Here is a 241,924-nt window from a genome sequence, read left to right as displayed (position 1 = left end):
GAAGTCTTTTGGAACAGGTTAGACAGCCAAAACATACTAATCAACCTGGTATTACAGAGGATCCACTTCCATGGATCTGGACTAGATTTCATTGTAAGATCTTTGCAGGCCTGTTACTTGATTTTTTTTATGTGCAAGTTTCTTTAATGTCAGAGATGTGAGAGGGATGAAGCAAAAACAGGACGAAAGAGTCCAGTGGTTCTATAGATGCATGGGTGGCTCCAACAAAGATAAATTACTGCAGTCATATATAGCTGAAGTAGTAGTAAAGTTTACGGACTGGTTCAGAGTGATTTAGGTGATGGCTGGTAGAAGCATATTGGAGCAGTTTGGTGCAAGGGCAGTGCTATATCCTGGGTGCAACAACAGGCATTAATTGCCCTGACTATCCTGGAACTTCTGCTTGTGGCCAAGAGCCTGCCTTGGAATCAGGCAAGTCCCTGGTCTTTGCTGAAGCTGTGCCACAGGTACAGCCGAGTGTCCCCCCTGCTTATCCAGACTCACTCGACCTTGTCTCCGACAGGTTGCCTTGTGTGGCCTGGAGATGCCTGGGCTGTCAGTGGGACGTGTGACTGTCGCCGTCCTGCCTTGCTCAGGTGCTGTGGGACTGTGTCCTGCTGGTGCAGTCAGTTTCCAGCCTGTGCCGTGCGTACCCTCGGCTCCTGGCTTGTCCTCCCTCCTGGGGCATCTGTGCTCCTCCTTCCTGATAGATAACTAGGTGTGTAGGGAGGACCCTGAAGACAGGGCTGTGTATTTGCATTCTACAGGCAGTTCCTGCAACTCCTGACAGCGTGCAATCTACTCTGTAAATATTTAACTGTAGAAATTAAATTGGTGTGCTTCTGGGAGTGAGGTAGTTATGGCAACAGTGTTTGCTCTACCAGTGCTTTGGAGAGCTACTTTTTTCTACTAATGCTGGACCTAATTCAACTTCCATTAATGTCAATGTAAGAGCATAACTGAACTCCTCTCTTCTCTTTGGGTTGCTTTGACGCTGGGTTACCCCTGGAGGATAACTTTCTGCACATCCTGCTTCTCTATGAACTACTTTCCTTCCACTAGGAAAGAGAGGTGGGCTTTGGTTGGTTAGTTGGTTGGTTGGGTTTTTTGAGAACTGATTCACCAGCAGTAGGAAAAGGGGCTCTGTTCATTATGTACATGCCAGTCAGTTATCCTCCAAATGGAAGACCTGCTTCACTGTATCTGCTTAAGGTATGTCCTGGAAGGACATGATAGTTTTCAAGTACATTTTTCCTCAGAAGACCCCACGTTTTCTCTTGCAATATGTTTGGAGTATTGGATTGCACTTATATTTTAGGATGGTAGTCTGGTCTGAAATAAAAGCAGCAGGTTGAAGGACAGTGGTCCCAACTGGTCATTTATCATCTGTTTCCTTGTGCTTCGCCTGTGTGTTTGCTTGTTGTCTCTTGCTAACAGAGGTTGCAATGCATTGGTAGAAGGGCTGCCTCAGTTCACACAGCTCCTAACACATGGAGGGAAGCACCTGACTACTGGAGCTCCTAACCACTACTACAGTAGTGGAACAGAGATCTGGCTGGCAGAACCTGCCACTACCTCATTGAGAATAACTGAAATAAATGCAAAACAGGATTTCATTTGAGATTGCAGGTATTACCCTGCACAGAAGGAAATGTAACCCAGTGTTCAAAGTTCAATACGTACTTCCACTCATCTCGTGGAGATGTGGGTCTTTACTGCTTGTTTTCTTTATTCTTCTTGCTGTAGGAAGATGTCTCTTTTCACATAATAAACTCAGTCACTGCTGCTGAATGGTATTTTTCAAGGACTGATTTTTAATATATTTACTTTTTGGTTTTAAATGTTCTTTTAAGCAGACCCCTGATTTGCCAAGATGCTTTTGGACATGCATAACTTGTAAAGCAATTACATAGGCATGGGTGTAAAAATTGCTGAATTCAGAACTCATTCATGAGCTACATAAGTTTCCCTTCAATCACATTCCTACTGTACCTCATATATGCATGTAAATCTAGCTATAGATTCCAGCTTCAAAAAAACACAGACTGTAGTTCCACAGCATCAAGGTTGTAGTCCGTGCTTTCCTTTTGCCCCATTTTCCTTCAGCAGGGATTTGTATTTTCAGTCTAGCTATGCCAGAGGCACACACACACAAAACAGGGTCACTCTGACAAACTGGGGTACATGCCTCAGATGACACCTGAGAGCTGTTCCTGTGGCTCGTGGTTCCAGGGGCCAAGAAGAAGCAATCTCGTAGTGGCCATGAGGAGGCAAGGGCCTGTGGTTCTGTGCAGGAGCAAAGGAGCCTGGTGGGTTAGACTAGCCACAACGGCAGTGACTCTGGTGTTACTGATCCTGGCCTATATGAGAAGGTAACCAGGGTGAAAATGCTGCAGTTGGAACCATGTGGGGCTATGTGCTTGCTCTTTCCACCTTGCTCTGTAGAAGGTGTTGCTGGAACGCTGTGTGTGTTTCCGTCTGGGGCTGGGAAAGCTGCCTGAGTGCCAGCTGGAGGGGTGAGACTGGTCCCTTTTCTGAGCTCAGGTTTCTGGAGCAGGCCAGCTCTCTGGAGGTTAATGTAGGTAGACTTCCTATGGGGAATACATGGCACACCAGAGCGTTAGATTAGTGTGAGAACTCAGGGAGGAAGGGATGGGAATAAAGAGGGAATGAATTATCTCTGTGTAGTTCTCAGTCATGCACAATTGGCTGTTTAATATAGGGAGGAATGTTTCCTCAGGACTTAAATAATACAGATTTTTTTTTTTTTAATGGTACTTTGTATATACTGAGAATTGTAACCTTTCCTTATGCATTAAGGATTTGTCCTCCACCCTCTGTTTGGTACTCGAAAGCTCTGTGGAGCCAGAACCTGGCTCACTGTAGTGATTTTTGAAGATGCTTGCTAGTGCTTTGGACTCCCACTGAAATCAGTAGGGGCTGAATGTCACTGGTGTCTTGATCTAGTTCCCTTAAGGATCTGTTTCAATGTTGTTTCTTGTAACCCTGTTACATAAACCTGACCTTGAGCCAGCCTACACGGTTGGGAGTGGATGCAGCCCTCTTCTGAAAGGGCTGTATCAGTGTACAACAGCACCCTGTCATAGAGGAATAAACTTGCAGGACTGAAAGCTGAGGGATGCTAGAAGCCTGCCAAGCCCTTTGGTTTATCTCAGCCTGGTCATTGTGTAATGTGAATTGGGCTTATTACTTCTGGAAGATTTAGACGGGAGCTGGGAGAGGGAGGAAGGGTGGGTGTCCCAAAAATATTTTCTGCAGAAGAACTTATTCTGGTCTGTGTTAACTGATTAGAATGCCTTTGTTGTTGCCTCCTTTCAGAAGGGTTTTGGCTTCCTGTTGGTGCATGTGTCAGAGGTTAGGAAACAATAAGATTTAATAGGCCTGGAGGCAAGGAAATGTTCTAGCTTAGACCGTATTATGAGTGAAATGGCTGTCAATAGGTTCCCCATTCTACCAGTCAACAGTCCTTCATTATCCCCGTAGTTGTAACAGTCCTTCAGCAGGGGCCTGTGTGGGATTAATAACTGCACAGAGTCCCTCTACAGACCATGTTTGAACTGGAAATCAAATGACAACAATAGTGCATTGCTGGTTTGTGGCTGGTGTTTTAAGGTGCCGTGGCTGGGAAGAAAGATGTCTGCCCTGTCCCCTGCACTTTGTGCTGCAGTGGTGGCAGCTTTGGGCTTGGCAGGTCTGTGGGCTAACACAACAAAAGGCTGGTCTTCTGGCCCGGATGAAGGCTGCTGTGAGGCCATCAACAGCTTGGCACTGCCAATCTGGCACCAACTGCTCTTTGTACAGTAAACCCTGTGAGGGTACCTAGAATGGACTGGTGTCTTGTGTTCTGCTCACTTCACTCTCAGGGCACATGTTGTCTTGGCTGTTTATACCTGAGGTACCACCTAGTGTTTCTCTGTGTGGGCAGATTATTTTAATGAGACTAATGTCTCATTAGTCTGTCTTGCCTGCTGACAGCTGAAAGGAGAACTAGTTGTTTCTGGTAACATGTCCTAACTCTGTTAGGCTGATTTCTTTTTCATATTGTTGTTCATTAGATCTTGATCTATATTGATAGAAAAGATCTATCTCAAGCTATTCAAGATGCCTTTGAAGTTTACTCTCTCATTGAAATGAAAACAGTGCTAATCAGTTATTACTTAATTGCAACAGTCTAAATTCTTACTCTGTGATGCACTTGTCTCTGAGCAAGGGGTAGTCAGTGAAGTTATCTTGATCAAACCAAATGCAGAGCAAGAGAACAATCAGTGTTGGTGAAGTCATGGGCAGAAAATGCTGATTTTTTAAAAATTAAATTGCAATTCTTCTTCTGCGACTACCAGTTTTGTCTTCAGGGAAGTTTTGCTCCGCCTTCTAATGAGCAGAACAAAAGCTTGAGACATCTTACTTGCATCTGCCTGACAGAAATTAAGCAATCTCAAATTTCTGCAGGCTTTAACCTCTCTTGGGAACCTGAGTCCCATTTATGTATTGCACTGATTTAATTTTTTATGTTTGGTTATTCCTTTCCTTCCGTGAGTCGAACATGGGAATAGCAGTGTTATGAAGGTTCATGTCTGGGGAGTTGGTTTTCAGTTGTTTCAGTAAATTCTTGGTAGGGATAAGCTCCTGCAATTTCTGGGTTGGACGTTAGTGCTCTGCAATTGTCAGGATTTGGCCTTTAGTTTGGGGCAATCTGCAAAGAACCTGGTCTTCATAATGTAAATTCTGTGGGCTACATGACTGCAGGCAGCTGAATGAAAGTTAGTTCACTGTCAAGGTATTTTCACTGAAACTTTATTTGTCTCTGAGGTTTGTAAATGTGGCTGAAATTCAAATGAAAGGTTACGCTATCTATAATTGTCTGTTATCTTGCAATTGGGAAAAGAAGGTTGTTCTGAACATGAAACTAAGTAGCACCAATTGAACTAAAGGTAAGACGGCTGCTGCCGCCTCCTCACCCCCTGGTCCCCCATCCCTCTGGATTCCCTCTCCTGCTTCTGCAACCAGTCTGAGTATTTAGGCTGAGGGAAAACAGCCAAACAGAACTGGGTGAGCAGGAAGGAGACAGAGAACAAGTACACTTCTTTAACAGGGGAAGAAAGAAAAGAGTGGTTGCTTCTGTTGTCAAGACTTCCAGCGTGGATTTCTAACCACCTCAGGAGCACATGCTTAACAATGATTATATCAGCAGGAGGTGGTACCATCGGTGTCAGTTATTAATAAACCTCTTAAAATGCACATGCTGACTCCTTCTCTTTTTCTTTCTTCTTCCTCTTCATTTTTTTAACTTGCTACAGCAATTTCTGTTCCTTTTTGAGCTGGCACAGAACAAAAAGTCCACAGTATTAATGAAACGTAAATAGTGTTGTTCAAATGGACGCAAACTGAGATACTCAAGGGAGATCAAGTTGGGCTATTCCATATAGACAGCTCCTTAAGCTGGCTCTTGCAGTGTCCTGAAATCTGTCCAAAACAGAACCTACTGTATAAGATGAAGGCTGCCCAGGAATTAAAGTCCATCAAAGAAAAGTTAGCAACTAGCACGTTTGTTCCCTTTCTGAAACATCACCCTTTGCTTCTCCGACAGCCCTCATTAGCCTTGGGTTTTGGGATGGGAGTGTGCTGGCTCTAAAATATATGCTCTTGTGGTCCAGGGGCTTTGCTTTTCTGTTTTGTGACAAAGCTGTCGATGACACATTTTGTCTCTGAATCTAAGTCCCAATAAACTGTCTTCTAATACAGATTTCAATCCATTCCCAGAATCTGAAGAACAGCCTGGAAACATTTGCAGGCTTGGACTTAACCTGCAGGCACAGCCAGAACTCCCCAGGGCTGGGGTGAAAGTTGCATTAGCTATTCCTTTCCTTCCATGAGTCAAACATGAGAATAGCAATAGACCCACATGTTGCACTTTGTGGGTCTTCCTAAGAAGGAGTCCAGCAGACCAGCAGAAGTCTGCTGCTGAGTCCCAGACAGCAGGGCACTGGATCAGTGAGTGTCAATACTGTGGAAAAGATGCAATGGATTTATTTTGCTTTGTCTATGTTTAGTCCTGTGGGCAAGTGACACTGACCCTCTAGACAGTGAGTTATGCAGAAGCAGAATAAGTGGAAGAGGCAAATCTCTCTCCACTATAACCTTGCTGCCATGTTGAATCGTTCCCAAAACATCTGAAAACCATGAATGTCTATTTAATGCACCTCGCTTGTGCCAAAAGGTAGGATGAATTGAGTTGTTGCAAGGAAGCAGGGGGAAAAAATATCTGCAGTCTAGTAATGTTCTTTGAAAACTTACCAGGTACTGTGGCTCCAGGATGAAGATTCAGTATCAAAAATTTAGCAAAATCCCCTTTGTCAGAGAAAAGGAAAGGCTGACTGTAACCTGGAGTAGCTGAGCTTGAAGGGTCATGAAGGAGTTTGAAAATGTCAGCCTTGGAAGCATAGTTTCTGCATTCTTGACGTTATTGCTCCCTGTGCATGACACAGATGGTTCCATAGCCTTCTCTTATATGGTACTGATAAATAAGAGGGCCATGGGTGCCACTGAGAGAAAATGTTCTGTAAGTTATTAGTCTGAGCCAGGGGGTGTAAAATGACATTTAACATCAGCATGAAGAATTCCCTAACGAGAGGTTATTAATAGCAGTGGAAAGTGGGGGGGCATGCACGGAATTCACCCTCTTGAGTGCACTGGCCTCTTCAGAGTGTCTCCACTCGTGGATTACTAACTTGCTCTTCTGCATTACACTGATGGCATTGCCCTGGCTTATATGGAGGCCTGATTTTGGATCTGAGCAATCCAGCTGCATCAGCTTCATTTGTGGTTCTAGGCAGCATGTCTTAGCAATGCTGAGCCGGGGGAAGATTCCTCTGTTGAATAGAAATTGTGTGAGCTGAACAAAGCTCCACATACACGTGTGGGAGGCAAGCTAGCTGAAGTCTGCCAGATGCCCACAGAGCAATTTCAAGTCTCCAGAGCACCAAGTAGCGTTGTCTTTCCAATACACTGTGTCAGTGTTTTCTACTTTGGATAATGAATGTGTCTACTTTTCTATTTTGGCAGATGTTTAGGAAAGTGGATAGGTTGGTATGCCCAAGGTATGCTTCTTGCTTTATTTGGAAACACTCTAAATCTTTTTTAAGATTTAAAAATTTTTTAATCTTCTTAATAGCATTGTGGTGGCTTTAGCTGAGACAGTAACCTAACTGGATCTGATCCATCTTAGCCGGATTGAAGGGTACATATCACTTATTCAATCCACACCTTCTTACCACGTTGAAGAAGATAAATCATATCACTACTGGTACCTAGTAGAACTATTGCTAATAGTACCTCTGGAGGAGGTTGAGTCATAGTGCTTTCACTGATCTCAACTGCATTATTGCATTAATTTTTTAAATAGACACTTGAGACAATCTGCTTTACAAATTAGAGTACCCTTAGCCAGAGTTCTGCCACTAGAGTGTCCGCTTTGTCCAATTCCTCCCAGTCTGTGACTTCTAGGGAAGTTTCTAATTAATGTTGAGAATTTTCCCTTTCCTTTGCACAGCATTCTGTGACTTTGCCTACAGCTAGAGACTTTTTTTTTTTTACTTGCCTTACTAGAGATAAAGTGGGTACTGAAATAGCCAGTGCCTATTAGGAGGTCTCACACTGTATGTATCAGCAGGACAATGATAATTGTCTATTGGCAGGAAGCTGTGAATACCTTAGGAGGCTGTTTTCTCAAAATGTAAAGATCGGACACCTTCTAAACAAGGAAGAAGCTAGCAGTTTGGGAGTTACAGTAGGTGAGTCTTGCTTGCTTCAAGTGAAACCATTACTGGAAATATTAATAGCTCTAGTATTGTATTACAGGTGAGGAAGTGCATCACCTGCCTCTCTTTACAAGCAGGAGGAAATGCAGCTCAGGGAAATGAAGTGATGTGCATGGAGTCACTCAGCATATGCACATCAGACTGCTGAGTCAGTTTCTTGACTCAGTCTGGGCCCTTGTGGGGTGATGGATAGAAAAATACAGGTTGGGGGGCTTTCCCCCCACCTACCCTACATCTTTTTACCGACGAGCTGAATTTGAAGAAGGAACCAGCACTAAGTGAACTGAGAATATTTGTACCTTCTGAATATGCAGCAAATAAAAAATCTGCATTTCTTTACCTGTGAATGTTTTTGAGAGCTGGTTCTGAATAACCTGAGTACCAGCAGAAACCAAGGTGCAGGTCCTGGGGGAAAAATGTTTTTTTTTTAGAAGCATTGTGCATTTACAGTTCATCTATAATGGGATTTTCCAAACTGTTAACTCCCTAAACACGGTATCAAGAAATGTGTATGCTATTGTCAAGCTATAATGGCTGTTTATAGCTGACAGTTTTACTTGGTTATTGACTGCAATATACCTATAGTAGTGGAGAGCTCAGAGGGGCTAACTACACAGGTAACTCTGTTGCAGGGATGCAGATGTTCTGCAGCTTCAGGTAAGCTGTTTAATACCACAGCTGTATGGCTATTGCTATGTGACAGTGACAATTTAATGCCAGCCTAGCTGTGGCACTCTTTCTCAGCTGTGACTGAGAATCAGTCACATAATTATCAAGGGTAGGTCTAACGTCAGTGAAGGTGACATGGGTGGCATGGCAAGATGGTGTGAAAGTCTCCATCCTGCTGAATAGGGTAGCTACAACTTCAGCTGATTTTTCCCTGATTCCTCGGGCTCGTCTGCCTTACCTCACTCATAGTACGACTGCAGTGTGAGCATGGTTCATGCAGGTTTGTCTGTCCTGCAGCTAGCCATCCATAAGCTGGCTGGGTGCCACGAGCTGTGGACCTGTGGCAGAGTTCAGCCACTTTGCAGTGTTGCTTCTAGAAGCAGGATGAGTAGCTTGCCCTAGCTGAGATTGCTCTGTGCCTGAGAAGGCCAGTGGAAATTGAGGTTGGGTATGTCTGTGCAAACAGACGCTGCACTGCAGAGCAGGAATGCTCCATAGATGCTTCCAAAAACTACGGTCTTTCCCTCTCCTCTTGGCATTTCAGTTAGGAAACAGATGACTAAAAATAGCCTACTGTCTACAGCACCCAGAGCTGTGCTGTCTGATTACTCCTTTAATTTTTGTTCTCCTGAATGTATTCAGCTTTTTTTTCAAATACCCAGTCCTTCATTTAGGAAAAAAAGATGGATTTAGGATGAAGCTGATATTCATCAACAAATCTTCCTGCATTTATCATAGTCCTTCCTCCTGCTGATCTTTCCTAACATTCTGCTCTGCTATGGACTAGCAATCATGCTCTGGGAAGAGGGCTTCTTAGCAACACATTAAGCCCCTATAACAATGTTTTTTATAAAACAGGCTGCCTTTATGAAAAATAACATTGGGAAACTTTCCATTTTTCACATGGAAAGAATAGATACCCTGTGCTTCTCCACTGAAACTGAGAGACTCCGCAATTCTATCACTGTCTTCCTCTCTTTTTTTTTAATCGAAAAATCAGAAAGGGCTCAATAAAGCATAGGAAATATCAGTTAGATTGGAGAGTATGGGTTATTCTTCAACAGTGGGTTAGATTAAGGAGGCAAGAGAGAACAAAATCTGAGCTATTCCATATTGAAAGAATGAGATATCTAACCAGAAAGATTATAGTATGAGCAAACTAGTATGTAGGCATGGGAGGTTTTAGCTTTTGTGTTTAATCAGTACATGCTGATTAGCTTAGGTTTTTCCTGTGTGCCTGCAGCAATCTAGGTAAAAATTGTACCTTTAGGTTTGCTTGCTTCTTCCTCCTTTCCCTCTCAATGAGGTGTTTTGTCACTGTCCTGTCCTGATCTTTGAGAGTAGAAATGCAGTGTGTATTCTAACATTTTGAAAGTTAAGACATTTACTTCCTTTTCCAGCTTCCTCCCCCTGTCAAAACTTCACAAAAAAGCTCCCTAAATTGCCCTAACCTAACAGCAAAGAAATCTACAGCTGCTACAATTTCATACTATTCCTTTAAGTTTTGATTCATGGATTTCTGAACACTTGGGGGTTTTTTTAATCTGTGGAACTGGTCTTCTGAAAATTGTTAAGATCACTGTCCTTGATGTGTTGTTTAGAGTGGACAGGGAGGATTGCTTCTTCTAAGTAACTCTTTCTGCAGCACTACCAGGTGTGAAAAGTCATGACTATATGGGCATATTTGAATGTGAGAGCTTTCTTGTAGGGTCTGGAGCACATCTTCCATGTGCTCTTATTTGTACCAAGGAGTTTTTGTGAGCTGTATTTCTGTATCCCATCTGGAACTGGAAGCTGTTTGCCTTGTGCTCAGCAAACCTCTCCTTTTTATTAAAGAATTGTAAACAGTGCAGAGAAAACAGACAATCTTGATTAAAGTAGTGATTCTGCAGTGTAGTAATGAATACTAGATGTAAATTAATTACTTATGAAACCCTGCTTAAATCATGTGATTTTAAGTCTCATCAATGTTCTTTCCATCTATTTTTATACCTTGTGCCTTCCTCCTCATGTAGCTACCAACACTGGAGAGCACTGGAGTTAAAACAGCAAGTACCATTTTTCCTTGCCTACATTTAACAAGGCCTCAGCCCTGACGTTATTGATCGGTACAAGTCTGCTCCTGCAGGTCTGATAGACCTTTAATTGGATAGGCTCTGGCTATTAAGAAGACTTGAGGCAGGAGGAAAGAGCATCTTTCAGTTTAGAGCCAAAGAAGAAGTAACAGATGAGGGGGCTGACTGGTTCAGGACTGAGCCTCCCTCCACTCTTGCTTCTGCAGGCATTGACAGCTGTCTTGGCAATTAGTTAGACCCTGCGCCTCTGCAGAGCAAGACCTGTGATATTGTTAAGAAAGTTTTCATTGCCAGGCCCAGGCACTTGTCTGTCTGCCTTGTGTCTGTTGTGAACTTTTTACAGCCATGCATCCAGCTTCAGCCTGGTGTCAGTCAGTGCAACCTTAGTAATTAAGGGCTGTATGAGGCCTTTCTGGTATCTGGGATTAACTAAAGCTAGTGGCAGCCTAGCAACATCACAGCCTCCTCACCAAGCAAGTATCTTCCTGCTAGACAATTCCCTGTACCTGGGAGTACCATAAAGTCTTTGTTGGGACCAGTTGCCCATCCATTGCTGTCTTCTGTTATGTCTCTGTGGATTATGATTTTGTTCCCATTGTTTTTTGGCAGAATGCTGCTCTCCTCTGAAGTGGTGGGTTCTGACAAATCCTGTCTCTTCTTTATTTTGGCTGTGAGTGACATAAACAGTGTGGAGAGGCCTCTCAAACTATTTGAAGTTATGTTACGAAGAGTTGCCATCTCAAGGCTTGTTCTTGGATCCTGGACAGCTGCTTTGGCTATTTCACTGGCACAAGCAGCCACAGAGCAGGTATATCTGCTGCCAGAGAATTTCTCAGTTCTTCCAAGTAAAACAGTGTAGTGCAGCCCACTTCTAGTGGGTGGCTGATGTGCAACACTTGGCTGTGAGCTGCTCTACCACCTGCTGTTTTCTCTGACTCAATGTGGTGTCTGCTCCTTACGGCTGCCTCTCAAATTCTATGGTGACTTCAGGGACGATATAGGAACTGAGCATAAAGGGTTCTCCTGACCTTCATTGCACCCTCCTCATCAGCTGCTTTCCTTGAGTCCCACACTGCTGTATCACTGAAGTTCCACAACTGCTGATGGAACTGCACTCAGCATCACCCCTTCTTGAAATAGGCAGTTATCTTCTGACTTTGGACAAACAATGTTGGCTCTAGAGGACAGAGCTCCCTTTTCCCTTACTTTCTTGGCAGTCTCCTGTTTGGCTCCAGAGGCTACTTAATCCAGATTGAACCTAGTGTCAGCAGGTACAACTCTACAGAAGCCAGGCTTGAATTAATTCCTAGAGATGTTAACAAACCAACCTTCAGCTTTGCTGCCTGGGACCTTAAGTGTACAGCTGGAGCAGGTTTCCCTGCCCAGTTGAGCAGGTTTGGATCATTAGGTGGGCAGATGTTTTCAGGGGGGCACTAGTGTCAGTTGATAGCAATCTTCTCTGAGCTCCCATCCTCAGGTGGCTCTGTATTGCCTCTGACACATGGCACTGCCTGTTGTGTTGATCTTTTTCTGCATGAATTAGCATGCAATCATGTTTTGTGCAAGACTTGATTTCTATAATTACACACCTTGCAACACCAGAAAACCTAGTAATGATGGGGAGCATCGTTTGACTGAGGCTTTGTCTTGAAAGGAGTTTCTCTGCTCTATTTTAAGGAGAAGAACTTGGGTCACCAGTAAAACACAATGTGTTTGGAATTAAGAGTAAATGTGTTTGGAATGAGATTCTTTTCTCAACAGGTACTTGGATGTATAGATATCTTTAAAGGTATTCCAGCTCAGGCCATTGCTTGGCTTAGTATATTTTTCTTATGTTATTATTTGGCTATAAGTCTTGTGGAGGTTCTACATGTCCTCTGTAATGCATGAAAAAAACTGTTTGCCTTTATGTACCAAAAGGATTTAGTTGCAATCTGTGAACTTTTTGCAAGTCTTCAGGAGCAAGAAGAAATTTCAGGAGGTTTATGTTGTCAAGGGCCGGCAGTTGTCTGCTTTCAGTATTCAGGACAATGTAAATTAATCTTTTCCCCTCTATGGAGGCATTGTGGTTCTTACTGCCTTCAAATGCTGCAGTTAACTGCCTGCTCAGGCAGCCATGCCAATGGAAAGCCTGTTATTTTTCAGTCACTGTATCTAACCTGGTGCAAAAGAGCCGTTAAGGATGAATATGTGTTGGAACAATTGTGGTGGTGTGTGTGAACAACAACAAAGGTTACGCTTTCTTACATCCAGAGCTACTGTGCAAAGGTCTAATTTCTTTCTACTTCCTTGGGGGAGGATGGTGGGTGGGGACGCATCAGATCTGCAATGACTCCTAGATGGTGGGATCTGGGGCAGGGAAAATTAAAAAGCTGCTTTGTAAAGCATATTCTTCCAGTACATTTTGCTGGTATGATTTCCATAAAAAATTGTTGAACAACGGATGAGGTACCTGTTGACGGTGGTGTCAGTTTATGTTCAAATTACAAACCAATCCTATAAACTGGTATCAGATGCTAATCCAATCTTCTTTCAATGGCTGGGTCAGAATCTGATTTTAAAGTGTGTTTTCAAAGAGGCACTAATATAACTTTGATTAAAGGCAAAGATTGCTCTTACATGTTATTCAGGGTCGACTTTCTCTGAGCAAAGGAGTGCAGGGAAGAAACAGCTGAGCTGGCATGAAAAAGGAGTGTCTATCAAACTGATATGGTAGTAGTGTCTCCTGACCCAAGTTCCAGCCTTTGCCTACTACCATATTATGTAAATATAGTAGCTTGGGATATATCTTGTAGTGTGCTGTCACTGCAAGGTGTAAATTTGCTCATTGTGTTCTAAGTTGAAAGGAGTTGTTTAATGAAGAACTTCTGAGCATGGTGGGCAGAGCTCTGGGAATGTACACCTAGATTCCACTTCTGCCTCTGGTCTTCGTACTTTGCTTTCCCTGTCAGCAAAACGGGGTAGAGAACAGAGAAGGAGAGGGGAATTTAATGTTTATCGGATCCGAGTACAGTATTGTTCATGTTCTCCATACAGTTCAAATTCTCAAGGCATTTCAGAAGAAAAGTTCTTCTTCCAGTAAAATTAGCCAAATCTTTTTGGTGCATAGAATATGATGGTTTTGAAAACACCTTGCAGAGCTTGAATCTCATATAGATATTAATGCATAAATTGTTGCATCTTGTATTTTCTGCGTAAGGAAGAGACTGAATTGACATAGTTCAGTATTTGTGTTTCCCCATAATACAATATTATGCAGAAATCTTATTGATAACACAATTTTGGATACATTGTACAGACATTTTATGTAAATGGCTGCATTGCTTTGTGTCTGTGTGAACTGCTTCACACCTCTAAATAAAGAGCTATTCTAGGCAGGTTCTCTCTCCCAGTGAAGATTTGGGGAGCATGGAAAAGAAGTCACCTTCATTTTAATCTTGGTCTGGCTATTAAATTGAATGCAGTTAATGAAGGATAGAGATACTAAGACAAGTAAATGTCTCATGGGAGTCTCCCTGGTTGTTTCCTACCTGGAAACGAAGTTCTTCCAAGCCCTAGCAAAACTTCTCATTCAAAGTTCTGTTCAGATGGTTGTAAGAATCTGTTTTGGCATCTTCTATGGTAGCTGACATGGAGATTGTTAGCCTGACACTGCTCAAAAGTTACTGTGGTTCACTTCAGTTATGTTTACGAAACTGCTTAACAGCATTTAGGACTGAGTGAATTCAGCCTAGGAACAGTTTCTCATTGCTCATGCTTTTTTGTATGCCCAGACCGAATGCCAATACGGGAAGGATGAAGACTTTTCAAAAGGCTACAGTGCAAGTAGATCAGTGTCTGGTCTGTAATGATTATTTTCTTGGATGTGCATCACTGACAGACTCTTGCTAGCATGTGCCTTCAGTATACGTAGGTTTCTTGAAATAATGCTGATGAGAGGCATAAGTCTTGTGCTGGGCTTCTGCATAGGTGAGAACATCAGCTTTGGAAAGAAGGGATTAAATTATGCCTTTGTGTATGCCATCTTGGTAGATTTCAGAGATATTGCACTGGCATAAACAAAGCTTAATGCACATTTGCCCTTGGTGAACTGCAGGGAGAAGACAATTGCTGTTTGTCCATCACTTCCTTGCATGCTGTTTTTGTGATAGCCTTTATGATAAACTGCAAATGGGTTTGTCCTACATTTGATAGCTGTGGATAATAATGCATTTTCAACTACCTGTTAAAAGTATGTTTCAGTCCCATCATCTGTCTTTTGTTCTGTTTCCTACTCCAACTTGTACTGAGTTAACATCCAGCTAAAATAGGTGGTTTTATCCCATTGATTACTGTCCTGCTCCTTCCCAGAAGTTATGGTGGCAGGTAACATCTGTACAAGGCAGAAGCTGTTTGAAAAGTACTGCAGCTTTCACAGTAGGAAGCAGCAGAGTAGGGAACTCACTATTCTTGTCCAAACATACCTCTGCCTTTCAGCCATTTTCCCCTGAGCCAGTACTGCCACCAGACCCATGAATATATCCACAGCCTTTCTCTAGGATTGCTTTGTTTGGCAGCTTAGTGACACCGTAGAATCTTTGGGAAAGCAATCATGTGGTCAGATCTTTTAAATGGGACTTCAGGTGAAAAGAGGCAATGTGGCTCAAGGCCAAACTTTCCAGTATGTAGCACTGTCACCCATAGCTGGGGAAGGTGAACTGTAGTTAGTTTACTTGCAGCTGGCTCTGGGGGTGAGAACTGCTGGGAGTTGTGGCTATTCCACTTAAGCCTCAAACAAAACCACTTAACTCGCTCTGTTCTCAGGGTATTTGCTGTGGCTCCTTGAATGAACTGCTTTGCAACACTCAGAGCAAATCATGTGTTTACTTTTATATCTACCAAGTTGGTATTAGCACAGAGCCTGTAAGTTGCTTTAGGACTTCGTTGCATTGTGTTTGCTTGGCTTTTTAATTGTATGCTTCCTTGAGCAAAACTATTGTTTACTGTGCTTTACTTGGTGGTGTTCTGACATGCTATAAATAAAATATAAGCCCTCATAGGCTCTCTACCTCCTCTCATTGTTCCCACAAGATGGGCTGTCACTTAAGACATTTCTTACAGTGACTTTCTCCCAATTCTTGGGAGTTCTGGGGAAGCTGGCTTCTCTACTTTTTTCCTTGATGGTGTTAGAGAAATGCCACTAGTGTGGCTCTTGAAGACAGAGGAAGACTTAAAAGGCAGTGTGTTGCAGCAGTTCAGCCACTGCATTGACACAGGACTTGTCAACAGCCAAAGAATTTTTGCCGTTAAAATCCAGAGCAACCATTTGCAGGAGCGGTGTGCACGGGCAGTGCTGCAGCAGTGACTGAACCGTGTCCCCTTGGTGTGCCCTCCAGCACCCCGGGCCAGGGCAGCAGGCCAGCGGTAACTCGCTCCGGGATGCTGGGGACAGGAGGCGGGCACGGTGCGGGGCAGAAATGGGGCGGCAGGGCCCATCCTCCTTCCTCCTCTGACCACCCCACGCCCGCGGCTCCGAGGAGCACCTCGACAGCAAGGGAGCCCCGACCCCTCCCCGGTGGGCGCGCTGTGGGGACTACCGGGCAGGGCGAGGCGGCCACAGGCTCGGAGGGCCTCCGCTCAGGGGCAGGCGGTCTCAGCCTGCGCCTCGCACCGGCGCGGGTCCCTGCCGGTAGCGGCGAGGCCAAACGAGACGGGGCAAACCCTGCGGGCGGGCTCGGGGCGATCCGCTGCTGCGCTCCTCCCCGCACCGGAGGTCTGCTCAGATCTCGCCAACCACTCTCTCCAGGCCGTTTATGAGCAGCCACATCCCCGCACTGGCCTGGCCTGGCCGGGCCGGGCCGAGCCGAGCCTAGCCTGGCTTGGCCTGGTCCGGCCCGGCCCGGCCCTCGCTCTCCGCAGAGCCGCTCGCTGCGCATTTAACGACGGCGGCTGCGCCGCGGCGGGCGGGCTGCGCGGCGGGACTGAGCGGTGCGGCGGCGTCTCCCGGCCGCGTCTTTCAGCGCTGCAGGCGAGTGGGCGGTTCGGGGCCTCCGCCGGGAGCAGATGGGGTGGCAGAGCGCGGGGTGCCGGCGCGCCGGGAGGGCCCCGCGGGCGAGCACCTGATGCGGCCGGCGACGGCTTGGCTGCGAGCGGGCAGCCCTGAAATGGCGAAAGCTCCTCGCCCAGGTGAGTGCCGAGCCAGCCCTGCGGGGCGCGCGGGGCCCCGCGCGACGAGGGGTGAGGCTCCAGGTGGCTCCTGGCAGCCTCGCGGGCGGTCCCGGCGCCGTGCCCGCCGTTGCGAGGCGCACCCCGGCGCCTGCCCACCGGAACGGTGAATGCAAACTTCTGTGAACGGGACACAGGTGCGTTTGCCCTCCTCGTTTTTTTCCGAGCGGGGTCCGCTCTGCCGTTGGCGCCTGCGTCGGCCGGTGCCGGTGGCCGCGGGAGTGCCGTGCCCTGGCTGCAGGGCATCGCGGGTGTCCGCCCTGGTCGCCGCTGTCTGGCTTCCTCACGGCTGTCCTCCCCGGTGCTGGGCCGGGAAGGGTCTCTCCCAGCTCTGGAAGGGCTCTGTGGCTGCCGCTTTGGGGAGCCGATACTCGCTGCCGCCTGCTCGGGAGAAATAGACTGGGACGCAGCAGTCATGGGTTCCTCTGAAAATAATAAAGGCGTGCTTGTTGGGTGGGACTTGTTGAAAAGAAAAGGCAGGTGCAGTCTCTTCTGCGCCTTACTCATGCTTCCTCCAGAGTCTGGGCAATTTGGAGGTCGGTTGACTGTGGCTGGGGCCAGAGGGCTTGGGGATACTCAGCAGCAACGCCCTGATGCCCCGTGCCTGGTGGCAGTGCCAGCCCCGCAGCAGGCGGCATACACGCTGTGTGTATGAATGACCAGTGCCAGCTAGGAGAACAGATGAGGAACCTCCTGCTGCTGCAGAAGTGGTTTTCTTCTGGGTTGTGCTTTTCAAGAGCTCTTTGCTTTTGAGGGTGGAGGTCTAACTGTGCTACGAGTGAATGCCTGCTGGGCTGTATGTGAAACTTGCCTGGTGGTTGGTGCCAGTTCTTGGCACAGCTTTACAGCAGCGTGATAATATTAAAAATAAACCTGAAGTTTTTGCACAGCAGTGTTTATTTTTTTTATTATTCCCCCAAAATACGCATGGGTTGGTGGCAGCCCAGAGACATAGCACTCAGGAACAGGAGAGGCAGCAATAATTTCAGAAGATGCAAATGTAGTATTGAACTAAACGGTTGTTTTGCATATTTGGAAGATGAAGAAATAATCAAATGGGGAAAAAGTCTCGTCATTTTTCTTTGGCATTGGTTTGCAGTCCTTTTAACTTTGATAGGAAAATAAGGCAGCATTACTTTCACTTTCAGTGGTACTTGAGTAATGTAGCCTGCATACATAGCTTGCTTGTTCAAACCCAACTTTCCACAGGAATTTTAAGGTATGTTACTTCTCTTGGATGTGATTCCACTCACTTCAGTAGACAAATTATGACTTTTGATGCCAGCTTTATGATGTTACTACTACTTATTGTAAAGAAAAGCAAGTATTGACTACTCACAAAGGAGTTCTGACAGAACATATGTGGGTTAGGGGCAGGGGAAATGTGCTACTTTTATAAATCGAGCCTACTGAGTTTATCAATGTGAGCTGGAATATGCACAAATATAGAAATGTTGTGGCTGTTTTTCTTGTACGTGCCCTGGCTTGCAGCTCCTGCCAGTGCCATGGCCTTATCACAAATCGAAAGAATGACCATCATTCTAGCAGCCGTGAAATCTGCTACTTGATCACTGATGAATGACATGTGTGCTTATAAAAGACTTTTAGAGGTGGTTGACTTGACTCGTTTGAGTAGCAAGATTTTACCTAGTGGATTCCAGATCTTAAGTGCTTGGAATAATAGTCCCTGCGCAGAAATGCTTGGACGTGCAGAACCGATATTCGCTGCCGCCTGCTTGGGAGAAATAGACTGGGACACAGCAGCCATGGGCTCCTCTGAAAATAATAAAGTTGTGCTTGTTGGGTAGGACTTGTTGAAAGGAAAAGGCAGATGCAGTCTCTTCTGTGCCTTACTCATGCTTCCTCCAGAGTCTGAGCAATTTGGAGGTCGGTTGACTGTGGCTGGGATTGTAGGTTGGGGATTTGCAGGACTGTAGGTCGCAAAATGACATAGTGGCAACTGCAGATCGCTACCTGACATGTCCCTGTGAGGGCGGTGTGGCATCTGCTCTTCATCTCCTACTTTTTTTTTTTTAACAGGCAGCAGTGACTCAAAAATGCCAGAGCCTCCTCAGAAAGCCAAAATTTCTGCACTGTGAAAATACAGTCTTTCAGATGTGATGCAGGCAGTCCACCTACAGTCGTTGCAGGGAAAGGTTAGAGAATATTCATATCTTCTCTGGTTTTGGGGAGTGAGTTTGGAGGAGGTGATGATACTGCTGAGAGGCACGATGAAGTTAATTTCTGCTGTGGGGAAGCTGGCATCTGAAGCGTAAAGAAATGGCTCTAAGAGATGTACCACATTTACAGGGAAGTTTGATCTAGGATTTGGAGCCTAAACAGCCGTATTAAACCTCCGCTCTCTCTTTGTCCATCTCGCCAGTAATCCCATAAGGTACAAGACTGGAAATGTCACTGGTACCTTAAAATAGAGGCTTTGAAGGCCTGCATGGCTTAGTTTCTTGATTTGTTTCCTGTACTCAGTAAGCAAATACATGCTTCTCCTTACCATCTGCTGCAGAACTGCCAGTTAAAGGATGTACAGAGTAGGTAACCAGGGACTTGTCATTGCTGAATTGCTATGAGATGAAAGACACCAAGTGAGGAATAGGAAAGAGGAGTTGGTTATATTGGATACTTCGACCACAGCGCTGTCTGGACTGTTGCTTCAGTTAGATCTTTCACTTCACTTCTTGACAAGGGAGCCTGCATTTTGTGTGGACTTTCTTCTGCCTTTAACTGTGTCTTTGGCTTTATCAGCTGTGCTCTTTGCTCTCCTTTTGATTTTTATTTAGGAACTGATGCAGCCACAATGAGAATAAAGGGAGCTCCTGACCCTTTCCCCTTTCTAGCCTTTCCTGGTGTCTGCTCGATCTTGTTGACTATCTTCAAGCTGCTTCTCCTCTCCGCTTCCTGTCTCTAGCTGCTTTCTTTCCAAAACGGACCACTTTATTCTTCCCTTAATGCTTCCCTTCACCTTTCAGTTTTTCCTTTGTACCTGTCAACCTTTTTCCCATCTCTTAGACAATCCTCTCTCTGTACACTGCCTCTGTCAGCCCAGGAATGCTCTCAGAGGGAGTATTGTAACATCTCTTCTTCTGGGCTGCAGCTTCTCTGGTAAGCTTAGTGACTTTTTCCACTCTAAACCCCTGCTTGTTTTATTGCCATTTCAGGATTACCTTTCTTCTCCTTTTCTCCTACTTACATGCTCCTGACTTCATGCCTTTCATCTCGCTGCCTCTTAAACCAGGAACTTTCTCCGAGTACTTGTCCCTTTTAATTCTTCTTCTTCTATCCTCTTTCTGAATTGCCAGCAATGTTTCCAAGTCTGCAATTCGCAAGACTGTAAGTGTACACAAATTTCAGCAGGGCAGGACTCAGCTGGTACTTAAAGTACTGCAAGTTCATGAATGCAAGGTATGGTTTGATGATCTGGTGGCTTGCTGCCAAGCGTAAGAGGAATCTTTCCCATGCCAGCTCCCAAACTTCCCCAGCTCTTTTACAGTCTGGTTCTGGGAACCAAACAGGTGGAAAACTCTTTGTGATCTTAAGTATTTAGAAAGTTTGTTTTCTGCTGGTTTTATAGTCTTTACCGGCTCAACTTGAGAGTCAGGTGACTGCCCTCCCTAGTGGGAAGAAGGAAATGAGATCACATCCCTTATAAGCAGCTACCGGTTTGGCTGGTTGGATGCCCTTCCCCTGCTGCATTGGCCTCCCACTCCTTTATTTGCCTCCCCTCTCTGGCTCCCTATTTTCTTCCCCCTCAGGCTGCCACTCCTATTTGCCTCCCCCTCTCTCTTTTGGGGCTCCCCATCTTGCCCTGGCCTTGCGCACTCTCGCCCTTGGCCTCCCGTTCCCCTTCAGCCTCCCCTGCCGGCCAGCCTCCTGCTCCCACTCCAGCCACCCCCTGTCCTGTTGGCCTTGAGCAGCGCTCCCCCTCTTCGCCTTTGGCCTCCTGCTGTCTCCCCCTCAGCCCACCCCTCCCGCTTCCTCTCGCTTTCAACCTCCATCTCTCCCATCAAGCTTTCTTTTTTTGGTTTTGTTTTTCCTTCTCCACTTGTCTGGCCTCCCACTTTCCCCTCTGAGCATTCTTCTCCCTTGGCCTTCCACTTTTTTCTTCCCTATCGCCCTTGGCCTTGTGTGCTTTCTCTCTCTGACCTCCCTCTCACCTCCCGCTTTTATTTTTCTCCCTCTCCCCCTCTGGCCGCCTCCTCGCCCCCTTTGGCCTCACACTTCTATAGGCCTCCCACTCACCCCCCAGCCCCTTCCACTTGCAGTGGATTTCATTTAAATTTCAACTGATTTCATTTCCATTTTAGTCTCTACTACAGGTTCATTGAGTGACTTTGGATGAGTTCTGTGTGGCCCTGCGAACAGTAATGGCATACATGCTTCTCCTTTTCTGGTGGTCTGTGCAGAGGTGAGAGCATGCTCTGAGCATACTGCCATTTCCAATCTGGAATGATTGGAGGGAGGGTCAGCATCTCCCTCTGTCTTGCCTGAGCTCCTGATTCTGAGGAGTTCCAGCAGTTAAATTCATACCTTTTTAAAGGACATCTTCAGTTTTATGTTTGCCAAAGAAGAAATAAGACATAAGTAGAAAATAACAGTGGGTAATTTTGGCCTCCACTGAGTCTTAACTGTGTAGTCACTAGGTAACACTGTGGGTCGCTCAGTTAAATCATCTAACGGGTAGGCAGGAAGCATCTGAAACGAGCAGAACAAAAAGTAGTATTATTATGCAACAGCAAAGGTCATTCCTTCTACCTAGTATATCTTTCCAAATGTAAAAATGACTCGTGCTTTTTTAATTTCACTAGGAAAACCTTCCTTGAATTCAAAATGGTCACAGTTCTAAAACAAGTTTTGACAAGTGGAAATGTTTTAATTTGTGCAACAGATTCTATTTTTGGTTAATTTTTTATTCAGATTAATTCAGTCTTCAATATTTTGCGATGTAAAAGACTGAGTTTTTAGTAGCTATGAGAACATTGTGTGCTGTTTTGTCCCTCCTAACTAGGTTGGTGTGGCAGTAGTATTCAGGGGTGCTTTTTTTATGGTCGCCTGTCTGTGGCATGTGCTTATGTCTAGGCTTGATTGGCAAATGCTTATCGCCAAGCAAAAGACTTAGGGAACTGCTGAGCCTGCTGGAAATCTGTAATATCATGACAGTGATGTTAATCACATTGAATTAGTTTTACAGGAAGGCCCACTGCTGTAGTCACATCCAATGAAAACTCCAGTTCTTATCCCAGGCTGCTGGAATGCATCTTCCTGGAAGGTCACGCGCACCTGAGCCTTGATGGTCTATTGGACTAGCCTGGTACATTAGTGATACTGCCAGTGCACAGGAGGGACTGGTATGACTGGCATTCAGATCAGCCTGCTTTCTTTCCCTTTTGTCCTATCTGCCTGACAAGGTAGCCATTGATTCATGTGTTGTTAAGAAGAGGGCCTTTAGGAGATGCTGGAGTGATTCTTAAACTGATGCTTCTGGACTGTCCTACTGTTCTGCTACTCTGCTCTCTCACAAATACACTTCAGGTATAAAATCACTGCTGTTTCATTCCCAAAGTGTTCATCCTGAGTCTGCTAGTGAAGTTCTGCTGTAAACAGTGATGACTTGAGTCCTGGTTTTCTTTTTCAGCTGCAGTCAGTGTTTGTAAAAGCTAATTCAAGCTGAGGAGAAAGCAGAACCAGTGAAGAAAGGTAACACGGTTGTGGTTTCACTGCAGGTCTAGTCTACTTCCTGGTACGTTTGTAAAATGACTTTTCCACTCATTAGATCCAATGGCAGAGCCCTGTATCTTGGTGAAGTGTGCTGTCCACTAGAGGACATCATTTCTGCAAGCAAACATGCCTTTCATTTTATGGAAGGTATTAATGTGCTCTGCACATATTTCGTCTCCCCCTGTATTGCACCTAAAGAACTGGGGCGTACCACGTATTGGTTTATTCTAAGTCAGAGGTAATGCCAGTTACTGGAATGAAACAAGTAGATGTTCTTTCTTTCTGTTCTTTTTTTTCCTGACCTGATAGGCATTATAAATACAATCTGCATAATAACTAATATTGAAACAGCATTTTTGGTACTAGTAGCAGAGTGTGTGGAATTCTTGAGTGACAGTGATAAGCTGTTCTGTCTTAGGATGCTTGGGACTTCCAAGATTGAGTGGGTTTTGGACACCAGGCCTTTTAAAATTACATAGGAAAGTGCTTAAATTAAAGTCAGGAATCAGCAGCATTAGTATTCAGATTTCAGAGGAAGACCTTTGTTTCTTAAAATGATTTTCAGAGCCTCTTAGGCCTTACTTCACTTCTTGTGTGTTAGGCTACTTCCATTTCCTTAGTTCTGAGAATGTTGGTTACAGACCAGTGAGGTCACTTTAATTCCTCTTAAGTGGGTTTTTTTTTTTCTCTCTCTTTCAGAAACACCCTCAGATCACATGGAATGAAGTGCAATCATGCACTGCTTAATTGTCATATCACTGCCAGTTTGTCACATTTCTTTAAAAAAACAACAACAAAAAAAAAACACAAAAAAAAAGCTTTTGGAAAGAATCTGGGTTTATGCCTCCTGACCAGGACAAACTAGACCTGATTCCTCTTTAATATACTGTTTTCAACTACTGTTGATTTCAGCAGGATAATTTGCTCATGAAACTATGAGGAAAATGAGTTCTGCTCGTGTTTGTGGGTGAAAGTGGAATCGGCCTTTCCTGTGGCTGTTCTGCTCTTTAGGTCTATTTGTGCAATATATGAGAGATTTCATGATCATAGTGGGTTTTTTCTTCTTCTTCGGATGGATAGCATTAGAAGCTGCTGATACACGAGTGGGAACTATTTCTTCTGCAGTTTGCTGGAGCTATGTGCAGTAACTAAACACCAAGGATGAAATTTGCCTTGCATCTAAATTTGGATGATATCTATAGAGGTGCAGTCTTGCCCTCCAAAAGAAGTACGAGTTTCAAGTAATAGGACATGGAACTATTTCTGTAGCAATTCTTAGACAAATAAGCTCCTGGATGGTCCTGGGAAGAGGATTTGAAACTTCTTTGGTAAATGAGGGTCAGAGCAGCTGAGTGCTCTTCAGGGATGAGTGCTATTTTACTTCCCATCACAAGAGGATGCAACTGATTGTATCTGCTGCTCTCACCCTTATGGAAGCTACTGCTGTACAGGATATAGGTTTCAGTTGTGATACTTATTTGTACATCCTAGTGCTAAGGAAATCAATATCTAACATGGATAAATTGACTAATATTATAAATCTACAAATCTTACTTTAACTGATTCTTTTTCAACAACATTCAGAAGTGACTTTGCTTTTCATTAGCAATTTATATAATGAGTGCTACTGTGTGGTTTGGGTGTATGGTGAAGTATGGTGAGTCACAAACCCAGATCTAGTATATCCATGATGTGGAAACTGTTTTCTGTAGGTCCTGCAAGAGTTGTCTTCATGCAGATATGTGGTAGTGTCAGCCACAGAAAAATTAAAGTGTGAAATGATCTAGTGCAGCGAAAATCAGGAGAGTGCTTTTCAAAGTTTCATTTTACTCACGCATCGCATCAACTCATCTCACATCACCAGATCACAGATGGAGCAAAGTACCAATGGAATTCCAGTTGTTCTTTGTTGAAGAAAAAAAGCAATACTTTTTTACAGAAGAAAAAACTGATTGTAATCTTAATTATAATTAATATTAATTACAGTTAATTACAGTTAGTGCTAGCCTAACTAGAGAATTTGGCTTCTGTGCATGGTGCTGCAAGATGGCTCTGCTTTTGTCTTCTTCCCTGCTGTTACTGTGACTGTGTGCTCAGAGCAAGCCCCCAGTCCGCTCTCTCTGTAAGAAGTGAGTGTAGCAATCTACAGTACTATGGAAAAGGAAACAGTTTAGGTAGGAAACACTGCTTCTGCTTCTCCTAGAAGAAAAGCATCTGTGCATTTCTGTGAACTCTGCCACTTGGAAATGTTCCCCTTGTATCCTACTGTCAGTCTGCTGTGCTGCCTTAATAGCCTATGGGAGGTACTACCTGTGCTTCTAGTTCAACTACTGTGACTGGCAAGTTAGTGATGTAGCGGGTTTCTGTTAAAGGCAATGCATTTCTCCATGGTTTCCCTTTCTATCCTCAGAAATTGTGGTACTGAACAACTGAAATGAAATCTAACTTGCTACCCTGCTTGCAAAAAATTGTTGCAATCTGGCTGCTAAGAATCAGTCAACAAATCTGATAAAAAGAGAGTTCACTGACATAGAAGCATTAAGTGTCATTACCAAGGAGTTAGCTTGTATTTTGAAGTAGGGCTGGTCTTTTCAGTCTCTGAAACAAAATAATAAAAACATGCAGCAGTTGACACTGTAAATCAAATCAGTGAGTCCAGGCAATGCCAGTATCTAATGCAATCAAGAAATGTTAATAGAGTCCTATTAAGGTGGCAAATGCTCATCTGTTGGCACCGAAGGAAGCAGACTCAGTAAGACTAATGTATTTGGCTGATGCAATGCAGTCCAGCCAGCAAATAAATGTAAATGTGAAGAACTGCTACAGTGAGTTTACGCAGACCTGTACTGCTGACTGTGGCTATGTTTAAGCTCCTTCTAAATCTAGAAGCATTGCTAGTGCAGTATAATAAAACTGATGTTCCCAAGGGCTTTTCTCATAGCCAGAACTTATGCCTGGAGATCTGTGATACTTTTCCCTCCCCTCCCTTCACAGACTGCATCAAATTCCAAGGTCACTGGCAGCATAATCTTTCTTTGTGGGGCACTTTTACTGATTTCGAGCCAAGCTAGTGGCAGTTTTCCAGGGAGCTGCTGTTTCTTTTGGAGTATTTGTGAAGCTTTTAAAATTTTATATTTATATAGCCATCTCCCTTCCTTCCCAGCAAATTCTAGTGGCTGAAACAGAAGACTTTTTGTTCTGGCAGAAAAGCAACAATCCCTGCAAGGCCTGTTAGGCTTGTCTTCAGCCAGAAGTTTCTTCAACTTTGCATTATTCGTCAGGAGATACTTAATCCAGATAAGTAACACTAGAATGGTGTTGGTTAGGAAGGTGCTCGTAGTCTTTTGAATTTAACCTGAAAGTGTTAGTGCAACCACTCACATTTTTTTCCTTGGTGGGAGGTGCATTTGTATTTCCTTTTGTTTTTCCATGGGCAGCATACTGTGCTTGAGGTGAACACCTCAAAACTGTCGTGCCAGCATTGGCTCCATGGCTGAGGGACATGGCAGTTTACACTTTTGGACAGGGCTTCAGTTCCACGTATGAAACATTCCTGGAAGCCACTGCATCCAACACTAGGGAAGTACAAACCTGGGAAATGAACAGCATTCCATGTTCTACTACTGCTTGTAGGCATAAATTACTAGTGAAATTTAAAAGTGGATAGATTTGAAGAGAAGCTTTGGATATCTAAATGGCTCCGGAACGGAATGATTAGACAAAGCAAATGACCTGAAACACTTCAGAGCTGTTTTATGTGTGGGTCATCCAGCACTGCATTGCTGGCGTGGAAATTCAGTAGCTACATTTGTTTCTTCCCATGTTTTAGCGCTTTGACTTCTAAAACTTTTTTTTTTAAGTCGGTACTGTGTGCTTTCATGAAAGCTTCTCTAGACAGGTGTCAGGACTTCCATGCCTTTGTTGTGCAGATTGTACAGTTCCCTTAAGATTTGGGAGCTTGACAGGATGTAGACTAGCAGCATTGCATCTACTGCATCTTTAATAATACTCTGTGCAAAGTGTTGCTGTGCTCTTCCCATAGGAGCATTTTCTTCATTTTCCTAAAATGTCTCCAGTGTCTTTCCTTGAGTTGCAAATGCTGATTTTTTGCATATGGCTTGACAGGAGGTACAATCAGATACTCATCACAGTAGTTGCATTTGTCAAGCATTGTCTTCCAGCAATCCCTCAGATAAGTTCTTTTCTTCTTGTAACAATCTTGTTTCCAAAGCAGCAGCGGCTTCTCTTATTAGGGTTTCTACAGAGTTTCACAACAGCTTCTCCATTCATTTCCTAGCTTCTGCATTAGAGGTCAGGAGTTGTGACGACACCAGCATCTGGGTTTTTTGGCTCTGTATAATCCTTCTTTCTAGCCTGGTACTTGACCCTTCCCTGATAGTTGATGTTCTAAAAGAAAGCATGAAGGGGTGCAGGAAAAAATGGCTTGCTTTGTTTAGCTAAGGAAAAAGTTTCTGACTGGCAGAGTAACAGCATACGTGAGGCACTCCTGTCCATCATGTCTTTTTATAAGGGAGCTTGTGCAAGTTAAACAAATTTTCTATTATGGTACCATGTGAGCATGCTGGACAAAAGATACATTTCAGCCTTATGTTCGTATGACTGTTCTGGTGTAAGAGCTCATCTCCAGCTCAGTGAGCAGGGAAATGACTTCCCCCCCCCCCCATTTGTCAGTGGGCCCAAAGGTAGAAACTGTCCCAGCTGGTAGTTGAACAAAGTCTGCCTTTTTTTGGTGGTTGTTTCATGAAGGAATAAGAATGGGGAGTGCTGAAGAGAATACTCTGCCTAGCACAGAGCTAGGCTTGTACAGATTATGTGAAAATCTGCATGTGCTTCTTGCTGCATGGCATTGCTGTGCCTTGAGATTCACATTCTTCCTGGATGGCTGGGTTTGTTTTAAGGTTATTACTGAGAAACAGGACTGTTTTGTAGAAACATTTTAAAATTGCTGTTCTTGAAGTCAGTTGTTCTCTGTCTCTCCCTGCCTTGAAAAACCAAAACAACCTCTCTAAACCTAAAAATGAACACATCAGAAGATACTCTCCCCTACTGCCAAAGAGTAAAGAAAAGAAAAAACAAAAGAACTTGGGTGTCAGGAGAAAAGAGCGAAACACAAGCAAATTGGACAGCTTGTAGTAAGAAATGTACAGGAAAGAACAGTTACTAGTACGAGCAGATGCTGCACAGACATCCTGCATTGCTTATCATTTATAGGTATGGATCAATTTTTAGCCAAGACAGTGAATTTATGCAGTATCAGTGAGCTTTTCTGAGTGGCACTGTAGCTGATCAAGTGTGTATTGACTTAACAGAATCCACTTTGCTTGTAGCTTGAGTTCTCAGCTGACTTTGTTACTCAAAATTTTCCAATAATTTTGTGCAGAGAAGAAAGAAAACCATAAAAAACCTCACCTAATTCTTGTTTTCACTCCTTTTTGTTTTTATTATGTCTTGTGTGTTGGATGGCTGCCTCCAAAGTACGTAACAAAGGTGTTAGGCAAATAACTCTTACGGAACTGTCCCGCAGTGGGAATTTGTTTTCCTTCCCTTAAAGATGGGAATGTGGGCTCCCTTTTAAAGAATTGATAAGTTTTTAAGTTCATTTGCTCCTCTTCCATTCCCAGAGCCTGTTTGCTGAACAGTGCCAGTTGAATGAGTGGAGAAACAAGAGTTAAGTAGTTGCAGTAGTACAGTAGGCTCAGTGTGTGTTTTGAGTGTGCACAACTATGTCTAGAGGGCTGCTGGTTTTACCAGGGTCAGTTTTTGTCTTTCCAAGTTCCAGTCCTGCTTTTGATATCTGTGATGGTAACCTGAACTGAGGGAAGCTAAGGAGAACCTTCTAGCTCAAATTTTATGGTCTTGTCAAGATAACTTAGATCTAATTACAGAGACAGGTCAAGTGCTTAAGCTTTTCTAATTTGGATATGAAAGTGTGAGCTAAACCCAAACCCTGGCCCAAAAGCCCTGGTAACAGTCAGTACTAAGGAACTAGAGGGCATATACAGGTGGAAAGCATTGTCATACGTGAAGGGATATGTGCCTGTCTAGAGATACGGGAACGGATTTGTCACTTGAATTACTCTGCATAAGCACGGTTCTTACAGAGCAGAAGCTGGCAGGTTGCTTGTGTTACCAAAAATGACATCATTAAGCTGCTCACAGAAAACCCCTGCCAGGCTTTAAGATTGTTGCAGATACATCTTTATACTCATTTCATGACTGCTTGGTGCAATGATGCAGTCTCTTAGTGTGAGAACTAGGCCCTTGGTGTTACAGTAAAATTGGGGTTGCCCATACTTTGTGCTTTTCTGCATGTTTTAAAACATAAAAAACAGTTTTATGTTCTGGAGAATGGCCTGGCTTCAGCTGTTATTAGTGTTACAGGAAAAAATTATTCCCTGGAACATCTTCCCTTTCAGTTTCTTGATGCTCATACCTTTATTTTCTTGCTGTTTCAAGGTAATTCTTTTCCATTTTGTAGACACATCATTTTTGTAAACATTGTGTTAGAACTTGTACTGCCCAATGACTGTGAATGTGGTGAGGCTTTTTGTTTTGTTTTCTATTTTGTTTTTCTTTTAATTGCCACAAATGAGTAAGAAACAAGAGTTCAAAATATTTTATCTTCCTTTGGTGCTTTTTCCAAGCATATGGTGATGACTTTGGAAACTTCTCTCAGCATGACTCATTGAAAGGAAGGCATTTTGCCCCTTCTGGCACATGCATGATACTTTTCATCTCTTTACAGAAGAATTGAATGAGTTTTTGCTCTGAGATCAGAAAATGAGGATTAATAAGATCTTTTCCAAGAGCTGTCTAATGGGACCAGCTTGTACAGTTGGCTCTTCCCAGAAAGTTATGAGGATTTTGGCTTGCTTCTTGGCTTTCTTGAGCTGCACAATAGAGAATATCTCTTAGTGCGGTTTTGCTGTTTTCTACCTTGCATATCATTAAGGCAAAGGCCAGCTTGACCCAAATTAGTTTGTGGGATGGCGTATCAAAGGAGTTAACATTGCCCAAGCATGCTTATGTTATACTGTTCCACGCTTGCTGCTAGGGTACAGAAGGTTTCTCAGGCCAGCAGGCCAGCTCTAAGGATTGCAGGCTTGTTTTGTGACAGTGGGTGGCAAGCTTGCCCAACTGACATATAGTTAGCTTCTCTAGCTCTTCTGCATGTTGGCTCTTCTGCTTACAGTTGGTGAGCTTCCTCAGCTGGTTCCTTTCCTCTGCTGCTGACGTTGTGGCATCACAGCTACTGAGAGAGTGAATTCCATTATCATGAACAGCCTGCAAGTAACATATTGTCTTTGTGAACATGAAACAAGCAGCTTTGTTATCTCCAGCTCAAATGTATGACCTTGATGCCAGGTGGGGTCAGCAGGGCACGTATTTCTCTGCTCTCAGTGAGTTATCAGGACCTCCTTGTGGTGCACAGTCTCAACTCTTCCAAGCTGAACCAGGAATATGAATCTAGTAACGATGTGGCTGTGGGTAGCAGTTGTTCTGCACAAGACTAGGTAATTTTTAAAAAATATTTTTTTCCTCCAATGTTGACAGGATCCAGGCAACCCTTGGGGCTACTTAGCTCTGTAGGAAACCCTCAGTCAAAACTTAAAGTGAATGAGACAGGTAAAGGATAGGGGAAAGAGGAAAATATGCCCAATGTCATCCAACAAATCAGTGGCAACTGTGAGATGGGAGTGAAGTCCAATCCTGTAGCCAGGAAAAGATGTTCTTTAATGGACTGTTTGCTTCTCTAAGTGTCTTTGAGGTAGTCCTGATAGTCTTGGCACATTGTCCTTAAGAGGTGGCCTTATGAAGTATGAATTCCTTGCAGACTGATAACCCAGGTTTTTCAGGATGCAGCAGTGAACTTTGAACAGTTGGAGGGAGTAAACACCAGAAGCTGAGTCTTAACGTAAGTAGAGCTGAAAAAAAAAAAGGTGAGCATGTAACCTCCTCTCTAATAGAAATGCACTATTAGATTTCTATTTTAATTTAAAAATAACAATTTTACAGCAGCTAAATCTTTAAAAAAAAATTAACCAAGGGCTGTGTTAGTATATTACAGTACATTTTTTTCTTTATCATAAAGCTGATATTAGTGTATTCTGCAGAGGTTGCAAAGGAGGTTAGGATCCAGTTCTGGTAGATCCGGGCGGCCGTTAGACAGGGTTGGCTCTTCAGGGAAAGAGACCAGTAAAATGGAGTAGAGATGCGATCAAGTCATCTTCTCTCATTGCTGAGGACTGCAGAGAGAGATGACCAGTTTTTAGAAGTACTGTGCTTGCTGTCTGGTCATGGACATCATGGATTTGTGTGTTGTCACCCTGCAGTATGGAGTCTGTTCAGATCAGGTGGAGGGTGCACTGTCACGTTTCCATCGGACTAGCTGGAGCGCGTGACACGGTGCTTACGCTAGCTTTATGGTTCTGTTCTGACCGCAGGCCTGATTTGTCATGAAGCTGTCTGGTACCGGACTTAACCCTCCAGAGTGGTTTTGACAGGTGGGAACTTGTCTTGGGAGGTCACGCTGGACCAGAGTCCTGTGGCTATAGCATCTTTGTTTCGACTCGGGGAAACGCAGGCGACGGGCTCGAGCCGCAGTCTGACTCTGTGGTCAGCTGTGGGTCAGCACTGGTTACTGTTGAAGAAATCCTGCTGCAAGGGAATTGCCCTGCTGAGTTTATAAGAGGCCGTAACCAAACATGAGCTTTTCTCCCTCTGAAGGAGGGAATATTTGAACCACCTGTAGACTTGTCCTTTTTCTCTTGCATTTGTTCTTCAAGTTGGTGGTTCTGTGCCGAGTGCTGCAGCGATTTGTTGTGTAACAGTCACTGAAGTACGCTGTGCACCCATTCCTTCCTCCTTGTGCTTCATTTCCCTGTTTGCCAGAGATGCAGTGCGTTTGCACAAGGCTGTGGTCTGCCCGGGGGGTGGGGAGACATTTTGTTTCTAGGTTGGTCAGTCAGTAGAACATTAAAGTGTCTCCACAGAAGGACAGATGGGACTTTTTTTGTCTTGTACTTAGAGATACTGAGAACTACATCAGTGGCTCTCAGTGGGAACTGCGGGCTAAGTTTCCCATGCAGTGGACGGAATACGTGACTCCAGTTGTTCTCTGCTGTATTTAAGCATTTTCTATGGCATTTAGGAATGCAGTATTGATCGTAGTGCCTCTTTGTGCCTGTGACTTTCCAATGTACTAGCCGTGCAGTTAGCAGCCTGCATAGAGCTATCGGCATCCTCTTTGCTCTGCCTCCGTGTTCAACACACTGGGTTTGAAAGGATATCTGGGCAAATTCTGTGTCTTAACAGAGCTGTGTGTCACGTGCATGTCAGCCGTCTGAAACCCAGCAGATGCCACCAGGAAGCGGACAGGGTCCCAGTGTATTTTTTGGTAACATAGTCAAAGGAAAAATGGAAATAGATGCAATGAAACATTAATGCTTCAGTTAGCTTCAGATTTGAGCTGCCATCCTTTTTTCAGTTCTTTGTCATAGCATTGGTTTTGAAATGGATCTATGGATTCTTGCACAATCTTTTTTTATTCCTTTAACTCACTTCAGGAAGGGTGTCTGCTTTTCTTCCCTGCCCTCTGCCACCATCCCCAGCTACAGAGATCTTCTGGGGTCATACATGATACTTTTCTTTACATATGAATCAAGTTATTACTGTAAATTTTTACTCTTCCAACTATTCTTTTTGTTGTTGTTGTAGCTGGGTGACACACCCTTTTGGACAGGAGTCCAATGATGCCTTTGATGTACATGCTTCCTTAAATCTGTAACAGGGTTATGGATGTTTAATGCTTCTCCCCAGAAAAGTAAGTCATGCTTTTACCTTGCAGGTTTTTGCTCTGGTTGCTTTGTGCACAGTGGGCTTCAGCCTCTGGTGACATTGTCTAAAATGACTGAACCTATCCCTTTCTGCAGTGCAGCAGGGCGTTGCAGAACTGCCTGTAAATTGAGGTATTGACAATGTGCAGAAACTTGGTCTGCTCAGAAATGCAGCCTGTGCAGTCGCGGCAATAGGAGATTATTGGCGTTTTCTGCTGTGCATTCCCTCTGATCACAGTGCACTGTGTATCGTCACAGGGAGTATTTTTATCTTTCAAGTTGGAGTGTCTAAACCACAATTTCATTTACATGCATGCACGCTTGTGTGTGTGCATGTAGTGCACTTACATGTTCTCCCTCCCCACCTCCACCAATTTTCTCAGTACTGATCTGGTTTAAGATACCTCTGCTCTACAGAGAAAAGCAGAACAAAAAGCTGCTGCTAGGAAATAAAGGAGAGGGATTGATTATTTTAATTGCTTCCTGTATTGTGAGCTGAATGGTAAAATTTGGTTGTCAATACATAAATGAGAATAAAGGTTATGCAGAGAGGCTCTGCAGCTTTCGTGTTCTTCATCTCGATGGAAATAGTTAATGCATGCTTATCTAGTTTCCCCCCACCCTTGCTGAGATGTAATTATGATTTACTGTACTTTCTCTATTTCCATGGTATGTCTAGCCTTATGTAGTGAACATAAACCTGCCATGAATATATGGGGTATTTTAATTTTTTTGAGTGCTTCAGATAAGTGTTTAATATTGGTTAATATTGTTCCACATCAGTTTTTCCTCCGGCAAGTTTTAAGGAGGCTGGATTCTTGCTGGTCTGGGAGGTAAGCAGGAAATCAAACTTGTCCTCTTGCATGCTAAGACGATGAGTAACAGGACATGAATTAGAATTATATGGATTCACTGCATGTACTCTGAGGCTATCTACATATTTCTTTTAATCTGAGTTTGCCCCAGGGATTTTCCTGTGAAGTGATGCTGTAGCCAGATTTCTGAGTCATTGTTTAAACACCTGAATGAATGGTCATAGTTATTTACAGGAGGCTGATACAGGGCTGTGGCTTCATTACAGTTGCTGAGCTTGGAGGCAGACACTTTAACTCATTTGATATGCTGACTTCATCTGTACAGATGGAACCCTGCTGAGGTAAGTATTGACCCCAGTGAAGTTATGCCAGAAGACAGGTTTGGTGCTGTTAGCCTCATCTAATGCTGCAGGTATTTGCTTTAGTCTTATGTGGATGATAAATAAATGGGGAAAGGCAGAGCACTGGAATGGAGAGGAGTTGCAGTTGTTTCCCACTACATTTGCAAGGTGTAATTCTACACCTGTATTTAGTTTACTGTTTAAAGTTTAGACTTCTATCAGGATTTAGGTTGTGAAGACTAATCCTACCACTTTATTAGAACTGAAGCCTATGATGGTCTTTTCCCCTTCTTGGAAAGGCATAAGGTTGTGTTGGGCATAAGGTGTCTGTGACCTATATTGCGGTCTGTTAACAGCAGCAGTAGAGCTTTTGATTGAGTCTCTGTACAATCTTCAGAACAGTTCGATCCTGATTTAGTGTTTTCTATCTGTCTTTCATATAATATGGATGCATTTCAACTTTTAACTCCCATGCAAAGAGCATCCTTTCTCCTCAGGCATGTGTCTGAAGAGGTTGATTTGCAAGGCAGCAGCTATTAGCCCAATATTTAATTTCCATAGGTCAGAAGTAAAGGGAAAAGCCCAAACAGTAGAATCTATCTTTTTCAAACTGATGTTGCTTCTCTCTAAAATTTTAAGAGCTTTCAGATAATGTTCAGTGCTTATTATGCACTAACATTGTTAGCTAAAGCAGTAGCTTGTTTGGCTGGAGACTGAAGACTGTGTGTTTAATAGAATAACTCTTAGGCACTTTGTATGGAAAATGGACTTGAGGGGAAGGCTTTTGTCACTGAAAACCAAAACAAAGTGTTAGCTTTAAAATATTATCAGTAAGATTACCGAAGAAAATGCTGGTTCTCTCATAAGGACCCTTGGAGGGAAAGGACAGAAACTGCTTGCAGGTTTTTCCAACTTCAGTTTTCAAAGACTGTTTTAAAAGCTGGTGGTTTATATTCACCTTTATTATAAAAGGATGAAGACATCAACTGTGCAATCTAAAGATGGTTGTTCTGTTTGGGCATGCTGTCCCCTACATCCAATGTACAATGTGCCCCTGTTGTACCTTCCTCACTCTTGTGTTTTAACTCCTCCATCCAGGCTCATATGATACTCATTACTTGATTCATTAGGAGAGTAATCAGTAACAATACAGTTGAAAGCTTTTTCTGGATATGATGAGGCCTTATGTAGCCTAGGCAGCTTGAAACGGTGGAATTACTCTGGTAGAGCTAAACTAGGAATTCCTAGTTTAGGAACTTACTGGTTAAACATTTACTATTTATATATTTGCCTACAAGATAAGCCATAATAGTCTGTTGCCTCCCCATGTTGAGTGTTCACCTGAAACAGTGATTGTCACTTTTGGGTTTGTTTCCAAATTTTCTCTATTTCTGGTTTTGTCTCAGTGTCTTCTAAGGCAGTGTAGCCCTGTCTGAAAGTGCAAGTGGTTGTAGTATAGTACTCCTGATCCAGGTAGTTGTTATCTGTATTTCAGAGAAACCACTTTAAACCTGACTGGTAAAAACAAAACAAACCCCAAAATAATCAACAGAATGACCTGTCTCAAGATCTTTGCATGGCTCAGAAAATTGCTTTGTGTCCTAAGGGGCTCAGCACAGTGAAGATAAAGCGCTCCGGTGTGATTGAACACACAGCAGGTGAATCTATAATCTTCAGTGAAAATACAGGAATGAAAAACTGTCTGAGAATTTGATTGTAACATCCCTAATGCTTAGAAACCTTTTAATTTCCATTATCTTTAGAAAGGAGGGAAGAAAATGCTTTCACAGAATGTAATATTAGCTGACTTTTAAAATGGATTATGAAGTTAAAATGCAATACCAAGGTCTGACAATTGCACTTTTCCATTGTGCTTGTATGGTATAGGTACTATTGCTTCTGCTGGAAATATTAGCCTTCATTTTGCATGAGATGAAAAAGGAGTCTGGAGTGGAGTGAGAATGGAATCCAGCTCTTCTGTTTCCCAGAATCATGCCTGATCATTTTCAAAATGAATCATATATTTGGAATAGACAACTGTGTTTAAAAATACATAAATAAATACATTTGAAAGAATAGGCCTGAACCAAGCCATCAGACTTTCCTTATTCAATTCTGAATGCTGGAGAAACTTGCTTCTCTTCCCAACAAAGTGTTTAAATAGTGTGTTCTGCAGGGTAACAGGATTTCTGCTGTTCTGTGTTTTTGCAGTGGCTGGCACAGTCTTGGCTGGTTGCTATGAACTTACTGAAGTAATAGAGCCAGCCTGCTTCTAAGTACACTCCGTAGTCTTAAGATCTGTGTATCTCACCTTGGAGGTTGTTCTGTTGTACCAGTAGTTTAGCCAATGCCAATTTCTCATACTACCTCCTGTTTGCTCTTAGAGCAGAAACATCTCCTGCCAGTATTCTGTGAATGAACGTGGTCTTTGCCATACATTTTTCTTCAGTGCATCCACAGATGTTTCCATTACTTCCTGTTACCCCAGCAGATAAGATTTTTTTTTTCCCCCTTCTGATTTAGGATTATAGGACAATTCCAACTGGAAGGGAACTGGGGTTTCTAGTCCAATCTCCACCTCAAAGCAGGGTCAAGTATGGGAGCAGCTCAGATTGTTCAGGGGTCTGTCCAGCTGGGCTTTGAAATTTCAAAGGATGAAGATTGCACAACTCTGTGTTGCTGCTTCCAAAGAATGACTTTTCTTCTGGGGAAAATGTTTAAGGAAAAACTCAATATGAAACTCTTTTCTACTTACACCCAGTGTCTCCTGTTCTTCCATCCTGCACCACTGTGAAGAGCCTTGCTCTGCCTCCTTGACACTTCACAGGCACGGGCAGGCTGCTGTCTGCTCCCCCTGAAGCCTCCTCATTTCCACGTTGAACAAGCCCCGTTCCCTTAGCCTTTTATCATTAGGCAACTGTAGGAAGGAAGTTCAGTGATAAAAATGAGACTTGGATCCGTCTGCTTCATTTGTTTGTGCCTGGGAGTGCCTGTCCATAAAAGAGACCTGCTAATACTTCCTTTTTCTTGTAAGGGTGTGAAACTCCTACTAACTGGTGAGATTCAATTAGAATCTTAGATAGGAGTGTCTACTTTTCAGTATTTTCAAATCAAAGTCCTCTAAACTCCAAGCAGTTAATATGTATCCTATTTCAACATTTTGATTTAAAAAAGGTAAAACTTCTATAAAACTTGTTAGAGTTTTAGAATCATCTAATCTGTCTTAGAACTCTTAGAGTTTTCTTTGTTGATAGTAAACACTAAAAGCTAAAGTACAGTACAGTGTGAAAATCTGCATGGGCCAGAAACTGCAATAGGAGACTGTTTTTCATTATTGTGTTTAAAACTCTTTTTTTCGCATGCAAGTATGTGGTTTTCCTAGAATGAAGAAGGTTTTTAAACTTTGCAATAACTTTTCATTATTCACATGGACAAATTAAGGTAGAGAGTTGATTTCTTGGGGTTGCTAGCATATTGAGCTAAAGCTCTGACCCGCTGGATGCCAAGGTGATGAGGAAAGATTTAACTGGGAGATTCTTAAAAGAAGGGTGCTTGAGGAGCACTGTATGCTTGCTTGGGCAGAGTCCTGCATTGTGAATCTCAGATCTGCCCACCAAGTTGCTACTGGGCTACACCGTCAGACCTAGCCACAGCTTGCAGAGCTTTTCATACACAGGTCTGTAGGTCTGTACTTGTTCTCACTTTCCTTCATCTCCAATGCCTTATTCCCCCACCAGTGTATCTTCTCTTGCTTATGCTTCCTCTGCCACTATTGCCATTAGAGTCTGTAGATTGTTCCCTTTCCAATAAAGTTCCATGCCCTTTTGTGCTGTTTATGCTATTAAGCACTGTGACCTTGAGGCACACAGTTAAGAGCTGTCTCTGTAGGATACTTCTGCATGCTTACAAACACCTGTGTGCACACAATTGTCTACCCTGGCTTTATTGTTCCTTATTTTGGTCTGGAAACAGCTCAGGGTGAGAATCTTCTTTTTCTCTTTTTCTTAAAATGAGTGCAAATTTATCTATATTTTTAAGGGAACTGGGAGTTGAGGAAAAGTAGTGGCTGTTACAAAGTCTTTAAACATTTGCTTTACTGTATCAATGAATCATAGCAAATGAGTGATAATCATAATGAGGAATGAGTCGTCAATGAATCATACTTACTGTATCAGGTGAATGCATAATTGGAGAGTTTTTCAAGTGGATGCTTGACAGAAAAAAAAACTACAGTACCAAGCGTGATCCTAGTACCTGATGGTATATATTTTTTTAACAAACAACTTAAATATACACGTTACTGTGTTAAGTAAAGCTTGAAATAACTCTCCATATTGGTGTGATGGTTTAAAAAATTGCAGCCTTTAAAAACTTTGTATATTGTTACAGAGATTTTCTTAAACGGAAATAAAAACAGAGGTTAAAAAAAAGGTGAAAATGTGAAATGAGTGTATTAGTACTGCTGCTTCAGTTAGAAGGAACATACTTTTTAAGCTGTTGTTGAGCATTCTCTCTCTAATGAGACTGTGAAACATGGCTTCAGGAGCAAGCAGTTTTTTGTACCCTGTGGGGATTTAAATGCAATCAACTGTATTCTGTAATTACTGTTAGTGGGCTGGCCTTGGGAAGTTATGCATCATTAGGGAAGTGATTGTGCCCCTGTACTCGGCACTGGTGAGGCCGCACCTTGAATACTGTGTTCAGTTTTGGGCCCCTCACTACAAGAAGGATGTTGAGGTGCTGGAGCGTGTCCAGAGAAGGGCAACGAAGCTGGTGAGGGGTCTGGAGCACAAGTCTTATGAGGAGCGGCTGAGGGAACTGGGATTGTTTAGTCTGGAGAAGAGGAGGCTGAGGGGGGACCTTATCGCTCTCTACAACTACCTGAAAGGGGGTTGTGGCGACGAGGGTGTTGGTCTCTTCTCCCAAGTAACTAGTGATAGGACAAGAGGAAATGGCCTCAAGTTGCGCCAGGGGAGGTTTAGATTGGATATTAGGAAAAATTTCTTCACTGAGAGGGTGGTCAGGCATTGGAACAGGCTGCCCAGGGAGGTGGTGGAGTCGCCATGCCTGGAAGTGTTCAAAAAACGTGTGGATGTGGCGCTTCAGGACATGGTTTAGGGGACATGGTGGTTCTGGATTAATGGTTGGACTTGATGATCTTAAAGGTCCTTTCCAACCTAGTGATTCTGTGATTCTGTGATTGAAGACGAAGAATGTTCTCTGCTTTGCTGGGATGTAGAAATAGGTATCAGCCATAATACCTTTAATTAACGGTAGTCTGTAGAAGCTTGAAGTATATGGGCCTTGAGTGTAGTGAACTAGGAAGATAGTCTTGGAGAGGTGAGGTGACAGCAGTACTCATCGATGTTTTTTTCTAGTGTATTTGAGGTATTTGGTCAGCAGTCTTGTATTGCTCTCGCCAACTAAACAAATATCTGAAGGGAGGGTGTAAAGAAGATGGAGCCAACTTCTTTTTAGTGGTGCCCAGTGACAGGACAAGAAGCAATGAGCATGAACTGAAACACAGGAGGTTCCCTCTGAACATCAGGAAACACTTTTTTTTTTTTTTTTACTGTGAGGGTGAGCGAGCTCTGGTACAGATTTCCCAGAGAGTCTGTGGAATCTCCCTCCTTGGAGATATTCAGAAGCTGTCTGCACATAGTCCTGGGAAACCTGCTCTAGGTGACCTGCTTGAGCAGGGGAGTTGGACCAGATGAACTCCACGAGTCTCTTCCCGCCTCAACCGTTCTGTGATTCTGTAAACCTGCTTGTTTTGTTTTTACCTCCTTTTGCTGAAAAACACACAATTCAGATAGATAGTATCTCAAAGGCATTAAGACGTACTGATTACAATAGGTCCAGAAGCATCTGAGTGATTATTTTGTTTTTATTAAACCTATGCAGCTTTTGCATGCAGATGCCATCAACCCAAAAGAGCATTTGGACTTGAAGTTAAATGTGAGTTCAAGATTAGGTCCTTTCATGAAAGTTTACAGACTTAAAAATTGGGGCCTAAGTGAAATAAGGTGTCTGTGGGGATCCTGAGGCCTCGTCTATATGAGACACAACTAATTTTACTAGCATAAGTTTAGGAATGTATCTTTTTCCCAGCATCATGAATGGGAGAAAAAGTAGTTCCCTACTTGATAGAAGTGCTGTAAGGGGAAGTGCATGTGTTCTTATGAGATGTTTAGAAGCTATGCTGTTGGAGGTTGTACAAGTAATAAATGTGCTTTCTGGACTGACTTCTTGGATTTCATTTCCTTTAGTAGAAAAAAATGGACTAAGAAGCAAGAACTGGAATTGGATTTTTTTTTTTTTTTAAGAATGTGTGGAATTCAAGTACATCTACCAAAAATCTTGCCTTCTTCCATTACCCACAGTTGTCAGGATTGCTATTCTATATGATGTGGCTCGTTAATGAAAATGTCCAAAGTTTACTTTTATCTCAAGGATAAATAGGAACTTTGTCAATGTGAGCTGAAAGTAAAATTTGTTTATAGCATCTGTTATAAAACAATGTATCTAAAGAACTAGTGGTGTGTGTTTGTGGTTTTTTGTGGTTTTGTTTGTTTGGTTTTGTCCCCTAGGAAATTGCTACCTCAACATGCACATTAGACCTTGAAATTCCTTTGGGCCAGCAGGTCGAGGGAAGTGACTCTGCCCCTCTGCTCCACTCTGGCGAGACCCAACCTGGAGCGCTCTGGAGCCCTCCAGGCTCAGGAAAAATATGGACCTGTTGGAGCGGGCCCAGAGGAGGGCCACAAAAATGATCAGAGGAATGGAACACACCTGCTGTAAGGACAGGCTGAGAGAGTTGAGGTTGCCCAGCCTTGGAGAAGAGAAGGCTCTGGGGAGACCTTATTGCAGCCTGCCAGGACTTAAAGAGGGCTTCTGAGAAAGATGGGGACAGACTTTTCAGGAGGGCCTGTTGCAATAGGACAAGGGGTAATGGTTTTAAACTACAAGAGGGCAGATTTAGACTAGATAGAAGGAAGACATTTTTCACGTTGAGGGTGGTGAAACACTGGCCCAGGTTGCCCAGAGAGGTGGTAGATGCCCCATCACTGGAAACACTCCAGGTCAGGCTGGACAAGGGCTCTGAGCAACCTGGTCTAGTTGAAGATGTCCCTGCTCATGGCAGGGGGTTGGACTAGATGGCCTTTAAAGGTCCTTTCCAGACCAAAGATTCTATAATTCTAAGATTTCCTCCAGTCAAATGCAGGTCAGATTATTTTCACAGTCCAATTGAAAATTTCTGGAATGAAATATTAAAATTTTTTTTAATATTTTTTTTCTGTGTGCCAGGAGACTTCCTTGATAAATAGCCTGCATTCTGAATCCTTGTATTCTAAATTCTAGGTCAATTCTGGTATGCAGAAGTGGAACAGTCATATATGTCTTGATCTGAATGAATTTTTATTTGATTAAGAAAACCATGCTGAAAATGCCTTTGTTATTATCAGATGCAAATTAGTGAATCATCCAGATGCTTAAACTACCTCACTCTTCAGTGATTTTTGTAGTGTTTTTGATGTTGTTTACCATCTTTGTCATGGTGATGTCTCAAAATCTGTTACATAAAAAGAAACAGTAGCAGACAGTTTCTTCCCAGAAGAACTTCATGTCTTCAGCAGAGGAGCCAAATAAACAGAGGTGAGAAGGCATATACCATGAAATGGAAAGAACTGGCCCACATATTGCAGGTGTTGGATTAATCCTGTAACTTTTAGTATTTGTTCTTTGAAGGTGTATTTTGCAAGGGTACTAGATACCAGGAGCAGCAAAGAAGAAAGGAAAGAAGAGTGTGTGGGTCCTTCTGGTCTTAAATCTTAAGTGTTTGCTTGAGAATTATGGAAGTCCAAGACCACACTGAATGGGACTTCACCAATCCGTGGGAAATACAGTTGACTGACATAACAAAAATTCTAGAATCTTTAAAATCATGGTAAGACAAATCCTGAAAATAATTATCCAAAATGCCAAATACTTGTTTCTTCTGGTTTGTTTTGCTTGTGACTAGAGGCATACGGTTATATGGCTTTTAAAAGTGCAGAAAAACTAACTTCTAAAAGTCAGGGCCCTAAATGTCTCTTCAAAACAAATTATCTGCTGCCATAAGAGGGTATTTTTTGTTGTGGCATTTTTGTTTCTTTGTTTCTGCAGATGTAGCCCTCTGACTTCTTGTGGTGGATATGAAAAATCAGACTCCTCAGTTTTTAGTCTTGGAAGAACTGTCATCAGTACAGACATCTGGCCTGGAAAATCTGAGCAGAATTTTCTCAGTGTGTAATTTGTGTTCAGTATGTGAGTGTCTGCATCTACTGGACCCCAGAAGGCATTAACTGTGTGTTACCAATGAAATATATCTGACTTAGTTTGAGTATTCCTGTCTTTTAATAAACATCCATAGTACAGAACTTCAGCTTCAATAGTTACAGATACTTGACTGACCAGGGTAGCTGAGTGAGGAGCTGTTTCCTTGCAGAGGAAAAATCTGAACATTCTTGAGATGTTTGAGGCAGTGCTTTGCCTTCTCGTCATTCTCTCATTCTCACTCTTGTTCTCATATTCTGTGGACCAGCCTCTCATTTATAGATTCTTCATAAATTTCCTGGTTTACTGTGTTCCTTTTGTCTGGTCATAGATCTTAAGGTCTGTGATCAGGAAATCTAATATTCTACATAAGGCTGAAAAAAGAGTAGTTTGCTCAAGAATTTTTCTGCTAAGACTAGTAGTATTGTTGTCCCAAATATGGGTTCTTTCACCCAGTGTGCAGAGAGCTGAAAAACACAGAGAGTCAAGATACTTGCTTTTATTCCAAAGCTGTGCAGAGTTGGGTGCTAGGCCCACAAAGCTAGCACTCCTCTGTTAACACACGGAAAATATTTATACATTTTGAGCAACAGTTATCAGTATTTTTGCAAGTTGGCTCCGTCACCCTTGTTCCCATTGGTTCTCACAAGTCTCATCTCCACTTCAAGTCACAGCGTCCTTCTTTTTTACTGCGCATGCTCAGTGAGGAAGGGGCTTCTGTGAGTAGGTGGTTTCCCCACTCAAGGGTGGGTTTTTATTATGCCAATTATATGTTAATTATATTTTAGTTAGGATGGTTCAGTAGTTGCATTCCCTGTGTGATTGTGGTGTTCCTTCCTTTAGCGTTGCGCCTCCCTAACTACTCATAGAGACTAAACAATACCCTCAGCTTAATTTCTCACATACCTTCAACAGTGTTACATTTTGATTTTCAGAGCTAGCATCTTCAAAGGTGAGGCAGATTATTCCCTCCTTCTGCTCTTTTGTAGCATATGGGCTCTTATCCAAAGACTGAATTTTGCAAGCTCTCCTTTTCCCATCTGTCACTCTGGCTTTTTTGTGGTGCTTCCCATTCTTGTGCTTTTGAAATTTTGGAATTCTTGCTCTTCCAAGCATTGACCAAATGCAGACTTTTCTTTGTTAGAAATTCTGAATAGTGTTCTTTCTACCGCTATTTTGACGACTATAGTGATAAGTTATAGGATATATATATTTGAATGGAGGGACAGTAAGGTGTTGTTTGGTAAGGAATAATTCAGTTTACTGATTCCTATCACTAGCAAAAGGTTCCAGAAATCTGTAACAGTAAATGTAATGATCTGTATGAATTCTCTGGTAGCTGCCAAATACAACTGGACATATTCCCAATACATACTGTACTCTTGTGATGAACACTGACTCCTTAATAACCAATTAAAATAATTGTGTTTTTTGTTTTGTTTTGGGTTTTTAAAGCTATTAAAATGCTATTAACTGATTATTATTTTGTCTCTCTTCTTGGCCAGCTAAAATCTGCTTCTTCCTGCCACCTTTCATTTATATTTCTGATTACTTCAACTATAGATGGAGTAAAAGTAGAAGAAAAGGCTGTGACCTAGTGGCATGTTTCCCCCAGTATAATGTAGAAGGATGCCTCTCCTGCTTAAGCTGCTCTTTTACTACTGGGAGAAAGAGAATGCTTTTGCGGACAGGTCCTCAGGATGTTAGATTTCAGGTCTGATGTCATCATTTGGAGAAATTAATAAAACCAAGGACACTATTCTTGTTGGTTAATGAGGGTCCTTTCTACAATAGCTGTAGTGTTGGTATGGATAAGCTGGATTGGATCCCTGGTTCCCCACTGATTTGGGGGAGACTTTATTGTTAATGTAAGGCAATATATTTCACTGCTGCTTTCTAGTGTTGAGTTGCTGTAGATGTAAGGAGAACTGATATAGTTAGGCAGGTCTGGTTTACTAATTACAAGTTAGTTTGAGTATGATAATCTTTTGGGACCATCTAAGCTGTTGTTACTATATCTGTTACTGTACCTATTCTAATTCATTTTGCCTTCCTGTCTTCAAATGACAGGCTTCAAATGAAAGCCTCAGGCTTCAGCAAAACAAAGCTCAGTGAGCCAAATAGGATGGCACTTCTTTTAGAAGTGAAATTGAATTTAAATAGGAGCTACTGCCATGTTCTGGGGAAATGCTGCTTCATGTCTTAGAAGCAATGTACAGTTTGAATGTTGGAATAGAACAGCCTGATGAATTCAACAGGGAAAAACGTATCTTTTCAAGTCACTGCATTAGCTGGAAGTGATGCCGGCTTATCTTTAACAAGAGCTTGTTTTAATCACTTCTTTTAGGTGGAACCGACAGGTATAATTTTTGTGCCATCCTGAGAACCCTGGCTGACTGCTTGTTGAGATTAAAGTACGCACGCTGACCAAAATGATCCTCCTGAGCTATCTGCACAAACTGTTTATTAATTTTTTTTTTTTTTTCTTTAAGCCTGGAGTAGAGGTGAGCATTCCCTTCAGTTAATGTGAGTCTCTCTGTATTTCCAGCTGGCCCGTGCCGATTCAGTGGTGCTCAGTGGCACATGCAGAATGTCCTTAAAGACTCTGTGGAGAGCTCCGATGATGAATTCTTCGATGCACGAGGTCAGTACACGTTTTTGTCCTCCCCTCCCCGTTCTTTACCCAATTTTGCAGCAAGTAACTAAGCTCCTTTGGGGATGAACTGACAACACTGTCCTCATTAGACTGAGATCTGAAAACACCCCATCAGATCTCTCAAGGATTTCTGAACGGGCCTAAATTTACAGGAGATGGGTGAAGTGCTGGGGTGGATGAGCGAGCTGCCCCAAACTGCATCTGGCATCAGAAGCAGCATGACTACAACAGTACAGAGCTTCATGGGGACTCCTGGGCCCAGCTTGTTTACAGGTCAGGTAGTATATGATGTTATAGTTGGAGTGCTCTTGATTAGAGTTCCTGGTGAAGGCGATGAGTGTCTCTGTTACTGATGGCCAACTTTTAAAAGGAATGGCCTAGATTTTTTCCCTCTGGCAAAACCTTCACTGAAGTGACTGGGACCTTTGCTTGTTCAAGAAGCAGCAATATCTGAATGCTTGTGGATTTAATCAGCTGAATCCAAAATGCAATGCTCCCTACAACATCTGATGAGACCCTGAATCTTGGCATGCTCTTTATCATGCCAAGTTTTGCTCTGAAGAGGGAGTAAAGTTTGTAGGTTGTGTGCACACACAACTTCCCACCTACAGTAGGAGTTGAGGCCTCTGGTTTTGGTTTTGTTTGCAGGAGCGAAACCTAGTGCTTTTCTGATGTGTTTCATTTGCTTTTCTGAAGAGAATAACCAGCAAAGGAGCATTAATTCTGCTACTACCATGAAATCCTGTAGGATCTTTAATAGTGTAGGCTGTTGAGGTCAGACTGAGCTGTGTCCGTATGTCGTCATGTTACTTGGAAGTCAGGAGTGAAGGGTGATGGAATAAACTTGTTGAATGTCCTTTGGCTTTTGTAGCAAATTGGTTCATTAAGTACAGGGCAATCCCCATGGCTTTGAGCAACCTCATTTAGTGAAAGATGTCTGTGCCCATGGCAGGAGGGGTTGGTCTAGATGTTCTTTAAAGGTCTCTTAAAACCCAAACAATTCTATAATTATAGAATTGAAAAGGAGATGGATTCCCTTCCCCCCCAAATATTTGTTGAGACTTCTTTTCTAGTTTGAAGTAAACCTAAACCGAAGTGGAAAACTCAACAGTCCCATGGGAAACTCAGGTTGGGTTTGGATGTGCTTTTTATTTTTAGTTTGGTTGCTTCATTGACAGCACACTCAGCAGATGTTCTGCAGATATCTAAGGGTAAAAACATTTGCATGAGTGAGATTGTCACTCAGTTTCTCCCTCAGTTGATATTTATGGTACAGAGAGAAAATCCTCTCCCTTCTGAGCATTCTGTTCTTGAATGAGGCCTGTTCCTGAGCAAATTAATTTTCTTTTGTAGGACTGCATTGTCTTCAGTCTCATTGCTGTGTGCTGGTTTGATGTCTGGAGATGCATGGTGGTGTTGCAAATGACAGTTGGTGTTTTTAAGGCAGTATTTCACATTAAATGTCTGCTGTATTGCGGTGAACTTCATATTTCATCATGTTTTAATTTTCTTTTTGGGTGGAATTGTTGCAGGAATGGTTGGTGACTGACTCTTGTGTTTGCATGCTGGCATAAGCTTGAGTTGAAATTCAGCATGAAGGAGTTGTTATAGCAGGAGCTTTTTAGTTGCTTTAAAAATGCAGAGGATAGGAGGCAGGCAGTGAAACAGCTTTTATGGGGGAATCAGCTCTGTGCTCTGAAGCAACTTCACTGACAACTCACTGATTTATTTCTGTGAGGCTGAATTTGCAATATTATTTTCCTAAACAAGCTATTTTTGCAGAGGCATAATTAATATTAATCAGATTACTACTGCGTATTATTCAAAATACAAGTTTGTTTCCTTCCATCCAAGGATGCCTCGACTTCACTTTATCTTCTAGTTGCTCTGACGATGATGGTGACTTTTTCTGACGGTGGACCACTTGTTTTCCATTTTCCTTTCTGTAAATTGCGTACTGTAGCTATAAAATTTGACTTGAAAGACAAGCTGCTTACATGAGTTAGATTTTTTTTTTTAAATTTTTTTTTTGTCACACTTTGTATGCAACAGCCTCAATCAAACGGGAAGAAAAGTTTTCAAAATAAAATGGAGTTTGAAAACGTGGCACAAAATTCTGGCCTTGCCTGGAACACTACAACTGTCCATTGAAATCGGGCAGTTCCAAATGGAGATGGGTATTGGAATAGTGCCTTTATGAAAGTCAAATGATTTGTGTTTGGTTGGTCAGGTATAGCAAGAGGAAACTATCTGATGGGGTTTATTCAGGAAGTCTGGTGAAATGATTTAATGGATCCTTCTGTCTCTAGAATCTGTGAAATTGACTGTGGACTTCATGTTCTTTCAGAAAGATGCTTGCATCCTCTTGATTTACCACAGCTAGAAATTGTTGTCAGGATATGCAGGGATGCAAAAAGGAAGGCCAAGGCCCTGTTGGAACTAAATCTGGCGAAGGAAGTAAAAAAGAACAAGGGCTTCTTCAAGTATATCAGTGGTAAAAGGAAGACTAGGGAAAATGTGGGACCTTTGATGAATGAAGTGGGAGCCCTGGTGACAGAGGCGGCAGAGAAGGCAGAGTTACTGAATGCCTTTTTCACTTCAGTCTTTACTGCTAAGACTACTACTCAGGAATCCTAGACCCTGGAGATAAGCAAAAAAGCGTGGAGGGAGGAAGATTCCACTGTTTGATGAGGTTTGGGTTAGAGATCATTTGGCTGAACTGAACACTCAGAAATCCGTGGGCCCTGATGGGATGCACCTGCAAGTGCTGAGGGAGCTGGCTGATGTTGCAACACCTCTCTCCATCATTTTTGAAAAATCATGGAGAACAGGAGAGGTGCTGGAGGACTGGAGGAAGTGTCACCCCGGACTTCAAAAAGGGCAAGAAGGAAAACCCGGGAAATTATAGGCAGATCAGCCTCACCTCCATCCCTGTGAAGATGATGGGACAGCTCCTTCTGGAGGCCATCTCCAGGCACATGGATGAAAAGAAAGTTATCAGGAGTAGTCAGCATGGATTCACCAAGGGGAGATCATGCTTCACCAACCTGATAGCTTTCTATGATGGAGTGACTAGCTGGGTAGATGAACGGAGAGCGGTGCACGTGTTTTACCTTGACTTCGGTAAGGTTTTTGCCACTGTCTCCCATAACATCCTCATAGTGAAGCTCAGGAGATATGGATTGGATGAGTGGACTGTGAGATGGATCGAGAACTGGCTAAGCAAGAGAGCTCAGAGGGTTGTGGTCAGTGGCGCAGAGTCCAGTTGGAGGCCTGTATCTAGTGGTGTTCCCCAGGGATCAGTACTGGGTCCGGTTTTGTTCAGTATCTTCATCAATGACCTAGATGAAGGGTTGGAATGTACCCTTAGCAAGTTTGCTGATGTTACAAAACTGGGAGGAGTGGCTGGTACACCAGGAGGCTGTGTTGCCATTCAACGGGATCTGGACAGACTGGAGAGCTGGGCGGAGGGGAACCTCAAGAAATTTAACAAGGACAAGTGTAGAGTTCTGCACCTGGGGAGGAACAACCCCATGCACCAGTACAGGTTAGGGGTTGATCTGCTGGAAAGCAGCTCCATGGAGAAGGACCTTGGAGTCCTTCTAGACAGTAAGTTATCCATGGAACAGCAATGTGCCCTGGTGGCCAAGAGGGCCAATGGTATCCTGGGGTGCATTAAGAAGAGTGTGACCAGCAGGTCAAGAGAGGTTATCCTCCCCCTCTACTCTGTGCTGGTGAGGCCTCATCTGGAGTATTGTGTCCAGTTCTGGGCTCCCCAGTTCAGGAGAGACAGGGAACTTCTGGAGAGTCCAGTGGAGGGCTACGAGGATGATTAAGGGACTGGAACATCTCTCATATGAGGAAAGACTGAGAGACCTGGGGCTGTTTAGTCTGGAGAAGAGAAGGCTGAGAGGGGACCTTATCAATGTCTATAAATATCTGCAGGGTGGCTGTCAGGAGGATGGAGCCAGTCCCTTTTCAGTAGTGCCCAGTGACAGGACGAGGGGCAATGGGCACAAACTGCAGCACAGGAGGTTCCACCTCAACGTGAGGAAAAACGTCTTTACTGTGAGGGTGATGCAGCACTGGAACAGGCTGCCCAGAGAGGTTGTGGAGTCTCTTTCTCTGGAGACCTTCAAAACCCGACTGGACGTGTTCCTGTGCAACCTGCCCTGGGTGATCCTGCCTTGGCAGGGAGGTTGGACCAGATGATCTTCAGAGGTCCCTTCCAGCCTCTGCCGTTCTGTGATTCTGCATAGGGTGCTGCTCTGAATGGGGTCCATAATGTGAAATTGTTGCAATTTCATCATGTTTTTAGGACTATGACTTTTCTAGAAAATGAGGTTGAAGAGCAAAGCTGAGGGAGAGTCATGTGTATTCAAATATGTATCTTCCCATATGTGAATAAATAATAATAAAACCCTCTAACCTCCCTTTTAGATGATGCTCCCTGATAGCTGACACTTAAGAGCATGAAGCCAAAAGTTGATAATGAAAAGAGATCTCAGCAGCATGTACTGACATTGCAGTGAGACTGCCATTGCTAGTCAGGCCTCTAAAACATGCCATGTTTACCACTCCAGATCCCTGGTGTAAATAGTAGCCAAATGTAGTCATGAAAGAAGCATAATTTGGCTTTAGCAACAGGAGATCTAAGAACAAAATAAGCGCAGGAAACTGGCCAAAGGTAGGCTCAGTCTGGAGTTGTATCCAAAGCAGCTAATCATGGAAGTTGCTATTTTTTTGTTGAAGTCAGTGAATAAATGTAGAAGTGTGGAAGAAGGATGCATGTGCATTAAGAACAGAAACTGTTGTGTGGTTTGATGTATGTATGCGGGAGGGGGAGTTGCAGCATTGTTGGTAGGCATTTGTTAGTTTTGGTTTCATGTGATACAGAAGCAGGGAATACTGGTTTTGACAAACTGTATGCCTTTTCCCTCCCTTGGTCAGTGTACTGCTTCCTAAACAGGCTGTAAGCATTTATTTTAACAGTTGCTGTGTAACTCTTCTCATTGAGTCCATGTACTGCAAACTAGGTTGCATTCATGCTCCTAAATGAACAATTCCACTTCTTTTTTATAACTTAAGACTCCAATCACTAGTATGAAGACAAATATAATTTTTTTTCTTCTTGTTATGACTTTATTACCTTGATTAATTTTGTTCTTGGTATCTTGATTTTGTGCTAAAAAAATTGCTCCTCTTATTTCCCTGCCCTTTTTGGGGTGTTTATGCGCTGTTGACAAGTCTAGCAACTTGCAGCTCTAATTTCAGCACAGAGCCTACTGGCTGGAGCAGCTGGCAGAGGGAAGCACAAGGAGCAATGTGTGGAAGTTAAAACAAAACAAAGCCAGTGTATCTAAGCATCCACCTACCTACTTATCATGAGTCTTTTATCCATGCCCAGTGGTCTGACAGAAATGTTCCCTACAACATTTGAGTTCTGGTACAAGTTCTCATTCAGCAAATGCTTTCCTTCATACCACCTCACAAAGTTAGCAAGACGTCCTTTCCAGGAATGGAAAGACTTTAAAGATATGTCTTGGGAATAATGTGGAAAAGACATGGCAAAACTGATTAAGTTGGATCGCGCCATGTGACAGAAAGGTGTGATTGTCTGACTTAAAGACTGGTCCCATTTGGGCAGTGGACTCTTCATAGGAGGCAGTATGAGGAAGTGGTTAAACAATAGATGTACTGTGGGTACATACAGTCTATTTTAGGGCACTGATTTTCAGAGTGTCATAAAACTATTAACTTGATTTCTAGGTTTTCATTTTTCCAATTGTAACCTATGAGAAGTCTTTTCTGGCAGGTGACTAGAAGTTAGAGTGGTATTAAAGTACCTGGGAGGTGATTTCAGGCTTTTGTGGACTCCTTCAGAAGAAGCAGAGTTAACACTTGATATCAGGTTTGTAATAAGATGCGAATCGTAATATTGCTGTTTGCCTGTAGCCACTTTCTGACTGACTTTGAATTCAAATGACCTCTGACTTAAACAGTTATTCTGGATTTAAACTAGTCCAGCAGATGAGAGTCTGACCTATCAGAAACATACCTTCTTCGTAATTTCTTTATCTCTGCGTTAGGCTCCTGATTTAGAATGTGAGGACACTTCCTAAGTGTAGCAATGTTACAGTCAAAAGCATGCTGACAGCTTTGCTAAAGATTGAAGAGCTGGCATGGAATACAGCTGAGTTTATTTAATCTGCATAAAAACTTTTGTCATTGTTTTTGCCTTCTTAAAATGACCCTTACGGCACTGTCTTCTGTATTACTGTGTTTGTGTAAAGCTGGAGCCAATGGATATGTGCTATATATTTCAAGCCAAGCTCTGTGTGTGCTTTCTCAAAATTCTTATTCATGAAAGAGGCTATGGTAGCTCTCTGGTAATTAAGAGCTACTCTTAATTTGCTGCACCTTCCTCTCCTGAAAATATATCCACCAGTCTCATTTATTGTCTCATTTATTTAATTTTAAAATGCTCTGCTGAGCAACTTGAATATTGTTTGGAAATGCTGCCAATGAACTAAAGGGGAAGTTTGGGAGGCCTAAGCACTCCTCAGTGTGTTTGTGCTTTCAGGCAAAAGTGTCATGTAAAATTCTATTGTGCTTAGAAAAAAGCCTCCCAAGGTGTGAGGATGCTGACCCTCATTCACTGAATTACAAGAATTTTAAGAAAAGGCTGTGTTGGGAAGATGGCTTGTGAATGTTTTAATGTCAAGGTACCTATCTTTCTCTGCCTCAGTTTTTAGTGGGTGTCATTTCCCTCCACCACTGCTCCCCACCCCGAGTTTAAACATCTATGGAAGGCACTTCTGCAAGCGTGTTGTCTTCCATGCGATACATTCATTGCTGATGATATGTGGTTTACCATCTGTTTGGAAGAGACCCAAATGCTTGATGTTGCTACTGCTGCCCTGCATCTGTGGCATTAGAGTAGCTCTTTGTCTCTGGTGTTTGTAGTATATTATATCTGCGGACTGCACTCATAGTTCTCCATTGCCTTGTCTACCTACAGGACTGTTCAAGAGACAAATACAGGTATTAAGGTTTCCAGATATTTCTGTGCATACTGGAGGCAGCAGTCTTTTAAAACTCCCTTTTCATAAAGCTTTCATAAATCTTTTTTAGCTGTTGCCTAAAACAGATAGCTAGTCTCTATTCTTAGTTTCAGATACTTAGCTGTGTCATTTAAAGCCAGTGCAGTGTCTTTTGTCAGATGGCAGATTTGATGCTGAAATGGAGTTTTTCTATAGCAGACATTGTCATATCATGACATAGCAGTTTCAATATTTTGATGCTTTGAAAATGTATTTAAATTCTTTTATTGTTGATCAGTGCGAAGTGCTATGAGTTTATCCAGAGTGTCATCAATTCTCGTAATGTGTGGTATGTTTCCCATTTTGTTTAGCGTAGGTGATGATACTAATGTATAAGCAGTAATTTATTAATGCACTAGATTCACACAATGCTTCAGAAATGTGAGGAAAGATATCCTCTTCCTGGAGTTCATGCATGTTGGAGAAACCTTATAGTTCACTGAAGTTAATCCAGATTCTTTTTGGGTAAAAAAACCCCTATCAAACTGACTGCTTAAGTACTATAAACTTGAGGTGCCTGGTTTGAAGTTTGGTTTTTTGGGGTTTTTTAAGTCTATTTTTTCAGAGTACCCAGGCTCTGAAAATCAAAAATATGGTTGTTATATGAATTGAGAATGCTCAAATTGGAAAGATTTGGAAGAAGAAGGATGAAATCTTAATCTTCACTTTTGAAAAGCATCCTGTGCTCCCACCAAGCTCTTTTTCCTCTTCATGCTTGAGAATATTCTCTACATTTCTGTCAAACTGAAGTGATTCAAAGGCTTATGCAGCCTTCCCTCCCAAAACCTTGCTCACTCTGTACTTGCCTAGAATAGGGTGTAGCAGGACTTGGGCCTCATTTTTTGTCAGTAACAGTTCTGGACTCAGTATGCTATATTCCATGTGCTAGCCAACGCTGGGTAGGCTGTGAGTCTACTGCAGTGGCAAATTTTATCAAGAACGCTTTGTATATAATGCATTGGATTTTGGAATGGAGAAGACAATCCCAAATCTTTCTTGTCCCAGTCTACTGCCTCCATTATTTTAATTCCTCTTTTCTGAGACAAACTACTTCAAAATCAGAATGTCTGTGCAATGATTTTTCCATTTCTGATGCTGTCCACTGTCTCGGCTCTTCTATGGCAGGATGATTTCCAAAGCTTGGAAGGAAGATGGTAAGTGTGCATGTGTAATATTTTACATAGTATATTTTAAATATATTTGGGAGAAATGTCACGATACTCCTAGTTTTTGAGTACAGAATGCTGTATGTAAAGTATATTGATTTAGTATTAATACAGCTGTCATTAAATACTTCTTAATTTTTTTAATCTCAGGAGCAGTTTATGTAGTCTGAAACGCTTCTAATGACAGTGGCTATCCTTTTTCTAATTGTTACTTGAAATAAAAAGTGACTGCTATGTGTAGATAATGAACGACATCTGTTACTGACTTGTTAATCCTCTAATAACAGACTTTTAGTGAGAGATAATAATTTAATATGTGATAAACTGCTTATGTGCTTCAAAATTAAATGTGTATTGGAGACATCTAGGCATAAAGAGAATGAGAGATGGTGCTCTGTTCCCACTGGTTGTTCATAAATTTTTGGAAGAGTGGAGGGAAAAAGGTAATATTTTATGGGAAATTCCTATTTGAGATGGTTGAGACTTCAGTTTTTCTGTTCTTTATGCTGGGAGCCGGGCTTTCTCTTAAGTTTAAACATGTAAGGAAGGAAAAAAGAATCACACAGTCCCATGTTTTTATACTGATGTCCATCACTGGCCTCACTGAAGGAAAGTGGAGGCTTCCTCAGCGGTGTGCTAGTCCTGATTCCCTTGCAAGTGTTTTGGTAAAGACAGCGAAGCAGGAGGTCAGTTTTGATGTGCTTGTACAGCACCAAGGTGATGTTTTAGCCTAACTGGTCAATTATGTGTTTGTATCATCAGATCCCAGCTACTAGAACCTTGCATCTCTTCATGAGTCTTGAAGGAAAAGTAGAACCCAGTTTTGAAGAGGATGCAAGAAGGATGCCATTACTTTGTGCTTCCAAAAATTTTTTTAAAGAGAATTCTGACAGAAGCCTTTTGCTGTTTTTTCTGTTTCTGAAAAAAAGCTGAAATGGTGGATAGTTTTCAGTACCAGCTCTTAGAAAGATGATCTGGGAAGGGGGAGTGAGCTGTCCATTCTAAGAGAGAGTCCTTGTGAGGCGGAAGTGAAGATTACTAAATTGATATTATCAACCTGCCTTCCAGTCTGGCAGCAAGCTTCGAAAAATCCAAATTGTTTGAAGGAGAAGATGGTATTAGTGGATTACCTGAAGGATGACAGTACTGCATTTATATTCTGTAACGTACTAGTGGGAACACAAACTTTTATGTTTGCTGTCTTGTGTATTAATAATAGGGCATAGGTAGAAAACCTTCTCTGGTATAGATTATCTCATTTTTGGCTTTTTGCACTTACTTTCAGTTTCTTGTTTTCTGGTGCTGCTGCCTGTAAACCATGTAACAGTGACCAGGATGTTCTGTCAATCTGATTAGCATCAGCACTTAACAAAGAAAAAAAAAAAGTAAGAGTAGGACATCTATGAGAGGTAAAGAAAGGAAAGGAGGATTTGGTGTTCTGTTATTTTTGTGCATGTACTCTTTCATAGAATCATAGAATATCTGGAAGGGAGCCATAAGGATCATCAAGTCCAACTCCCTGTTCCTCACAGGACTACCTAAAACCAAATCCTATGACTAAGTGTTGTCCAGATGTTCCTTGAACTCTGACAGGCTTGGTGCCATGACCACTTCCCTGGGGAGGCTGTTCAGGTCACCAGCCACCCTCTCACTGACGAACCTTTTCTTTATGTCCAGTCTGAATTTCCCCTGATATAGCTTCATTCCATTTCTTTGTGTCCTGTCACTGGTCACCAGAGAGAGGAGAACTGCACCTCCTCCTCCGCTGTGCCCCAAACAGTCCTTCAGGAATAATGGAGTGTTTAAATGTCAGGCAAATAAATGTTCACAAAAGCATAGATGCTGGCAAGAGAGGCAGGAGTTCTTTGTGTGATGAGGGAGCTTGTATCTTTGGTAGAGGAAAGCATATGTGTGGGCTGAAGTAATTGGTGTTATCAGTGGATTAAACGTAGCACCAGAGAAACCGCAGGAGTTTGTGCTGGAGTGAGGAGAACCTGTCCAGGAGAGAGCTGTGGCTTTCACCTCCTAGAAATGAAGTAGCTTGATACCTTTATTCTGTCTCCAGCATCACATTTCCTGTAATGTTTCTTCCCTCTATTTCTCACCCATTCTCTGTTATTTATACAGAGAGCTTCATCAGTGCTTGATGTTCTTGCAGCTGAAAGGACTTTCTGCACAGTGCAGCTGGAGTACTGTGTTTCTTTATGGGAGAATTCGGAAGCTATCCCAGACTCTGTGTCTACCCATGTGTAATTTGCACTTTAGAGACAGCCTGAAGTAGGAGACAGAGGGCACAACAGTGGGCACAATTAAAATGTAACATTAGTGAGCTGCTTTTGCATTCTGGAAAACAGCTGGGGTCAAACCCCAGTTCCTCAAACAAAAGAAATTTCTGACAACCTTGTGAACAGAGAATCAAGCACCTGTGTTTGAGATGGAGCAGCTGTACATGTTTTGACTGTTAATTCATCTGCCTTGCCTAGCTACTTAATTTAGTGACATCCACAGGGAAAGGGAGAAGTACTGTTTTACTGTTTTCTTTTGCCCAACTTTCCTTTGTTTCTTGCTTTTCATGTGGCATGCTGTAAGCTAGGCAGAGAGTTCGTTCTCAGTTCGTAGCAGGACTGGGTTATGCTTCCATGTTGCAAACTTTAGGCTTATTAGATTTTTTTTTTTTTTTTTTTTTTGCTTCGGTGCTAGCAGATTTTCCTCAAGTAAATGATGATCACTAAAAATATTATCTCTGTGTATTACATGTCCTACCAACATGAACTTCCAGCTGTGTGTGAACAAGGTAAGAAGCTTTTCACAGTTTGACCAGATGAGGGATGGAAGGAAAGATTCGAAGTCATCCTGTGTTTGCTGGCAAGGCAAGGAAAAACTGAATGGCTTTCCCAGGGTCAGGCAGGACCCCAGGTGCCGTGATGGCCAGAGCAAGCGAGCCCAGGTCTTTTGAGTAAGTCAGCCGCCTTAGATGTGCGAGCACCCGCTGTGTCCTTTGGCCTTCGAGTGTATTGTGCTGCCATCACCTCAGCAGCGGAGGGGTGGGCATAAGTAAACACATGAGGAGAGGAGGAGGAATCTTTTGCTTAGGTGCATACTAATGGAAACACTGTGCTAAAGGTTTAAATGGGAACAAAAGCTCAAGCCCAGATTTGTGTACTTGGAAGCCCTTTGCCTGTTAGAGCTTTAGAGAGGAATGGCCCAGGGATAAGGGGCCAGCCCTTGCTAAATTAGAGGGCTATGCTGATTTCGGAGAACTGTGTGGCATGAAGACTACTTGAGGTAAATGTGAAGGCCTTTCAGCAGCACTTGTCTTTGTTCCTGCTGTTTGAAATATCCTTTACCCAAACCACCTATGCTGTATTGAGCTCTTCAGCACTGATCTTTGTTTACAGTAAGCAGAGAAAAAACTCCCCTCTGTAAACAGTTATTCATATTAACATTCATTCTATTTAACTTAAAAAATCAGTGGGTTTTTCCATAATCTCCTCAAAGCATTTAAATGGAAGACAAAAATCATTATCAATAATAACAAGAGGCAAAAGCTCATGACTCTTGCTGCAAAATGTTGGTGAGTTAGGCGTAGGGGCTACTATGTATTTATATCCTGAGTGTGAAAAACAATCTTGCTCTGCTTGAAGACAGATTATACTTGAAGAAAGAATTTCGGCTACATATTCTTTTCCAAGTATAGCAACCTGTTGGTAGTCGTGGATATACTCAAGATGTCCTACTGGTTTTCGTCTACAAAAATGTTCATTGCACTCAGAGCAGCAGTAGTGATCCCAGTTAGCCGGCTTTCTAGCCAAATGCGGTTCAAAATCCATCTCAGTTACAGTGCGTATAAATCACTGTGGTTTGTGTAAAATGCAAATTTTTAAGCTTGTTTTTTATTCTTAATGCAGAATTCCTTTCTTGCAGATGCATCTATCTCTGAGTGACTTTTAGCTCTATCTTGTCCCTAAACCTTCTCTGTAACCCTTCTAATAATTTGCTGTGACAACCTCTTACATAGTGTTGGTTTGACTGAAGATTGCCCAAGACTTGTTTCTTTAACCAAAGGTACCTTAATAGTTTATGCTACTAGTGAATGTGCTAGTTAGGAATATTTCTGCTTTGAAATTTTTCATGCCCATATGAAAACTGGTTTAAGAAAAAAAGCAAGAGGAGATGTACTGAGGTCTCCGCTTGCCCTTCTAGCCTTGCCCTTCTCATAATTACTGTGGAAGTTCGAAGTGGAGGCAGAAAACAGAGACCACTGAGGCTGTGCTCAAGTGTTATTCTTCCTGCATGTGCTGGCAAAGCATGCTGAATGTGTTATGTATCACAGGTTTTTTTCTGGTCTTTTCACGTTGATAGCTTTGTAGAGAATGTTAAGTCTTTTGGTTGTTGAAGTCTGATTTGACAGCCACTGAATTGACATACATTTCCTAGCAATCAGGAAAGACTTAGTACTGTAACACTCCTTCCTCAAGTTTCTCTGGGATGGGTGAGCAGTGTAGTCCCTGATAGTTCTTCATCCAAGTCTGTATCTGTTCCTTCTGAACGGGAAGAAACTAACTGTTTTGTTGCTCTCCTGGCAGTTTATCAATGACCTGGATGAGGGGATCAAGTGCTCCCTCAGTAAGTTTGCAGACAACACCAAGTTGGGCAGGGGTGTTGATCTGCTGGAGGGTAGGAGGGCTCTGCAGAGGGATCTGGACAGGCTGAATCGATGGGCCGAGTTCAGGTTTAATAAGGCCAAGTGCCGGGTCCTGCACTTGGGTCACAACAACCCCATGCAATGCTACAGGCTTGGGGAGGAGTGGCTGGAGAGCTGCCCGGCGGAAAGGGACCTGGGGGTGCTGGTTGACAGCCATCTGAATATGAGCCAGCAGTGTGCCCAGGTGGCCAAGAAGGCCCGTAGCATGCTGGCTTGTATCAGAAATAGCATGGCCAGCAGGAGCAGGGAAGCAAGTGTGCCCCTGTGCTTGGCACTGGTGAGGACGGCACCTTGAATACTGTGTTCAGTTTTGGGCCCCTCACTACAAGAAGGACGTTGAGGTGCTGGAGCGTGTCCAGAGAAGGGCAACAAAGCTGCTGAGGGGTCTGGAGCACAGGTCTTATGAGAAGCAGCTGAGGGAGCTGGGGGTGTTCAGTCTGAAGAAGAGGAGGCTGAGAGGAGACCTTATCACTCTCTACAACTACCTGAAAGGGGGTTGTGGCGATGAGGGTGTTGGTCTCTTCTCCCAAGTAACTAGTGATAGGACAAGAGGAAATGGCCTCAAGTTGCGCCAGGGGAGGTTTAGATTGGATATTAGGAAAAATTTCTTCACTGAGAGAGTGGTCAGGCATTGCAACAGGCTGCCCAGGGAGGGGGTGGAGTCGCCATCTCTGGAAGTGTTCAAAAAATGTGTGGATGTGGCACTTCAGGACATGGTTTAGGGGACATGGTGGTGTTGGGTTGATGGTTGGACTTGATGATCTTAAAGGTCTTTTCCAACCTTAATGATTCTGTGATTCCTGGGACTGAGACTAAACTGGGATTGATGAAAAAGTCGGAATTTTTAGGCTACACTGTTCCCTCCCAAATACATTCCTAAACTGTTCAAACCTGAACAGTTGTGTACGAGCAACACTGAAGACTAGAGCCTGCTTTAATTGCATTTTAGCCTACAGGAGAATTAGGTGTTTGTTTCTGAAAAGGTTACTCTTTGCTGAAAGAGAACAAGAGTTTCACACTTGCAAAGGTGACTGTTAAACTTGCTACCTACAAACAGATCTTCTACCAGATTACAAATCCAACCAAAATACCCTGGAAAGTTCAAATCTCTACTACTTAAGGACTGGTTGTGCCTGACTGCTGCATCTGTGAAATAGGAAAGAGAATGCTGGTTCTTCTACAGAGAACCCACCAAAACAGAGAGATCCCACATCCACAGAGATCCCACTAAAACCTGTAAGGCATTTGCCATGCGTTCATGTCACTGCAAAAACATGATCACTTGTAGATGAAACATCAGATTTCTTAAGTGAAGCTATATGCAAAACGTGAGAGTGTTTAGGCTTTCTACTTCAAGCTTCTCATTTCCAAACGGAATGCATTTCCAAATGGAATGCATTTCCAACCTCTTTGAAATCCATAGGTTCTACTATAATACAAACAGTAAGCAGTTTTAAAAGTACAGCTACATGTCAACATGTTGCTAACTAGTGATACTTGATGCACGAAAGTACCCTATCATTTAACTGCACCATGCCTCTGGTCACAGAAGGTGAAAGTTACAGCTGAATAGATCTTCACAAAAATGGTCAGGGTATGATATTCCACTGTTTAACTAGCATTTTTTCCTCAGATTTGAAAAGCTTTTCAAAGAAGCCTTCACATTCCCATTTGGCCATTTTATCAGACTTCCAAAACAGACAAGCAGCTCACCCCCCCACCCCAAAAACCTTTAAGCAGAAAAAAGTTCTTCCAAAACACAGCCCTAGAGGCATACCTATTTCAGTTGCTTTCAGTTCTTTTTTACTGGTATAAATGCATGTTGCACGCATCTACCGATGTTAAAAGCCATCTGCTATGCTGCTCATTTGTCTTGCAATGCCAACACTGAACTTTGTTCAAGAGGAATGAAGGAGGAAAAAAGAAAACCATTATCACCCTGTGTTGTCTGTGGATAACGTCTTACCTGTCAGCCAGACATTCGCCACTGCTAGGCCTTAAAGAGGTCTTGAGGGCTATGTTCCTTCTACATTTCTGCTAATTTGAACATTTTTCTGTTTGTGTTTGTGTGACCGTACTGAAGAGCCGGTATGAGGCTTAAATGGCCAAGACACTTCTTGTTACTTACTCCCAATTGGCAAATGGGAACAGCAAGAAGTAGTAAGCATAAATCATCACTGAAAATGCCCATCATTCTCAGACGGATTTTAAAACCACTTGATGCCTGGGGAGGGAAGAGGCAAAAAACACTTCAGATTTGGTAAATAAGCAGGAGGCGAGGGTTACAGCATCATCAATTAAAAAAGCTTTCAACTTTTCTGGTAAAATTATGTTCCCATCAGCTGAGTACTAGAACAACATGCATGAATCTGGGGCATCCCTTGCACCAAGAGTTTCTAGCACCGAGAAACTTTGGTGAATTGCAGATGGTATTTCAGGGAAAAAGATTAAGAAATTCAAAGACTAAATACATTAAATTTATGGTAGAACAAAGTCGTCATCATCAATATTTCAGCCTTTAAGGTACAAAACAGTCAAAATTCCTGAGATTGAAAGTGGATGCATTTTATTAGGCTTAACAGTTTTGGGCTTTTAGCTACACTAGATTGTTGTACTTTTTAAATACAACTCATTTTGTTAACAAAGAAGCTAGACGCTTCAATCTAAGACAATGACAAGAGTCCATGATTGCAATTTTAAAGAAAATAAGAAAAATATAAACTATCACAAAACTTTAAATTAAACCACTTGAAGCACTAACATCTTGTTAATTTGATTGTGACAGTGCCTATCAAACCTAATGAAGGTTAACAAAATTTTGTGAGTTAACTATTAGGAAAATTGGAGCAACTAGCCCAAAAAGTACTATACATAACTGACACAGATGTAATGTTTATAATTAATTGAATGGTGTTTTTTAAATACTAGTTCCATATGCACAGTGTTTGAGGAGCTTCTCTGTAATGCCAGCTGTTTGTTTGTTTTCACATTGCTGTTCTGTGAGCAAACATTATTTTAGCCAAGAAACAGAATTGTCCAATAGCTGAAAAATAGTGAAAGACTTAAGTGAATTTGTGGCTTTCTGGGCCACAAATTGGGAATTCTCAAGAATCCCAATACCAATTTTGCTACAGTTTGGGTGTGGAGGGCATAATCTCTGCATTCCTCAAGACTCTGTGACACATGGACGCTGTGGTGGGCTGATGTGAGTGGCAAAGACTGGGGTCCCAGGTGAAGCATGTGAGTGGTAGAATTTGGCTTGCAGTTAAGGGTTCTAGCAAAAAGACCTCGGCCTCGGGAGTGAGTTCTCACTTTACAAAGCCTCCCTGAAGTACAAGTGTTCTGGCTATAGGCATAAGATACATACACAATGTTCTGTAGTATTTTTGGTATTTGAGGTTGACATGGCTGTTTCTTTTAATGTATATCGTGACATTGCAGTTCACTGGAGTGGGTTAGAGTAAGGGCTACCTTTGAGTGTTATTTGTCCCTCTTTACAGCGACTTGCTCCTAAGTTCTTTAGTGTGTGCTTTGTTGTGCGTATTGAGGATCACTATCACTTCATGACATGCCCCCACACCACAGTTTCCTCCTGAAATTTCAGTGAGCTCCTCGTAGGCATAGGGGCGTGCTTGGCTGGATACAATCCTCATAGCTGTTCAGCTTCGTAGATGCAGATAACATGAATGCAGTGTCCAGCTCCGTGCTGCGTATACCTGCTGAAGCTTGTGAAGGTAAACCAGTTCCAACATAGATCAATGACAGCTAAAGGCATATGGGAAGTAAGGAGAGGAACAATAACAGAAGGAAGGATAACTTAAGCCCTTCTAAGGAAACAAGGAGTACTTTGTATCCCTTTGTCTTCTCATAAAGAAATTGTAGGATGAAGTAACTTTTTGTAAGGATAAACTGCATCTGGTGCTTTTACTTGCCAAAGGCAGTAAATAGCAAGAGAAGACTCCAGTGCTGTGGAGTGAAATTCCATTCGACAATGTAGATTGTTTATGGATGTCAGGACTGTCTGTGAAATCAGAACACCTTGGAGTCTGTCTTGGTTTGTGTTACGAAAAACAGTTTGACCTACATCTAGCACTGTAGACAGTGGCTTGCAGCGTTCAGTCCTTGTGCCTTCCCAGGGGTGCAGAAGCCAGCAACTTCTTTCTGCTCCTGACACTTTTCTGTGCCTCTTTAAGTAACGTAGGCTTGAGATGTGATAATATATTTTGTGCTAAAAAAAGTAAAGCAGAGACTTGACATTTTTGTATGCAGTCTGGTAAGGAGATAGAATACCTTTTATTTGTAAATATTTTTTTCCCTTTCATTGATGGTACTTGCATGAGGTTGAAAGTCATAACAAAATTCAGAGTGAATTGTTACCCCATTTTCCCTTGCTTATGTGTACATTTAAGTGAATTTGCTTTGAAACTTTACTTTGAAAGGCAGTGATGCATGTTTTTATCCTTTTATGTAGTGGTCTACAAGTCATAAAATTGCTCTGAAAACTCATGGGTCCAGATACCCAGTTAAAACTAACCACAAACCTTGTTTACTCAATTATCTGCATCAGTTTATTCTAGTTGTCTTCCTGACTTAGGTGTACTACCACATGCTTTTGGCTATATTGTCTGGCTGTTTTTTGGGTTGCCGAGAAACATTATATATGGGCAGTGGCCTACACATATCACAGAATCAATCACTAGGTTGGAAAGGACCTTCAAGATCATCAAGTCCAACCATTAATCCAGCGCCACCATGTGCCCTAAACCATGTCCTGAAGCGCCACATCCACACGTTTTTTGAACACTTCCAGAGATGGCGACTCCACCCCCTCCCTGGGCAGCCTGTTGCAATGCCTGACCACTCTCTCAGTGAAGAAATTTTTCCTAATATCCAATCTAAACCTCCCCTGGCGCAACTTGAGGCCATTTCCTCTTGTCCTATCACTAGTTACTTGGGAGAAGAGACCAACACCCTCATCGCCACAACCCCCTTTCAGGTAGTTGTAGAGAGTGATAAGGTCTCCTCTCAGCCTCCTCTTCTTCAGACTAAACAACCCCAGTTCCCTCAGCCACTCCTCATCAGACTTGTGCTCCAGACCCCTTGCCAGCTTTGTTGCCCTTCTCTGGACACGCTCCAGCACCTCAACATCCTTCTTGTAGTGAGGGGCCCAACACTGAACACAGGATTTGAGCTGCGGCCTCACCAGTGCCGAGTACAGGGGCACAATCATTTCCCTACTCCTGCTGGCCACACTATTCCTGATACAGACCAGGACACTGTTGGCCTTCTTGGCCACCTGAGCACACTGCCGGCTCATGCTCAGCCAGCTGTCAACCACCACACCCAGGTCCCTTTCTGCCGGGCTGCTCTCTAGCCACTCCTGCCCAAGCCTGTAGCGTTGCATGGGGTTGTTGTGGCCGAAGTGCAGGACCCGGCACTTGGCCTTATTAAACCTCATACAGTTGGCCTCTGCCCATCGATCCAGCCTGTCCAGATCCCTCTGCAGAGCCCTTCTACCCTCCAGCAGATCAACACTCCCGCCCAACTTGGTGCAGACTTACTGAGGGAGCACTCGATTCCCTCATCCAGATCATCAATAAAGATATTGAACAAGACCGGCCCCAGAACCGAGCCCTGGGGAACACCGCTTGTGACTGGCCGCCAGCCGGATTTAACGCCGTTCAGCACAACTCTCTGGGCTTGGCCATCCAGCCAGTTCCTCACCCAGTGAAGAGTAAACCTGTCTAAGCCACGAGCCGCCAGTTTCTCCAGGAGAATGCTGTGGGAGACGCTGTCAAAGGCTTTACTAAAGTCCAGGTAGACAACGTCCACAGTCTTTCCCTCATCCACTAGGCGGGTCACCTGGTCATAGAAGGAGATCAGGTTGGTCAAGCAGGACCTGCCTTTCATGAACCCATGCTGGCTGGGCCTGATCCCTTGGTTGTCCTGCAGATGCCCTGTGAGCACTCTCAAGACCAACCGCTCCATAATCTTCTCCGGTACAGAGGTCAGGCTGACAGGCCTGTAGTTCCCAGGATCCTCCTTCCGGCCTTTCTTGTAGACAGGTGTCACATTGGCAAGCCTCCAGTCTTCTGGGATCTCCCCTGTTAACCAGGACTGCTGATAAATGATGGAGAGTGGCTTGGCAAGCTCCTCCGCCAGCTCCCTCGGTACTCTTGGGTGGATCCCATCAGGCCCCATAGACTTGTTGGTGTCCAGGTGGTTTATCATGTCCTTGACTGCTTCCTCCTGGATTATGAGGAGTACATTGTGCTCTCCATCCCCGTCTTCCAGCTCAGGGGGCTGAATACCCTGTGGATACCTGGACTGGCTATTAAAGACTGAGGCAAAGAAGGCATTAAGTACCTCAGCCTTGTCCTTGTCCTTGGAGACAATGTTCTCCGCCATATCCAGTAGGGGATGGAGATTCTCCTTGCCTCTCTTTTTGTTGTTAATATATTTGTAAAAACATTTTTTGTTATCCTTTACGACTGTGGCCAGACTGAGCTCTAGCTGGGCTTTTGCCTTTTTAATTTTGTCCCTGCTTGACCTAACGAGATCCTTGTACTCTTCGTGAGTCCTTGTTAGTCTGCTTTGAAACAATTGGGAACAGTGCCACTTGAAGACGTCACCCAATTCAGAGTGCCAGCAGATGATGAGGTGAGACAGAGAATGTTCAGAGGTGGTTAATGCTTGTGGGAGCAGTTGATACTGATGAACATCATAGCTGTCCACCAGACCACAAGTGTTTGAATGTGGGTATTCTGTACCGTTGTGCAGTTGCACTAGGTTAGTTTCTCATGCTTGTCCTTAAGGGTTGTCTTTCCTTATTATTTAGTCTGGAGAAAGAGGTGTGGCAGAACTCCAGTTTGGAAAGCACACGTGTATTTATAAAGGAAGTTCATGCCTGGGTAGTTAGTAAGCTCGCTAAGTAGAGGGAGCAAAGTTGGTCAGGAACTTGACTGTTTTCTTTAGACTGTGAGGGGAAAGGGGGTCCTAAAACTGATAGGAAGGCTGGGAGTGATCCACATCCTCCCCTCTGAATGGGCATAGGGACAGGGTCTGGAGTGCACTAGGCACCGGTGCCTGGGACTAAATACTATTGTATTCCAGACCACATTTAATATTTTCTGTCCAACTCAGAAAGCCAATAGAAATGAGAAACAGAGTCTGACCTCTAATCTTATTTCATCTTTCTGCTAAACAGTAAGGCCATCTGGAATGCCTGGCTTGGTAAATGATGTAACAGCAAAAGCAAGAAGAAAATACTAGATCTAAATGCTCAAACAATTTTGGAGGCCTGTTTCTCTGCAAGAGACAGTTCTTCAGCATCCTTTTGATACAATGCCTAAGTGCTAAAGCCAGTACTGGAGCAGATCCTTACCTCAAAGCCGGCTGTCTAAAATACTGCTGAAAGGCTGTCCAGCCTCTTCCTGCTGGATGAAGCAGGTCTTTTAGGAGGCACACTGACGAAGAAGACTAAAAGAGCTGCCTCCTCTGCGTTGACACCAAGGACCTTAATTGCCTCGTCTTGCCTTCCCTCGTTTCACTTCATGGTAACAGTTAACGCAGAAGGAGCTGGTCCCACAGTGGGCCAGCTGCGCCTGAGCTTTAGGCGGGGGTTTCAGTTGCTGACTTGGTCACAGGAGGTGCAGAATGTCCTTGGGGTGGCTCAGTCCATCTGCAGTGGCTGTGGCAGGGTGCCACCAAGCTGCCTTCAGCCAGCGTGTCAGGGTGCTCCAGAGCCACCTCATGGATTGTTCACTCCCTCCATACAGAACTTCAAATAAATCAGCCTTTGTGAGAGAAAGTGGCAAAAACCTGAGCAAAATGGTATTCTAAGTGGTTGATTTTCTTTGCCTTGGGGAGCAGTGGAGATTGCATCAAGTTCAGTACGAGCTTTGCTGGATACAGCTTCTCTGGTAAATCTGACAACTGACCTTTATGAGTGTTTGTTTCTAAAAGTTAGGGCTTGCGGGGAGATAAGATATGGTGATGACTATGAAGCGATTTAAAAGCCTTTATACAGATCTGTTTTCCTCCTCCTCAGTACCAAGGCGTCTCTAAATGAGAGAGGTACATAGGAAAGAGCATGGAAGAACATAAATTTTAAAATCACTTAGAGGCCCACTGCAAGGCCTGGTTGCCAACAAACATTTCTTTTTGTTTGAAAATGTGGGTCATTTTAGCCAGAAATGTTCTGGCCAAGTTCTTCTGTGTTTATTCCCATAATAGAGCCCTTCTCTCTACAAAAGGCAGTAAGAGAGGGCAGAATTTGACCCATTCTCTGAATCTGCCTTAACAAGTAAAGGACTGTGATTTGTGTGTGTGTACTCACCCTAGGTACAAAGACCTTTCTGGGCTGTATACAGCCAGGCTGAAATGCTTTTAGTAAATGTATTCAGAAAGGATTAATGCACCCTTCTTGCCAAACAGCTATTAAATTGAAGGAAAATGTTTTCCTACAGCTTCTAGGCCTGTTTGGTTTTTGGGGTTTTTTTGGGTTTGTTTTTTTTTTTTTTTGAGAGAATATCTATGGTTGTGTTTTGTGCTTTCAGCTTTTCCCACGCCCCTCCCTGGATAGGATCCCAATAAGAGAGATGGATGGGCTTGGTGCCATTCCATTAAGTCTCTGTGTCCTTGAATTAAAATTTAAAGCTTTGTGTAGCACAGGTGGCTTTGATAAAAGGGGGAAAAACATGCTTTGAAAAGCCTTAAACTGGTCTGTGTGTCCATTCTTCCCTCTGCTCTGCCTTTTGAATGTTCTGAAGTAAAAGTAAAAAAAAAAAAAGTTTAAAAAAATTACAATTTTTTTCCAAGGGGGGGGGGCAACAATTCTGACTAATTCTGTTACTTGATATTAAAGACTCAAAGTGATTTATTATAAACTTTGTTTTTAAGTGACTGCTGAAGGTAAGAGCAAAGATTCAGGCAGTCCTTTCTTTTCCATGGTGTCCCTGCACACAATATAGGAAACATGTAGGTATGCTGGAGGGCATATCAGTAAGCAAGAAGCTTTCCTGGAGAGTCCTGCATGTGCTAATCTGTTATATATTCCCATTACGCACCATGATGAGTGTTTATTTCTCTCTCAATTACTAGTTCTCACCCTGTTTTTTTTTTTGTCTTGTTCATCACTGCAACTTACTCTGTTTTCCTTTTTCCTCCTACAGAAGATATGGTGGAAGGAAAAAGTGCCATTCTTATAGGCATGAGCCAGTGGAACTCAAACGACCTTGTTGAGCAGATAGAAACAATTGGGAAGCTGGAAGAAAATCAAGGTAATGTTTAGCTTGCCTTATATATTAATTTAAAGTTAACAAGAAAATCTGGCTACTGAAGCCATTAGTTGTCAGATATTATGTAAATACTCAACAGAAATATCATTTACAGCATCCCATAGTTAAAAGATTCACATAGACATGTAAGTAGAATTTTAGTGTGTGGAAATGAGTTTCAATGATCTCTTTCAGGAGGAAACTTCTTCTCTGGCAGGCCAGATAATACAAATGTATTGACTTCAGTGGGAAGTCAATGTTGGACTCAGCTCAATAGCTATGAAATAGATTATAAGACCACAACTTATGTTTTGCATGTTTCCTGTAATCAACATATATGAGACTTTTTGTTCATTATCACTGGGTTATTTTGCTCCTTAAAGTCAGCAAATTATCTGGAATTTTCAAGGGGACACATACTTTCAGGAGTATTTAGGGCCAGTTTTAGGGAAACATTTAGGTAACTATGTGCCGTTGAAATGAGTGGGAAATGGGCACTGATACACCAGTGAGAATCTGGGACCTAGGACAAAGGACTGAGCAGTCTTTCTTTAAATTGTTACTTTCGTTCCTAAAATGCCTAGTCATTTGAAAATTAAAATTACCTCATTGACTTTAGGGAGAAAGAAGGACCTAACTTCCTTATACATTGGTGGTATGGAGCTTATGTATAATGGTGTTATTTTTGTGTAATTGTTAGTTAGTCTAGCTTTTAAAAGAATTTTTAGGATTTGTCCATTTTAAGAGTCTATTCAGGAGGCTTTTCTTTATGGAGTTGCTACATGTAGTCTATCCTGAAGATAGCTATGGACAGTTCTATTTTAGGATACAGGTATATAAAAGTAATATTTATCAAGCTTCTTGATTACCTACTATGATTTATTTTGATAGTATTTAAGTGACAGGTAGACACAATACACACAGTGTATTTACAGTTGTTAAATAGGTGATTAAAGAAGAAAAAACTTCTCTGTTTTGCATTTGCTCTTAACAATGATATCAAGGCCTCATGTTGCTTGGTAACTTCATTTGGAGTCAGAGATTCAATGGCAATTTGTAAAAGATACTGTATGTGTTGTAAATATGCCATTTTCTCTGCTACAGAGTTGCAAGAAAAATTAATACAGTATTGCATCAAATATGAGTTAGTCATCTAAATGACTTGCCAAGAACCAGCCATCCTTGCATTCTTGCAGATATTTCTTTATTTCTTCCAGGTATGGCAAAGATTTAGAGTGCTTATTTTTATCTTAGCACCCATTATATGAGGGTGGTTTTGTTTGGTTTTTTTCATAGTGCCCTTTGTGTTGGGCACTAAGGAAGAGTTGCAAGAGACTGTTTTTAAGGGTTTCTGCTGTTAAGAAACGAGGCTGGTAAAAGGTTTATTGTTGCATTATGCAGTTGAATAGCTGCAGCAAAGGAAATGTGAGACGCAGGATTGCATGGAAGATCTGTGCAGAAACAAATGAAATAGTTCCCTGAGGTATGGTCCATCCATCTTCATACAAAGGGTTTCTATTTTCATTTAATCTAATTCTCTGTGATGTTTTGTAAAAGAAAGAATTCTTACCCATTCTCCTCTTTTACGTCATTTCTGTTCACACACAGCTGTTAGAAGAGGCTTTAGAGCCAGTGTACCTAACTCAAAGCATTTGATGAATTGACCTATGTGTAAGACGCATTTACATTCTGACACTTTTTCAGGTATGCTGCAAGTGTACTGTGGCTTTTAGGTCATGGTTCATTGTGCTGATTTTGACTGTTCTTGAATAGAGATGTCAAGCAAGGACTGAAGTCATTAGCGACTGGGCTCGCACAAGTCTGAGCCAGTATTGCTTGTACCATATCTCATTATGCCAGAATGTGATTTCACTGCTTCAGTAATGCAAAAGAAAGTAGAGTTCTAACTGCCAGTTAGAAATTTTCCCTGATGCACCCCTGCTAAATACATAAGATTTCTAAATAGGTGGGGCAATTATGTGCATTTCCTTCTTTCCTCTGCCAGCTTATACTCTCAGATTTAGTCCTATTGATTACTTGTTGCTTTTTAAAAAAAATTATTATTTCTTTCTTTTTTTCCTTACATGTGCTCATCTGTTATCTTCATGGAATTATCTGCCAAATGCCAATAGGTTGTATTGCACTGTTGTTAGTGCAGATAATTGTACAGTGCTTTTGTTATAGCTTAACAAGACTGAACAATGTTACTGATGCAGCAGTTTTAGAGAAGCCTGTGATTAGCAGCCATCAGCTACAAATGATAAAGGCAAAGAGGGAAGGAAGACTATGTTGTCTTCTGTGCCACAGTTGGAAGATGTTTCAGCCTTAGCCCAATTGTTTATAGTAAAAAAAAATAACAGTTCAGGTAATGCCGGATTCTCTCTTTAAAAACATGATGTAGAAGAGAGAAAGATGTCCTATATGGCTTCTTTCCCAGGGTACTTCACTCTTTCAAAGAAAGATGTGAGGAGTATGGTCTGCTGATTCAGGGAAACCTCTCCACAGCTGGGTTTACTTACGGCTCTCAGAGAATGATGAGTTCATTGGCATTGGTTGCAGAGAGCTTTGTGACAGCTCAGTCGGTCTCTAGGACCAGTGGTTCTGCTAGGTGCCTGTGCAAAGAGCAGAGCACTGGTTCTTTTTCATGGTTTAATAAATTGATTAATAAGGTACATAACTATGGGCTCTTTCAACAAATGAAGATGTATGAGAAGATGCAGTATGCTCTGGGCAGAGCTGAAGACCCACTGTACGCTACTTATTTAAGTAATGCTACAGTTCTAATGTGAGACAAGGTCCTCAGGAACTTCATAAATGGCAAGCATAGAGTTTAATTCAGTCATTGATTGTCAGTAAGTATGACTGAGAGCACTTGACCAGTACAATCTTTCTCATCAGAGGTAGAAATAAGTCTTTGGGGGAAAACTGGCAGCAGCATTTAAATTTGTTAAGTTTTCATTTCAGAAAATAACACAAACAGCAATCAAGCTGAATTAAAAACTTGTACAGCTCTATAAATTATGTTGATGCAGATGCCTTCCCTGTTGTGGAACAAAAGCATCTTCACACATCATAGTCATGCATTTAAATTGACTCCTGGTGCAAAGTATCTGTTTGTTACATTAAAGAAAATTGCATGTACTGAGCACTAGGAACAGATTCAACCTGTTGGATTTCAGTGCTTTGCATTTCCTCCAGCTATCTTGAGTTCATATCCTTATTTTAGGTATATATTGTTAATGTTTGTAGGGTTGAAGTTGTTGATTTGTTTTTGTACTCTTGACATAGCTCAGTGAAAGTGAGGTGTAGAAATCTTTGCAAATACTGAAAAGACTATTCGTATACTTTGAATTCAATATATGCTTTATATTTCATTACTTGAATTTATAGCAGGAAATTAGGTTACTGTACATTTTCACTGGCAAACCAGGGAAATACTTGTTACGCTAAAAATGTCATTCAATCCAAGCTAGTAACTTTATTCACCTCTGCCTTCCTAACTGGTGAGCAGAAGCAGCTGGCATTTTCTGGACCGTTGACACATACTGAGCTCCTGTGCATAAATTTGTGCAAGCTACATTGCAACTTCAGGCCTCTTTTTTTGGCATCAGATGTAATAAAACATGCAAACTTTATGGCTTTTCTTGTGTTGAGTTTCTGATTTTGTCTGTGGCTCTCTGGTTTTCTGCCTGTCCTCAGTGAGCCAACAACCATTGCTGGACAACTCTGATTCCTGGCCCTCTTACCAGAAATGCCAGGGAGGTTTCTTTTAGGCAAAGGCTGCTAGACTTTGCTTTTCTTGTACTGCCTTCTTTCACTGACAGACGATGTAGAAGGTGTCTGGAAAGGAGAAAGGTCTTCTATACACCAGCTATATATACCGCAAGTGTCGGCAGCAAGAAAAAGAACAGAATTCCACTTATAGTTGACCTTGGTACAATTGCGGAAGAATTTCACAATCGCTAAGGTGCTTGTGTAATGATCGCATAAGCAGTCAAGCTAATCAACAAAGTTATGCCTCCTTTTCATGACCACAGTAATGTTCCTTTGACAGCAGGCTGTACTCTTGCTGCTATTTCTTGGTATAGCAAAGTACTCCAACCATGTCAGGACTGACTGATCATGGCAGGGTGGTAAAGGTAGCAGTGTTGAAATGGAGTGGTCTTTTTAGCATTTCCTATTTGCTGTTTGTTTTCTCCAAATTTTGTTTGTGAAACAAAAGTGTTTAAGCCTCTGAATGGCTTTAATGTTGAGGGACTGCAGTCTCTCGGTTCAGTCATTATCACTACATATTGCAGTTAATTGGTAGGGATGTTTTACTTGCTGAGCTCTCTGCTACCTTCTAACTGCTGATTGTGTCTCTTCTGCAAGAGAGAGCAAGCAAGATGCAAGCACAAACAGCTTGAATGTATAAAATGAAGAAATTTCTTTGCAGAAAAAAAATTGTCTGAAAACTGTGCTGAAGGTATCCAAACTGTCAGTTCACTGAAGATGGTGTTGTCTTGTTACTTGTGCTGCTACTCTCCATTCCTTTCTATTATTTCTTCCATCTGTTTCTTCTGTGAGTAGCATTTTTTAGCACAACCAGTCTTTCCCAAGGAGACTGACTTGCCTTTTGAGGGACACTGGACTCTTCCTCTTGCCCAGAGGCTTAATTGTTCATTGCTGTTTAGCTCTGTGCTTTTTATAAAACAAAAACAACCTTGGAAACCTTGAGAGCAGTGGATTTCCAAGGTCATTTGTAGCTTTTATGATGCACGTGAGTTTTGGGACTGTGTTGTCCCTTGCGTACTGCACAGGAGTTTGGATCTGAAAACAGCGTATCTATTCAGTTGGCTGGCTGACATAGGAGATCTCACTTTCAGCCCTTCACTGAAGCACCAGGACCCCAACACACCAGAAGGTCAGGACAGGCTATACTTCATTACAGTTGCCGAATATCCCAGAACTAAGTTTGCAAAGCCAAGATTTCAGAATTTAGCAAATGCCAAGCGTGACATCTTAATGCAATCTTTATGGATCTCCTTTGTCTATTTGTCCTGTCATACTGTTTTTAATTACTTGGTGATGTGATAGGAATGCATTGTATGTGTAACAGGTTTGCTTACCGACCTTGACATGGGTAGAAAGAGAGCTCTTGTCTTTAACAATGGTGGGAGAGTCCCTGAAGGAAAGTTTGCCTGGCAGTGAATGGAAGGTGCTTCTGCATCTTTCTTGTCTGTGAATAGCTTTTTCCTACGAAAGCTTCCCTTAGAAATTGAGAGAGATGTGAAGATGATCTCCAGAAAGATAGATGGATGTGTGAGTAGAAAGGTTGAAATAGTCTATTTTAGATTATGTATTAAAATCACAATAGCAGCATATTTGCAGTAATGTGATTTTGTGGTGTAGTTGTGGGATAATAGGTAATTTGCATGTTCTTGTTTTGGTCATTATTTCTTCTAAGGAAAAGAAGATACATCTTTGTAAGATGTGATAGAATTAGCTAACATCTGAAAATCGCTGTGTGCAATTGCCGATTCTTTTGACTCTCTGTTCTTGCACCACGCGTGGTTCTCAGGAGCACACAGTTTCTGTCTTTCATCAGAAGATGTACTTAATATCTGAGGGCAAACACACTTGGGGATAAAGTGCCAATACATCACTTTTCTTGTTCTGAACCTTCTCAAAGTTATACTGCAATAGAGCTATGGAATTACCTAAGACTAATAAGGGAACCTTGACTTCAGTTCAAAAAGCAAAAATAAATCTGTCTGGCTTTATCCCTTCAAAAGACTATGTTGTATGGCGGGACCTATGTTGACCTCCAATGTTTTACGTAACGTATGATGATTAAGAGCTCATTTGGAAAGCAGTCAAGTTTTATTGCTCTTCTGGTTCATAAAGAATTTATTGGAGATGCATGGGAGTATCTACTTGCTTACGCATATTTGCTGCAGGCACTGATGAATATGATTTTAATGTGTTCTTGCGGCCTGGCCAAGTGATACAGAGACCTGAGCATCTGGAATACCAGTTAAAATTTTAGCTGCATGAATGCCAACAGTTATAACCACCTGAGGTCATTTTGTGACCTCTAAGAAACAAGCGGAGAAGCATTCAGCCCCCTGAGCTGGAAGGGATATTCAGCCTACTCAGGGTATTCAGCCCTCTGAGCTGAAAGACAGGGATGGAGAGCAGAATAAACTCCCCATAATCCAGGAGGAAGCAGTTAAGGACCTGCTATGCCACCTGGACACTCACAAGTCTATGAGGCCTGATGGGATCCACCCAAGAGTACCGAGGGAGCTGGTGGAGGAACTTGCCAAGCCACTCTCCATCATTTATCAGCGGTTCTGGTTAACAGGGGAGGTCCCAGGCGACTGGAGGCTTGCCAATGTGACGCCCGTCTACAAGAAAGGCTGGAAGGAGGATCCCGGGAACTACAGGCCTGTCAGCCTGACCTCCGTGCCAGGGAAGATCATGGAGCAGATCATCTTGAGAGTGCTCACGGGGCACGTGAAGGACAACCAAGGGATTAGGCCCAGCCAGCATGGGTTCATGAAAGGCAGGTCCTGCTTGACCAACCTGATCTCCTTCTATGACCAGGTGACCCGCCTAGTGGATGAGGGAAAGGCTGTGGATGTTGTCTACCTGGACTTTAGTAAAGCCTTTTGACAACGTCTCCCACAGCATTCTCCTGGAGAAACTGGCAGCTTGTGGCTTAGACAGGTGTACTCTTCGCTGGATAAAGAACTGGCTGGACGGCCGAGCCCGGAGAGTTGTGGTGAATGGAGTTAAATCTGGATGGCGGCTGGTCACAAGCGGTGTTCCCCAGGGCATGGTTCTGGGGTTGGTCTTGGTCAATATTGATGATCTGGGCGAGGGGATTGAGCGCTCCCTCAGTAAGTTTGCAGATGACACCAAGTTGTTGTGGGAGTGTTGATCTGCAAAAAAAACGAGGGCTCTGCAGAGGGATCTGGACAGGCTGAATCAATGGGCGGAGGTCAAGTGTATGAGGTTTAATAAGGCCAAGTGCTGGGTCCTGCCCTTCGGTCACAACAACCCCATGCAACGCTACAGGCTTGGGGAGGAGTGGCTGGAGAGCTGCCCGGCAGAAAAGGAGCTGGGGGTGCTGGTTGACAGCCGGCTGAACATTAGTCAGCAGTGTGCCCAGGTGGCCAAGAAGGCCAACAGCGTCCTGGCCTGTATCAGGAATAGTGTGGCCAGCAGGAGTAGGGAAGTGATTGTGCCCCTGTGCTTGGCACTGGTGAGGCCGCAGCTCAAATCCTGTGTTCAGTGTTGGGCCCCTCACTACAAGAAGGATGTTGAGGTGCTGGAGCGTGTCCAGAGAAGGGCAACGAAGCTGGTGAGGGTTCTGGAGCATGAGTCTTATGAGGAGTGGCTGAGGGAACTGGGGTTGTTCAGCCTGGAGAAGAGGAGGCTGAGGGGAGCCCTCATCGCTCTCTGCAGCTACCTGAAAGGGGGTTGTAGTGAGGTGAGTGTTGGTCTCTTCTCTCAAGTAACTAGTGATAGGACGAGAGGAAATGGCCTCAAGTTGCGCCAGGGGAGGTTTAGATTGGATATTAGGAAAAATTTCTTTACTGGGAGAGTGGTCAAGCATTGGAACAGGCTGCCCAGGGCGGTGTTGGAGTCGCCATCCCTGGAAGTGTTCAAAAAACGTGTGGATGTGGCGCTTCAGGACATGGTTTAGGGGGCATGGTGGTGTTGGGTTGCTGGCTGGACTTGATGATCTTGAAGGTCCTTTCCAACCTTAATTATTCTGTGATTCACATTGCCAACTCTTAGACTTCCTCCCTTTGACCTGTGGCCCCACACTCCCTGTCCAACTCCAAATAATTAATTCTTTTTGACACTGACTAGCTCTTAGCTGGATGTGCCAGCAAGGAGCTTATGGTGAGACCCCACCTGGAGCACTGTGTCCAGCTCTGGAGCCCTCAGCACAAGAAAGACAGGGACCTGTTGGAGCAGAGCCAGAGGAGGCCACAAAAATGATCAGAGGGGTGGAACACCTCTGCTGTGAGGACAGGCTGAGAGAGTTGGGGTTGCCCAGCCTGGAGAAGAGAAGACTCCGAGAAGACCTTATTGCAGCCTTCCAGTACTTAAAGGGGGCCTATAAGAAAGATGAGGACAGACTTTTTTTGCAGGGCCTGTTGTGATAGGACAAGGGTAGTGGTTTTAAACTACAAGAGGGTAGATTTAGACCAGGTAGAAGCAAGAAATTTTGCACAGGTTGGCCAGAGAGGTGGTAGATGCTCCATCCCTGGAAACATTCCAGGTCAGGATGGATGGGGCTCTGAGCACCCTGGTCTAGTTGAAGATGTCCCTGCTGATTGCAGGGCAGTTGGACTAGATGATCTTAAAAGGTCCCTTTCAACCCAGAGGTTCTATGATTCTTTGACTTCAGCATCTATGGAGTCTAAACTATCATCTTGTTTATGGAAGTAAATCTGCTTTGATAGGTGTGGCTGTTATTGAACCGGAGGAAAGATGCTTTTGTTCTGTTTGAGAACTGGTGTATTTATGGCCCTGGTTACAGCAGTATCATTCTGCAAATTTCTATTCCAGAGACAACCCCTAGCTACTCTGTTAAAGAGCCAGATTCTGTGCTTGGTTACTTCATGGAGTCCCAGTAAAGTAACTATGGTATATATTATTGCACATAAGACAAAACATAACATTTGGCTCCTTATTGATGAAACACTCGTGAACCTGACAGACATTATTTGTAATTAATGGCAGTAAAAGGAAAATGGATCACGACTGAATAGTGGCTACTCTATTAATAATCAGACCCTTGTTTTCTAACTGTACAGTCAATGCTTGGCATACCTCACAAAATACTACTTTTTAGGCTGGCAAGAATGTAGTGAGTGCTCTGTTGCCTTTTAATATGGTCTAACTGAAAAGCTGGTGAAAATCAGAATGACTAATACTTACCTCTTGTGACAACTGATTTTGCATGTGTGTGTTTTTAAGCAGTTCCTGCTTAAGTGCAGTGGTTTAATCACTGATTACCTTCTGTTTGATTTGTTTCATTCTTCTTCAGGTGCCTGAAGCTCCTCTGCTTTAAAGTTGGTCCAAGTTAAGTGAAATTAATGTGTCTACACTCGGTGCAGAGTAGTTTTGTGTCCTAGGCAGGAGTTTGGTAGTCAAGACTTCTTCCTTCTTTTCTTTCATCTCATCTGACACACTGTTGTCTTCCATGCAGCTCATACGCAAACATATTGAGACATATACTTTGAGTTACCTACTATACGTGTTTGAAAATGTGGGATTTTTTTTTTAACCTTTCTTCACCCCCAATTATGAGGATATGTTTTCTTCACCCCTGTCTATGAGGATATGTTTGTGGAAACTTACAACTTGCATTGATTCATTGGGATATGCAGTGCTATTTAAAATGAAGGTGTCCTGGTAGCACAGAGGAACAACTGGAGCTGGTCCCAGAGGCTGGAATTTGGGAACATGAATTCATTGTGAACTGTGCATCTCCTTATGATAAGATGGTCATCTCATTGATGATTCTAGTGCAAGGGTACACCTAAGAGGATAGCGATCTCCTTTCAGGTAGGTTGTGTCTTTTGAAACCTTTGGAGTACCTTTATCATCTCAATCGCCTTTTTTGCCTGTACAGAATTCAGAAGATCTTCATGTCTAAGATGACTAGATCATGAAAAGACTGTAGAGAATTAGAACATTGTAGTCACACAATGTTTTGTTGATGAGTGCGTGAAGTGGTTGTCTGGCCCACTGAAGAGAGAAATCAACCAGGCTATTATCCAGAATACTCAAATAAGAGTTTCCAAGACTGAAGTGGAGTAATATGCCATGTGAAAGGAAGGTCTACAGGGTTAGGTGGTCCATTGTGAGAGGCGAAACCTGTTCCAGAGGGATGGGTGATAATAGCCTCCATTGCCCTCAGCTGGATGAAGTGGATTTGGTTTCAGATCCTGGATTCTGAAATAACCATAAATAATAAATAAATTCATATGGGATATTTATAGACTTCATTGTTCTCTCTTGATTGATCATTCTATGCTTTGCTATGGGAAGTACATTTATATCTTAAAGACAATTTTTTTTTTTTTTGTTCTACTAGGCCACTCTCTCACTCCTCCTTGTCAGTGGAACGGGGAGAAAATACAATGAAGAGCTTGTGGGCTGAGATAAGGGCACGGAGGTTACCTACCAATTACCATCACAGGGAAAACTTTACTTCAGGAAATTAATTTAATTTATTGCCAATTAATTGTAACAGAGTAGACTAGTGAGAAATAAAACACCTTCCCCCCACTCTTCCCTTCTTCCCAGGTTCGACTTCATTCCCAACTCTACTACAGTTAGCAATGCAAGGGGATGGGGAGCGGGGGTTGTGGTCAGTTCATAACACTTTGTCTCTGCCACTCCTTCCTCCTCATCCTCTTCCCCTGCTCCAGATTGGGGTCCCTCCCATGGGATATAATCCTTCATGAACTATTCTAGTGTGGGTCCTTCCCACAGGCTGCAGTTCTTCAAGAACTGCTCCAGCATGGGTCCTTTCCACGGGGTGCAGTCATTCAGGAAAGGACTGCTCCAGCGTGGGTTCCCCTATGGGCCAGTGGTCCTGCCAGGAAACCTGCTCCAACATGGGATCCTCTCCATGGGCTGCAGTTCCTGCCAGGAGCCTGCTCCAGTGTGGGCTCTCCATGGGTTGCAGCTTCCTTCAAGGCACATACACCTGCTCTGGCATGGGGTCCTCCATGGGCTGCAGGGGGACAACCTGTGTCATCATGGTCCCCTCCACGAGCTGCATAGGAATCTCTGCTCTGGAGCATGGGGCGCCTCCTCCCCCTCCTTTTTCACTGACTTTGGTGTCTGCAGAGTTGCTTCTCTCCCATTTTCTCGCTTCTTTCTCTTATAGCTGTTGCACAGTGCTTTTTTCCCCTTAAATATGTTATCACAGAGGCACTACCAGCATCACTGATGGGCTCAGCTTTGGGCAGTGGTGGGTCCATCCTGGAGCCAACTGGAGCTGCCTCTGTTGGACATGGGGGCAGCTCCCTTTGTCTTCTCATGGAAGGCACCCCTGTAGCCCCCTGCTACCAAGAACTTGCTACGTAAACCCAGTACAATTACTTAACTTTTCTGTAAAATGGTTTAAATTCCAGTTATACCAGACTCGTAGTGGGGGCTTGAACTTGGCCTTCTTTTAGAAGGGTTCCATAAACACTTGTCTGGCTGTTTTGCAGTGGGTTTGTCTCTTTTGAAGTCTTCCTGGGGAAAAAAAAGTCACATTTCTGTGGATAGTTTTAGTTTTAATACCTTTGCATTTTCCAGAACTTAAACATTAAAAAACCCACAAATGCACACAAAAAAGTGAAACAGGCAAAACCCCAGTGAACCTTGACTTTCTTTGTTTTGAAACTTAACTTGTACAACAGGCTTAAGGCAGTCACCTTTAGTTCCCCAATCACAGCATACTTAAATTGGTAGGATTGGAATTGTCAATATGCTTCTCATGCCTGAAGCCAAGAAGACATTCTAAAATCTGATGCATACCCTGGGCTTGCAACCGTATCTCTGCAATACAAAGGCCTTTAAAAAGAAGGGGGTGCAGGGCTGGCATTAGTGGTATTTTTGTAGCATATAAAGTAAACATGCAAGCAAACAAATAACAATGTGATTTCTGCAATACAGCTTGCCGCAAAGGATGACTATTGATTTAATAGACCCTAATTAAATTTTAAGAGCTATTAGTCAATTTTGTCAGCAATATGCTACTATTTTACTCTGCAAGTCCACCTAATTGCATTAAAATGCTTCAAATGAGGATGAATTCTCAGGTAGGCAGTTGACGAAATGCAATTTAATTTTTAATTGTTTTAAACATAACTGACTGTAAAATGCCTGTGAAATTCACTTTTCCTGTGCTTCATATGCCACACATACAGACTGATGGATTGCTTTACTGATAATCGGCAAAATAGATGGACATGATCAGGTTTCACAACTGGAAATTTTCGTGTCAGGTGAGTGAAAGGCCTTTCTTGGTCCCATTGCACAAAACCAGGTTACTCACATCTTTTAATCTTTTAATGCATTGATTGTCTATCTGGAAAATAGTGCTGAACAGTAACATTACTTTCTTTCTGGGACTCATTTGAATTGTTGGTTTAGACTAAACTTTTATTCTTCACATCTAGCCCATTACAAGATAGTGGTTTGGAGCTGGGAGGTGCTATTGTTGGGCAAGTTGTATTAGGTCAGTGAATGGAAACCTGCAATTCCTGCCCTTTCTGCACAACCTAGGATTGAGCTGTACAATTCCTACTGATTTTTTTAAAATGACAAGCTCCATGCATCTTACCTTAAAACTTACAAAGAATTGTTCTCTGAAGACTGTGGCTTATAAATGGTAGACCATAATTCTGTTGCATTCACGGTGTGCACTATGACTCCCCACCATTCCAGCTAGTCTTTAACTCCCCTTTAAAAAAAAAACATTCTGAGATCTTAAGTACACTGAATACATCGCTGAGTGATAATTACTTTTTTTAACTTTCTGATATCATATCTTTTTGATCTCCTCTTTTTCTATCTAGCGTAAAGGGAAAAAAAGTCTGTTTTATATGTGAGGCAGCACATTTCTAAGAGGTGACAGTGGCAATTTCCTGCTATCCTCAACTGCTCTCTCTGTTCTGCTGTTATAATGTCCACATGGCACTGAACAGAACTGGAAGACTAGAATAATGTTTTTGGTTACTCTGTGGAGTAAGCTAATTCATAGAATCATGGAATATCTCAAGTTGGAAGGAACCCATAAGGATCATCAAGTCCAACTCCATGCTTCTTGCAGGACCACCTAAAATGAAACCATATGACTAAGAGTGTTGTCCAATTATACTGTTGTATTTCACACTAATTTGGAACAAGCATTATTAATGTATATTTATGCTTCTAGAAAATATGCAGTGACCATCTCTCAATTGCAGTGCCTTTTGATGCAAGTACCTTTTGATCCTTTGCAAAGACTACTGTAAAGAGTTACCCTGCTGTAGAAACTGGACTTAGAGCAGTAAAATAGAGAGCAGAATTTACCCTAGTAGCTTTTAGCAGACACTTACACATGGAAGGATGGTCAGTCACTGGCTACTTCCGTGGTAGTACGTTGGGTATCCTTGTGTTTGGTGCAATTCTGAAACCCTACGAGTCATGATAGCTTTTGTTGCACTACTTGGAATTCATCTTTTCTGTTGTCTTGTGTGCACAAGGCTGCTATAAAGACATAACTTGATGACAGTGATTCTTCTTCTGTTCTGAGAAAGTTTGGTTTGGTTTTGAGTGGACTGGCCACAAGGGCTAGCTTTTCAAAGTGCACTGAGCTCCCATAAATTGTATTCAGCATTCAGGAACATGAAGCACTTATGAAAATGCCTTTGTCCTTGTCCTAGACCTCTTGAATCTCTGATTAGACTAATGTGATGCAGCACAGGGTAAGACAACACCAGACAGAAGGGTAGAATTATGCTGACAGCTGTTCCAAAAATTTACTCTAATCTCACCCTGTGGTAGAAGGTAGAGAAGGGGAAGTGAATGACAAAGTAATTACTATTTTATTGTCTAATAGGGCATAAGCAGTTCTCTGTTTGGCTGTGGAGTAGTATTGCTTTATCTTTCCGTCCAATTAAGAGCCTAACCAGTCATGTATTATGGAGAAACATTAATATGAGTGAGAAGTAATTCATCAACTTCAGGAGATTTGTCTTAATCAAACTTTCAACTGAGTTGTTGCTAAGTAGGTACAAATCCTAAGTGTAAGAGGAGAGTTTAGCTACATCACTCTCCAGATAGATGTTTTTGCAAAAGGAGAAAGAGTTTGTAGTCTGGAAACCATCTATTGTTTCTTGTAAAATAACATTCATCTTGGCTCAAGTTAATAATAAAGCTCGTACACTGTTTAAATCTGTACATGTGGTGCTTGGTTAGGAGTAAAACAGAGCCTGCAGCTCCCTATGTGATGGTTAAATACACCTTTGGCAAGGAAAACCACCAAGGTGCTAGCAGTCAGCCCTGAGTTAACTGCAAAGTATGGCAGGAAGGCAGTTATTAATTTGATTTTTAAGGTCAGTTTTTTCAGGAAAGATTGGAGTGTATTATTTTTTTCTCCTTTGCTTTCTTTCCATGTATAATTTATATGTTTGTGTAATTTCCTTGTATAATAATGTGAAATACATATATTTCCTTCTGAGTTGATTCTTCCCTGTGTATAAAACCTGTAGAGATGGAATCAATTAATTTCTTTTCAGCCTAATTATATGTGGGTCTTAATTGTTTTGTTGAATTTTGCGTTTCTAATTTTTTTTAAAAAAAGTTAGCTCTGATTACAAGGTCAAGAGAATAAAGAGAAAATGTTGCAGATATGCCAACTTAGCTATGAATGAGCATTTTCCACTTAAATGGGAATGGTTAATTTTTTGCATTGAATGGTTTAGACTTTTTCTTAAGATACTTGTCAGTTGTGATGTGGATACTAACCCATAGTATCTGAAATTATGAGCTATGTTGAGTTGGATCCATTAAACTCCTACAGGAAACTAGTGTTTCTGTGCAAGACTGGGTGCACACGAAGATGTTTTTAGTGAGCTCTTCATCTGGTTTCATCTTTCATTGGCTCACTGATTCAGTCTCCTTTGCTGCATCAGGCATGCATCTCAAAAGGTTCTCCAACATTTATGCAATAGTCAAAACACTCAGTATAAAAAATCTCTATATCCTCACGACTCTGCTTTCAGTATAGTGATTTTTACCTTGTTGTAGTGTTTCTCTCTCTTCTGAAGGCTGCCTTTGCCTAATTTTGTCCATAGTGAATGTTCTGTATAAACAAACTTCTTTCTTCCTTCCCCCCAGTATCAGAGGGATCTCCCTCTCCTTGTCATGCCCTCCTAGAGTCATATAAATAACTAAAGGATGTTTGTACATAGCTGACTATAGTGTTTATGCTGCTATTAAATTTATTGCAATAGCATCTGCCACTGCCTAATAATGTGAAAAATGGTGGACAGAAAATTTTCCTTCATGGAGTGAACAGTGGAAGGGAAGGATGGAAACTAGAATAGTCAACAGCGTTCTAAAACACATCAGATGACTCTTATAAAGAACAGATTTACTTCTAGCAGCAGATTTTAGAGTGAAGCAGTGAAATGAATTTCTGCAAATCATCCATGGTAGCAATTTATACTAGGGCAGGTTACAAGCGTTCTGCAAGTGCTGTCATTTAATTCTGTGATGCTCTGTGTTCTAGAATACAGCTCAGCAAATGCATGCAAAATGAGGAAGCTTAAACCAGCCACTAAGGTATTTTTTTAGCTGAGAGCTGAGTCCTGCTGCAGGGAGTATTGATTTCCTTGCAATCCCTCCACAGATTCCCTTTTCCTTTTTCAGCCTGTATTAAGATCCGGTCCACATGCTGAAATCGGCATGTGTTCTTCATCAGTTTCATTGGGCCTAGAGTTTCCCTGGCTGCTATTCCTACCCAGTGAGTCATACCATCTGTAGGTATATTACCTTCTTTCCTCTTGTGCTCACACCAATGTTACATTTGCCATCGCATTAAAAAACCAAAACAAAACAGATTTTTCTATTCAGAAGTTAAATTTCACATTATTCTTGCTGGTGCAAAAACCATGTTCTAAAGTGGAACGTGAACATTGTTCCAGTAGTATGGCTATGTTTTTAAATGAGTTCTGATGATTAGAACAGAGAAAATCATGCATACCATAAAGCCTACTGGCACTCCAGTAGCTAAACTTCCCAAGGCTGGATGTGTGGGGAAGAAGACAAAGAAGGATCCCCCTAATACCTCACTGGTGCTGAGGCACACAACTCTGTGCTGCTGTGCTGTCCTCTGATGCTGATGCCATTAGCAATGTAATCCCAGGAGAGAGCAAAACAAAAGACGCGAGTTGTACAAAATGCCCTCTGACGTCTCAGGAGCACAGATCTGCGAAGATATATGTATGTGTAATGACTCTCTAGCAGAGCATGACACTAAAGGTAACTTTGTGAATCTTGTTTTTAGCTGCAGCTACTTTGTGTGGTGACCAGTCCTTTGTGGGGAAGTAAAAAGGGGATTCTATTCTAGTTTCAACACTGCCCAAAAACTGCTCATGGATTTTTTTTTTTATAGCATTGCAACAGCTGGTAGCATGCAACCAGAGTAATTGCAGATCTTCTTTTAATTCCAAGCCAGAGAAGTGGCATTTTTTTGCACATTCTGTGGAAATTACTGTGATAAAAATATCCGGACCCCTCTGACGAGTGTAGTTAACACTGCTTTAGAGAAGAGACTTCCTACTGCCTTAATTTCATTAGCATGATTTATTTTGATTGAGTTTTTTGAATTTGGCAAGACTCCTCATAAACTAAGCTGTCTTCATGAATTTGCCTCTAAATGTAGGACTGACATCTCAGCCCTTTAGTAGTTTAGGTTTCAAGGACCACAGTTACGCAGATGATGTAGAATGCCCTCAAGAGGTTAATCAGGCACGACATTTTCTCATCAAGTTTTTTTCCCCCCAGTTTTCCCCATCAGGTCTTCAGAAGGGTAATTTAAAACATGCCAGGTCTGCCTTTCAGTCTAGGTTCGTATTCCTTGAACCTCTTGAGGGATGACTATGTGAAGAGAAACATAATGTGACTTAGGGGCCTTTAGACTTGCATTGTGGTCTGTGCTGTGGTGAGTATCCTGAAGCTGGAGAACATTTCACTCAGGAGGAGGAGGAAATGAGAACAGAACCTAAGCCTAGGAACCTGTGGCTGAAAAACATTATCAATGCTGTTTTCGTCATAAATCCAAAACATAGCACCGTACAAGCTACTATGAAGTAATTTAACTCTATCCTAGCCAAAACTACTGCAATTAAAAAAAAACCCTCTATCACATTTGCTTGCTGCACTTGCTCTTCAACAGTATGTGCTGTGCCTGCAAAGTGGTTGTTATTCACCATATCCTGAACAAGGCGGTGGCATGAATGTCGTGGGAGTGTTTTACAGAAAAAGAACTAGAAAACATGCATGAAAACATGGGGCGGATCTAGAACTTACTGACTTGTATATACAGCTTAGTGTCTGAAAATAAATGTTTCCTTTTTGGTGTTTTTGTTTTGACTTCGTGTTTATGGTTTTTTGTTTCTTTTTTTCCCTGACCTCTTCTTATTCTTCTCTCTTAAGCAGTGAAAAATGTGGGACAGGCACAGTAATGCATATCAAAAGACTTAAATCTGGATGTTAAAAACTTAGTCAAAGTTGAAATTTATTAGTAAAGCTTTAAAAAAAGTAATTGTCTGTTTTTGACAGATACCAAATAAAAATGATTTTCAATTCTGTAGTGAAAGTGGCTTCACTTCCCATCAAGAGCTGTTCTTTTGAGATGGAGAATTTCTATCTGCACAGCCATTTAAAGCTGTCATGGAAGGAGTTTTCTTCATGAAACTCACTGTTTTTCAGTGATGTTGTAATTCATAGAATTGTGTATACAAGCGCATCAGAAGGCTGGTCTGTGCTCTTGACAGGGAGGCCTGGTTTTTGCTTTTAGCTTTCACATTCCTGAGAGCTTCATAGGGTCTTCCCAAGGTAATGACTGATAGCTGCTTCGCCTCAACAATTACTCTCCCTGCGAGCTACTGCAGATAATACTTCTTCCCTAATAAGCTGAAAGCAGGTAACAGTTGTGACCCAAATTCTTTGATGGAACAACAGTTTGTGAATTGCCCTGGTGAGGAGCTGAAAATGAAAGAGATTGTGAAGTTTGGAAAGTGGTTAAATGGAATTATTTTCATTCCTCAAAAGTCAGGTACTAAGGTGGTCTCTTTGCTGGCAGTTTTAGCACAAAGAATGGAGAAGAGTAGGTTTCTATGATGTATATTGAAGAGCCTGTCATTTTTTCTTTTCTTTTTACTCCCTTTAAAAGCCAAGTTGTCAATTGTGATAGCTGGGGCATCTGAAGAAAAAGACAATTGTGGCAGCACTCTTATTCTGTACTGATGCATCCATCAGAGGAGTTAAAAGTTGTTATTATTATTATTAACTATATATTAACCCTAGTGGTGTTTAGTGTAACAGTATTTTTAATTCATGAGATGAGGAGCAGTGCATACAAATTTTATAGTTGTCTTAAGGCACTGGGCAGAATCTTTCACTGAACACAAGAAAATTAGTGGGCAGGTGATTGCAATGTGTGCACTGTTTTATTCACTTACGGGGTTCCACCAGCTTCCCTGGTTCTTGTCATTTGATCAGTCTGGGTTTTGTTTCCAAATACATAGAACATAACATTGCCTCTGTTGTTTATTCAGACTGTGTCTCAACAGAAGAGTGCAGTCTTTTTTGTTTGTTTGAATATACCTAAATGGGAGGTAGGGTCCAGGAAAAAGAGTTAATTTTGCCTAGGCCTCTGAAGGATGGTAGCTGTGGGCTGGTACCATTGGCCTTTTGCTTCTGTAGGGATGGAAAGATGGCAAATGTCTTTACCCTCCATGGTAGAAACTGCTTGAGTGCTGTAGGAGGCCTGGATCTGTATGCATAAACTAAATGGAAGGCCCTTCTATTTCTGATTCCTTAGGTCTCTGGATTTTAGGGTTTTCTATTTGGATCTGAGAAAATCCCTTTGAACTTGCAGCTTTCCTTGGATAGGTGGACTGTGGGAGGGAATGGAAGGACAGAGACATTCTTAAAAACACTGCTAATTAAATATTTGAAATAAGGATCTATTTTGTGTTGCTGGATAAGTTATGCTAATTCTTAGTTATTTAGACATTCAGGCTAATGCTACTGGTAATCAAATAGATTCCTAGCTACAGTTTCATTGCTTATGATGCCTTTCTTGAAATGGAGAGTAAAATCTGGCTTCCGGAGTAACAGCTTCGATGAATAGATTAGAGCAGTTTTCAGGTGTGTCATATGCAGAGTTGTTCCCACGGAAGCCAATGGGAGTTTTAGAAATCAGCATAGTGGTCAATTGCAAAATGTTTACTGCAATACAGTAGAAAAAGTAAAGAGCTTGATGTTCATGTTAAGCAATCCTGTTTCACACTGTGTTTTTTAACTTTTGCAGGTGAAGAGTCTGCATTTTGCTCATCTGGCTTTCTACAGGATAAACAACGTGAGTTAAAGTTGGTCTCTTTTTTCATTGTACTGAGGCTGTTCAACAGCTAGAGATAATAATAGAATAGAAATGTTAACAAGCACAGGTGTGGTGTTATGTTTTGTTGAGAAGGGAGTTAGGTATGGAGGGACCAGGATTCTTTTGAGTTTTGTTTTAAATGTATTCATTTTTAATATGGATAATGAAAATGTACCAAGAAAATTTAATGCATTAGGTAGTGCCATATAGCATTGGCTAGAGTGGCAGAGGTGGCGCATTGGAGAGTGAGGCTGCTGGCATACATGATAGCCCATACAGGACAGTACAACGTGGCTTGATTTGGAGTGTAGAAGCGTTCAGTGCTTTGTGCTCTGAACTTCCTTCTCCCATCTCTGCTTAAAGAGATGTCGCTGTTAAAGTTTCTGAGTGCTGTAGGGATGAAAGGTAGTGCCATGCCTGGCATTGCGAAGGTTCCTTTGCTGCTGGTGCCCCACTTCAAGGTGTGTATTCACATGTCACTGTACTGTTGATCTTTCTGTGTTTTTGCATTGCTTGCTAAAGAGAGCAAATTGGCTTCTAGAAATGAGTGATGTTAATGAGGGTGTTTTCTTTCATCACAGTTCTCTCTGGGAACAATTGCTGGTTGCCCTCACTGAGTTCACAGTGAAATTATTTGCTATTCCTGCAACTATATTCATAAGCACATGCTGTCTGTGCCATCCCCTCCCCCTTTGGAAATCATGCTTTGCCCAGCTCATCTGACCTGGTCTCAGAACTGGAGCAGAGCGCTTGGAGTGTAGATCCTTGGCTAAACCCTGTGTGTTGCTTCTACTCCAGTGCTCCATAGTAGTCATGTACAAGATCTTGTTGTGTGTGTGTGTGTAAGACTCATTCAATGAAGAAAAGAGTGTGGAAGTTAATATTTCATATTTTGGCTTCCAGAAGAGGATTGGGCTTAGTGTGTCATTATTTTCCTGTAAACAGTGCAGTTTGTGAAACTGCATCTGCAGTGTATTACAATACTCTTTATCATTTGTTAATAGAAAACATATGTTACAGCCTTCATGTGAACATATTTCTCATGATGAATTTGTCATTATAAATGGCTAGTAATAGCACAGCAGATGGTAAAAAATGGCGTAATTTCTCATGGGAGTGCAGCGGTAGAAATAACAGTTTTCTTTGGGGATGACTACCAACAACTTATGCTTTGTACCTAAAGCAAGTTCTCTTATTTTCATTCTAAATGCCTCCCTAATTAACATGGCAAAATATTAAGGATATTTGAAATGGTCTGGGGGAAATAAAAAAAGGACCTGGCTTGATTCTTAGTACAGGTTTGAACTGTACCTCATATTCTCAGAAGTTTGGGAATGATCATGTGAATTCTTTTCTTCTAGATTCAGGGTACTTATTTACTTTTTTTTTTGTCACGGATTGAACTGATGCTTTTCATGGCTGATTTGGGGTGTTGAATCACTGTCTGAGCTTTTCCTTTCATCTGGCTCTCCTCTCATGCTGATGCCTGATCTTGAGATCTGATGTACTCCACGTGAAGAGGCTGGGCAATGAGTTATTTCAGGCAAGACACCCAACTTGCTTAACGTCTCTGTAAGTCACTCATGAACATGTGCAACACACACTGTATATACCAGTTCCAGTGGGAATTTGAGTCCAAAACAATCCCTGCTGGAGATTCTGGCTCATTGGTATCTGCGGTAGCAGTGTATGTTTCTGTCTCCAGAAATACTTGGTAAATCTCTTCCCTAGTCATTAAATCAGTTGGCTCAGATGGTAACAACTGTTCCTGGATATTGACTGCTAGACTGAAAAGCAGCATAATTTCAGTAATGTGGCTGCATTTAACTTAGGGCTGTAAGCTGTCTTATAGTTCAGCATCTGATCAGCAATAGGTAAGTATCAGTTTCTATTTTTATTCGCCTCCTTCATTTTAATTTGTTTTGATACCACATATTACTAAGAGCTATTTAACTAGTTTGGGTATTTATCAATGAGTTGATACGTGGTCCAGTGGCTGTCCTGACAAAAAATGCTTGATAGTTCCTGCTGCTTTTTATAATGCAGCCTTATGTTTGAAATGGTATCAATTGATGATCTCCCAAAAGATGGAACTTTTATGTTTCATACTGTTGACATAGTTGTTTAGTAATGAGGTCACCATTTCTACATGATAGTTGAGTACCTACTATGATCTCAGCCAAATCAAATTCACAGTACTTACATTTGGCCACCTGTTTTAATTAAGATTATCAGGTATTCCAGGTTGGCTGAGTTAGCCCCAGATTACAGGATGAGTTTCCAGGATGCTATTGTGTCTCAGATTTTCATCCAGGCATAGGATTTTCTGTTTTCAGTCTTCAGATTGGGTTGAGAGGGTTTACCCTTTCTCCAAGGCTTCAGCCTCTCTCTCTTGCTTTCTCTCCCCTCAAAGAGAATGGGAGACATGTATTCTTTTCATTTGACTTGTTGCAGTTGGGCTATAATACCATTAATTTTGTTCTTTCCATCCCTGATACTTCTGTTGCTGGTATCAGAATACAAACCTATAGAAAGTTATGAAAGGCATTTGTCAGAGCCTGGATTACAACTCCTGAGCAGAGTTTATATTAAAAAGTCAAGAAATTTCCCTGGAGATGAAATGATAAATTGAACATTTAAAAAATTATTGTTGCTATGTTAATGAAAGTACTCCTTCCTCTTTCCGTATTTCAGCTGTTGGTGTTCCAGAATGCTGAATTATCCTAGCCCTGCACTTACGCTACTCAGCTGAGCTGCTCAGAGCTATCTGGGAGGCTGTTGCTTAGAGCAGAATGCCAGTGTCGCTTCCCTGAAATCACTTCAATTAATGCGATTGCATGAATGTATAAGCCAAAGATTTGGGAGAAGCTGCACCTGAGAAAGGGGTAGAGGAATTATTCCTCCTTTTATTCAGTGTATGGTTTTGAAATGTTCTGCTATTGAAGAAGCAATAAAGATTTGAGAGCTAGTAAATATCTTCATATTTCTGAATAAAGAATAGGCAGGGTTGTGCTTCTAACAAGTAATTTTTGACCATATATTTGTTAATTAGTAGCCTAGGGAGGTTTTGAATAGCTAGATAGTAATTACGTTCTTAGCATTTGCCAGCAGTGTTCCTGTAGCATGGGAGTATTACTGGGTACTAACATTAGCTTCTGCAACGTGTAAAAGCATTCTGATGATATGCAAAACCTCTGTCGGTATTTCTGTTCCATTTGTATTCCTGCTTGCTGGTTTTGTGTATTGATTTTCTAAGTTTTAAGATTCCAGTGCATAATTTGGAAAAGGACAGCGCAGGCTTGGGGAAGGCGAGATCCGAGTAGCACCACCTCCACCCTACAAGAACCCTTATTCTAGCTGAGATAGATCTTCAAGTAGACAGAGGGTTCTGGGTGCATTTCCTGTTTTTCTTCTCTCTGGCAAATGAAATTGTAGAATACATGGCTCCACATAGACTGGCCAGATCTCATTTTTTGAGTACTGTACTTAGCAATATGGGACAATGAAAGGAGGAGACATAACAGTTGTAGTGAGGGCCAAAGATTCCTGCTGTGGGTCTTGATGAACGGAAACCAGACTGAAGATCTCTTTCATGTCATACGATTCACCCAGACTGCAAGTGAAGTGTGAGAGTACACTGGCATCCATGTAAGGTAGGAAGCCTATACAGGTCTCTTGTGACATGTATATTATATGTTGTGCTTTGACAATGTGCTGCAATGCACTGTTAGCCATAATCCAGGAATTTTGTGTGATTTCTACTATGTAGCTCATGAGAAGGACGCACATTGGAGAATTTTGTGGAGGACTGTCTCCCATGGGAGGGACCCCACGCTGGAGCAGGGGAAGAGTATGAGAGGTCCTCCTCCTGGAGGAAGAAGGAGCAGCAGAGACAACCACCATTCCCTGACCCTGCAGTGCTGGAGGGGGAGGAGGGAGAGAATTCATGAGTAAAGTTGAGCCTGGGAAGAAAGGAGGGCTGAGGGGAAGGTGTTTTAAGATTTGTTTTTATTTCTCATTACCAATCAAACCAGAGTAGGATAATAAATTAAATTAATTTCCCCAAGCCGAGTTTGTTTTGCCTTGTGACGGTAATTGCCGAGTGATCTCCCTGTCCTTATCTCGACCCATGAGCCTTTTGTTACATCTTCTCTCCCCTGTCCAGTTGAGGAGGGGGAGTGATAGAGCAGCTTGGTGGGCACCTGGCACCAGCCAGAGTCAATCCACCACACTTAGGTACCGTAGAGGAAGCATACACTGAAGCAAAAATTTGATCCAAACTTACATCCTAGCCACTACGTCATTCTTTGTCTGTTTCGCTCGTCTGTCCCAAAGTGGTTTTGGACCGTTTTCTTCCTTTGTATGTGACTGCCTTTATGAGTGTGGTATTGTAGCTTAAATCTATCATATGCCATGCATTTTTCTTTCTGTTCTGAGTGGGATTTCACTTCACTGAGTGCAAGATAGTTTTGTGATTTAGCACAATTTTGTTTCTTGTTCTTTTTGGTTTGTTTTTTTTTTTTACTTTTTTTTTTTTTTTTTGGCCATGCTGCTGCGCATTCAGCTCTGTTCTCTGACAGGCAGAGCATTTTGCAAGGGGGTGTGGGAGGTGTAAAGTTTTGTGATAGGTGAGTTAATTCCACAGTCGCAGACAAGCTCCAGAAAGATGCTCCCATCTGCAGAGGCAAGATTATTTATCCTTTTAGAGGGAGGTCATTGTACCTTAGAAGCAGGACAACTGATTGTGACTTTTATATCCTGCCATGCTGCCTGGGCCGAGGCTTTCATTCTGACTTGTAGCCTGCAGGAAACCAATGCAGTGATATTAGACCAGGTTCACTCAATAGCATGAAAAATTCACTCTGCTCAGTAATATGAGCCAAAGCTGCGTGGGGTGGCTTAGCAGCTGTGTCTAGATTGAGATTTTCGTGTTTTGCTCCCGGGAAGGCATTAAAACAAAGGCTGGGTTTTTGAAAGCCCTCGGTGTGTCTGAAGCCCTGGTTGCTTTTGTAAACTTGGACATTAGTACAGCAGTGGGAACTAGCCACTACTACCACCTACCCACTATTGAGCAGTTAGTTTGGGTGCCTGCAGAGGAGCTGACCTTGAGGAATGAGATCTCAGCATGTTCTCCTATTCCTATGTCTCCTCTCCTTGTGCCAGATTTGAGAAGTCTAGCAGACTCTGTAGCTGGTGCATTTGCAGGTTAATTAAAAAACAAGACAAAACAAATGAACAGAAAGTTTTTAATTTTATCCCACCCTGCCCTTTCCTGACTGCATCACTAGTTACAGTGTAAGCTGTTACAACCCACTGGTTTCTGACTCTGTATGGGATTTGAGTACCTTTGTTGTTACTTTAATTTACATAATGATACAATTAGCATAAATTGGTGTAATGATGGTATGAAACAAGAGAGCTGGAAAAATCTAAAATGTTGATAATGTCATCACAGAGGTTCAGTCCAGCAAAACTGTGTTATTATTTTACTTCATTAAAGCGCTTCCAGTAAATAGTAAAACATGTAATTTCTCTGTAATCGGTTTAATTTCAGTGCCTAATTAGATTTCTGTCATTTTCTCTAGTAGGTCATGCTGTCTTTTTCTGTCTCCTACAGAGCTTTAGCTGCTGAATAGTCTTACCCTTTATATTGTCATCATGACAGAGAAGGTTGCCCAGTTATTTGATTGTCGGATATTTAACTTAAACAATAAAGCTGAACCAATGTAGAGCCAAAATCTTTATCTTCCAAAGCGTATCATCAGCAAATCTCCTGAAATAAAGGCATGTGTTGATCCCCTTACACATGCCACACACACGCCACATAGTCTCTTGCCTCCCCCACCGTGGAACTGCTTTCAATTCAGGCAAGTTTGTTTCTTTGGGCAGCACAATGCTGAAGATTTATCCATTGAAATTCCTGACTTGTACTGCAAATCCACAAAAAAACACCTGGCTCCCCTTTGCCTTTTTTTTTTTTTTTTGAGCTCCTCATTCCTTTTGTTAAAACTGTACTTCTAGGTGCAGGTTTTCAAATCAAGGCAGTATATGTTCTAACATTACTGCAACCTGAACTTCTAGTAGTGTAGCAATGTTCTGAAGACAGTTGAACTGTGCACATTGTCTCACATTGGTATGTCTGAAAGAAAAGAATACCTTGTATGCTTCCATAGACTGATCTGTGCATCATCGTTTCTGTAATGTCTAATACTGCAAGTTGATATCATGCTTTTTTCTTTCTTTTCCGAGCCGATGCGAGGAAGCAGTTTTGAAAGAAGGCAAATTTTACAATAGAAGGCTACTTTAACACTAGAATAAAAATTGTGATTAAAACAATGCCTAGAATCCTAGTGTCCAGTTATCTATGACGTTTTTGTTCTGTGTGAAGCAAGGTACTATCCTGCAACCTGGCATTTGGTGCATTAGGGAAAAAGCAAACCACCCTCTCTGCTTTCTAAAAGCGTATTTTTAGAACAAGATTTTCAAAGGAACAGCACACAAGTAATCCAAGGAAGTATTTTGTCTAGTGCATTGCACTCCATAGGTAACAGAAGAGTTCTGTGAGCATGTAGAGGAGTCCTGAAATATTGTGGTTCACTATGAGGTGGTGCCTCATGGCCCTGAATAACCATTTTTCATGACACAACACTATTTCAGTGGTACTGGTTTTGTTGTGAGCTTAGGTATTAAAAAACTGACACTTTTCGTATGATGATCTTCAGAAAAAAGTGAGTCTTGTGGACAGGCTGTTGGAAAAAAGAAGCTGCTTTAAATTGCAGAGACTTCCAGAAAGCAATTGCATTTGGTGAAAGTTCAGGGTTTATGGGTGTGTGTTGTTGCTGTTGGGTTTGTTTTCTGGTGTTTTGGTTTTTGGTGTTGTATTGTTTTGTTTTATACAAGTGTTAAATGACTAATCCTTTAAATCCTTGCCTACCAGAAAAGCAAGAATAATTATCTTGCTTTTAAATATGGAGAAATGTAGCCACAGAGGTTAAATACTTTTCTAGTGGCTATAAGGAATTATAGTGGTGGAATCTGCTGTACAATTAGCTCTCAGTCCTAATGCAGAAGAGTAGAGAGTGTTCGAAATGTGTTTTGGACTAAATTCAGTGCTTTTAGCATAACCTGGCCAGACCTTGCTTAATCAGTGTTCTTGGTGAGGTGAAAATTACAGTCCACTCTCTCAGGGTCTGGCAGACTGCTGGTAAACACATGTCAAATGGAGTGGTGGAACCACAAACAGGGTGTGAACTCAGAATGCCAAAAAAACCCCCCAAGAAACCAGAGTCATCTGTAGCATTATGAGGTGCATTTCTTTTTTTCTGACATGCTGGAAGAAACAGGAAAATGTGTTCAAATCCAGAAAGCTGTCAGTGACCTACGTTGGTATTATTATTTAGTACAATCCTCTCTTATTAACTCCTAAAACTTGCATCTGTCATGGAGGGAGGAAGGCCTCCCAGTTTTTCTCAGAACAGCTAACCCGCGTGAGATGAGCAGAATTTTAAGGCTGCAACACTGCAGTCAGCTGAAGTTTTAAATTACAAATTTCTGGTGTTGACAGTTTGAAGGCTTTCAAAGTCTCCCATGAGAGGGAGGAGAAGGTGTTACATATAGGAGGATTCACATCTTGTCTGGAATTTCATCACTGTCTGTAGAAGGCAAAAGCACATTTGCCCTCCCCAAAGACCCCCATGACTTCAGGTGAAGTAATTCCCCTTCAGTGAGATGTTGCAATATTTAATTTCTCTATTTAAGTCCACTGAGGTATAGGACTAAAAAGACAGCCTGGCACTTTTAGTTCATAATTGTTTTGTTTTAAATGAAAGACTGGCATAGTTTGACCATGCCATAGTCCTCATAAAGAACTTTTGCTGGTCTCTATTTCTTCTCACTATGTGAGAGTCGTTATATTTAGGCAGAGGTTGAGATGCTGGACTTGGCAGTAAATCATGGCAATTTTGCCATTTTGGCACATTTGAATAAACGGTGAATAATTTGTAGCTTTTAATATTCTGTATAATAAAAAGAAATTAATATTCTGGAGAACAGTAGCATATAAGGTAAAGAAGCAAGCACTGTGAAATGAGTAGTAAAACTCATGAATAGGAGCACATTTAACAGAAGAAACAAGACTGCGTCTCTACTGGTTGAGGTATCACTAGAGTTTGTATTTCGAAAGAAACTGATTTGTTGTTCCTAAGTCAGTATTGGTTCATTCATAGATTTCTGTTAGACTAAACAAATAAACTGAACTTGACAATGTTTTAGGTGTTAAAGTCTTCCTCTCAGGTTTGCTTGTATACATTATCTATTTCCTGTCTTAAGTAAAAGTCACTGCTGAGAAACTGAGATGGTAGCAGAAGCAATCACATCATAGATGTTTTAAATTCTATATGGAGAACCATCAGGTTTCAGTTCTACTACTCTTGTTTTAGTGCCTTTTAAAAATAGCCAGCTGAGTGCTGTAAAACTGAAGTTTTCATAATACTGCTAGAAATTCAGAGAGAGCATTCTATGACATACTTGGTTTGTGGGTTATAGTGGCCATCAGGTACTAATTTTTAAAGAGCTGCTATGTTTTGAAGGCCATGAAAAACCAAATTACTGTGTTCCAATGTCTTCTGATTCAGAGAATGACTGAGGTTGGAAGGGACCTGTGGAGATTTTATAGCCCAACTGCTCTGCTCAAAGTAGAGTCATGTGGAGCACATTGCTTAGGGCTGCGTCCAGGCAGCTTTTGAATATCTCCAAGGGTGGAGACTCCATAACTCATCTGGGCAACCCATTCCAGTGTTTGACCTCCATCCCAGAAAAAAGTTTGTTCCTGTATTTAAATGGAATTTCCTGTATTTCACTTTATGCCCATTGCCTCTTGTCCTTTCACTGACTGTCATGAAGAGGACTCTGGCTCCATCATCTTTATTTCCTCATGTCAGGTATACACATTGATGATTTCCCCCACATATCCCAAGCCTTCTGTTCTCAAGGCCAAACAGCCCCGTCTCTCTTAGCCTCTTTTCATGTCAGGTGCTCCTGTCCCTTAATCTTCTTTGTGTCCCTTTGCTGGTCTTGCCCCAGTGAGTCCGTGTCTGTCTTATACCAAGGGGCCCAGAACTGGACACAGCAGTGCAGATGTCATCTCACCAGTGCTGAGTAGAAGGGAATGATCACCTCCCTTGACCTACAGACACTCTTACTGCTGCAGTCCAGGATGTGGTTGGCACTCTGCTGCAAGGGCATGTTGCTGGGTCCAGCTCAACTTGTTGTCCACCAGGATCCTCAGGTCTTTTTCTGTAAAGCTGCTTTCCAAATGGTTAGTCCCCAGCCTGTACTGTTAAGTGGGATTCTTCCTCCCCAGATGCAGGACTTTGCATTTTAGTTGGTTGAACTTCATGAGATTCCGTTTTACTCATTTCTCCACCCTGTTGAGATCCTTCTGAACGGCAGCACAACCATCTGGTGTTTCAGCGACTCCCCCCAGTTTTGTATTGTCTGCAAGCTTGCTGAGAGTACACTCTGTCCCATCATGACCCTAGGTCATTAATAAAGATACTAAACAGGACTGGACCCAGTAGTGACCCTTTGGGGTACACCACTAGTCACTGGCTTCCAGCCAGACCTTGTGCTGCTGATTGCAACTCTTTAAACCTGGCGGTTCAGCCAGTTTTCAGTCCATCTCACTGTCCACTTACATAGCCCGCACTTTCTCAGTTTCTTTATGAGGATGTTATGAGAGACAGTATTGAAAGCCCTACTGAAGTTGAGAGAAACAACATCCAATATTCTCCCTTCATGCACCAAGCCAATCATCTCCTCACAGAAGGCTATCAGGTTGACTAGGCATGTTCTTCCCTTTGTAATTCCATGCTGACTACCAGCAGCCACTTTCTTGTCCTTGTGTTTGGCAGCAAAGCACAATGGCCAGTAGGATACCTCTTAGAGACAGCATCAAATCAGAAGTTTGATGTTTTTCTTCTTGCCTCCTCTTTCTTTACCTGAGAAATCAGTGTTCCAGGATCTTCTTGCAGAACTCTCTAAGTGAAAGTGTGAGTAAATGGGCTTCAGTGTGTTTTTTGCAAAGCTTTGCTCACCTCCTCTGCTGTAGCTGTCTCCTAAGTGCTGTAAGAGACAGGAGTATGGAACATTCCTTAATTTTTGAGGAAGAGATTAGTACCATGTATAAATGTGACAATGAAACCGACAACAGTGCCAATCAAATTTCATCCTACAACTGTTTCCTAGGTAACTAACACATGCAGCTGTAGAAAAAAGACTGCATTGAGACCAGAAAGATCCTGTAGCAATTCTGTCCAATGACTGAAGAAATACAATTGAAAAAAAAAAAAAAAAAAGATAGTGCTTTATCATCTTCTTCTTTGTCCTCAAGGGCAGAGAAGATTTGTTCAGAGGGCAAGCCTTTTCAGAGCCAGCTGCATAAGTTTTACAGAATAGAACAGAATATTTTTGAGTTGAAAGTGACCTACAATGATCTTGTAGTCTAACTGCCTGACCCCTTCAGGGCTGACCAGAAGTTAAAGCATATTATTAAGGGCATTGTCCAAATGCCTCTTAAACACTGTTGGGCATGGGGCATTGACCACCTCTCTATGAAGCCTGTTCCAGCGTTTGACCACTCTCTCTGCAAAGAAATGTTTCCTAAGTTTTGCTTCCCAAGGCCAGACAGTGGACAGTCTCATGGTCTTAAAGCTGGTATCATGAATGTTCCACCACTTACAGCAGGTTGCTGTCCAGCCAGTCTGCTGAAGAAGTAGTCACAAGTTGGGTCTGTTTGGTCATGCTCCAAAGTCAATGCAGAGACCTTCATTGTTGTGTTTATAACAGAGGATGTTGCATGCATGATCCTGTTGTGAAAAGGTATTAGCAAAGCACTGTTTCTCTGTAACGTCACTTTGTATTTTTCATATTACAAGGTTTATTGAGGAGAAACTGTCTTTTACTCTATGGCCTGTTACTCCTATTTTGCACCCTGGTAATGGAGCACAGTTACTTCTCGGAGTTTCCCAGGTAGTTACAGAGGTTTATGGAAGAGTTGGATCCTGAAGGTCTTTGAAAAGGCTTAATTCACTTGCCTATATATAGCTGTTTAGTGCCGTTTAAGACATACCAGAATATCTAAGATATCTGTATGGGATGAACAGAGATGATGCAGAACCTGAGGTGACCTCTTCTGCTGCTGCTCCAGAAAGGCACAGATGACCAACAGCAGCTGTACCGGTACCACACACCTCTGCATAAGGACCTGAACCCTGTTCTAAATGTTGCTGTTAAGAATAGAAGAGCCTCTAATATGTAGGACTGCAAGAAACCTTGTCTGTTGTTCTGTTTGTCCACAGGATTTCCTGTGAACAGATCTTTCTGTCTTGAAACTAGAAATGTGCCTTACCTCCACAGATGTCTCTAAAAGATGAGGCGGCCAGATATTTACATGATCAATTATGTCTCTTTTCCTTTCAGGTGAATTATATGGAGTCTCTTTAAGAAAACAAAGGTTCCCTGCACAAGGCAGTATTGAAATACATGAGGACAATGAGGTGAGATTGTTTCCCAAAACAAGCTGTGCTGATTTACAAGGAGTAGACATGTGTAAATACTCTCGTATTATGGAATTATAAACCCATTTGGTGGCTTAGTGCGTCTTTCCCTTGTTCAGCAGGTGCACATGCAATCACTGAAAATAGTCACAAGCTTTTTGGACATTGCATAATTAACTTAGGGGGAAGTATGACCCAGTTCTCTGAAGAAAAATTGTTATGTCTACTTAGTACTTCAGTGGAAATGCAGGTTTTGTGAAGCAGATTCAGCAGCAGTCATGAAATTGATAGAATTGCTTTTGAAGCTGCTTAGAAGCAGCAAAGAATCTAAACAAGTTGTGTTCCTTCCCGTTAACTGATTAAGGTACTTTGTCCACATGTAGGACAGGCAACATCTTCCATTTTTGAAGGATTCCAACTCTATAGCCCTGAAAATGATGACAGTCTTTGATTGACTTCACATGTCCTTTGGATTAGCCCTTGAGCCCCTTGTCTCAGTCATGGCTGAACTACTGCTGAGAGGCAAATTAATCTCATTCCTTTTGAGTCCTCCTATGAAGGATACAAGTGAAATCCAGCTGAGAGACTTTTTGTGACAATGACTTTAGCAATTTTGACCTGCTTGAACTTTTCTCTCTGTTTTGAAGCTTTCAGTTCCACCAACCCATCAGCAGTGCCACTTATTTACTTATAAGCTGTCATTGACTGTGGAAGGAGCTACTCTTAGCTTTTAAAGGGAATTAAATTTCTCTTCTGAATAACTGGAATGGGACCATATGGAGAGGGAAACTGTAAATTAGAGCAAGGAAAAGTGGAACCTTAAAAATTCTCGTAAGATCCAGTACTTAAGCAGATACAAGGCAGGTCAGCAAAATGCCTTCACAATGAATACTACTCTGGATACTAAAAATCGTGGGCTGAACAGAGCTAATGGCTTTATGGAACAACTTAAAATTCTCTCATTTTCAACCATTTTTCAGTCACCATTATACACGTGCTGAAGTTACCAATTTCTTTGTCTTATCCATGTCAACAACATTTCCACCCTTACCCCTCACTAAACTACAGCCTGAAATGTGTGTTTGTTTACTTGTCAGCTTTTCTGATTAATGTTATTCTTGTTAAACTCAGAGCAATTCATTATATTTACTGTTGAAGACTGTGACTTTCATTCTGGAACTTAACAACAGTGTCCAGAACATTGCCTATATTCTCAGCAAATCACCCAAGCTAGCAATTTACAATCCTCAGACAAATACAAAACATGTTACTTGTTATTTTTATTGTGTGTTCATATTTGGTCAGGAAATAGAGGTCTCTAGGATTCATGTGATCCAAAGCACAGAAGAAAATGGCAGTCAAGATTTAAAACCAAAAAAATCTCCTAATCTTCCTCCCCTATCTTTCTCACACCTATTTCTGATAGAGATAACAACAATACTCAATACATTCAATCTACTACACACAGTAGTATAGTATACAGTGATAAAACAGAATTGACCTGCTCCTCTTTGGTCTTACCTAACCTAGCTGTGAGAAGTTGTGAACTGATGCAAGTGCATCTATTTATATCAAGTAAAGCAGGTGATGTAAGCAGCGAAGCAGTGGAGTTCCTCTTCCTCTGTAGAGACAACACCTTTACTTAAAAGACAAAGGCAAAACATTTTTACGGTGCCCCCCCCCTCCCCCCGCCATTCCTCCCCTCAGATTTTGAAAACTTTTTTATAAACCGTAACTTTGGTTTTGTTAGATTGTTAGACTCTTTCCAGATTTACTTCGGCTTCTGCAAACGAGAAGCCTAACTCTTCCATCTTCTCCTAATAAGCTTAAGAAAAGTTCTGCTTCAGACTGACTCCTCGCATGCTTTCCTTTATTATGTCCAGCAGCACAATACAGGGAATCCAAGCCTGCTCACTGACTTAAGTTTATTTCAGTCAAATGACTTCTCCCCCTGGTTACTGAGTTCTTCTTTGAGTGCACATAACTATCAAAGGGTAAAGAATAAAAAAAAGCTGAGTTGTGAGACACAAAAAATGTTTTTACAGTCCAAAGTAGATAACATTTTGTTTATTCTGCACTGATTATTGTCTGTGTATTGCACATATTCACAGAATCACTAGGTTGGAAAGGACCTTCATGATCATCAAGTCCAACCATTAATCCAGTGCCACCATGTGCCCTAAACCATGTCCTGAAGCGCCACATCCACACATTTTTTTGAACACTTCCAGAGATGGCGACTCCACCACCTCCCTGGGCAGCCTGTTCCAATACCTGACCACTCTCTCAGTGAAGAAATTTTTCCTAATATCCAATCTAAACCTCCCCTGGCGCAACTTGAGGCCATTTCCTCTTGTCCTATCGCTGGTTACTTGGGAGAAGAGGCCAACACCCTTGTTGCCACAACCCCCTTTCAGGCAGTTGTAGAGAGTGATAAGGTCTCCTCTCAGCCTCCTCCAGACTAAACAACCCCAGTTCCTTCAGCCGCTCCTCATCAGTCTTGTGCTCCAGACCCCTCACCAGCTTCGTTGCCCTTCTCTGGACACGCTCCAGCACCTCAACATCCTTCTTGTAGTGAGAGGCCCAACACTGAACACAGGATTTGAGCTGCGGCCTCACCAGTGCTGAGTACAGGGGCGTGATCACTTCCCTACTCCTGCTGGCCACACTATTCCTGATACAGGCCAGGATTCTGTTGGCCTTCTTGGCCACCTGAGCACACTGCCGGCTCATGTTCAGCCGACTGTCAACCAGCACCCCCAGGTCCCTTTCTGCCGGGCTGCTCTCCAGCCACTCCTGCCCAAGCCTGTAGCGTTGCATGGGGTTGTTGTGGCCGAAGTGCAGGACCCGGCACTTGGCCTTATTAAACCTCATACAGTTGACCCCTGCCCATCGATCCAGCCTGTCCAGATCCCTCTGCAGAGCCTTTCTGCCCTCCAGCAGATCAACACTCCCACCCAACTTGGTGTCATCTGCAAACTTACTGAGGGAGCACTCGATTCCCTCATCCAGATCATCTATAAAGATATTGAACAAATATTCATAAATGTATTTGTGAGGTTTATGAATATCAGCAACAATATATTTTTTTACTTTTTCAGTTAATGTCTGGGCAAGTTAGACCTGTTTTTCATTTTAATAAGTTGCCAATCTCAAAAGGCTGAGATAATTGTATCCTTTGCTTTTGCTGGATGTTTTCGTTGGCAGAGTTTTGTCTTTTTAGAACTTGTGATGATTTGAGTTAGAACCTTTCCAGTAAATGCAGCAGCCTCATTCATGATGCCTAGACAGATGTTTGCTTAGGCTGTCTGGATGTTGGAATTCTTCTCCAGTCTCAATATATTTAAAATAGCTTTTGATGTACACAAAGTACATGATCTTTCTTAATCTGAAACCTACATCTGTGCTGCAAGGGTTTTCTGGCAAAGCGTAGTGTGCTCTATGTGGTTCAGACATGCTGGAATTAAATGGAAGAGAGGGTGCGCGCACACGCTCAGCCCTGCCCAGTGAAGGCAAATATCACAAGAAGATCACAGTGGGAGTGGGAGAAAAAAATCACTGCCTGTGAACGTTCACACCGAGTGTAACAATACTGTCCTTGAAAATGCTTCCTCCCTTCTTATTCCCTGTTTTCCTCACAGGAAGGAGTTCAACACCAGAAGTGCAAAACTCATGTGCTAATTTTGATCCTGCATGGGGGGAACATCTTGGACACCGGAGGTGGGGACCACAGCAGCAAGCTGGCAGACATCAACACCTTCAGTTCTGTGTTTGAGAAAGTGACCCAAGCTCATTTCCCTGCTGCTTTGGGCCACATACTAATCAGGCTTGTTCCCTGCCCAGCAATCTGTTCAGCAGCTTTCTCTCTTGTTTCCAAGTAAGTTGATTTGCATTTTCTAAAGTTTGGCTTTGCAGTGTGATTTTTCAATGGCTTCTTGTGACCTGTCTTTTTCATAATGAAATGTTGTGAATCCTTCTTAATCTTTTCCTTACTGCAAGACTTGGAATGGTCTTTCATCCTTTTCTAAGTGGATTTATTTGTTCTAAAAACAAACAAACACCTCACAAAAAAACACCCAATCACAAAAAACCCCAGCCCCAACAAAAACACAAAACCCTGGTGGACTACAGCCTATTGTCCACATGTATCCAAAAGAAAGAAAAAATCCAGAAGAAATCTGGACAGAAGAATAAAACTGTGATAACTGTTAACTTCTCCTCCCTGCCACCAATTCTGGCCCCAAAAAGCAGTAGTTCGCTTTCATCTTATTTTAAAATTGAAACATAGCTAGATCTGTCTGCAGATATGCCAGCTGACATTTGTCTGTCTTATTTATCTGTTCATTATTTGGCTGTTGTAGGGACAGGATGTTATAGAAAACCCTCCTGATAGTTTTAATATTTCCTGTTTTAGAATCAAAAATGGCATATTGCTAACATTGCTTTAGGAATAAACTGGAGATTGTGAAGCATTGCTGAGAAACTTACACCAATTTAAGTAAATTCTGCTTTGCCCTGGGAATTGAGAACAGAAAGTAATATCTCAAACAAGAGTGATTTAACATGTTGTTTTGGTGAGAGAGAATTTACATGTAACATGGTTTTTACATTTTGAGATGATGAAACTTCAGTATCTGTTCATTCCCAATAGCAGCTACTGCACTTTGAGGTCCTGTAGTGTTTTGTGGTAGACCACTCATGGATTGTCATGAACCTATAGGAATGCCATATACAGAAGTGTCTTGAATGGGTGTCAAAGGATGCATCTCTAGGAAACAGTGCTATTGGCTAACGAAGGCTTCAGTTCACAGTACAGCTAGGGTTTGGTTGCATGCGTAGAGAGAGGTGTCCATTAGTTTTGATGGAATTTCTGGTCTGAGCAGATCCATTTGCTAACTGATGTAAGTGGAGATGGCACTCACGAGGTTACCCTTACTAACATGAGATATGAGTGGTTTGCTTTAAGCAATTTGGTAACTCACTTCCATAAAGGTAGATAGACCCCAGTTCACAGGGCTTCTAGAGAGCAACTGGAAGAGAATACTGTGCATTACTGTAGATACTGGATCAGCTCTTCATTAACGAAGAGCATGAGGTAAGAATGCCTCAGACATCTTGTCATTGATAAAATTAGTAAACTTCTCAACTAGCATAACCCTGCAAACCTAAACGACACTGAGCTATAGTATGGTTATGCTACCTGACAGTTACATTTACGTTTCTAGCTGTCAGGTCATGTCTGACACCAGGTTCTGCTAGGAAACACTAGTTGCTATATGAAGCAGAGATAATGATTTCATTTTAGGAAGTTGCTTATTAACTGTAAAAAAATAGTTTGGTGGGTATGGGATTTGGGGAGAGTTTTTGAGGCATTGGGATTTTTGGGGGGAGGTTGTTTTGGTGGGGATTAAGGTAATTCTTACAAAAATGTTTTAGTACATGTCTCTCAGTGTCTGGCTTAAAGACATAGTTCATCAGATCACATTGGCATTAAGTCTAGTAGCTTTCTGAGATTCCTGGTACTCACTTCTGCATTTGAAAATTATTGTTGTGTAAAAAGCTGTGATAATATTTTGATACAAAAACAAGTCACTATGAAATACTAAATGCAACTTTCAAAGAAAGAGTAGTTAGCAACTGCATCAGAGACCTGCTTAGTCTAGGATTTCATAGAATCCTAGAATCATTTAGGTTGGAAAAGACCTTTTAAGATCATCAAGTCCAACCGTAAATGTGACTCTGCCAAGTCCACCACTAAACCATGTCCCTAAGTGCGGGAGAAGGATGGACTTCACAACTCTATGAGAGTTATATTCCGAAGCCGTTTATTGTCTTGTCTGACTCCAATATATATCATAATTTTCGCTTAGTCACTGCGCACACACTCATGATTGGTTACAACTTGTTACACACACTATTGCAATTGGCTATATACAAAATATCACGCGCTGTCCACGCGCCCCTCACACAGTCAGGATTGTTGCTTGCAGGTGTTCCTGTTTTCCTCGCTGCTTCTTAGTTGTTTATCACAGCTCCTTCTCCTCAAGGCCGAGCCGTGCAGATATCCAGCTGTTTACCAGCTTCTCAGTGCCACAGCTCCTTCTCCTTAAGGTCGAGCCATGCAGATCAATGCCACAGCTCCTTCTCCTTAAGGTCGAGCCATGCAGGGTGATCCCAACATCTCCCCCTTTTTGTTTATCTAAAAACAAAACCTGACGGATCATTTGCAACCTAAGGACTGTGAGGAAGATGGACCATCTGTACATGCTTGTATTGTCCTGTGCCGTGAACTCAGCCCAGCAGTCGGTAGGTGCCAGCTTTACGTGGGCGTCCCCACGGAGGCAACGATGGCCTTGCCATACACCGATCCCCTTGCTCTTCGGGAAATCCCGGTATTTATACATTTGCCAAGGAACAAGTTTCGACACACGTGGCCAGCGAGTGTCGGAACACGCCTCGGTTGTCACCTTTCAACACAGGGAACCTATGGCGCATGTGCCCGCTGGCCAGACGTGCTGCACGCGCCACAGCCACCCCTTCTATTGGTTCGTAGGCTTTGTTCACACGGCATCTTACCATAATCCAGCAGTCACATATCAACTATGCTTAAATTAATAGCAGAATGTTACAAGGCAAACAATTCTAGCTGTACTACTCCTAGCGATAGAAGCTACTTCTGGTGATGGAAAAAGTGCTTGTATAAAGCTATGAAAACCAATATTATATCTTACCAAAGGATTTGTAGTTATAGAGCGGTTTGCCCTAAAAGCTTTCCATGTTCCTCTCACGATACTGCTAATTTCAGTGTGATTTACCCATACATTTTCTTTTGGCTGAGGTGGCATCCAGATTGCGATGACACCTGATAGTGTCAAGATGTGTCCGACGATGACGATGGTGACTGTTTCACCCATGGTTTTACCCATTTTGTGGGTACCCAACGAGTTCCAGAATCTGCAATGACACAAGCATAACCTCGTCCCCAGGTTAGCAGTTGAAAAGGTCCTTCCCACATATTCTTTTCCAAATTTTTAACTTTTACTTGCACATTTTGTGTTAACTCAAACAGACTTCCTGTCATTCCTTTTACATGTTTCTCCTTCTGCTAGACGGAAATAATTTAAGACATATAAGGCTTTATTCAAATGTTCTTGGGGTGGTATGGTAGCCTCTCCCCCTTTTTGTTTTTGCAATAAACACTTCAGGAAATGATTCATTCGTTCAACAATAGCTTGTCCAGTTGGGGAATGCGGTATTCCAGTAACGTGTCACTCCCCATTGAGCAAAAAAACTTTGGGTTGACTGGGCTACATAACAAGGACCATTATCGGTTTTAATTTGTAGGGGTATACCATGGGCTGCGAATGCAGCTCGCAAATGCTTTTGTACATATCTACTAGTTTCTCCTGTTTGTGCAGTGGCCCAAACTATTGCAGAATAGAAATCAATTGAAACATGAACATATTTAAATCTTCCAAAGTCAGCAACATGTGTCACATCCATCTGCCATAGGTTGTAGCGAATGCAATCGTCGGGGACTAACTGTAATTGCGATTCCTGGGCCTATTTGTTGACAATCAGCACAAGTCTGTATAATAGCTCTAGCGTCACCTGCACTTAGATTAAATTGTCTCGCTAAAACTTTGTGGCAGATTGATGGAAAAAGGCATGAGAGGCTTGTGCTTGACCTAAACGGTCCGGAGCAGGTTCAGCCCATACTGCGGCAGTCAGCCGATCAGCTCTTGCATTTCCTTCCACCAATTCCCCTGGAAGGTTGGTATGGCTGCGTATATGCATAACGTAATAAGGATGTCGTCTTTTCTGCAATAAAACCCAAAGCGTTCTAAATTGTTGATATAGCTGTTCCTGCTGTACCTGTCTGAGGATTGAACCTTCCAATCTTTGGAGTACTCCAACTACATATAAAGAATCAGTAATTATATTCACAGGTTCTTCAGACCATAATTTAAAGGCTTCAATTACTGCCTGTAGTTCTACCTTTTGAACTGATCCTGGCACGACAAGTACCCGTTCTTTCCATTCACCATGCTCTCGCCATACTATTGCTGCCTTGCGTGTTTTCCCACCACCATCCATAAATACTGTAGCACCTTGAACTGGATATTGACTACACTTTGATTTTTCTTCTACTTCATGTTTGGGTTGTTTTTTGGGGTTTTTTGGGGGAGTTTTTTTGTTTTTTTTAAAGGTAAACATTTTGTGTGATGGATAATGAATCTAAATGTCACCCTCAAATTCTGCTAATGCAGTTTGGAAGGGAACCGAGTGCTGCAAAGCCCAAGTCAAATATTCTTGTTGTAATGGTATTAAAATCGTTTTCAGGTCCTTTGCCGACATATCAATAATTCTGTTGCGCCCTTTCATAATCAAATTTGCAAAACACTCTACTTTCATGGTAATGGTTTTTCTGTGCTACTGAGGTAAAAAGACCCACTCTAAAATTCTCAGCTTTTGATTCCAGCTTTGTTATCTACCGTATTATAAGCGCATAGGGATGTCGCTCATGATTGACTACTGCCAAAGTGATCCCTATCGAGGGGTCTATCCTAGAACTAAATGCTTGAGTTACCTTTTCAGAAATGTTTGCTACTGCTTCCCAGGCTTCCTTGGTCAATTGCTGAGGAGAGTTTAACCTGCTATCCCCTCGCAAGAGCTGAACCAAGGGCTCCATATCTTGGTTTGTGATCCCACAAATAGGTCAAATCCAGTTAACATCTCCTACCAATTTTTGTACATCATTTAATGTTTTAATCTGAATTCTTAATTCAACCTTCTGGGGGGTTACCGACGTTTCAGTGATCATCCACCCCAAGTACCTCCAAGGCGCTTCAGCTTGTATCTTTTCTGGCGCCACTTGCAGCCCACTTTGTCTTAAAAGCTCAACGAGCTCCCTGATCATTTCTTCCGGATTTAATTGATCACCGGCCAACAATATGTCATCCATATAATGATAGATGAGATATTGGGGCCACCTTTTTCTGATTGGCTGTAAAGCCCAATTACATAAATTTGACACATCGTGGGTGAATTTTTCATGCCTTGTGGCAATACTGTCCAATGATATCTTTGCATGGGTTGCGCCTTGTTTGTACTTGGGACTGAGAATGCAAAATGTTTGGCATCATCTTCATGCAGAGGGATTGTAAAAAAGCAATCTTTGAGATCTATGATCAAAAGCTTCCAATACTTCAGTATCATACAGGGAGATGGTAGCCCTGGTTGCAAGGCTCCCATGTCCACTATACCTTATTGACTTCTCACAAGTCATGTAATAGTCTCGATTTTCCACTTTTCTTTGGAATCACAAAAACAGGTGTGTTCCAAGGACTAGTGGTTGGCACAATATGGCCTTTTTCGTCAATGACTCCAGGTAGAACAAAAAGTCCCTACTTTGTTGCTGAAGATCGTCCTAATAACAAAGCACTCAATCCATATCCTAATGGTCCATTTGCGTTAGTCAGGACATCATAAACCGACATGTCCCATAAGGTAACTTCTACTGTTGTTTCCACGTCCATTCCGGCGCTCCCTCTGGTTTGGGCGCTGAGGCTTGCCAAGCAGCCTGGTGGTACTTCCCCATTTGTGTCGTCGTGTGGGGTGCCTTCATGCTCGGTCGCCCGTTTCCCAATTTCATACCATCCCGATGATACTTTGAACAACATTCTGAGGCTTGATGACCAAATTTTTGACATCGACCACATGGTGCTCCTGCTGGGCCTATTCCTTGCTGAAAGGGTCCTTGTTGGAAGGATTTATGACCTGTCTCAATCTGCCTAGGTCCTTTCCTTATGGCCTTGCACTGAGCTCTAAAATGGCCTGTTTTTCCACAATTAAAACATTTTTTCTCCCCTTTTCCATTTATAAATGGCTTAATTGCTGCTGCAAAGGCACTTGCGAGTGTTTCTGCCTGATGTGTGGCAGAGCCTACTCTGTTGCAGGCTTCTACCATTTGTACTAACGTTGCTTCTTTTGGCAAAGTTAACAAAATTCTTTTACAATCTACATTGGCATTTTCTACTGCTAAATTCAACAACACTGCTAGTTTTGCCTCTTCATTGGTATACACTTTATTCAAAGTGTCTCTCAGACGATCAACAAAAGACATATATGGTTCATCTCTCCCTTGTCTAATTTGAGTATAAGATGGTTGCCTCTTTCCCTCCTCAGGGACTGTTCGCAACGCATTCAATGCTAGTCGCCCAACTAATTGCAAGGCTTCTAAGGGCAGCTGAGCTTGCAATCTAACATCCACAAACAGTCCCTGGCCTGTCATTTGTTCCATAGTAATGTTCTGGAGTGGATCGCCGTCTTGACGCTCCAGGTTTCTCAGGGCTTCTTGCATACAGAGTTTATACCATCTGTCTGCCCACAATAACCTTTGGGTTGGTGTCAACAACATATCTATCATCTGCCGACAATCCCATGGTGTAAGAATCATTCCCGTGAATATGTAATCTAATAGAGCTTGCGTGAAAGGTGATTGCAAGCCGTAATTTTGTACTGCCTTCCGCACTTTCTTAATCAAGTCCCAGTGAAATGGGTCCCAGCGATTGGGCCCGTGAGGCTGTACACTAACAGGAAATGCCATTGGTAACTCTGTTTCCTCATCTTTCATCGCTCCTAAAAAAACGTCTTTCCACCGCTCTCTAGGGTCGCCTTTCATTCTAGGCTCTTGCCTCCCTATAGTCTCTACAACAGGCTCTTCTCCTTCGTCACTGCTATCAGGCAACGGGGGCCGTAAAGGTGGCAGGGGCTCGACTGAGGGCTTCAAAACTACGGCTTTCGATCGGTTAAGTCTGGGTGGTTTCGGGGGTGGTGAAGCCCGCCCCATCAATCTTTCACACGAGCACACAGGGGAGCATTGAGTACGTTGTTCTGGGCAACTTTGTCCCGTCTTGCTCTCACATATATCATTGTAGACCTGTTTCTCTGACTTATCTGATGCAGCCAATTCACCCTCGGGAGGTGCAGTCGGAGTCGCTGAAGGTCCTGGACCCTCTGACTCGGTTAAGAAGGGATTGGTTGAAAGCAGTTTAACAGCCTCCTCCACATCAGCTGCAGCTTTTCTCTCTGCCTTTAAGGCTTTTAATGTGGTTAATATCAACTTCCACGCCGTCACTAACTCTGCAGCAGTTTTCTCAATATGCTCCCATAACATTTTTCCTATCTCCTCCCACGTCTCTGCCCTAAACGCCACAGACGGATCGGGGGCATACCCTTTCTTTCGGCTCCAAATTAGAAGCCTTCTAAGTGTATATTCATCATATTTCAGTCCTCTCTTAGAGAGCATATGCAGCAGGAGTCTGACTATCGCCCCTTCTTCACGCGATGTGTTCTGCCCCATGCCGCCCCGGTTGCTCACCTCACCTCGCTGGGTGCTTCTCCGTTGCAACGTATTCCTTTTTCTTTTTCCTTGCGTCAGTCCCCCTGACTGCAATTCTTCCAACCGGGCTTCTCCTGCGGCGTCCTCTGCGCTCGACCGGTGTTCAACGATGAGATCCCAGAGATCGTATCACGTCGGGGTCACCAGTTGCGGGAGAAGGATGGACTTCACAACTCTATGAGAGTTATATTCCGAAGCCGTTTATTGTCTTGTCTGACTCCAATATATATCATAATTTTCGCTTAGTCACTGCGCACACACTCATGATTGGTTACAACTTGTTACACACACTATTGCAATTGGCTATATACAAAATATCACGCGCTGTCCACGCGCCCCTCACACAGTCAGGATTGTTGCTTGCAGGTGTTCCTGTTTTCCTCGCTGCTTCTTAGTTGTTTATCACAGCTCCTTCTCCTCAAGGCCGAGCCGTGCAGATATCCAGCTGTTTACCAGCTTCTCAGTGCCACAGCTCCTTCTCCTTAAGGTCGAGCCATGCAGATCAACGCCACAGCTCCTTCTCCTTAAGGTCGAGCCATGCAGGGTGATCCCAACATCTAAGTGCCACATCTACACGTCTTTTAAATACCTCCAGGGATAGTGACTCAACCACTTCTGCACTCAAAGCAAGAACAGAGCTCTGAACTGTTAACTGTGCATCAACAGTGAAACGTTTTGAAGTTCTTGTGTGCATGCTCATATGAAAGGTATCATCACCTTGCAAAACTATTGCCACTATTACTTTTAACAATTGTTGTGTGTATGGCAGTAACAATTGCAGATATGCACTCTTTTTGCCAGTGCTGCGAGATGTGAAAAACAACATGTGGCAACTCCTTTGGGAGAGGAAATATGACTAGTTATATAGTGTCCACTTGGGGATCAGGAGATATGGATATTATTCCTGGGTCTGTAACAAATTTTGTGGTTGACCATAAATAAGAAAATCAGTCTGTTGGTGCCTCACTTACAGAAACAAGGACAAAATTATATAAGGAGGAATTTTTCTGTCATTAATCAAAGGCCTAACATAAAGCCTGAGAAAGAAACAGGAAGTTTTCTGCTGTCTGGATTGTGCCTGTAGCCTAGGATATATGAGAAAAGCTTAAGGGATGTAGGATGTAAGAGAGTATCATGGTTAAGGCATGTTCCCTGGAAGCTGGAAAGGAAACAGCTATGCTGAGATGTTATTCTGACAAGTGGTACCTTGTTAAGCATGAGAGGAGATGATATTTGAGGGAAGGAGAGTGATCTGGGTGTTTCTTTGTTGGATTATTAACACTAAGGAACAAAGGCTGATCTTAGCCTATATGATTGAGGAGATGTTACATGTCCATTCCAAGCCTGCTAAATGACTGGGTAGCCTCAAAAGGTTTGTGCAGAAACGAGGACCATAGGAGCAATAGTGTAACCATCTCAATTTTACTTCCCCCCCCCCACTGAAACAACTTTTCTGTGTGGCATTTACTTGCACACTAAATGAATGAAAGTTTTAGCAGGTGGTGAGCAAACTTTCCACTGAGTGCTATGTGATTGGCTTCCACACAGTCGTAATGATAATCGGTTATATTCTGTCAATGCTGGTGGTGTAGTTCTGATTGCGCTCTAGTTCTGGTAGTAGCCTAAGCAGTATTCTAGAGAATAGCTGAGCAGATATAGAATATTCAGTAGGGGAAGGGATTAAGTCTTTTTGTTGATGTTATTTGTCCTTGTGGCTCTAGTGAAATGAATTCAGAAATAACAAATGGAATCTTCCATTGGATGTATCAGCTTCAGTAGCTGCTCTTCCTCTCTCACTTTTTCAGCCTTGAAATTCAGACATTAAATGAGAGAACCTTTTCAGGTAACATTTCTTTCTTCAGTGATATTTTGCTTGACACAAATATTTTAAATGACATGATAGAGAAAGGAGAAAAAACCCCATGCTCTTGGGCCTTTTTCAACAGTTCTACAAGTATAAATCAGGAATAACTAGGGAGGTCTGTAGTGATGGGGAGGAGAGAATCAGATTTGCCTGATTTCTTCTTTTCTAAGCAAAGAGAAACTTCTCTTGGTTTCTTGGTCTTGTCTGGGGCTTCCCCTAACTGATGGTCGGTTGCTTTTATAGTCTCTTTGTTGCAGTATAGTGCCCAAGGTTACATTTGGACCTCATGTAGAGCAGAAAACCCTGCAGAAGAGTTGAGGAGCTCTACCACCACGTTTTGGACCATAAGATGTGAGAATGGTGATGCCTGCTGTCCACATGGCAGAGTTAGAGAGGAGAGATGGGGAATACATTAAAGTTCTGAAATATTAGCTGGACTTAAAGCTGTGACAGGCATCTAGGAAGAAGAGGTGGCAGGGTGCAGTTCAAACTGGTGGAAGATGTGCCTGACTATTTGCATCAAGGGGGAATACACTGAAACAACCCGGAAAGGAGAAGTCTGTGTATGTCCCAGTCGCTGCCCTGTAAAGCAAAAGGACTGATAGTAGAAGAGGAGGTGAAACATCAAAGAGTGTTTGGGAGATCATCCTTGCCCTTTTGGGCCATTGATTAACACAGGGGTCAGTCGTGTCTCTTAGATATCCCATAACGCAGTGTGTCCAGGTCTGGACTACATGGAAAGAGAGCTGGTAGAGTGGAAGCAGGAGTGTGTGCTGGCAGCCCGAATGAACACAGCTTCCACTTTCTTTCTCTGTTTTTTGATTCCCTCTTGTTGCAGCACATGGTGTTCAGCCACACTGAAAATAGCCAAGCTGGGTGTTTGAATGTCCTGTATCATTCCCAGCACAGACATAAGATTGGTATTGCCTTGGTATATTCTTGTGTGGAGCTGCTTGTGATGTACACATTTGGGGCTGATAAAAGGAGAGATCATTGCCTGCTCTCGCATTTCTGCAGCTTCATGCCAGCAGCTTTCACAGCCAGAACTCCAGGATGCAGTTGTGGAACACAGACTTGTGGTAAACATTCCATTGAGCAAACTGTGGGGGAGGAATTGTGCTTTTAATTACTGTAATATTTCATCGAGGGTGAGCCAGATGAGTGACTAATCAGCAGCACGGTATTTCTTGTTTGGTGAAGAGGAGGCTGAGGGGAGACCTTATCGCTCTCTACCCGAAAGGGGGTTGTGGCGACGAGGGTGTTGGTCTCTTCTCCCAAGTAACTAGTGATAGGACAAGAGGAAATGGCCTCAAGTTGCGCCAGGGGAGGTTTAGATTGGATATTAGGAAAAATTTCTTCACTGAGAGGGTGGTCAGGCATTGGAACAGGCTGCCCAGGGAGGTGGTGGAGTCGTCATCTCTGGAAGTGTTCAAAAAACGTGTGGATGTGGCGCTTCAGGACATGGTTTAGGGGACATGGTGGAGCTGGATTAATGGTTGGACTTGATGATCTTAAAGGTCTTTTCCAACCTAGTGATTCTGTGATTCTGTGATTCTGTGAATGTATTCGCCATTTTCTGAATGTGCAGGCATAGTGCATGCCAAGGCAGTACAGCCCTCTGTTTACCTTGGCATAGGTTTTGAATTATGCTGTGTCTGTGTGCTGAGTGCCTGGGTTCAGAGCGGTTCCACTGGGACTTACCATCTGAACGCACCTATGCAGTTCTCCCTGCCTTGCAAATAGTGGCTTAAAGGAAAGGGATCTTTCAGGGCAAAATCACTCCATCCAGTAAATGTTTCAGATTGTTTAATCTGGTCTGCTCCCATCTACTCCCATCACTTTCAGTTTCCTGTATCTCTCATATAAATCAGAACGACACTGTATATGCAACCTGTGTAAATTTATAATGACCTATCTCCTATGACACTTATCTCAGTCTTTGTTGCTAAGGTCAGATAAGGGTTGAAACTAAGGCACATTCTTGTTCCAGTTAGAGGACTTGAGAGCCATCTCTTCCCTTCTCAGGGAGAAAAATATGCCATAGTGGATCAACTGTTATGCTTTTTATAGCATATGATTTGATGAGCATACATTGATTGACACCTCAGACTAGAGCTCCTAAATTACAGTATTAGTGAAACTGGAGAATAGTAATTGGAAATTGGGGGGGTGGGGCTGGGGGAAAGGAGAGAGAAGGAAAAAAAGGCCAAAACAAAAGTTACATTTAGGAAGCAAACACTTAAGTAGTAAAGGTAAGCATATGAATAATCAAATGAGATTAAAGTGTTTTTGTGGATGAGTTTTGGAGTTTTCAGCCCCTTGCATGCTCCTTGGACAGTGGTGGGTCCTTCGATGCAAGAGCTTGGTGTTGCATTTTCCTAATCAATTTTTTAAAATACTGTTATAATTTAATTAGAAAGTGTATGGAGAAGTCCAGTCATTATGATCTGAGTATTTTCTATTCCTCGTTTTTGTTTTATTCTGAAAAAGGAGAAAGTAAATGCATATTCTGCAGAAACAGCAATAGGAAGTCCCTAGAACTGTCTGCATGGAGTGCAGATAGCCAAACCATAAATGTCAAAAAACTGCTGTGTGATGGTTATCCAAACAAGTGTAACCATATGGGTAATTTCCCCTTCTGCTTTTTCCTCTCACCTCTGCCATGGTCAGGGACTGTTGACCTGAGGAAGTTTTGAGGAGGGACGAGTGTTTTGTTTTCATTTGCACCTAGCCAGGTGCTTTCTGCATTCAAAATAAGCTTTTATTCCCTTGTTCCTCCTTTCCTCCTCCCTCAACTCCTCACCCCCCATCTCCATGGTGCAGTCTGGGTTATCCCTGCTGGCAGATGCCACTGTGCCATCAATCACTTCTCCCCTGGGAGCCAGGTCCACTCTTGCCCACCGTGGAATACAAGCTCTGTCCTGCAGCCTAGTCATTCGCTGCCTTTTATCAGGGAGGTGTTAGGTTCCTTCTGGTTTCCCTCTCCACCTCCAGCCCTTGTGACAGTGGGGTGTTTCCAGGCAGGTGCTTCGGAAGGACCTCCTGCAGTGTCCTGCCAATGCATCAGGATAACAAGACTTGTGCTCCTTTCAGCTCCAGTGCTGATATTTTACCTGTTTGTCTCAGCTTCAGCACTAATATTTAGTGCTATGATAAACAACTTCATCTCTCCCATAAGCTCTTTCAGTGGTCTGGATCTTTCTTCCCTTTGTGCTGTGTCTGTGATAACACTGGATGTGTCTGTGGCTGCAACCTTTACAATAAAATAAATTGGAATTAAAAACCCCCAAACCCTCATTTCTAAGCCAGTCAAGTGTGATTAATTGTCTAGACAATAATTGCTCAATTTCAGTTTGTTCTATATTCCTTTAGCCACAAAAAAAACCCAAAACAGCTATTTATTTTTTCCATTGACTCTGTTTTGTGTAGTTCTCTTGTTAATATTGTTTGCATTTTACTTTCATTATGAAAACATATGCAGGTATTTTTTTCCATTTCAAATACTCACTTCATAGTTTTTTGTCCTCCTGTGTTTCTCCCTTTCCCTTTCTAAGGTGTTACCTGCCAATTGTTATACTAAATAAGGCCTTTTTATGTAGGTTTTTAAGGTTCATTTTCCATTTTTGAGAGCTAGTATTCATAACTGTATATCTGCTGTGCATTTGGGTGATCTAATCAGCTGGTAAAATGAAGCTGTGTTAATTGGTAAGTTGACAGAGCTTGGCAGACCAGCTGAGCTCCAGGACATAGAAACTGTTATACTACTTTGGATGATAAATACCAAATCATTGGAGGCCTCAGCAAGAGGCAAGTGTGGAAATATCCAGTGAGGCTCAGGACGTGAACACAGATCAGGTTCCATGCTTATGCATTGCAAGTCTTCTGTTCTTCTTCCATTATCCTGGTAGTAGTCTCAAGGATGCAAGTTTTAGCAAAGACATAGACTAATTCCATTTCAGGCAGCTTGCTTTTTAATATTGTGATAGCCCACCAAGTTCCTGGGGGGGGGGGGGGGGAAGAAAAAAAAAAAGTGAATACAAAATAGTGTTGAAGTTGCCTGCCTGCATCTTTCAATGAACCTTGGATGAGCTGAATTATGCAAAATACTTCTGACTTTCCTTTAACCTCTAAAGGGCAGTCAACTTATGGTAAAAGAATCTGGCACACACTAATGTGCCTTGCATCTTTGACTCTCTGAATTGTTTTCCCCACTGATCAATAAAAATCAGTCAAGACATGACTGGCAGATTTACTGAGAAACTTGCAGGGTGCACAAGCAAGCTAAAATAAAGCTGACATCCTATCAAATTTAAGCTTGTGTTTTCAGTCGAGTCACCTCCTTTTTGTAAAATATTACTATGCAAACATTTACATATGATTTCATAATATGTGCAGCTTTGTTCCATCTTTTTGAAAGAATGGGATGCTGGGAAAAATGTTTTCATATGCTTTTGAACAAGACATCTGTCACACTTGTGTTCCAGGAAACAATATTCCATTGTGCTGATTGGATCCTGTTCTTTGATATAGTAAGTTGTTATATGGGGGGAGAAAAAAAGATGAAATGGAATAATCTCTTTGCTGTTCTGAATTATGTCTATTTGTATGTGGGAAAAATTGCATCGAGTATGTTTAACTACAGAAATGCCTTCTAGCATGATCTCATTCACATAAAGCAGTAACTCCTAGATTTTTTTAAGCAGTTGAATTCTGTAAGAAAATGATCCTTCCAGTATTCTCTCATTGTGAACTGCAATAGCCCAACCTGTTCCTGTTAGTAAGTAACTGTTCATCTCTAATGCTGTGTGCTGCGTCTTGCATTTTTCCTGATGATAGCGTGTCTTCTCTAGCCTAAATCCCTACAGCTATGATGAGAGCTGTCTCAGCAGCAGTGAAGACCACATCCCACTGGCTGCCTTGCCCTTGCTGGCTGTTTCATCCCCTCAGTACCAGGATGCAGTTGCCATGGTGATCAGTAGAGCCAATCAAGTTTACAATGAATTTCTCAAATCTACAGATGGGGCTGGTTTTAATGGACAGGTAGGACTATTTTCTCTTACATCAAAGTAAAATTCCTTCAGAGCAAGGCTGTTTCTTTTTAAGCCATTGTGTTGAAGGTTTTGAGTTATGAGTGTGGGACAATACTGCAAATATGATGAATGAATGTTAGCATGGGATTACCTATGCAAAATGCCTTCTCAGTGCCCAGCATAAGAAAGACACTTCTGGAATCCTGTGCAGTAACCTGGACTTACTCAATTGGTAGAAGATACTATACCTTCTCCCACAAGCATTTTGGCCCCTAAGCTCTTACTAAGTATTGCTGTAAACTCTAGTAACAAGTACCTTGTGCGGTAAATGGGTAATGCTAAGCAGTGAACAAGCATGCCAGCCCGAGACAAATGATAATCTATGTTACTGAGTTCCTCACACACCTGCTATAGGTGATAGAAAAGTTGAGACAACTCTGACTAAAAGCATAAGAAATCCAACATTTAACTATTGCAATTTCTTTTTTGCCTCCATCGCAGTAGTAACAAAACAAGTGACAGTAAAGAAACTTAGAGGACAAATACTCAGCTGCCATCAGGGTTGTAGATTTCCTGTGTAACTTCACCGAAGTCATGTAACTTTTCCGGTGTGACACTCCCTAGTGAAGTCACCTGCAGACTTCTTCAGCTGATGTGCTACAGTTAATTGTTCCTGCTTCTCCATCTTTAGACTACAAAAAACAGTACTTTCCTGCTTCACATAGAATAAATATGGTACTGCTACCCAGTGTGAGTTAGTGAAATTACTTTGCGATGGGGTCCTCCACATAGCCAGAAACATGCACTTCCTTAAAGTACAGTGACCTTCAGACTTCAGAAAAAGAAAAAAATAAGACATTTAATATGGAGTACAGTGTAACCTTTGAAGGAAAGCATGTTTCTTATTATACAAGCAGATTCTTTTCCATAGCAATAATAAGATTATGCTGTGGCATATCGGTGTTTTTAGACTAAAATTTCGTTTGAAGCCACTTTTAATATCCATAGTAAACTATTCTTGCTTGAAGCATAAAAAAGCCCAGCTGCAGTGACAGAACATAATGAAAGGTGAGATTATATAAAGAAGAATTATACCAGTTACAGAAATAATTGTGAAAACTATTCTCTCAATAGAAATTGAGTGTTGCAGATTTTTTTTCTTTAACAAAGCTACAAAGAAGCTGTCTTGGTGTGTTTTACAAACTACGTATATATGTGTGTGTGTATATATATATATATATATATATAAAAAAACATTTCAGGTGAAAAAGTCTGCATGACCTCCATGCAGTAAGTATGCTCCACAGAATTTTCACCATTGACGATTACCAGCATTGTTAGAATGGAAGTGACTTGTTTGTGCTGTCCACAGTGCTTTGCTTTGGTCCTTAGATAGAAATCTGAACTCTACCTCTGAATAAGTCCTGTATTTCTAAAATACCTGCCATATAACCTGACCCCACTCTGTGTGTATCTTTACTGTCATATTTTGGTCTCTTCTGTCCATTTATATTGCAAGTTCATTAGATCAGAGATGGCCTTTTTGGTTTTATACAGTATCTGAAACAAGTTAACTCAATTACCTTAATGCCAATAATAATGAGGATTAGAAATGGAACGGTAAATTGGAGAAGATACTATTAATCCCCCACAAAACGTCCTGTTAATTTTATTAAGGTTACCTGTATCATGTAATTTTCAGTTCTTTGTGGCCTTCATTGTGTGGTGTAGGAATTTGAAAATCAGAGAGTAAATCAGCCTGCTGTTCAATTGTATGCAACTTTGGAACCAGAATGTCTTAGGATAGATTTTACCTTAATGTATTTTGATATTTTATTTTATTTTTTAAAATGTTTTTATGCCAAGAAATGTACTCAATTAAGACAGTGTGGTATGTGGAGGTGCACTAAGAGAAGTTTGAGGGTTTTCCCTACCTGCATCTTAACCAAAATGCTTCACTTTGAAGAAATCATGCACAACATCCTGTTATCCAAAACTTGTAGTTTAGTGTTGTAGCCAAGCTGAATTAAGGCTAGAAGCAAGTTAAGGTTTGTAAGGAGAGGTAATGTCTTCTGTTAAACTAATTGGAGTTGAGAACAACAGAGTAGATGTTTTCGTGAGTTTGAGAATTGGAGAGAAAGGGTTGCTGGGACCTGTGGAACCGTGGGGTTGTTATCAAGGAGAAAGCTAATATAACTATTACTCATCCTCAGACACAGGCCAGGGGGGAACAGGGAGAAAGAATCATATCCTATGGGATGGGGAGATGTTCAGTGGAGTTGGCTTGTGAGGTAGATTCTAGTGTGCCATTAAATTACTCCAACTATTAAATCCCCAATTTTAGTACTCTATGTATTTTAATTCCCAGGTCCATACTTTGAAGGTAGCTTGTATGTTTATATTAAATGTGAAGCAAGAGTGAATCTCTCTGCTTAATATCTAATTTAAAAGTTCCATTCCCTCATCTTGACAGGAGAGTACCAATCTCTTTTTAATCTGTTGAGATCCTCTTCCCTGTATGACTGAAGGGTATGTTAAGTGACGTGAAATCTTTGTGAGATCGGTTGTTTGGCGATCTGGACTTTTAAAGCTGGAACCTGGCTGCAAGCAGCTGGAAGAATTCTAGCCCATTTGGCAGAACTCCCAGCTGGTCAAAATAATCCCTGGGACAGATATTCTTTGCATAGGGTGTATGTCTGGACATAAAAGGAAGGGGGGGAATGTGGCTACACATTTTCAGCTGCTGTAGGAACCAAGATGTAAAAAAAACAGAAACAAAGGTGTAAAGTAAGACAGCAACTCCCTAGCAGTGCTGTGATGCTTTTTGGTTTTTTTAGAACCCTTGCTATATCTCCCCCAAAAATCTTTTTCTTTCTTCAGGTGTGTCTCATTGGTGACTGCATTGGAGGAATTTTGGGCTTTGATGCCATCTGCTATAATTCCAATACAGCTGACGAGAGTCGGAACAGTAGCAGGAGAGGAAGCATCAGCAGGATCCAGGTGAAGAGGAAAAATCCACACAGCTGAAACCCTATAGATTCATTCCCTGGACAAAATCAGATCCATAAAAACCAGAGAAAGTTTAAGTATTTGGTAAATTGCCATGATAGCATGGGATTTTGCTCATACATCAAAAAATTGCTGTCTGAAAATTAAATCTGCAGCTCCAGTTTTGTGATATACAGAAATCACTAGTGAAGGCTTTGTCTGTAAATCTTTAAAGTAGGGTTACCAAGTGCCCTTTATTGTATCTCTAACTGTAGGTGCAAACATGTCCTCTCTCTGTAATCTCTGGTAGGCTTTTGTTGTTGCCAGAATCTTTCATCTTTCTTTTATAATTTTTTTATTTGTTCATATAGGGCCTGGAGTTCTTTATGCTACTGCCTGGGGATAGTCTAGCATTAAGATGTGTTCATGAATAAGTTTTAGTGACTGGTGAAAGAATGCCTTCTTCTTGATAAGGAATGCGAGTCACCTGAGGATCTGTGAATGCACCGCTGAGCATAACAGTGTCTATATGAGTGCTGCATTTGGAGGGAACGGAGGATTAATTCTAAGTGTGATCCAGGAGAGATTTTATGATAGTAAAAGCACAATTTTTTAAAGTAATGCTAGCATGTAAGCTTCATTATTATATTCAACAGTTACGAAAGAAAACTGAAGTTCAACTAATCTTATGTACTTCAGACTCCAGTGGATATGGAGAGGAGGGGGTGTTGTGTATTAGAGTTGACACTGAGTGAGATGCCCATTCCATTCTCTGTTCTTTGATGGTTTGTGACCCTGGCCAAATGGTTTCATCTCTTGACTCTTTACTTACCTCTCCCCTCAAAAATGGGCTAAGTGACACCAACCTGCTTGGTTCAGTTGAAAGCTCTGTGTGACGGGAATACTCTCAAGCAAAAAGACATCCTCGAAATGTTTCCAGGAAGGAGAATTACTCCCCATTAATAACATAGCTCTGGATTCTGGGCAGCCAGCCTTTGATAGTACTAGCACTGAGGACAGTGCAGTGCAAGCAAAGTAAATGGAGAAATGGTCCCCCTGGATTCCATTACTACAGTGGGGTTGATTGTGCAAAGGCTGCTGATGAATCTGGGAGTGGGGAACAGGTTTTAGGGAGTACAGGTTCTTGTGGCTTCCCTGCTCTTAGGGTTTCAGCTTTCCTGTATTCTTCTCTTTCCTGATACCACAGAGCTTTTCGCATTCGTCTCTCCATCTTTTCCCTTTTCGCTTCCCGTCTTCATCTCTGCGTGTTCAGAAGGACTAAGTATTCTACTCCTTCCTTATCTTGTCTTTCTGTCTGTTGTTTTCAGCTTGCTCCCATGAAACACATTCAGGAAGACTTTTTTTTTTTACTGGTTGTTTTTTTGGGTTTTTTCCTCCCTTCCTTGGTGTCTCCAGAGGAAATGGATCTCATTGGAAGAGTTTGAGATGGAGAACTATAAAGGAGTTTTTTCCTTTATCATTTCACAAGGGCATTTGTGAAATTAAACTAGTTGGAAATAAGGATGAGACTGAGGTACTCGTAACCATTGCATTTTATGTTCTGGTTATAAACCATGAAAACAGAGTAAAATAGGTTTATATAGTTTCCTTCTTACTCTGTTTATTTCAAAGTAGTCTATAATAATAAGCTAGATTGGTGATGCAGTGACCATTACATTCTCTGAATAATGCACAGTTTTAGGCACTAGAAACTTCCTTTTAGAGAGACGGGGCCTGTTAATTTAATGAGGTGATGTAAATAAGGAATTAGAATGGTTGGTTTGTGTGTTGTAGTCTGTTTTCTGTATTTTAGTTTCCAATATACACTAAATAATCAAGTCAGGATTATCCATAATAGTTAGTATAGAGAGAAATGTGAATGATTACTGAGATCATGATGATTGTTGCATGTACATGCTTGTACAGGGCGGTGTTTGAAAATTTACCTGCATGTTCAGTAAAAGAATCTGCAGTAGAGCAAATGTGACTCTGCTCAGACCAGACTAGTAACTCTCACTCTTTAAAAATCAGTAACATTTGTATATGTTAAAATACTTAACAAAGGAAGCCAGTGGTGTTGTCATCATTGTCATCATCTCACTCCTTGGGTTATTAAAGGAGAGAAGGATGAAGTGAACTTGGGTCCATCATCAGAAGCGGAAAACCGAAGTCTTACATTAGCAGTCAGTGTACTTGGTTGGCAACACTGTCCCAACTTAGAAGAGGAAGATGGTTCTTTTTTGTTGCAACAGCGAAAATACTTATAATTTAGAAGTAGATGAGTCTTCATTAGGATGAATGGAGAAAATTGATGATTTGCTTCACATGGATCAAGGATAAATGAAAGCCATTTGTGGGTAACTGATTCAAATCCCAGTATTTATACCATTTTACTGCAGATAAGATTTTAATTGTGGCATGTGGGGGGGTTGAGAGAGCTTTTAGCAATGGAGAACAGCTTTCTAACTGTTTAAAATGCAGTGAATAGTCTCTATACTGATCACCTCAACCTTCTTCTAATGTGTTGCCTAATGGCTTTTTAAGTGGTTTAGTATATTTTTAGGAACTATGTCTCACTCCTTGATCTGGCTATTGTAAGTGCTGAATTGGCTCTGTCTCTTTAGTATACAAGAAAGACTGTGTCATGAAGGTGAACCTAATGCTCAAACCAGTGAGATTAAAATCTAGCCAGGCTCTTTGAGTAGTTTTGAATACAGGATTTTTTAACAAGACATTTATTTATTTATTTATCAGACTACTATAGATTTGAACACTTTCTCTTCACCATGATGCCACAGTGTGCAGACATTTTGATGTACTCTTAGCATCTGATGTAATTTTCACCATTCAGATGCAGAGGAGGCCCAGATGGTTTAGAGTTAATTTCTTAGTGATAATTCTTCTCACCGAATAACCTTCTGTCTCTGTGAAATGATGTCAGGCTTTCCCTGTTGAATTGCTGTTCAGTAACATGTGTAAATGAATTTGGTCCCAGTTCAGTCCTCAGGGGACTATCACATGAACAGATTGTTCATGGGATAAAAGCCAGCTCCAGAACTGGCACTAAATATAGTTCCTGGGTTCCCTGTTCTCGGGAATAAGATCAATTATTCACTTGTCACAGAAGCCAGGAGGTTGTGTTGGCTGTTGAAGGCTACAGGTGGAACAGTGTGAGAGGGTTCATCTCATAGATCATATACTGCTTCTGGCTTGGTTTCATTTTCCTGCAACTCATCTGCATAATTCTGGAGAACAGATTAGGTTCTTCAACATCTCTTCTTGACATGAAATCTCACCCCATGTGCACAGGGCTGCTAATGTGCTCCACTGCTGAATGAGGTTGTGGGAAATACCTGTCCTACGAACTTAGTTCTTTCTCTAGCTTCAGAGAAGTAGATTCAATTAGCATGTTTTCCGTAGTCTTGTCTGCATGACTTTGGCCCGGTATCTTGACCTGTCATGCCTCAGTCCTCATCTGTAAGCCTTCCACTCTTTCTCACATCCTCTGTTTTGTCTAGTTGGATGTTACACTCTTTGCAAGTTGCTTAAAAGTACTGATCATGATAAAGACTATTTTCACTTGTGGTATTTGCTGTTATAAATTGTGAAGAGTGTCTCAATGAACGTCAGTGGTGTAATGCAGTGGCTTAATGCTATGTCCAAGAAGAGAGGTGCAGGGCGCAGTGCTGGAGAATTTGTAAATGAGTGTGGGGAGAGACTTGCATGCAACAAGGAAAAGAACACCTGCTTTCTTGTACAATGCCTAGCCAATTTCACAGAGACCTTCCCTAGGGTCGTCTCACAGAGATCTACTCCCTTGTCCTTCTAAAACTACTTTTTTTATCCCTCATTGGTGTGTAGCACTTTAGCACACGAAATGGTGGGGGCAGTCAGCTGCCAACACACAGCAGGAGCCCTCACCTCCCACCTGGCCCTGTGAACTAGTTATCTGCACTCATGAACAGTAACAACTACAAGAAATGAGGCTTAGTTTTAACATTATAGATACATTAGCATTATGTCAAGCAAGGTCCTAAATCTTACACAACCTTAATATGAAAATTGGTGTGATGTGAATTTTGCTACGTAACTATGAAACGCACAGAGACATTCCTACATGCATGTTAAGTTTTTTCATTGTACCATCACAGGAATAATTGTGAATATGCTGGTCCTAAACTAATCTTCTGCAAGTTATTAGGATACTAATGCTAGTTGTATCATATCGTCCCATGAATTCTAGTACTGCATTCTAAGAGTTAGTAGAATATGGATGGAAACTAATAATTACACAATTAGAAGAGGTTTAACTGTATCTGTTCTCCCAGTGTGCCTTGCTGATGTTTGAATCTTTGAAGTTTTGTAAAAACAGATGTCAAGCATTTTCACACTGTCTTATTTTGTTGGTCTGAATAGAAGGAGACTTACAGAATTGGATTACACAGTTGTTAGAAAGAACCAGATCTTGCATGCCTCATGTACCCAGACCTCACGCATGAGTGGGGGGGATTCAGTCCAATGGTGTTTGTTTTGAAAAGCAGCATTTGCATTGGCTGCTGAAGTGGACGCAGGAATAGAAGTCTGGGAGTAATAGCGATAGTCAGGGAGGGTGCTGGTGCAAGCTGCAGAAGTGCTGGAGGAAATGAACAATAAATCTATTTACTATTTTAAGGGGTACCTTAAAGATATGGTACCAGTCATCTCCTCTTGCATCCTGCAGAAGTTCGCATTCTTAAAAAATCAGGTCCTGCATCCATGGAACATGATGAGCAAGACCATTAATGTTGTAATGGGCATTTTGTGCACTCAGGTAAGACCCCTTCTGATTACCTTACAGTATTTATAGTTCTCTAAGAATGAAGTCATGAGGGATAAAGCTTTTGTGTTATTCTCCCCCTGACCCCACCCCCACCCCCCAATCCTGATTCTTTTTCCAGCTTTTAGGCTATACAGCTTACAGGGAAATTTAGTCTTCCTGTCTTCCCTTATCTTCTACTGCAGAGAGAAAGTCTAACCCCTTCCACCCTTTCTTGGATAAAGTGAGGTCAAATGTATAAATGCAGCCATTTGATATAAGCTCCGTATTTTGGTCACTGTCTAAATCTTCCTTTTGCTCTGTTCATTCTCTGAAGGATAATCCCCTCTTAGCAGATGACTCAAGTCTGGGTGGCAGCAAACGGCTGAGCAAAAGCAGTATTGACATCTCTGGAATCATGGAGGATGAGAAGCCAAGGCAGCCATTGCCTAGGAAACAAAGTGACTTACCCACCTATGACTGTGGTACTATAACCCAACATCATGCTTTCCTGTCTAGGTAACTAGTGTTTGACAACTGAGTAAAAGAAATATGCTTGCCATTGAATGGAGCCTGTCAGCACCAGAGCAACAAAATCATTTTTATTGTTTGTGGTGTGTTTCTGGAGGTTTGTTTAAAGTCCCTGTGTACCCCTCAGAGAAAACCATAGATATAGTGGGTCTAGTATGAATTTACTCACACATGGAGAGTTTTTTATTTAATCTTTATTCAGTTGTGAGTGTTTTGAATAATGAGGTTACAAAGATCTGAGGTTACAACACCTGAATAATGAATTTGCAAAGATTGCTCTTTCGCACAAGAGTGTCCTTGTCCTACACACTGTGGTTGTGTTTCAGTGTGTGCTTTTGTGCTATTTTTGTCCGAGTGCGTTTGGCATAGAGGGATAATGAATGCAAGTAGTTCCATTTCTTCAGTGCAGCCCACACAAATCAAGATGGATGAATGCTTTGTAATTCAAAATTTCTGTTACGTTTTTCTTTCTAAAGATCCCTCTGACTTCACTTACAGTTTTTCCATTATTCTGTAAAGAGTGAGATAACTGCTTTAGGTGGTCCCATTGGTCTATGAGCTCTTCAGGTCAGCTTTAAAACAAAAAAACCCCAAAACACCTTACACATAAACATTTGGCTTAAATGAGGAGGAGGTTGGGGGAGGAGAATTAGCTTAAGTAGCTTTCCTGGAATGTAATAAGCCTTTAAAACATGGATTTGATGGGAATATAAGCATTCCCTTCGTCTCATTGTTTCTGCCTGTTCTATGCTATTTGTTTTTTTACTTATCTGAATTCTCTGTGCTTTTTTAACTCCATCCACCATCTTATTTCCTTTATTTCATTGGGAGTGATGCAGAGGGAGAAGTCTTACTGTGTGTTGAAGTTTCAGTTCTGCTACAGTTGGGTATAGTGCAGACTTAATACTGTGCTTTACTTCAAGTCTGGCAGTTTTGTTAGTAGCAGTTTAAGGTAGTTTTATTTTCTTGCTTTAAGTGAATGTACTTTGCTTTGCTTTTGTTGACTATTCTGCTTTTATTTTTCAAACCATTGGGTTCTCTGGGTATCGATATGTTATGAAGTGTCTTCCCTCTGAGGCAGAATGGTTGTTTTTTGCTTGTCTACGACTGAAAACATAAAGATTTTTTTTGTCAGTCACTTTTAGGTTCTTGTATTGGAGTACTGTGTTATGTTTAAAGCACAGCGTTAGCTTGTATAAAGCACTTCAGACGTGGGGGATAATAGGATAATTAAAAGACAAAGAGAACAGTTTTCTTCTAAGCCTTTTTTCCATTTCCTGTGTATCTATGATTTTGAACTGAAAGCTCTACATGCAGCTGTACTTAAGCAAGCAGACAGAAGAGTGCTGTCTTTCATTCACTTTTTGGAATCCTTAAACTTTAGGCTGTTGCTGTGTTATTGAGGAGTAGTTGGACAAACACAGGCTAAAGACGGCAGAAAAAATTCCACGGTAAGGTAAATGGAGGCCGGGGGGAACATGTCATCTTCTGACCCACCCTGTACATAGAGAGATATTCCAAGCCTTTGGTTTCCTGTCTGTGAGACTTGCCGAAGATTGTTAAGACTTTTTTCCCCATGAGCTCATTTACTGCAATTTAGTGGTGTGTGTCAGTCTGAATAATGAGGTTATAAAGGTTGCTCTTTCACACAAGCGTGTCCTTGTCCTACACGCTGTGATTGTGTTTTAGTGTGTCAGCTTGTGCTTTATTGTCCAAGTGCTTTTGGCATAGAGAGATAACTTCTAACTGCTGTGCTGGTGATGGATTTTTTTCTTGGCTTTCTTAATTTCTACCTTAAAGTGGGCCGTAAGCTTGGTCCCCAGAGTTTCAGTTAATAACATCAGGTTATAAATTAAGAATGTCACTAGGTTCTCAGGTTGAAATAGAGGCCTGGTGTTATGGCCTGATTTGGGACCAGTCTTTGGGATATCTGGATTCTGATCTATCCTTGGCCACTAAAGCAGAGTGTAGTCTGCAGACAACTCATGAGGGCTTCAGTTAACAGCTCTCGTTGAAGTCAGCGTGGTCAGCATCTCTCAGTCAGGCTCTGCACACTCTGGAGGCGTGTTCTGCTCTGTCTCATGACTGGGCAGTGGATGTATATGCTACTTTTCTGCTTCTGAATGTAGTTATTTCATCTCCAGCAGAACTAAATGAGGAGCGAGTCTTTTCTCTGTTGGTGATCTGTATTTATGTCATGCATGTATGGCATACAAAGTAAATCACAAGTGTTTAAATAACTTAAAAGATTAAAAGCTGTCTATAAGCATTACTAATTTTAACCTGTAATAAATAGTTGAAAAGTAGTGAAATTCTAGTTCATAGCTTAGGGAACAGATTAGAACGATGCTTTTTGTGTACCCATGTAACGTACTTTATGACTGTAACCTTTTAATACTATTCTCCTTATACAACTTGAGCAGGTTTGAATTTGTAGCAGAAGTTTCAGAATAAACTTACATATATCTGTACTGCTAAAAGAGAAGGGAGGTAAACTTCAGCCTTCAGAGTCCTTGCATAACTTACCAATAAGTATTCTGTAAAATAACTGTAGAAAACTCTTGCATGTTGAAGGTAGTAAATTTACTGAATAGCTGCACTGGAAGTCATAGTAAGTGGCTGCTATACTGCAATATCTGTCTACAGTGTAAGGCATATTGCTTGGATCTAGATACAGATGCTAGAGCTTTCTAAGTAGCCTGTTTTGGGAATGGCTTTTTTTTTTTCTGGATGCCCTCTTCATTATTGTTGAATCAGTGCATTTTCTTTGCTCAGCATCCACTCAAGTGTGTTGAAAGATGGTGCAGACTTTCCTCCTGTGAATTCCAGTCTCTCAGAAGTAAACCTGGGCCGATTTGAATTTGAGGTGTCTGATTTCTTCCTCTTTGGATCGCCGCTTGGTTTGGTGCTGGCCATGAGGAGTACTGTTCTGCCTGGCCTGGACGGTAAGCTCTTTCTGGGATTAGAATACAGGCTGCTTAATGACCTTTGTAAACAAAGGGACTTGTAGAAAAGGAGGTAAATAAAGGAGCCTAGTTAAAGACTGGGGAGTGAGGTAGGTTTCTTCCTCTGAAAGATGGGAACGTTCGTGTAAGTAGGTACTGAGGTGTGAGGGTTGTTCTGGGGGTGTCACTGCTCACCCATTTACAGTAGTGTGTCTTTTGCTCTGCTGTTAATCATATATTCCATGTCACACAACATGAAGCTTACACCTCACCAAGGATAGGTCCTTGAAAAAGATACCAAAAATAACATCTGTGCTTGGTTCAGCATTGCATATTGTTCCCATCTGGCTTCATGGGTAAGTTTGGCCCCCCCATGTGTGTTGGTTGTGAGCCATTTAACAGAGCCTAGTGATCAAACACATACAGGATTTTTTTGTTTTATTTCTAAATACATCTGGATTTTTTTTCAGTTAAAGTAAGAGCTTACATTACTTTTAAAAACTCACTGTGTGTTTTGCCGCTTTGCATTGTATGAGATTTGGATAGCACAGTGTCTTCATAGGAAATGATACGCTCATTTATCAGGTGACGGAGAAAAATCAGTTGCAATAGTGAGAAGAGACAGCAATTCAGGACTCCCAATTATTTTCTTCTTAACTTAGAGACTTTTGAGCAATGTCATTTGACTGAGCTTTCAAAGTCACATTTGATTTCAGGAATAAAGTGGAATGTAATATAAACTGAAAATTATTTTACCTGCCATAATTTAAAAAAATGACCAAACCCATGTCTTTCAGAGCCTTTAGAAATCTTGTAAGGTTTTTTTAGCAAGTTCTGTAGACTTGCAAGAGAGCATAATTAAACTCCCATTTTGCATTTCATTCCTCATATTTACAGTGCTCAGTTTTGTTAAAAAGCAAAAACAAGGTTCAGCGAATGGGAATTCCTATATGTTCTTCCACAAACTAAGGCTTTTTGCTTCTGTGAAAGAGTTGTCAGGGAAATTAACAAAAATTACATAGGTGATGGCTAGCTTTGAAAACTGTGCTGGAATTTGGTTTTCTGTCTTAGGGATTTCTTTACAAGATTAGCAACACTTCCCTCTGAAGATGGTGGTAGTTTTGCTGGGGGGTTTGGGGCAGGGAACTGAGAGGGTTTTTTGTAGGACTTCATGTGGAAAAATCTATCAGTATTAATTTACACGCATGGATTCAAATTCGTTGAGCTAGAATTTGTATTTTTGCAAGATGTTGTGGTTCTGATTTAATAAATCAGAATTGACACATTTACTCTGGAATCGCATATGAACTGGAGCACACATCTGTTTCATTAGATTAGATTCTTTTTAGAGTCTTTGAGGACAAATGCTGTTTAGCAGATGCCTGTTACTGCACAGTAAGTAGAAAATACTGGCAGTGTTTGGTACGAGAGTACCGCAGTGGCAGACATTGACGTATCTTTTCATATAGCCAGTGGTGGCTGTCACAGTTGACTGTGTGCGGTAAGCCCTCCCCTCAGTTGGTCCTGATGAGCACAGATGAAATTCACATTTCACTTCAAGCAAATGACAGGTGTCCTGAAAATGTGTGAAAATTTTAATTTTATTGAATAATTGTGGCCTTTTGCAAGAGGGATTGCTCTAAAGTGATATAGTTTTTGTGTGTAATTCTCTGTGCAATCCAGAAGTCTTCCCTTGAATGCTGTGCTGCATATGAAAGCATTTCTGTGCTCAAAACTGTGACAATTGCATTTAAAAGTCATTGTTCACCATATAAACATGCCCTTTAGAAGTAATGTAGGATTCACGGAGGTGAGAGCTGCTTTCCTAGAACCATAGAATCTTTGTGTGCGAAGGGACCTTTAAAGGTCATCTAGTCCAATCCCCCTGCAATCAGCAGGGACATCTTCAACTAGACCAGGGTGCTCAGAGCTCCATCCAACCTGACCTGGAATGTTGCCAGGGATGGGATGTCTACCACCTCTCTGGGCAACCAGGGCCAGGGTTTCACCACTCTCAATGTGAAAAATTTCTTCCTTCTACCTAGCCTAAATCTACCCTCTTGTAGTTTAAAACCACTACCCCTTGTCCTATCGCATCAGGCCCTGCAAAAAAGTCCGTCCCCATCTTCGTTATGGGCCCTCTTTAAGCACTGGCAGGCTGCAATAAGGTCTCCCCAGAGCCTTCTCTTCTCCAGGCTGGGCAACCCCAACTCTCTCAGCCTTTCTTCACAGGAGAGGTGTTCCATCCCTCTGATCATTTTTGTGGCCCTCCTCTGGACCTGTTCCAACAGGTCCATGTCTTTCCTGTGCTGAGGACTCCAGAGCTGGACACAGTGCTCCAGGTGGGGTCTTGCCAGAGTGGAGCAGCGGGGTAGAATCCCCTCCCTCGTTGCCCTGCTGGCCAGGCCGCTTTGGATGCAGCCCAGGATACAGTTGGCCTTCTGGGCTACGAGCGCACATTGCTGGCTCCTGTCCAGCTTTTCATCCACCAGTACCAAGTCCTTCTCAGCAGGGCTGCTCTCGATCCCTTCATTCCCCAGCCTGGATTGATACCAGGAGTTGCCTCAACCCAGGGGGAGTTGCCTCAACCCAGGTGCAGGACCCTGCACTTGGCCTTGTTGAACCTCATGAGGTTCACACAGGTCCATTCTTTGAGCTTGTCCAGGTCCCTCTGGATCGTATCTCGTCCCTCAGGCGTGTCAACCACACCACTCAGCTTGGTGTCATCTGCAAACTGGCTGAGGGTGCGCTTGATTCCACTGTCTGTGTCATTGATGAAAATACTAAAGAGTACTGGTCCCAACACAGACCCTTGAGGGACACCACTTGTCACCAATCACCTTCTGGACATTGAGCTGTTGACCACTACCCTCTGGATATGACCATCCAACCCATTCCTCATCCACCAAACAGTCCACCCATCCAATCCATATTTCTCCAGTTTAGAGAGGGTTGTTGTGGGGAACTGTGTCAAAGGCCTTGCAGAAGTCCAGATAGATGACGTCGGTAGCTCTTCCCTTGTCCACCGATGTGGTCGCTCCATCCTAGAAGGCCACTAGGTTGGTCAGGCAGGACTTGCCCGTGGTGAAGCCGTGCTGGCTGTCTCAAATCACCTCCCTGCCCTCCAAGTGCCTTAGCACAGCTTCTAGGAGGATCTGTTCCATGATCTTCCCAGGCACAGAGGAGAGGCTGACAGGTTGGTAGTTCCCAGGGTCCTCCTTACTACCTTTTTTAAAAATGGGTGCAGTGTTACCTTTTTTCTGAAACCTTGTATTGTGAACTAGGATCATGGGGACAGAGGAAACTCTGCAAGCTGATCATAACCTTTCCCTGTCTGAAATCCAGGCAAAGCATGAATGAGGTGAAAATGAGGCTACTGGGATTTGTCTCAGGTGGTAATTTAAAAAACAAAGTGACTTACAGCATTTCGACTGTGTTTTGTATGAGGCCATAATGCTGTTTTGAACTTGAAACTCATCTGTGTTACTGGGGAAGGCTGCAAGGCAAGAGAAGAAACAAGAGACAGCTTTTGTCTGGTGGGTAAGAAGGAAATTTCTGAAAGTTACCATGATTGATTATTGTATGTGCTTGCCGTTCGTTGATGAGAATATATCAGTAAAGAGAAAACACAGTGTCTTTAGGATCTGATTGCTTCCTTTAGCAAGATGTCTGAGATGGCTTATGGACAGTGAAACTGATAAGATTGGGGCAAGATATAATGTATGTCTATTTTGAAGTTTTCTATTTGCTACAGGAATCTAAAGCAAGCTCCTCTGCACAGCAAGTGTTTCTGTTACCAGTTTGGAAGAAATTAATGTACCATACAATTACATTTTTACTTCTCAGTCCTTCTATAATATTTTGGTGGTAGCTCTGTGCACAGGTGTCCTGGTTTCAGCCAGGATAGAGCTGGTTTTCTTCACAGAAGCTAGTGTGAGACTGTGTTTTGGATTTGGGATGAGAAAATGTTGATAAGGTGCTGATGTTTTGAGTTGTTGCTGAGCAGTCAAGGACAGTCCAGCTTCTCATGCTGGCCTGCAGCGAGCAGGCTGGGGGTGCATGGGAAGCTGGGACGGGACACAGCTGGGACAGCTGACCCAGGCTGGCCAAAGAGATATTCCATACCATATAACATCATGCTCGGTATATAAAGCTGGAATAAAGAAGAAGGAGGGGGTGGAGGGACGTTCGGAGTTATGGCGTCTGTCTTCCCAAGAAACCATTACGCGTGACAGAGCCCTGCTTCCCTGGAGATGGCTGAACACCTGCCTGCCCATGGGGAGTGGTGAACAAATTCCTTGTTTTGCTTTGCTTGCGTGCACGGCTTTTGCTTTACTTATTAAACTGTCTTTATCTCAAACCATGAGTTTCCTCACTTGTACTCTTCCAATTCTCTCCCCTGTGCCACCGTTGGGGAGTGAGCGAGCGGCTGCGTGGTGCGTAGTTGCTGGCTGGGGCTAAACCACGACAACAGGTCAAAGTACCCTTCTCATATTTAAATTTCTAGAGGGTGAATGAGATAACTATAAAGAATTGGGTTTAGGTAGAGATGGATGGCAAATTTCAATGCTTAAATACTTCACAGGACTGCTGGTTCTGTACATTTCTAAACTCTCCCTAGCCAATAGTCCTTCTTTCCCCAGTCTCAGCTCTGGCACCTTCCAGACACTTTGACAGCAAAATTTCACATTAATTACTAGTATTTTAAACTATTTTCTTCAAATTACTTCTCACTTCCATCCTCCCTCTGGTATCCTGCATGGAGGATGCTGTGAGAGCAGCTCAACTGACTGGCATTTCACAAAATCATTAAGGTTAGAAAAGACCTTTAAGATCATCAAGTCCAACCATCAACCAAATACCACCATGCCCACTAAACCATGTCCTGAAGTGCCATGTCCACACGTTTTTTGAACACTTCCAGTGATGGTGACTCCACCCCCTCCCTGGGCAGCCTGTTCCGATGCTTGACCACTCTCTCAGTAAAGGATTTTTTCCTAATATCTAGTCTAAACCTCCCGCGGTGCAACTTGAGGCCATTTCCTCTCGTTCTGTTGCTAGTTACTTGGGAGAAGAGACCAACCCTCACCTCACCACAACCCCCTTTCAGGTGGCTGCAGAGAGTGATGAGGGCTCCCCTCAGCCTCCTCTTCTCCAGGCTGAACAACCCCAGTTCTCTCAGCTGCTCCTCATAAGACTTCTGCTCTAGCCCCCTCACCAGCTTCATTGCCCTTCTCTGGACACGCTCCAGCACCTCAACATCCTTCTTGTAGTGAGAGGCCCAACACTGAACACAGTATTTGAGCTGCGGCCTCACCAGTGCTGAGTACAGGGGCATGATCACTTCCCTACTCCTGCTGGCCACACTATTTCTGATACAGGCCAGGACGCTGGTAGCCTTCTTGGCCACCTGGGCACACTGCTGGCTCATATTCAGCCGGCTGTCGACCAGCACCCCCAGGTCCCTTTCTGCCGGGCAGCTCTCCAGCCACTCCTCCCCAAGCCTGTAGCGTTGCATGGGGTTGTTGTGACCCAAGTGCAGGACCCGGCACTTGGCCTTATTAAACCTCATACAGTTGACCTCTGCCCATCGATCCAGCCTGTCCAGATCCCTCTGCAGAGCCCTCCTACCCTCCAGCAGATCAACACTCCTACCCAACTTGGTGTCATCTGCAAACTTACTGAGGGAGCACTCGATCCCCTCATCCAGATTATCAGTAAAGATACTAAATAATTTCAAACACATTCCAAGGTGAGCAGAGTCTACTTGAATCGTCATTAGTCTTTAGAAGTACATATGATAAGAGAATCCCATTTTAAAGTGATAATGATGATGCAGTTGAGAGGAAAATAGACAAATTGAAATCTGTCATGCAGACAGTTGGAAGTTAGGTGAGAAGTCAGGTGTCCTTTTTACTGAAATGAAAGCTAGAAAGCTACCTGGAAATGTGAGAAATACAATTCAGGATGTTTTTATTTATTTGCTTTGTTAGAATCAGCTTTTAAAATAAAAGGGAAGAAATTTTATATCCTGAGGTTTACCTGTTCTGTCTGTAGAACAGATGCATTTTGTCATGTTTTACTTTCTGAATATTTATTTATCTTTACATTAATAAGAGTGTGGCTAAAACCAAATCTTCATTCCATTTTTTCATTTCCCTGCCAAATGCCTTTTAATTCTCTTCATTCTGTTGGTCCCTTAGTGCTTACTTGACAGTTCTTGTGGTTACCCTCTAGCACTCACTTCTGTGGTCCTTCCACTGGCTAGTCTGAGTTCTTATTTTCTAAAGTACTGATCATTTGTGTGTCTGCCAGATTCTTCCACTCTCTGTGTCCTGTTTATCCTTGGAAGAGGCTTGCTACCCTGTGAAAATACCAGTGTTTTTTAGAATTCTGAATATGTAATGAGTAGTTACCTCCACAAAGTGGCACTGTTCTACCTTAGGATGGTTGTAATGGTAGTGTGTATGGCACTTGCTCTTAATGATCAGGTTGGGAACTAATACTGCCACAGTAGCGGGAAGTAGTCTCCTTTAGAACATGATGTGCTATATTCCTTTGCCAAGTTGGAAGAGGTGTGTGAAAACAGCTGGTAACTCAGAGGACATGCTGTCTTGTTGCCACTAAATATCATAATTTGCCCTCAAGCTGACAACTTTCATAACCCTGCTCTTTGTGTTCCTGGCTTTCTTTATCTCTGCCTTCTGTGCATATACAGAAGGCAGATATATACAGGAAAAGTTCCTGTACAAGAATTATTTGCAGGTGCAATGAGGCAACTGATTTAATTACATTAAGCACTTTCTTTATGTTTGGCTCTGACAGTTAATATTAAGCATGACAAGAAAGAAAGAATCAATCAATCAATATACTACCCACTAGGGAAGGAAGCTCTAGTTTAGTAGGATAATACCCAGTTTACTGCTCTACTTTATAAGCACTAGATCCCTAAATACATACATCAAAGTTATAGACTTGCCAAAATATGCCTTTAATTATAATGCAGTGCAACACTTTGCCTCACAGAATGTATTTTACACTACTTGTGCTCTGCAAGAGAATTATACTTTCCTTGCAAAGAATTAATTTCTGCTGTGCTTAAATGCTCTCACACAGGTGAGGTGTTTCCATTTTTTCTGTCAAATACTAAGAACAAAATACAGCTTGAAGAAGGCCATCAAAAGTAGTCTTGGATCTTTTGTGATGCAAGTAACTGAAATACATGGGAGAATTTACTCAGTTTTCATAGCACAGTAAACTGATGGGCACATTTTGTACCTTACTTGGAGGATATGTTAAGAAAAAAGGGTACTTACTTGATAGTGGTTCCGGACGAACTGTGGAAAGGTACTTTACAGAAGAATCTGACAAGCCATAGTTTTTGCATACAGCTGGCTTAATGGTGGGAAGGGGACAAAGGTGACATGAAGCTGCTCTTTATTTAACAGTGGGAAAGGTAAAAGATTCTATAGTGTCCTCAAGACACTTGTTATCTCCCACTTTCTTTTCATTCTGATTGATGCACAGAGCCATCCTTTCTAGAAAAATCAACATACAACAGACATCAAAAGTAGGTTTTGGTTATGCTGCAGCTGGAAACCTGGTAATGGCCACTGATAACAATCTTAAAATGTTTTACAAAGAGAGCTGGAGGGGGGAAGATCAACCTACAAAGCTTCACTTAATGCTTCCAAAGACACCCACATTGTTTCGTCTGTGTGACAAAAATCCCGCACCATCCTCAGCGTGAATCAGTGAGTGCAAAATACAATGCATGCTGCATGTCCAAAGAAAAAAAAGTTGATGGTTTGGCAGAACTGGATGATATATAGGTATATTCTTATTGCAAGATTTGTTCCAGAGCATTTCTTGAGATGCTCGGAGTATTGACATCTTCATGACATGAAAATAAGTCTCCTAGACAGTTTAGCATGGAGCACATGCAATAAAGTGTTCCCCATTGAGTATGATGATGAATCACATCCAAGTATCTTGAGAAGGTTTTTACTATGATCAATAAAATGTTAATTGTCTTACTAGTTAGAGAAGAAACATTGTGTGCCTCTGCTGTAGTCTTTATAGAACAAACATTCATGTAGAACAGAACAAAACAAAGTATTGCTCTGATCTGCTTATGGCAATGCTCCTATTACAATTCAGTATCACTTTTAAGCTTAGAACTTGGTAACATCGACATAGTCTATATCAAGATTTGTCCCTATATACCACTAATGGCAGCAAGTGCCAGAACATGAATTTTTAGAGTCCTTCCAGCAACATGGAAAGCACTTGAGAAAACTGTAATAATGTAATGTTTTCTGATGTAGCTTTTAGTGGCTCTCTGTGACTGCAGCAGAGGAAGATGTACAGCATCAAGTTTGCCAACTGTAGTTTTGCTTATGTACAAATACCTTGACTGTTGGTCTTCCAACTGAGAAAGAACCTAAGTAGTGTGGTTTTGAATTTTTTTTTTTAAAAATGCCATGGTGGGTGCTCTGGTGAGAGATGTCACTTAAGATAAAATCCATTAGATCTAATATTCCGTGACACCTTATATTAAAACTCTAACATCTTTCTTAATGGTTTCCATTTGAGCCTGGCTTGTGCATGGGAACAATGCTGCACCAAGCATGTCTTCTAAGGAAAAACATCATACATGTTACCAGCTTTTTGGTTATCACCACACGGAAATAGTAGTTCTATTAAAAGAATATTTAGGGTTTACTGTATAGCACAGCAGGTTTGAAAACATGTATTGCTTGCATGGAGTTTGTGGGGAGCAGACATAATATTCCCAAACATATTTTATAAATACTTCAGTCATTCCTTTACTCTTGTAGTTAATAAACTGACTGTCGTAACTGGTCGTAACTACACAAACCGTACTAGGTTTAATCAGCCTATAATGAATTGATTTGCTCGCACTGGCAAGATTCAGTGTGATTGAAGTGTGGTGTGCTGAGAAGTGACTACACCAACCGTTTTACAGACCTTAGCAGTCTTGTGAGATCACCCATCTAAGTTATGCTTTGGTGCTGTGTGTTTAGTCAAAAGAATAACTTACTAGCTGAGTAAGTGATTTTCAGATGTTCATTTACAGTTGCAGCCCAAAAACTTCAGGAGCTGCACACCTTCAGCAAGAATCATAAACATTGCTTTGCTGTTATAGTACGACCAACTTCATTTCTATACATTAGCTTCCATAAGGTGATGTCAGAAACTGCAGCACTTTCTGTCACTTACCTGTTCCTGCTGTCACCTAGATTTAAGTCCTCTGGATGCAACAGGCCCATCAAACCATTTTGCTGGTAAATATTTGAAGCGCTGAGCATCATAGCTCTAATGCTCGTAATATATTTACAAGATTTTTAAACTTCTTTGTCCTTTCTTATTTCTGTCTGTTTCCCTGGCTGGTCTTCAGGTATGCTACAAACTTGCATCTCATATTGCGATGTCTCTGTAAACTCCGTTACAGTGAAGTGTTCTTTACATATGAAATAGCAAACAATTTTGTTGAATTTCTTGTGGCTAGATGTATGCTAGTCTGGAGTTTGCAGGAGGCCATATTAACCATGTTTCTGTATAGACTCCTTGAAAACTGTAAAGGGGCAATACTGAACTCTCTTTCTCTGTCTCATTCTCATCCAAGTATGCCAGGTCCGCCCAGCCTGCAGCCAAGTGTACAGTTTCTTTCACTCTGCTGACCCCTCTGCCTGCAGACTTGAACCATTGCTGGAGAAAAGATTCCATCTCCTGCCTCCATTCAGTGTCCCACGGTACCAGAGATACCCACTAGGGGATGGAAGATCTCACCAGTTAGGTACAGTGCCTATTTTCATAGCTTTCCTTACCTATTGTTCTCTTAAGCATTCTGTCCTTGCACAGCTCAAGAGGATTTGAAATACCAATGTGCTAACATGCTAAAAACGAGTCATCTGGGACAGAATGGCACACATATATTTAGCAAGTGTGGAACCAAAGAAGATTACCAAGAAAAAATGGTTCTTACATATGAGCTTTGTGATACTAGTTGTGTTAAAGAGGGGTTAGAAGGCGATACTGCTGCTTTAGTTGAAGTGTCACTTGCAAACTGTCATGTCTTTGACTATCATTTTAAACAATTTATTGTTACAATTAGTTGACCTTTGCCTAGATCTTCAGGTATTGTTTCTCTTGGTCACTTGTGGTTGGTTTATTGTAGATATCTACTAGGACAGATCAGTGCATTGGGCAAATTATCTTTTGATTGCTCTTTTCCTAGGTAGGAAAAAAAATAGTTATATTGGGTAATAAATATTTGAGTCCAGGGGGAAAAAAACCCAAAAAACAAACTAACAGAAATAAAGTGATTTGTGGGGAGGAAAGAGGAAGACATGGATGAGCATGGTGCTAGTGGAAGCAGTTCTGCTGTTTTGACTTTATTGAAAATTGGATGAAATCATATAGGTGTGAAGTATCTTGACTTGTCATATTATGCAAAAAAGGAACTGACCAGTGTGTATGTGTACATGCATGTAACATTAGATTTTTTGCTACAGATTCAGACATGAATTCAAGCTCGGCAGGATATTTCAAAAGGCTTTTCAGGATTCAGAGTTTATGGTTGGAGATGAATATAGTAAAATGGCAGTGTTTTCTATTTGTTGGAGCTAGGAGAATCATAGGATTGACAACCTGTTCTGTGCAGTAGGATACACACAACTCCTTTGTTTTATCTGCTCAAATATGGTGTACATTGGATGCAAACCAGTTTGAATCTGATTAAATGAATGTTTGAAAAGGAACAGTTGATCTTGAGTTGCACAAGGTTGCTTTATAGGTGTTGGCTTTAGAGAAATGTGAAGATCTGGTTGTTCCTCAGGGATTGACTTAGGGAATAGCTAAGGTGAGGGACAGTCCAAACTAGGGAATGTATGCTTTTTCTCCTCACCCCCATGCCTGAGTTTTATTTCAATGGAAATATACACCCTGCCTTGCATTCTGACTTGGAGTTACTATAAAGCCTGACTGTGCATTTGGCAATCCTGCTGGTTAGGCACAAGTTCTGTCACTGAGACATATCCAAAGCTGTCTTGAAAGGTTGAACCCTCCTTTAAGTAACTATCATAGGAAGAATAGTTCCCTTAGGCTGCTTTTCAAATTGAAAACCTTACATAGGTACATTTTGCCAGCTTTGTACATTTTGCCATATTTGTTGCTTGAAGTAAACCCTTCAGATGCAGTGATTCTTGAAGCAGAGGCTTTATAAGTGATTTGGGAACAACTCGTGGTCTTTTTCAGTTCATCTAAGGTGCTGGGTCGTAAGGTTCCCCTGCAGAACATGTAAATCTGGAAACCCTGTCTGTTGGATGTATTATAAAATAAAAATTCTTGAGTGCTGATGATCAGCAAATATTCCATGGTACAGTTTTGTATTTAAACCTCTGTGCAGAGTTGAATCATTGTGCTTTACACCTGAGCTGTGTTATACTTCAATGAATGTGAAATCCTCACATTTAAATGCAAGTGCTTTGAGATCCTTTTGGAATTTGAGGCTCTTCATTCACAAAGGATTGATTCTAGTGACTGTACAATTTTTTCTCCTTTCTCTTGATAGCTGGGTTTGTGAAAGTATTTCTTGAAATGAGAGCCTTCGTGGTGTCAGCTGGAATGGAATGGTAGTTTACTAGTCAATTATGATGAGACTTAGTTACACCAAACTCTAATTATTATGCACTGTCCAAAACAGCCTTTTCTGATAATCTTTCATGTCATTAAACAATCTCATTCCCTGTTGCTTTTCTCATAAGAACTGATGGTTGAAATAAGAATGATTCTGTTGGCTTCCTGACATTCCAGATAGGTGCCTCTGTGGAAAAAAAATTCTGATCTGGAAGCCACATGAAAAAATCTTACTATTAGAAGAGAATTTCACCATATGATTCATAGGAACAGTTCAGCAATAACACAGGCTGAAGAACAAGATGAGAACTTGACACAGAGGGTGTGGATTTCTATAGCTGTCTTTCAGTTCTTGCCACTCCAATGAAGCTCTTGGAGCCAGCTGCTCTGTGCATAGGGTTTATCTTGAAGCTTTTAGTTTATCAAATTTATTTTTTCCATTGAGTTTCAGGAAACATCTAAGACTTAAATGGCAGGACTTAAAAAGCAGGGCACACGTTTATCTAGACAATTGCCTTTTGCATCCAGTTTAGCGCTGCATCAATACTTAGCACTAAGTCTGCCCCCAGGGTCATTCAGTTTGTAGTAACGTGGTATTGTTTGTGTGAGGGATTGATCTGTTCAGAGCTTAATGATGATGAAAGCTGGCTCTCACCAGGCTTGACTTTGACAATCACAGAGACTTGACTAGCCCAGAGAATTATTCCTTTCTGTCAATTACTTGATCAGTTGCAACTGTGTCTTCTCTTGATACAATTCCTAATGTGGATGCGATGACATTATTAGGCTATTGATAAAATAAAACTTTTGGAGGCATGATTTAAATTCAGTTTTCTGAATGTATACGAGAGTCAACACCTTACATGCAAAGAGAAAGAAAAATTAGCAAATATTAAGTTTAATATCTGAGATATTTTCGACCTATGCACTGGATAAATAGAATGGAAATAATCACATAAGGCATCCCACTCTTTCAGAAGTCATCTCTTAAGGGGATATTTATCTTGTGTTGCTGTGATATACAGACCAGTGAAGGTAAAAGAAATGGCATTGAAAGCACTGCCAGCCATACAGAACAGGTGGAGAAAACATTTCATAACTCTTATCTATGGTGATTGCAGACAGAATACATAGCAGTAGATAATGGTTCAGACAAAAATGCCATTTATTAATTGGTGGGGTTTTTTTACTGTAAGGGCATGGTACAAAGATCTTTCATTAAACAGCAGCTTTTTCAGCTGCTGCCTAGTTGACATTTCATAATCAAAGTGCTTTTGTAGCTATTATAGTGAGCCTTAGCTTTGTGACATGCCTCAGATCTACCACCAGTCATGTCTTTTGACACTTACTAACATGTGGGATTTAATTCCTTTTTTTGCTTTGCTGCTTATGATATGATGCATTATTTCTATTTGGAGACTAAAAATATGGTTGTTATGTATTAATTCAAAACACCTGGTTTCACCCTAACCTCCTTTTTAGACATTTGACATAGCAGAATGTAGATAATCATAATCATGTTTACTGTTTGAGCTTCTACCTCACATTTTGCTTTGCAGCACAATTGATATAATTGCAAAATTTTTCTCATGCAAAGTTTTATTTATAAGGAATGTGCAGGAGTGCCAGTCCAGACTATGGCTGATCCAACTGGTCTGCTTCATTATGGATAGATAGAAATTAAGGTCTAAAAGCACAGTACTTCTCTAACTGTATATGCATAAAATCAAGTATTGTTAATTTTGTCTTGAGATAGTTATTGTGTGGCCTTGAGGAAATTGCTTTGCCTCTTTGTATTGGCTGTAGCTATCGTAATCATCCAAGATGAGACTCTGAAAAATGATCTGCCTTTATTTCTTATCAAGCATGATAGTAAATTTAGATTAATAGGATAAATGATAAGAACCCTTAGTAACCCTCAGAGCCATGAGAAAAGTTGTTTTGGGTGGGAAGTATCCGCTTCAGTTATTTAAATAGTTGAATTATGCAAATAGGCTGTCCTAGACAAAAGTTGAGCAAAGGACTTTTAGAAAAAAAATAGTATTACATGTATTTTATTAATCTCTGATGGGTACTCTCTGTCCTCCTTTACAATTCAGCAAAGACCTGACCTACAGAGATGGAGGCAGGCTGCCCTACCTGTTGAAAACAAAGATAATTCAGGGAACAGGAGAGAAAAAACTGCCAAAAATGCCTTCCAGTCTATTGATTTGCTCTCTTCATAGGGAGAGGGGTTACTGGTCTTAGAATGACAGTATTACAAAATAAACAATAGGTTTCAAGGCACCAGAACCCTTACCAAGCTGGTCTTAAGCTAGTCAACGATATGGAAAAGGCTAGCAGGTATGTTGACTGACAACATGTTTTCCACTCTGTGCAAAGCTACTATTTTTACTTCTTCCTTCATCTCCATCTTAGTGGGAATGAAAAAACAAAACTCTTGCAAAATTATAATGCGGGGCGGAGGATTAGATTAGGGTCAGTTTATGACTGTTTCAGCAGAGCAACAATTCAGAAGCAGAAAATTTGTTTTAAAAGCACAACCATTTTTGTTTTCCCCTTTTTGGAAGAGGAAGCAGAAAATATGCATCAGAACACTGCCAATCATGAGCACTTCACAGAATCATAGAATCTTTGGGTTGAAAGGGACCTTTAAAGGTCATCTAGTCCAATCCCCCTGCAATCAGCAGGGACATCTTCAACTAGACCAGGGTGCTCAGAGCTCCATCCAACCTGACCTGGAATGTTGCCAGGGATGGGACGTCTACCACCTCTCTGGGCAACCAGGGCCAGGGTTTCACCACTCTCAATGTGAAAAATTTCTTCCTTCTACCTAGCCTAAATCTACCCTCTTGTAGTTTAAAACCACTACCCCTTGTCCTATCGCATCAGGCCCTGCAAAAAAGTCCGTCCCCATCTTCGTTATGGGCCCTCTTTAAGCACTGGCAGGCTGCAATAAGGTCTCCCCAGAGCCTTCTCTTCTCCAGGCTGGGCAACCCCAACTCTCTCAGCCTTTCTTCACAGGAGAGGTGTTCCATCCCTCTGATCATTTTTGTGGCCCTCCTCTGGACCTGTTCCAACAGGTCCATGTCTTTCCTGTGCTGAGGACTCCAGAGCTGGACACAGTGCTCCAGGTGGGGTCTCCCCACAGCGGAGCAGAGGGGCAGAATCCCCTCCCTTGCCCTGCTCGCCAGGCCGCTTTGGATGCAACCCAGGATACAGTTGGCCTTCTGGGCTACGAGCGCACATTGCTGGCTCCTGTCCAGCTTTTCATCCACCAGTACCCCCAAGTCCTTCTCAGCAGGGCTGCTCTCGATCCCTTCATCCCCCAGCTTGGATTGATAATATAGCTCTCATTTATGGCATTCATTGCACCTTCTTCTCTGTAATTTGCTGTTGATTGATGTTTGGATCAGGGTTCTGGTTCAGGCCACACGATTTGGGGTTTGTTGTCAGAGGGACCAAGTGCCTTGCTGTTCAGTATTTAGTATGACATAGAATCAGACCTTTTACTTCTTTGTGCTGCTTCTTTCTCTACAAGGTGTGTATAGTACTTCCTTGTCTTGTGAGGAAAGTAATAAGAAGGCAGCATTACGTTTGCTTTTCAGTTGTCTGTGCTGGAGCCTATATAGTTTGCCTGAGACAGGGGAAGTAATAAAATTATCCTTCCATTCTTTTCACCTTCATCAATCCTTCCTGTAGCCACACATAGCTTTCCCTACTGCACAGCATCAACAAGAGTCCTCTGAAAGAACAATACTTTGCAGTTTCTTTAATGAAATCTCAAAGCATATGTTCTCATGGAAACTACAATTGCACATATTCTGTCCGAACTACATACTCATCACAAAGGGTTAGAATTTAATTGTTTCTCTGATTCAGATGCAGGGCAGCTCCTTGTGTTGTCTCACGCAGTTGAGATATTCTGGCTTCTGTCAAAACAAATCAGAATCTTTCTAGCCATGTCTGCTTTTTGAAAGGGAGGAAATTGTAGGGAGCTATGCTGCTATTCCTTTTCATTTAATGGTGACATGTTTTACCAGTTTTGATAATGTATAGACACTTATGCTTCCAGTGTATTTTTTTAAGGAATGGCACCCTTGAAAAGCAGCAACTTGTGTTCTCCTGTGTGCACCATTGAGGTATTCGTTACATTGAGAGTTGGTAAGACTTGAAAAGTTGAAGAGAAACTTATTCCAGGCCTCCACTAAATAAAGAATCATATGACATGGTCCCCAATCCAAGACCATATGAAAGATGAGCACAGCATGTTTACAGTTATTTGCCTGAATGGGACTGAAATACGCTCAGAAATAGAGCAATACATCATCAAGGGCCACCTGCTTTCGCTTGTGTTATGTGCATTGAATTGGGTCATCTTTTTCTTTTGTTCACTGTTTTAATCTCTCCAGGAGGTTTGTTCTCAAAAAACAACGCTGAGGAGTCAGCCGCTTTTGATATGCGCTTTGCTGTATATACTCTCTCTGTTGTGGTTCTGTCTTTCCTAGGTACAGGAGGGATATGCAGGCTGCTTCAAGCAAAATTACCAGTAATGCTTTTATTTAAATGTATGTCTGTTCTTACATGTTTCAGAACACCTCAGGAGGAAGGCTGTGGTTTTTTTTCGTTAAGTAGAGCTGTTAGCCATGGCCCATAGCTTTGTCAGAGTGGCATGAATAAATGAGAATTCTGTTCCGTTTGGGAACATGCAAACCAGTAGATAGCCTAGCTGAAGGTTCTCTTTCTAAAGTCATTTTGCTCATGTCAGGAAGAGGACAAGAGGTGTATCACAGATTCCCAGGGCTGTGTAGCTCTTCTCAGAGAATGACTTTAAAATGGATAGGGTTGAGTGTGAAGTAAAATAGTCTCCAGACATCATTACCCAGTTTGGAAGGTCTTGGCCAAAAGCACCCAGCTGCTATTGCGTTTTGATGGCAGCTTTCTCCACTTGGTCATGCTGTCCTCCTCACTCTGAAGGAGTTTCATCCATGGTCATTAAATCTGATATTATTCAGGCAAACGCTCATTAGCTCTGTATTAAAAAAAAAAAACAAAAAACACACATACTAGTTTCAAAGCCATGTTGTTCATCCAAATTTTTTTAATTATTACTTTCATTTCTGTAACCTGCAGGTGATGCTATCCACAACCACAGTGCACTGTTCCTTGAGAACAGCTCTTTGAACATACCTTTTTCTCAGGAGAGTCCCGGATCTCGAAATGGATCTGATCAACCACAAGGAAAAACAAGAAAGTTGAGCTTGGTCAGCACACACAGTGAAAACTCAGGGTCAACAGAAAGTTTGTCATCAGCATACCTCACCAACAGTGAGTGAAGCCTGGTGCCATATGCTGTCTGATATAGCAACAACCCTTCTCTCCACACCCTTTCTGTGTAAAAGTTTGTTATGCAAAGGAGAATTACCTGCTTGGAAATTTGGGGAGAATGAGAACAGCCTAAGCTGCTGCAATTTTAAGTAACACAATTTAGCTTCCTCTTCTGTTTGTAATTAAGTAGGTAAAATAATAGAAGTGAAGTCACAGTTTTATATTAAGGTGCCACTTACAAATAGCCATTAAGGGTTTCATACTAACACGTATTTAGAAGCATGTTCGAGGCATGAAGAAATATAGATAGGTAAGATTTGTTATATTGTTCTGTTATGGACTGTAGTCATGTATCAATATTCTATTCACTGCTTGGGAAGCATTTGCAATTCTTACTCTATAACATGATCATAAAAGTACTAGTCTTTCCCATACATTTTCTGTGGACCAGGAAGCAATGGGAATCATGCTGAGGTGATTTCCGCTTCCCAAAACTTGGATCCCATAGAACTGTTTAGATTGCAGACATTTAAGTGATGATGCAGTCAGTGAGAACAGTACTTTTAACTGACTTTAACAGACTCTAAATATCAAGATTAAAAAAGCAGGACTTCATTCAGTTATCTAGCTTAAATGTAAAGACAGCAAGAGATTTATTGAGAAGTTATCTTATAGAAATGTGATGCTATTTTCTTTGGGGTTTTTTTGCAGTTACTGCAAAGTGGTGGGGAACAAAACGAATAGATTATGCCTTGTATTGTCCAGATGTGCTGACAGCCTTTCCAACGGTGGCCCTGCCGCATCTCTTCCATGCCAGCTACTGGGAATCAACAGATGTTGTGGCCTTCATTTTAAGACAGGTCATTGATCTCTCTATTTTTTTCTCTCTGCAACGAATAACCTTGTGATTTTTAATTGTGTCTTCCAGGGGTGATCAGTCTTTTAATCTTTAGTTCAGTTAGATGTCTAACTGTAGTTGCATCACATACAACTGGATGTAGGCATGACAAATGTGGATTTATTGGAGAGCTGAAGGGGACAGTGAGCCGACCATTAGCACTGCTGGCTGATATTCTTACTGCTGACTGTGTGGCTGGGAACAATGCACTGTTGTGCATACCTTACTCACCCCTCCCTTGCCCCAGATCAGTATAACCTGTATTATGTATTCATTTTCCTTCTGGTTTTTGAAGGAATAGGCTATCTCCAGCCTTACTTAATTATGTATTTCCCTACTAAATATCAAATTATTAGCATACATTTGATAATAAACCAGCAGTTTGAAAGTACTGATGCCATAAGAAAATCAAGTCTCTCCTGTAACTATACTAGAATGTTTCGAGGCATTGTGTGCATTGTCTCCTCAGAGTTTATTTCTGAGTCATATGATGGGTCTCATGTTCCTTCTGTGTCAGTAATTAGACGGCAGCTCACGGTGACTTGGGGATAATGCAGTGCTCCGGCCTTTAGAGAAAGTAGTGAGGCTGAGAAATCTCACCTGGGGTTCTAAAAAAAAAAAAAAAAAAAAAAAAAAAATCAAGTGGTGTTCAAGTGAAACCTGCAGGATAAGTGTCCTTCCAAGAACCCGAAGTGACCCTCACCCAAAAGCAAGTCACAAGCAGTTTAATTTGGATTAACCCAAGAACCTGTGTGTTTTTGACATCCTGTGAGTGATGAAACAGCTGCTGCCAGGCAAACACAATAGAGAATAATGCAGAAAACTGCACAGTGACTTTTTTCATTAAATCAGTTTGGCAGACGTCAGTATGCCTGCCTGTCTCACAACTCCTTTTAGCTGGTCTCTGAGTGTTAACCACCTCCACCTCCTGCTCTCAGTGCTGGTGTCAATGATGTTAGGTCCCTGGAGGCTCACCTGGTAGCTCTGGGAATGGAAGCTCAGTGGCTGAGTTCCCTCCAGTCTGGAACTGCTGTGAGTCATACTGTGCAGTTGTACCGAACCCCCATCTTTATATGGCCATCTGTGAGTGGACTGTGCAGCAGATGATCTGGCTGGTAACCAGACCACTTGCAGAATTTGTGACTGCTCTTTTTAATTGATGAAATTCTAAGAGTCCTTCACCCTCTTGCTGTCCTTCCAGAGCATCCTTTAGTGTATCTGATTACAGTCAAAATGTATCATTCAGCAATGCAGAATTTTAAAAGCTAATTTATAAAACTTTGTTTATAACTAGCATCACTGTAATCAAGTCAAAGCAAAAGTTGCTGAAGAGTTTTTTCATGAATGAAAACAGTCTCCAGAATAGGAATCTTATTTGATGCTCATCCGAAAGTCGAGGAGAGGTTTCTACTGGAAGTGACAGGATGCAAATACCTGTTTTTTCTGTTCACGGGCCCTAGATAATTGTACATAGATGTTTCTCCTCTCCTTTGCAGCTCTCTTCTAGCTTTTGTTATCTCTTATTCTTTCTCAGGATGTTCATTGCCTTCAATCCATCAGAATATTCTCCCATCTTTCCTTTCAAATGCCTTGCTGAGCCCAGCTGTCTGTTAGCAATCATTCCTGCTTTATTCTACTTGTTACCTCTGTGCATTCATATCAGGTTGCATTGTTGTGTCTTACCTAGCCTTTATGTGCATTATAGCTTTTAGGATTTAGTAAGTCCTTTAAGCATTTGGAATGTGCCTGTAAAGCAATATGTGAGCTTACAGCTCTACATAAAGGACTGGTTAGTTCCAGCATAGTCTGGACATTCTGCCCTTGCTGTGCATTAAGGCTAATGGCTCCTGAATGCCTTGTGGGCACATACATTTCCTGCACCTGAGCTCCAGTGAATAGAATTTATGCCACTTTGTTAAAAAACACACTGACCTCTCAGCGTTACTATGATTTGTTGCAAGCCAACTGCTTTGCTAAGGCTGAATGCAGCAGGGTTTTAGTCAAGGGACTTCATATTTTAAAAGATGTCTTTTAAATGATTCTAGGCCACTCTTCCAGAGAGGGCACCCAGGGCGGAAAACTTCAGCACAGAAAACCAACTGTTCAGCTTGAGTAATTTTCTGCTAGCTTGTGAAAGAGACAGACTAAGCTATTTCTCATTCAAAATGAAGTAGCCTCATGCTATCCATGATCCCAGGGTGCAAACCACAGATTTCAGTAAGACAGGGCTTGTGGTTTCAGTTGAAACAGGGCATAACCCACAGATTTTGAAATCTGTGGGTTGTGTCCTGAAGTCTGAGTGGGACATGCAAGTTTCTTGGTAAGTGTGTGATATTTAGGTTGTAAGAATGTGTAGCCTGTATGACATACTAGGGTTCTGCATGTTCACAAGTTAAGGTCCCCTTATCTTCAGATATTACTAGCTACAAGCCAAATCCTGGGCCTGTCACTTACTGCAGTGGGGAGTAATATCCAAAAGGTGATTAAAAAACATTCTGCCTGGGTATATGTATAGAAAATCAATACAGATGGAGTCAGGAATCTGACCTCTGCCCCATAAAGGACATTAAAAAATACTTCTGTGGTCTTAAGCTGCTTTACTGACTATGCAGACCATGAGCAGACAATGTGACTGTCACTTGATAACATCCTAATGTCTTCACCATTTTCTCTGGAAGAATGTGCAAGCTCCGTTGTGAATGGAAAAGCTGTTCAGTAAGTACTTGAGATAAAGTGTTGACCAAGAGAGTGAAAGCAGTTTATTTGTCTACATGAGTGAGCGTCTGCATGGTGCTTAGTTGCTGGCTGGGGTTAAACCACGACAGATCAGTGTGACCATATGGTCACTGTACCTCTTGCTGCTTTCATTGTGCTTTTGGCTCCGCAGTGTCAATCAGCTGGGGCAGCAGTGTACTTTTCCTTTCTTTGGCAAGTACCAGGACTGGCCAGGCTGCATGCTGTTTATTAAAATATTAGCATAATTTCAGGTGATGAGATACGAAAATGTAAATTTCAAGGAAAATGACAACCTGGATCCAGCAACACTAAGTCCATCCAATCCACGAGAAAAATGGCTACGCAAAAGGACACATGTCAAACTGAGAGTAAGTGTAAATCTGAATATATATGGCAGCTATAGAACTTGTGTTTGGTAGTAATTTAAATGAAGTTTGATCTCCCAAAGCATGAGTTTATGTTGAATATTACTAAAGAGCTGAAAACTGCTAACGTAATCCAGAGGCAAACAAATTAACAGTTAGGGAATAGGAACAATTTATTCTTGGTTTATCATCACATGTTCGAGAAAGTGTATTTCTTTCTTTAAATAACAGAGGGCCCTTAGTTTTCAGTTAAGCAAAAAGGTTGTTCTTCTATTTTCTTATGTGCTAGATGAATCCATAACAGAAGAAAAAAAAAATTTCTTCATTCTTCAGACGCCGTTTCGATTAGAAGTGTCAGTTAAGATGCATGTGTCTTACACATAATCGTGTTAATCTATGGCACCACTTGAAGTGAAAGATAATTGGCATGGCCTTCAATTTGTCTCTTATTTGGTTATCTTGAGCACTCTCACTAGAAAGTCTGCTCAGGAGCCCACCATTACTTGAAACTTGGCTCCATCTGAAATAGGAACGCAGGTTTGCTAGGTGCTCTAAGGTGCACTGTGCCATACCTCGGACACATTGTCCAGGACTCTGTTTCTGTGTCGCTGTTCATAATAACATAATAGAGACATTAGCCTCATTACAAAAGCAAACAATACCCTTCCCACCTTCTGCTCTTATTTCAGAATGTGACTGCTAATCACCGAGCTAATGACGTCATTGCAGCAGAAGATGGTCCTCAGGTACTAGTTGGGCGCTTTATGTACGGACCTCTGGACATGGTAGCTTTAACAGGTGAAAAGGTAAAGTCTGAGTAATCAATTCCCTTATTTTTCTGAACCAGCTTTTACTAGAAACAGTTGTTGAATGTAGCAGACATATATAGTACCAGAGAAAGCCTTACAGTGAGGGGAAGTATGTCACTAGCCCCCACCACTTCAGCACAAATATGCTGTAAGTGGGCTTTCCTGATAGCTGACCTTTTTCCCAGTTCTCATCCTTCTTGCATGATGCTGGCCATCTCCTCTGGTTAATGATGAGTGTGCTGTGCAGTGATTTCTGAACCTGACATCCAATTGTACCACCTACTGGAGACAATTAACTTTTTGAGCAAGGTAGAAAAATAATTTTAGAGTGGTTGGCAAATCATTAAAACATATATAGATAGAATAGTTATTCTAGAGGCTAGGTTGCTGCTGTTTCTCTTACACATGGAAGACTAAAGACTAGTTTTAGAATTGAAATAGTAATGTGACACGATTGGAACTGTCACTCCTAAAGCTGCCTGCAGCAGCCAGGCTTACAGCTAACAAAGCCAAGCATTAAGTGAACACATTTGTTAATATTCATGAAGACTGTAAGAATTTTTGTGGAAATTAACAGAGCAATGCTGCTGAGCTGAGGGTAAAACTGAAGCGTGGAGGCTTCACTTGGCCTGTTTTGTGGTTGCCTATTCTGCTAAGGTGCAGCACTAACCTGATGCCTCTAGGGATGAGCCTGGTGACGGCATGCCTTCTTTGGAGTATATTTGCTAGTGCAAATGGCAGGGATGGATGTTTCTGGAACCATGTCTCTGATGACCATGCTTCTGTCACAGGTGGGCTTTGTTAACTCCACCAGACATAAGTGATGTGCAGCTTCGGAGATTTTGTTTGTAGAATTGGGCATACATGTGCTGAAACACACTGAACTGTCAATATAAGCTATGGTTATATTCTTAAGACCATCACTGCTTCAATCTTTTCGCATACGGTTTGTAAAAAAAAGCAGCTCCATTACTTGAGTTTACATGCAAGACAGGATCACAGATCTTGTCAGATTTTAATGACAGCTCTTTATTAGCTTTTATAAATTCCTTCAATCTGATCACATTTTATTCATTGATAAGGTTCTTCTGGCACAATTATGAACAGAGCACCAAAGGGGTTCATAGCAGTCCTATGAAGAACACTGAAATTGTATGGTTCCAAGATTTAATAAGGTCTAAGGTCTTCAATTATATCGACTGTCAGGAAGACTGCAGATCAAAGCTGTGTATGTAATGAATCTCCTGGCATACATTATTTGTGCCTATATCCTAGCAATGCCTCGGGCCAAAAGTTGGACATTCTTGTAACTGGTACAGTGCAGAAATGAGAAGAAATAGTTTTTACCACACAGCCATTGAACCAAAGGAAAGGCCATCCCTCTCCCACCTTCCCTAGCGGGAATTAGAGTGGGGGAAGGATTTATGTCAATTAACAGTGTGGCCTGCAGACTTGATCAGACTGAAATGTTAGTTTGCATGCATATAGCAGGTGAGCGTGCACATCATGGTGCTAGCCTCAGCAGGCAGGAAATTTTCCTTGAACCTCATTTGCTTTGGGTGGCTCCTGTTGAGGCACAACAGAGTAGTGATAATGGAGATGAGGACATCTGGTCAAGACAAGGAAACAGGAGCTTAAGCTTCTCTGAGAGTCTCTGGCAGCCATATCCTCTCATGCTCCCATGGGACTGAGCACCTAGGTAATCTCAGCCTCAGTCTGTTGACCTATTAGAAAATGTTAATTAATCTGAGGTGGGCTTGACATACCAGTTTTTACTGAGGCAAGGATCAGTCCTGGAGACTACTCTTGCTTTCCCAAGAATTCCTGAAATGTTGGAATTTGTTGTAATGTTGGAATCCAGTTGTAGACTGGATTCATCTTAGCCCTGGGTCTTTGAGATGAATTTGGGTTGTTAAAAAAGACAACATATTCAGCATTTTAGTGTGCAAATGCAAACTAGGTTAGAGGTACATTTCAGCATTTCAGTGCTTTTCCTGAGGCCAGAGGTGTATCTCTGGGATTTACTTAACCCATTATTTTCTGGGCATTACAGTCCTAAAGTTTTTCCTCCCTACATAGATTATTGTGTGCTGGCTGGTTGCCTTGAAGTCATATTTCCTTTTCAGAAGGATAGGGATGAACAATAAGCTGTGTTTCTGCAGTGGGAAAACAGATTCATATTATGTTTGGGTATTGAATAGAATCCTGTCATTAGAATATCTTGAAAGAAATTGCCAAGTAAAAATGTTAAGATTATCACTAATTATCGCACTGGGGAGAATTCCATATTCAGTGATCAGTTACTGATAGTTTTCATCCTAATTTTGAGGGGTTTCAAAACTAATAGAAATACTATCTGTATTTTTTTTTTTTTACACTTGTGTGTTGTCCCTCCAAGGATCTCAAGTAACTCTACACAAAAGACTATATTTAATAATCTCTTGATGTGGAGAGGGAAAACTGAGCCAGAACAGTTCAAAGACCACAGTCACCAGAGAGCCGTTCTAGTAACTTTCACACTGATGTTGAAAAAAGAAAATGCTATCTGGAAGGATTGTAGTTGTGCAGACTTTTCAGAATTCCCAGTGCAAACTTACAAACTATTTTTCTGAACAACACATGCACACGCACACCCCCTACCCCCATCTTTAATGGCTTAGGAAGGGAATAGAAGGTAAGAATGGAATGGCTGAATAAAAGAAAGTTAGAAGTATGATTCTCAAAAGAAAATATTTCTGTTCCTGGTTAGGTCTTGTATTCCTTTGCAGGTTGGAAGGTAGTTAGATTTATCCCTAGCACATCATAAAAATGTCTTCCTGTCCGCACTAACGGTGCGTTTGAAAGTTGGAAATTCAGAATCAGTTAGGGTACAAAGTGAAACTTTCTCCTGCTTGTATCATCCAAGACTTCAAAGAGGCAGTTGGTACACATTTGTATTCAAACTGTGAATTCACTTTGCAGTCAAAAAGCAGAAGAAAGGAGTAAACAAACCCATTGTTTGATCCTGATAACACTTCTGGTTCAGCAATACTTGTCACTTCTTCCCTTGCACCAAAGCTCATCCGTTAGAAAAATGGAGTTCTGAATTTCATCAGTTCAGAATGAATTTAGTGTTATTTATAGTTACATCCCAATGTCATGTAACATCATTATGTCCAGGAAGAACAGATCTGCAGAGTTATCAAGGATATTCACACAAACAGCATGATCCCATGAGCTGCTGGCAAATCTTGTAGAGCATCTGGCTGCATGTTGAGCACCGAAGAAGTCTACATAAACCTCATATGCCTAAGTTCTGTAAAAACTGAGTCTAGGAGGAAAGCTTGGCAGATACCTCCTTCAGATTTACTGATGTACTTACTGCTAAAAAGTGTCAGTTCAAGTCAGACAAAATATTTCATACACTTTATGTTAATTTTGATGAAATATTTCAGTTGAAGAAAACCATATTGATGAAACCTTTTGAAAAAAAAAATCTTGATAATTTGAAGAGTTTACGTTTTGCGTTTGTAGGCAAGGTTATGATTAGAGAAAGATTTCATTTCACTAATAACCAGATGAATTTTTCCATTTTGTAGGTTTAGTATGCAAGAATGTAATATACACACGTAAGCTGAAATGATCTTTTTTCTAGTTTAGGGTTCTTGCCAAATTTCTGAGCTCTATACCCTCGTCTGACACCTGCAGTGCTGAGTGCTTTAAATGATGAAGGCAATAAGCTCTGGTATTCTGTGTTAGGTAGTGTTTTCTAACTGAGAAGACCCTCTGTGAAGTTTTTACTGAGTTTTGAAGTTCCTTCAAAATTCCTTGGGAGCTTTTAGTACAAGCCATGGTTGAAGATATTAATGTGATCTAGTTTCCTTGTAAATAGGGAGTGTGTTAGTGTGATAGTAGTATCACACTAGATGACTGTTTTGTTCTTTTTGCAGGTTGATATCTTCATAATGACTGAGCCATCTTCGGGTAGGTGGGTGTACTTTGACACCGAGATATCCAACAGCAGTGGCCGGGTATCCTACAACATACCCAAACAGAAGAGACTGAGAGTTGGTGTGTATCCCATCAAAATGGTGGTCAGGTAATAGCTCCAAGCTGGAACTACAGCTGTGATAGGTTGTTGTGATCAGGAAGACACTGAGGTGTGCAAGACTGAAGGGGGTGTGGAGGGAGATTTTGGTCAGTTAGTTATCTTTTCTTGGTCTTGTCACTGTGTTGTCATCTTAGATTTGAAGCAGTGATCGTCTGTTTACTGGCCAGTTTGGAGGTGCCCAGGCCAATGGGTTTATCACTACTGCAACACAAATTCTCAGTGCAAATCAGTTCAGGAGCCCTTGGTCTTGCAAAATATGGGGACTGGATGACCGCAATCAATCAGTCTTCTTGGGGGAAGAATGTATGACTTGGGATATTTTGCAACCTGTTCATTGGGGAAAAGACTGTTGAAGGGTATAGCTTTGTGCTCTTCAGACTGAGAAGAAGCTTTTCTTATTGAAATTATCAGTAGAGGATGTACTGCCTTGCTCACACCCACCTGTTTACCTGTTAATGTCAGGCTGATCAAAAGAGTTACCTTAATTCTGTACTCAAGACCATGCTTATTCTAAATTGAGAAAAAGAAAAAAAAAAAACCTCAGCACCTGAAAATAACAGTTAATTGAAGTAAAATCAGTCAGCTCTCCTAGCTCTCCAGCATTTCTTAAAAATCTCTATGCAAAGTAAAGCATGAAGAATGAAGGTGTGTGAAATAAAATTTGCTGGCCTAGGTGCAGGACTGGGGTAACTGTGCTTTTAAAACAATGTTATGTTTAATAAGAGACCAGTTTGATTTAATACAGAGTTTTAGTTTAATATTGCACTTAGAATTAAATTGCCTAACCACTTAGGAAATAGCTTTTCAGCTTCCTTTGAATCCCTGCTTTGGGGGCTAAATCAGTGGGATGAATTTTGCTGAAACAGAATGTGTTGTTACCCACTAGTTAACAAAGTCCAAAGTCCATTTACAATCTTATGTAGTGCTGATTGAGGAGGAAGAAATGTTTTACCTCAGTGTAATAGAACAGACAATCAATTCAAGAAAAGAGAGTTACTTAAAAACGAATTAAGGTGTATTCAGAAGCTAAAGTCCCATGGGCTTTTAGACTGCAGGAGTAAATTTCAAAGGGGAATGAAAGAAGTTGTGCTGTCTTTGCTTGTTAAGCTGTGCATACCTATTGTAAAAATCTTCATCGACAGATATAAATGTCTCTATCATACAATAATCATATTTCTAAAGGAAAGAAGATGTGGTCTTCAGATTATGTTTTTTAGGGAACATGAGGTCGTGGGATGGTAAGAGCTTTGGATCGCTTTGTGCTTTATTAGTTTCTTAATGTCCAGACCTCTTGCAAAAAATACATTGTGAGAAGAAGATTGCATTTCACATGCTTTTTCATGAGAAAAGACATAGGTTTGTTTGGGATGGGCTTTTTTGTGGGTTTTTTTGTTTTGTTTTTTGGGTGTTTGGGGTTTTTTTTACTTTTCTGGATTGGCATTCCCATTGTAATTTGCAAGGATAGAGGGAAGGGCTAGTATTACCAACTGTTTATCTAATGGAGAAAAGCCGATTTGTGTAAGTACATGCCAATAGAAGGTGCATATCAATTCTTTCCTTGTAATTTCTAATAGTTTGCCAGTAACTGTAGACTGCCAGAAAAAAAATACAGCTAACTTCTGTGCTATGTGTGCATGTACGTGTGTGTGTGCATATATATAGTATTCATGTCTTATGTGTTTACATACAGATAGCACGTTTGAGTAGTAGTTTGAGTACTTCAGGCTGTTTTGGGTTTTTTTTCCTAATTCTTTTAGGTATTTATACACAAGTGATTTCTTATTAAAATCAGCTTCCAAATTGCCCTTTGAAAAGCTATATCCTAAAAGTGTAAGTTTTAATTACCCCACATAGAACTGAAATCAGAAGCCCTATTTGACAGTGATTTTTGAAGCTGTAGATCCAGACAGATCTAATTTCAGGTCTTAACTCAGAACGTGCAGAAAATATGTTCCGACATTTTACTTTTTAAATGTATTTATTGCCTTGACTCTCCAGAGGGGACCAGAGCAGTGCTGCAAGTTACCTGACTGTGCTTCCCCGAGGAATGGAATGTGTTGTGTTCAGCATTGATGGTTCATTTGCAGCAAGTGTTTCAATTATGGGAAGTGACCCCAAAGTCCGAGCTGGGGCTGTTGATGTTGTCAGGTAAGTGAGGTTTGCACACTTCACTTTTTAAATTTCTGCCTTTCTTGTTTGAACACAATAGGAAGGTAGAAGGCAGAACAGTTGGTTTGGTTTTTTTTTACTAGATAAACAATTCTTTAAAGTACAGTATTCTTTGCATATACATTTCTATACTTGCTTGGACGTCAGGTCTGCCTGATTTTCAGAGAAATCTTAGAATGCTGTGGTTTACTTTGAAATCTGTAGTTGCCTAAAGATTAAAAGTTGCTTCTTGGGAATATGGCCTTAAAGTGTGTGCAGTGAACTAAAGATGATTCCACGTGTGCTGTAATTAGCAAAGAGTGTATTTTGTGTTTCGCTAACTTCAAATAACGACATACTTCTACTTGGGAAATAACAAGTGCCATGAATGCAAGAGCATTTTTTGGAGGAAAAATTAAAAGGCCTTTTAATCCATTCTTGCAAGTCTGTTAATGTCACACTGGACGGGGAAATACAGCTCTCATTTTGGAACTTGCATGGGAATGGAGGGATGTCAGTTTTCAAGGGTTTCTACTCCTTACAGCTGAAACAGCAGGAAATCTCATTAAAGGTTTCAAATGTAGCAGGGCTTGATGTGTAGCAAGGTCTATTCTAAATAGGTATTTATATAGCTCTCACATTTTATATAACATATTGTATAAGAATCTCTCTTGCTTCCCTCTGTCTCCCTCAAGGTATAGACATTGTTACTTAATTCCTCGATAGGAGCAGAGAGTTAGGCATGCTGCTTTCCACTGGTTGAAGGACAACATCCAGCTTCTAGCTGGGTCTGTGCTGAGCAAAGAAATGCTGACCTGAGCTGTGGGTATTGTTTCTCTCTCTGCACCTACGTAATTTACCTGCTTTTTCTGACAGACATTGGCAGGACCTGGGATATCTGATTATCTATATTACTGGCCGTCCAGATATGCAAAAACAGCGTGTGGTTTCATGGTTGTCTCAACACAACTTCCCACAAGGGATGATCTTCTTCTCAGATGGACTTGTTCATGACCCACTGCGACAAAAGACCATTTTTCTCCGGAATCTTATGCAAGAGGTAGTAGAAACCTGTTTATAGCCTTAAAACCTTTTTCCAGAGAATGTAATTCAGTGAAGTTAGAGATCGCCCTTCCTTTTGAACAGTAAATTTCACTGGCTGTCACAAAGTCTTTTTGCCATTCCTCTTTCTTTTCTCACTTTTTAAAGAGCAAGGAAGGCTGATAAAATGTCCAGGGAGGCCTCCCAGCATGACAAATAAATGCATGAACTGATAGTTCTTTCCTGTGTGCATATCTGTAGTTCTTGCTGGCATGCAGGCAAACAGATTTAGCTTTCTGTGGTTTACAGAATGAGGTTGTTAACAATGAACTCATCTGCTGCTTCATTGCAAAACAAGTGCCATCCTTGTAGTGCATGGTGTTCAATAGAGTGTTCACTTTGGAAGTAATATTTGTTTCAGTGCCACATCAGAATCTGTGCCGCATATGGTTCCATGAAGGATATTTCTGTGTACAATGTCTTGGCTCTGTCGCCATCCCAGATCTACATAGTTGGACGATCAACAAAGAAATACCAGGCACAGTGTCAAGTAAGTAACTCTGGCTACTCAATTGGGAAGTCCTAGGGTGAACAAGGAAATGCATGCATATGAATGCATGTGCAAACACACACTTAAAGAAGTTAAAGAGCAGAGACAATGTTTCATATAAAGAAGGGCAGTCTTGGTTTCAGATGAGGTATTTTGTGGCGGGGTGAATAGTAAAGACAATCGAGTGGTCATAGATTGTATCTGCAAGTGTGTGCATTGCATATTGCTGAATGACAAAATGGAACAGGTCGCTGAAAAAAAAACAGTGAGGGGAGAGGATTATTAGTACTCTGGAGGTATCTGACTGGGATGCCAAAGATAGGAACTTAATTCCTCACAGAGCTCATAGGTTGAAGCAGCAGTAACTTCTCACTCCCTTTCTTTCCTTCCTATTTCAGTTCCTCAGTGAAGGTTATGCAGCCCACTTGGCCTCGCTGGAGTTCAGTCTCCAATCACGACCCAAAAAGAACAACTCTCGGATGATCTTGAGAAAAGGCAGCTTTGGCCTCCACTCCCAGCCTGAGTTTTTGCGCAAGAGAAACCATCTTCGCAGGACTATGTCTGTCCAGCAACCTGACCCACCTTCTTTGAACCCCAAGCCAGAGCGTGCCCAGAGCCAGCCCGAATCGGACAAAGATCATGACAGGCATTTGCCCTCCATTGCTTGGGTTCAAGGTGGAGGTCACAAATTTGAATCTGTCCCCTAGGAAGCTTGAGAATACAGATCTTGGGTGCACCCCATTGAACTTGTAGGCACGCCTCAAAGATAATATATAGGCAGCTTCAAACCAAGAGATGCAGAGGGGAATGGGTGAGATATTTGGGTTCAAGGTGGAGGTCACAAATTTGAATCTGTCCCCTAGGAAGCTTGAGAGTATAGATCTTCGGTGCACCCCATGGAACTTGTAGGCACGCCTCAAAGATGATACACAGACAGCTTCAGACTAAGAGATGCAGATGGGAACCTGTACCTCGGAGTCTTCCCTGCTCTGGAATCTGCCTTCTTACACCAACTGGGGAACTTTCAGTCTGTTCCTCTTGACATATTTATTGGAAAATTTAAAAACAATCTAAAATCATTGCAAGTGCTTATAACATCAGAGCAACAGGAAATATCTTTGGTTATTTTTTACAATAGATATAATAAAATGCGCAATAAGAGAAAAAGCTGTAACAGGCTGATTTTACTCAGAAGGAGGATTGTGGTATCAGCTAACTAGCTGCACCCAAAACAGTATAAACAGTAGGCTCCATAGGTTACAGAGAAGGTTTACACTTTAAACATTAAACAGTCGTACCTGTTTCCACTTCACTTCCCATAAAGTGATACACTTGCAAGGGAAGCAGAGGTGGGAACTACAGTAATGAGTGGTCAGGATTTGTACAGCGAGATGCTTTTTGGGTGCCTTAAGCCCAAGATTTCCTTTCAGCTTCCGGTGTTGGTCAACAGACCCCAACATGGGCACTCGTGTTTGTGTGAGGTGCTGGACATCAAGTAAAGGGGAGAACTCCACTTATGAACCAAATCATAAAAACTTAGTGTTAGAAATAAGTGTGTCTGCCACAGTTTGACACAGTTGGTGTTGCTGTATACAAAGTAATGTGCAAGCGTACACAGATCACATCGTTTTGTGGAACTTGGTGACTGTGCAAAATGTGTGAACTACTCAGAGTAAGGAGATGGCTCTGACCGTCTCAGTCCAAGGGACAGATCCTAAGATGGTAAGCTAAAGGGGACCCTTTTACTAAGGGATCTGCAAACTTCAGAGCAATCACTTTTTTCATTATTCTAACTAGAATCTTTACACTGGAGGGGGAAAAAAATGTAATGGAATTCCTGTGGGTAAATTGTTTACCTTTTCATGCTTTATAGCAGCTGCTGTGTTAAGACAATCTGTAACATTCTGAATTACAGCATTTGAGCTTCAAAGAATGGACATGCCAAATTACAGGTGTCAAATAGATGTTTTCCTACTGATTTAAATTTCTCTCAGATCTCTCAATGAACTTACTAGAAGTAAAGTGCGTGAAATTTTCCCTAAGTGGTAATATTTCTAAAGTGTTGTAGTTAGTTTAACATAGTAGCAGTTTGCAGATTGTTCATGCAGATACTTCCACTGCACTAAATTCACCGAGAACTTTCGACTGAGCTGAAGCATGTTTTATGAGTCTGCAATGAAGTTACCAGTGCACATAAACCCCCTGTTCTTTAAAAGTTAAAATCGGACTATTGACACCGCGAAACCTTGAAGTCAATAGATTTCTTTTTCAGGTTGGTTGGTTGTTTTTAATTTCAGGGAGTTGGCCTGGAGAGGGTGTGGTGCCTCTTCCACCCCTCTTACTTTCAGGTTTTCCTAGGCTGTAGCTAGACCAGAAACAGTCTCAACAAGTCTGTTGGTTGATGGTTTTGAAAGTTGACATGTAAAGCAAACAAGACATGCGATGGAAAACTACTGTGACAGTGCAGAAGTAAACCTAAGTCTATGCTCCCTATTCACCCAAAAGTTTCCATGTGCTTTTTGAAGGGCATGGTTAACGTGGCTTTTGCCTTAAAAGGCAGCAAAGTAGCTTATAAATTGAGATCTTTGATTTTTTTTTTTTCTTTTTTAGACATTACTTGGCAAGACTGTCAGTTATCTATTTCAAACTTCCTGAAAGAACTCTGGCACATCAGTAATTTGTATTTTATAATGCTTCCTTTAAGGGGAGGGGTAATCTTTGCTGAAGATTTAGGAAAAGTATTAAAAGTTTGGTAGCTCGCACTAACTGGGAGCAGGTAACTACATCACTGAGGGCTGGGATTTATGCTCTGTTGCCAAGTCAGCCAGCTATATTGGATCAGTCTTCAGGTTTACAAACACTTTCCCAGTAGTATCACACCTAGTTCTTTAATCCACAAATTTGGAGGAATAATTCTGTGTTCTGTCTTAGCCCACTGTGTGAATTAATTCTCATCACATAGTCCATTTCTTCTGTCCTCTGCAGCTAGGACAAGATTGCACAGGTACACCAGACTCCATCTCCCCCTAGTCAGTTCACAGTGTGCTCCTGCTTGCTAGTTTTAAATAGGCGTGGGAATCCAAGGCTTTTGAGGGAGGAACTCACTAGGCAAATTTTAGATTTGCTGAGGGAACCTAAAAGCAGCATTGATTGATTGCAAAGTCCTTTTTAAGCACGGGGTGTTGGTGTAGCATGTCTCCTGACAGAAATCACTGTTCCTGCTGCAAAGTTCAAAGCTAGTGTTGCTTTAGCCATCTACCTGTACCATCCAAGAGACTCCAAAATCTAATTTTCATTTCATAAGTTGCTGTAGTAGAAAGGCCTACTTCCTTTCAAAAGAAGGATCTGTGTGTAATTCTGTGACTGTATTAAAGGAGTTGGCATCTGAGCACAAGGTTAGAGAAACCTCCGACGTTGTTAAGGTCTGTCTCATACTCTTGCAGACACAATGCCATTTTGCAGGGTACCGTGTCATGAAAACCCTAATTTTGTGTATTTCTATTAATAACTAGGTCACCTTTACAGTAGTCACTGTGTTGGCTTCTCTTAAGAATATTGTGAGCTAATAGTAGTAGAACAAATGTGCGTGTGTGTGTGTGCGCGCGTGCATGATTTAGAGTGGTAACAATTTCAAAGTTTCTACACATGGTATTGAAATCAAGCTGAAAATATTTTCCCTAACTTCATTTCTTACAATATATGAGAGCTCATGTAGCCTTTGCATAATTCCAACACTACTTACTGCTCAGGGATAGAAACGGTTATCTCCTGATCACATGCCTCCAGCTTGAGCACTTTGGCAGTGATACAGGCATTAGCTCGGAGCTTAAGGCTTCATGTGAATTAGAAGCTGATCTTCTGAAACATCAGATGCCAGATGCATTTGTTTTGAAAGCACTAGCCAGTTGCCACTAAAATGTTAAATTAACTTCTGTTGGAGCTGAAAGTATGAACAAGGTGAGTGTGATTTTAGACATCTCACAACTAAGCTGGCAGTTCAGCAAATATTCTGTTACAGTGGCTGGGCATCTCATGCGTGTGGAACTGGCTTTTTTTTCCTGTCCCGCCTGCCACTGTGCTTGGGGTGATCCAGAGGTTTGCCTGATGAATCACTAGTATCACTAGTTTTATAGCATAATATTTCAATGACATTTTCTCTTAAAACATTTCAGTTACACGCTTTGTTCACATGAAACTGGACGCAGTGGTTCACAGGCATTCAGTTTGCAACTGGATTTCAGTTTTGCTTGTGCTTTCGCAGAAAGATTATCAGTCTGCCTAAGCAGGCCGTTTGCTGAGGATAAGCTTGAGCCTACAGTCATCTTATTCTCTGATTGCAGTTTCTCATTGCTGCAGTCTCTGTGTAGTCAGCACTTAAACTTCATAGGCTATGGAAGTGTTAAAGCATACACATAAGGGAAAGGGACAGAGAAGTCAGGCATGAATGGTGGGTGCCCAAGGAACACAAACTTATCAGTAGTTTCTGCACCTTTATTGCCTCCAGTCTGTTACAGAAAAGCACATTCTTTTAACCTGCTGAATGGAGGAAGCATAAGTGAAACTGCAAAACACAGAACTGTTCTTCCAATGGATGCGAAGGCAGCAGTACAAGTCAGTGCAACGTAGGCCACAGTTAGAAGCATTTTCTTCTTTGCCCTGCTAGTATAGATCCAGTTTTAAATTACTGTTAAAAAATGGTGGTGATTAATAGCAGTGGTAGACTTAATCTGAGATGAGATACTGTGAAAACACACCTTTACAACTGCAGTGTTTTGTTTTTGTATGTATATGCGTGTGTAACTGTTCGAAGACACCTGAAGTGAAGTTTTAGTTCTGCTTTCAAGCAATTTTGTAACCAATATACTAAAAAAAAAAAACCAAAACACAAACACAGCAATGGCTGTTTATTCAATTTTGTTGTCTAGTTAGGTAAGTTTGAAAAAAAGATACTGTATACAGAGTGCAGAGTATTCCACAGACCTGAATAGTGATGTTGATCCAAATCTGCTTAGTTTGAGTAACTTTTTTGTTAAGTGTTTGCATACACTAGTGCTCTTGGAACAGATTCTTGCTTGACCAAAGTACTCTTGTTTAGTTTTGTGGCATGGTTTGTATCTAGTCAGCATAAAATTTTGTTAGGTGTAAAAATGACATGGCATTGATAATTCTTCTTGTTTATTGGGGTTCATGAGAGCTGCCATTTTGATTTGTTTACATGAAAATAGTCTTAATTCTTAAAGATTACTTTACCTGTTCCTCTAGTACCTAGGGAAGTCACTTCATAACGAGTGAAAGTTTTAACTTTATTTAGTAGAAATGGAGCTATTGGTAAACTAGAGAAAAAAAGACCCACCTTAATCTAATATTAAAATAAGCAGAAAATGACAGTTCATCTGGAAGCTCCACCATTCTGCAAAATAACCTTTGTTTGCCATCATTAGTGAAAAAGTTGTCTCATTTGTACATTGCAGTCTTTAGGCCAGGGCACTACCAACGTTTGTATTTAAGCAAATCCCCAATACTTAGTTCTATAGTATCATCATGTACTTCACAGAATAAATTTAGAAAGGAAAAAAAAAATTTGTCCTTCTTTCTATACTGTTTCCTGTCTTAAATTTGATAAATGTTTTTATTAATACCTGAAACCACTAGGTAGTTTCAGGTTTTAAAAATTTAAGTGCAACAATTGTTACTGAACAGATAGAATTTTTCCCTGTGTGTCCCCCCCACCCCCCTCTTGGATCTAAGCCACAGGAAGGTAAGTACACCATAAAAATACTAGGTGACTGGAGAATGAACACCTTTTTAATAAGCTCACTGGCTTAATAACAGAGAGAAGAGATTGTACACTGCAATTTCATAATTAATTTTTCTGATTAAAGCTTGAGATATGGTATCTGAACTCAAGATTTCTGCATTGAATCGTTCATTTCAGGCATGCAGGGGAGAAAGTGGCACTTTACATTCTCATCTGGAGCTGGTACAGGAACAGAATTCCCCAAACCACAAAACTTGCCAACTTACCTCCTCAGCTTCTCTAAGAGCAGTGATTCTTCATGGCCCATGTTCATAGCTTCAGCATAAATTGTGGGTTTAACAAGGTAATTTGACTTCTATGATGTTTAATCACTCAAGTATAAATATAGGTTCCTACAGATGATCCTGAAGTCAGTCTCCCATAAAAAAATGGAGGTAATAACACATTTTTTTGGATGAAAAGAGCTCTTTTTTTCAGAGATGAGAAAGGGCCCAGAGCAGCTAGAATCCTGTGCCATGGACTCTGGAATTGAAGTCAGGTGTTGATATTTCCTCTTGTCTTCATTTTAGTTCAAGCCCAAGGTAAGGGGATTACAGTTTACCCTCTATTTGTATTTATCTCAATAAGGTACCTTTGAAACTGGATATAATTGTGGGGGATAGGGGAACATGGAACAAATTTGATAGTTCATTTCTCATTTGTAAGGATGTACAGAACTTCTTAGGGGGAAGACAGAGGCAGGTTTACTGTGACACACTGGTAGATGGTATACCAGAGATTACAACACTGAAGCATAATTTGAAGATTGCAAGCTTTAAAGATAAGGTTATTCTAGGAGGACTGGTGTAAGGGCCCAGAATGGCAGTTCTCTCACAGAACCCCTAAGCCTTCTGCATAACTTATTTTTTGTATTTGTGGGGAAGGGAAGGGGAGAGTCCCCTTAAAACTGAATTCATACAAGGAAACTTGAAATTGTACATGTTCTTTCAGTCTATAGTTTTATTAAGTACATACTTTTAAATATTGTCTGTCAGTGAGAAGGTTCTATCTGGTGACAAATGTTTATACTTCTAATGGCTGCCTTGTAAAGATTTAAAAATGTACAGTAATTTCTTAATATGAAATAAGCAGTAAGATTTCTACAACTGGTATAGATTTTGATGTGAGGTGGTTTTTAAAATCTTATAACAGATCAGTCACTTAAATAAAACCTTCCTTGCCTTTAAGCAAAAAGTGTCACTGATTTTTCTTACCTGTGATGTGGGTAGTATTAGATCATCATTGTACCTGTCCTAGTAGCCAGTGGAAACAGTATAAATAGAGGCTGGTTTAATACATCTGAAATAATACTTAGATCAGAGGTTGACTCTTCACAAAACTCCAAGCATCCTTCCTTTTGAAAAGTCATATATGAAAATATTTCAGTAATGAGACACCATCTTTGTGAAAGCTTTATAGAAGTATTTTCAGTAGATGCAAAGAATAACTTCAAGCTACTGTTCCATATAGAAAGGTGGTTAAAAAACCCAACAAAACCCACAACACAAACACACACAAAAACTACATCAAGAAATAACAGAAGCTAAAGCCCTCAGTCATCTGAAAGCATGGAAGTCAGGGTTGTTTTCATGTTTCCAGGCCTCATTAATAGTTTCAGTATTTTAAAACAACCTGGTTTGACAAGAAAAAAGAAAAATTGGAAGCAAGTTTAAACTCAGTGCTTACAGATAAATCAGAATTGAACAGGACTGCTTCCCCTATTTATACTCAGTACCATTAAAATTTTAGTAGTTCCAGTTTTACTAAATTACATGTGCATCTTAAAAATTATCAAGTAGAGAAGTTTCCCAAATCAGTCTTTTGTTTGAAGGTTCATCTGAGAGCGTATGTAACCTGAAAAGCCTGCACAAAGCTGCTACCATGGAAAACAGCCCTGGTGTTGCATTCTAAAAGCTTGAGAAATCTTTGCTTTAGTTTGAAAACCTAAACTTTGTTAAACTGAATCTCACCTACCAAAAAAGGCTTGTCAAATGAACACTACCTGTATTTTACTTCTAATTACTTTTTTTAAAAAAGTATCAAATGCTTAGTATACTTCATCAAATAAAATACCTGCACTGTGATATTAGCTAGTAACAGTAATTGTAAGAGACTACATTAATTGTAGTAACCAATTTCTGTGTATAATTAAAAGACATGTTCTAGTACAAAAGCAATGTAACTCAACTTTCAAGATGGTAATTAAAGCAGCAGCAAGAAATTACAATGTTGCTCTGATTTGTCTAGAGCCCAACTACTTAAGATAGAATTAGTTAGGCTAATCTAACAGCAATCCTTAAGGCTGTGAGTTAGAGTCCTAATGTGGCTCCTCTCTTGTGGTGTGACTCCACAGAAACATGTTGCCTTGGAATGGCAGTTGTGGTCAGAACTCAAACAAGCCACTACTGTTTCATTAACTTCCAGTTAAACATGATGCTTAATTTTTGCGTTGTTTGTATATAGAAAAAAATTGTTAGGCTTTCAAAATAATGGACCAGTACTTTTAGTATGCAAAGTACTTGTACTAAAACTCCTGGCAGTTGGATACCGGTCTAAATACTACTGTTACCTGTGATCACCCTTCGTAAGTCTGTGACCCTTGCTCTGGCCGTTCCTAATGGTCAGTTCAACATAACTTTCAAAGTACTTACTATCTTATGACAATCACTTTTAAGATGGTCCCTCATCTCAGCAGGAGATAATACACCATGGTACAATTTTGATTGGCCTGTTCACTTGAAAAGAGAAAGCAATGGAAGGGAAGGGAAGTCCTGAGCTGCTTTGTCAAGAAAGATTATAATATGTAATAGCTTGCTCAATATATAGAGTGCACCCTTTCAAGTGCTACATAGAGCTCTCCTTTATATATATGCTCATAAACAATAGTTGCAGCCATCTCTGTTTAGGTACCAAGTGCTCGATGGAGTTTCTTTGCTCGCCTTCTGATACCTTGAGAAATTTTCCGAGATCGGCACGCAGACTGTAAGCTTTGTGTCATTAGATAGTAGTAGTTTGATATTGCATGTTGCCTGCAGAAGAATAAGACAACTGCTGTTAGCAGCATGAAGTCAGTAAGGTTAATTAACTGGTTGTCACACAAATTGCTAGACGGGAACAAAGAAGAGGTCTGGGACCTGTACACTTTCACTGTGTAACAGTTCTAAACACTAGCAAGAAAGTATTTGTTACCTTCAGTGACCATAAATGGCAGTACACAAATTGGCTACTGCAATAATTTAACTAGCAACAGGAGCATTTCTTGTGATACCATCTAATTCATTAAAATGAAAAATACTAGACTAATACATGGAGCTGGCAACTATAAGCAGTTCGAGATCAAGGTTTGTTTCATCATGGAAAATATGAAAAGGGAGCTGTAACAATAAAACTCATGGCCATTGGATACCAGAAAAGAAAGTCATAGGCAAAACTGTAAGGGCACTTCCAAAAAAGTTTTTCACAATTACTCCAGTAGGCAACCTACAAACCAGGCCGTGACAGAGCACGTTGTATGCATCTACACATGCAGGAGAACTGGACCAAATTGCTTAGTGGAAGCAGTACACATCACTATTTAAAGCTTCAGATAAGCATTTGAAACTGCTGTCATTTTTCCTGAAATGTTACAGCAATGAACTTCTTACACCTATCTTTGTTGCAAAAATAGAACACAGTATTCAAAATGTAGCTTTCCCTACAACAAAAGGAACAGTTCCAACATAATGGGTAAAGGTATTAATGTCACAGTACAGATCTCGGTGAAGGTAATAGAGGAATTTACCTGGTAATGACTCAATGAATTGACACTAGAAGTGATGTTTAGAAACTTACAGCAAATAATTCCTGTTCCCATTCACTTAGGTACAATTGCTGTGTTTAAAAATGCCAGCAATACAGGTATCGACTGCTGTTATTGTGATAGCATGGTATTAACTGCTAAGACAATGCTAGGGATGGAAAAGAAAGGCTGTAAAATTAGACAGCTCAGGGTAATAGTCTGTTCTGTCATGCTTTGTGATCTTCATTAGTAATCAGTGAGAACTGAGGTCAAGTGACAAAGACATTAGTACCAGTAGTTTTCCGGTCTGGGATGAGAAAAGCTGCTGTTTGCATAGAAGCCTGACTTACCAGTTCATTGTGAACCCACAAGGTTTCACTAATCCACAATGTAGAGGTGAAGTTTTACAACTGCACAATGATCTGTTGTAGCAGAGACAGCCTCAGTGACTACAAGGGAAGAACCCTGTGGTTCCACGTAATAATACTTTAAAGAAGCATGAGTTAATAAGCCTTTCTCTCTCCAAACAGCAGGTTTTCTCCCCATAAATGCATGCAACTATACATAAGGTAAGTGAACGACTACTTTACCTGGTTGATACTATCTTCAGTTACGAATGAGAGAAACTGTCATATCACTAGCAGATGGGAGAATATTAGGAGTGAGATTTAGTGAACTTTCAATGGATATGATCATTAACTTAATACAAGATTTAACCTATGTAGTTATCTAGAAATGGTTCAACTCATAAAAATGCGATTTTTTGAATGAAGTAGGATTTTTAAGCCCTTACCTCTTTGTAGATAAAAGTACTTAATGCTAATCTGTCTCTAGAGGATTTTAGGTGCTTGACACTGAGTGTTCTAAGAGAGGAAGAGGCTTAGGGAATTGCCCTGTGATGAGACTTCTGACCTTTAGTTTTTGCTGTCTTAATATGTCTAATTCAGAATGACATAACCTTTACAAACACAGCAGCCTACTACCTCATGGATTAACCAAGGTGTTGTATAAGAGGCTTCTGCGTCCTCTAAATTTGAGTTATGGGTACTATGGGCTATTTGTTAACATAATGCTACCTAATAAAAGGATTGTCTTATAAATGTGCAGGCACCAATGACTGTGTCAGCGCAATGGGATTCTCTCCCCACTCCTGGATTGGCACCTCCTTTAGACAGAGGCAGGGAGGTGCTGTTCTCACAGAAGCTCTTGCTGGGAAAAATCTGACTTCCATATCAAGAAACCTGAAGACAAGAAGAGCATTTGACAGGTTTTAGAAGCTGCAAGTCCAACTGCAGATTTAATCTGCACAGGTATCTTGAAGAAAGGAAGGCGCTGCTACATTACAGCTGAGAAAGTTCTGAAACTATTCCTCATCCTGAATTACAGGGATCACCTAGCCTGCAGTTGGCAACATTTGAGTGGGAGGTAACCTGTTGCTAAAAGTTGAGGGACAGTTAGTGGTATTTACCTCTCCTCTTGCATCCTCTTTGCATCATCAAACGCCTGGGAGATATGCTTCAATTGGCAAATCCCTGAGGAGACCAGCTCCAATTCGCAGTCAAACTCTCTGCAAACAGAATGGTCATTACTAAAGATCAAACAGGACAGACTGACTAGGTGATACTGCCCAAGCCTCTGTCTCTGCAGTAACAACTCTAGTTACCTCCAGACTTTACCCAGAGAAATTTAGGGCTGTAGCAGTCATGCTCTTAATTCCACTGAGCAGCTGCTTCACACCTCCGTTCATCCCTGACAGCTATCTTCCAGTTCAAACACTGAGTTCAGATTCATGAGGCTTGGATTCAGCTTCTAGTTTTGACATTTCTCATATGACTTTGCCCAAAACAAAAACCTATGTGTGCATTATGAAGTATTTCCCTAGTTCACAACTTGTTATCTAATTTGTGTTAAATCTTTGGGGCAAGAATCTCTCTACTCTCTATTAAGACCTCAGCATAAGCGGAGCTATTCCAGGTATCTTTGCAATACAAATGGCAACTTTGGAAAAGTTAGCTCTAAGTAGGAGTGAAATGCATTGAGAGCAATTTTCTTTACCAGAACGGCATCAGCAAAGAACTCAGGTGTGTCTGAGGGGACTGGTGCTGAGAAACATAAACTCACCCAGTGGAAGAGTGATTTTAAAAAAAGTTCTTGTCACAGCACAAAATTAAGTTTCATGTTTCAGCTTTATGTAGTGCTCAGTCCCTGTCTATACAGGAACCTGTAACCACTCAACTATTTGAACAGCACACCCTTTCAGGGGAATAGGATAGCAAGCTTCATATCTTGCCTTTCACCTTGCCAGCTGCTGTAATCACAGTAATAAACGTTTACAAAAGAATGTGGCTTACATCTTTCTGCTGGCAGGAGTAGGGGATGAATAAGGGCTCTTCAGTGCTGCTGCTCTTCTTGATCTCCGGAGAGAGACAGTATCTTTACCAAGCCAGGATGAGAAACCCCTCCATTTTCTATGTTCTGACACCCTTGTTGGCCCAATCAAGGCTCTTTTGCTGGATCTTGGGGTGCCTTTGGAACTGGCTGCTGGAGTAACACTCTTCTTATGGCAAGGGGTTTGAGGTGTAGTACTTTTTTTGTTGGTAGAACTTGTTGCAGAGTTTCTGCTGATGGATTCAGCTGGAAAGGTCACCATGGAGTGTACTGGGCTTTGGCAAGACTTCTGTATTTTCTGAAATAAGCATTAGGCAGACGTTATGCTAAATTAACTCAATCAGCTTAGAGTTTGAAACCTGAAAGACAAGGAATATTTGAGCTGAATCCCTAACTTTCATTCTCATATCAGGTTTAGTCTGGCATGAATACTTCTCAACCCTCTGTACCCATTTGCGTTGGAGGAATCATTTGCTCCCCCAATCCTTGGAACTTGTTAAGGACTTCAGCAGACACTGGAACAGCTCCTGCTGCTTTTATGCAGGAAAGAGCCAGTCTCCCTAACATATAACTGATACGGTTAAAATCACAGGTCTCCACCAAATGGAAGTGCAAGCTTGAGTTTACTACCCTGCTACCATCTAGTGGTTTTTGACAGTCCAAATTTAGATTGACTATAATGAAGAACATGCTATACCATGTATGGGTGCAGGAAAAGGAGTAAAAAACTAAATAAATCAAAAGCAGTACATATTTCTCAAACAATTCTTTGCAAGCAATGGCAGTCTCTACCCACTCGCCTCCTTGCTAGTCTGCCATGATGAAATACATGTATGAAATAGATGATGAAATACAGTAGGGGAAAAGCATTTATTTAGTAATAAAATAAAAGTTTTGATGAATCTATGTCTCATATTTCTTTCCACCTTCTTCCTTGTTCTACCAGATACATGATTTGCCTGTCTATACTTCAACAAGGATATTAAAGATTTTACTAATTAGTAGCTATGAGACAACCATTACAGTGTGCAAGTGCATGGTATAGACTCTCTGTAATACAGCATTTTCTACAGAGTCCAGAAATCTTAGTACTGAAGTTGAAACAAAAACTAAACTCTATCCACACTCCACTGCAAAGGCAAAGTACCTGGGACACTGTTCCAAAAGCATTTTTTGCTGTTCTTTTAATACTCTGAAGAGTTTGGCACTTCTGTCTTGCTTCCAGACTTTCCCAGGTTACAGTCTTATGAAAATTCAACTCTACTTGCTTTAAAGGTGCTCGCTTCCTTAGAGACGTGCGGATGGTATTGAGAGAACTCAAAGCCGCCCTTCTTTTGAATTTGTCAGGTACAGGGCTCTCATTCTCATCGAAGTCAGCTAGGAGGTGGTGTTTCCGCCAGGCCATTGTTGCCTTCACATTTTGGAGCACAGATGCCATCTTTTCACAGTTCTTGGTCAAGCTTATTTCTAAAACAATCAGAATGAGAGCAAGAATTATACAGAGCAAGGTACAAGCAGTGTGAAAAAGGAGAAATGGAAATTGTTATACAATATATTCAGTTACATTTGCCTGAAACAACAAAATCAGAGCTGAGCAGACTTCTACTTAGAGGCTCGAAAGAGAACAGCGTTGATTTCTACAGATGTTTTAGGTCTGTGTATGTCCACAAAGAAGTCTTCTACTGCATTTGCAGCACTAGACATCAGACCTGGTAAACTGCAAGACTCAAGCTTGTGAGGCAGAATGCTCTGTAACTGCAAGTTTCCTATTCATGTCTCAGACTAAGGTCTCACATCCCAAATTTTTGCCTTCATTAGTCAAAACAGCCTTCCACTGTCAGACAAGTTTACACAGCTGCTATTGTCTTCTGCCTCAGTTGCTAGCTGAAGGCTCGCACTTAAGTTATGACTTTGTATACAAAAGTCCTGAAATGGACAGGATTGTTACTGGCAGAAGATGTTGGTGGGAAGGGCTAAAAAGCCTATTATCTATATGATACATGACAATTTAAACATATATAGTTTAAATTCTTCATTTTCACTAGCTATCAAGCTAGGATACTGCTAGCAAATTACTTCTAAAAAGCCATTGAAATGCAAATGTATTTTATCAATCTGAATTGAGAGTGAATTAATTTTACCAATACTTCATTGCAGATGACCATTAATAAAAAAACCTAGGAGGTCTCTACCATCATTACACCACATATTAGGAAAGCCTATTCATACTCCTTACTATCTCTGATCTCCCAAATTGTCACCATCTCTCACAACTGTCCTTATTTGTGTCAGAAAGCAATAATCCTGAAGGTGTTTGGGATAATAACACCTTTAATGCATTCCTGCATGTGGCAGCAAGGAAAGTATAGTAATTGGGCAAAGAGTTCTCTTACTAGCTCACAGTTTATCCAGCTTCCTTTTGATAAACTGCTAACTACTGTTGATTAATTTATGCTAGAAAATATCACTCGGGTGAAGCGTCCAAAAGGGAGTAGCTGCCGTCCCAGGGTTACGTTTATTTGTTACCATACTGTCATTACACAATGCAGCATGGTGCTCCACGACTACAGGCAGCTTCTACGCCGGGCATCTTAGATATGCCTGTCGCGGTAACGCGAGTGTGCCCTCGGAGCTCATCCAAGCAGTTTACGCTGCTCCGGCAAGACTCCGCCCTCGTTGGCTACCATTCCCTGTGCTCGCTACTCACTGACCGTCGCGGCCAGCACCGCCCGCACAACTGCGGCCTGGCTCACGGGCCCAGTTCTGCCTGACGCGGCGGCACAGGGCGAGCCCAGCCGACGCCATTATTCCACCCGCCAAGGACGGTTGAAGCAACAAGTGCGAAAGGCGACGCCAAGTCCGGATGAGACCGGCTCAGGCCTCTCGCACGGCCAGAAAACGCAGGCCACGACCGGGCCGCTCCGGCAGCTACTCGGGGTGTACTCACAGCGACGGAGGGGACCGCGGCCGACCTGCCGCCACCCAACAGGAGCCTCCTTGTACCTCCGCCGCCGCGTTTGAACAGCGCACCGCCCACTCCGGCTCCCCGGATTGGCGCCGCTGCCGCGGCCCGCCCCCATTGGCTGCGCCCCTCGCACGCGCGGCAGCCGTTACACAGCTCGGCGTCTGCGCATCAGCTGCGGCAGCTCCGCTGGGGGAGCAGGGATTGGGGTACTCCGGGGCCGTCCCCGGCCTCCCTGTGCCGGCGGGCGCGGTGGCGGGGAGAGGGAGTAAAGGGAGGACGAGGCGGCGGCGTGTCCCGACAAGTCACAGGTGCCCCTCCGCAGCACAGTTAGGGCTGCTGACGGCGACTGTGCCCGAGCACGGCAGCACCACTGCCCCCCCACCCTCCCCGGGTTTAGTGTCTTTGCGGACCTGTAGCCTAGAGGTACAAATCGGCAGGCGTAGCAAAGGGATTCAGAGGCTGCGTTGCCCACTTGGGTATCCCTTTCTGGTAATTAATTATGAGCTAGCGTCTTAGGTTTTTGTTTGTTTGCTTTTTCTCTTCACCGGCTTCTGCAGCTCTTGCTGGAGGAGACAGCTGGTGTTAACTGCACAGCGTTGTAGTGGAAACCATCTGGGATGTCCTCTAGCAAATTGGGTAGCAAAGAAAGGCCAAGTGTAGAGAATGTGGTTTGGTTTGGGGTTGGCTTGGTTTGTTTGTTTTATTTTGGTTTTTTTTAATTTTATTTTTTTTTCTCCTACCCTGGAGGAAAACGCAAAGCATTTATCTTTGCAGCACTTCTACCTGAAAAATTGCTCTGGAAAGAGTTGTAGCAGCTTCTGTTTTTTTCCAAACATTTGATTTGGTTTCCCCCCACCAAGTTAAACTCGGAGCTGACAGCTAGAGACACCTCCATAACTAAGACTTGGCTTAGAGCCATGGGGAAACCAACCCACCATGGGCTTATAAACGTACTTTGTATAAGTTCCTAAGAGCTATAGTTTAAAAACTGTTCCATGTGATGGTGTTTGTGCCCCTTTGTAGTCACACACTATAATATGGGCGAGTATAGCTCAATTAATATGCCTTATTAATAGACGTTTTCTATGTATTACAGCCCTATATGCTGTTCTGCTTTCCTCTGCCCACTGGCTTTATGACTTCCAGTCGCAGATGTGTTATGCCTCCTTCTCTGCCCCCCTGCGTCCCTTCCCCATCTCCATAGGGAAAGTTTCAGGCCTTTCTCACTTAGCAAACTGTAGCTTCAGCCACCATATTTTAAGACTTGGCTTGAATCTTTGGACAGGCAAAATGGGGTCATTCATCTAAAGACCATCTGAATGACTGACAGTTCTGTAAAACAAAGACCTCCTGCAGAGGAGATGGGTGTACTAAATACAAGAAGTGGAGTCAGGTGGCAATCAGTCAGATCTGCATGCTCAGTTTCTAAGGGTTATCTTGAGAGCTGGGGTTTGGATTGGCATTTTGGATGGGGAAGAGGGGGAGGGGCAATCCCCAAGAATAGACATGGTGCTAATTAATTGAACAGTTTATACAGGCAGAAAGAAAAAGTGTGGCAGAAGAACTGTAGGCCAAAAGGGAAGCAGCAGGCTGAAGCCGAACTGGTCAGTCAGCCTGTCCTTTCATGCCTGTTTATAAAATTAAAATGGAAAGATCTGAGCCTTTGTAGTTGTAAACAGACTCTTTGGGATCTGCATGTTTTCTTCACCTTCTTATGGTGCCTCTTGTTTCCATCTGTTTTAACTTTGCTTCCCAACAGAAGAGCACATGCAAAGGAGGAAAGGAAGATTGATTGGAGATTGGTATCACATACTTTTGAGTTGCATCTTCTTGTAGCCCTGTGAGCCAATAAGCCTTGATTTTGGGGTAGACTGTAAGAAAATATCACTAGATGTTTTTCCAGTTTCATCCTCAAGAGCTAAGGAGTGATTTACCAAGTGGACATGACAAGACATGTGCATCATAGAGGTGGGAAGTAAATACATTCTGAATTTTTGCCTCTCTGCAAAGGTACTAACAAACAGAACACTAGCTTTGCATGCTCTTCGGCTGTTTGCAGAGCTAACACACACCCTGATCTGTGAAAGGCCTCACAAAATTAAGCACCTAACAGGCTAGTGGGATGTAGTTTGAAATTCATAGCTGAAAAGACAGAGGATACATCACTTCCCTGCTTGGCTGTTTATTGCTTAGCTGCTTGATCCATGTATCTGGTTGGTGAAAAGCAACAAGACATACAGCCTGCAGCTGGCTTGTAGATCGTGTCCTGTATTTCTCACTTCCTAAGGACTACCAAACAAGTCTGCTTTTCCTTTTCACCATCTTCACCTTAGCCCAAATGCCTTGGCTCAAGTTGGCTCTGTTCACTGTTTGCCCTTGCATAAATTTGGTTGTCATGACATCACAATCATTACCTCTTTGCTCCATGGCAATGGCTGAACTTCGTGGATGGAGTGGTCGGAGGTAGAAAAAACACATCTTGAACTCTGGAGGGAAACTGGGGGAGCTGGGAGAGTGTTCAGGGAGCTGATTATTTACGCAGTCCAGCCTTGAGAGTGGAACTGGTAACTTCTTGCACTGTGGTGGTTTACTTACATGTTTTACCACTACCCAGTTGGTCTTCTGACTTGCCAGCCTTCTCCCTGTCCATTGGAGCACAATGACTGAACATCCTGCTTGAACCAAATGATGGAACGGCTTATATTGGTTATTGCTCTGCACAGGGATTGTACCTTAATCTATGGCAGGGTACTACCTCAGATGATTGTCATGGAACAAGTACCCCAGAAGGATAAGAAAAGTAATTTGTACTAGTTTTGCGCTGGCAGTACTGTTCAGATGTGTACAGCCCAAAACACTGGATACTTTTAAACACTAGGCATCAGGCCACAAACCATTACCAATTTAGCTGATGCTAAACAAGTTTCTAGAGGCTGTGTCTGCTCTATCAGCAGTTGATACCATTTCACTGTTTAGCTAGACTGAAGGCCAGAAAGTTAAAAGATGTGTCCTGTGCTTGTACTGTGATTGTTCCTCACTCTTTTTTTTTTTTTTTTCCCTTTTGCTTTAGATTAGACTGTAGTTTAGACCCGAGAGTTTGTTTGACCCTGACAGCTTGAGGACACAAGCAAAGAAAGGATTGTTGTTTTTGAATGTGAAGAAGCAAACTTTCACCCATTTGCTTGGAAGCCTATTCTGTTGGGAATGGCAAGAAATCTACGCACAGCTTTCGTCATCTATGTTTGGCTCAACAACAAGAAAAGAAGTAAAAAACTGTCTTCTCAATGGAAAACAACAGTGAAGCTGAGCAGAGCCCATGGGCTCATTTACCTGATGTCTGTCTGAGGCATGTCTTCCATTGGTTAGACAACAGGGACAGATGTCAGGCCGCCTTGGTCTGTAAAAAGTGGACTTGGGCCATGCACTCAGGATCTCTCTGGAGAAGCAGAACCATCACATTCTATGGCTGATCATCAAGGACATAGACATTGGAGTTTCAAAGTGCACTGTGGTATGTCAAGAAGTTCGGCAAGTATTTAGAACACCTTGAGATCAAGTTACCAAATCTTACAATACTGCCTTTACCCAAAAATTTCAAGTGACTATGAGAGGTCTTCTTTTACATCTGCGTAGGTGTAACAAGTTGCCTAGTACCCCTGAGCATTGGGTACCTGGAATTAGACTGCTTGATCTGGAAAAATTTGGTCAGGGCTTGGTTTATCAAGAACTTAGCTACCTTCCTAGAAAGAATGAGCAAACAGCTTGATTTTCTAAACTTGAGTAAGAGCAACCTTGGAAGAAGGCAGTGAACTTCTGAATTCTCTGAGCTGCTTGACAAATAAAAGCTTTATATCTGAAGTCAATATTGAGGATTTCTTCAGTCTCCACCTTCCTGTCTACAGCAGCACCTTGTTCTGCCAGACTGTGTCCAAGTTCCACAGCCCGGTCACCCTGACTTTCAATTATAACTGCATCTCTGATAAACTGCTGGACATCCTGCAGGAGCACAGTGGTCATTCCCTGTGCAGCTTGAATATCAAATGTCATATCCGTGACCCTCATGAGTGAGTGGTCTGGGGAATGTCATGGACAAACTTGGTCAAGAGAGACCCAAAACTGAACGTGAACTTCTTCGAAAGAGTGATGAAGCATGATCACCTAGCCAGGATCCTGCTAGTGGAGATCCCAATCAGGAGCATCATTCTATGGAACTGCTATTATTTCAGTGACCCAGACTGGATAATGAGACTTACCCTCACCAAACTCCTCCCAGCATACTGGCATGTTCTGCAGGTAAGGGAAACAATAATGACATCTTATTGCAGTATCACAAAGCTAAGCAATGTAATCATATAGGCCTTCTGCATAACAGCAGTCATCAATAGGAATTCATGACTGCCAGACCACAGAGGATAATTTTCAGAAGTGAGCCATTCCGGTGTTCCAGCTATAGTCTAGTTCAGGTAATTATCCTTATCCAGTTACAGTCCCCATTATGCTAGTCTTTGCTGTCAGGCTGATGTCAGGTTGCCCTCAGAAAAAGCCAAAACACCTGAAATACTGGTGGTTGTAATGTCAGCTGTGAGCAAAAGGAACCTTTCAGGTGGGAAAACATCATTTTTGTAAGAAAGCTTTAGGCTTATTCTAGTTAGACACTTTCATGTTTAGTAACTGATAACTTCCTTATCCTTTCAGATTTTTCTGAACCCCACCCTTTTGCAGGGAAATCTGCATATGAGGAAAATAGTCTGTACACCTTGCTTGCTGTCCTGGTTTCAGCCAGGATAGAGTTAATTTTCTTCATAGAAGCTAGTGTGAGGCTATGTTTTGGATTTGGGATGAGAAAATGTTGATAACGTGCTGATGTTTTGAGTTGTTGCTGGGTAGTCAAGGACAGTCCAGCTTCTCGTGCTGGCCTGCTAGCAAGAAGGCTGGGGGTGCATGGCAAGCTGGGAGGGACACAGCCAGGACAATTGACCCAGAGATATTCCATACCATATGACGTCATGCTCAGTATATAAAGCTGAGATGAAGAAGAAGGAAGGTGTGGAGGGATGTTTGGAGTTATGGCATCTGTCTTCCCAAGAAACCGTTATGTGTGATACAGCTCTGCTTCCCTGGAGGTGGCTGAACACCTGCCTGCCCATGGGGAGTAGTGAATGAATTCCTTGTTTTGCATTACTTATTAAACTGTCTTTATCTCAAACCATGACTTTCCTCACTTTTCCGATTCTCTCCCCCGTCCCACCATGGGGGAGTGAGTGAGCAGTTGCGTTGTGCTTAGTTGCTGGCTGGGGCTAAACCACGACACTTTCCTACAGAGCTGTAGCCTGCATCAACCTACACTGATGGTTTTGCTCCATTTTGGCAATGCACAGATGTCTTACAGCACATGTAAATTAACTGGTGCCCATGTCAAAGCACTTCAGTGTCACCAAAGGTGTGCAAAAACTGACCCATGTAAATGAGCATCAGGTCTTTGCATGCCTGAGAGAATCACACAGCCTTATACCTGACAGTTGCTGACAGCTTAATCTTTACATTCTGTTGCATTGCAGAGTTTCCAGTAAACACGAGAGATCTGTAAAGCTTTCTAGAAATCGTCTTCGGATCTACTCTCATATCTGGGATAATATCCAATATGTCAAATAAGATCATGGCATGAGCTGTGGGTGTAGCATCTTCTAATGGTAATGGAAGTTGTCTATCTCTTAGGATGGTATATAATGCACAAGGGATCCCCTCTATCTGAATAGGAAAGTAGAGATTACTGTAGTATATACTGTTGTCATAATACAAAACTGATTCTCTGCTAATGTCAAGGTACAAAATTGATCTGCTGACAGTCACTTCTGTTGGTAAAATTGGGACACTTTTGTTTATTGAATTCTAGTTACTGCACTCACAGGCTCTGTTCAGTAGTACTAACAGTGCTCATTCTTTTTCAAGGAATTAACACCTGAATTAAACAATGATCATGAGCTGCTGGATGATGAGCTGCTACAGCTCATCTTGTCAAGCAAGAGGTGGTTATTTCTGAGCATCTGGGCATTTCCAAGTGTCACCTTTATGGAGAGGCTGCTACAAAACCGTGCAGAAAGGAAATGCATTTTGACTATCATAAAGGTAAGACTTTGTGCTTCAAAACTCCCATTCCCTTCCTCTCTCCAATACCCATGTCCATAGAAAGGTCACTTACGGAAATCTTAGCATTATAATGAGCCTGAGAACCACGCACAGAAAGGGGGCTTTCGAACATACTTAGCCATGTACAGAATACTATAGAAGTTTAATAACAAGCCCCAACAATTCCACAAGTCCTTCCTAGACTGGGGTTCCCTCTGTCACCTCTAGTTCAAGCTAGGGATCGTCAGTCACCTTCCAGGCCCAGTGCTTATGTCTATGCTTAAATTGAGGCATGTGGGTTGAATCCCACTAAATTGCAAAAAGATATAAACACATCTCACTTTAGGGATGCTGTGTTGAACTGGGACCGGACCACAACTGTAGCTGATGTAAACCATGCTGTCATGCTACTTTGCATACTAGATTCTGAATTCAGCAGATCCTCCCAGATCTGTGCAGGTCCCAGCGATACATCAGTTCTGGGGGCAAAAGGAACCTTGCTTTTCCCAAAAATTCTTTGGCAGGAGATAATGTTTTCAGTCATTTTTGAGTGAAAACAGAGTAAAACTTCAAGATTTTACTCAAAACCAAGGAATCTGGCTTCTCTATATTCCTTATTAGTCACAGAGGCTTCCTGTTGTTGCAAGATTCAGTGGGCTGAGCCTGCTCCATGTATCTGAGACACGATTGTCATGCATACAGGTCAGGATTTACAGAGCCCAACAAGAGGCCAGTGAGGAGGATCGGCTGTTGTGCGATATTTACAGGAAGTTTAAATACCTGATTGACTCAGAGCTTAATTATTTTGTCATCACCTACCCAATCCACAGGGAGAGAGAAGAACATCCAGTGACCATCCAGATACCATTACAGCAAGAGAGAGGCAAGGGACAATTTCACACCGCATGCATTAAAATGTTGGACTTGGGAACCAGCCTCCTGTGTCTCCAGCAACATTTATTCTTGCCCTTGCTTTGTTTTTCCTTACCAGAACCAAAGGAAGCAGTGAGCCCTTTTCCATCCTTACAGGCACCTCTAGTAAAAATAAGGCCTTCCTCTTTTTTCCAGCACTTCTCATTATAGAACTTCAAACACATTACCAATGAAGCCCATCTCATTGTTTCCATTTTACACATGGGGAAACTGAGACATGGGGTAAGGAAGTGATTAGCCCAAAGTCAGCCTTGGCTTGATCTTGACTCAGATGCAGTCAGATGCACTATCCAGTGTATCACCAGTCCCTACCTCCTGTTAAATTTGATATACACCCTGTGCCTAGTTCTTAACAGCAGATGTTAAGAACAAAACATACCATGGCTAGTCCTGGGAGTCACCCCTCCCTGTTGCCCAGCTTTCCAACAAGTGACTTATGATGAGACTCCTGATCTAGTTTCCACAGCTTCTAGACCTTTCAATGGCAAAAGATATCATTGGTTGCACATGAGATAAATAACATGTAAGAAGGGGCATTCTTCTTATTCTGGAATTTTATTGACAAGTGGGAGATTTCATCAGGCGTTCTAGATCACAGATAACTGTGAAACAGATAGCTGTAAGTAGATCTGTTTTAATGACCTTGCACAAGTAGAACCAGGACAGCATTGAGCCAAACCCATAAATCTGGAGGTTTATCAATAAAATTTCAGCAGGAGTGGGCTATTTGGAGCACACACAATCTCCCAGTATGATAGCTTCAGAAGCTGTTAATGTAAACAGACTCTCTCATTTGCATGCAGAGCACTTCATCAATGTACAATGTATTCTCCTTGACCTGGATCTCCTCCTCCAAGGAAAGCTGTCGGCGGCTCAGACCTTTCAGATCTGTCTCAGCCTGTGCCAGTGTGTCCTTCAATCTAACAGGGGAAATACACAAACATTAATTGAAAACACATGGATAGGGTTTTTTTCATATGGGATAAGAATTCTGAGGAAAAAAAAAAGATGGAAGGGGATTCACAGAGAGACAATATTCATGCAGGTTCCCTTAAAGTGTCCTGCCCTTTAGGGAAAAGCAATTCCCAACCTTTCATGGAGAATAACTGGCATCTAATGTTACTTTAACTCATTAAATTAACCCAGTAATCTATACCACAGATTTTCCCCTCTTTCATCATTTATACTTGCCTTTGAATATTTTTTGTAATCTCTTGAACTTCACTAATCAGCCTGTATTGCACTGTGTCATAACAGAATTCCACATTGGGGCGATGGCTTCTTGCTTCCAAGCGGGTTTGAGCTACTTTAACAGGTCCTTCTTTATCAGCAATTGCTTTCTTTAAGGCTGCAATGTTCTTCTCCTGTGAGGCAGTCTCATCCATTACCTTAACAAATCCAACAGAAGGAAGTGCTGCACACTGTCTCTTACAATGGGTGAAATCATCAACATCATCTTTAATAGTTATAGTAGTAACAATCACAGTAACACTCAGTGTGTTAGGATGTTGTTTCATCTAAGAATGTTTTACAAAGGTCAGCCAGGGTTGTGATTCCTTCATTGGAAAGTAGGCAACACTGTTCTGAGTGAAACTGGAGATTTATGCTCAGCAATTAATTTTTAACATTAACACTCAGTTTTCATGTATCAGATTTTGAGCACATGGACCCTGATTTTACAAGTTATCAGGCTCTTATATCACAATCGTGAAAAGTCTATAGGAGCCCCATGTAACTAAAAATCACAAGGGAAATCCTGACTTTACTGATATCTACAGCAACAGTTACATTGAGTGATTTCAGAAATTCACCTCCATGGTTGTACGCACAGAGCTGAGAGAATACAACGTAAGATGACTTTTGGCGGTGGGTTGCCAAAATTCTTAAAGCAAAGTAGCTCAAGCCACTGGATTGAGAAAAACGGTACATAACCGAAGTCCATTGTTTCCACCTTTTTTTTGACTGTCCCCCTACCACTTACCATTGCAAGGAGAGTCTCTAGCTTGTGCTTGGCATCCTTGACTTCCTTCACCCTATTTCTAAATGCGGCATTCACCATCTCACATTGCTTGCGCATGTCATTTGCTGTCTGTGAGAGGATGCCATCAATCATCACTCTCAGTGCCAAAGAATTGTTTCTCTGCTTGTCAGCCTTTTCAACATTTATGTTTGAGAAATCTATCCAGTTTTCAGGGCTAACAAAACTGAAAGAGATTCAAAATAAAAGATCATCAACTGGCAGCATCAGGCCCTCTGTGACTTCATAAATCCATAATTACTCCACAAAACCAAGAACAAAGCAGTACTATTAACTGCATGTCCCAGTGAGTGACAGTTGTGCTGGGAATTCTACAGATACAAAATAAAGACCTTCTCTGTTGCAAACATTTCAGAGCGAAGTAGACAAGGGTAGGATGGAAACGAATTTGCTAAAGTCACAGAACAACTTTGTTATAACTTTCCCTGATAAAGGATTAAGTTGTTGTGAGGGAAACAATAACCAATATTTCTTAGAAGACCTTTCATTAATTAAGCTGTTGTTACTCATATAATTCAGCTGTTACCATTAATTGCAGGTAACTATTCACACAAAACATTCACTTATTCTCTCACACAGTTCACCACCTATAAGGCAGTCACTTAGAGGACCTGGTTGGAGCAATAGTTGGGAAGCCAACCCCCAGCTGTATCCCCAGCAGTAGAGGGTTATACTTGTGCACCAGTAGCTTGCAGGTAGGTGCTTGGGAGGTTCCTCAGAGGGTTCCTTGTTTCATTAGGTGGATACATAAAGCTGTAGTTGTCATTTGCATATAGCAGCCAACACCATTCCTGGTCTGACCACCAACTGGTCTGAGTTGTACAACCTGGTGTTGATGCATGCCAATGTGCTACCAGCAAGAGCTGTCAGCTCTTGGTGTACCAGGTTTGTCAGTTCTTGCAGAGCCAATAGTGTCCTTGGGAGACTGTCTCACACACACTGCTTTCTCAGTATGTTTCTTCTTTTCAGCCCATTTTCCTGTGGTAGCTATTTCTCCATCTAAACCATTCATGCTAACTAACCCACACAGAAGGGGTGCATTTGACGGACTAATGACCGAGTCAGAAACTGACTCCACACCTCATGTGTCCCAGTCCAGTATTCTTGCCACTAGGACACCCTGGGAGACGAGAGGAAGTTAGATTAGTAAATCTGTTCTGGGTTTAAGCTGTGTGTGAAATTTTTCCTTAGCTAACTGTGAGCCTTAAAAACTTTTAGTAAACTGCAGTTCACTGTGAACATGATTATTGTGGCTTATTTCATAGACATGTTACACAGATACTAAAGTGATGGGCAGAAGTATCAAAAACAATCTACAACAGGCAGATGATGGACAGATACAGTCTGTTTTACCAAAATTACTTTCATCTTGCTATTACTGGAACAGCTCATACTAGCTGTATAATTATCATACGTTCATTGAACTAAATAAGCACTTACTTTCCTTCTATTTTCACTGCATTATTAGTGTATCTGATATCAGGAGTGTTGTTTGTCAAGCTAGCACAGTAATCATCAATCATCAAAGCTGTGAACTTGTCCTTCAGATCCATTTCCAGGTTGTATTTTGCTGAACGGTTTAGTCTAGGAGGAGAAACAACCAAACTCTAAGCCAAAGTGTAGGCACTCACAGGTGTCCCTGCATGCATGCATGCATGCATGCATTAGGTAATACAAATGCTGTTATGGAATTTTTCATGTATAAACTGTTAATTGCAAAGTCCCAAAATCTAGAGCATGGAGCCGCCTCCATATAAATTGATGGTACAATTCCCGTTGGAATTAAAGGCAAAGGACTGTATCATGAGAAGACCAGGGATCATGTGCAAGTACTTTGAGTTCTAACAAACAGAACTTCTCACCATTACTGATTGAATGGTATGAATTAGGACTAACCTCCTGTAACTGTTTAGCACTGAAGGTAACTTTTGACCTGTACTCAGCCTGACCCTACAACTTCTCAGGATTATGACTGTCCTACTTTTCAGCTAATCAATGTTCAGTTACACTCTTTGCCTCTGCACCTGATTTGCTCATTGATTTGTTCCAATGTACGTCCAAGCAAACCAGTAACCCCCTGGAGTACTTCAGCTTCCTTCACCAGTTCCTGTTCCACTTCATCATGCACCAAGTCAATCCCAGCTCGCCTCTGCCTAAACAAAAAGAGGAAAAGCCATCAGCCACATTGTTCAAATGCCTGCAGCTAACAGAAGATGATGAAGCACAGCTTTCTAAATTGAAGGCTTTTCTTTGCCACACAGAAAGTTTTTCCTTTACAGTCTTGGTTCCCCAGTATTATAATACCTAAATCAGACTGTGACTCTATTGCGAAGAGAGGCAGGCCCTTAGTTTGCAGCCTTTTTTATTACTTGTTAAAGGTTCATTACCTATTTTTTTTTTCTCTTCCTGAATGCTTTTCTTCTTAGTCACCTCACCTGTTCAGGAGACACTTCTGGGCAATGATGAGTGGCTCTTTGCAGCTCTCCAAAGATTTCTCCAGCCTAGTCTTCAAAGTCAACAGTACCTCTGTCTCATGAACAATTCTTCAAGTTTGTTACCTAATTCTTGCTTCCAGAATTTTATTTCTTCCCGTCTCTGTTCTGCAGAATGAAAATTGCAAACAGGTATTAATATGAGCCCATGTTATATGCCAGAGCACTGTGGCTCAGGTCTTAGATATGGCTAAAACCAAACTTATTCCATAGTGGAGTGCATGTAGTGCTGCAGGCTGATGTGTGGAGACAGTTTTGCAATCCTGTGTCAGGAGGTTTGATTGGAATAGCTTTCTGTGTGTTTTGGAGCAGTAATTTATTTGTTATAAAGAATCTGCCTCAAAATAGTTTTTACAATATTTTGAATTTTTCTATAAGATCAAAAAGTATATCATTGACATATATTCCTATTCACGATCAACTAATTTTCTAAGTCCATCTTAATCATATAGCTCAAATAACATATCCTGACACTTGCAGAACACATGGGATTACCTATTTTCTTGTTGACATCACTTTGGGTTTTCTGAGTTGTCTTTTCTATTTCATCCAGCAGCCTCTGACTCTCAGCTATCATGCGCTCTGACCTGGATTTCTGGGACTCTGTACTGGCACCCTGCATCTTGTTTGCAATGTCCCATTCTGAGGGATGAAACTTGGTTGGAACTTGCAATAGTCTGGCCATTGTTTTTTGCAAAGTTTCTGGATATACTGCAGGTTAGTTCTTGGAATGTGGAACCTGAAAACAGGAATAGCATTATATTTGGCTGCAGAAGAAAGAAGGGAGAAGACAGGTCCATGAGGGTGAGAAAAATTCTTGCCCCTTTTACCTGCAAGATGACACAGGTATGAAAAGAAAAGACTTCTTGCTCAAGGGTCCCCAAGGTTTTGCTAAGGTGTGGGGGAGAGAGTTTGAAGTGGGAGAATGAAGAAACAGAAGAATTTGAGAATGGAAAATAGGAGGAGAGAAAGAGTCTTGAAAGTGGAATGGAAAGGAAAAGATGGACTGTCTGTGACAGGAGGGAGAAGAGAAGGGAAAGAAAAGGAGACCTGTGAGGAAGGATGGAATTCCTAAATGGACAATCACAGAAAACTGAGAAAAAGTGAACAAATAAATAGTCTCCCAGAGGTTGGAGAAGTAAACACCTTTTAAGAATATGGCTGCAGTGGTGGATGAACTCTAGGTTGTAAAAAAGAAATGTAATGGTCATTAGGAAAAAAAAAAAAGAGAAAACAGGACCTGAAAAGCTGAAGGAGGAAATAGAGCGGGTAAATGGGGAATGGAAAAGTCTAGGAAGGGCTAAAGCAAACCAAAGAACAAAGCTTACTAGGAACACTGCTTTAATATAAGGTGAAACCAATGCCCCAAATATATGCAAAGTCACAGCAGTTTGATTATCAATTTTCCTGTTCTTGCACTATGCTTATCCAGTGTTCCGGAGCCAACTCCTCACGCCGAATGCATACAGCTGCTTCTCAGCAACACACAGCTTTGCCCACACTCCAGCACAGGTACCCTTAAAACAATCCCCTTTATCCCTCACACACCTCTTGACTGATACTGCTCCTAGTTTGGACTGCTCCCAAGGTCAAAACCTGGCCAAAAGTGCCACGTCCTCTGTTCCCCTTCACTGGGTGGGGGTTTGCTCCCAGCTGTCTTCCAGACTCAATCTCCACAGCAGCAGCACGTAGTTTCTTTTTAAACATGCGATGAAACATTCCCGGAGGTGGCTCAGAACAGCATAGAAGGTAAACAAGTCGGTTGCTATGGGAACAGCAACACCACCTCTTAGCAGCCTTCTGCTCTTGCACCAGTTGCAAGAAGCACAGCACACACAAGCCAGTGGTGCTTCCTTTTACCCATTCCCAATTAAGATGTCTGGAAATAAAAATGTATTCTTTGTACATTAGTTGAGATAGATAGTTTCCACAGCTTCAGACAGTAATTTTTGATGAATTTATTACAGAAACACATAAGGATTGTGAAAGCAAATGAAAGGCATGTTAAGTACCTAGATATCTAAATCCTCAGTCATAAAATATCCTTAGCAGTATGCTCCATCTTTGTGGCAACTATAATCTTTCCTGGGACAAAAGAGATTGGGAGACAGAAGAAATGAAGGAGACAAAAGAGCATAACATCAGATGGTACAGTTATGCCCCCTCCACGTAGCCCTGATGTAGTTTAGAACAGAGCAGGGTTTCTCAGAGTTCCAGCCAAGGTTCAAAGAGATTGCAAAGTGATAAAGAAGCAAATAGCATTAATCAAAAGAAGTTGTTGAGCTGGTCCAAGACAGAAAAGTGAGAAGCAAATGCAACTGCTGGCTGCAAATACAGTGCAGTGGCAGCTAGAAAGCTGCTAATCTTTAATTTCAAACCGTAGCTAAATTCTCTCAGTGATCATTAAAACTGGTAACTACAGTGCCTCTCATGCCAGCTGCTGTGTAAACCAAAATCTGCATCTACTCCAGAGGAGCAAAAAAGGGGTTTCAGCTGAACAAACATTGTCTTATAGAAAAAAGCAGGTATTTCAGAGTTAGCCAAAGAAAAATACAGGCTTCAGAATATGTGGTTGACATTAAAACAAAGCCATTAGCTTGAAAGAAGGACCTAGAGATTCAAGAAGCAGCAGAGAATGGGGTGCAAGGCAAGCAAGGAAAATGAATGATTTTCCTGCTAACTTATGCAGGAGGATGGAAAGCTGTGGTCATAAGCACTCAGAAAGTTCCTGATTCACAAGGCAAAGCAAAATTATGACTGATCAGAATCAGTTACATAGACCACTACTTAGGCAGACCTGTAAATTAATTTATATGGTACTGCACACATGAAGTCTGCAACTATTTGTACAAGAGACCAATGCTTCTATGGGCTGTCCTTTGATTTGTACATTCTGGCCCACCTTGGTCTAGATATATATTTTTTTCCCCCGATTAATTTTTTTTAACAGATTCTTAATGTAATGTTAAACAACTAACTCATAAAGTAAGTTAGTTGAAAGCAGTAATTTTTGTCACATGAACAGCTGGAGCAGGAACTGGAGCCATTTCCATAATACCTGAAAGATTTCCAATGACTTAAGTAGCTCTGAACTCACAAGCTAGTTTGAACAGGGGTTTGCTTTGGCCAGTGCGAGTCACAGAGTATGTATCAGGCTGCATATTAGTTGTCTTCCACAAAATTCTATTATCTGTACTCTCAGTAACATTCCAAGGCTTCTATAAATATGAGCAAATTAAAGAGGGATGACAGCATGGTTCATAATAAACTGAAATGCTGAGATATCTCAATCGTGGTTGAGAACAATGAATGTCTTTTATGTTTCTGAAAAGGTGCTCAGTCACTTTGAAAGCTGAGGAACCCCAGGCGAGGGCCCTCCAAGGCATTATTGTGATAGCCGTGAGACTTCATGCAGTTTTGTTCTGAAAACCCAGTATCTGATGATGTCCTGACCCAACCTGTGAGCAGCACCATCATAAAGTAATTTGTAGTTACCAACTCAAAATCTGTTCTTCATTGTTAGCTTACGATAAAAGATTATTTCCTTTTAAGCTGTCAATATGAAATTTACAACTGATGCTTCGATACGAATCATATGATGTAAGAAAGTGATATTTTTACCTCAGATGGTTTTTAGGTGTTAAATCATTGTAGACTTCCTGAGGCGGACAACAGTGTGCTGTTCGTCAAATAACAGAGGTAAAATCAACTCAGCAATTAGGACAATGTAGAAAGGAATGTAACTGAAAAGGCTGGTTAGTTCCTGAAAACCTCTAGCAATTTACAAGGGGAGAAAATGACCCCGAGGCAGAGGGGACTCCACCGCTGCGCGGAACTGCTGCGCCGGACCCAGCGGCGGGCCGGGCCGGGCCGCTCCTCCCGCGAGCAGCACAACGGCTGCAACGTCCCACCCCCATCTACCCCCGCAGCCAATCGGCTATCTCCTCAGCCCATCCCGCGCGCGTCTCACTAACGGTCTTAGGCCCGCGCACGTGGCGGCGGCGGTAGAGCCGCCCTCATCGGCGAGTGAAAGCTTGCATAACGCTTTCTGCTGTGTTCTGTGCAGGTGGCACTGCTGGGCGCATTGAAGTCTGCATCGCCTTTCCCACGCAAGATGTGAAAGCACAGTTACAGTTGAATGAAAAAGGAAATCCTCCTCCGTATAGAAGTATTGGTAAGCTAACACAAACTTGTGTGCTGCTGAAATGCTGTTCATATCCCATACTAATGCCTTTATATAAAGGATTTTAAAAAGGAGCAGTGCCTCACCTTGGTGAATTGTGTCTGGATGTAGAAACTGGGTTCGTGATTTATGAAGAAGTGGCCAAAGTCCTCAGAGTCTGGAAAAATACGTTTTCTGTGGAGGATTCTAAATAGCCAGCATTAGTGAGACTAGATCTAAATTAAATGTGTTGCCATGTTCCTTATTAAATGTATTAAAAATACCATAGATAGATAGTCTTATTCTTCAGAGGATTAAACTGTCATCCAAACTGCTGTGACAGTGTGTTGAAGTGGGAGAATTCTCTAGATTGAGCTGATACTGCTGTATGATTAACTGCTTGCTTTCAATGTTGCTGAAATTGCAAAGCAGAGTAGAGCAACAGGTCTGAATTCTGGTGTTCCACTAGCGTCTGAAATAATTTCCTATGAAGAAAGGCTGAGAGAGAAGAAAAGGCTCTGGGGAGACCTTATTGCAGCCTTTCAGAACTGAAAGAGGGCTTATAAGAAAGATGACAGCCTTTTTAGCAGGGCCTTTTGCGATAGGATAAGGGGTAACAGCTTTAAACTACAAGAGAGTAGATTTAGACCAGATAGAAGGAAGAAATTTTTCACAATCAGAGTGGTGAAACCCTGGCACAGGTTGCCCAGAGAGGTGGTAGATGCCCCATCCCTGGAAACACTCCAGGTCAGGCTGGACGGGGCTCTGAGCAACCTGCTCTGGTTGAAGATGTCCCTGTTCATTACAGGGGAGTTGGACTAGATGACCTTTAAAGGTCTCTTCCAACCCAAACTATTCCGTGATTCTATGATTGTAGCAGCTCTGTAAAGAGAAAGGTGGGTGGGACAGTGAGAAGGAGCTACTTATACTAGCTTCACTGCCTGAGCGAACCTGCCTGTGTATTTCACCCTGTGGTCAGAAAGAGACAAGTGATTTGCCCAGCATGGCTGAGCTAGCCTTTGTCAAAGTTAAGTTAGCACTTGGCCATAGCTGGCTTCTGGCATGCAGGCAAAATGCCAGTATCCTGGCTCAGTTTGTATGTATTTGCAAAGTATAACCCGGAATATCCCCTTCTCTGCTTGTGCATCCAAAGCAAGGGTGTGAGAATATGACAAGCAACCGAGAGCACTTTGCAGATTTATGGTCTTAAGGGAGTTTGACTCATGTTATTGGGGGTTTCAGAGAGCTGTTTTGAGAGATTCAGAAGAAGTTATGAAGTCACAATGGCTGCATGTGTTTGAAGCCAGAGTCACCCAGTGTTGTCTTAGCTGCGTTCCTCAGCTTCTTTCTTCGGCTTGTATTTTCTCTGGAGGTGTGTAAAGTGATTGAGTTGTAAAACAAAACACTTGGGGAGGATATTTTTCTTTTAAAACCAAATAACTCCCTGGATATGCTCTAGCTGGCAGCCCACACAGCTGCTGTGGCTATGGTAACCTTTGCTCTGAGGGGACAGAAGTGAGCAGAAGGAGGTGGTGCTGGTGTGGAAGTGGCCTTAGGAGACTGAAGGAAGTACTGCTCATTCAGATCCTTGCAGCCTGACACATGCTGCTTGACTTCACTCTGTGCTGTGTTTTGACTGAGGACAGAGTCTATGGAATCTTAAGTTCAGTATTATTTATCTTGTGCTGTCTCTTGGACACTGGAAGTGTTTTGCAGACTCTTGCTTGCTACCTGTTTAGCTGTCACTGGCCTTTCTCGGTAAGGGACAGCCACGATGGGGCTGTCAAACCCAGTTTCTCCAAGAGCTATTTCACTGTAGCTTCCTCTGTCTTGACTGCCCGATTCACACAAGAGACATGCTTGCTCTACTTTGTTGCATGGGCAAGGGAACTTTCCCACAGAGGCTCTTCTGCATTGCACATTTACTTAGCCAGTCTCCTCTCTGGAGAGAAGGCAGGGCTTCTTGACGGTTGATAACCTTCATTTGGAGCCAATTGTTGCCTTTCTTAGGAAAATTGTGACATGGTCGAAGGCTGAGCCTACCCTTAGAAAAACAGCATGACTGACAAGGTGATCTGTGGAGCATGTGCCATCTCCAGAGAGTATTCAGTGACAGTTACTTGGGTTGTAGGGTGACAGCTGGCGAGTTTATCCTTTTATCATCGTGTCTGTCAATGCTGCTGTTCTTCCCTTAGTTCCATTTCCATGCATGTCAGTGCTGCAGCTGTGCTGATTAACTGCAGAGGATGAATTCACTTGCTTGTTATTTCAGCCTTTTGTAGATCCAGATTCCGTTAATAGGTCTACCTGGTAGAGACAAGAGGAGCATTTGTTTGGAGGTTTTTTTGGTTTTTTTTTTTTCTCCTCACCCTTTTGTAATTTGATTGATACGAGGTAATTCTACAACTCAGTTTTCACTCCTGCTGAAGCTATAGTGTCACGCTTAGCAGGGAAAGCTGCAAGTGAATGAATGCACATTGCATGCAACTCTCAGGATTAGTTTCCCATCTGTCCATCTGCATCGTGGCACAAAATTAGAAAGCAGTCCTTCCAGCCTGTAACTCTGCCCTGCATTTCCCCTGACTGAGTTATTAAATCCCCAAATTGTTAATTTTGTCATCTTCTCCCCAACCAACGGAATACTGTGAAAACGAACTGCCTGTAGGCTGCAAAAGTTTAACCGCAAGTACTGAATGAAAGTTGAGCTGAGCTTCCCTGATCTTTTCACAGCTTTCTTGCCAAACTCTTTGGCCTCACTGGCTTTTGGTTCTTTATGGGAGAAGGAGCCTGTAAAAGCCACACGGAAACATTAGCTGGCAAGGGCAGAGTAGCCTTCCCTGCCCTCAGCTGCAGGTTTTGTTACCCCCTCTTTGGCATTCACAGTGGTGTACTGAGCTGAGTCAGGGCTGAGAACGGTGGGAGAGAAGTTAAGTCTAAGGACTGGAGTCACAGGTAGCAACAGCAGCCTTTGTACTCTGGGCCTTTTTTGTTGTCTCTTTTTTTTGAGGCCTTGAGTAAGCGAAGCCCCTCATGCTTTCAGGGGAGTAAAACTCCTCTTCCTTCCAGCCTTTACCTGCCTTTGTGGCATACTCAGGAGACAGGCTGTTGCTGTATAGGGGCATGTGACCCAGCAGGGACCCTGTTTTGATCGAGTCGTGACTGCCACAAATGGAAGACTGCACTTGTAAAGTTACCCCAAACACTAAAGTGGAGGAAAGTGCCACCTTCTCCCTGAGGACTGTTGAGTAGGTGTAGTAGGCAAGGCTCCTTCCCGAGCAAGTTGCTAATGTGGTTTGCAGAGTTTTGGTAATGACATGGGGAAGAGGACCAGATGGAGCACTGCATTTGTTTTTCCTGCAGTCATATGTTCTGGTCCTTTGCAGCCTGAAATAATATGTATCCGGGTCAGTCCTTGTATTAAGCGCTGTAGCATGGCCTGTGATTTTCACAGGCCTCTGCTGATAAAGTGTTATTTGCATTAACCCATGTATCTCAGCCGCTTCTTACAGTTGTTCTGATGAAGCACAGACCTTGTAGAAGTCAGCTCACCTGTGGCTTTCTCATCACCCTGCCAACACTGACTCTGGTATCATCTTTTATTTCCGGTTTGCAGAGCCTGAAATGTGAAACCCTCTTGCCATCTTATTCCCTGCCCGCTATACTTGCCACCTGTCATGTCTCACACAATCAGAATGCTCCTCAGGACTGGGACAGACTTGTCTCTCTCTGTACTGCCTCAAGTATGATGGAGTCCTGATTCTTTATTGAACTTTTTTACTGACTGGATAGTTCCATAGCTTGTGTTATGTAGGAGGTCAGCCCGGAACAGGCATTCCCAGATGTTTTGGGTCACGAGTGAATGTACTTTCTTGCAAACCACTATTCCCTTTAAGTCTGGAATGGGAACAGTATACGATGATACTCTTTCATGGGCCTGCTGTGAATCACTTACCTGCACCCTTCTGACTGCCGGTGGGCTGCAGAGCACAGCTGGGAATACCAATGAGATGATCTAATTGTCCCATCTGGTTTTAAAATCTAGTGAGTGAGACCAATAGGCATTACTTTAACTTTCATAGTCATGCCTGATACATTAAGCAGCACAGAGGCTACTTCTAAGAGCCTTCAGAATGTCTTTTTTGTAGTAATAAATTAGTAAGAATGCAGTAAATAATGTGGAAGGGAAGTATTTACAGAGTATATATATTTCCCCCAAAGCTCTGAAAGGCTCGATAAGGGAGGAATATCCCCGCTGCTCACTGAGGTACAGCTCCCTGAGACAGAATGCAGCAGATGTTTAACAAGCTTTAACAGCCCCCAGACAATAATTCAGGACCAGGTCTGAGGGGTACTGTGTACAATGGAAGGCAATACTGGGAATTTTAGAACGTCAGAAGAGAGTCATTCCCAAATGGTAGGTGGGCCAAAATAGAAGTAGTGACAGTATCGAAGAAGTGCCAGTGCAAACTCTTTGCATCTGTGTTTTGTCAAAATGATGGTGCCTCTGTTGACACAAACCTCTCAAATTCCCTGCGGGGGAGCTGTTGCCAGAGAGGAGCATGATACCAGGTTAATTGCTGCTTGATCCAGAGTTTGGCTTGCATTTTTCATGTTGGCTCAGCTTGGTTTGGCTTGCATTTTCATCGTTACTCTAATTACGTTCCCAGTTGGGTCAGTAAGTATCATTGGAAAGGAATAACTTGCATTCTTCACCATGGTGTAATTTACAGATTCCTCACTCTTAGGTTGTAGTCTTCTGTGTGAGTTAAGGAGTAGAGGAGGAGGACATGGAAGATCACTTCATTTGGACTTTAATTCTCACCTTCCCAAGATGCAGGCTTTTTTTCTAACAGTTTGTTGGTTGCTGTAGAGCTGCTTGAGGGAGGTGACCAGAAGTCTGCGTTGTGCATCTACTGTCTGGAATACAGGATGGTACCCAGTGTCCTGATGAAAATCTCTACAAACTTATTTTTTTTCTGAATTTTATTTGCGTCACGAGACTTCCCTTGTTTCTCCCTTTCAGTGATATGCAGCACTGAGGCAAAGCCTTAGTAGACCAGGAGCAATCCTGCAGCCATGACACCTAAAAGGGATGTGCCACTGTAGTCCATGGGATGCTGCTTCTGTTACAAACTCCTTAAAGAAACCTAAGTGGTGAGTTTTCTTAAGGGGAATATTTTCCATAACTGAATATCACAGCCTGACTGTCTGTACTCTGTCTGATGTTTTAAATAGCTAGTTCCTAGAGTTCATCTTCCTTCTCATTCAGCTATTCACTGTGTGAGAGATGCCCCCTACTCCTGTTAGACAGTGCTATAAAGAGCCTGATATCCTGGAGTTAAAATCTCACTCACCAAAGGCTGAAAAACAAACTATTAATTGGAGTTGCTGTCCTGAGAAATGGCTTCTCTCTCTCCCCGCTTCTGCCTCTCCTCTTTTTCTCTCTTTTTTTAAACTAGGCAGTGTGGTTGCAATTCTTGCATTTAGCTGGTTGATTGTAGCTCAAATTGTGGATTTTACTTCTCTCTGCTTTACTCTATCACTTTGTCATCTCAAGATGCTAGAGTGTCTTACTCTCAAATGCTACACTCTTGGGCATTTGCATTCCATTCTGCCCTCCAGAGGTGCTTATGCTGTACACCTCATCATATTGGGTGCCTTCCAGTGGTGCACCAAGTGAGGTGGCTAGCATCTGTCACTCTTTCTTTTTGAACTCCTCACCTTCCCTGGGGGAGAAGAGTGTGCCATGGAAGTTCTGCTTTGGTAGAATGTTTTGTCTCTGGCTGTTTTCTTGGGAAGATTTGGGATTATTTATTTTGGTGTGAATTCTGCTTTCGCTACAGCTCTAGGTTAGGGGAGAGGCATTCAAAAGAATGCAACTTGTTCTTGGAAGGGCAGGAGAAGAGATGAGTGGTGATTGTAGTTTCTGGAGTGTGATCGAGACCATTGGGAAGGCTAGTTTCATAGATTTGAACATTACGTACTGATTACTTTCAGCGGACACGGAGGGAGCAAATCTGGAATTCTGGGAGAATGTTTCAGAGTTGATTTGGTTTTGGTAGGATTCTATTGAAAGTGCTAAAGATGACCTAAACTGCTATGGATGGACCATAGGTACAGATTTGAAGGGACAGTAACCTCTAGCAGGGAAAAGAGGAAGCAGTGGATGAGCGGGAACAAAATGTTCAATAGGATTTTGAATGATTTGACCCACGTCACACACCAAACCCACAGCAGAATCGGAACAAGAATCAAAGTTACCAATTTCTTCTGCAACGTCTTCATCTTGGGACCTTCAGCCATTCATTTCAACACTCCATTGAGGTGCTATGCAGCTCAGAAGTGGTGATTAAGAGACAGGGTTAATTACTTGTTTACCAGAACCTCTTTGCTTAGGTGCATCCATTCAAAGTGAACCCTTCTAATCACTGGCTTTCTGATCTCAGTGTTTCTCACTGATAGTTGTCAAATGCATGCATAGCAATACTGTGGTTCTAAGTTGCAGTGGGCATCTTGTTATAAAGCTCGCTGCTTTGTAAAGATGTGGAATCATCGTGCCAGTAATAGCATTGTCCGTCCATTTTCTGCCCCACTCCCCACCCCCTTCTTGGCTGTCTGTTTGTATGTTTCTATTTGGTGAAAATAATATCCCTTTGCCATAAAGAGCACAATGTGCAAGCTGCGACTCGCATTACTGCATTTTATTTGCTCCTGCTGTCACACAGCCCATATAGGTCATAAATCACCGTGGGTGTCATCACAGAACAACCTTGCTGGCCCCGTTATTGTTATTGGGTCCAGAACGATGAGTGGCTGACCTTTCCCAAGTGCTATTTCTGTTGACTGCTAAAAACCTTCAGAGCGAAGTTGACTGTTTTAGTGGTGTCAGAGTCTTTGTCTGCCTGTGAGCTTTCTGAATCTTAGCACAGCTGTGAAGATAGCTCCAGGTATTTCAAAGGAGAGCCGAGTTTACTCTGCATATACTCTGAGGAAGGGTAAGATTCAGGCCCTGACTACAGGTACTAAGTACTACTGGTCAGTCACATTCATGTAGCTTCTGGTTTGCTTGTAACAGAAGAGTGAGCTTACCTCTGCTTGCAAGCTCCGGTGTAGTGGGCATACTGCTGACCACCACATGGACTGCCCACTGTTGGTGTAGGCAGCCCAGTGCTGGTCTGTGCTCTAAGGAGCTCATTAGGAAGGCAGTAGCAGGGCTGGAAGAAAGGCATTGTATATTCCACTGGTTTCAGGATAACAGTTGTTAAATGCCCGCTATTCTGCTCTGCATCTCAACTCTTTCAGGTATTACTTGCAATGCTAATTTGGAGCAAAGCTCCTAAACTGTACCAAGCTATGCAGGGTACAGGTAAAGGAACTGCCAGTTCCACAATCCTGCAGATTATGGAAGAACACCCCACCTTTCTGAATACATCATGGGGGATGAGGGCATTTCCGGAAAGATTTTACGTTAATGTTCATAGGAAAGTTTAAAACCAGAAGCATATGAAAAGTCCCCATATGTTCTCTGATTTTAGGGTGAAGGATGAGGAAGTCATATTAGTTTTAAGTTTGTCAGGGAAGTCTTAAATATTTCTTTGCTGAGGGACATATCTTAGAGCAGCGAGAAGGAGATAGATGGATAGGTGCACTCCCTCGGCTTCCTCCTTTCACAGCTATCAGGGCACACACTGAAGCAGTATGGAGGTAAAGCTCAGACCTGATGCTAGAGGACTAAATGGGAACTGTACAAAGCTGAGTTCTTGTCCAGCAGCTTAACCACTGGCACTGTAGGCAGATTGCTTCAGAAAATGCCTCTGTTTCTGTCCTGTCTGTAAAATGAGGATAAAAAAATCTTGGATTTCTTAAAGAGCTTAGTGATCTACTCACAGAAAGAGGTATATGTATGTAAGGAATCAGGGTTTAGTTTGGCTGTATGTAAAATGAGTTGAAGCAAGGTCATTGGCGACCACATTACTGCTCTCCGCATCTCGGTGTTCTTTGCTCACCAGGGTCATGAGAAGAGGATGCTTTTCTCTGCCTCTTTTTGTGAATGTTCTTGTAAGCCTAGATAACGAACACCTTCCTTTGTTACTCATTTATTGGCCTGTACGAGAGGATAACAATCCTCTTGTAGAAACAGAATTGAATGGGTTTGTTTTTTTCACTCCGGTGCAAGGCTTGTGACAATGCTGAAGGTCACGAGTTTAAACCACCTTAATAATCTATGGGGGGAACCATTATGCTAAGGCAAAACGTTATGCTAAGGCATACAGTTAACCTCTGCCCATCGATCCAGCCTGTCCTGATCCCTCTGCAGAGCCCTCCTACCCTCCAGCAGATCAACACTCCCACCCAGCTTGGTGTCATCTGCAAACTTACTGAGGGAGCACTTGATCCCCTCATCCAGATCATCAGTAAAGATATTGAATAAGACTGGTCCCAGAACCGAGCCCTGGGGAACACTGCTTGTGACCGGCCACCAGCTGGATTTAATGCCATTCACCACAACTCTTCTTTACCCAGCGAAGAGTACACTTGTCTAAGCCATGAGCCACCAGTTTCTCCAGGAGAATGCTGTGGGACACGCTGTCAAAGGCTTTACTAAAGTTCAGGTAGACAACATCCACAGTCTTTCCCTCATCCACTAGGCGAGTCACCTGGTCATAGAAGGAAATCAGGTTGGTCAAGCAGGACCTGCCTTTCATGAACCCATGCTGGCTGGGCCTGATCCCTTGGTTGTCCTGCAGGTGCCCTGTGAGCACTCTCAAGACAAACCGCTCCATGATCTTCCCTGGCACGGAGGTCAGGCTGACAGGCCTGTAGTTCCCGGGATCCTCCTTCCGGCCTTTCTCGTAGACGGGCGTCACATTGGCAAGCCTCCAGTCGCCTGGGACCTCCCCTGTTAACCAGGACTGCTGATAAATGATGGAGACTGGCTTGGCAAGCTCCTCCACCAGCTCCCTCGGTACTCTTGGGTGGATCCCATCAGACCCCATAGACTTGTGGGTGTCCAGGTGGCTTAACAGGTCCTTAACTGCTTCCTCCTGGATTATGGGAGGGTTATTGTGCTCTCCATCCCCATCTTCCAGCTCAGGGGGCTGAATACCCTGCGGATACCTGGACTGGCTATTAAAGACTGAGGCAAAGAAGGCATTAAGTACCTCAACCTTGTCCTCGTCCTTGGAGACAATGTTCCCTGCCATATCCAGTAAGGGGTGGAGATTCTCCTTGCCTCTCTTTTTGTTGTTAATATATTTGTAGAAGCATTTTTTATTATCCTTTACAACTGTGGCCAGACTGAGCTCTAGCTGGGCTTTTGCCTTTCTAATTTTGTCCCTGCTTGACCTAACGAGATCCTTGTACTCTTCGTGAGTTGTCTGCCCCTTCTTCCAGAGGTGATAAACTCTCCTCTTTTCCCTGAGTCCCAGCAAAATCTCCCTGTTCAGCCAGGCTGGTTGCCTTTCCCGCCAGCTCTTCGTACGGCAGTGTGCCCAGGTGGCCAAGGCGGCCAACAGCATCCTTGCCTGTATCAGAAATAGTGTGGCCAGCAGGAGTAGGGAAGTGATTGTGCCCCTGTACTCGGCACTGGTGAGGCCGCACCTTGAATACTGTGTTCAGTTTGGGCCCCTCACTACAAGAAGGATGCTGTGGTGCTGGAGCGTGTCCAGAGAAGGGCAACGAAGCTGGTGAGGGGTCTGGAGCACAAGTCTTATGAGGAGTGGCTGAGGGAACTGGGGTTGTTTAGTCTGGAGAAGAGGAGGCTGAGGGGGGACCTTATCGCTCTCTGCAACTACCTGAAAGGGGGTTGTGGCGACAAGGGCGCTGGTCTCTTCTCCCAAGTAATCAGTGATAAGACGAGAGGAAATGGCCTCAAGTTGCACCAGAGGAGGCTTAGATTGGATATTAGGAAAAATTTCTTCACTGAGAGAGTGGTCAGGCATTGGAACAGGCTGCCCAGGGAGGTGGTGGAGTCGCCATCTCTGGAAGTGTTTAAAAAACGTGTGGATGTGGCGCTTCAGGACATGGTTTAGCGAACATGGTGGCGCTGGATTGATGGTTGGACTTGATGATCTTGAAGCTTCTTTCCAACCTTAGTGATTCTGTGATTCTATGGGGACCGCCTGCTCCTGCGCCTTTAAGGTTTCCTTCTTGAAGACTGTCCAGCCTTCCTGGACCCCTTTGTCCTTCAGGACTGTCTCCCAAGGGACTCTCTCAACCAGTGACCTGAACAGGCCAAAGTCTGCCCTCCGGAAGTCCATGGTAGCAGTTTTGCTGACCCCTCTCCTTACTTCACTCACAACTGAGAATTCTATCACGTTATGGTCGCTAAGCCCAAGACGGCCTCCAACCACCACATCTCTCACCAGTCCTTCTCTGTTTGTAAACAGCACATCAAGCAAGGCACCTCCCCTGGTGGGCTTACTCACCAGCTGTGTCAGGAAGTTATCCTCCACACGCTCCAGGAACCTCCTAGATTGTTTCCTCTCTGCTGTGTTATACTTCCAGCAGATGTCCGGTAGATTGAAGTCCCCTACAAGAACAAGGGCTAGCGAATGTGAGACTTCTGCCAGTCGCTTATAGAATCTCTCATCTGTCTCTTCATCCTGGCTGGGTGGTCTGTAACAGACTCCCAGCAAGATATCTGCCTCATTGGCCTTCCCCCTCATCCTTACCCATAAGCACTCTACTTGGTCTTCACAATCGTTGATTTATATGCAATTAAAACACTCCCTAACATACAGAGCCACCCCACCACCTCTCCTTCCTTGCCTATTCCTTCGGAAGAGCTTATAGCCATCCATTGCAGCACTCCAGTCATGAGAAGCATCCCACCATGTTTCTGTGATGGCAACTACATCATAGCTGTCCCGCTGCACAATGGCTTCCAGTTCCTCCTGTTTGGTGCTCATGCTGCGTGCATTGGTGTAGATGCACTTGAGCTGGGCTATCGATTTCAACTCTGGCACGCCACCCCAAGGCTCATCTCTAGTGAGCCTGGTTTTATCCCCTTCCCCCTTCAAATCTAGTTTAAAGCCCTCTCAATGAGGCCTGCCAGCTTGTAAGCAAGAATCCTTTTGCCCCTTGGAGACAGTTGCACTCCAACTGCTGCGAGGAGGCCCGGTGCCATGTAAACTGCCCCGTGGTCAAAAACCCCAAAATTCTGACGACGGCACCAGCCCCTGAGCCATGTGTTCATCAGATGTGCTTTCCTATTCCTTTCAGCGTTCTTCCCTGTCACTGAAGGGATTGATGAAAACACTACCTGTGCTCCCGCTCCATCGACCAGTCGCCCCAGTGCTCTCAAGTCCTTTTTGACTGCCTTTGGGCTTCTTAGTGCAACCTCATCATTGCCAATAACTTCCTGCTTAGTTTGGTCTGTCAGGTAACCAGCCCACATTCCCAGTAGCTGGATAAAGGCCATCTGGACACCGATTACCTCTCTATGTTCCAGATCATAATCTGTGAAGTGTCCAGTATTTATGGTACTGTGATCAAAGCACTGATGTGGAAGCTCTCTGAGTTACCCGTGTCCTTAGATCATCAGCGTGCTATATCCTGTTGTACTGCAGATGCCTGGGGGAGTGACTCTGCACTGCATGTAAATATTTTTAGTTTTAGTAACTTCAGACAGTCTAGGACTGCCAGTTGGTTCTGGCTAGAGATTAACTCCCACTTCTTTATGTATGCTTGACCTACACTAAAGTCAAGGTCTTGCAATTCATCCAAATACCATTGTCAGCAGTGGGAGTCAGTCTTTTTTTTTTGTCTGTATTTAAACAATGCAGTTAAGCGGATCAGTGGCGTTCAGTGTTGGAGAAGAGAACTTTGTGAAGGGTCTGGACATAATTGTTGCACTTGAGAGGTGAAACAAGGAACGCTTGTGTGATATCTGCATTTGTACTGCTTTAAGTAACAGGAAACTCCGGCTTGTTCTTGTAGTGGGTTTGCATTAAATAGATAGGTGTATCATCAGAAGTCTTTAGCATTGTTTTACTTCACTGGTAATACAGCCTAAGCATATAAGAGAAGGAAATCACCTTGAGATTGTATCTCACCACTGCACCCCTCTTTTATTGTTTGAACTGCTGGTTTCTGGGAATATACTGAAGTGGCCTTTAATATCTGCCGTAAGGTTTTACATGTTTTCAGTGCCAAAGTTTATATATCCAAATGATGCTCTGCTGTCCTTGTTATTACAGTGGCTTGCTATAGCTGAAATGTAGCCTCCCTGCATGGTCATCACTAGTTTCGTGACTTCAAATTTATAAGCAGCTGAGATAGATAGCTTCCTTTTTAGCCCAGAAGTCCCTGAACAGCAATAAAGGGAGAACAGAGCTAGTGAATTAGAGTATGTTTAGCTATTTATGAAGGATCACATATGAAGCCAGAGTTGGAGGCAATGGCTTGGTGGAAACAAAATGTCACTCCATTGAGGTCAAAGCAGTTAGTTACATCAGGATTCATCTGTAGCCCCCATTTATTTTTAGTTTTCCTGTTAACATTCCTTCTTAGGTACTTATAGCATGTCTATCCCAATATTCTTCTCACCCACTCAGTTTCCCTGTTCCTTCTTATGACAGAGTGTTGGGGCTGTGGTTTAACTTACTGTTGGATATTTAAAAAAATAATAAACAAACAAAAAACCCAACCGAACCAAAAGATGCCTAACTACCACTGCTTTCGGCAGAAGTTGCCTGGGAAAATGTCCTAATAAATCCAGTACTTGGTATGTGCAATCTTCAAAATCAAGACCAAGACCTGCATGCTGATTTTAGAGACACAACTCTAAATCTCAAGTAACTCTGCAGGAATTGATAGAATAACTCCACATTTACCCTAGTATTATAGCTGAGACTGGAATTTGCCCTGTTATCTTTTAAATTACCAGCATAGTATATGCATATTTACCTTGATTAGGAGTTTCAGATCATTCCTTCCATTATGTTTCATGCAAATATGCAAGGTCTGGGATCTGTCTTCAGTAGAAGTATTTCCCAACCTTTCAGAAATTGTATTGCAAACATTACATGGCTGCCCTTGGTAAATGTCTGACTCTATTGCCAGTTGCTGGTACAGTCAGTGATTTAATGAACGTTAACTGTGTCACCTATGTCACACAGGCTGAAATGCCACAGCAGCCAAGGGCTAAAATTCTCCTGTAGAAGGAAGAGAGCTGATTGCTTTCTCTTTGGGACTGTATCAAATCTGTACAGGTTTGCCATAGTCTGTTAGCATGTTTTAACATTTGTGATCTCCCTGCAAAATGAGACATAATGAAATCAGTTCACTGTAGAACAAGAAAGAGAGGGACAGATTGTAGCAAGCTGGGAAGGATAACAAGCCAGAAAAGCAGAGCATTCGGTGAAAAAGGGAACCCCAGTCAGGAAAAGAGACAAGCCAACATACTGGTCAGGCCATTATCGAAACAGTGGGAATTTTATGTGGTACACAGGAGTGCGCTGGAGGCTTTGTGGAGGATGCTTGAGGAGCTCATCAACCAGCATTATCAGACAGGAAAGCCAGTATCAAACCCGCACCTGATAAATGGTCAAAGAGCCCTGAAGAATTCCTTAATGGAAGCTGGAGTAGTTTGTGAAGTGTTTGGGGAATGCAGAGTGAGATAGTGGGGTGCCTAGCAGTAGATTACACCGAGGCATGAGCAAGAACAGCATGCTACTGGTCTCTTGACATTCCTGAAACTCTCCAGATGCTTGGCAAAAGTATTTCTTAGAATGAAGACAAAAGCAGACTGCAATTAGCTGATTTGGGAACAAAGCACTGGCCATTTTAGCTGGAGTTTTGCATGTCTTCTAGCAACTCCACAGAGGGAGCTCCCCAGCCATGGAAGCATGCAGCGGTATCCCAGCCTGACAGGATGTTGGGGTGCTAACCATGGAGCTGGCACCTTCCCATAGTGTTGGATGACCCTGCTCCTTTCAAATGCAAAATCCAAAGGTCAATTACTACAGTAGCAAGTTTTTATCCTCCCTCCCAGGGATTTTCTTGTGAGACCCTCTGTCTGGGTCACTCTCACAGCACACCAGAGCCCTGTAAGACTCATGGTTACTTTGCCCTTTTGCCCACCTTGGTCCTGCTCTCAGGATTTCCAGTGGTGTCACCTCTGGCCCCCAGACTGGGTAAGCTGAGTGCTATGGAAAATAATGGCTAATAATAAGCCACATTGTAAGATAAAGCAGGTGCTAAGGAGGAGATGTGATTAAGGAACTGGTTTTGGTGAAGTGACTGTAGATTTTTTCCACTACTTCTGTAACAGAGCGCTTTGAGACAGGTGCTGACAAAAAATGTCCCATCGCTGAGGCCTTCCCCTCAGCTGGCAGTCCTGTGTAAGCTGGAGCTAGGCCAGAGTATCAGGTTGCCTTCTGCCATGAAAAGCTAGAACTCTGATCTGGAAAGAATTGTAACTGCCCATGGAATGCTGTCAGACACACGATCGGATAGCAATTTGCTGAGAAGAGGATGACCGGTCCTCCATGTTATCTGAGATCAGTATTGAGAAAACAAAGTTTGCAGCCATGGCAGCGACTGCTGCCTCTTAAATGTTACCCTTTATAGGGCTTGGCACCCTGAACTGTAACAGAGACCATTAGTTCTTCTTGTGGTGAGTAAATGGGGCTGAAGAAGCTGAAAGAACTTGCACAAATTGGGGAATGGCTGCTCCTTTTGCTGCCTGTGGATATATGTGATTGCACATATATTTGCAGGCATATGCCTTGTGCATGTGCTCTGTTACTTTCTACCATTGTCATTTCAGTGTTGTGGTAATTCCCAGTGCCAAGCAAGGATGACACAGAAAAGTTGCCTGTCGGTTATGTTAAATGATTGAGGAATGTTGGCTATTAGCCCACACAAAGTGATTGTTGACTTCAGCTGTTTTCAATTAAGCTCAGCAGATTAGAACTAATGACCAAGACAAGTCACTAAGAACATAACTGATTTTTAATATTTAGAATGTTTATGCTCCTTTAGTTGCTAAAATCTTGTAATTTCACGTGCCATCAGGCTGTGAAACCTCATCTGAACAGTGATTGTTCATGTACACTCAACTCGTCCCATTTTAGAATCATCTTCTGTTATTTCAACTATCTAAAGTCTTTCTACATGTAAGGCACCTCTTTAAATCCTTGTTGCATGAATTCCGGTGGATTACTTTGCTTTTAGATTAGTCCATTTAGTAGGTGGTGTTTTCTCAAGGTCTGAATTGAGTATGACAAGATGAGACTAGAAAGAACTTATTTTCAGGTGAGGATTCCCCAGCTCATGCTTCAGCTCACAAAAGTATATGGGCAGACCTGCGCTTGTTGTATGGGCAAATGGTACTGGTCACACACAGACACGTACACACTCCTGTCAGAGTCTGTAAGATGTAGTGAATGCTGACCAAATTTGCTATATTGTTCTGTTTATTCCTTCTCACTGCCCCAGATCCTCTGCCTGGGAATGTGATGTTAAAACACTACTGGAAGAAGTTGCATGAAAGGCAGTCCTCCTGTTGTTCCGAATGACAAGACTAGTGGGAAAAGCAATGACTAGTGAGGCAAGTTCCAAATGACAAGACTGTAGTGGGAAAAGCAATGACTAGTGAGGCAAGAGGCGATTACCTTTTATAAGGTAATAGAGAAAAAGACATGGAGAGGATTGAGAAAAGCTATGGGTGAAAGAAGGGGAGAGAAAAGCCAAGCTATTGAAACAAGCAAAGAAAATGGTATTTCATTTTCTCTCTCAGTATCTCTTGGTGGGAGGAAGGATGGTGACATTTAACAAAGAATGGAAAGGTCAGCTGAAATTTACCAAGCTGCCAGATCATTGTGAGAAGAAAGGGAGCCTATCCCCATCCTCAACTGTGCAGAACAACTCCATGATCAGTGGACTGTGCTCCCCTACTCTTCTTACACCGGTTTCATCCACGTACAGCCCCACCAGCTTTGGAGGGATGCCTCCTCTGGCTGATGGCAGTAAACAAGCATCTATTTTCGGATGCTGGCCAGTGGTAGATGATAGGCATGATCCTAGGCTTCCCTGCAGAGGAATAACTTCCAAAGGATGGAATGTGGAAAGTTCTCTGATATATCAGCTTGTTTGCTGCAATGTTTAATTGTCGTTCCAAATGTAAAAGTCCTCAACCATGCTGTCCAGGAAGATCAGTTCACAGAACCCAATAACATGTCTAAGCTACTGTAGAATAGGAACCTACTTCTTTCTTTATGTGATCCCAGCTTTTTAAAGAAGCCTTACAGCAAATTGAAGTCACATCCACTTCCTGTCACCCCAGTTTGGCAGAAGAGCGTCAAAAATACTCTGAGGAGTTTCCTTACCAGAGGGAGGCAACACCAACTGGCCTGTTAGTCTGTGCAGAGAAACTAAAGACAGCTTTACCATCAGCTTTTAGTTAGAGATAGTGCTTCCTTACCAAGCGGAGAAGGCACAATATGAGAAGTGGTTAAGCATCTGTGGGCAACACTAAAATTTATTCTCACAGCCCAATTTAAGAGTAAGTGGAATGTAGATGGGATAGACCCATGTGTACTGAAACTCCAGGTGCTTATACAAAACCACACATCACGCACACCCATTCCTCATCCTACAGCCTGCCCTTCAGTGCTTCATTTTAGCTTCCACTCTCACTTCTTTACTCCTTTGTTGCTTTCAGTACTGAGAACCTGAGGATCCTGCTTTATTCTAACTGCTCTTTTGGGACTTACTTTACAGAATTTAAGGTATGGTTTTCAAGCTGTTGAAGAGAGAAGGGGGAAGGGAGAGGCAGACTCACCCAGGGAAGCAACGTGCCACAGGAGATAAGTGGCTCCTGCTCCAGCCAGATACAGGGTGCAAGTAACTATGTGATAACAAAAGATAGAAAGAGATGTGGAAAACATGAGCGTGGCCGGTACTGGTGACAGCATTGTTCTTGGACACCTTGCTGAAAGCAGCATTCCCACAGAGAAGACATTTTGCATCCCAGTAGGTAGCTGTCAGAGAATACAGCAGTTGCATCCCACTGCCTTTCTGGAAGGAAAGCATCTCATCTTTGATTATTTTTTTTCAATGCAGGGATAGCTTCCCTGCTGGCATCAATCCCTGCTGCCCTGTTGAAGCTTTGCCAGCATGGTGAGAGCTGTGTTTGCTGTTGGAAGTTACTGGGCTATGAGGTATGATACAAATTTGCTATGCGCTAATTAATCAGCATGCTTTGTGCAGCGTGAGACTGAGCAACTGACTCCATTCAAGAGTAGTGTTAACTGCATGCTAAGAACCAGACTAGCTGCTCACTGCTGCCCAGTGGAAGTGGTTGTCTTCCTTTCCCGATTGCTGCTCTGAGTGCTCTCCAGTCCTTTCCTTCACCTTCCATTGTCTCCTGGGCTCTTCAGACTCTATTCTGGCCTGACTCAGCTTACTAGCCCAGAAGAGAACAAATCCATCTGTTTTTTATTTGGACTGGTTTTCTGCTGGATTGAATGATTTAATGGGCTCACGAAGTGTTCTGATGAACCCAGAGCTGGTTAGGAGTGGGAGTTAGGATGGTAACAGGGACTTGGCTCTCCATCTCAGCCACCATGTACCATTAGATCGGATCAACTCTATCATCTCTCTGTCCCCATGAGTGTCTGTTTGAGGAATAGATGTAGAATATGCTGTACGCGGCACATTTGTGACCTCCCGCACTCTGAATAACTTCCTTTTAGATGGGAGTTTCTCCCTTTGAGAAGGGTGTGCTTTTCTGGTCAAATTGCAGAGGAAGATCGTTTCTTGATTACTCCTAGGTGCGTTCATGTCAAATTTCTCTCTTTTTCATTGTCTCCTCTATGTTGTCATGTACTTCAAAGGGGATGGAGGAGAAAGGCTGCTGTATTATGTCTGTTCTGCAGAGGAATAAGATCCATCTATCCTTTTCTCACCTGTGTTAGCAGCCACCCAGAGTCTTAGTCTCTCAAAAACACGGGGAAAGTGTATATGAGTTTTATGCTGGTCCCTAAAGGCCAAGGGAACGTGTCCTTTAGAATACTGCCCTTAACAAACCTGTAAGCAGAGGAGTTTGAATTCATGGTCAGTAATAGGGTCACCAGTGGAGATAAAGCACTATCAATAAATGGTACGATAATCTAGGAGAACTTTCCAGTTGCTCCAGAGTTTGTCAAAGCCTCTAACCTTAACATGCACTTTGCCAGTTCGAGGCCTGAAAGTGAAGGAAAAAAAACTGGCCAGTTTTACACTGGAACTGGAGAAATGAGTGGAACTATGTTGCCTTATGTGTGATGGAAGTAACCAATGAGGAAATTATCAGTATGTAATGCATCTTTTTTGCCAAGGAAAGAGGTTTTGCACTCTTACAGTATGGCTTTCCAAGTGTCCCTGTCTTGCAGACCCACCTTTCCATTTCACATACCTCACATGGTCTCTTTCCTCATGCCTGAGAGCATTGCTTTAAGCTCCCCTTTATTTCAAAGGCATTTTGATGACCAAAAAGGACATGGAAGATGCATATGGGCCAGGAGCACTTGGAATCTTTGAATCAATATATTGTGTCTCATTGTTTTCATTACTGTCTCAATTTTGCTTTTGCAATTGGGAAGGAAGCCAAAATGGAAAGGTAAAAATAGAATGTGTTGGGAAAGGGAAATGTTGATCCCATGGGTTACTTACAGTGCACAGCTTTGCCCTATCCCTGCTTGTTATCTAGGCTGCAGGCCAAATGTTTGGCTTGATAAATCCAGTCATATTTTCAGAGAAGCTACTCTAGCTCCAGCCATTATGTTTATGAACAACAGCCACACAGTTTTTCATGTTTGGCTTTCCTTCTTGAGCCTGTCTCCTATTTGTGTGAAATGGCATCATACCCAGGAAGGTTTGGATGGATACCAAAAAATAACCCCAATATTGGGGTAGTAATTCCCATTTAGTATCCTCTGGCAAATAAGGAGGGAAAATGAATGGTTCCACTGTTGTTTTCAGTACTCATACATTTTTTTGCAAGGTTTTACCCAATTGCCTAGTCACCTTGCTCTTAAAGAACTTAAAATATAACATAAAACCCTGCCCTGCAAAGATCAATCCAGCTGCTTAAGCTTATGCACTTCCAGTGTTCATCAGTTTTGGTGAGTTTACTCATTACCTGTTGAGCATATACCTTTTTCATAGCAACCAAGGCACTCGGGTATGGAGGTGGTAACAATAGGGGCTATCAGGACAGTGTTGAATTTGAAAATGAAGAAGTCCCTCCTTCCTTCCCTGTGGCTAGCCGAGGAGGAGTAGACACAGTGTCAGGAGAGGTCACCCCTACCAGCAGCGCTTTCCATTGTTGCGGATTCATTGCATTCTTATCTCAGTGCTTCTTTCCTGGGACTGATGAATTCTGATGGGTTCACCTCTGGCATAACAAAGACCTGGTTTCGTCCTTAGAGGCTGTGGAGTGATCCCAGGCTTTTTATTCTACTGCTGGTTTGCTTGCCTCAGGTCATTCTTTATTCATGGAACGAATTTTCTTGTTAGCCCTGAATATGGCCCTGCACCATCCACAGTCCCAGCAACTCTGGAAACAAACCTGCCCAATAGAAGATGGGATGAGCAGCAGCATTCTTGTATCCGTAAGGCTTGATCCTCCCCCTCTCTGCTCTGGTTGAAGTGAGGAGATTCTGTATTGTGGGAGAACCAGGCTCTTTCTTTCTGACTTGAACAGCAGGCTTGACTCTGCTTGCTTACATGCTACAGTGGAGTAAATTAGGAACAGTTCTGTTTGTTAGCAATGAGAAGGAGAGAAGGCAGACAAGATTAGGAATTTTTTGTTTCGTAGGGGGAGTTCGTAGGGACAAGGACTCTGATCTTCCTCCATTAAGATCGTCATTCATGAAAGACACTGGAGAAAAAGCTGTTGATGAATTACGTGTGCACTGGTATGTGGGGACTTGTGTTATCACAGAAATGAGCAGAGTTGGCACAGGAGCAGAGGGACTCGTGGTGTCAATACATAGCTTGTCCCAGCAAAGAAGAGTATTTTGGGACAGCCAGCTTCTGCTGTTAAGGTACCTCAGCCTCACAGTTTCTAGGGACGGTATCGGTTGTCTGTATCCTTTTGCTAATGCTGCATGGTGATGTGGCATGTTTCTCCTAATGCTATTTTTACTTTGGCTTACCCATCCATCTGTAGCAAATGTGTGGATGAAAGCAAGCTTCAGTCACCAAAGCAGTGGTAGCCACCCACCTGTCTAGCACATGGTGTGCAGCATGTTGATGTCAGGCAGAGTCATGGCTTGTAAGTGAGGAGTGAATAAATGATGCTGTTATTTCCTGGGGAATGACAATACTCCAGTGATGTGACGTATTACTGCCAACAAAATTGGCAGTCTGGCTTCTGCCTCTCCTGGAACTTTACTGTCCTTAAGGTGCTGATGCATGTAATGATGAGTAGGACAGTTCTGCCTGGGATTCCACTGACTTACTCTAGGTTTGCAAGGTTTTTGAGTCTGACAAAGCTGGGGACCTCACTGTTTTCATAATTATTCTCTCATATATTGTAAAATATGTTGTAAAATGCAAAGCGACACAGTACTGTAAGTACTTAGTTGGCATTGTCTTGTCTGCAGTGATTTGACCCTTACCAAAAAAGTGATGAAGGGCTCACTAGAAAACCCTCGAAGCCTGAATATCTGACTGTAATTGTGTATGCCTTGATAAATGCGTAGCAGTTGCTTGCTGTAGTAATACCTGACTGAAGCCAATTCTTTCTGAGGCTACTTGGGGAGGGAAATTGAAGTTTAGAAATAGTTTTTCTTTGGACCCAGTAGTCAGTTGCAAGTCCAGATCTGCACATGGGTTATTTCAATGCTTAATGAAGGTCTGATGTGGGGATTGGTTTAAGCTCCTCTCAGGTTCTCTACCTTGATGAGATTGTGTCAGGTGATATGCTCAATGGTGTAAAGACTCTTCTGACCATGTTGTAAGTAGGTCAAAGATGGTAGAAACTAAGATTAGCCTTGCCTCACCAGGGTTTTTTTTAAAGGTTTGTTGTCAATTTGAGGCTGGGGAAAGCTGTCTAGTTACCAGCTTCAGGCATGTGGGTCTTCTATCCACATACCAGCTACAGGGTTGCATCACAGAATAGTTTGGGTTGGAAGGGACCTTTAAAGGTCATCTAGTCCAACCCCCCTGCAATGAGCAGAGACATCTTCAATTAGATCAGGATGTTCAGAGCCTTGTCTAACCTGACCTGGAATGTTGCCCAAGGATGGGACGTCTACCACCTCTCTGGGCAACTGGGGCCAGGGTTTCACCACCCTTGTTGTGAAAAAAGTCTTCCTTCTATCTAGTCTAAATCTGCCCTCTTGTAGTTTAAAACCATTACCCCTTGTCCTATCGCAACAGGCCCTGCTAAAAAGTCTATCCCCATCTTTCTTATAAGCCCCCTTTCAGTTCTGAAGGGCTGCACGAAGGTCTCCCCAGAGCCGTTTCTTCTCCAGGTTGAACAACCCGAACTCTCTCAGCCTTTCTTCATAGGAGGGGTGTTCCATCCCTCTGGTCACTTTTGTGGCCCTCCTCTGGACCTGTTCCAACAGGCCCATGTCTTTCCTGTGCTGAGGGCTCCAGAGCTGGATGCAGCACTCCAGGTGGGGTCTCAGCAGAGTGGAAGAAAGGGGCAGAATCACCCTGCTGGCCACACCACTTTGGATGCAGCCCAGGATACAGTTGACCTTCTGGGCTGCGAGCACACATTGCTGGCTCACGTACAACGTGAACAGGGTAGCCCCAAAGCAGGCAGGCTGTGGCTTTCCTACCTTAAAAAGTTACACCATTTTATGTGTAGTTGCAGATGGCACTATCTGGGGGTGCTATCTGAACTCAAAAAGAGCAACAGAAACATACAACATTGTTACACTTCACTCCCAAGCATAAAGCAGTTCTGAGAGAAGGAACATATTGCAGGAGTAAAAAATCTAAAGACAAAAAAGCCGGTGAGGGTGTTCTTCCATTTCAGACTTTCTCTGATAAAGAAGCATGCAAGATGTCACATTTCTGTTCACTGAATAAGCAAGGAATAAATTCTTTCCTGCGAGTACCAGACTGGCTGGTTATCTCTTAAGTTCAGAGCATTGCTTTTGAAAAATAAAGATCTAATACGGAAAAGCAGCAGCATGTGCTTTTGCCCTTTTGGGTCTCACTACAGGGTCCAGTTGACACAGACTGGTACAGTGACTTACTCTGGGGACTGTTCTTTCGAAGCTATCTTTGGGACCTTGTGTGCCAGTGGCATTTGTGAAACAGGCTATGCCATTTGCAAACTAGACACTTTTCAGAAATTCAGAAGGTAATATGCAAGCATATATTTATCTGCTCAGTGTGCAGGAATGCAGAATTTTCCATCATCTGGTCAAGGAGGAAGTAGCCTCTTCAGTACTGGAAATAACTGAAAGTTCTGAGCGTAAGGATACTGTGTGTCGTTTGTAGGATGCTACGTCCCATGAACTGAGCTGGCCTGGAAAGAATGTTAAATGTGCTTGACGAGAAGCTCTGCTTGGTTATCCTGAACTTCAGGGGTGAGACGAGCCTCCTAGCAACTGCTACTGTCATTTATTAGTGGGCCCTACCAAAGCCAATGGAAAACAATGATGTTTTGCCAAGTTGGTCGAAGTGAAAGGCAGAGAAGCATCTTAGCTGCAGTGGTGGTGCCTGGAGTAGAATTTGCATGGTCTTGCATATCTGTGATAGCTTTTACTGGCTCTATGCAGACCACACTTAGCATCTGGGTGGATGACTGCTCTTCACACTGTCTGTGATAGCACTTTTGAGACAAAATTGGCAGTGTTGAGGTCACAGACCAATGCTATTTGTCTGCATTGCCATTTGTCTGTTGTCATATACTTATATCGTACAGGGAATAGCCTGTTGTTTGCCGTTTGTTTCGCACTAACACAAAGGGAGTTCTGGCCTGTAACTGAGTTTTCCTTGCGCTATCATCATACAAATAAGTAAATAGTAATATTAAAAAGAGGGGGAACGAATGTGTTGTCTTGAGTAGAGCAGTTTGGATATTCTAGCATGTTTCAGGCCATGCTCAGAACCTTGCAGGATTTGGCCTTTGGGAGGGGAGATAAGAAGCTTTCACTGCTGGGCTGAAGCATCTAAGTCATGTATTTATACATTCTATAGGACTAGAGATTTCAGGAGGCTGCCAAGGATTTTCGGATTAAGGGAAGTACAGTAGGGATTTCTGTAAAAATTCCATTAAGAGTTTGCTGTAGAGACATTGTAGAATTCTGCCTGGGGGACAGACTAACTTCAAACTTTCTATGTATGTGGCAACCTGCTGTAATTAAGGTATCAAGTGTTCATGGTAACCATGTCAGCAGAGGTAAACCCAGGCATGGCTTCTGTTGTTGGAGTTGTGAGAGTAGTTGCATTGACTGTCTTGGGTTTTAGTGCAAAATGGAAGCACCTCTAAATGGTGCTTCTGTCATAGGAGTTGAATCCTATTTGGTAAAAGGAATAAGCTCTGATCTTATGAGTAACATGAGTGGTGATATAACAACATTGTGCTAGCTGTTGTGTAAATATTTCAGTTTAGGAAAATGATACTCCTAACTTACATTATGTAATGTCATTACCAAAATCCAGGATTTTCTAACAACTGAAAGATGGAATCCAGGTCACTCTCTTTAGGTGTCTTTCTGCTCTTACACTTGCAATGCATTTAATCTCTCAAGCCTTACAGGCCTTCAGATGCAGCTGTCCAGGTGAAAAACAACCACAGTGACACGCAGATTTTATAAAAACGAGGAAAGTAGAGGCTCTTAGTATGACAGCCCTCCACTTCTTTCCTTCCCCTCAAAATATTTCAGAAAGGCAGAAAACTATATTCGGCTTGAATTTTACTGAGTAGCTGCCTTGTGTTACAGTTTTATCACATCAGGATTTTTGTATGACACTGACCACTATCAGAAGTGTCTCTGCGTAAACCAACTGCAGAATAAGCCATTATTTTTACTGTGCTACAGAATTAAATTAAAGAGCCTATGTCAAAGAGAATTAAACATCCACAGAGTGTAATATATCCTCACTCTGATATCATTCACAGCAAAATGCACAAAAAAAAAAAAGTAACTCTGTATATGCTGATGGTTGTTATGCTGGTCTAAATAGGTATTTCCTGAAAGGAGGTTGTAGCGAAGTGGGTGTTGGTCTCTTCTCCCAAGCAGCAAGTGACAGGACAAGAGGAGATGGCCTCAAGCTGCTCCAGGGGGGTGTTGGATTGGATATTAGGAAAAATTTGTTCACTGAAAGGGTTGTCAAGCATTGGAACAGGCTGCCCAGGGAAGTGGTGGAGTCACCTCCCTGGAGGTATTTAAAAGACATGTAGATGTGGTTCTTAGGGACATGGTTTAGTGGTGGACTTGGCAGTGTTAGGTTAATAGTTGGACTCTATGATCTTAAAGGTCCTTTCCAACCTAAATGATTCTATGATTCCTCATTTGCTCCATTAGTTAAGGAACACTTGCAAGTATTGCTAAATGCCAAAATGGTATCAATAATCTAAATTAGCAGAAGGGAAAATGAAGCATGAGATAAAATTATTTCCTCAAAAGCCATACAAAGAAAATGTGCTAGAGAGGACTAGTTCTGCCTCCAAGTCCTATTTTCAAGCCATGAACAGACCTCCTTTCTTCACATAGGGTTGAAGTAGAGTATCTCTTCCAGGTAGTGCAGACTTCTTTTCCATGCTCGTGTTTGCCAGATTGTTGCAAGTGAACAATGAAAAGCTGGAGGTGATATCCCCTACCACTGAAATAGCAAAATCCTGAAGGGGACATCTGTCTACCACCTTCGATACTTACATGCTGATTCTCTTCTCATTGAGCTTTATACAGCCTTAATTCTGCTGAGCACAAGAATTAGTTTAGATTTACACCAGAGGTGAACAGAACCTGGGTCAGACCTTTGGAACTAGACTTATAACAGGCATAAGAACCATTACTTTAAATTATCCATGTTACTGTGCTAAATCTGATTACCCTCTAGTTCAGTAGTCCCAGTGGACACAGTTATAATTTATATCCTTAAAGATGACGTCAGAGGAGGAGGCAACAAGAGCCACGCTTCATCTCAGGGCCAGCTTGCAGTAACCTGAGTAAACGGGAGTCATTGGAGTTACTCCATTGGTAATCACAGTGGTGCACCTACACAGACAACGTGACCCATGCTGGAAGGAACGAACTAGCTTTGCACAAATCCTTCTGCAACTAGAGGGGAGAACCAAGAGAAAATCACAGGCAATTGTGTGCAGTGCTGCCACAGACTTCTCTAGGGGGAACTCCATGGAGGTTTGCTAGGATCTGTGTGCATAGAGCCCGTTGGAGAAAAGGCAGATAGCTCAAGCATTTCTGGGTCCTATCCTATGAGATGCCACGCATCAGATTGTGTAACAGGGCCACGTGTGTGTATGCCAATGTCTTGCAGCAGGGAACAGGCAATGGCTGCATCCAGAGACAGGGCGCCTTTCAGTTGGGCTCCTTCAAATCAAAGACCTGCTTAAAAGGCTCACTCTCTCTGGCTACTGCTCAGCACAGATGCAGTTATGCCTTTGTGCCTTCAACTATGCTGGCCTTGGGGCAACAATGCTGAGCATGTAATTCACTGCAGGCCACCGCTCTTCTCCCCTCAGTTGCCCTGGGCTTTAACTGTAGAATGTCATGTAGAAGGAGTCATCTCAGAAGGTCTCATAAGGTAGACATTTTCTTCAAGGTGGCAGTTCAAGACTATAGCTTACACTGGTAACTGGTGAGGGTGCCACAGAACAGAACTGGAAAGGACTGCAGCAAATGCTGATTCTGGAGATTCAAAAGGAGGAGTGGAGGAAGGCTCTGTGTGGAACTGCAGCCTGTTCCAAAGGGAGGTAAGTAATACGCTGTCAGTGTTCACACCGATGTAAGTCTTGTGAGAGAAAGCGGACCCGTGGCCTGAGAAGATCTGTCACAGGAACTGAAAGCCTCATTTTGAACTCTTCATCATTCTGCTTTGCTCACAATGAAAACAAAGACAGCAGTTGCTGAGTCTGAGCTTTTATTCTGTTCCCAGCCCTGTGCCTCGCAGTGGAGAACTGAAAGGAAATTCCATCCCATCCCACTGAGCTTCTCAGCTCCTGAAAATAGTAATAGAGATGGGTAGGAGGTAGAGGCTAACAAGACAGCAAGGATGCCATATTTTAAAAGCCTTAAAACGTTCAAAAACTTTGAAAGAGATAGCTGCATACTCTTCTCACACCAACATAAACCAGAAGTATCTTCCAGATGTTTACACCAAATTCCCTCAGTGATTTATAGAGATGTAGTGAGACCCTCATCCAACATAGCTCATCCTCCTTCCACTGAATTCAATGGAGCTTTACCACATCATGCATATTTAAGAAATGACCCATTAAATCTCCAAAGAAAGCACTCCCAATGTGCGTGGCCATTATATTCTTGTTGCCATTTGCCATTGCAATACCTATTTCAGCATACTCCTTAAATGCATTCTGGCAAAATGATACTACAGTTATGCATGTACTTGTAACACCACAGTGCTATTAAAATACCATGAAAAGCAGTTTACTATGCAGTGGAAGTAAGCTGTGAACACCCAAGACTAAAAGAAAACAACTTTTTCTGTCACAAAGCTGAAGGTCAAATGTACACGTTAAAGGGAACCTCTGGATCACGCAGAACTTGACAATCAATATTGACTTATATTTATTTTAGGTCCATTTTATGCCAGTGATTGAGTAATCATCGCTTTTATCGTGTTCTATATATGCTAGCAGATAATACAAGAGAACGCAAATCCCAATCACAAAATCATAGAATAATTTGGGTTGGATGTTTGGATATAAATTTGCTTGCTGTGTTTACAGGAGTGGGTTCAATTGTTTGGATGAAGTTTAATTTGGATGATCTTGTGGCCTGTTTCATGTGCCAAATTTTCACTCTCAAACCACAGGGAAAACAATTCAGAGCTTAGCACTGCAAATTAAACAATCTTAATCTAGTATCATCGTACTAGAGCACTGTGGTGATGTCAGAGATTTGAGCCACTGGGGGATAGAAGATGATGGCAATGAATCAGTGCAGATCTGCCAGGACAGCTACACAGTATTTTACAAACACACACACACATACACATATAAAACCATTGGCATTGAACTTTAACGTGAAATTAAGGTTGGAACATTTAATAGATTAATGATTGTTAATTATTTGATTAATTAATCAAATGAGACAGACTCTTTTCTTTCTCCCCTCTCCCCTTTCCCATCTTTGCAGGAATCTTAATAGACTTGTGGAAGTGTTTCTGTTCGCTGCTTAGAAATGCAAATATGATTAACTTCCCTGGGCAGCGCTTGGAAAATGATTGTGCAACTGTTGCATACCCTAGCTGTTCTACTGGGCACAGATCAGTTTTCAAAAGGATTATTCATACTTGCATGAGGATCATAGAATCATAGAATCTTTGTGTTGAAAGGGACATTTTAAGGTCATCTAGTCCAAGCCCACTGCAATGACCAGGGACATCTTCAATTAGATCAGGGTGCTCAGAGCCCTGTCCAACCTGATCTGAAATGTTTCCAGGGATGGGGTGTCTACTACCTCTCTGGGCAACTTGTCCCAGTGTTTCACCAACCCTCACTGTGAAGGATTTATTCCTTACATGTTGTCTAAAATAGATAAAATAGGATCAATGACTCGTATCTAGTCCGTAGTTCCTGACCAGGACCACTGAAGGCAGTGGATTTACACGAAAGACAAAATGGGCATCTTGTAGCCTCTTGTACATTATCACTCCTGGTGGGGCACCAGATGGAAAGAACTCAAACTTGTTTATCAAAGCCCATGGTGAGCATGTTGGGCTGATGTTTATTTGAAGACAAACTCAAAACTCCTCTATACGTAAATTGAGCATATTTTGTTCTGGACTGAAACATTTTTGATTTTTCCTTAGTTTTGTGCCCGGCTGTACCATTTTTCAGTGACAGTTTTCCAAGCAGAACCTTGCCTTAAGACAGCTAAACTGGCTATTTGAGATGGGCTGTGGAATGTAGTATGTTCCATGGATGTTGGTTTGCTTGCAAAGTGGATTAGATACCCTAGAAATGCCATAAGGCCTTTAGAAAAAATGTGTGCTATTGCTACAGAAATTGTTCAAACTATTGTATTACTGTAGGCCGTAGTATTTGCACCATTGCTAACAGAATATTATCTTAAGTGAGGTTTTCCTGGGTGTTGCCTCTTCTCCTGCTGGGAGGTTTTGCCAAATGAGATTTTGAGGGTTTTATAGTCCTTGTCTAGGTTTCGTACATGCCAAATATTTTCAGTCAGGCTATCCTCCTTCTAGAAATGCGGCATGTAATCATAGCACATTTTTAATATTATTTGTTCATCCTCCCCATGATGTCTAGCCAAGCTGTGTTACCAGCTAATTTAGCTGGACCTCCATGTTCTTCAAGGTTCTAAGTCGCATCTGAAGATCTGATAACTGGGACCTCTTGCTGGCAGAGGAGAGTTTATTTCATCATAGCAGACAAATGTCAAGAAGCCTCATTTGGCAAAATGGAGGAAAGCAAACAGTTTAATGAAATGGCATGTTGCTGCCATAGGACAGTTTTTCTTTCTTTCTAGTGCTCCAGATTGATTCTAAAAAGTGGTAAACACAGGCACCTAGGGAACTACTGAGACCCCATGAACATAAAAACACCCATGGATCTTGGTCTTCGGGCTGTGGCTTGGACCTAAAAACAGGTCCTTAATTGTAGTACTTCAAAAGAAATCTTATTTTGTCATAGGATTTTATTGAAGAAAAAGAGCATCATATACTGAGAGGGAAGGAGAGCTGAACATCAAATTCCTAGTGTGACTGGGCATCAAAATCTCTTAGGTAAATTTAACCTCTGAGAATCTTGAGGGTCCTTTTTCCATCTTTGAATTGTATCATTTGGTTTGGGCTTCACTTCTGGTGTTTACTTACAATACTGTCTGTTTTGAGAGGCTTTTGGAGACTAATATATTCCCATGCTGTGTGAAGCTGCAAGAGCTCAAAAGGAGGAGATTTCAAACAGGAACAGAAAGGTGGGCATGGTTTTAGACTACTGATGTATGAAGTCAATTCCTCATTTGTTGCAGGGCAGAGGCGCAGAGTGGAAGTTATACTTAAATTTGCTGTGAGATTAGGAAGTATCTGAATTGTTGGTATCCTCACCTGTACTGTAAATTGTTCTAATTGCATGAACAAGAGGCAGTTTTAAAAATACTAGGCTTTATGATTACTCTATGGTTGCCGAGTCTAGAAACGTCAAAAGAATTTTATTTTCTTGGATCTGCTAGACCCTGCTGAGAGTGGGTTTAAAACTTTCTTTCAAAACACCTTTTGCCAGAAAACTGACCTTTCAACTAAGATTAATATTCTGTGAAAAAGTAAAAGCTTTCCTTGGTAATTAAAAAATACTGTAAAAATTGAAATCTTTACCATGGAGGGAGGAATATTTTCCAAAGAATTACTTTATTAGTAATAAAGTAAGAGACGGATGAGACATTCTATAAGCGACTGGCGGAGGTCTCGCAATCGCTGGCCCTTGTTCTTGTGGGGGACTTCAACCTACCGGACATCTGCTGGAAGTATAACACGGCAGAGAGGAAACAGTCTAGGAGGTTCCTGGAGTGTGTGGAGGATAACTTCCTGATGCAGCTGGTGAGTGAGCCCACCAGGGGAGGTGCCTTGCTGGACCTGCTGTTTACAAACAGAGAAGGACTGGTGAGAGATGTGGTGGTTGGAGGCCGTCTTGGGCTTAGCGACCACGACATGATAGAATTCTCAGTTGTGAGTGAAGTAAGGAGAGGGGTCAGCAAAACTGCTACCATGGACTTCCGGAGGGCAGACTTTGGCCTGTTCAGGTCACTGGTTGAGAGAGTCCCTTGGGAAACAGTCCTGAAGGACAAAGGGGTCCAGGAAGGCTGGACAGTCTTCAAGAAGGAAATCTTAAAGGCGCAGGAGCAGGCGGTCGCCATGTGCCGTAAGAAGAGCTGGCGGGGAAGGCGACCGGCCTGGCTGAACAGGGAGATTTTGCTGGGACTCAGGGAAAAGAGGAGAGTTTATCATCTCTGGAAGAAGGGGCAGGCAACTCACGAAAAGTACAAGGATCTCGTTAGGTCAAGCAGGGACAAAATTAGAAAGGCAAAAGCCCAGCTAGAGCTCAGTCTGGCCACAGTCGTAAAGGATAATAAAAAATGTTTTTACAAATATATTAACAACAAAAAGAGAGGCAAGGAGAATCTCCATCCCCTACTGGATATGGCGGGGAACATTGTCTCCAAGGACGAGGACAAGGCTGAGGTACTTAATGCCTTCTTCGCCTCAGTCTTTAATAGCCACTCCAGGTATCCACAGGATATTCAGCCCCCTGAGCTGGAAGACGGGGATGGAGAGCACAATGTACTCCTCATAATCCAGGAGGAAGCAGTCAAGGACATGCTAAGCCACCTGGACACCCACAAGTCTATGGGGCCTGATGGGATCCACCCGAGAGTACTGAGAGAGCTGGCGGAGGAGCTTGCCAAGCCACTCTCCATCGTTTATCAGCAGTCCTGGTTAACAGGGGAGGTCCCAGAAGACTGGAGGCTTGCCAATGTGACGCCCGTCTACAAGAAAGGCCGGAAGGAGGATCCTGGGAACTACAGGCCTGTCAGCCTGACCTCTGTTCCAGGGAAGATTATGGAGCGGTTGGTTTTGAGAGTGCTCACAGGGCATCTGCAGAACAGCCAAAGGATCAGGCCCAGCCAGCATGGGTTCATGAAAGGCAGGTCCTGCTTGACCAACCTGATCTCCTTCTATGACCAGGTGACCCGCCTAGTGGATGAGGGAAAGGCAGTGGACGTTGTCTACCTGGACTTTAGTAAAGCCTTTGACAGCGTGTCCCACAGCATTCTCCTGGAGAAACTGGCGGCTCGTGGCTTAGACGGGTTTACTCTTCGCTGGGTGAGGAACTGGCTGGATGGCCGAGCCCAGAGAGTTGTGGTGAATGGCGTTAAATCCGGCTGGCGGCCGGTCACGAGTGGTGTTCCCCAGGGCTCGGTTCTGGGACCAGTCTTGTTCAATATCTTTATAGATGATCTGGATGAGGGAATTGAGTGCTCCCTAAGTAAGTTTGCAGATGACACCAAGCTGAGTGGGAGTGTTGATCTGCTGGAGGGTAGGAGGGCTCTGCAGAGGGATCTGGACAGGCTGGATCGATGGGCAGAGGCCAACTGTATGAGGTTTAATAAGGCCAAGTGCAGGGTCCTGCACTTTGGCCACAACAACCCCATGCAATGCTACAGGCTTGGGGAGGAGTGGCTGGAGAGCAGTCAGGAGGAAAGGGACCTGGGGGTGCTGGTTGACAGCCGGCTGAATATGAGCCGGCAGTGTGCCCAGGTGGCCAAGAAGGCCAAGAGCGTCCTGCCCTGTATCAGGAATAGTGTGGCCAGCAGGAGTAGGGAAGTGATTGTGCCCCTGTACTCGGCACTGGTGAGGCCGCACCTTGAATACTGTGTTCAGTTTTGGGCCCCTCACTACAAGAAGGATGTTGAGGTGCTGGAGCGTGCCCAGAGAAGGGCAACGAAGCTGGTGAGGGGTCTGGAGCACAAGTCTTATGAGGAGCGGCTGAGGGAACTGGGGTTGTTTAGTCTGGAGAAGAGGAGGCTGAGGGGAGACCTTATCGCTCTCTACAACTACCTGAAAGGGGGTTGTGGCGACGAGGGTGTTGGTCTCTTCTCCCAAGTAACTAGTGATAGGACAAGAGGAAATGGCCTCAAGTTGCGCCAGGGGAGGTTTAGATTGGATATTAGGAAAAATTTCTTCACTGAGAGGGTGGTCAGGCATTGGAACAGGCTGCCCAGGGAGGTGGTGGAGTCGCCATCCCTGGAAGTGTTCAAAAAACGTGTGGATGTGGCGCTTCAGGACATGGTTTAGGGGACATGGTGGTTCTGGATTAATGGTTGGACTTGATGATCTTAAAGGTCCTTTCCAACCTAGTGATTCTGTGATTCTGTGATTCTGTGATATTAGTACCATTAGCTAATAGCTGATAACTGTGAGCTATCAACTTTAATATTCACACGCATACATATATATTACTGTTAGATAAGGTTGTTTATATTAAGAAATTACCTATGAACAAGTGGTAATTGACTTCTGTTGTTATTGCTCTAGGGTTTTACACATACTGACTTAAATCCTTTGCAACCTGGAGGTGGGGTTAAAAGTCAAGACAGCATTTCTCCAACTTTCTCTGCTCATTCTAGATTTTCACGCTCAGCTATTGCAGCTTCGTGTTAAGAGAACAACTGTCGACAACTGTTAAATGATGACTCTTTTCTGTAAAAAAGCAGTCATTATCTTGAAAGACGTTGACATTTTTCTACAGCACTGTTTTAATACTGTAAAATAGGTCCCACAAAAGAGCTTGGGGTAAGAGAAGGGGAGGGCAAGGAAAAGGAATGCAAACAGTGGTACTGGAAAAAAGGAAGAGATAAGCTGGTATTCAAAGTTATCAGTAGCTTAAATAAATGGGTAAATATTACATGCATATATATGCACATATACATGTCTACAGAGGAGCCTAAGTTTGTACATATAAAATTATCAAGTGCAAAAACCTTTAAATTACAATGTGCATCTTTGTCTTGCTCCATGCTTGGAGGGTTCTGATGCAGACCTGCAGGGGTTATCTCTGTAGTGTTCTGCAAACATCTGGGAGTCTAGGCATGCTCGTAAATGTGTATGTAAGTGAATTAGTTTTGCATATGAATGCAGTGTTCCTGAGAGAAAGCAGCAATGGTGAATTTTGTAGGGTACCAAAAGAGTTGTAGCTACCTGACTTAAGGTGATGAACACATATAGGCTAGCTCTGATGGTGTAAATTTGCTTGAAATATCTTCCAGATTTCCTTTTCCTGTGAGGCTTTATGCATGAGGCATTGTCTTGTGCTGCAGTAGACAATGAAGAATAAACCTGAAAGCATTTCCCATTGTGGCTCTGGCTAGTTTGACAGAAATGTCTGTCTTATCCCACAGGCATACACATTGGCTCTGCTGGATGATTTGGCAGTTTAGTATTAATGCTCATCAAATCGCAGCCCACAGTGGGAAAGTCTTGAGTATACGAGCGAGTAGGATAGGTGCGTGTACAAATTTGTGTTCATGAAAGGACATGTGAGACTTCAGCATGTGTGTCTAAAGGCGCATTTCTGTCACTGTTCTCTCCCTTTGCCTCAGTGCTCCCCTCAGAAGAGATAAGCTGTGCTTACTTTGGCATCATCATCATCCAAGCAACCCTGGAAAGACTAGATGCTTACCCCTCCTCTCCTCACTCTGCCTCTCTCCTATTCCTCCCCGGCCCTCATCTCCCACTCCATCCCCTCCCTTCCCCGCCGCGGCCCGCTTCGGGCCGTCTCGCTCCCGCGGCCCCTCCCGCTGCCCACCACGCTCGGCCCTCTCAGGCGTTCGCATCCCTGGGCAGCTGAGAACAAGCGAGTGCTCCCGCCCCTTCTCCCTCCCTCTTCCACCGTTGCCGCGTGAAATTACATCTCCCCCTTTGAAGGAACATACGCTGAGCCGGGCAGGCGCCCCGCTTCCGCGCGCGTTCCTTCCGTGCTCCGTTGCTGCGCGGCGCTTGCCGAGGTGCCCCCCAGGCGCTCCCCGCCGGGCGCGGCGCGGGTTTTGCGGAGCTTTTTCCTCGCACCATGAGAGCGGGCCGCGGCCCGGCGGCAACGGGGGTCGGCCAGCGCGGGCGCCGGGTTTAGGGCCGTCGGGAGGCAGAGGGCGCCCTTCGAGGAGAGGAAAGGCGGCGGCGGGAGCGGGGACGGCCAGGCGTCTGCCGCTAGCGGCTCCCGAGCTCCTCGCATCTCTGTCCGCGCCGCGCAGGCTGCGGTCCGCGAACACCATGGCCAGCGAGATCGAGGAGCTGAACAGCCGGGAGGCGCAGACCGTCTGCGAGGCCCTGGGGCGCTACGAGGACACGCTGCGGGGCGCCGTCCGCGAGATCCACGTGGACATCCAGGTCTTCAAGCAAGGGGTAGGCCGGCAAGTGGAGGAGGTGCTGCGCCTCGCCAGCCCCCTGGCACACACCGTCTCCGAGCTGCAGCAGGAGAACCGGCGCCTGCGGGCGCAGCTGGAGCGCCTGTCTCGGCAGGTGGAGGCCCTAGGCCGGTCGGCAGGGCTGCCGCAGGAGTGGGCGGACAAGGCGGCGGGGAGCCCCTCGGCCGCAGAGCCTGGCTCTCCGGGGCAGTGTTCGGCTGGCGGCAGGTTCTCTAGCCATGCCAAGCTAGCGGTCACTGGACGGAGCCAAGTAAGTGCTAGCCGTGGCCAGGGAGGCAGTGGGAGGAAGGGCCAAGAAGGGTGCATGAGTGGATGCTTTACAGGTGTTGCCAGGCTCTGTGCTGGCATGGGGGAGTGTTTAGGGACGCGGGGCTCTTCTTTTGTAGTGCAGAGTCTATGCGCTTTTGGGAGGTGCTCTGAGAAATGGTCGTGGCCTTGATACCATCTGGAGATGTTCCTGATTATGGCACTGCTTGGTCAAACTGGGATCTTGGTTAGAGCGGTAGCAAGCTCTCAGTTCAGTGTGGTTAGAAATAAAAAGAGAAATAGAGGCAGTCTCAGCTATCAATGTACATATGTATTGTGAATGTGTATCCTTTCTGGACTCGATTCGGGGTTGTGCTAGCAATGCCAGTTGGCAAGCTTACAAAGAGAACAGCTCAGCATATAGCAGGCAGTCAATTTTTTTTTTTAAGACAGTGACTTAGCATCCTGCAGTGGGACGATTTTGTTACACAACCACTGTCCCCCACTGCTGCAGCTCATCCCTGAGAGGTGGGCCTCACACAAGCTGTCATGGTCTCCATGACCTAAACTAGCACAAACACACACATTCCTCCCAGTGATAAAACTCTTTCTGCAGCGTAGCGGAGCCTTGTAACTCGGCGCACAGAAACCCCAGTTGTGTAAAGCTCATCTGGCACTGGGACGTTTTGTGTAATACTTTTTCTATGTGTCTGGCTCTGTGGAAAGAGTTGAGAGCTCTTGTACAGCTCTTGACACCAGAGGGTGACAGCCAGCGAGAGAGCACACCGTCATTTAGTCATGTAAAACTCTGATACTAGAGACTTGGCTTTCACAGATGACAGCCTATTTTGTGTAATCTTGATTAAGCCATGTCTTAAGGGGTCTTTAAGGGTGTTGGAGCATGAAAAGCTGGTCTGTGGTCTATCCAAGCTTTGGGAGTGGAAAATAAAAGCTTGGAAATGAAATTCACTCAAAGATAAATTGGTGGGAATGAGCTGAGAGTCTGTATTGCATTCCAGCCCTTTTCATTCTACTGACTCAAGAATGGGGGCGTAGGGCTTCCCACAGCTGGGCAAGTGAAAGGTTAAAGCTGCTGCTTGATGCATTGTTCCAATGTAGTTGTGGCAACTGCTGCCTTTTCCCGCATGTGACAAAGGTAAGCAGCATACACACAGTTTCCAGATCCGTTCTTTTTTGTTCCATGGAGCCATCCATGCTTGTTTGTATTGCAAGGAATAGAAGTGAGCTGAGCGACATGGAAGGGACCAGGTGTGGTACCTCACACCATCCATCACCACTGCCTACACTGTAGTGTGTACTTCACACTCTGTGAAAAGTCTTGCATTGAGGTTATGGTAATATCCAGCTTTAGGTATTGGTCTGCATTGTTTGGATTGTAACCTTCCCGCTTTGCTTTGAGGATTCAGGGAAGATCACTTAAGTACTGATAGTTCTTCAGTGCCCTCCCAACAATTTTCCCCGGAGGTTGGACAACCCTCCCGAGTTAGCATAGTTGACCGAGAAGGAATTTCAGTACTGAGAACCACGAGAGATGCAGCTAGAGCTACACACACCAAATGCATGCAGTGAAAACATGATTTTGTGGGTAAGGCTCTGATGTGGCTCTGCTCAAATGGATGAAGAGCAAGCCTTGGTCACTGTGCTGGTCACCCAGATTCTTAGTAAAGAAGAAAGTGTTCCTTCATTTGCTTGCAATTTCTGGTTATATGACCAAAGTGCTTGAAACAGAGTACCATAAATTACACTGTGTATGTTTTCAGATAAATGAGTACCTGTGATAAAATTTGTGACACTTCTAGCCTTAGTAAATACTTCTGTAAATGTGACATACGAGGAGCAAATAATACTGACCTGGAAATAGTAGCAAATCAAGATGTGCTTATTTGGTCATGAAAAGATTTATCGTTTGAGATCCTGTTTACTGTGTGGTCAATGCAGCATTTATGTCAGCAAAAGGCTGGGTTCTGTTGCCTTCAACATTTCTATCAAAATACTTGGGATAAGAGTTAAGGCTATCTTTTGCAGATTAGATAGGGGAGTTTCTGAGCATCTTCAGTGTCTGAATCATTATTTTCTAATATTGCTAGAGTATTTTTCAATGTAATTTGATTGAAAAAAGTGAAGTCGGCGTTTCAAGCATAGTTCAGAAATAAGTGCATGAATCTCCTTTTAATTCTAATCTTCAGGCAATCTCTGCCATGCTCTCCTTGAAATCTGGTATATAACAGTCTAAGTGCTGATTTAGATGGAATTTTAAACAGCCATTAGCCACTGTGATTTGGAGGTGAATCTTTCTGGTATTTTGATGCCAAACTTTAATTTGGCGCTCTAATCAGGCCAGAATCTGACAGCTGCTTTCACAAAGGTGAAAAATAGGGTATGTTTGAAGAATTAATTTTAAAGCAGGATCCTGGAGCCATAGCTCCACTACTGAGGATTTATCCGTCACTGAGCAGTTTGTTGCTGTTTGTCATCCTTTGCAGTCACTGAGGTCTCTCTCCTCCCTGCCTGTGATTATTAGAAAGGAAGCATTTTGGCTTTTTTTTGTTGTTGATCAGATCTTACATTTTGGCAGGAGCTTTATCACAATCTTTCCATAGTGTGTGTGGTTGAACATGATGCCTTTGTGAACAGAGAGGACTAAAAATACTGTAAGGATGTTCTGTTTTTATACTGTCAGAAGAGTTTCAGTACAATGTGGACAGACTGCTGGACGGACTGCTGCAGGGAACCTGCCTGCAGTGGTCAAAGCAGCAGAGAGATGAATAGCTGGCTATGACCACCTGGGAAGATCTAAATAAATATTCCCATTGGTATCTTGCTGTGGTGGCCTGATGGCACCCAACAGTTAATCAGCCTGGGAGTAACTGCATGAGACATAATGACCTGGGGTATACAGGCAGGGTGATTAAGAGATACAGCAGACACCTGGCATTACATACTATGATTCTAAACCATCTCAAGTCCTATATTTGATAAAGGAAGTCTGGTAGTTCCATTTCCTTCTTATTATTCTCTTACACTTCCTGCACGTGTTCTTTTGGAACCGTGGCATTCCAAGGTTACCTTGATCCTTATCTATATTACTTTTGTGGTTGTTGTTTCATTTGTTTTGTTTTAATTCACAGTGACATAGCTGTGGGCACCTGCTGAAGCTGCCAAGGTAGAATTGTTCCCTGCTGTCCATTTTTATCCAGCCTTGCTTCAAAAAAGTATCTATGGAAAGTACTTCTACTGTTTTTCTTCAGGGATTACTCCACATGCAGCTTTCCTAATATGCTTATGGCGTTCAAGGCTTTTTCTTCAAGCTGCAGGGTCAGTTACAGACAGAGAATACTTGTGTTATCTGACAGACAGTGGCTTTCTAGTAGAAGAATTAAGGGGTAAATGTGGTGGAGTTCTTGCTGGTGCCTAGCAGCCTTGTTTGCATTTCCTCGCACATTTCATCATCACCTGTTTCTGATGTCTTTATATGCAAGGAACAGGGCATCAAATCTTGCCTTGCGGAAGTCAGTGGTGGTTTTGCTGTTCACCAAAGTGAAGCATCAGTTTCACCTGGCATGTGTAATGAGAGGGAGGTATCTCTCACAGATAACCAGCATTTCTAGATCCAATGATCAAGAAATGACCCTTTTGGTAATTGGTGCTTTTATGAAAGACTGGATGGCTGAGATGTCTCATTTCTCATCCCAAGTAACTAGCGATAGAATGAGAGGAAATGGGCCTCAAGTTGTGCCAGGGGAGGTTTAGAGTAGATATTAGATATTCTAGATATTCTTTACTGAGAGAGTAGTCAAACATTGGAACAGGCTGCCCAGGGAAGTGTGGAGTCACCATCACTGGAAGTATTCAAAAAACGTGTAGACGTGGCGCTTCAGGACATGTTTTAGTGGGCATGGTGGTGTTGGGTTGATGGTTAGGCTTGATGATCTTAAAGGTCTTTTCCAACCTTAACGAATCTGTGATTCTGTGATTTGAGAGAGAGGAATCTCCTTTGTCTGTCATTCTACAGTTTGACCTTGCTGCTGGCAAGAACTTGAAGCCATAACAGATGTGCATCTTAGAGGCTCAGAGAGGAAAGAAAAATTGTGTTTCTTTTCAGTTATTTCTCATGATCTGGTGCTTACTTTTTCTGAATGTGTGGGATTCTCACTGTTGGATTATGATATTTGGCTGTTTTATGGCAGCTTCCAGTTATGGATCTCCAAGGTCTGACTTCTTTGCAGTGAAGGAAGGATTCCAGCAGACCTACAACTATGGAAAGTGTTATCACCCTACGTTACATGGAGACTTCTGAGCTACAGAGAGATTAGTTCTAAGAGCAAGCCTGAGTAAGACATTGAAAACATTAGCGTTAACTTTCTTTTCTCCAACATCAGTTCCTCATCATGTTGTTGTTACGTGAGTTGTACAAATGAGTCCTCCTCATTATTAAGCACAGATAGAGGTACCTGTCCCTCTGCTATTTACAATCTATATAGCCAACATTGACAGAGGAAGTATTGTTACAAACATGGATCTACCAGAAGCTTGGCATCTCCAAACAAAGTGAATTTTAAACTACTTTAGCCTGGCACTACTAAATGCACAGTAGAATCTGATCTCAGATCCTCACAGTGTTTTATCAGCCCATTGGCCTTCCCCGTCCTCCAGCCTGGTATCAGTTTCTTCCCCAGCACTGTTAGCCCAAATGCAGTGATCAGGTTTGCATAAAAGAAATTAATGCAGCACCTGTCACTGCATTAGGAAGCCAGTTCAGTGCGTAGGATGCTACATGATCTTTGCAATGACCACCTCATTTGACTCCCACCACCTCCAGCTTATAGGTTCATATTTACAGCCTACAGAGACATTTGACACATTCAGATCATAATGGTTCGCAGGAATGGCTAAACAGTTCTAACTGTATGCCATGGGTACATTCTAGGGAGCTGCATTAGCTGTGCTTTACATTTCAGTTCTGGATATGGCCAACAATTGTTGACTAGGATCTCAATTACACTAAATACAGCAATAAAAGTTCTGAACCCCTGATTCTGCATGGTTTGTGTAATTAATATTTGGTGTACTTTTCTCAAATTAATCCTGGCAGCTAGTGATACTTAAATTTACTCATGCAGCGTACCACCTTCTTGACTAATGTGAAAGTTTCAAAATAATTTTATTTTCACAAATTAAAAGATCTGGATACAATGACACAGATCTAGTTTAGCAGCAGTAAGTCAGACTGTGTGTGTGTATGGAAGCATTCCGTGTGGGGATAGCAGATGGTATAAAAATGAAAAATATTTTTGATTATCAGGAGAGACAAATGTTTTTTAAAGAAGTTCTTCTGGTGATGTGTTGTAAAAAAGTTTGCAGACTAGCTTTGCAAAAGACCTATCTAAAGATAGTTAAAAAATCTATCTAAAGAGTGCAGCTTTGTTGGATGTGAACTCTTTTGAAAGCCTGTCTGTAATGAAGCCTCTAAATGGGTGAGATCGCAGAAAAAGCAGTGGAGCCTAGATAACCGAATTGTAGTGCTTTTGCTTGTAAGAACGTTTTAGATGCTGGGAGAGTGAGAAGTTCTGAACGTTCCAAATTCCCCAATCTAGTTTATTTTCCTCTCTTTTTTAACAAGAAAGAGGGAAATTAAAATGAGCAAAAGTTCTCCTTGTTTGGATTTATATACTGAACTGCATTACGGATTTGATTTGTAGAACTTGCAATGTGTCTTAAGGCAGGCTAACCTAGTTGTGGAATAGACATTCTAACTCACAGCTATCTTAGGTGTGCCTGAAGCCTTCACTGGGGCATCGGCGTAAATCTGTCAGTCTTGTTAATGGGGCTATAAGTAACATTGTGCTAAAACATGGTGTTTTGCGTGGTGGTTGTTGGTGTGTTGCTTTTTTTTTTAAAAAACAAACACACACAACCAACCTCACGTATTTTATTGGTAAACAGACTAAGGAATATCTTGGTTCATCATGTGTAACCTCTGCGCTCTTCTCTAGTGGAGCATGTAAATGCATATATAACCCCAGGAAGATCATTGACTTAGAAACTAGGCAAGAGAATTAAATGAAAGCTCCTGGCTGAGAAACCTTTAAAAGTTGTCTTTTTTGAGAGTACATCTTCCACATTTTCAGGAAGTCTCCAGGCCTCTTCTAAACTTTGTATTGTTTTGTTTGCAAATCATATCCAGGTGATCCTATCTCTTTTCCTCGCCTAGCATAGAAAAAAATAGACATGAGAATCTGACCCCAGGTTAAAAAATAGTATACAACCCAATATAGTAAAATACACCATCCAAGCTGAGCCTTAAAGACAGTTCCCAGTATCTCAGTGTCTTGCTGCCATTCCTTTCTGTGTTTTATTTAATATATCATTGTAAGACACTTGCTTACAAGGCAGTAGATCCTCATCTTGAGGACCCCAGGTTAATGGGGTTTTCCACACTTTAATGGTTTCTCCAAATTATGCTGTAGTTTTGAAAAGCCTGGATACTGATTGTGATCTGAGAATGTTGGGCCCAAACTTAAAGTCAAGAGAACGATTTTCCTTGACTTTAGTAGTGTAGGTGTGTAGCTTAAATTCTGCAACGTACACCTGTGTTCCATTGCAATCAGTTGGAGGTTGACACTTAAATATCTAGGAGGATTAGAATCTAAGCCCACAACTGTATACTCTAAGACAAAATTGTGTGTAGGCTGCCTTACTGTAATGTAGCACTAGTTAAGAAATTCTTAGCAAGATCTCAGACCATAGTTACCAGGAATTGACTGTGATTTGTACTTGAGGTAATGAAAGTTCTAGTATCTCAAGTAATGGATATTAAAACAGTCTGTGCACTCTGCGGCATCTAACAAGATTAAATGCTTTTAAAAAAATGTCCAAGGTGTGTTAACGTTGTTGTCTGCTGTTCTTAATTAAGTTTGGATGAGTGTAAACAGATGCATGGTGAACAGCAGACAAGTTCCAAGAAACTGTTGATTTATCTTGAATTGATCATATGGTTTCTGTATTTTAGATGAGATTTATAAGGTGGGAAAATACATAAATTTTTCTAATAATTTGTGATGAAACTATGAAATAAACAAGTAAAATCAAACCACCAGTTTGCTCCATATTCCCTGTGTATGAAAAGCAGAGACAAGTTAAGTTATTGCATGTATACACCCTGCCACTTTCCTTTTCTATTATATTATGTTGCTTTTATACTTGCCTGCAGTATAAAATCTTCTTCAGTATCTATCGTCAGTCTTTCTGTCTGTCTTAAAAAAAAAAAAAAAAACAAAACTTGTTTGGATTGAGTTTATAAGAATTTTTGATGATAAGGGCACATTACAGATTTTTTTCTTTATTCATAAAATTAAAAGTTTTTCATTAACTTTGTATTGGGGATCTTCACTCTACTGCTTGTATATGCTGCTTCTTAGAAGCTAAAATTTTTAATTTAAGTAATCATGTGTCTGTAAAGCAGTTTCTTCTTTTCTTCTTTCTTTAGTTCCTGCAGCCAGAAATCACATAGTTGCTCGTGATGTTTTGCACATAGACACACACCCCCCCAACAAAAAAAAAAAACAAACCCAAAGCTGCCCCCCAACCCCGGCCCTGGAATTATTGGCTGAGTTTTCTGGAATTATATTGGCAACCATTATGGGAAAAATAGATGCTCTTCTTAGAAAAAAACATCCTTACAGAAGTTGCAGATTATGATGCAGCTGTAAAGTTCTAGGAACATACTTAATGTAATGCTTTTACAATACATTTGAAATTTTGCTGTCATGTCTGTTGTCTCTTCTGACAGAGTGTAGACCTGGATGACCACCACAAACCTGAGTTTAGAAGAGTTTTTAGTTCTTCCATCATTGAAAATGGGCATCAGTCTTCATCAGGTAGGAACGGGGCATGAAATGGAGTAGCACTGCTTGTAAAATGCTTGATCCTGGCAGTCGTAGAGCAGCTCTCGTGTTCAAAGCATTAGAATCTGCTATGGTTTCAGCATGGATATTGTACTGTCGCACTGATATCATTTAACTTTATTTCCTAATTAGGAGCTTAACCTTTAAACTTTATTGTTAAGCATGCACTATGGTGTTTCATAAATGAGACACTATTACTGCCACGTTATCTTGGGGCACGAGTGATAAGGCCTGCTATTCTGAGTGTCACTGTAGCCTTGCATCCCAAAACATTTTCCAAATTACCTGTCCACTTCCATCATCCTTCAGTGGAGGAAGGACTTAACTATCTCCATTTTAGAGAAAATTGAGGCACACAGCATTTCATAAAACCATGAAAAGAACAAGAATGCTGACTCCTAACCCACAGCAGGAGATTGGGGGCGGGAGCTGCACAGAGGAAGAGCTTACCAAATGTAGATGCTAGTGGATTAATGATCTGAAGAAGTTGTTCTTGCTGAGATTCATGTAGGATGGGTATGATTGCTGCAAGGATCACTTACACTGGGGTTGTTTCTGCAGTGTGGGTATAATGCCCCACAGGGAGAACTAGGTGGAATAATTCCAATAACTTGTAAAATAAAGTTGTTGCGTGGAAATTGGTTTGTAACTTTGTTACAAATTTGCAAATAATTTTACTTCCTCTCTCCTTTTCTTTTTATTCACTAGGTCAGGCAAAAGTCTCCCATGAATTGACCTCTTCTCATGTATCAGAGTCTTCCCTTGAAGCCCATGCCCCTGCAGTCACTTTACAGATGCCCCACCTTCCTGTTACTGCAGTAACCAGGATGTCGGAGAAGTTTTCAGGAGAGACCATCTGTTCAACAGGAACAACTAATGTGTCTGCTGGCCTGCTAGGACAGAGCAAGAGCAAAAATGTGATGGCAGTGAAAACTTCCAACCAGTCAGGTAAGAAAGACAAAAATAATTTGTTTGCTGAAGCTGTGTCCCATTTCTTTACTTCCAGAAACTGGTGCTATGGGGATTGTCCTGTGACCCATTCGTACTTATGAAACCTTGCTTCTATGGCTACATATCCTACGGTTGGACACTCTTATTTAGAATATTGTGGGTCCTAAGTGGAACTTTAGGCTATAATTGTCACAAATACAGGCTGGGTGGAGAATTAATTGAGAGCAGCCCTGAGGAGTAGGACTTGGGGATGTTGGTTGATGAGAAGCTCAATGTGACCCAGCAATGTGTGCCTGCAGCCCAGAAAGCCAACCAGCAAATAAAGGGAGGTGATTCTCCCCCTCTACTCTACTCCCATGAGACCCCGGCTGGCATACTGCGTTCAGCTCTGGGGCCCCCAGCATAAGAAGGACATGGATGTGTTGGAGCGGGTCCAGAGGAGGGCCACGAAGATGATCAGAGGGCCGGAACACCTCTCCTATGAGGACAGGCTGAGAGAGTTGGTGGTGTTCAGCCTGGAGAAGAGAAGACTCTGGGGAGACCTTATAGCAGCCTTCCAGTACCCGAAGTACGCCTACAAGAAAGCTGGAGAGGGAGTTTTTACAAGGGCATGTAGTGGTAGGACAAGGGGTAATAGCTTTAAACTGAAAGAGGGTGAATTTAGAGTAGATTTAAGGAAGAAATTCTTCACTATGAGGGTGGTGAAACACTGGAACAGGTTACCTAGAGAACTTGTGGATGCCCCATCCCTGGAAGTGTTCAAGGCCAGGTTAGATGGGGCTTTGAGCAACCTGGTCTAGTGGAAAGTGTCCCTGCCCGTGGCAACAGGGTTGGAACTAGGTGATCTTTAAGGTCCCTTCCAACCCAAAACATTCTACGACTCTGTGATCTGCCGAGGATTTTTGTTGCCTAATATAGTTGGGTTCATAGTGCAGCCTATCTTCTAGTACAGTTACTCAATAAGTATCTCTTCAATGAGGCCAGCTATCTTATTGAAATTTGCAGGAGTGTTTTGTGCTGTGAGACCTGAGGCCCCTTGAGAAGTTAGGCAGATATTTGGCTAACGGGTTCAACTCCTTGGAGGGAGGAATGACCAATGGCAGACTGAGACATATACACAAATCAGAGTGATTGCAGAATCTTATTCATACCTAAATTGAGTTAAAAAAAAATCTCATTCATATTGAAGTCATTCATCTTTGAGCTGTATTTCGTGTACCTTTAGTGTTAGTGACACTTACAGATCAGACTATATATGGGTCAGAAATTACAGAGACAGACAAGATGGAATTGCCAGCAAGACATAGGGATTATTTGCAGATTATTGTTTAAACTTGTATCTTGCTACAGATAAGAATGTAGCAAAGCCTTCCTTTGTCTTTTTTTTTTTTTTCTGTTTCAGCGAAGTCCTGGAATTCAAGTACGTTGAGAACAATGGGTTCATCTGCCACTGGAGGTGAGTCAGTGTGTCTTTATGCAACACAAATTGAGAGGGTTTCCATGCTCCATGTTTGGGGGATTCAGATTGGAGCATGTAGTTCCGATTAATAGGTACATGGTAATATTGAAATTGCTAACAAGACTACATGCAGATTCAGTTTCCCAGGTATCATGGAAACTTGTTCATCTATATCAGATTTTCAGTCAGTTCAAAGCAAGGGGTACTTATCCTTATTTGCACAGTGGTATACATGTGTACCGTTAGGCAACCTCTGCAGTGGAAACAATAGGTGCCAGAAAAGTGTGGCAGAACAGACAGTTTGAGTGGTGAAGATTTCAGCTGACCAAGTGAAAACTGTGACTGAACCCAAGGTAATGGCGGTTGGAAAGTGGTGGGCCCATCTGATGGATGCTGAAGCAAATTTCTTTGAGCAGCATAGCAGTAAGTAGTCTCCTTTGTATATGAATGTGTCAAAGGACAAAATGTCTTAAGGATTTTCAATTTCAGTCCAAATAGATGAGTTGAGCTCTATCCAAAAGTACTTCTGATTGATGTCACCGAACTGTTACTGTCTACATAATGTACTGGCATTTCACAGGGGTCTTAAGTGTCAGTTTAGCAAAGATGTTGCTCATCCAGAATAGGTATCACACTCCTCCACAGCTTAAAATCTCTGAGATTTGCACAAATATTTGGCATTTGTGGTGCCAAATTTGTCACATCTGTATGCTGGCATTTACCAGGGTGTTTTATGTGAGAAGTCTAGTTGGTCTGAATTCCTTCTATAATCAGTGGAGAGAGTTCAGCATCTTCAGCAAGCTATTTGGACGGTGATCAGATTGGATTGCTTCTAAGATGCCAGTCTTTCTTCTTTGTGCATAGAAGGAGCCCTCAATAAATGAGTTGCTGCCTTATGCAACAAGTTTTGACTTCAGTGTGTTAAAATTGAGCAAGCCACTCCATTGTTCTGTGTTTACAGAGCATAGCTGGAATCCAGAGCTGGGCTCTAAGAGGCAAAGCACAAAAGGTAGAACCTCAGGGATGGGGGGAAGAAGATGGAAAGTTGTTTTTAAGCCACCTCTGCAGGCTCTGTAGTCTGTTCTGCTTTACAAACTAAAATGTTTCCTGGTGGAAATTAGGTAATTTAAATTATGCTCCCAATCATGGCAGGCTTCCTTATGTCTGCCTGAATGACTGTTGCAAGCTGACCTGTAGCACCATTTCTTCCTTTCACTGAAACGTCCATGGCAGTGTGCCCTCTTCTGAGGTCTGCACAAGGGCCTGAAAGGATCCAACCTTCCCAATGCAGTTTCATCAAAGGCATCCTCTTGCAGCCCTTTCTGGTATGTTTACACCATCCTACCTGCAGTGCAGCAATTTTGCAGAGGGATTGAACCCGTGGGGAAAATCCTTCCCCAGCGTGTTAGCTCACACTGGAAGTTAGACAGAGGCCTGCAGCTTTTCACTGTGGTGAGTAAAAATCAATGCGTGGCTATCTATCAGGAAATGGTTTGAAAATGTAGAGGGAAAGAAGAAGTTTCTGCCCTGATGCATCTTGTTTTTCCTGCTTTTATACAGAGAATACCACTTCTGTCACTAAGTCTGTCTCAACTGTGAGCTATGGGACGAGTAGTGGAACCAAAACTGGTGAAAGGTATGCATTTTTCGTGATGTTTTATTAGGCCGTTGTGGTCAGTATAGTCTCAAGGGACAGGTGTTCTGCTGGCTTGGAAAACGGGTAAGTCCCAGATGCTGTATTTTAAGCCCATTAAAGGTTGTGAACTTTCCTGAGGGAGAAGTGGAACAGACATGGGAAGGGATAAAAATTGTAGAGCAGTTTAGAGCAGACCTAATTGTGGATTTCAGCATTGTTACAGTGTTTAGTCAGTAAAACTCTTAGTGCCAGAGGTGGATTTTTGTTAGAGGGAACAAGTTATCAAGCCATTTGAAAACCTAAAAATGCTCGGCTGTCTTGAAATTTGTAGTTTGGGCTTATTTTTGGAAACCAATATATGACTTCCATCAAATATGCTTAGTTTGGCTAGCCTAGAGTTTAGTTTGTAGATAAATGCCTTGCTGAGGATTGAGGGCTACTACACGTTCTTGATTAACTTGGAGTCGCAGTTGCTTAGTATAGGATTACATGGTATCACAATTACTACTGTCATATCCAGGCAGCCTCAGCATGCAAAATATCCATCAAGAAAAATGGGAGGACAGCCAATTTAAATCTCTTAAATTGGGCTTGCATCCGCCTTGAAAATTATCCCAAGTTTGGCATTAAATTTCTCCTGAATTAGTTCCAACATCAGCATTTCGATATTTGAGTCATGATACACTGAGTACCCTAGAGAACTTGCTGTCAGATCTGACCTCCATCTGTACCAGAAATTAATGAGTGACACTGATGTTATTGCTATTTGCCTCGATTTCCCCATCTCTGTCATGGGGATCATTTCCAAATGCAATGTGTGGCTTACTTCATTAATGCTGATGAAGTAGTTTATGACTTAAATAAACACAAATTAGAATATAATCCTGTATTTCTCTATCAAATTACCAGTTTGCAGTCACTGAAGCAATGCTGACATGAGCTCAGGATTCTGTGGACTCTAAGTAAAAATTTCAAAAGTACTTCCTGAATTACTCTTCAAGTTCCATTTTTAAAATGTGACTTACCCTCCAGGAACCCCGAAGTTAGAAATTAAAGGGTTTTAGTGCTCCTGTGTGGCCACAACTTTTTTTCCCCCCCTTTTCTTTTTTCTTTTTTCCTAAAGGTGTTTAATTATTGTTCTATTCAGTGTTATAAAGCATTTGTGACTTGTCCAGCTATGTCTCATTTGTAAAAGTACTTTAGACTCTTCTATACTTAAATGCTGTTGTCTGTCAATAAAACTTTGAGTTTTACTAAAATTGCTTTTGACTGGTTCAGGTCCTGTTGAAACGGCTGTTTTGGGAGGTTTAGAGTAGGCAATAGTTGGACCTTTATGCTGACTTCTGGCACTGCAGAGAGTTACTTTTTTGTTTAACCACATGCTTGTCATGTTATGTTTCTCCAGTGCCACTGACAGTTACTGTGATGTGACCCCCAGCTCTCACTCCTCTCCTCCTGCTGTACATCGCCAAGTTGAAAGGAGGCGAGAACTGGTGCGGTCTCAGACGCTCCCACGGATGACTACAGGAACACAGGGCCGGAAAGCACTTTTCGAGAAGTTTGAACACGATGGTGGGAAGTATGTCACACCCCTTGTCTCCAGAATGGGTTTGTTAATGGGAAACTAATTTGTTAGTTATTACCAGCAGAGGACAGCTGGGTGGGAGGACTCTCTCAATGTAGGATTTTGAGCTATGGGATGATAGGAGGTCATGTATAGCTTTGCTGACTTCACAAACTGAGCCACGGAAACTCACAGCTACAGATTCCTCTAGCTTTGGAGTTGTTCACCTGAAGAGGCAGGTGCTGTGCAAGCTGCCTTCTCCATCATTATAGGAGACTGGGAATATAATGACTTTCTGTTGCCGTTCATTAGGGACCAAAAGCATAAACTATTCTTTATGCACCATGGTGGGGGTATGATTTAAATAGAAGAGGGCTTGGAATCCTGGCTTTAGTGAAATGAAAATGAGTTTTTCTTGCAGGACCAACAAACTGATGTTTCAGCAATGTGTTTCTCAAATACCGCCTGGACAGGGGCTGACCTGGGCAAGGTTGCATAGATGTTGCTGACAAGTAGGTTTATGTTTTTCTAGAATGTAATTTAATCTGGTCTCTGTTAATTTTCCAGAGGAAAAGGAGAATGCAGAGCTAAGCTGAAGAGGTCGCAGAGTTTTGGGGTTGCCAGCGCTAGCAGCATTAAACAAATTCTGTTAGACTGGTGTCGCTCAAAAACCATAGGATACAAGGTGAAGACACGCTATCACTTTCACCTCTTTCTTTTTCAGGAGAATTTGCCAAAAGAGCGTACTCAAAAAGTGAATTTAAAACATGCTAGACAATGAGTTAAACTTCGTCCAAGTCATCAAGTTTTGTGTGGGTAATGCAAACATCATGGTTTGCATGGGCAGCACTTCAAGACAGTCAGTGATTGCATGAGTGAGATTCTCTATGTCTGTCAAAGCAATGTATTAGTGTTTGTCTGAAAGCCTATGTTTTTGTGCTTATAGATATGGACTTCAATATACACTCACACATTTTTTTCTTAGTTGCAGGCTGTGATTTTTGCATTCTCATTATATATGGCAAGATCTGAATAATGTTTTGCCAGTGCGTGGAGACTATGGCCCTTTTGTTACACAGCAGACTGAAGTACTCTACTGATACTAGACAAGTGAATTTGTAGTAGATGGTTGAGGTTGAATCATACGGAGTTAGTGAGCTAATTTCTGTGAAGTAACATCAGTGTACCTCAAAGAATTCAGCAGTTGAGATTTTAGTAACTTTACCTGGCCTTAAACGGCAATTGCCAAAGCAATTTCCAGGAGAAAATTTTTTTTTTCTAGGGGTTTTTTTGGTGTGTGTAATACATTTTCAGCATTATTGTAAAATGTGCATTGTTATTACTGAACTCTAAATTACAGTATACATAAGCAGAACTTGTGAAAATTACTGTAAGTTGCTTACCAGGAAAGCTGTTGCTTAGATTTTATATGATGGGAAAACAGCATGAGGCAAGAGCCCAAATAACATTTCTGTGGCAGTTGAAAGTAACAATAGGCATTTGTTCTAAGAATCAGGTTTTGCAGTAGGCATAATTCTTCCTATATTTCTTCTACGTATCTGTGTGTAAACAGGCATTGAATTGGGCCTTACTGAAAAGCAAAGCAAGAAAGCATAGTCTTTATCTAGTGTTATTCACAGTCACAAAATGATCCGTTCTTCAATTATAAATACTTCACAGGGATAAGCAGTGTCCTTAGCTTTTGCAGATGCTAAACTGGTGCACTGGGCCTGCTCCAGAGCTCACTGCCGTTGATAAGATTCTTCCCAGTATTTTCAGTGGGCTTTGGATCAGGGACCCTCACTGTGTGTCTGCTTTGCATCTGGGCATTTCAGGCAAAAGACTTTCATTGCTAAGCGTGCCATTTTTTCCTTAGAATACAAATAATGTAATGGATATACAAAGAGGGTAAGAAAAACATAAAGCCTGTGCTCTGTTGCTTTGGTTAGTGGGAGAGAAGGACGGAAAACTGCAGTGAGCAAAAGCAGCTGCTCTTCCCTGTTCCCCCATGCTGCACTAATGCGTGTGTTTTTTTCACCATGACAGCACATTGATCTCCAGAACTTCTCCTCAAGCTGGAATGATGGGATGGCATTCTGTGCTCTTGTGCATTCTTTCTTTCCTGAAGCTTTTGATTATAATAAGCTTGACCCAGCTAATCGCAAGCAGAACTTTGAGCTGGCGTTCACCGTGGCTGAGTGAGTATCACGTTAGATCTCTCTAAAGTGCTTCCAGTTCAAGTCTAATGTGCTGGGCAGCAGTGAAGAGTTTAATCATTCTTCTTGTAGATCTTACATCACTAGCTTACATGTGTCATGCCAAAAAAGATAATAAAGCTCTGCACAGAGGATGCATACAACAGGAGACTCGTCAGTCTAAAATCAGAGCTGGTTTTACTAGGCACGGGATAACTCACTGGAGCCCTATGTTCAGGCCTTTCACAGTGTTCAGGCAGTACTTGAATTCTGCTTTCTTACCTCTGTGATTTGTGTGAGCCTTAGCACTGACACACTAAACTTGAGAAATCAGTCTCATGAGTTATGCTTGGACAGAAGAGTGAAAGAAAACCCCTACTTCTCTCTGAGTTTGTTTTTTGAGTTCTTTTAATTATTTTGTTCATGAAGTAACGAACGATTCGTAATGAATTTGCCAATATCAATCATAAAAAAGAAATTTGAGTTCATAGAGCAGAAGGCATCCAGTGTTTACTGACGGTCTGTAGGAACTGGACGTAGAACTTGTAGTTTCTTAGCCAGTCCCACCTGCTCGATACCTGACCTGAATTTGAGGCATGTTAATATATCCATTTGGAATATATCTCTCTGGAAAAACCATGACCCCTGAACGGCAGGGCGTAAGTAGATTAACTTTTGGAATTGGGTTTTGTGGGAGGGTTCACCTCTGTCTGTACATTGCTTTGGTTGAACAAGAATGAAGGTTGAATTCAGTGTATGTAGTTAGATCAAGGCTGAGAGCTTTTCAAGATCTCAACCTGGCAACTGCATTTTTGTAAAATGGACAGAGCTAATACACTCAGTCACACTGTCCTGATCCTTTTTGATGCTGTATACCAGGCAATTAAATGATAACTTGTTTGTTAAAGTCATTATGAGTGTGAATTTGTCAGCTAGAAGTAGTAACTCTTTTGACCCAGTATCAATATGATTCTTACTTGCTGTTTTGCTTGACTTAGGTAACAGTAAGAACACTCCACGTGGTACCTGGCTAGGTTTGGTACACTCTTTCTGAATACTAACAGGATGTGGGAATACAGGGCTAAAGTTTGCATACAAAAAGTTTTGCATACGTAAAGTTTTTATACACACACACACACATATATATATATACACAAAAAAATTTTTTGTTGCTTGCCAGTGAGTTCAAAGAGATCCTATGATACTTTTAGGTGGTTGATCTCTAAAGTAAAACTATCTACAACTCTTAAAGGAAAGTTGCAGTGTTTTTTCTATTTCCGTTTATGTATAACAGTAAGTATAGGGGAGAACAGAAGACAGCATGCACACAACAGTAAGAAATGTTAGGTATCTACAGAAGTGACTACTTCATAGCTCTGATTGCCTTTAAACTAACTGTTCTCTTCTAGTGCCAAAAAAGGTTCTACTCTCAGTTATTGCTGTTCACCCCAGTCAAACTCTGCTGATCAGATTGCTTTCTGGCCTTGTGATTTTTCGTCCTAGGTCTCAGCAACTCTGTTCCTTTCTGCTGGTCCAGATCTCACTCAGGCTTCTGCTCTCCAGCTTGATCATCTGAGACTGTTGTCCAAGTCACTCATACCTTGCAGATATGGGCGTGTTGGAGAACAAACAATTCACAGCCACATGAGCCTTCATTGGCACATCTCATCTCTTGTAGAGGGTTGTCCCTGGCTGGATGCCAGGTGCCCACCAAAGTTGCTCTATCACTCTCCTCCCCAGCTGGGCAGGGGAGAGAAAATACAATAAAAGTCTCGTGGGTCAAGATAAGGACAGGGAGAGATTCAATTCGGCAACTACCGTCACAGGCAAGAGAGACTTGACTGGGGAAAAATTAATTTATTACCAATCAAATCAGAGTAGAATAATGAGAACTAAAACCAAATCTTAAAGGACCTTCCGCCACCCCTCCCTTCTTCCAGGGGTCAACTTCACTCCCAAATTCTTTACCTCCTCCCTGGCTCTAAGCAGCAGAGACTGCTCCAGTGTGGGTCCCCTGCGGGGTCACAAGTCCTGCCAGAAAACCTGCTCCAGCATGGGCTCCTCTCTCCACGGGATCACGGGCCCTGCCAGGAGCCGGCTCCAGCGCAGGCTGCCCACAGGGTCACGGCCTCCTTCGGGCATCCCCCTGCTCTGGCGTGGGGCCCTCCCCGGGCTGCAGGCAGATACCTGCTCTAGCGTGGAGCTCCATGGGCTGCAGGGGCACAGCCTGCCTCACCACAATCTTCATCACAGGCTGCAGGGGAATCTCTGCTTCGGTACCTGGAGCACCTCCTCCCCCTCCTTCTGCACTGACCTTGGTGTCTGCAGAGTTGTTCCTCTCACATATTCTAACTCCTCTTCAGCTGCAATTGCTGTGTGCAGGTGGCTTGTTTGTTTGTTTGTTTGCTTGTTTTTACCCCTTCTTAAATATGTTATCACAGAGGTGCTGCCATCACTCGCTGATAGGCTTGGGTTGGCCAATGGCAAGTCCATCTTCAAGTCAGCTGGCATTAGCCCTATCAGACATTGGGGAAGCTTCTAGCAGCTTCTCACAGAAGCCCCCCACTACCAAAACCTTGCGTGTTTTTCCATTCTTTTGGAGCTTCCCATATAAATACCAGAAAACCTCATGATTTGCAAACTTGCATGACCCTGCTTACTGAGACTTGGGCAGAGGAATGTGAGATTGGGCTACATGCTGCAGATATTAGGGATGTGAATGGCAGTCAGTGGAAAAAAAAAAACCCCAAACCTACAGGGCTTTGGATTGTATCCCAGTATAGAGGAAGAGAGGGAAAGAACAGGAATATTCCATGGTCCCAAAAATAACAATCTCCATCCTGAGCATTTCATTGTGAAATGAAATGTTGCTGGTAAACCTCAGGATTTCTTAAATGCCTCAGGGATGCTCAGATCAGAGCAGCAAATGAATCTTGAAAGTAGTTACAGGCCTTCAATTTAACTCTTGATTTGCTGTATCTGTTTCATTATTACTACAGGAAAATGGCTCACTGCGATCGTCTGATAGAAGTGGATGACATGATGGTGATGGGTCACAAGCCAGATCCCATGTGTGTCTTCACTTATGTTCAGTCTCTATACAATCATCTGCGATGCTTTGAATAAAACCATCAACACCTCTCCAGCCAGAAGGGTCAAGTACAGTATGCTAATGGGAAGAGTGACATTTTGCAAATGGAACGCAGTGTTATTTCTTGCTTTTTACTGTCCCTTTGCTTATACTCAACTGCGTGGCTGGCTGACTGAAGTGTTGCTGAGCAGTGCCCCGAAGTGTTGATCACATCAGCATGTCAGTAATACAGAAGTATGTTTGAAAAGGACAAAAAAGCATAGGGAAAGGCAAATGCTGTCATTTTGGTGCTAGTCGTAGGTTGGATTTTTAATATTCTTGTGTTTAAAGATCACAGGAAGCTAATTTGCTGCTCCTGTCTTCGTTAGGCTGGGGACACAGTTTTATGCAGCGACAGGCAGCTCTGTTACAAAGGTGTTCCCTCCTAAAATGCAGGTAAAAATCCAGAAGATCGCACCTTCAGTTCCACTTCTCTGGTAAGCATAGCACAAAAAAAATAGCAGATGGACGAGGAAAATTCCATTTAGCAAATAATAACCTAGAATACTCAGGTACTAAGGCAATATTGCCTCTCCTCCAACCCCACCCCCCCACTCCAGCATACACGCAGAGGCATTGTTCTGTTCTCTTAAAGCAGAAAGAGAATGTAGTCTCTTACCTGCTGACTGAGGTGACAGATAACTACCACGTTACACAACAGCGTTTGCCTGTAATGGTCAAATCTAAAGTGATTTGCCTAGGGGCTTGATAAAGCCTCTGCTGGCAGTGCTGGATTAATTTCTTGATCATGAAGAATAGCAACAGCTGGGGCTGTTCTGTGTATGAGATTGTGTGCTTGCATGATTTAGGATTACAGGAAAGAGGGGAGCTAGCAAGGTACAAAATCCTCTGAAAAGTTGTAGTAGAAGCAAGACTGTAGCATGATTCAGCCTGGACTATGGAGGAGAGCAACTCTCTAGTGTGGACAGGAATCAAGTCTTTACGACTTGCTCAGTCCTCATACTGACTCTGAGGTGGACAGGCAATATGCCAAAAAAAGTATGAAAGATAAGGGAGTTTTGAAATGCCTGGGACTAGTTTCTGTTTTCAGTTAAATTAGCGGGATTATTCCAGATTTACTGGACAAAAAGGTCATGTGTCACCCTTTCTAGTTCTCTCCTAGATTAATCAACAAAGCTTTGTTTTCACAGTAAAAGTTAAAAACAGACCACTAAAAAAACATACTTAAAAAAACCCTAGCCTTTTAAAATTATTTCTTCCCTAAGAACAGACTCATAGAAAGTAAAAACTGAAATCCACAAGCCCTCTGTTCATGCTAGATAATATTTTTTAACCTGCATTTGTGCTTTTTGTAGATAATTTATAAAGATGACTTTGGTTCTGTATTGATGACCATTTGTAATAAAATATGTCAAACGCTTT

The 241,924-nt window shown here is 42.2% G+C and overlaps 5 protein-coding genes across 5 annotated transcripts; 3 read left to right on the top strand and 2 right to left on the bottom strand.

Annotated features, from left to right (window-relative positions):
• Positions 1-8,472: 8,472 nt before the first annotated feature.
• PITPNM3 (PITPNM family member 3) lies at positions 8,473-157,360 on the top strand (the record flags this gene model as incomplete). Its single annotated transcript, XM_082008708.1, has 23 exons — positions 8,473-8,495; positions 11,192-11,390; positions 16,435-16,747; positions 44,394-44,489; positions 66,649-66,756; positions 85,847-85,894; positions 97,394-97,470; positions 101,112-101,347; positions 115,223-115,267; positions 115,589-115,778; positions 118,649-118,768; positions 123,889-124,070; positions 126,858-127,027; positions 136,677-136,847; positions 143,822-144,016; positions 144,728-144,876; positions 147,902-148,018; positions 148,705-148,821; positions 152,754-152,902; positions 154,913-155,062; positions 155,939-156,122; positions 156,525-156,653; positions 157,052-157,360. The coding sequence occupies 23 exons, from the start codon at positions 8,473-8,475 to the stop codon at positions 157,358-157,360; spliced, it is 3,477 nt and encodes a 1,158-aa protein (XP_081864834.1).
• A 7,992-nt stretch (positions 157,361-165,352) lies between these two features.
• Positions 165,353-170,120, bottom strand: PIMREG (PICALM interacting mitotic regulator; the record flags this gene model as incomplete). The annotated part of the gene is made up of 4 exons (XM_082008539.1): positions 169,764-170,120; positions 168,580-168,914; positions 167,697-167,795; positions 165,353-165,479 (listed from the first exon to the last, which is right to left on the bottom strand). The coding sequence occupies exons 1-4, from the start codon at positions 170,052-170,054 to the stop codon at positions 165,353-165,355; spliced, it is 852 nt and encodes a 283-aa protein (XP_081864665.1). The 5' UTR covers positions 170,055-170,120.
• Positions 170,121-174,360: 4,240 nt separating this feature from the next.
• Positions 174,361-178,813, top strand: FBXO39 (F-box protein 39; the record flags this gene model as incomplete). Its single annotated transcript, XM_082008707.1, is given in 10 exon segments — positions 174,361-175,048; positions 175,052-175,063; positions 175,067-175,145; positions 175,148-175,221; positions 175,223-175,359; positions 175,361-175,646; positions 175,650-175,874; positions 177,531-177,707; positions 178,410-178,590; positions 178,776-178,813. Coding segments are annotated over 10 exon segments (1,392 nt in total). The 5' UTR covers positions 174,361-174,865.
• Positions 178,814-179,400: 587 nt separating this feature from the next.
• On the bottom strand, positions 179,401-184,839 carry TEKT1 (tektin 1; the record flags this gene model as incomplete). The annotated part of the gene is given in 8 exon segments (XM_082008417.1): positions 179,401-179,560; positions 179,832-180,028; positions 180,622-180,844; positions 182,119-182,262; positions 182,703-182,831; positions 183,114-183,219; positions 183,222-183,278; positions 183,666-184,839. Coding segments are annotated over 8 exon segments (1,206 nt in total). The 5' UTR covers positions 183,856-184,839.
• A 36,393-nt stretch (positions 184,840-221,232) lies between these two features.
• SMTNL2 (smoothelin like 2) lies at positions 221,233-240,537 on the top strand (the record flags this gene model as incomplete). The annotated part of the gene is made up of 9 exons (XM_082008416.1): positions 221,233-221,685; positions 229,492-229,579; positions 230,315-230,554; positions 231,960-232,013; positions 233,577-233,652; positions 235,058-235,231; positions 235,784-235,901; positions 237,263-237,414; positions 240,411-240,537. The coding sequence occupies exons 1-9, from the start codon at positions 221,281-221,283 to the stop codon at positions 240,535-240,537; spliced, it is 1,434 nt and encodes a 477-aa protein (XP_081864542.1). The 5' UTR covers positions 221,233-221,280.
• Between the last annotated feature and the right edge of the window lie 1,387 nt (positions 240,538-241,924).

The sequence above is a fragment of the Phaethon aethereus genome (assembly GCF_964289735.1).
Source record: "Phaethon aethereus genome assembly, chromosome: 19".
Lineage (NCBI taxonomy): Eukaryota > Metazoa > Chordata > Aves > Phaethontiformes > Phaethontidae > Phaethon > Phaethon aethereus.
This window is presented reverse-complemented; position numbering and strand designations above follow the sequence as displayed.